Here is a 288,358-nt window from a genome sequence, read left to right on the forward strand (position 1 = left end):
CTTCCAGACCTTGCCCGGGGACTTCTTCATGTGGGTGTTCATTGCTAGCCTTCGTGATGAGCTGTAATCATAAATGTAGCACCTTCCTGAGTTCTGTGCGCCCTTGTAGTGAATTACTGAACCTGAGAGCAGGTCATGGGAGCCAGTAATTGGTAGTCAGCTGGGCAGAAGAGCAGGTAGCCAGGGGACCCCTTTTGCAGATGGCATCTGAAGTGGGGCAGTCCTGTAGAATTGAGCCCTTGCCCTGTGGGGTTTGCTCTAACTCTGGGCTGTTCATGTCAGAATTGGATTGAATTGTAGAGCACCCAGTTGGTGTCAGAAAATTGGAGAATTGGTGGTAGTGGTTGCAAAAAGCACACCACCCTCACTGAACCGTGAGCTTCCTAGGTGTGGGGAGGGGCTGGAGTCCCTGGTTCAAGACTCCACAGTGCCTGGCATTTTGTACATGTCTCTCCCCTTAAGCTGCAACTTTGGGCTCTCTGCCTCCTGGTTTAGCTTCTGAAACCTCTCTTTGTCTTCAGTTAGTTAATGATGACCGATATTCCCTGGGTTGGTTACAGTGAGCACATCCTTCATGAGATGGATGTTAGTAAGTTTCAGGGCACAACTCCTAAGGTCACATTGATGCTTGGTGATGGAGCAAGGAAAGGGTGTCCCTGTCTTATGACAGAGTCCTTCCACCACACTTTACAAAACATTCCTAATTATTTGATGCCATGACAATTCTATAGGACCAATGCCAAACTGAATCCCCAGAAAGCTGTAGCAACTTGCTGCAGGACATAATGGAAGTGGCTTCCAGCTCTGTACCACTGCCATTCCACACTCTCAGAGGGACTCCTTTCCATCAGGCCATATAATTGACCCTTGCAGCTCAGCTTTTTCCCAGCCACCACATGTTGTGAATCTTAAGCCTCTCAATCCCAAAGCCTCTCTCTGAAGATGAGAACTAAGGGCAGGTGGGGAAGGAGATGATTCCAGAAAGGCCCCTTGGCTGTCAGCGGCTTCCAGGGTGGGGATGATTCACTGGGGCCTGGCTGGGTCCTGAGCACGGAGGCCAACTGGCTATCTGTCATCAGCTCCCACCTCTCCCGGAAATGGCTTCTTCAAAAGGGTCTGCAGGGCAGTGGGGAGGCCTGATCAGAGCCTCCGGGTTGCTGGAGGGTGGAGGAAGGCAGGGAGGGACGAGGAAAAGGCCTGGAGCGCTGCCACCCGAGCGAGGCTGGTGACAGGAATAATCTATCAGGCTTGTGTGCAGAGCCAAATACGGTGCTAGGGCTCAATAGGTAACAAACATTGCTCACATTGCGCCTGGCAGGGAGAGACACTGCAAAGGAGCATGGCACCCTGTACCCCTGCCTGGGCATAGCAGGGCAGCCTGACAGTGCTGGCATGGAATCCCATATTTGTCTGGGCTGAGCCCATGTGTACTTTTTTCTTGATGTACACAAAGCAAGAAAGAGGAAACCGAGGCCTGTGAGTCATTTTGTAGGCGTGTTCTCAGCACTGCCCCAGGGCCAGCAAGGCTCTCCAAGGGAATGGTATGGAGGGAACCCCTGTCTTGCGGTCTTAACTGGGTCTTGACGGCATCAGTTGCACACAGTCAAGGCTCTCAGTGTGAACAAGAGCAGATATCATTACCGGAAACAACCAGAACTGGTAAGTTTTCTAGTATAATGGTTTAAACACACATTATTAAACTTTGAGCTTTAGATATTCCAGGACAGCTGTTTGTACAGGGCTGGGGACACACCGACACCTAGGCCTGCCCCTTCTTTCAACACTTGATGAGGCTTGGCTGGAGGGATGAGCAGTCACACATAAAGATCTGAGAGGGGACCTGGGTATCTTCCCATCCAGGGCCAAACAGTTAGCATGTGTTTATGGACAATGGGACCAGGGACATGTCTAGTGGTGTCCTCCTGCTCACACGTTCATGCACTGGCTTCACAAACAAGGTGGGACCTATTCCTTTTTACTGTGGCTATGTGTATTCAGCATTTAACAATGAGATTTATCTGGGGCCCGTGTTCTGTATAAGCACACAAAAGAACAGCTGGTGAGGGAGGTGGTGTCAAGGTGTGGTGAGAGGAGTACAGGATTTTGAGCCAGAAAGATGTGGCTTCGTGTCTTCGAATGCCAGCTGTGTGACCTTAGGTTGTTCAACTGACTCTCTGAGCTTCTGTGTGTCCACAAAACAGAGTAATTTCTCTCCCATTTTTCAGGATTTTCATGAGAGTCAGAAACAGCACTCAGCCAGCCAAATATGGTCAGTTCTCAGTATATTGTAGCTGCTACTGAAACGAACGAATATGGGTTCCTCTAAACTGAAATGGTCAACTACTGGTTAGATTGTTAATAGCTAGAAACTCCTCGCTCCTGCTGTACATTCTTTGTGGTTCAGAGCTCTTTCTAACAGGCTGTGGCTTTAAAAATGCAGATGTCTTCTGGACAATGACTTCAATGGGGTATGGAGGGGACTTGATAATATGGGTGAATGTAGTAACCACAATGTTTCTCATGTGAAACCTTCCTAAGAGTGTATATTAATGATACCTTTAAAAAAAATGCAGAAGTCTTCTGCAAAAGAGAAAAAGCTTTCCTAGGAAAGCCAAAGGGCATCCAGTTCTGATTAGCACGACTGTCTGCACTCTAATGCCTGCTCTTCTGGTCGCAGAATGCCAAGCGGGCTCTGAATCAGAACTGCTTTGAAATGTGATTGCTGGCCTGACCGTGAGGCAAGAGTACATAATGTCTCTTTCTTGACAGTCATTCTCAGAGAAAATGCACTTAAGGTGTTAGCAAAAGCCTCCCAGGTGGTCAGCAGCAGGGGACAGGGGTGGGAGTGGAGGAAAGCAAAACAGCTCTTGCGCCGCCCGCCAGAAGTGACAGGCTTTCAAGAGTGTTGCTGAACACAATGTTGCCTCCACAATTGGTGCAGGGAGGGATGGTTACTGTATGCATCTTGTGCCCTTATGCTGATGGGACCCATTCCTGCTTGCTCTCAGCAATCCTGATCTGAATGGAAAATTAGGAGATCCATATATGTTTGTTTCATACTGTCCAAGATGAAAAACCTCATCTTTTGTCCCAGAAGAAAAATATCTGTGATGCCCTCAGACTAAGCCTTAAATGTCATGGAGAGATAGTGTGCCCACCAGTATGAACTCTGATGGACTGAAACAATGAGGTAAATGGAGTAAAAATGAAAAAGACTGCCAAGCCACTGTTAACATGAGAATAATTTAAACCTAATCTGCTACTAACTAGGTTTAGTTGTAAGTGCACCATGATTCATATTTCTCCAACAGCTACATTAGGAATAGTAGATTAAATAAATAAAGAATAATGGAAGAATGTGATGATTGTCATTTATCACCCATAAAGATCTATGTTTCCCCCGTCTGGCAACAAAATCAGTGATCTAAATATTAACAAGAACACACTGTAAACACTTAGTTATATCTTATTATCCTGTAAAGTCATTATGATAGAAATAAAAACTGTTTTTTATTTTAATGATTAATATTCATCAAATGTTAATGAAAATATCTAACAAATAATTATGAAAAACACATTGTTTAAGTAGTAATGATGAAAGAGATGATAATTGTTGTGAATATTTAATCCAAAAAATACAGAACATACCATTAATAAGAATTAATTATGTCATTAAATATTTAATTTTACTTTCACTACTAAATTTTGTGTGCATTTTGCATATTTTAAATATAAAAAGCTTCTTAATAAGATTTGTAGTTTTAGCAACATCAAATGCCAAGGCATTTAAGTTTAACTTACTGTCTTCATCAAATTGGTCAAACATCATTTTATTTATTTATCCTTAAGTGAGATGTACATACTCCTTGAAGTTTACTATGAGTTATGCTTTATCCAAAAGGGGCATTTAATAACTGATTCTAGGTTATACCCACAAAAATAATGTTTCTAACGGTGAAGAAAAATAATTGCTTTCCTTTTACATTTTTTTCAGTAAGTAGTGCACAATTTTCCATATTTCCTACTAGAGGAAAACATGGATCTGATTCTGCCTTAGTTCTCTATAGAATAGATCCTACAGCATTCACAATTAGGTCTATTCATGTCCTCGGCATTGATTCCATCACTTATAACTCCCATTTCTGGATAAACCTCATTTTGTATGTTTAAGATTAGAGAGAGCAAGTTAGGTTCCTGGTACTGCTGAGTGGCCTTCAAAACTTTTGACCTCACCTTAGCAGCAGGGACAGCCTCATCCCAAGTGCACAGTGCAGGGCTGGCGAAGGCCTTGCACATGCACCACACATACACATGCATGCACACACACACATACACACACACACAGTACAAGGACACAGCTTGTACTGCTTGTGTCGAACCATCTGTGTGCATCTCTTCCCACTCTGCATCAGTAGCATCACACTGGTGGCTGGAAATTAGCCATGAAGCATTTACACCAAAAAAATTGGCAAATGACACACATCAGGGCTCCAGCGTGCCCATACCAAGAGAGCCCATTGTTCACATTTACTAGCACACCACTGCTCCCTCAGGGATTGAGGCATGATACCCACCTCCCTCCCACCATTTCCTCTTGTGCCCCTCCATTGCCTCGGCCTCGGATGACCTGAAGCTCAGTGGGAGGAGCACAAACAGTATACGGTCACCACCAGCAGGCCTGAGTGCCCAGTGCTCCCTTGGCTTCCAGTAACTCCAAGGCATAGGGCTTTTCTCCTCTCACATCTGTGTCTACTGACCATCTCCTATCTCTAGTCCGCTGTCAGGGTGAATGCCCATGTGGGCTTTTCCTTTGCTGACTGGAACATAAAGAGCTCTTTATTGGGAGAGGAAGACCCCTCTTTCATGCATGTCTCTTGATATGGTTGTTACTCCAGCAGTATCTCAGCCTGGGCTCAGAGGCCCAAGAAGCGGGCTGCATGAGGGGCAAGTGACCAACCATCCTAACTGGCCCAGGACTGAGGCTATATATTCCCAGGGTATGGGGACACAGGGCCATTTGGTACTAAAACCAAGGATGGTCCGGACAACCCTGCATGGCTGGTCACCCTCAGAGCATCTCTGATCATTGCTCTGTGAGGCTCAGAATGGCACTGGATGGCATCTGGAGAGGCAGACCAACTGGAAGATGGAGCTGTCTGTTTGGAAAGGCCATCTCCTCCTCTGACAATAGCTGGAAAGAATGGGAAAAGGCAATGAAGAAACCAGAAGTCCCAAGGAGAAAAAGCAATGCTTCCCTCGTTGGGCATCAGTGAGGGTCTGGAGCTCAGCCTCGTCTGTTGGGAACTCAACATGAATCTTGCCTAGTCTTTGGGGCTCTTGGAAGGAGTTAGCCCCAAGATGCTAGAAAAGGCCTATGGGAAAGCTGGTCTGGCCTCCCTCCTGTCAGGCCTGTGCAGGCCCCTGGCTGTTCCAGGGCTGTAAGTCCTCTCAAAGTTTCCCAGTCACCAGAAATAGGCTCTTCTGGGTTTTTATTTCCATCTTGGCTGGTGGTGCCTGACTTGCATACTGATCCAGCCTTGGGGGCAGCAAGCTGGCATACCAGCCTATTGACCCTACACAAACAGGCCCATCCTGATCTCCCCTCAACCCCACCCCACCCCAACCCCACCCTTGCCCTGCATCAGGCAGCCTCAGCTTCCTTCACAAAGACATACTGGCCCTTTGAAGATAAGAAAAGCAGGTATATGCTAAACTTTCAACATTAAAAGAATGCACAACAATCAGAATAATAATGGGATGAATCTCCCTGATGTGCCATGCTTAAACTTGCCTTAGGATGGAACCATTTTTGGTGCTCCCCCATTTCCCCACCTGGGTGGTGAGGTGGGGAGTCAGGCAGGCCTGGGGTTGCTGGTTGGACAGTGGAGTCCGGTGGTGCTCTTTACTGCTGAGGGGCTCTGCCTGCATGGGGGCCTGATGCACAGGCTGCAACCTGCTTTGTCAATCAGCAAGGAGCCTATGAACAGCCCATGGAGGACTAGAGGCTGAGACGTGTGACCTCAGTGCCCGCTTAAGGCCTGATCACTCATGCCCTTTGCCTTCCTTCTCCTGCCTGCCATTTCCCAGCCTTTTAAGGGTCTGCTCAAGGATCCCCCTGTACAATGTCTTCCTTAGCTCCACAGCTGAGTTAGGGGCTCCCTGTCTAGGCTTGCCTAGCCCTTTGTGTGTAATCTTTCATCGCCCTTACTCACAGTAGTACAGTCTATATTTGTCCTCTAGACATAGGCCTCCTAGATGGAATAGGCCTTGTCTCACCATCGTTTCTATAACAGTGCTTTGAACACAGTGAACACTCAGTAAATGCTTATGGAGTGCTTTGAATGCATGGAGACTCATCACTTTCCTTTGAATGATAGCTTTAGGGATTACTTCTCCCAGTAGCTTTTTTGGGTTAACCAAGGGCACTTGCACCTTTCAGTATGATCCCAGCCCTATCTTACTTTTGAGAAGACTTAATATGGCATAATTCATAATACTATCTGATACTTAGTAAACACTTATAGGTGCCAGGCACTTTGGCAAACATGTCACATGCATTCCCTTATGTAATTCTCACAATCACTTACTGAACTAAGTCCTATTAATATCATCCCCATTTTCCAGATGAGGAAACTCAGGCACAGAGGGGTTAAGAAACTTACTCAAGTGGATGTATATCCAAGTGGAGAATTTGGGATCCATGCTATCCGGTCTGCCCTGAGACCTGCTTACTTGTGTGTCCTGTGCTCTTTGGTTTTACACGGATTGCATACTGAATGGACAACCAAGTGCACTAGAGCCGTGCCATCCAACAGGACTTTCTGTGGCCATGGAATGTTCTATATCTGCACCGTCCAATCAGCAGCTGCCACCCACACCAGGCTGTTAAGCACCTGGAATGTGGCTGGCATGATTGAGGAAGTAAGTGTTTACCTCTTAACCAGTGTAAACTCAAGCAGCCACATGTGACTATACTCTTCCCCTTCTACAACTGAGGAAAACTCAGAAAGTTTCAGAAAATGTCTTAGAAAGTGGCCCTCAGGAAGTCACAGAGCTGTGGCTTGAATGGAGTTTGTGTGATTTCACTGGCCCATGGACTGAAGTTGTCAGATGGACATTCTCCTTCATCTTCATCACAGGATGGTCACTGTTCAGTGGCAGAGAAGTATCCAAGATTTACTGTCTTTTCAAAGTGTGTATGTGTGTGTGTGTGTGTGTGTGTGTGTGTGTGTGACTATTGCTCCCTTAGTGAGACAAGGCAAGTGGTTGGAACCAGTGCCTGAGCCAAACAGGCCTATTTTGTATTCTTATTTCTTTGTATTCTTCCTATCTAGGATGGAAAGTTCTAGAGCTACACCATCTACTACAGTAGCCATTAGCCACATGTGGCTATTGAGCCCTTGAAATGTGGCTCATTGTATTAAAACACACACCAGATTTGAAAGATTTACTATGAAAAACTATATAAAGTATCTCATTAATAATCTATATTGATTTTATTGAAATTATCATATTTTGGACATACTGGAGTTAAATAAGTTACTTTAAAATTGATTCTTCTGTTTCTTTTTACTTTTTTAATGTGGCTATCAGAAAATTTTAAGTTATACTTTCTATCTCTATTGAGGAGGGCTGGGTTTGTGAGTCGTGAATGAAAGGCGAATGACCTGTTCAGACTCTCCTCAGCCTGAGAAAACACTCTAATCCCACGAATGCTCACACCCAGAGGAAGTGAAGCTGGTTGGGTGTAGACATGGCTTGGGCCTCTGCCTCCCTCCTGGCCCTTCTCGGACATGCTCCGGGCACTGGCTGAGGTGGCTCTTGTCTTTTCCAGTTGCTTCCAGAGTTTCTGCCTGAAACAGCACCATTATTTCTTTCTTGAGCCAAGTGCTTCATCATTCCTCTCTGGGAGGAAGGTAGGTGATGAAACTGTGACACAGAAAAGTGACCTGATCTCTCCAAGGTCGTTACCGGAGGCCTTGGCCGGACCCATCCACTGTGGCATTTGGCACCCTGAGCAGCCTGGAAATGCTTTTCTGGTCGATGATCTTAGCTGCAGGAAAGCATGTTCAATACCCAGGCTTGTGGGGGAAAGGGATTATAGTGTCTGATGTTCCCTGACCCCCAGGATCATAGTCTTCAACATTCCCCTGGCTCAGTAGCTTTTACTCCTATCAGAGATGGCAAGTGCTGTAACATTCCTCTCAGATGATTTAAAAGCGTTGTGTGCCTTTTCCTCTCGCCTCTGAATACCCAGCCCTCTCCTTTCTCTGGGCTGCTTTTACACTAGTTTCCATAGTAACCACCTCTATTGTAACCCTGACTGTGAAGAGAAATCTTGCAGATGTTCACAGGGATCCAACACCTCATGGTAGCTATTTTGATTCACAGTCTCCTTATCTCCCTGTGCTAATTTTCTTGTCCTTTCTTCTCCCTACAGCTGCCCTTCCTCTAAGTATCTGCGAGCCCTATGGGATGGCTCCGCATCCTCCATGTGAGCCTGGGGGTGAGCAGGGAAAAGAATGAATCTGGGAGAAGAGGCAGAGATCTCCAGGTCTTGTTATCAATGTCAATTCTTCAGGTGGCTTGGACTCAACATGCTCAGCGCAAAAACTTAGTGGATGGAATGAGGAGACAAGGCCTGCAAGCTAGTGGCTAGGATCTCCAATTACCATTCAGCAAGCCCCTTTACCTGAAGGCCTGCAGAATAAATGGACATCCTTGCCATCTTTACCACAAACCCCACCCCACTCTGTCCAGCCTCCACTCCCTCTGCCCCAGCCTCATGACAAGCACATGGACATATCCGGGCATTTGAATGTTTTCATTCCGTATGTTTCCATCAGAGAGAACCACCTTTCCTTCCTGGTTTGAAGGGCAGGGCAAACAAGGACATTCAACCCACGCACACACATACTTATCAGGACTTTGAAGACCCACGACAACTGAATCCCCCGTGTCCCTGCTCAGGGCCAAGCTCAGCTGGCCGTCTGGGAAGGCAACAGGAATGGGGGCTACATACGTCATCTCCCGAAATGATTTCAAGAGTTCTTTGCCCACCATTCCTCCTTGGAACTGGACATTATTCTTTTGATTACACAAGCCTGACAGCCCGATCATAATAAACATGTAACTGAGGAGAACCTATTCCCTTCCAACAGCATTAATTATTCACCTAAAGCAAAGGCTGAGCTATATTTAGCATATGATGTCAGTGGGTTGTTTGGATTCTTGGAAATTGGCAGGAAGCCACCTCTCACATGATATATGAAATCACTGATAAATGCTTCTTTTCACCAAAAGAAAAACAGCTTAATAAATGCAGCCCTTTTCTGCTTTCATCTTCCCTGCCTCCCTCTCCTCCACCATCCTTCCTCTCAGCCACCTCCTCCCCGCACCTCCTCCCACCCCCTCCACATCTGAGGCTTGTCTTTCTGCAGCACTGCTCAGCAGAGCCTGTGAAGTGGAAATGAGTTCCTCAGTATCACAGATCAAAATGAGGCTGTCGGGGTGCTCGGGATGGTTTTTCCCTCTCCTGGAGCCTGGAAGGTTGCCAATGTGCTAGCAAATCAGACACACACACACACACACACACAAAGGCAAATCTATACAGTAGTGGCTTTATGGGGCCCCGTATTTATGGTAGAGCACTAGCTCTGGGTTGCTGTTTTGTAGGCAAATATGGGAAATAGATAGTGATTCAGGATTGCCATTACGTGTGAAAACAGCCCCTATACAGATTGTACGAAATAAACCAAGTATAGAGAGAAGCTGTAAGAAGCCCTGGATTTGCCACACTGGATCAGCCTTGAGGGCCATCAAGTTCAAACCCCTGATTTGTGTGGTGGTTAAGACCTGGTGCTGGGAACAAATCTTTCTGCTTTCCCTCCGACTTTCCCACTATGCTCTTGGCCCACTATAAAAGCTGTTGGAGGGGTGGGCAGGGTTGTGTATGTAGAATTAAATTAATTCTTGCCCTCCTGTGGAGATTTAATTGCCCTTATTTTAGCTCCTGTAAAAGCCAATGTCGTTTTCAATCATGGCTTCCCCCGCCCCCTTCACAGTCAGTTGTAACAGCTAGCGTAGTGAGCCCCAGCCGGAGCCAGGTGCACTGCCGTTCTGGCCATGGACATGGGGATGCAGCAGCTCCCAAGGGTGGTTTATTTACATGTCTTTGTCCTCAGCTCCATCCAGTGGCCCCTGTTCTGGCATTGGGAGTTATTACAAAGACAGAGATGGTTCTGATTTTAGCTCTCTACCATCTTGGACACCTTAATGTCCTTCCTAACTTTAGCTCTGTCGAGCAATCCTGATTGGGTGACACTAACCATGGGCATGTGAGGCACCTGGAGAGTTTCCAAAGCACCACAGTGACACTGCTGTGACTAGCCTCTCCTCCTCACCCACACATGTCCTGAGCTCATGGGCGGGCAAGGACACAGGACGTAAGGAGGGAGTGAGCACAAGCCAAACCTGGGCGCTCTGTGTAGATGCTTCAGGATCTTGTTTGGTGAGGAATAGATGGATGGAGGGAAGAACAGACAGACAGACAGATGGGTGAATGAATGGACCCACACATAGATTACTCAATCAGTAAGAAATCCCACAAAATGGATGCTATGCTTCCATTCTGTACCAAATTAGCATTCATTTGGGGCTCCATGATAGGAATGGTAAATGAGTGAATGTCTTTGTTTTAACTGGGATTTGTTTTTTCATTCTTAAAATGTGGAGCATGGGACTCAGGTGACCTGTTAGCTCCCTTCCAGGCTCTGAAATTCTAAGGTTCTATTATTATATGATTCTGTGACATTAGGCATCACCCAGGGTGAATTAACTCTTTTCTGGGAGGTAGCTATCCCCTTACCAGGTGAGGTAGATGAACTCTGTCTCAGACACAGATGCTTCTGGAACCCTCCCTACATGGGGGACTTAGACTTCTGTGGGCCCTGAAAGAGCCAATAATGCCCTTTTTCTGTATGAACATTTGGTCTCACTGAGAACACTGCTCATCGTGGCTCTCTGTAGGGCCAAATCATGTTTACAATGATGGTGATGATTTCTGTTCTATGCAAGGAACAAGTCTTTTGTCCCAGGCTGCTTGAGATGCTGACTACCCTTTCTATGAGCCCCAGACCCCACAAAGAATAGTACTGTGGCATCTAGCACAGTGCCATGTGATGGGGACAAATAAGCCACTCACCGAGCTCTGGAGGCTGGCCCAGGGTTTCCTAGTGCTGGGCTACAGTCAAAGTCTGTTTTGTCATATTACCTTGGTGAGTATGATAAGACCAGAAACAGATCAGGAGAGACTGGGAAAGTTTAAAGATTTTTATTATACTCACAGTACCCTTGGAAGAACATAGCATGCATGAAGGGCCACACCAGGAAGCACCAGGGTCAGTCAGGCGACAGAGGGAGAAAGGGCAGGGGGAAGGGCTGTGGGCAAGAACATTACTGTGGTTTGCATGGGAAGAAATGGGCAAGGCAGGGCAGTCAGGCTTAGGATTGGCTAGCTATGTTTGAAAGTGGCACTTTTTAACTGTGAAAGTCGTGTTCACTCTGGCTTTTAGACATTATAATTTAAAGCTGTCTGAGGACTCCAAATGTTTATGGGCATATTAGTCAGGGTTCTCCAGAAAAACAGAATGAACAGAATTATGTGTATGTGTGTGTGTTTGGAGAGAGAGAGATTTATTTTTAAGGAATTGGCTCCTGCAATTACAGAGCTGGCAAGTCCAAAATTTGAAGGGTAGGCCTGCAAGCTGGAGACCCAGGAAAGGGCTGATGCTGTAACTCATCTCTGAAGGTGGTCTGCTGGCAGAATTCCTCTTGCTCAGGGGAGATCAGTCTCTTGTTCTATTCAGGTCTTCAACTGATTGGATGAGGTTCATCTGCCTTAATGCAAAGGCCAATGAATTAAATGTTCATTTCATGTAAATATATCCTTACAGAAACATCCAGAATAATACGTGACCACCTACCTGGGCACTGTAACCCAGCTGACACACAGAATTGACCTTCATGATGGGAGAGTCCCAAATTGCTTAAAGGTAGCTCATTGGACCTTAGGTGGCTGGTCAACCATCACTTTACAGAAATTAAAAGTATGGTAATGCTCAGTCATCAACTCCTCAAAGGGGCAGCTCTCATGTGGTAGGACCTCTGAGGCTCCATCATCTCCCAATACCTTCCCTTGGGCAACTTCACAACTCCCTCGGGAGAGCACCTCACAGCTCACAAAATACATTCACTCCCGTTATCTCCCTGATTCTCACAACAGCCAATGAGGTCAGAATTTCTGTCCTCATTTCAGAAACTAGAGCATATGAGTAGAGAGGTGAGTTGACTTGACCCATCCAGGCCAGAAACCTTGCAAATGAAAAAAGCCTGACTTGACTCCATCTTCTGATTGCAGATGACAGGAGTTGGCTTTTAGTGAGCAATTACCATGTTCCAGGCACCATGCTAGATGCTCAGATGCATTAATTTGCTTTATTTTCTGAACAACTTGATGAAAGAGTCATTACTATTATACTTGCCTGATAGGCAGGGAAGTGGAGGCACCCTGTTGCATCCCACAGCAGTGGGAGGGCATCATAAGCCAGCTGGGGTCCTTCTTCACTACCGACCACCCCCCAAAACTTCCCCCTCATCCATGGCTAGTGCCACTCTCTCCTCCCGTTGCCCCCACACACTGCTGTGCACACCCATACCCCATGGTCTGTCTCCAGAAACTACTAGTAATTACCTTGTCCAGTGTGACTGAAGGTCATAAGAGGAAGTGGCATAAATATTTGTAATGAAAAACAGAGGAACCCTCACAGGTCTCAAAATGAGGCTGGGGCTCCAGAAGGCAAGCGTTATGTCATATCTAGGATTGGTCCCAAGTGCCCCAGCTTATCAGGAGGGGTCCCAGGGCCTTGCTTCCCTCAGGGGCATTCCTCTCGTCTCAAAGTGGAGTCCCTGTTTGCTCTGCCCCACATTATACCCTGGGCCTTGGTGATGCCTTCCCCACAGTCTGCCAATGTGGGAAACACATTCATCCATAAACTATACCAGGTGCCATGTGCTATGCTGAGCACCAAGAGCTGAGAGGTGAAGAGGAAAGTGGGACCACCCTCCAGACACTCACAGTCTGACTAGAAGAGTACCGATCCCCGTCAGGAGGGCAGCTGGACCAGCCTCCCTGTCAGGCTTTCACAAAGTACCCTGGACCTACAGTGAGTGAGGCATCACCAGCTCTAGCTCTGCCCAAGGGATGTTGGCAACTCTGTGGGGAGGAGATGGTTGATCTGGAGATGAAAAGACAAGACCACAGATGGAAGACTGAGGGAAGGGCAGCCAGGCAGAGGAAACAGTGCACTGCAAAGAACCAGAGGCCTGAGAGCGCTGGGGTCGCTCACAGGGAGGAGGATACAGCCCCTGGGACCATGGCCAGGAAGGTGCAAAAAGCAGGCAGAGAGATTTTCAATTTGGCCTCCTAGGAATACCTGCCTGCCTCTTGTGCAATCTCCTGGATGCTTCTGAAACTTGGTGCGCCATGAGTGAAGGTCACTGCTACACTCTGGAGAGTCAGTCAGTGAGTCTTGTTTTGTGCTGAAACACAGAAGGGAGCCTCAGAGCATGCAGGGAGGACTAGATATTAATTCCTGACCTCAAGAAATGTATAATCTAGGTGAGGAGCAAGATTAAGAACATGCAACTTTAGGAGCCATCCCCAGGAAGAAGAATGAAATGTCAAGCAGGTGGCCTCCAGAGGAAGTGTGGTCCGAGGTGGTGGAACTGTGGGGCTGGAGTGCTTCCACAGGCAGATTTACAAACCTGGGACAGTCAGCTAAACTGGGTACAACCATGTCCACTGACCTTTCCATGAGCCTCTGTCTGTTTCCTTAGAGGATTCCCCAAGCATAGCTTCACTAGCTCTCATCAGCATAGAGGCTATCTTTTCCCTTTCAACCTGAACCTATTAGCTTCCCCTTCTCCAGGCTAAACGGCATATCCTCAGGTGGACCTCATCTGAGCCTCCATGCCTTTGGGTTTCAGACCCTCCTACTTTGGGGATTTATCTATGACCTTCCCAGCTCCCCTGCTTAATGCAGCCTAGGGGGTAAAATTTTTCTAATAAATGCTTGAATGATGGAGATGTCTGATCTGACACTTTTTGTTACAAGCGGTTCTCTATTTCTGCTTGAGCTGGTAATTTATTATGAATCCCTTTGAATGCACTCATTGGCACCTGGTGGAGATGTTCCTTGGCGTGCTGGTCAGTGGTTCTTAGAGCCAACACTTCAGAGCAAAGCAACGCCTTTGTGTGTGTCTATTACACATACATGGACCACACACAGGGCCCACCTTCTCCCTTACACCATGCAGCAAGGGTGATTGAAACACGACATTTTAAACCCAAAAGCAAATTACAGTGAGGAAGCAGTGTGAAATTACTACCCTCTGCTCAGAGTTCCTTTTTTAAAAGTCATGCAGTAGCACCCAGGATAAAAGTTGGCCTGTCAGACAAGCCCATTCAAGCTTGCAATTCCGCTGTCATTTGCCTGACAGGCTTGTGATAAATAGCAAGGATAAAAAAATCTGCCAAAAATAGTGCCACTGAGAAACCTACACCAGGGCAAACTCAGGAGCCAATGCAGCCCCAGCATTGTCCTTTCAGAGAGGGCAGCAGTGTCTGGGACTTGTTCTGATGGAAACGTCATGTGACCGCAGATTTTCACACCAAAGGGATGTGGGGAGGCAGGGCTGCACAGAGCTGCATCTGTGAATCCCTGAAGGAAAGGAAAGGGGGACAAAGTTTACACTGTAAATCTTGACTTTCCAAACAGCATGTTGAGAAAGCCCCACCATAGACAGGCTTGCTGCAGGCCTGGGACTCACCCGGAGTTTCTGCAGCCTGGAGATTCATCTAGAAAGCATATTACGAGCCTCCTTTTCCCTGGTTCCCGCGTTAGTCCCTATCTGTACTCTTTCTGGGCCTTCAATTCCACAGGAAGTACCCTGGGGGCATGAAAGAGGGAGTACCTGCCTTGTGGCTGGGGAGCAAGGGAAGCCCAGGAGAAAATGGAGGCCAGTTTGTCATCTGGTAAACTATCCAAGAGGCCCCAGCAGCCAGACAGCTAGTGCTCTGGATTACAGGGGACACACAGGTCCTGTCCCAGCTCTGCAGCCAGCTCTAAGGGGCAGGTGGGCAGGCTGACTCCTGGGGCTCCCAAGGGTAATAGCAGGCCTCCAGACACCCCACCTGCCAGGTGACTGTGAGGGTTAAGTAAGAGGTGATGCTTGTAAATACAGATTCAGGTGTTGCTATTTCTACTAACATCTCCCGTGCTATTAGGGGCTATGCGTTTCCTTTAACCACCCCTAACTGCCCTGACAGGTAGTTACCATCAGTTCCAGTTTATAGGAGGGACCAGCGAATTCCAGAAAGGTTAATGAACATGCCCCAGTTCACACTGCCAGGAAGTGGTGGAGCCAGGAGTCAAATTCTGTTGTGTGAGATCTATGTCCAGGGGCTTCTATTAGAGGAATTTACCCAGCCTGCTTCAGAGGCAGCAGCTCCCAGCGCATGGGGTGTCCTGTGGTCCATTTACACCTGCAGCGAGTAGCTTCTCCAGGGGCTCACTTTGTTCTCATCTTTCTCATCTCTGTGCCCCAGTGAGATTTCCAGTCAAGGCAACTCAGTGATGTAGCCAAGAGGAATAACTCACACAGTGAACTGGGTTTTAAATTAGCCACAAATGTCCAGGACCCATAAAACCTGATTTGTGTTTTGTTTATAAAGACCCCAAACTAAGCAGAGGAAGGAGCTGTGAGGATTCCAGTGTGGCAAATGGCTCACAGTAAGGGTTTTTATGAGGCCACAGCTTCAGGGCAATCTGGTGTTTACTAGGCCCCCCCAATAATAATTATTGTTATCATTGTCATCAACATTGGTACTACTAGGTTTTACATCTCTGTGGTGCTCCTGATCATGTGCTGTTGGAGAGCTCACCTGGGCCTGGCGGTCCCTGTCCTTGCTGTCTGTCTCCTGTGTAACTCATAACTGCCTCCTGCAAGCCGAGCATTCCCTGGGGAGTAATCTCCCAGGACCCTTTTCTTTGGCATCCTTCAACAGCTGTCACAGTGTCCCAGTTGTTTTTCAAGAAGTAGGTCCCCAGGGTTTCATAGAGGCAGACTTGAACTGGAACCCACCTTGTTGATGTGTTCACTTCCATTTCCCCCCAGGAAAGGGGAACCAAACCCAGAGTGCCCAAAGTTGGATCCTGGCAGCCTCTCAACCTTTACAGCTCAGCACCTGTTGTTTTCCACCCAGAACATGCGTTTGGACATGCAAGGATTTCCATGGTTCCTGCAAAGGCAAACTTCTCTAGAAGACCAAGCCTTCTCTATAGACTAGCCCCATGGCCCACAGGGCAGTCTGTCAGCAAAGGGTTTTAAAGCAGGCACATAGGTAATGCATTATTAGGTAGGGTTGGTGAGGGAGGTGATCATTCAGCACTTGATCCTGAACTTTGTATTTGCCAAGAGCTTTTAAGTCATTTTCTGAAGCTGTTACTTACTAAACATCTTAGGAGGTGGGTAGGAACTGTTGCTCTCCTTTTGAGAAAAGGGAAACGGAGAGCCACATCCTCTTGGAGCCCTCATTCCCAATCCAGAAAGCACACCGGGGAGGATGGTTCTGGAGTATGGCTTTCATCCAGAAATTGTCTAAAACATTGACTTGCTAAGAGCCGGTTGAGATCTCAGGCAACTGTCAGGTGGCATGTGAGGGGCAGGCACAGAGGGTAAGTGGTCCACAGCAAATCCCAGAGTGACAGGCACCCTCTCAGCACAGAAAGAGAAGGCCCTTACTCCCCAGTCACTGCCCAGGCCAGCTTTGAAGCAAAGTATATTTTTAAACACAAGCCTCGTAGAGAAAATGTTCCCTAGCATGTTCCCATAGTCTACTAACGGGGCAACTGTTGGCAACCAATACCATCAGCCCACGCTAAGCGCTGTGTTCTCAATTTTTACTTCTATTCTTGTCCCCTGGCATATGATAGGGGTTGCTGTCCCAGGAGACTGCCAGCTACTGATGAACAAGGTTTCAGTAGTTTCTCACCTACTCTCAATTTTAAGACTCTGATTTCATGCCGACTTTGGGCCTGTACTCATTTACCCAGTTAGTAACTTTTTTTTTTTCTTCACACAGACACCATGTAAGCTGCTCAATGCTTCCCAGAAACCTGGGGTGTCCTTGTGTTGCTCAGGGCTGGAAAGGGGCTGAAGCTTGAGAAATCAGCTGCTTCTCCCATGCCTGACCAAGCAGCATTGTGCTGCTTGGTTTCTTGTGGCTTAAGATTCTGAGACCCACTGGGAATGCCTCACTTTCCTCCTTTGCTAGTAAAATAGCCATTCCAGCATCAGCTTTGCCTCTTCTTGCTCTAGTCAGGGTTTATTTCCTTAGCTAGAGAAAAAGAAAGGCACCATGCAGGTCCTAATTCTAATGACTCCTCTTTGATTTATTCAGGACATCCTGCTGAATTGCACTGGTGTGTCCCTATGTATTATTATGGTTGTTATTTTAAAAAAGCCATTTCTGACATAGGCTGAGGAGACGCCCTTTGTCTGCCTCTCAGCCCTGTGGTCCTGGCCCTCACCAAGGAAGCCGATCTTTCACTGCTGTGTTTATTTGAATTACGTAATATAAACAGCTCCAAGGAGATGGGCTCTTCCACTTTGTTTTTAGCCTCAGCTTCCACTTGTCCTCTGCAAAGCTTGTCGCCTGGATGGTTTCCCCTGGCCTTTTCTGTTTTGCTGCTGGAGAACAAAACAGCCAGTCCTTGACCCTTCTCTAGGACCAGCCCTTTCCTCCCCACTGTCCAGCCATGAAAGTGAGCTGCTGCTAAGGCTAGCTGTGTCCTCAAAGGCTCAGCAGAGCCCAAGGGCAGAAGGGGTATCCAAACCAAGCAGGGACAAATCAGTCCTGGTATTGACTTTCTCCACGGCTTCTTCCCTGGTATGTGGGTACTCTAAGCTGGGAGTATCCCTAGGACATTGAAACATAATTCTGCTTAGCATATGGATTCACACCTGACCTTTCAGGAAGACATCTGATGTATAAAACACATGTGACTATGGTTAGGAAGAAAGTTCTAAAGGTATTATAGAGATCGGCTCCACATTATTATTATTTTTTTTCTGAGAGGGCATCTCTCATATTTATTGATCAAATGGTTGTTAACAACAATAAAATTCTGTACAGGGGACTCAGTGCACAATCATTAATCAACCCCAAGCCTATATCTCAACAGTCTCCAATCTTCTGAAGCATAACGAACAAGTTCTTACATGGTGAACAAGTTCTTACATAGTGAATAAGTTCTTACATGGTGAACAGTACAAGGGCAGTCATATCACAGAAACTTTTGGTTTCGATCACGCATCATGAACTATAAACAATCAAGTCAGATATGATTATTTGTTTGATTTTTATACTTGATTTATATGTGAATCCCACATTTCTCCCTTATTATTATTATTATTATTATTTTTTTTTTAATAAAATGCTGAAGTGATAGGTAGATGCAAGATAAAGGTAGAAAACATAATTTAGTGCTGTAAGAGGGCAAATGTAGATGATCAGGTCTGTGCCTATTGACTAAGTATTAACCCAAGCTAGACAAGGGCAACAAAACATCCATGGATGCAGAAGATTTCTCTCAAAACAGGGGGGGTGAGGTTCTAAGCCTCCCCTCTGTTGGTCCCCAATTTCTCTCCTGATGGCCCCCCTGCGACTGTGCCTGTCTTAGGTTGTTCCTCCCTCCACATTATTTTACTATACACATCCATTTAAATCCAGTATTTCCAAAGCATTTCATTGCTAGTTAGACCAAGCCCATGGTCTATCCCCCTAATGACACCATGCAAAGGAAGAACACGGCATTTTCTCACTGCGTTTGGCTTGGCACGATGCCATTCAAGGCACAGTTGGACTGTAATGCATTTTTAGTAACATTTCTTAAAACAACTCTCCAAGGGTTGAGTCACTTATTCCTTTATTTATACAGTTGTTCTAAGGCAGATAACAAATATTTTCAGAATAGTTAGTAACTCTCAAATATCTTATGGCAATATTTCATTTCCATATATGAAATTTCATCTTGCTATGTCCCACCCTCCTCTCTCATCACCCCTAAAGCCTCATGCTTGCCATCTACCAGGCCCCCCAAACTCAGGGGAAGAAGGGTGTCCTTTTTCTCTCTTCAGAGCTGTAAGTCCAGGGAGGCAGGACTAGGTAGGTGGACAGCACAGAGGTTTGGAGGTCTTCTAGGCTGTTGGGATAGGGAGAAGGGAGCCAGATAGCAGGGGTAACCTTGAAGAGAACCAGAGGAGAGACTCAGGCAACCACATTGCCCTTCCCACTCGATTCCTGGTAAACTACAAGGCAGGAAGAAAGAAAAGGAAAGAAAAAGGGGAGGAGGGAGGAAAGAAGGGAAGGAAAGGAAGAAGGGAAGGAGGGAGATAGGGAGGGAGGGAGGGAGAAAGGAAGGTAAAAGGAAAGAGAGAGAGAGAGTAAAAATGGAATTAAGGAAGGAACTGGAGCAATAAGGATGGAGTGGGGATTGGAATTGGAGACTTTTGTATTAAGAAATACTTTGAGGTCTAACAATTGCAGCCCAGCCTGGGCCTCTGACAAAGCCACACCACATCCTCTCATCTCAAGTCTTCCAGAATTTCTCTGCATTTCTCCATCAGCCAGCAGCTTCTAACTCTTGCATATTCTCTAATTTGCCAAGTCCCAATGCTACCTTCCCGTGTCCCTCTACATTTTTCTCCTTCAAGGTCAAATTCTGGCTCACCTCAGCATCCCAGAGCTTTCCGGAGTGCTTAGGGCTCACAGGGGGTGGGAGGGTGGGGGTGCTGTGAGTGGCAGGGCTGGAGGAAATCTGCCAGGGCCTTGACTTTCTCACACACATTTCAGATGTGCAGGGGTGTGATTGTAAACAGTGTCTTCATCATTGCCAGAGCCAGCCACTCCTCCTGAGTCCTGGTCCCATCACCCTAGCGGTTCCAGTAATAGGGCGTAAAGCAAACAAAGAAAAACAGTAATCTGGTGTTCCAGTTGCATTTTTTGTTTTTAGAAAATGATAATGATAGGTTATTTGATTACCCTAGGTTTGGCTCCGCTTGCTCTTTATTAAGCATATCTGGTATTTAGTAACAATATGAGTAGCAGGAGCTTTTTTGGCACTTGAAAATAAGCTCATCCAATGTTGCCATGCAGTTTGGAAACTCGTCAGAGAGGCCAGCCAAACTTGTGGAGATACAAGACTTTTTCTCTAGGCTTGGCAGCTGGCCAGGACAGCTAAAAAATGTGAATTGGCTAAGTATGCTGCCACACAAACACTTCTGGAAATTTCTGTGCTCGGGCCTGCCAAATCCATTATGCACAACATGAATTACAAGGGTTTCTATCTCTCCAAGCAGTTGCTTTTTAAGCTTAATTCGCCTATACACTTCATGAAACATACACACACAACCAAAATGAGAAAAACACCACAAAGATCCACTACCCTTTTTTTTTTCGGTCCTTTTCCATTTGGGTTGCCAAGCTCGCAACTTTTCCTGAATTAAAAGAAATAGCTTCAAACTTTGGTTTCAATTACATTAAATCTAACACATGGGAGGCAACTGTACTTCCCGGAAATACTAGAAAGGATGTCAAACGTCATGGAGACAGCTAATGTCTAGGTAGGATAAACAGTAAAACCCAACAAAAATTTGGAAGGAGAAAAACATGCACCATACACTCGGCATGTCCAGTAACCAGGATTTGGACCCTGCTGAAGGATTTCAGTCAGAGTGGAAAGTAACCCTGTTGATGAGAGTGTGCTTTGTCTATGCCCGAGAAGGCAGTGCTGCTAAAAGGTTCGCTCTCCACAAGGTCTGGGGTTCCGCCTGGCAGTCCTGCACACCCCTGTCAATCACACAGGCAACTTTTGAAGGATGGGGGTGGGCCCAGGAGGGCATGCCACCAGGGGTCAAAAAGAAAGCAAGCACGAGAGAAGCAACCAGCTCTTCTGGTCAGTTCCTGGTTCCATCCAGGCTTCCCTCCCTCCCAGGGCTTAGACATGTTTGCATCATTTATTTTCTGATTCCAAATTGAGACTTGCCTCTTTCTTGTGATTCATATGTACTAGATAACTCAGACTCTGCCCTAGACTGTTTTTAAGAGCCTGGAGCCCCACTCTTATTATCCAGGAATACTGGAATGACATTATTCATGGGACACATGTAATAGCTGATATGAGATAATCATATTAGCACATTATGAGACACAAAGCACAGCTCAATCCTTCCAGCTCTACTCGGTGTGATTCTTTTGTGATACATAGCCTTGTTCTTGAGAACTGGAAGGTCCTTCTCTACTCCTTTATTTTCTGGAAGTCTTTTGTATCTCAGATAATCAAACGCATCAATTTTAGTTAAGCCAAAACTCTAAGGTGTTCTGTCTCAACTGTGTCATTCAATAAGTCCCTATGCTAGTGTGTGCCTCAGTTTCCCCATCTGCTTGTCACCATTCTCTCAGAGTACAGGACAAGTGATGAGATTTGACATCAGATTCTGGCTTGGGTGCTTGCAACTTTGTGACCTCCTTCAGGTGGCAATCTTGGAAGTCTCTGCAGAGGGTCCTCACTTACAAAGCAGGGGCAGTAACATCCTCCTCATAGTATTGTCCTGAAGAACCAAATGTAATAACAATTACGCAGTTGCTTTCTACGCTGTAAAACTATATACAAATGTATGTCATTATTAGTACCTTTCAAGTCCTAACTGTAGCAATTTTGATTACTTAAATGACTGTGAATGTGCTGTAGAGAATGTGGGTCAAAAGGTCCAGGCACTTTTAATCTGGGAATTTATTGGTGTTGACCATGAGAAGTGATTGCTTCTTTTTGCAGTCAATATGGGACAACCTCTCTCAGTCTAACTTTTAATTAAAGTATGTCACCTGCTTCCCCTCTCTCTCTCTCCCACACCTCCTTCTCTCTCCCTCCCTCCCTTCCTTCCTTCCTCTTTTTCTTCTTTTTTTCAGGAATCAGTATTTGCAGCAGTCACTGTTAATGTACCATTTGATGATATTGACCTCAGACTGAAGGCAGGTTACCAGTGCTAATCAAGTCTCCTTTCTCATAGTGAGCTATACCCCAGAACTATACTGCACTCAGAACTATAGTTCACACTAAGCAGTTAAACAGGTTTGAGCATTCGGAGAAAAAAGGAAAAAATGAAGCTGGGGCCCCAGGAAAGCACTCCTGGACTCCTTTCTATTTGGCTCACATTGTCTGTCCTGTTCTTGGCTTAAATTTGGCTCCCAGGACACATTTTCTCAGTTTCCTTTTCTCATGTTCCTGGATCTTTGTTATAGAATTGTAGGAAACACAGAGTCAGGAGACTCAGCCAAAAAGGATTTCTCCCCTTCCCAGGAAGTTCTCAGGGCCTGTCTCTGCCACCACTTGTGCATGGGCACCTGCATTCCAACTGCATACAGCCTCCCCTTATTGCTGTATTATTGTTGTTTCTCCAAAATGGCCGCAATTTGGGATTTAAATTCAAATTGGCTCGAGGGGCTTTTCCTTTTCTCTGTTTGAAGGAATCCACCCCCTGGGCTTCCCAGTAAGCATGGCTCTGTGTCAGCAGGCACGCCTGGCTTGGCTTTGAGTTCTGTGCTCTCAGGCATCTGAGGACAGATCTGGAGCTTAGGAAGTAGGGTGAGTCCAGCTGCAGTGAAAGCAAGGACAACAAGGAGCACAGAGAGCCACTGTTGGGCCCCTGCAGGGGAAGAGAACTGAGCTGGGGGCAGGTGACAGGCAATGACAATGACGATAGGCAAACAGCTCACACAGAGCACATGGGGTGGCACTGCCTGCCCAGCACTCCAGAGCCTCTGGACTCTCTGCCTGTTACATCCAGTTGGCTTTGATGTTGATAGGATCATGAGCATGAGCATAGAATTTTCTGGAATAAGACTAGACTGTGAAGCACACCATAGGTACTGTAGCATCCACCCAGCCATTCCTGTGTCATTTACCTTTTAGGTTTACCTCTGTGGATAATACTCATTGAGTGCCCTCCCTCTCTGGGCTTGGGGATGTGATGATTTCCTTTTACTTCCACAGCAGCCCTCTCAGTCTCCCTGGGAGGTAGGCTCTATAACTGTCCCTATTTGTAAACTGAGGAAACCAAAGCTTGGCTGGTGATGCAACCTGACCAAGTTGGCTCAGCCAGTAGTGAGTGGTGGGGCCTCTCTGATGTCCTGTGGAGTCCCTGCATGACTGCTGCCTGAGGCTGTGGATGGTTGACATCCCCCCCATGTTCATTAATACTATTTTTACATTTGATGTAAAAATGGGCACCCCATGGGGATGCACACAGAAACATATATCTTGTCTCTCCCACCTGTGAGCTCAGCTGGGTGCTGTGTTATTTCATCAGCTTCATCTTCCCAGGTGTATTGTGGCTGCTCAGAGCATCCTGAGACATGCTCACCTGGCCAGAGCTTCTGTACCATGCCTCCCCAATCTCATCTACTCTCTAGCCACCACAGCAACTACAAGAAAATCCCATACTTTTACTAATAAAGTTAATATTTGAAAGAGATCTCTAAAATTTAAGCTTTCAGGTTGGATCCAGGTAAGTGTTTAGTAGACAAACCATTTTATATGACATTTTTGAAGACTGTTTTCCAGAGCTGATGGCCATGTTTGATATTTGCTAAGTACCTACTATGTGTTTATATGTTCCCACTAACACAGACACTGTTTTAGGCACTCCTTGAAGTATCTACATGCTTAGAGTGGGTGTAGGTCCCTCCTGACATCCTAGTGTTCCAGAGAAAGCGTCTCTTAACATTTTGTACAGAACCCACATCTCCTTCTCCCACAGCTCTATCTGTGAGGGAAATTAAAAATGTCATCCTAGAATAGTTATGTGATGTTTGTAAATGTGATTGCTAATATTACCAGTAGGACTTCCTATTAGCAGTTGATCAAGCAACTATGTGTATGAGACAAGGAGAGAAAGTAGGTACTAATATAGGTGTCATTACTGTTTCTAAATGACAAGACTGGTTTTAGTACTATGGTATAATTATTGATGCTACACATTACCTTTACATCTTATTAATGTAATAATGCAAGAAGCTAAAAAAAGAATTTTTTTTTAAAAACCTTGGATTTTACAGACACTCATGAACTTAGGCTGCATAGTAGCTCCTTCCTACATCATAAGTATATTAGTATTTTATTGCTGTGTTACAAGCCTGCCAGTTCAAAACAACATATTTATTATCTCATGACTTCCATGAGTTAGCTGGGCCCTCTGCACAAAGCCTCACAAAACTGGGATCAGTGTGTCAGCTGGAGTTGGGGTCTCCTCTAGGCTCAGGGTCCTCTCCCAAACTCACAGGGCAGAATTCATTTCCCTGAAGCTGTAGATCTCCTGGTAGTTTGCTGCTTCTATACCAGCAAGAGAGAAAGAGGAGCTATAGCTTTGAGTCTCTGAGCTCTAGACCTTCTTTTATAGAGTTCATCTGATTAGGCCAGACCCACCCAGGATAGTTTCTCTTTTGATTAACTTAAAGGCAACTAACTGGTTAGAGATCTTAATTAAATCTGCAAAAGCCCTTCCCCTCTGCCACATAATGTAACAAAATCACAGGAATGATATTCTATCACTTTTGCTGTATTCTACTGGTTAAAAGCAAATAACGCCCCACTCACACTCGAAGGGAAGAGATTACACAAGGCAGGAGGCATTGGGTCTCATCTTAGAGTCTGCAGACCACAGTAGGCCACTTGTGGAAAGAAAGGCTGTCTTATATATTTTTTGATCTGTCATGATGCTTAGCAGAGCGATAGGTACACAATAGAAAAATAATTGATGGATACTGAGAACTTAGTGATTGGAAATAAATTAACATTTTTAAGACAATTTCTTGCAGGGCACACTCTAAGAAAGATCATTTTGTTCCCCAATAGCTCTTAATGGGTTGGGGTGGAGGGAAGTGTGGATAGTAATGATCCAAAGAGCTCATGGACTTAAAAGAAAGAAAAGTAAGCTGGGAAATCAAGGCTCCAATTCCAGTTTCCCCTCTAAAAACTCTGTGGGCTTTTCCCACCAGGGAAGTGGGGGAAATAGAACCTGCTGTCCCTGCAGGGCTGTTGGATAGGCAAAAAGGAAACGACGGGCTGAGAAGACTTTGAAAGACTACACTGTGGGTACAAAGGTCTGACTGTCCTGACACAGATTGCCAAGGAGCCGATGGTTAATAATATGCTGCTATCTCCAAAGGTAGACACATGATCACATAACCAAGGGTGTTTCTTTTCAGTGATAACCAGCCAGGCATTCTTGAGTCAGCCCAAGTCTGTCCCATAAGTTGGGGGCCACATTTTCTGTGCATGCCTTTGGAAGAAAGAGCCCCTTCCAAAATTTTTACCCCGAAGTTGAGTTCTAGGTCAAAAATCTCTTGTGCAGCTTTCACAGCCAGGTTCTGCAGTCCCCTGTGTATCTCTACCAGGCACACAAAGGAAGTGAGATAGTGGGGAGGCTGGGGCCATTCCCGGTCACATGAGAAATCCCTCAATTAGCCAGGGAGGTGCAGCTGCACCAAACAGACGCAGGCCAGGCCAGGCTGGGGACATGGCTTTGCAGAGTGCTGGCCTGCTGAGCAGGCTTCCCTCCAGCAAGGGAAGAGTTGGCTGATAATGTGTTAAAATCAGATTAATGTAGGAAATAAACATGTAATAAATAATAATAGTGTTATAATAGTGGTTGTCATTGCAATGGTTCTCTCTGTTGAAAATATGAGACCTGGGATATGGATTTCTTAGGCTAATTTTGCCCTTATTTAAAAGAAACTGACAAATGTACTTTATAATACTGGAGACAGTTTAAGGAGGAAAGAATTGAAGAATGTCAACTTGTTTTCTTTGTTTAACCATTACCTCGATCTTTGGACTTAGAAAGGACAAGTACATTTTTGTTCTTTCAACAACTTTTATTTAGATTCCACTCCATTCTTTCACCCCTCCTCCGAGCCCCAAAGCTGACACAAGTCACTGCCTGGGTTCTAAGTTCTCCAGAAAGGTATGTGATTTAAACCTCAACCCAGGGCTATGGTCATTTACATAGAAAAAAAACAAGTACTTTTAATGATCTGGAAGCTAGCTTGGTTTATGATTTGCACACCTCAGAGCTTTCAGTTACTGGAAATGCTCCAAAAGCACTATCTCAACATGAAGTTGCTGACTCGCCAGAAAGAACATTCATGTCATGAGAGAACCTGGATTATTAATTCTCTTGTCTTCCTGTATCAAGCTGAATGTGCATCTACAACATGAATGAATTCAAGTGAACCCCCTTTCTTTTGAGTCACATGCCTAAGATATTTTTGTATCTGAGATGCTTTAAGCACAGCTTATGCACGACACAGGAACATAGACGAGCATGGCAGAATGAGAAAGGGTCAGTGAATTGTCTTCCAATAACTTCCTGGTGTGGACTACGGACTTTCTTGAAATTTGCAAATGAGGGGATCTTGTTTTTGAAAGCCACGTTGACAAACTGATACTATATTTTTAGCATTCCTTGAATAGAAAACATGCAAGATATATGAACAATATATTTCCAAATATGTCACATATTCATAAAACACAGTAAATGCATGACAGATTGAGTAGGATATGTGGAAAAAATAACAGCTGTGGTACACCCTATTTCTTAGCAAATTCATACACAACAAATGACATTCATGTCCCATGTTTTACATAATCTATTTTTTATAGCATTTCAGAAAAGGACATAGGGAATGAAAACAAAAATTAGCAAAAAAAATGGCAAGATGGAAGTAAATTTAAATGACATGTCATGTAATTATCATGTATCAAACTAGCTCTGCATAGGTTACCCCATTTTCCCACACATGCTTCCTTTTGATGGAAATGATATTAAATGAAACATTGAAAGTGATCTGCATTTTAAGGTGGGCTAAAATGTCATACATGAGGGAAAGCATATAGAAAGTCTTAGAAGATAAAACAACCAATATGGGTTCCAACGATGGTAAGATATACTTGGATAGAGTAGAATTGCTGTCAAAGATCATAGTTTGTGGCATCAAAGACAAGATGGGGTTCTGAACTGAGAAAAGTCTGACCAGGACACTTGGATTTGAATAAAGAGCCAAAAGGATCCAGGGTTAGTTTGAAAGCAGGGGATTAGCATGAGAAGCGATGTTTTTAAGGGGATAGTTTTAGCAGCTGTGGGTATGATGGTAACAAGGCAATCATACCTCTAAGGACAGTGTATGAACCCCTTATATTTGTTTTTCACAAATGAATTTTCGTATTTTCAAATCCACAACCTTATGTGAGCTAGGTAACACCCTGTGAGGCATGCCACAAAGGTTTTATCATTCACATTTTCCTCACGAAGAAACCACAAGTTTGTGACTTCAGGGTCACAGAGACAGGAGGCGTTGGTCCTACCAACCAGGCTATTTGCTCTTATAGGAAGATATCTGGGAGGTGGGGTTCCAAAGGTATTTTTCCTTCCTCTTCTTTTTACTTTTACATTAGGAAAACTTGTGTGTTTCCCAAAATTTCTACATTGGCCAAATATAATTTTATAATTAAAGGTGACATTAAATATTATTGCTTTAAAGAAGGGACAAAATCTCTGCTTACATGCCTCCTACTCCACTCTTTCCTCAACTCCCTGCTGGAAGCTGGAGCAGACTTTCCTATGCCATCCCTTCCTGTATGCACCCCAATAGGAGGACTGGACTCAGAGGATGCATGGCTCTAGTCCTAGGCTGAGTGTAGGTCTAAGTCAGTGCAGAATAGACCAGGCTGAGTCCAGAAAACCCAACTAACATCCTACTTTCCACAATACTGGGAAGCTCCTTTATATCTGTGTGCCCCAGTTCCCTGTCCCATACCCTTCCTGCCAGATATGGAGTGTTTCAAGATTCCGAAGCCAACATTGCCTTACCAAAGAGAAGAGATACTAGGATTGCATTCTTATGGGAAATGGCTGAAATGCTGAAATGCTGCCTTTGAGTCTTTGACTTAGCATTGGCCTTGTTGAAAGGAGACTTTGGCCAGGGACAGAGGGGGAAAGCCAAGCCAGTGGGCATGTGAGGCAGTGGAGAGTGAGGTTATCGGCTGAGTGGAGATTGAACTCATCAGCAGCCACCCTGTGCTTCCTGTAGCCTCCTGTTACGGGCCTTGCTCTAATGTGATGCTCCACTAGCAGACATGCCACAGAAACTCCTGCGAGGAGGCTGATCTAGTGTCATAGGAAATAATAGACCAAGCTGCTTCATTGACTATGGGCAAGCAACTTAGCCTCTCAATTTCCCACTTTCTCTACCAGTAAATAAATTATCTCCCTGGGAGAGGAAAGATAATTGAGATCAAATCCCTGAAAGATTTATAATTCCTCAGAATTCATGAGTTTCTACCTTCGGGGGCTCTTGGACCCTTTTGAGAATGTAATGAAAGCTACAAGCCCTCCTCCCAGAAAAATATGTACGTACCAATCAACCTTTCATATAAATTTATGTGATTTATAGACTCCCTAAAGCTTAAAGCTCCTTTAGGTTGGAGAACATAAAAACTTGCCTTAGAAGAAAAGTGCTATAAACATGTAAGCGATGACTGACGTGTCATTTTTTTCACATAACTGCCATCCTTGTAGACTTTACTTGTGCAAATGGTGTGCTATGTCATCATCATTATCTTCATTTCATTATTACTAAAAATAACTCTGCTATCTCTATTGGCATTCACCCATCCCTCCACCCTGATATACATGTGTGTGTATATTTAGATTGTATTTGATTATTTACACTCTAAAGGCCTTGGAACAAAGGAGGCTTTTGCTGTTCTGCTTCTGAGAGGCAGCATAGGCTCCTTCTGTCTGAGTGTGATCTAGTGAATAAATAAGAATACACATAACTGAAGTGGATTTTTAAATTGGGCTCTTCTTTATCACTCTTAGGCAGGTACAATTGCTATGACTGAGAGGAAATGAAAGTGGCCCCTCCACATATTAGAGAAGACACTTGACTTAAGCATTCAATCTAAGACTGATTAAAATGTGCATGATTCTTATTTTTATTTATTCTGAGATAATTGAAAAGCAGTGGTCTTGAGGAATGTTTTTTTAAAATGATATTTTACACATAGGTTTAAAAGGAATCAGCCCATTTATTCAATAATGAAAAATATCATTATTTTCACATTCCCAACTAATGTCTTCAGCTTTCTTCTGACATTTTTTAGCTCACCTGGGATTTAGGCATATTCCACAGTTAAACTTTAAAAAAATACAGCTAGTATTGTGAAACAGCAATTATCTGTCTTTTGCAGACAACTGAGTATGTTTAGGTGTTTCTTAGATTTGTATGAGACCCTCCTTTCTTTTCATTTCCCATTTTTGGCACAATGTGTAGGTTTCCTGCACACAGGAATGTGGAGTTCTGTCTCTGTCTCTGTCTGTCTGTCTGTCTGTGTCTGTCTGTCTGTTCTTTCTCTCTCTCTCTCTCTCTCTCTCTCTCTCTCTCTCTCTCTCTCTATATATATATATATATATATATATATATATATATATATCCCACTTTTACTATTTTCTATAAAAGGAGACTGCTATTGATTGCAGCTGACGGATTAGCATTACATCAGCTGTCAGGCGAGGAAGCCTGGCAGCATGCCAGCCTGTAAAAACGGAACACGTTTGCGTCACTGTTCCCTTGGTAATGCTTCTTGGAGCCTTGTCAGCTATCCCCTGAGGTTGTTTCCTTAATATGTCAACAGACATCCCTGAATCTTTAATGCTGAATAGCTCTTTTCCTTTTCCAAAAACACTTAGGTGACCAAGCAGCTGGTGCGCCCTGTTGCTCTGATCCTTTAAAATGTATCTCTTTCATGAAATAGGTGTTTGTTCTATTGAAAACCTTAGAGGGGACTTAAGGTTTAGATTTCTGCTTCTCCATGTTAGAGGATCTATTTTTGGAGAAACAGGGCAGCCACTTAGTGCTGAAAGCTGCTTCTCTGCTTTTATCTTCCCTAGGAAAACCCCTTATTCCCTCACCAGCTTATCCAAACCCACCAATTATCCTGTTACACTATGGCGTTTCATAGAACAAACAGCTGGTTGAAAGACCTGGCTGGAATTTGCCCCCATTTATGATTTGCTCTCTGACCTTGCTCTATGAACATCCTCGAGACAGAGGGTGTGGGCAGTGACTTTTAGTGTCCCCTGCTTACCGAGAGCCACAAATAAGAAAAAATTTGTCAACTATTGCCCATGTGAAGTCTATTTCCCCATTTTCCTGAGGTCTTTTCTTGCTGTCCTGGTAACCTGATCTCCACTTTCATCTTGGAATATTTTACACTGAAAAGTACCATATCCAAATGGGAAAAGGTGGCCTCAAGCGAATTCCCTGCCTTCTTTCTCTCTGTAAGTAAACATAGCTCATTGAAGTTGGGTTATTTCCCCCTGTGCAATAACCCTCCAGATTGTCACACAGTGCTTAGCAGTTAATCACAGCCAATAGTTTGAGCAGCTTAAATTTGGAGATCATTTGGTTTTGGGGCGGGGGTTAGTCTGGGGGATGTAATTAAATTCATTTAATCATGAGTGGCCATGATGGAGTAATTTGGAGGGAAAGCCACTTCCCCCAATGTGAGCATCATACTCTGCTTTGCAGAGGTGCTTGTCACCACCCGCTCCTGGAGATGGCAGGGGTCGGGGGTGTACTCAAGGGTCAATCCTTTGGAAACATGGTAAGACCCCTGGGAGTTCCGTGGCCATGGGCTCTGCCTCTGGGCTGGGGCTCCCAGGAGCGCTGCTTTTGCATTCTGCTGACTGATGTAGCAATCCTGTTTCTGTTCCTAAATCTTTGTGCTCCCGTGCCTGCCTCCTGGGAGCTCCTGGATCATCCCCACTGAGGAAGGTCCCAGTGGTTCACTACAGGAGAATGGAAACAGAGCTGTCCAGAAGGAGAGAGATTTAGAACCACTGGATTTTAGAATTGAATGAATTTTTAGAGACAGTAAAACCCAAGCTTCTCATTAATTTTAAGAATGAGAGATTTGAAGTTAGGAGAAGTGAGGTCAGTCTGCTGGAGTGGCTGTGGCGGTGTCAGATCTGGGAGGAGGACCCATTTCCACATGAGCCTCTGCTCCTCAGCACAGCATCTATCCCTCGCCCTAGGGCAGGCTGGGCTGAGGCAGACCATGAGGCAGTTTGCCCCAGTTTGGTGCCCTGACCAGAAGTGAGCAGTCGAAGACCATTAAGGTGTGTGTATCACAGACAGTAAGAATGGGCTTTCACGCCAGGGGGTGTTGCCTGAACCTATCTCTCTTTCCTCACTTAGCTGGCTGCACACAGAAGAGCTGACCTGTCTGCGTTCCACTTTCAGTGGCAGGGATATGCTGACTACGGACTGCGCTTGCCCCGGGCAGGAGAGACAGTGGAAGGCAGCCCAGCAGCTGCTGTGGGGCCAGAGGGAGAAACTGGATAGAGCTGAAGACAGCGTTAAACTAGACTCTCACTTCCTTTCCCTTCGGATCCAAGGGTAAAAATATCACAGACACACATAGAGAAGCAGGGAGGGGTCTCTCCCCTGCCACAGGGCTGGTGAATCCAGAACAAGGTTTCCTCGTCCTTCCCTTCTCTCTCCCCAGACTGCATGCATCCCTGTGAGCTGGATAGTGCGTGGCTGGCTGAGCTGCGTGACTGATTCAGAGCAAGGACTATGGGTCCATCCTCCTAAATTTTTTTTTTTTTTTGAGAGGGCATCTCTCATATTTATTGATCAAATGGTTGTTAACAACAATAAAATTCTGTATAGGGGACTCAATGCACAATCATTAACCAACCCCAAGCCCAACTCTCAACAGTCTCCAATCTTATGAAGCATAACAAACAAGTTCTTACATGGTGAACAAATTCTTACATAGTGAATAAGTTCTTACATGGTGAACAGTGGAAGGGCAGTCATCACAGAAACTTTCAGTTTTGATCACGCATCATGAACTATAAACAATCAGGTCAAATATGAATATTCGTTTCATTTTTATACTTGATTTATATGTGAATCCCACATTGCTCCCTTATTATTATTATTATTATTATTATTTTAATAAAATGCTGAAGTGGTAGGTAGATGCAAGATAAAGGTAGAAAACAGTTTAGTGCTATAAGAGGGCAAATGTAGATGATCAGGTGTGTGCCAGTAGACTAAGTATTAATCCAAGCTAGACAAGGGCAACAAAACATCCACGGATGCAGAAGATTTCTCTCAAAACAGGGGGGGTGAGGTTCTGAGCCTCACCTGTGTTGATCCTCAATTTCTCACCTGATGGCCCCCCTGCAACTGTGCCTGTCTTAGGTTGTTCCTCCCTTGAGGAATCTTACCGTCTCTGGCTAACCAGTCATCTTCTGGGGCCATAGAGGGAAATGTAAAGTTGGTAAGTGAGAGAGAAGCAATATTGTTTGAAAAGGTTAGCTTTTTACTACTTTGCAGATTTATGCCCTGTGGCTTCTATGCCCAGCATTTGTCTTGAGGTATCTTTACCACTTGGAAAAATTATGATACTCGGTAATTTCAATATGAGGCACGAATTCTACTTAAGGGTTGTAATTAGGAAGAAAGAAGAAAAGCTATAGAATTAGCAGATGGAAGAAAACATGGGAAGATTGATTATTTCTTTGACATATCTTACTGTAGAGTAACATAAGCATGTATAGCTTTTAAACTACTAATTAAATTGCGTACACACATTAACATAATAGGAATACAGCTACATAACCAAAGCAGACCTACAATTACCAGCCATCTCCAGTGAAACCAAAAAAACCAGTTAGGCACCCTAGGCATTTGTGAAAACTTATCAATGATATGATGGATATTGTCTAACTGAATTTGAATAGTTTGAGAAAAATCAGACAAATTAAAACAACACATTCCTGGGAACTGTTCACATCCCATATGTTCTTTTAACAGTAGATAGTCCATAGTTGCAAGATTTTGGAGCACTGCAACTTGTACTTCTCCTAATTCTTGGTTGAGTTCTGACAGTATAGATCCAGTCAAATTTGTTGTTTTACTGTATGCACAGGCCAGCTTAGATATCTCCTTCTTCATTCCAATGGCAAGTCCAGGAACTGGTGGGATGAATGCAGCTACAACTGCAACAGCACCAGGATCTTTGTTGAAGTTTTTTGATGATCATCTTCTGGAATGACTCTTCCAGAGAATGTTGATGTTGGAAGTTCTTCTTCATATCGTGTCTTAATTTGTTTTCTGGGTAGCCAAATTAGGCTTTGATCCTCTGTTAGTCCATACTTGGGTTCTGTGATTCTGCTGCTGTTTTGTTCTTTCAGTTTTTCCTTTGCTCTTATACTCCACAGATGAGTGAAATCATTTGGTATTTCTCTTTCTCTGCTTGGCTTATTTCACTGAGCATAATACCCTCTAGCTCCATCGATGTTGTTGCAAATGGTAGGATTTGTTTTTTTCTTATAGCTGAGTAATACACCATTCTGTATATGTACCACATCTTCTTTATCCATTCATCTACTGATGGACACTTAGGTTAATTCCAATTTTTGGCTATTGTAAATAGTGCTGTGATAAACATAGGGGTGCATCTGTCTTTTTCAAACTTGAGTGTTGCGTTCTTAGGGTAAATTCCTAGGAGTGGAATTCCTGGGTCAAATGGTAAGTCTATTTTGAGCATTTTGAGGAACCTCCATACTGCTTTCTGCAATGGTTGAACTAATTTACATTCCCACCAGCAGTGTAAGAGGGTTCCCCTTTCTCCACAACCTCGCCAACATTTGTTGTTGTTTGTCTTTTGGATGATAGCCATCCTTGCTGGTGTGAGTTGATACCTCATTGTGGTTTTAATTTGCATTTCTCTGATAATTAGCGATGTGGAGCATCTTTTCATGTGTCTGTTGGCCATCTGTATTTCTTTTTTGGAGAACTGTCTGTTCAGTTCCTCTGCCCATTTTTTAATTGGATTATTTGTTTTTTGTTTGTTGAGGTGGGTGAGCTCTTTATATATTTTGGACATCAAGCCTTTATCGGATCTGTCATTTACAAATATATTCTCCCATACTGTAGGGTACCTTTTTGTTCTATTGATGGTGTCTTTTGCTGTACAGAAGCTTTTCAGCTTAATATAGTCCCACTTGTTCATTTTTGCTGTTGTTTTCCTAGCCTGCGGAGATATGTTCAAGAAGAGGTCACTCATGTTTATGTCTAAGAGGTTTTTGCCTATGTTTTTTTCTAAGAGTTTTATGGTTTCATGACTTACATTCAGGTCTTTGATCCATTTTGAATTTACTTTTGTGTATGGGGTTAGACAATGGTCCAGTTTCATTCTCCCACATGTAGATTTCCAGTTTTGCCAGCACCATCTGTTGAAGAGACTGCCATTTCACCATTGTATGTCCATGGCTCCTTTATCAAATATTAATTGACCATATATGTTTGGGTTAATGTCTAGAGTCTCCAATCTGTTTAACTGGTCTGTGGCTTTGTTCTTGTGCCAGTACCAAATTGTCTTGATTAGTATGGCTTTGTAGTAGAGCTTGAAGTTGGGGAGTGAGATCCCCCCTACTTTATTCTTCTTTCTCAGGATTCCTTTGACTATTCGGGGTCTTTGGTGTTTCCATATGAATTTTTGAACTATTTGTTCCAGTTCATTGAAGAATGTTGCTGGAAATTTGATAGGGATTGCATCAAATCTGTATATTGCTTTGGACAGGATGGCCGTTTTGATTATATTAATTCTTCCTAGCCAGGAGCATGGGATGAGTTTCCATTTGTTAGTGTCCCCTTTAATTTCTCTTAAGAGTGACTTGTAGTTTTCAGGGTATAGGTCTTTCACTTCTTTGGTTAGGTTTATTCCGAGATATTTTATTCTTTTTGATGCAATTGTGAATGGAGTTGTTTTCCTGATTTCTCTTTCTATTGGTTCATTGTTAGTATATAGGAAAGCCACAGATTTCTGTGTGTTAATTTTGTATCCTGCAACTTTGCTGTATTCTGGTATCAGTTCTAGTAGTTTTGGAGTGGAGTCTTTAGGGTTTTTTATGTACAATATCATGTCATCTGCAAATAGTGACAGTTTAACTTCTTCTTTACCAATCTGGATTCCTTGTATTTCTTTGTTTTGTCTGATTGCCATGGCTAGGACCTCCAGTACCATGTTAAATAACAGTGGGGGAGAGTGGGCATCCCTGTCTGGTTCCCGATCTCAGAGGAAAAGCTTTCAGCTTCTCGCTGTTCAGTATAATGTTGGCTGTGGGTTTATCATATATGGCCTTTATTATGTTGAGGTACTTGCCCTCTATACCCATTTTGCTGAGAGTTTTTATCATGAATGGATGTTGAATTTTGTCAAATGCTTTTTCAGCATCTATGGAGATGATCATGTGGTTTTTGTCTTTCTTTTTGTTGATGTGGTGGATGATGTTGATGGATTTTCAAATGTTCTACTATCCTTGCATCCCTTGGATGAATCCCACTTGGTCATGGTGTATGATCCTTTTGATATATTTTTGAATTCAGTTTGCTAATATTTTATTGAGTATTTTTGCATCTACATTCATCAGGGATATTGGTCTGTAATTTTCTTTTTTGGTGGCGTCTTTGCCTGCTTTTGGTATTAGAGTGATGTTGGCTTCATAGAATGAGTTTGGGAGTATTCCCTCCTCTTCTATTTTTTGGAAAACTTTAAGGAGAATGGGTATTATGTCTTCTCTGTGTGTCTGATAAAATTCCGAGGTAAATCTGTCTGGTCCCGGGGTTTTGTTCTTGGGTAGTTTTTTGATAACCATTTCAATTTCTTTGCTTGTAATTGGTTCATTTAACTTTTGTGTTTCTTCCTTGGTCAGTCTTGGAAGGTTGTATTTTTCTAGGAAGTTGTCCATTTCTTCTAGGTTTTCCAGCTTGTTGGCATATAGGTTTTCATAGTAGTCTTTAATAATTCTTTGTATTTCTGTGGAGTCTGTCATGATTTTTCCGTTCTCATTTCTGATTCTGTTGATTTGTGTTGATTCTCTTTTTCTCTTAATAAGTTTGGCTAGAGGCTTATCTATTTTATTTATTTTCTCAAAGAACCAGCTCTTGGTTTCATTGATTTTTGCTATTGTTTTATTCTTCTCAATTTTGTTTATTTCTTCTCTGATCTTTATTATGTCCCTCCTTCTGCTGACTTTCGGCCTCATTTGTTCTTCTTTTTCCCATTTTGATGATTGTGATGTTAGACTATTCATTTGGGATTGTTCTTCCTCCTTCAAGTGTGCCTGGATCACTATATACTTTCCTCTTAAGACTGCTTTCACTGCGTCCCACAGAAGTTGGGGCTTTGTGTTGTTGTTGTCATTTGTTTCCATATGTTCCTTGATCTCTATTTTAATTTGTTTGTTGATCCATTGATTGTTTAGGAGCATGTTGTTAAGCCTCCATGTGTTTGTGAGTCTTTTTGTTTTCTTTGTAGAATTTATTTCTAGTTTTATACCTTTGTGGTCTGAAAAGTTGGTTGGTAGAATTTCAATATTTTGGAATTTACTGAGGCTCTTTTTGTGAGCTAGTATGTGGTCTATTCTGGAGAATGTTCCATGTACACTTGAGAAGAATGTATATCCTGTTGCTTTTGGATGTAGAGTTCTATAGATGTCTATTAGGTCCATCTGTTCTACTGTGTTGTTCAGTGCCTCTGTGTCCTTTCTTATTTTCTGCCCAGTGGATCTATCCTTTGGGGTGAGTGGTGTGTTGAAGTCTCCTAAAATGAATGCATTGCAGTCTATTTCCCCCTTTAGGTCTGTTAGTATTTGTTTCACATATGCTGGTGCTCTTGTATTGGGTGCATATATATTTAGAATGGTTATATCCTCTTGTTGGACTGAGCCCTTTATCATTATGTAGTGTCCTTCTTTATCTCTTGTTATTTTATTTGTTTGGAAGTCTATTTTATCTGATATTAGTACTGCAACCCCTGCTTTCTTCTTGCTGTTGTTTGCCTGAAATATGTTTTTCCATCCCTTGACTTTTAGTCTGTGCATGTCTTTGGGTTTGAGGTGAGTTTCTTATAAGCAGCATATACATGGGTCTTGCTTTTTTATGCATTCTATTACTCTGTGTCTTTTGATTGGTGCATTAAGTCCATTTACATTAGGGTGACTATTGAAAGATATGTACTTATTGCCATTGCAGGCTTTACATTTGTGGTTACCAAAGGTACAAGGTTACCTTGTTTACTACCTTACTGTCTCAACTCACTCACTTATTGAGCTCTTATAAACACAGTCTGATGATTATTTCTTTCCCTTCTTTTTCCTCCTCCTCCATTCTTCATATGTTGCGTGTTTTGTTCTGTGCTCTTTTTAGGAGTGCTCCCATCTAGAGCAGTCCCTGTAAGATGCCCTGTAGAGGTGGCTTGTGGGAGGCAAATTCCCTGAGCTTTTGCTTGTCTGGGAATTGTTTAATCCCGCCATCATATTTAAATAATAATCATGCTGGATACAGTATCCTTGGTTCAAAGCCCTTCTGTTTCATTTCATTAAATATATCATGCCATTCTCTTCTGGCCTGTAAAGTTTCTGTCGAGAAGTCTGATGATAGCCTGATGGGTTTTCCTTTATAGGTGACCTTTTTCTCTCTAGCTGCCTTTAAAACTCTTTCCTTGTCCTTGATCTTTGCCATTTTAATTATTATGTATCTTGGTGTTGTCCTCCTTGGGTCCTTTCTGTTGGGAGTTCTGTGTATTTCTGTGATCTGTTCGATTATTTCCTCCCCCAGTTTGGGGAAGTTTTCAGCAATTATTTCTTCAAAGACACTTTCTATCCCTTTTGCTCTCTCTTCTTCTTCTGGTACCCTTATAATATGGATATTGTTCCTTTTGGATTGATCACACAGTTCTCTTAATATTGTTTCATTCCTGGAGATCCTTTTATCTCTCTCTATGTCAGCTTCTATGCATTCCTGTTCTCTGGTTTCTATTCCATCAATGGCCTCTTGCATCTTATCCATTCTGCTTATAAATCCTTCCAGAGTTTGTTTCACTTCTGTAATCTCCTTTCTGGCATCTGTGATCTCCCTCCAGACTTCATCCCATTTCTCTTGCATATTTCTCTGCATCTCCGTGAGCATGTTTATGATTTTTATTGTGAATTCTTTTTCAGGAAGACTGGTTAGGTCTGTCTCCTTCTCTGGTGTTGTCTCTGTGACCTTGGTTTGCCTGTAATTTTGCCTTTTCATGGTCATAGAAATAGTTTGCAGAGCTGGGACGAGTGACGGCTGGAAGAATTTCCCTTCTTGTTGGTTTGTGGCCCTCCTCTCCTGGGAGAACAGCGACCTCTAGTGGCTTGTGCTGGGCAGCTGTGTGCAGACAGGGCTTCTGATTCCTGCCCGGCTGCTATGGAGTTTATCTCTGGTGTTGCTATAGGCATGACCTGGCTCAGGCTGCTCCTCCAAAATGGTGGAGCCGCCTTGGAGGGGGAGTGGCTGGGAGGCTATTTATTTCCATGAGGGGCCTCCATGCTCCCTGCTGCCCAGGGGGTTAGAGTGCCCAGATATCCCCAGATTCCCTGCCTCTGGACTAAGTGACCTGGGAAGCTACCGTCCGGTTTTGGGGTCCCTGTCCCTTTAAGACTTCCAAAAAGTACTCGCAAAAAAAAAAAAAAAAGCCACTCGTTTTTCTTTGTCCTCAGGTGCTGGCGTCAGCGACCCACTCACAGGTCTTGCTGTCCTGTTTCCCTGGTATCCAGGACCCCACGCATGCACTGTGTCTGCGCTCTCGTATGGATGGCTGGGGCTGGGTGTTCAGCAGTCCTGGGCTCCCTCTCCCTCCCTGCTCCAATTCCTCTCCTCCTGCCGGGAGCTGGGGGGAGGGGCACTCAGGTCCCGCCGGGCTGGGGCTTGTATCTTACCCCCTTCACGAGGCACTGGGTTTTCGCAGGTGTGGATGTGGTCTGGATGTTGTCCTGTGTCCTCTGGTCTCTTTTCTAGGAAGAGTTGTCTTTGTTATATTTTCATAAATATATGTATGTGGTTTTGGGAGGAGATTTCCGCTGCTCTACTCACGCCGCCATCTTGGCCTCCACTCCATCCTCCTAAATTTTAATCCAGGCTCTGCCACTTGATCTCTGTGTGTTCTTGGGCAAGATTTTATCAGTTTGCTCATCTGGAAAATGGAGATCATACTGTTTAGTTTAAGGAATATCATAAGGATTAAATCAGATAGAGTCTGCCATATCTTGGCAAAGTGCCTGGCACAAAAGTGATCAGTACACCTCAGTCACTGCTGTTAATCATCCCTTAAAGAACTTTTGTAGAGATTTTGCAAGGTTACCCACATCCACCCCACGTACTACTACATGCAGTCTGCACTCACCCAGTCCACATGCTACTACATGTGTGGTGCACACATCCATCCCACCTACAGACATACACATGTGGTCCAGCTGGGGTCCTTGGGACCTCCTCTTACCATTTCCTAGCCCAGTTCCTCCATCAGCTCTAGCTTTCCCTCTCCGTGACTCTGTCATGCTACAGTAGACTTGGCCAGCTGACTCCCAGGTGAGGAGAGTCTGCCACTGGCTCTGAGGGGCCCTCTGTATCTCCCGTGGTGCTGAGGGAAAGAGTGTATCTGGGAACACCAGGGACGTGTTTTGCATGGGGATTTTCTTGCTTTATTTTCTCTATAGGTTTTAGGTGTTTCTTTTACTCCTTTGGGAATAAAATTAATGATAATACAGCCATAAATCTTTTTATGCTTGTGATATCTATACTCTTCATGGTTGGTTCATTGAAAGTTTTTTAATAGCTCATGATTTTTTTATAGCAAACTTATGTCCCACTGGCTGCCACACATATGAATTCAGTCACTTACGTGTAGTCTGGGAGCACCTTCTGTGGTCCAGGCACTGGTCAAGCAGCTGAAGATACAGCAGTGAACAACATACTTCTTGTCCTTAGGAAACATATATTCTGGTGATGAATAAAAAAACTTCATAGATGTGTCATAAACCAAAACTAGAATGAAGGTCACTACATGAAGTCTTACTTGAACTTCATGGCCTATATTTATTCATATATTTTAAAATATTGTTAGTCACTTAGTGGCAATCTAAATTTGAGGACTGGGGCTGCAGTTCTTTTCAGAAACGCATCTCCTGACTTTGCTGGCCTTTGCTATACACAGATATCCACCAGGCAGCCTGCTGACTAAGGCTGTGTTACAGAAAATCTAAGACTCTGAATTCTCCTATGGTGATTACAGGGGTTTTACTATAGAACTCAGAGGGCACCACCCAACCCATGAAAAAATTGGGTTTTGCTGCAGGTTTATCTTGGAAAAGGACTATATAAGTATATATAATATTGATGGTTCATTTTTCTTTAGGGACATGGAAAACAGCTATTTAAATACACTGCTAATTTTTGTAAACCCAGCATTCACTGATTTTAACTGGTGGCTTGTTCATTCATACATTTCTTGAATGCTGCAGTGGGCCAAGCACTGTGCTCTGTGATAGAAACACAAAATTTAATAAGACAAGGTATTCACCCTCAAGGAGCTCATAATCCTGTAAGGAAAGCAGACGTGTAGACCATTGGGTGGCTGAGACAGGTGCTTCCCTTGAGGTTGGTGTGATAGGCTCCACCCACCATGGCAAGTGGGTGGGCAAGTCATCAACAAGAGGACGGACGTTCTGACTGCATCTTCAATATATGAGTTTAAAGATATTAAGTATCTCAGAAGAGCCAGTGCCCTGTATCCATCCTTTTCTCTCTAACATCTGCATCCAGTGGCAGTGAGGCACTCAGACCACCTTACCTGGCCACCAATACAGAGCCATACCAGCCCTTCTATGAAGTAAGCTGCTTAGTATTCCATTTTGTGCAATCAGAGATTAAATTCCAAATTCACTGACACTGAAGATGAAACAGCTAATTATACACAGTAATTGCATTTAAAATCCATGCCTTTGAATGACTGATGAAATCTTTTTAAAATACTCCTGAAACTCAGTGCAGCCGGCAGCCAATTATAGTTAAGGGGCAGTACATTTTTAGTCTTAGAGTGTGGGCACAGCGTCATGCTCTTTCATTCATGTCCTTTCCCTGAATACCTTTGTTGGAAAGGAAAAAACCTTTTCTTCTTACAGAAAACCCTAAAGACTCCACCAAAAACTCTTAGAATTAATAAACAAATTCAGTCAAGTTGCAGGATACAAAATCAATATCTAGAAATCAGTTGCACTTCTATACACTAACTGCAATCTATCTGAAAGAGAAATTAAGAAAATATCCCATTTTTTAAATTGCATCAAAAAGGATAAAATGTTTAGGAATAAATTTAACCAAGGTGAAAGATCTGTACACTGAAAACTACAAAACACTGATGAAAGAAATTGAAGAAATCACACAAAAAATGGAAAGGTATTCTGTGTTCAGGGTTTGGAAGAATTAATATTGTTAAAATGTCCATATTAAAGCAATCTACAGATTCAATGCAATCCCTTTCAAAATTCCAATGGCATTTTTCATAGAAATAGGAAAAAAAATCCTAAAATTTGTATGGAACCACAAAAGACCATGAATAGCCAAAGCAATTTTAAGAACAACAAAGCCGAGGGTACCACACTTCCTGATTTCAAGCTATGTTACAAACCTATAGGAATCAAAAACAGATACATAGACTAGTGAAAGAACAGACAGCCCAGAAATAAACCCACACATACATGGTCAATTAATTTTCAACAAAGAAGCCAGGAATGTACAATGGGGAAAGGGTAGTCTTTTCAATAAATTATGTTTTGAAAACTGGATCTCCACATGCAAACAAATGATACTGGACTCTTTCCACCATGCACACAAATCAACTCAAAATGGATTAAAGACTAGAACATAAGACCTGAAATAGTAAAACTCTTAGAAGAAAATATAAGGAAAAAGCTCCCTAACATTGGTCTTGGCAATGATTTTTTGGATTTAACATCAAAAGCAAAGGCAACATAAGGATATAAAGAGGCACAAACTTCAAATTATAAAATAAATTAGTTATAGGAATGGAAGTACAGCATAGAGAATATAACTAATAATATTATAATATCTTGGTATGGTAGCTGGGGGTAACTACACTTACTGTGGTAGAAGCATTTAGTGATGTAAATCACTATGTTGTACATCTGAAACCAATATAATACTGTGTATCAACAATATTCCCATAAAAAAATGAAAAAAAAAGCAAAGGCGACAAAAGCAAAAACAAACAGGTAGGACTCCATCAAACTCAAAAGCTTCTGCACAGCAAAGGAAACTATCTGCAAAATAAAAATCCACCTATGGAATGGAAGAAAATATTTGCAAATTATATGTCTGATAAGGGGTTAATATCCAAACCATACAAAGAACCCATACAACTCAATAGCAAAAACAAACAACAAAGAAAAACAAAACAATTTTAGAAATGGGCAAAGGACCTGAATAGCCTTTCCAAAAATATACAAATAGTCAAGAGGTACTTGAAAGGGAGTTCAACATCACTAATCACAGGTGAATGCAAATCAACACCACAATGCAATACCCCTCACACCCATTAAGATGTCTCTTATCAGAAAGACAAGAGATAACAAATGCTGGTGAGGATGCATGGAAAAAGGAATCCTCGTGCACTGTTGGTGGGAATGTAAACTAGTGTAATCACAATGGAAAAACAGTATGAAGGTTCCTCAAGAAATTAAAAGTAGAACTACAATATGATCCAGTAATGTCACTTATATCTGAAGGAAACAAAATCATTACCTCAAAAGGTTATCTGTATTTCCAAGTTCAGAGTAGCATTATTCACAATAGCCAAGGTATGAACAAATAACTTAACTGTCCTTCTGTGGATGAAGGGATAAAGAAAACCTGATGAATCTCTGCCTTACAGTTGTCCATCTAATTGAAGTCAGTTAGAAACAAAGATGTGTATGGATGGAAATATGTATATGTATCTTCATAGAAAAAGTCATGAGGCAGCGAGCAGAAAAAAAAACACACTGAAGTATTAGAAATTGTAAAAGAACCCATGTCTATAATTAAGACAACATATGATACACAATATAAATTATAAGATGCCATGAATTGATAATTTTGTAATTGTGTCATAACATTATACCAATGTTTATCTACAATATCTATAATATTTTGAAGTTTATAAACATTTCTAATGTTTCACATTTGAACTATTTTAAATATATATTTACAATTGTAGTGTTATTACTCATAATTTTAGTCATTAGTTATTAAAATGTAGTCAGTCATTTATTAGAATTTATTCATAGAATCCACTATTCATTATAAATGTCTGGGGAAGGGAAGGTATCTTATTCAGCACCTATGCTTAAGCTAGTGCTTCTGCTGCGGAATCATCTCAGGGCATGGCTGTGTGTTTGAAGGACATTCAGTTTGGTTCTCTCCCAACGTAATTACTAGTTGAGGCTTTTGGAGTTGCTTCAGTTGGATGGAAAATGAAGGAAATAATGTCAGATGAATCATTTCACTGTGTGTTGCTTTACAGAATCACTTCCCCTGGATAATTAATAAAAGATTGACAGGAAGAATGTCCTTGGAATAATGAGCAGGCGGTTTTTGGAATTGGAATTTTTATTTTTTTCATTTCTCAGTCAAACCAAGCACCTAGTTTTTGCAATTTGAGGATTTTGACAGAGACGAGGCAGCCTTAGAGCAACTGCAGAGCTGATCCTAGTTAGAACACAGCCTGTGGATTCCCAGAACAGCAACCCCTGTCCTCCTCACCATAAAGGCACCAAGGAAGTGTGCCAGCGAAGGCGGGGAGCAGCCCTTGCGGGCTCTCTGTCACGCCACCCCTGCAGAACCTTCTGCTCCAACACTGTTCTGGCATTGAGTGGCTCTGACCCTCATCTTCATAATGAATGAAGTTTCTGGTTTTCTAGGCAAATACGTCAGGCAGGGCAAATTCAAGGGGCATAAGGTTTTCTTCTGTCTCTACATAAGATGTAGAAAAGATTTTCAGGGTTTCTACCAAGAATCCAAAATCCCATTTGGTTAAAATATACTTAGAGCTCATACTCTGTTTAATTGCCTTGAACCCTGCAAATTCATGTGGAGACAATAAACTCATTCGTCCTTTGGGTCAAAATGCAGACTTTCTGTAGCCCCTCTTTTTCCTGACTGTAGTTTTCATATTTTTGCTTTTAAAATAATTTTGTTCCTTTTTGCACCTATCCTGTCATGTCTGTTTTACTTAGCAGAACAATGTTTTCTGATGCAACTGTCATGCTGATATACATTTTGCAAGATAATTGATAATCTCAATAAGATTGTTAGCATTAAAAACAAACGCCTGGCACGAATTTGCTATGTGATCTCCTGCAAGTCACTTAAATGCTTTGGACTTGGGTTTCCTGACTATAAAAGGAGGTTCCTTTCAGTGTCAACACTATGGTTCTGAACTGCGCCTGGGTTGGCTTACTCCATAACTATTCCCAGTTTGATTGTGTGGTAACTGAAGGCTCCCCCACTACCCTTCTGGGGATCCTGCCTCACCTTTCAGAGCCTCCTTCCCTCTCCTCTCTCCATCTCTCCTCCAGCTCTCCCTAGGAACTCACCTTCCAGCCTTTTAGGGACCTGACCTGCTGCCCCAGGCCAAGAGTTCAGACTCACAGGCCATGTGGAGGGGGTCCAGCTCACCCTCCTGGCGAAGTGCTCTGGGCTGCCATGGGGCCATCCACAGCTTGACCCCTCTGAGGTAGCCTCATTCCAGCAAGATGACACTCTCTGCCTTCTGAGATGGAAACCAATTCAGTGGCCTTCAAAACTCTGCCACCTAAGAATCCCTGAGACCAGAAGAGGTAAATGCATGTTTTATTTTAAAAGTTCGTGGAAATTTTGCATTCCACTTCATAATATAGCAATTTGTTTTGTTATAAAAATACCATTGAAATAGCATAGGAATACTAATTTACAAGTAAGACTGAAGCTCCCAGGAAAATGTTTGGGTAAAATGACACAAATTCAATGACCCATTTGCACAGCTTAAGGAAGGGCAACTTGCATTTCTTGAAGCCTGCCTTCCTCCTTATACATGTTCAGTTAATGAGCATTTAACAATCTATGTGTATTTTAGTGAACTATTTCCCTGGAAATAGTTTTTTTGTCTTTCAGCCCACATGGGAGGGTTACTTTGAGCCCACCACTGTGGGGGCCTTTGGGGCAGATGGAGTTCCTCATTTTCTCCAAGGGAATGTAGGGACAGAGGTTGCTCTTTGTAGGTGCTCTGGACTGGCCTGGCTGATCTGGCCCACCCTGCTGGGGTAGGTTGCTTCTCTCACCTGGGACCATACAGGGCTCCTGTTCATGCTTCCCCAAAGCTCATCAGCTTTTTCAACATTGTTGGAACATTTGCTATTTTGACAGTTTGTAGAACTGTAACTTAATGTGTCACAATTTACATGGCTAATTTCATGTAAGCATGATTGTTCTATCACATCCCTGACAGAGTTTTGCTTGTTTTTGCCTCTGGGAAGTATGAGGAGCAGCCACCCTCCAGCTCAGGCTTCCTGTGGGCTGCGGCCCTGGGGAGGATGGCCTGTTTACACTCTGAGGGGCAGCATATACCCACAGGGCAGGAGGTGAGATGACTGTTTCAGATCAAAGCCTTCAGATCAAACAAAGCCTTTGCCAAACACCACCACCCTGTAGTTGATCATTTACAACAGGGTGCTAAAAAGGGACCTACCTCACCAGGCTGTGTGGGTGCACTTGAACTGATGTTATGTAGCAGGACACGAGTGCTAAGTATCATTATAGTAATAGGGAGAGAGCTGCCATTAGCATTTTCAAGCCTACGGATACTTGAAAAATCAGAAACTCATAAAGGTGCTGGTAATGGCTGCCTGAGAGCAGGGAAACGTGCTTATGCACAGCCACCAAGTTGCCTGCATTTAACTCATCACTGTGCAGAGTAATTTGGATTACACTGGTCTGAAAGGAGGCTGGGGATCTGGAAGGGGGACTAATTAAAAAAAAATCCTTTGCTATGTGTTCATTTAATCAAGAAATATTGACTGTCAGGAGTTGCTCCTGGCAGCGGGCAAAGGGTGAAGGTACTGTAGGGCAGCCAGCCTCCAGGATGGAGGAATAATCCTGGGGTGGGGGTTTATCCTGGGGCTGACAGGAAGCAGCAGGATCCAGGGCGATGGACATGGGTGCTGGGGGTTGTGGAAGGAGTAAGTGAATAAAAAGGAACAACAGTCAAAGTCCAAACAAGGGTGAGATAAACCCAGTCAAATTAAAAGTTGCAAAGAAGTCACTGGGTGGCAGGGAGCGTGGCCTCAGAGGGACAGCAGCATGGTGCAGAGGTCTGAGGTACATACCTGCATTGTTCGTAAGAATCCAGGGGCACAGAAAGACAAGGAGAACAGAGCAGGGAGGGCCAGCCCCCAGGTAATGAGCTGACTCTAGGAACTCCGCTAAGCAACGGTGATAAATCCTGATAAATCCTCCGGCAGTGACCCAGGGAACTTCCCCAAGTCCTCACACATGCCACCCTAAAGCCTGAATCTCCTCAGGTGGGCACCTGCCAGCTTCCCCAGCAGATTTTTTGACCCATTCATCCATTTCCATCCTTGCTGTAAATTTTATAAATAGTGTCTCAGTCCTCAGAACAATGATTTGGTGGCTGGTACCAGCCCTGTTTTTCAGAGGAGGAACCTAGGCATAGAGAGGCTGAGTGACTTGCCCAAAATCATACAGCTAGTAAATGCAATGGCTAGGAGCTGGAACCAGGTATGTCTGTCTTCACAGCCTGGCTTTGTTCTCCTTCAGCAACGTATTTTGTGGACTCACAGAACCTCCAAATTGGGAGGGACCTGGGGGGTCATTTGGATGACTCTTCAAAATGATGCAGGAGGCCCTTACTAGGATTCTCCATCATAAGTTGCTTAAGCTCTTGGTTAGAGAAATAGCACACAGAACAACAAGGTAGGAAAGAAATGGGAAAAAAAGAGGGAGGGAGGGAGAAATCCAAATTCTAGCTTCAATGAATATATTCAGAATTTCATTGACAGAAAACCCTAGGAAAAAGCTACCTTAATTTCAACATATCTGAACATCTTGTATTTTATGTTTAGTGTTGTTTGTATATTAAGTTACATTTGGAGAGGGACCCCAGTGTCTTCTCCAGGTTGAAAGTCTCTGAAGGCCCCAGTCGGCTACACCTTGTCTTGGCCTCTTCGCAAGCAACACTTTGTCTCCTCTTGATGAAGGTCCTAATTTGCTGCCCTGGTAATGAAGCTCTTCTATCACCTCTCCCATCCTCCACCGGCTTGACCCAATGTCAGTATCAGCTCAGGGGAGTACTCAGTGGCCTGCCCAGGCTTCCCGAGTGAGACATGACCAAGGGGTGAGGTAGGAAACAGCTCAGCAGCACTCCCCAGTCGGCGGAGATAAGGGGTAGCAGCTTTTCCAGATTGGGTATCTCAGGGAGACAGAAACGCCACAGCCTACAGCTGAAATGGGTGCAGACAGGTGATGTGGTCACTTCATGAGGTATTTGTTGGGAGACAGCTCTCAGGCCTAGAAGACTAGCAGCTCAGTCTAACTCTCTGGTTTGCAAACATAAAGGCTTTCCTCTCTTTACCAATGAGCCTCTCTGCAGTTCCAAGTAAGCAGGGAGGCAGCCTGCAGGCAGCACCTGCCTCCCAGTACCAGTACCTCCTTAGGCCTGGAAACCCCCTAACCAGCACAGGGAATATAAGAACACAAGAAAGCAGAACTGGCGCTGTGGAGGAAGCAGGTACACTGAGGTTCAGGGGAGCAGGGCTGGTAGCTGGAGAAGAGCTGGGCAGTGCTCATGCCTGATGCCTGATTTTCCCACCCTGGACTCTACAAGACATCCTGTAATTTTTACACTAAAGTCCCATTTTCACTTAGTTATGTTGAGTTTCCTTTGCTTTCAATAGCAACCTTCCTAATATACATATGTAGCCCCTTCAATTTTCTCCCCAGTCCTGCAAGCTCACTCTCATTGCCTCCTTGCATGGACCACGTAGGTCTCGGGAAATGATAAGGCTCAGTGAGAAATTTGTTAATAATTAGCTGGACTCAACTTCAGGTCTGCCTGATTTCAAAGCCAAGGGTTTTCACCTGCTCCCCCGTAGTGCTCTATCCTAGTTTCTAGGGCTGCTGGGACAAAGTTCCACAAACCAGGTGGCTTTAACAACACACACTTCCTGTCTCATGGTTCTGGAAACTAGCCTTACAGCTGCAGTACTTCAATCTCTCTGTCATCACCAGCCTTTCAGCCCTCTGTATATCTGCTTTGGTGGGACCCTTACAAGGACATCAGTCGTGCAGAATTAAGGGCCCACCCTACTCTTCATCCCAACTTGCTTACAGCTGCAGAGACTGTGCTTCCAAATAAGGTCACATGCACAGGTACCAGGGCTTAGGACTTCAATACATCTTCCTGAGGGACACAGTTCAATCCATGACACTCCTCCAGAGAATGAAATCTAATAGGTGAGGGAACCCAGGCCCAGAGAGCCTGTGACTTGTACCCTGGTGGCCAAGCCAGTCAGTGAGGACCTGTGTGCGCGCCCTCTCCTCTGTCATGCAAATGGGTGTGATGGGTGAAGGCAAAGGAGGGAGGGCACAGACAATAACATAAATTTGAGACAGGTAGGCAAAGAAGCAGATGCCCAAATCCTTGATGAGTTTGCTAAAATAGAACATAAAGAAGTGGAAAAGAGGACCAGAGAAGAGGGGGAAAAGTAGAGTCAGCGATCAAACCACAGCAATCCACCTGTCTGGTTGTTCATTTATTCCATTCCTAACAAATCCACATGTGTGACATGTACAAGGAGGAATCAGTTACCTAGTGAGTTTTCAATGGGTGGTTTGCTGCTATAAATGTGTGTTTGTGTGTTCATATGCCTCCCTGACATTTTTTTCTCCTGTCTTCTGTTATACATCTTTGAATAATTCTGAAAGATAATTTTTCTTTCTAGTCTTTCAAGAATCAAGATTCAGGCCTGATTCTTAGTTTTGGACATCAGTAGCAAATTTTTAAAACTGACATCCATTAGGAAGAACCAGAATTAGTGAAGCAAGGGAAGGAAAAATGTAACTTATTGTATTAAGCATAATAAATACTTTAGTTCATCTCTGGAAACTCTTAGCAAGCAGCCATCTCCAAAGTATATTTCATTTTCCCATTGATGGGCCTTGGTTAAATATCCTTCACCTTCAAGAACTCCAGTGCCACTTTAGTCTCAAGAAAACAACATGACAACCAGGAAATGTCAGCGGAAAATCCATGAGAATGAAGACTGTTCAATCATCTTGGTGTGGGAGACCAGTATTTGTAGGGGACGTAACCTAGAGACCCCAGAGAGAGTAGATGCGTGTTGTAACATTCTGGATTAAGCACAAATCTTTAGCAACTGGGAGCTTACAAAAGAAATGTGTTCCCAGTTTCCAATTCTTCTGTCCCTTCATATTTCTGACATGGATGTCATCATTCTCTTGGCTGTGTTATGCCCTCCTCAGACCCCAGACACTCACACCTGGAGGTACCCTTCTCCCTGGTTACACCCAGCATGATAAAGTGCTCCCCACCCTTCCACTTAACAGAAGACGAGGTAAGCGCTGCATTCAGTTGGGACTGGTGGGTTAGTGTGTGACCCTTTCCGACATTTGATTAAATATTTATTTAGCTTATTTCCCGTTCCTATTTTGAGGATAGTAAAGCCTCCCCCGAGTCAGTGAGCACATTCAGAACTCCTTAGTTTGGCATCCACTCCTCGGATGAACCTCTCCAAGCCAGCCTCTCAGTGTTGCTGGGGCATCAGCTTGCCCATCTGAGCCTTGATTCCATGACCCCCTTTCCCTCTCCCATGAGCTCAGTCACAGGTTTGTGTCAGGACCCAGCAAGACCACTCCTGCTCTGTGGACATCCCAGAGAGGCCCCCTCTGAACTCCTGACGCTGCTTCTTGTTTGGCACTGTCTTTCTCTCCCAGCTAGATAGACGTCAGTGTCTAATATGGGCCAGTGCCATGCTTTGGTGCCTCACTGAGTCCCCGACTTCCAGGTTTGTTCACAGATGTTTGCTGCAGATATGAGGTCCAAAGATGGGAGGGGAAAAGCCAATGAATCAGGGGGCACCATAATTTAAAAAACCAGTCCTGTGTCATCCCTGACTCTCAGGGTACAGACACACACACCCTCCAGCCCTCCCTCATGACCAAAATAATTGAGAGAATTTTAAAACCCTAAAGAGGACAACATGAAAAGGAACTGAGCTTTTCAGTACTTCACATAAGCAAGCTGCACCTTGAATGTTCAAAATAGTAAATTATTGCATAAGGGGTGTTTTCTACACTCTTAGTCCTGGAGCTGACTTTTTATTTAGCTTTCTGCCATGAAGAGAAAGGAGAAAATAAGAAAACCACAGCTCCTAACATTCTAAGAGATGTACCTCATTACACTGCATACATGTAGATAAGGGAGTCTCTCTCTAAATACAAAATAATACATGTAGAGAGGACACAGCTATTAATTAATCAAGGACTGATTATCCAGTTAGGACTTGACCCATGCTCTCACTATTTTCCATTCTTCCTTTCTCCCAGCCTCGTGGATATTTGGGCTACCATTGCCAGCCAGCAAGGGAAGAGAGCCATCCCTTTTCCACATAGTAGTTTGAACTTGGATTCTTGGAAGACTTTTGGATGGTCTTTGTGCCTTGATTTCTTCACAATTCCCCTAGTTCCCTAATTAAACTGCATCATTTCCAGCTGGTTGCACAGGAGAGCTTAATGATTTAAACCAAATTAAAACATTCTCTACCTGGCCATGCCATTTGAATAATATCTCCTTCCTCCTCTGCTACCCTGGGGCAGGAGTAGGTGATCTAAAACCTGCCCTGCCTGAGACAAACAAGCATGGGGGGTGCACAGACAGGCTAGCCCAGGGGTCTGCCTTACTTCAGGGCTTTGAGGAGTTACTAGTTAGGGTATGTAAGGTACTATAGAAACCTAAATTGTTTCTGAAAATCCTAAACAATAAGACATTTCTCAAAAGGGACTCAGTCCCTTCAGTATTTTGCAGGAATTCCAACTCAAGCAGCTTTACACAGCCATTATCACTGAATTACCAATATAAATCTCACCAGCAACTTCCATAACTTCATTTGCAAATGAATACGCGCACCTCCTAAATCACTCCCTCTTTTTTGCTCTCTCCTGTCAGCCATTCCTCTCCAATCGGCTGTGATCTGCAGAGGCTCCTGGTTTCCCGCGTGGTCCCAGGCCATGCACCTGGAACAAGGCCGTGCACAGCAAATGGTTCCCTGGGGTTTGCTCAGATCCATAAATCCCTCCTGGCATCGTGGGGGCAGACACATGGCAGAAACCTGGCTCCCTCTGCTCCAAAGGTTCACAAACCACAGTGAACTTTTTTGTGATCTGAGGCCAAGTTTCCCGTATGTAATGAAAACTGAAACCTGGTTTTGGGTTTCCTCCCCAAATTCACACAGAGCTAGTCATGACAGTAGGCATGTAAGGTAGGCAGCAGGGACAGCAGGAGACACAGCAGTGTGTTCTGTTTCCAGCTCTGCCACCAACTTGCGTGGTCTGAGGCCATCACCTACCCTATGTCCGTGCAGCTAACTTTCTCCAGCACTGAAGGGGTACTTTTTACCATGACTTACCTTTCTGGGGCCTGGGAGTGGGTGGTGGGAGTGTATCTTGAGACAGTAGCATTCCTTTGAATCTCTTTTAATTACAGCACACACAACTCCAAAACTTTACAGCCACCCTACCCACTCCATTTTTAAAGAAAATTGAAATAAAATATAATCTATTAATAGGTTAGATCTATAAATCTATAAATCTAACCTATTTATTTAAGGCCCTCTAAATTCCAGCATTATCCAGAGGGCTCATTTAAATGACCTCCGAGATCCCTCCCAACTTGGAGGTTCTGTGAGTCTATGATATGCCTTGGTGAAAGAACAAACCTGGGCTTTAAAGTCAGACATACCTGGTTTTAACCACTAGCTTTCACATTTACTAGTTGTGTGACTTTAGGGCAAGCTGCTTAACCTCTCTGCACCTAGGTTCCTCCTCTGAAAAACTGGGCCAATACCAGCTACCAAATCATTGCCACAAATATTAAATTAAGAAGTTATTAAAATAAGAAAGTTAAATAAGAAATTAATAAGACATGGAACAAAGTGCCTAGTATGGGGAAGGTGCCAATGTAGACAATGAGTCTGCTGTTCTTTATTCACTAGAGTCTCTGATGGGTCAAAAATGAAGGCCATAATAGATTTGAATATCGCTTCTGTGTACTTCAGGAAGAGAAAGGAAGGAAATAAACAATAACTGTCAGAGGCCCTTCTGAAAGCATCACCCATCCAAAGAAATGTACTTTCCATTCAAAAACTAGGTTATTAATTATTCATTGCTATTGGAACTGAAAATAAGAGCAGAGCTGATTGCTTATGACCCAGAGCTTGACAAGGGTAGTGTTTCAAGTGCTTGATGTCAATAATTTCTGATATCTAGGCAATATATCCCAAATCTGAGATTTATGTGTCAGCAGTAAAGCAAACTAGACTGAATGACTGTCAGTAATATTGAGTAAATGCCCTGAATGACTGACTATTCACTTTACTTTACTTTCTACTCTGGGCAGTGCATTTCTGGGGGATTATTTCGCTGCATGGGTGGCCCTGGCCCCTTGGCCTTCAGCCTTATGGCTCACGCCACTGCTCTGGGCAAGCAGTAACCACCCAAAAATGTAAGCCTTTCTTTCATGCCCCAGTGGCATGAGTAACATCATTAACTCTGTGAGGCTGAGGTTTGGGATTACGTAAAAATCTCACACCCCACTGTGTTAGCAGTCAGAATACCAGCTACCAGCATAACAAAGTGTTTGAAGTTTGTTTTTGTGCCAGAAGTGCAGTTGCCCTAATAAACAATCCTTAAAATATTTTTTCTTAACGATTTGATTTCATCAGGATTGGGGGTTTCAAAATGCAAGCAAAGTACTCCCCATTTGTAGTGCTAATGGGAACAAATATACAAGAGTGTGGGCTCTCAAGCTCTTCAGACAAGGGGAAATGCTGCTGATGGGTCCCCAGGAGGAAGAGGCCAGAAAGAGCACGGCTGTGCGGTATGGCGTTTCACATAGTACTCTACAGATGAGCTCTCTAAAGTGTAAAATCCTTGCAAGGCACTCCTGCCGGAGGAGACTCAGTAACACATTTCCTACAGGCCCTGGCGGCTCAGGGACAAACGAAGGCCGGCGCACGTGCACTGTGGATTCCGCGCGCCATCTGGTGGCTCCGTGTTGACAGCGCCAGCACCTTCCGGGCTTTTACCCCATTGATGTATGTTTCATACAAGGAGCGCGGGAGGACTTCAGTTCTGTTGGGAAGTGATCTCTGGAGCCCCAAAGAAAGACGCCCAGGAGGGCCTAGCGTCTAAATTCCATTCCTTATTCTACAGGTGGATTCTCGGGCCTCACGTCCTCCTCCAGAGATGAAAACCTTCCTTTAGGACCAAGCTTCACTTGGAGAGCGCTATCAGCAATCATCCCAGAACAATCTGGCCCCTCGTGTTCTCCTGTATGTGGCATGATCACACAGGTCTGGGCACAGGAGTTCCCCTCTCATCCATGCCTGGAACACACTTATATTCTCTTCCCCAGCCTTCTGAATCCTATGCTTTCCAAGGCTGGGTCCACAGGCATCTCTACATTCTCAGAATATCCGCCTTATTTTTTGCTCACACTAGTGTTTCCAAAACATGTGCCAAGAATATTGGTTTTATTATCAAGAATTGTATCTTTAAAAAAGAAAAGGCATTCATGTTTGGGAAACTCTGGGTTACATCAAGCTAGAACAGGTATTGTGGAACACCTCAGGAGCCTTGACATTCTGAGATCCTAACAGACTTTTAAGAAGGAACTACAATTTGTATATTCTCTAAATTTATTTGACTTCAAAACCTATCCCCCATCTCCACCTGTGAAGTGCTCTCTGAATATACTGCATTTGTCAAAACACCTGTAGGAAGAAACTGGCCTACCCTACTCCCTTGACCCATGGTCAGACAGCCATCTTCTCTAAAGTGAAAGAGTGTCTGGTCCACTCTGGCTTCCATAACAAAGTACCACAGACCGGGGGCTTCAACAACAGAAATTTACTATCTCGCACTTCTGGGGTTGGAAAGACTGAGATGAAGGTGTCAGCAGGGTTGGTGCTTTCTGAGGCCCCTCTCCTTGGCATGTCGACAGCTGGCTGTCTGCTCCCTGTGTCCTCACGTTGTCTTCTTTCTGTGTGTGTCTGTGTCCTAATCTCCTCTTGTAAGGACACCACTCATTTTGTGTTAGGGCCACCCTAACAACCTCATTTTAACTTAAGTACCTCTTTGAAGACCCCATCTCCAAATATAGTTGTATTCTGACATTCTAGGGATTGGGACTTGAGCTTTTGAACTTTGATGGGGATACAGTTCAACTCATAATGGCATCTTATTTTTGTTTCTGTTGGAGAAAATCTGTGCTTCAGTGGTACACTATGCATCCTTCAGAATAAGGTCAGCAAACTACACCTGTGGGCTGGTTATGTCTTGCCACATTTATAAATAAAGTTTTATTGGCACAAAGCTATAGTTATTCCTTCATGTATTGTCAATGGTTACTTTCACATTCAACAGCAGAGTTGAATAGTTGTAACAAATACCAAATGGCTTGCAAAACCTAAAATATTTACTTATCTGGCCTTTTATAGAAGAAGTTTGCCAACCTTGGGCCTAGAGCACACCCTTCAGGAGTACCTAATTCTGACACTGTAGGAGCTCTGCACCTTTCACTGCCTTTGAGCTGTTTTACAACTCAGTAAATCGTGGACAAAGCATAACGTAAGTTGTAGATTATGAATAGCCACATTAAATAGTCCTACCTGTGGACACAAAGAAGCCAGTTCTACCTCCATTTGCTCATTCGTTTTAACATTCCTCATCTATGTATGTGTCTGTTCTTTAGATTCTCCTTTGAACTGGTTGTGACATTTTGCACATAAATCTTTAACATTTATGCTCATTTTACAACTCAATGAGAGTCACAGTTTTACCTTTTTAAAACTCCTTTAATTTGTTAATGTTATTATTCTTGGGTGTGATAAAAGCACTGGGTTTATAAAGGACAATGTTTTTGTTCTTAGAAATACATATATACTGAAGCATTTGGGGTGGGGTGTCATGATGCTACAACTTACTTTCAAAAAGTTTGGCATATATGATATATACCCGTGTGTGAGGGTGTGTGTGTGTGTGTGTACATCCTCACACATATCTAATGTATATATAGGGGAAGAGAGAGCATCTAGGGTGAAAGAGTAACAATCAGTGAATCTAGGTGGAGGCCACATGATGTCCTAGAATGGTGTGTTACTTACTTAACTTCTCTGTAGATCTGACAGCTTTCAAAATAAAAAACTGGAAGGATAAGTTCATGTCATGGCCCCAGCTGAGCCTGCAGCTGGCTGCATATCCTGTACATGTGAATGCTCCTCCAGTAAATCACAGACATTTGTTAGCCATCTGACTCCTTGAGGTTGACACCATTAAAAAGAATAAGTAAATGAAACATTGATGTTTCTATTGTCATGTGGCTAAGTTTCTTTTACATTTCTTAAAGTGGCTCATTTCTTTTACATTTCTTAAAGACATGAAGGTGGAATTTTTTTAAACTTGATTTCTTATATTTCCAAAGAATGCCTTTAAAAGAAATACATTTTTTCAAATGAACCCAGGATCTGAGGACCACTTAGAGGATGTTCATGTTCAAGTTTAAGGTACTACCTTTTGGGGCTGGTGCTGAGGTTTGTATATTGTTGTGTAGTTATTGCACACACACCACACCCAGCTTGACATCCTGGTCTTAACACAGTTAGGGACCCACTAATTGTGACTTGCTGCTTGAGTTGGGACTGTAAGATTTGGAGCTTTTAGCATATTTAAAGGTATGAATGGCCAGGTAACAATGAGGGAAGAAAGTTAACTAAACTCTCACTGTGTCATTTAGCATGAAAGTTTGGGATTGAAATATTCTGCGTGAGGGAAGCAGAAAAAATGGGTTTTTACAGAATACTGCCTGTTTCTAAATCTAAAAAGCACACTAAAAATAGCTGAATGGTCTGAGCTGCCCAGAGGCTTCTTGAGTCACCCAGTGGGAGTTCCTGCTGAGAGAACCTGTCCTGCAAAGCCACTGCTCCCAGCGGCCCTGAGAGTCAGTGTGTGCTGAGGCACCCTCCTGGGCTACCCGCGGCTCACCTGCTCACAGGGAAGCAGGTGCAGGTGCTGGAGTGCACGGAGGTGTTTGCTAGTTGGAGGAGCCAGAGAGGAAGAGACTTCCTTCCTTCGACAGAGGCTGCTGGCTCCGAAGGTACAGGTCCAATGTGGGCCGCGACCAGACCACCTGAAATCAACCAAGAGCAGATGGGCTTTGGCCATGACTAACTCTAAAGAAAAAAAAATGCCTTTCTTTCCATCTCCACTAATATCATGCTAGTTAAGATCTTGATTTTTTTTCTTCTCCTGGCTATTGCCATAGCCTCTGATCTGGGTTCTCATCTTCAGTTTTCTTACTCATCTTATTGAGGGACTCCTAAATCATATTTCCTTAGCCCAACCGAATAGAAATTGTTCTATTTTTAGTTTGACTTTTAACAGGTCAAATAACTAAGTGAGCAAAAAGTCCCCACATTCTTCAGTGGTCCTCTACCTTTTATTGCATTAACCTAGCCCGTTAACCAGTTTCTAACTATGCCAGCTACCTCTTGTTCATCTACTCCACCAAAAGCTGCAGAGACAGAGGAGTCATTATTCTGTCTGCACGGGGATGGCAGGGAACATGCCATATTCATTTTTCTAAACCCCGGTAGTGTTTAGCGTAGTGTCATTCTACACTAACAGGGTTTCAAGAAATAGCCCTTGAAGGAATATACTAAAAACAATTAAAAGCAGGGACTCAAAGAGATATTTGTACACCTGTGTTCACAGCAACATTATGCACAATAGCCAAGGGGTCGAAGTAACGTGTCCATTGTCATGAATGGATACACAAATGTGGTCTATCCATACAATGGAATATGAATTGGCCCTAAAATGAAGGGAAATTCTCACCCATGGATGAACCTTGAAGACGCCATGCTAAGTGAAATAAGCTAGTCACAAAAGGACAAATACTATATGATTCCACTTACATGAGGTTTCTAGAGGAGTCCCATTTATAGAGACAGACTGTGTGCTAGAGTGGGTGCCAGGGCTGTGGGGACAGGGGATGGGAGTTAGTGTTTAGTGGGGACAGAGTTTCAGTTTTGCAGGACAGTTGCACAACGTGAATATACTTATTGCCATTGAACTGTACGCTTAAAAATGGTTGACATGGCTAATTTTGTGTCATGTGTATTTTACTACAAATTTAAAAAAAGAAATAGCCTTTGAATGTTAACTGTTGAATTAAAGAGTTCATGAATGATTTCTCCCACCCTTTTACAGTCCTGCTCTTTTGCCATGATGATCACATTTCTAAAACATGCAGAGCACATCATGTCAGCATTTCCTGCTCTCTCTAAAAGTCCTACAGCACCTTACCACCTAGAATCAAGTCTGAAATTGTTCACATAGCCTGGGGCCCCCCCTGACCCCCCTCATCTCTCACACATCCCATCCAGTCCCACCCCACCCTCTGGCATTAGCCTTCTTCCCCCTCCCTCCTGTCTCAACACCTCCAGGTCTTTTCCCCTGGGGGAAACTATTATTAATTATTCATAAAAAGACTTGGACTGCAAACACCATGAGGACAGGGACACTGACAGCCTTAACACAGGGCTTGGCACATCATAGGCATCAAAGATCTGCTGGGTGAACAAGCCTGAACTGATGTTGTCCTTCCTGATGTGGGCCCTCTCTGCCTATCCCATCATCAGGGTTGTGGTAAGTGCTAAGATCCCAGGCAAAGTACCTACATCTTCCATATAGCCATTTTGAGTCATCCCCTGATGTAAACAGGTCAAAGCTATCAGCAATAGCAAGCTCTGCCATAACTCCTAACCCACAGGAGTCAACATGGACAGAGAACTGTGGTCAGGTGCTGATCTCACTGCCCTGTGCATTCACACAGACATTAATATTTTCATAAGGTCAGCTCTAGATATAAAAAGAAATTGCCCAAATGCTAGATGTAGTGCTAGTTTACTGGTACCTAGATTCTCAAATTGAATGCAAACAAGTCAAGGACAATTTCTCTTACCTTCTCTACAGGCAACCCCAGCACTTGACTCCTCCTTGCAAAAGGAATTGGATGTCAGAACTTTGCAACAACTTTCTGTTGTTGTACTCCACTGTTCTTGGTCCTTCTGAAGGCTTTTGCTTTCTCTTCTCTTCTCCAACCTCCCAACTACCCTCAAAGTCTTATTCCTCTTGGAATAAGAATAAGTCTTATTCCTCTGAAGTAAGAAATAGTCTTTTTCTGTTCTCACCATCTATTGCTAGATAAGGGTGGGATGTTGTGGTGTGTGTGTGTGTGGTGTGTGTGTGTGTGTGTGTGTGTGAGAGAGAGAGAGAGAGAGAGAGAGAGAGAGAGAGAGAGAGAGAGAGAGAGAGAGAGAGAGAATGGGTGGGGTGGTCTTCAGTTATGAGGATGGAGAAGGGAGCAGGAAGAGGACTTGCCCAAAAAATCATGTCTCTGGGTAGAGTATAAAAAAAAACTCAATTCCACTTGAAAAGATCAACCTCCTGTCTGTTCTTTTGCTAAGTGGCTGTCCACTTCCACCTGTGCCTTACATTCCAAAGGCTCCCTTGTTTGACCTTAGCCTGGGTAGGCACTGGTACAGGGAAAGGAGAGGGAGCTAAATCTTCCCAGTCACACCAGTTTTTATAAACTGTGTAGGGAGTATATAGTGGATGATGCTGGATAAATTCATCTTGCTCTCTTGATTACTTAACTGAGAAAAGTTAAATAGCACCTATTTCCTACAGACTCAAAAGCATTGAAGTATTAATTAGTGGATGAGAACAACATTGACCTTAAAAAATAAAACTACCCATCATTTGAAAGAGATGAGATTACCAATTTTAAAACACAACAATCTTTAAAATGAACTTCGTGAAACATTCAGCAAATATGTCTTTTCCATTTTCCTTTATTTAACATTGTATTTAGTAAACAGTGTTCAGAAGTACTTAAGTGTTTGGGCACTCTTGTGCATTAGTGTTTTCTAGAGAAACAGAATCAATAGGATGCGTATGTGTGTGTGTGTGTATGTGTATGATTTATTATAAGGAATTGGTTCATGAGATTATGGAGACTGGCAACCCCAAGTTTGCAGTGTGGGCCAAGCAGGCTAGAGACTCAAGTGAGCCAGTGGTGCAGATGAAGACTGAAAGCCATTTATTGCAGTTTCCCATTGTTTAGGGAGGCCAGATTTTTGTTCTGTTCAGGTCATCAACTGGGTGAGGCTCACCCACACTACAGAACACAATCTGCTTTATTCAACATTCACTGATACAATATTAATCTCAACCAAAAACACTCTCCAAGCTGACATGTGCAATTAACCATCACATCTTGTATGTACACATTTACAAAGAAAGAGAACCCAGCAGAGAACATATTTGAGTGAGAAAAAACCACGTAGGTGCCACACCGCACAAGAACTAACTAACACCCAGCCTGAAAACTGCCTTGCAGGGGAGAGGGGTACCACTGGTGTCTGCTTTTGCCCTCACCAAACAGGAAAGAAAGAAACCACACATACTTCTGCATGAAACCTAAAAATTGTCCCAACAGCTTACCTGACAAGCCTTGTCACACCCACAATGAGCAATCAGTAATATCTGTTAAATGCCCTCTGGCTCTGAGTCCGGGTACAAAAATTTAAATCTAGATGCCAAAACCCACTCTAAGGAAACTTACGTACCTACCTAGCAAGGAAAGGAAATTCCCAGCATTCCAGGAAAAGCTGCTTGCTTAGCTATTGTTGGTAAGACTTCCATCGTTTGGTATGTCCAAATCTGGCTAAAGCAGCTGTTTCATCATTTATCAGCAGGCTATCGAGATAAAAACAGTTGGTAATTGATTTCACCTCCTTCTTAATTGCAAATGTAGCTATTAAAGGTGCTCTCACACTGGTGAGAACTCCCCGAGCTTTATCTTCTCCCTGCAGTCATGTGCTGCCTGCCATGGAATTGCAATTCATCATTTAACAGGAATCCCATGTGACAATATATTGCCATGTCCTCCCTGGGCTAGAAGCAGCAGAGTGAGAGATTCTGACAGCGACGAGAATTTTAATTTTGCCTCTGAAACAGACTATATGAGCAGACTTAACCCTGCACCCTCTGCCTTCCAGACTCTTAGGAGGCTGCGTAAAGACCATAGGAACCAGCCCATGGATTGAAGCCATCTCCAAGATTATTCTATACTTATTGGAACAGATATGCACACTTAAGTAGGACCTCTTTCATTTGCAGAAAACAAAAAAATGTGTAGGAAAGGAACTAGTGGTAGGAGTGGGTGATTTTTTTTTTTCCTTTTTAAAAGCTCTTAGATTGTGTTGAAAAGATGCTGGTGGAAAATTTATTGGCTTTTGGAGCAGTTTCACTGGGCTCTCCAGGGAGACACACAGGGCCCACTGAGAGAGAGCGTGTCCCTCCTGGGGACTGCCGTGAGCGGAGTCACACCCCATCCTTCCCCTGAGGCTAGACCAATGGACCTCTCGGTACTCCATGAATCTTCAAAAGAGCAAGGCAGTCCCAAGTGGAGGTGAGATGACATCTAGCTATCATAGGGTGATATGCTGAGTGTTGAAAGGATGGCTTGTCCCCACATATTTAAGTTTTTTTGTGTCCCTTCCCCTGCTAATTTACTGTGAGCATCTACTGTGAGAGTGGGGAATGCAGGAGTAAGGCCAGCAAGCAGTTCTAACCAGCTTGTGGAGTTTTTTGAAAATACAGATTCTTATCCTCTTACTCTTTGAGTTCCTGGTGTAACTGGTCTGGCTTAACTTGCTCTCATTCTGTATAACCTGCTGCTCCTGTGGATTAAAGATTCCTGGTGATTCTACTCTGTACCACGTGGAGAGCCACTGGGTTAGGCCAACACAACTGAGGATCTTATTTCCTAGAAACAAAACTAAAATGTACATATCAGAAGCTAATGGCTGTCTCTAACAAACTTCACCTTGGCTGGCCACTTGAGTTGGGAAAAAAGGGGAAGGAGAAATGGATGCTGAGGAGCCAATGTGTCACCTCCTCTGTGTACCAGGATGGCCAGGAGGAGCAGGGCTTGGCAACGGTGGATGTGGGTTTCAAGGCAAAAATGATGGTGGTAATTGTTCAGAAATAGCCTCCTCATTCTGGAAAGAGTGAGATGCTCCAAACCAATTCAGCTAATCATACTAAATAAAATACAACTGGGCAGGAGTTCTGCATCAGGAATACTAGGCTGCAAGTAGAGCAAACTTGACAAGAAACACCTAAGCAAAGAGGGGCTTATTTCTCTCATCTAACAGTAAGTCTATGTCTTGCCAGTGGGTTTCAGCCCCAGCCAAGTTCACTATGGATTCAGTAAGACCAAAAAATGAAAATGGAACATTCTTGGGGTGAAAGCATATATACCACACCTTATTCCCGTGGTGGTAGGTCAGTCACTAGAATCCTGTCCACTCAGAGCAAGTCTGCATGCAGCAAGCCTGTCTCTGCCTCTGGGCCTTTACATTCCTGTAGCCATCTCAGTCTCTGTCCTCGACGATACCACCACTTCAGCCTTTGCCCTCCTGCAGCCATGCAGCCCAGATTACTGGGCAGAGCTCTTTATACAGAGTCAGTAACAACATATTGCCCACACATGTGTAGTGAGCTAGCCAACCAGGACCAGGTGAGAATCCTGGCCACAGGAACTTTCATTCTCTTTACAGTCTAAAGATAGATACTTGCTAGCATTGGTTGAATAGCTCCAAGGAACCCAAGTTCTTTCTACGTTTTCCTCCCTGCCACCCTTAATGCCATTTGCCATTTTGCTCTTGTTCTGTCATGGGTTTGAGATGGCTGCTGTGGGTCCAGAGAGGTCCTGTGTTCAGGCAGGAAGGAATAGAAAGATGGCTGTATCAGTCACGGTCTCTCTCCTTTTATCAGAAAGCAAGAACTTTCCCAGCCATAACCCCAGCAAACTTCTGCTTAAGTCTCTTTGTCACGGACTAGGATACCAAGCCAGCCCCCATTCCCTGACTATTAGGAAGGCTGATGTGGAGAAAGTGAAGGTTCCTATGGCCAGGATTCTCACTTGGCTCTGATCAGCTTTATCACTACACACGTGTGGGCAATATGTTGTTACTGACTCCATATAAAGAGCTCCACCCAGTGCTCTGTACGACATGGCAGCATGGCAGCTCCACGGCTGCAGGAGAGCAGAGACTGGAGTGGTGGCAGCACCGAGGACAAAGACTGAGGTGGCTGAGGGGGCAGAGAGGCCCAGAGGCAAAGACCAGCTTACTGCATGCAGGCTTGCTCTGAAAGGATGGGATTCTAGTGAGTGACTTGCCACCATGGGAATAAAGCTGAGTATTGTCTTGCAAATGTGTTTCAGTCCCGGACAAGTTCACTATGGATTCAGTGAGATAGAAAAATAATGAGAGTGGGACATTCTTGGGGTGAAAGGGTTTATACCCAACTTTATTTCCACAGTGGCAGGTCAATCACTAGAATCCTGTCCTCTCAGAGTGAGTCTGCATGCAGCAAGCTGGTCTCTGCCTCTGGGCCTCTCTGCCCGCAGAGCTGTCCTTTGGGCCTCTCTGTCCCCATAGCCATCTCAGTCTCTGTCCTTGGCACTGCCACCACTCCAGTGTCTGGTCTTCTGCAGCTGCACAGCCATGCAGCAGCCCAGAGCACTGGGCAGAGTTCTTTATAGAGACTCAATAACAATGTATTGCCCACACATGTGTAGTGAGCAAGCCAACCAGGGCCAGGTGAGAATCCTGGCCACAGGAACCTTCACTTTCCCTACAATTATAAACCCTTTCACCCCGAGAATGTTCCACTGTCATTTTTTCAGTCTCATTGAATCCATAGTGAACTTGTCCTAGACTGAAACCCGCTGGCCAGACAGCTGGGAAAGTGGGGAACAGGACTGGCCTGTTGGCTGCCCAAGCACAAGCCACTCTCCCAGGAGTTAGCACACTGCCATTCAGAATAGTCAGGGTTTTGTGAGCAGGGGAGAAGGGAGGATATATACTGGGTTAATAACTAATGGTATCTGCCACTAGTCCCCAGAGAGATCTCAGTTTTCTAGATGTTGCCCTTAACATAAACCTATTACTGATACTGCACAGCAATTTTCTCCATGGAGTCTCTGAGGGCTTTCATGGGAAACATCACAGGCGAAATCTCAGATGGAGCCTGTCAAGCAGCTCTTACATTCTCAGAGGCAAATAGCTGAATAATCCAGCTGAATTCTTGCTATGCGATTGCTATTTTCTTTTTTCTATACCTGTCTAACACTTTGTGACCAGGAGCATTAAGTTGAAAGGATGTTTCATCACTGCGCGCTGACAACAGCACCATCTTCTATCCAGAGAATTGCAGCTTCTAAACAAATCCGGGTTTCTTGTTCCACAATTGCCCCTTCATTCCAGAGCATGAGTGCTGTCTTGCCAATGGGTTTCAGCCTCGGGCAAGTTCACTATGGATTCAATGTGACCAAAGAAAATGACAGTAAAACATTTCTTTGGGGTGAAAGGGTAATACCCAACATTATTTCCACCGTGCCAGATCAATCAGTAAAATCCCATCAACTAGAGCAAGTCTGCATGCAGCAAGCCGGTCTCTGCCTTTGGGCCCCTCTGTCTGCACAGTCATCCTCTGGGCCTCTCTGCCTGCACAGCCGTCCCACACAGCCGTCCTCTGGGCCTCTGTCCTCAGCACAGCCACCACTCCAGCCTCTGCTCTCCTGCAGCCTTGCAGCCCTGCCACCTTGTTGCTCAGAGCACTGGGCAGAGCACTTTAAATAGAGGCAATAGCAACACATTGCCTACATGTGTGGAGTGAGTTAGCCTACCAGGGCCAGATGAGAATCCTGGCCACAAGAACTTTCATTTTATCCACACCCACTCGTTATTTTCTGTGGATATCTGTCTTGCTGATGGGTTTCAGCCCCAAGCAAGTTTGCTATGGATTCAATGTGACCAAAGAAACTGACAGCTAAGTGTTCTTGGGGTGAAAGGGTTATACCTAATTTTATTTCCAGGTGGCAGGTCAGTCACTAGAATCCCATTCACTCAGAGCGAGTATGCATGCAGCAAGCCAGTCTCTGCCTCTGGGCCCCTCTGTCCACACAGCCATCCTCTGGGCCCCTCCCTCTGGGCCTCTCTGCACAGCTGTCCCACACAACCATCCTCTGGGCCTCTGTTCTCAGTACTGCCACCATTCCAGCCTCTGCTCTGCTCTCCTGCAGCCTTGCAGCCCTGCCACCATGTCATGCCCAGAGTACTGGGCGGAGCTCTTTATATAGTCAACAGCCATGTATTGCCCATGGGTGTGCAGTGAGCTATTCAACCAGGGCCAGGTGAGAATCCTGGCCACAGGAAATCTCATTTTATCCACAATATCTAATTGACTTTTAGCACCCAGAATATCGTGATGCTCTTGCCCACTGCTTCTCTGGCAGCATTGTGAGGGAACTACCTAAGCACCTGCAGGGGCCTTAGCAACAGCCACAACGAGTTCATACAGACAGTCCCAAAGGTAGGAGGCATCTGAGGGAATATTAGATCACTTTCCCTAACTTACACTTCCCCTTTCCCATTCATTCTTGCTCCTCTCTCCATCACCCCTATTACAAGGGAAGGAGTATCCCTTTTAAGCTGGCAAAGTGAGAAGGGTCAGAATTAAAATGCTGAGGTACTGCTGAGCAATCATATTCCTAAGTGCATGTGGATAAAACCCATTGGCAAGACATACATGAATATGTGAGCTCAAGTAACGAAAACAGAAGGTAGGGAAGACTAGCACTTGTCCAGACCAGCACCTTTTTTGATGTTAAAATAAGAGCTGGCAATAAACTCTAACTCGTGTGTGGATGAAGCAGGAAAATTGCAAGGACTACAGGAAGCAGACTATTCTAAACTCTATTCTCCCACTTCCAATGCAACCATTCCTCTTTAAAAGGATGATGAGGAACAGATGGAGACACCAGATCACCCATGCTGAAGCAGGCCACAGGATTTTAGCTTCAAATGCTCATGTTTCAAGAATAATTATGTCACTGGAAATTTTCTGACTGATCAATTTATCATACTATCACTAGAAATACTGAATTCTTATTCATCCAGTTTCAAGTACTTATTGAGTAGTGTGAATAAAATGGAAGTTCCTGTGGTCAGGATTCTCACCTGGCCCTTGTTGGCTGGCTCACTACACACATGTGGGCAATATGTTGCTATTGACTCTATAAAGAGCTCTGCACAGTGCTCTGGGCGACACAGTGGCATGGCTGCAAGGCTGCAGGAGAGCAGAGCAGAGCCTGGAATGGTGACAACACTGAGGACACAGGGCCAGAGGACAGCTGTGCACGCAGAAGGGTCCAGAGGCAAAGACTGGCATGCCGCATGCAGACTCACTCTGAGTGAATGGGATTTTAGTGATTGATCTGCCACCGTGGAAATAAAGTTGGGTATAACCCTTTTACCCCAAGAATGTTCCACTGTCATTTCTTTGGTCACATTGAATCTATAGTGAACTTGGTAGGGGCTGAAACTCATTGGCAGACAAGTAGCTACCATGTGTGTGTTACTATGTTTGGTGTGTAGATACAAAATTATTAAAAGCTAAGTCCTAATTCTTAAGGTGCTCATAAGCCATGGCAGAAACGTACATATTCATTCATTCACAATGATAATTTACTGAAGTGCCTGCTGTGTGCTAGCCACTGGGAGTGCAGGGATGATGTAGGTGGTAAAGGGTGCATAGTAATTGTGTACGACCCTTTCTTGATGTTTGGGAAGTAACGTAGCAGAGTACATAGGTTTGAGCCATCTCTGCTGCTTTTTTGTTGTGTGACATTGGTACAAGTTAATGAACACCTCCCATTCTTGGTTTCTTATCTGTAAGATGAGAAAAATAATAGCAGTTCATCTGTGACTTGTTAAGAGGGTCAAATGCAACAACATTTACATATTTATATATATAAATATATTACCATGTCTTATCTATAATAAGCATGATAAATGCCTGTTAGCCATCATTATTGTCACCACAATTAAAAGTGTAGGGAACACTAAAGTAGAAGCAAGTGTGATTAGGGGCATTGGAATGGCTCCTCAGAGATGCCTTGTAATTTGGGTCTTCATCAAGGAGTAGGTAATGGTTCTTCACTCAGTAAGCATTTCTCGAGCATTATACAGCTAGAGGTGCAGGTACTGCGATCAGTATGATAAAAGACACAACTGTGTATAACCCCTGTCAGTGCTCAAATTGCTCAGGGTGGGGGTAATAAAGAAGTAAACCTGCAACAACACAGGGTGACAAGTGCTGCATTGGTGATATGCCAGGATGTTTTGGGAATTTGGATGAGGGGTCACCTAACTCAGATGGGGGTGGGGGGTGTTTGTGGTGGGAGTGAGGTATTAAGAAAGGGTTTTCTGGAGAGATGACATCTGTACTGTGTCCTGAAAGGAAAAGGAGTCAGGTGGAGTAGTGGTGGGGGATTTCCAGAAGACAGAAGGCTTTTTGAAAAGACTATGTGAGAGCAGGTGGCGCGTTTTAGGGACTTGAAAATCCGGGTGGATATAGGAGGCAAGGACGATGGGGCTGGAAACATAGGCAGGGGCCACCTCATGAGGCATCCTGGATGACATGCTAAGAAATTCAAACATTATTCTGAGCACTATGGTTTGCTGATGGTTTAATTTAGGAAGATCATCCTGGTAGCATTATAGAGTGTGTATTGGAGTGGAGAGGGAATCAGGCATGAGCTTATTGCTGTTGTCTTAGTAAGAAAGAAGACAAAAACTAAGGGGTTGGAGGGCAAAAGAGAGGAGGGGACACTAAGAAAGTGTCGTGGGAAGATTAGAGTGATTGTATGTAGGAATCAAGGAAGATAGTGGGAAGTCTACTGGCTCCCAGGTTTTTTGACTTAGCAACTGAGTGAATGAAGGCCATTCCCCTAAATAAGAAATACCTGGGACAAAGTATGCTGGGGAGTAATGGTGGAGTGAGAGGGGATGCGAACTCAACAGTCCAAGCAGGTTTATTGCTGAACCTGAGAGTGACTCCTCTGTCCTGGCCAGCAGAACAAAGGAAAGAGAGTCTCTAACAGGTCAAGAGGCTTTTTATGGCCAGGTGTGGGGAAGTTGGGGTTCCTTTGGCCAGGATCCTCACTGAACTTAAACCACCTGATGATGTAATTGGCCTGTTGCTAGGTTACTATTTCCATACCTTTAGGCAATTATTGCACTATATCAAGAGCTTGGGCCAGTACTCTGGACAGAGGCAGAGACGCTAGTGCTCTACCTACCGCTGGGAGAACAAGCTGGGTGATTGAGGATAAAATGAGAGTTCCTGTGGCCAGGATTCTCACCTGGCCTTGGTTGACTAGCTCACTGCACACCTGTGGGCAATACATGACTGTTGACTCTACAAAAAGAGCTCCACCCAGTGCTCTGGGCATGACACGGTGGCAGGACTGCAAGGCTGCAGGAGAGCAGAGCAGAGGCTGGAGTGGTGGCAGTGCCAAGGACAGAGACCCAGAGATGGCTGTGTGGAAGGACTGTGCAGAGAGGCCCAGAGGACGGCTGTGAGGGATGACTGCAGAGAGGCCCAGAGGCAGAGACCGGCTTGCTGCATGCAGACTTGCTCTGAGTGAATGGGATTTAAGTGACTGACCTGCCACCTGGAAATAAAGTTGAGTATAACCCTTTCACCCCAAGAACGTTTAGCTGTCAATTTCTTTGGTCACATTGAATCCATAGTGAACTTGCCTGGGGCTGAAACCCATTGGCAAGACAGTAATAAACCCTTTCACTCCATAGAATGTTTTGCTGTCAATTTCTTTGGTCACACTGAATCCATAGTGAACTTGCCTAGGGCTGAAACCCATTGGCAAGACACCAGGGTTCTTGGTGGGCTCTTTGAGGGGAGGGGTCAGGGAAAGGTGAGCTTTTGTGGCTTGCTGATGTGTCCTCTGGAGAATGCTTGTAGCCTAGGTAAGATGAAACTGAGGTCTCTGAGATGGTGGGTGGGCTTTTTCAAAAGGTGGGACTCAGGTCCGGATTCTATCAGGGAGGAAGGTGGGGAAACAAGGATAATGAGGTTGAGTTTGTAAAAGCAGTGACTGAGAATGAGGCCCTGAGTGATATTCAAATAGAGACATCTGGTGGCCAATTAGATAGTTTTGGCGCTCAGGAGAGAGACCTGGGTTGGAGATACAGATTTTTTTCATCATTAGCATGTAAATGGCAGTCAAATCTATAGTTTTAATGAAGTTATTTATGGACAATTTATAGAGTGAAAAGAAAAGATATCTGGAGATATAAGTCTGGAACTATAGATACAAACAGATCAGGAAGAGGAAGAGGAGTCTTCCTCCAAAGAGACGAGAAAGTAGGGAAAAGACAAAAACAAAAAGGCTGTTCGATGGAAACCGGAGGAAGAGAGAAGACAGAGTTTCAAGGAAAGGGAATCCTCATCACAGTAACTGTAAAGATGAAAAAGGGCAGCTTTGCAACTAACAGACCACTGCCCACATTGGTGAGCCAGGAAAGTGGTGATCGGTGGGAAATTAAAAGAACTTCAGGCAGAGAAAAGAACTAGTGCAAACATGTTGTGGGAACAAAGGAAAGGGTAGGAGGAGTTAGGCTATGAGGCTGGTTGGCTTTCACTAGATCCTGAGAAGCCTTCGGTGCATGCTTTATTCGGTAGTTAACAGGAAACAAATACTTAGGGAAACTTCCTATTCTTTTAATAAGTCATCTTTTAAAATTGAGGTGATGCTCACACACAGTGAAAGGCATAGATCTTAAGGGTTCCATTGAGGGAATTTTGACAAATGCGAAACCTGTGTAATTAACAATCTAATCAAGCTGGAATATTTCCATCTTTCCATCACCTTGACAGTTCCCTGGGCCCTGTTTCTACATCTGCTCCCTGTAAGCTATGATTCTCATTTTTGTCCAATTATCTATTGTCTGTTCTTGAATTTCATGTAAATGAAATCATGCAGTATGTAAATTTTTTGTCTCTGGCTTTTGTTCAACATGTTTTTGAGATTTATCCACTTTGCATGGATTAGTAAGTCATCCTCACTGCTGAGCAGCATTATATGAGTAGATCACAATTCATTTCTCTATTCTAGTGATGGACATTTAGAGTGTTACAAGCTTTTGGTTAGAATGACTCATGTTGCCAAAAACATTGCTGTACAAGAATTTTTGTTAGAATATGTTTTCATTTCTTTTAGGCAAATACCTATGGGTGGAATCACCAAATTGAAGATTAGGTATATTTTAACTTTGTTAGAAATGGTTTTTCAAAGTGATTGTGCCATTTACACATCCACCAGTAATGTGTGGGAGTTCTACATCCTTGGTCCTTGCCATTTGGTGTTTTCAATCTTTAATTTTAGCCATTCTAATTGATATGAAGTGGTATCTCTTCAAGGGTTTAATTTCCATTTATGTAATGACGAATGATATTGAAACACTTTTTCAGATGCTTCCATTTGCTTATCTTTATTTGTTAAGTATCTGCTCAAGACTTTCCCATTCCTTGTTTTATCTATGAAGAATATATGTTGAAGGCAATCGATATTTATGGACGCATACTAAATAGGCTTATAATAGAATAATTTATGCATTCTGTCAACAGAAAACTGAATGACTGAAATATGGAAAAAATCTTGCATATGTGATGTAGGTTAACTTTAAGTTTAAATGACTAAATTATGTCAAGTCAAAATATAAAAATTAAATAACTATATACTCTTAAATAGAAATACCTTTAAATGATACCTTATCCATTATGTCTATTACACATTAAGCTCTTTGAAGGTGAGATTGTGTTTTCTTAGGGAAATTTAGGGAGAGATCATTATGATTAGCAGGCAAAGAAAACCCACGGTCACTGATTGAGTCTGCCTAGGATTGAGCCTGGAACAAAACCAGAGCAGTGCATGTTAACAAGAGATTTTGTTTCTATATTTAGCAGTAGATGTTGTCAGAAATACAGTAAGTACTGACACCTGGGCTATTTTTGAGACTGCATGTGAGAGCACAAGCATTGTGTGGAAAGATCTGCATGATCTGCATGCTGGTCAGCTTGGGCATTCATTTGACTGTTAAGTGTTGGTGCGGGCATCTTGCTATTGGCCCTAGTACATAGCTATACTACTTTTCAGGACCTCTAATCATTATTGTGTTTTAATTACCTATTTTGTATGCAGATGTCCGGAACCCATTTCAGACCCACTATGTTGGTCTCTTTGTGGTGGTACCAGCCTGCACCTTTTTGAAAACAAGCTTCCAGGTGACTGTGGAGTATACCTTCTCTGCGTACCTGCGGCCCAAGCTCAAAGACACGCCTTGACTGATTTAGGGCCCTGGGGCAGGCCAGTTTTCAATTGGGAATCAGTGGAAAGGATGTAGATATTACATTAACGCTCTAAAAACACTAAGGGACAGGAGCGAGAGGGATCCGGTTCCAGGCAGCGCGGGCGGAAAGTATCCAAAGATCTCTGAACAACACCGGGTAGCCTGTAAGCCACCTCCCTGCAAGAGTGCGCCCGGGCGTCGCGCACGCGCACGCACTCGCGCACGCCGGACCCTTCCTCTGGGCGCCTGGAGTCGGCGGCGCGCGCACGGCAAATGGAGTGGGTGCTAACGGAAGCGCTTCTCTCGCAAAGCCGGGACCCTCGGGGCCTGCTTGAGACGCTGTGCCGCGGGGAGGCGTCCGCGGAGCGCGTGGAGACGCTGCGCTTTCTTCTGCAGCGGCTCGAAGACGAGGAGGCGCGCGGCGGCGGCGGGGGCGCGCTCCCGGAAGCGGCGCGCGAGGTCGCCACCAGCTATTTGGTGCCGCTGCTGCGGGGCCTGCGCGGCCGCCCCGCTGGCGCCCCCGACTCCGGGCAGCCGGCCACCCGCAGCCCGCGCGTGCTGAGGGCGGCGGGCGCGGCCTTGTGCTCGTGCGTCCGCCTCGCCAGGGGCTCGCAGCTGGCCGCCGCTCTGGCTGAGGAGGCGCTTCGCGACCTGCTCGCCGTGCGGCCCGCGCCCGGTCTCGCGGGGGCCGTGGAGGTGCTGGCGGCCGTCGGGCCCTGTCTGCGGCTCCGCGAGGACGGGCCGCTGCTGGATCGGGTGGCGCAGGCCGCCGTCGCCCTGGCGCTGGGCGGGGACGCGGCCGGGCCGGCGGAGGACGCGGCGGCGCTGGTGGCCGGGCGGCTGCTGCCGGCGCTGGGCCAATGCGGTGGGGCGGCCCTGCGGGCCGTGTGGGGTGGCCTAGTGGCGTCAGAGACGCCCTCGGGGCCCGGCCGCATCGGGCCAAGGCTTCTGGTGCTGAGCGCCCTAGCCGAGAAGTTGCTGCCCGTGCCGGGCGTGCGCGGGGCGTGCCCGGACGCGCGGCGCTGCTGGCGCTTCTGGAGGACGGTGCAGACGGGGCTGGCCCAGGCCGAGGACGCGCTGGCGCGCAAGCAGGCGCGCCACCTGCTGCAGAGAGCGGTGGAGGTGTCAGCGGAGCTGGGGGCCGACTGCGCTTGCGGCCCGCCGGAGGGAAATGGTACTTGCCTCTTTGTCCCCCAGCCCAGCCCTGCATGGTTTTATTGGAACGAGGATTCCTGCTGCCCAAAACTACTTCTTCGGGGTCGCCTCCACGACCCATACATAATTTGTTATTCCCAGAACCACAAGGCCTAAAAACCTTGAGAACCTCATTTCGAGGGCGCTCTCTAAAGTGACACAAATTACTGCAGCGGAGAACAGTCTGCATTTTCTAAACTTTCTAACCCACAACAGGGTGGAATAATTGAGGAAGATGACTGGACCCATGCAGAATTTTACAGACCCAAGTTTGCATTATATCGTCGTAGATTAGAATATTTCCATTGTAATAGAAGAGAAGGGATAGCTTCCAAATTGAAAGAAAAATTATTTACCTGTACTGACCAGTGAATTGAATCTTGTGTTAGAATTATGTCATAGGAATCATCACCTTTTGAGTTTACCTTTGGTAATTCCCTCGGGAGCAGGATTTACTAAACTTTGTTAAACATATGGTCCTTAGGTCGACTTTCTGAGGGTATTTTTGCCATTGATTTAATAGAATGAGTCATATTTTTATTTTAAATAATTTCTTATTACATATTAAGTAATGTTAATTAAAAAATTTTTTATTATGTTGTGAGCCTGTGCTTCCTACTATGGTACGTTGTTACAGAACAACAGTGGATGGAATAATAGCAAGTCTCCCTTCAATTTGGTATTTACTATGGGTTGGTTTGTTCACTGAAATGTGTGGAAGTGTCCTTCAGTCGTCTTCAATTAATTTTTGAGCTATCAGAGTTCAGAACAGACTTACTGAAAACTACCTTAATCGATAGAAAATTTCTACTTTTTCAACTGTAGCTTCCCATTCATTTATTACTAGTAAAGGATTTTTGTTTGGTTGAAGTTGTGGGTAGATTAGATTTTCATATAAGTTTAAAACATTAGATAGTAAAGAGGGGTAGTTCTCAAATTGGTGCTCATTCAATGAGGGTTTTCACTGGAAAACATTTTTAAAATAACCAAAATTAAACATGTATTTTAAAGAATCAGTCATTCTGAAGTTTTAAAGGTAAGTAAGAGTCTTTCCATGCTTGCCCCTGCCTTCCTCCATTTCAGAGAGCAACCTCTTAGCTGATTATTTTAGTATTTGCTCCCATGTCTTGAAATAATCTAGATATATTATAAAATCCATTGTCATAGCTATAATTTTTGTTACATGTGAGTTGCGTATCTGTAAAAGTATGACTATGAAAATACTGTTCATGGCACATCTGTGTAATGAGCTATGATTTTTTTCCCTTGTACAAGTTCTCCCTAGAATTACATCATTTTAAAATTTGATTCTGTCTGTATTTATCACTAATTCAGCTGCAAATTCTTAGCTAGTTGTCTAAATCATTCCTGTATAAAGTCGGATCATCAGATATTTTATAGATTTTCTTGAGGAAATCTCTTCTAGAGTTCTCCTAAAAACACAGCTGACATTCTTAGATCTGCCTTCACCACCATTCTGGGGATTCCCTTCAGCTGAGTCCTCCTGTCTTGGACCTTTCGTTTCCTGGAGTTCATTCTGACCTTACCACTAGATCCTTCAACATATTAATCATAGTTTTGTTAAGTCCTATCCATGGACCATCTCTTAAGTTCGGTTTTGTTTTTTGTTTTATCTCTTGGCCATGAGGTCACCTTTTCAATAGAAACTGAAGTAAATATGCCTGTAGATAGGCATCCCTCCTCTTCTGTTAGGCCTTCAGGTTTGGAGGTTGAGTCACACTAGTGTTTAGTTAAGTTAGATTTGGATTTTGTTGCTATAGTTGTGAATTGTTGCTCCCTTGTGTTCAGTGTGAATCTGAACGTACCTAAAATTTTTTCTCAGTGTTCTAGTTTTTCTGAAGCCATTCATGCTGATGGTACCAATGTTCTACCTTCATGCCTGTCTTTTCCCTCGGAGTAGACGCTGATGTTTGTTACTAGTGCCAGGCTTCAGGTGGCGGTGGGGAACTTTTCATCCTCTGCGCCAGCCTGCTTTTAGGCCTCGTGTGCCTAAGCCCCAGGGTTCAAGCTTTTTTGCCATCTCTGCTCCCTCTCCAGAGGCAAGTAAACTGCCTCCTAGGTAGTGAAGGGCTTAGAATTTCCTTGCCCTCTCCTGTGGGGGCTGCCTGTGACCTGTATCTGAGGTAGGTCGTGGGTGCTAGTTTGCTGCCCTTCCCCAGCAACAGACCTGCTTTGTATCAGTACAGGACTCTGGGCACTAGAAGGTTTCCTCCTGTCGGTGCTGGGTGGGGAAAGCAGGCTTTTTCTCCATCCCCTCCAGGTAGCCCACTTAGGTATTGTGGGGAGGAGCAGATCTCATGGAGATCTTCCCCTCTCCTGCTGAATAGGGAAGGCCTGGTCAGCATTCTGGGACCTGAAGGGCTAAGATGGTAGTGGGGGCAGGTGAAACAGGGTCTTGGTCCCCAGGTTTCATACATGTTCACTAATTCCCATTTCCATGTGGTGCTCACCCCTGACCTCATACGGGTCTGGTGCATCTCAGTCCAGATACACTCCCTATTTTACCTTCTCCGGAGCATAAAGTCCACTCTTACTCCTGTTTAGAGCACACGAAGGGGATTCTGGGATCTGATTGTTTCTTAAACACACTGAAAAAATCCTCTTTAGCTTTGCTTTTCACCTCTACTTAGAGAATAATTTCTGCTGCTAATTCCTTAGGTTGGGGAGATTTTTCCATATAGATCAGTTTTTTTCTTGACTTTCCCTGTGTCAGCTAATACTCACTTTTCTTGAGTCTGCTTCATGTTAATGTGATTTTCAGTTTGTAAATTTCATTGCTGTTGCCTGCTTCCGTTTTCTCCATTGTTCCGGGGTTTTGCCTTTGAAAGATCCTTTGCTGTTAGAGTGAGGTTCTTAGAGAAAGCAGTTGATGTGTTCAGATCTGTCATTCTTATCCAGAACTTCAGAACAGTAATCTTAATTAAAAAAAAAAAATCTTTTGAGATTCTGGTTAGCCCAAGCCTCCTGTCTAGGCTTTGATACCCTCCATTATTAGAGAATACAAGATTTGATAACAGTGGTACAGTTTTAATAATGACTGTCACTGAGAAACTTAACAAGATTTGCAAAAGAAAGAACTAATTTTCTTTTTTAAACCATATCAGGCCCAAGTCTGTTTTGGTGGTCTGAGAAGAAAAAAGATGAGCTTCTAAAATTTTGGGAAAACTATCTTTTAATTATGGAAACTCTAGAAGGAAATCAGGTAAGTGTTTTCATATTTTAATAAATCCTATGTAGATGCATTTTTTATTTTTTTCAAACATTCTGTAAAAGCAGTGCAAAAAGACCACTTGAATATAGCCTAATAGAATACAAGGCTACTTATTTTTTAGCAAATGTACACTCAGGAAATAAAGTATATTTTCAATTGATATAAATTATTCAATAATTTAGTCTTATTTCATCTTCCCTTGATATACTTCTCAAGTGTTAGTTTTTAATTTCTCAATGTTATGAATAATCTCCAAAGAAACACTTAGGAAAATGTTACTTAAAACAATTCTGAGGTAAATTGTTAAGTAAGTAATTGCCCTTTAATTTTGTAAGTTTTCTTTTCATTCTTAACATCTGTGCATACCTGGTCCTGAGAATGGAAACTTGAAACATCGTATCAACTGACTTTGAGTTAATTTTGTAGATTCATGGAATTTTTTAATTGAGAGGAATCCCTTAAGTGACCTAATCTTGTCCACTTTGTCTCAGACTTTAACGTTCATCAGAATCACCTAGATGGCTTATTGAAGTATAAATTGCTGGGTCTGGTCCCCAGAGTTTCTGATTCAGTAGGTCTCGGGTGGGGCCTGGTAATTTGAGTATTTTTAAGGTTCCCAGGTGGCGCTGTGCTGCTCTGGGGACCACCTTCAGAGAACTGCTGGTGTAGGGCTACCCAGTCCGCAAGTTAGAGATCACTAAGGGGCCTACCATCTGGAGTCGCTGCAAGGTGTCAGTCTAAATGCACACCAGGCACTGGGGACTGAAATAAAGAATCCTCATATGTGCTAAATGTAGATGGATACAAGGATGAGGAATAAAGAAAAACATTTCTGAATTCAAATAAACTTTTGTGGTTTTCCCAAATCAGTAGTTCTGTAAGACCCCCTACAATTTATTTAGAAATGCTGATTTATCTATATTTTGAAGACTGTATAAATTAGACTTTGTAGCAGAGGTATATAAGTAGTATGAAAAACTGAACTTTGAACTGGTCCTACTTCTAAATGTGTGGGCTTCAACAAGTTGAGTGGCTAGAGAAAATATTTCAGTACTCTTTCCTCTGTAGTAAATCAGTATTATCAGCCTACGTATTTCCCAGGACAGTTGAGGATTATATAACGTTAATTTATAATATTCACTATATAAATATAACATTACTGTAACTATATTCAGATCATATTCATTAGCTCTAGGTATATGATGTAAAAACCGGAAGACCTAGGCACCTCCTGTAAAGTGTTTACATGGGGGAAGAGTGGGGAGGTGACAGAAGGGCTACCATTATGTAAATAGATGAAAATTCCCTTAAGTTTTTAAAGGCAAATTTTCACTCCATGTGGTTTTTTTGCTTTTGTTTTCAGATACATGTTATAAAGCCAGTTTTACCAAAGCTAAACAATCTGTTTGAATATGCAGTGTCAGAGGAAAATGGTAATGGTTGCTTTCATTTTGATTTTTTATACCATTATAGTTTTTTCCCTTTGATTTTATAACTAGCTGTTACTCACTGTAGAAAATGTGGAAAATACCATAAAGTGTAAAGGAGAAAATATAAATCTGCTGCCACTAAGAGAATAGCTGTTAACACTCTAGATACATACCTCCTGGATTGATGTTCATAATGTTTGTTCCACTTAGCAATGTATCAAAATGCATTTACCTTTATCCTTAGTCTTTAAGGACACATTTTAAATGGCTGCAGTTTTCTGTAATTCCGAGGTGTGCTTAATTTTTAGAACTTTTTGATTATGGAAAACTTCAGATATTTAGAAAAGAAAAGTCTGCATAAAGAACCAGCTTCAACTATGATCAGCTTGTGGCCAGCCTGTCTCTTTTATCATACATAGCCTCTTCTACTCCTCTACCAAATGACCTTGAAGCACTTTCCTAGATGGCATATCATTTCATCTAATTATTTCAGCATATATCCTTAAAAGATAAGGACTCTTTGACAATGTTTTAATGATGGTATATTCTACATTTTGAATAATAGCTCTTTGGCTTTATATGTTTTAACTGCTTTCCATTCTTATTAATATATCTGCTTCACTGTTTGTTAGAGTTACTTTTTTTCGGTTTCAGTTATTCTGTATCTTGAACTCCTTAGGAAAATTCCAAGATATATATATTGAGGTATTATTGATATACACTCTTATGAAGGTTTCACATGAAAAAAACAATGTGGTTACTACATTTACCCATATTATCAAATCCCACCCATACCCCATTGTAGTCACTGTCTGTCAGTGTAGTAAGATGCCACAGATTCATTATTTGCCTTTTCTGAGCTACACTGTCCAAGATATAATTTTAACTATAGTTTTTAATTCCCTAATTAGTACTGTATTATGAAAACTCTTTAGGAGAAATAAAATGAAACTGGAGCTTCCTAAAATTATTTTACAAAATTAAATTTATGTCAATGAAAAAGCTAAACATAGCTAACATGTTTTGTATTCCTATGAATGATAAAATGCTACATTATCATGTTTACACATGAGACAAACTAGGTAAATGGATTTTAGTGCCTACGCTAGATAATTACAACTTTAATAGTTTGACCCCTTAGGAATTGAGCTTTATTTAGCTGATTGCTGTAGTTGTTCTCTGATAACATGGGGATTTTTCACAGACCATAAGAATATATAGTCCCACCTGGAGCTAGAATTTAAATGAATCCTGTTGTGACTTCACTTATGCATTTACTATTAAAATGATTCTCTTATTACCACGTTTTGCCCACAGCTCTTTGGGAAACCAAATCAAATAGCAGTGACAGATTTTTAAAAAATTACCGTTGCCAAAGAATTGAACAAGCATCTTGGTGTAAATTACAAATAATAGATTGATTTATTTATAGACTACCATGAGTTAAAAATGCCAAATATTTTTTTCTAAAAGGATATTTCAAGAGTTAAAAAAAATACATCTCTTAAGGTACACATTTATTCTGTTTTCATGCTCATTTGTATATTAATATATATTTAATGTCCAGGATATGCTAAGCCCTGGGGACAAAACCTTGAGACATATGTACTATTTTTCACTTGATTTTTTGGGGCTGTTTTCCATGGAAACATAGTATTGATAATAAGTTCTGTGATGGTAATGAACATGGGATTGAAATGGCATACGTAGTGAGTGGGGCCATACCTTACAGTAGTCAGGGAAAGCCTGCCTTAGGAATGACATGAAGCTCAGAGACTGCATTGTATACAAAGGCCTTGAGAGGGAACAGCTGCTTGAGGTGAGCACCAGCTGGACCATTGTGGCTCAGCATGGTGGCTGTGGGAGGGCCGCGTAAGGTTAGAGCTGTAGCGTGATTCATGCCTTCTTACCTTGTTAGGATGTTATCCTAAGAGTATGAGAAGCCATTCAAGAGTTTTAGGCAGAATGGTGGTAGTTTCAGATTTCTGTATGAAAATGGGCTGATGTACTGTGAGAAAAGACTTGGTTGAAGTCACCCCAAATCTGAAGTTCCAACTTGCAAGCATAGGATAATATTTAACTTGTGTACACTGTAGGAGCTGTTAACGTTTACTTGCAGTCATTCTAAATGAAGCTTTTTGAATGTGGAATACTGAATACTGAAGTTATTTTGCTAATTCAGTAAACACGCTTGGTCGTTTATTTCCACAGGATGTTGGCTCTTTCACCCATCCTGGCATATGTGTATTTATAAAAGAATGTTTGAAAGTGAAAATAAAATTCTGAACAAAGAAGGTGTGTTTCATTTTCTGGAGCTGTATGAAACAAAGGCCCTTCCATTTTCACCAGAGTTTTCTGAGGTAATGACAGCCTTTTCTTTCCTTTGCTCCCTTTGTTGAAAGGTAAGAGGTAAAGGCATTTGTTGCATTACATGTGATCTTCAGAAAATATACTGGGGCTCTATAATAGCAAGTGATATTTTATAGATTTGAGTGCAACAAGTCCTGATTCTCTTAATCTAGCTGTCATATTTGGGTAAAGCTTTTGTAATATAGTTTATCGACAGACTGAATGGTAGTAATGTGGTTTGTGGAAGAGCTGCCTGCACTATGAACAACTAGTTCTTTGGTATCAGTATTGTACACGTGAGTCAGGAGTGTGAAAACTGTGGGCTAGAAGCTTGGTAGTAGTGCTCTTTGCATAGTTCTAAATCACTGATTTATTGCTATTTATTTAGTGATGCTCTTCCCCCAGTTTTGAGTCAATGAATCATTGTTATCTGCTGTGTTAAGCAGAGGTTGCCTTTTGAGCTACCTTTATTAGCATCTATACTTCATTTGTCAGAAATCACACAAAACAAAGAGACTGAGAACTATAGTTGTTATTTAAGGCTTATAGTATTATATGAGTCATATTACCACTGAGCGATAGTAATTTACCTTTCATTCAGAGGCAACCTAAGTCCACGTTCCTAATTATCTGATTAATGCTACAGTGTTTTGACATGTATCATTTCTCTATCCTTCCTGCATTTCTGTAAGCTTGCTTTTTTGACCAGTGTTAAAGTAATATTTTTGGAGATAGAATTTATTCCCCTTTTCCCCCCTTTATCTTTGGGCATAGGTGCTTAAATTTTCTCTCAAGTATCTTTGTTTTTCCTTTGTGACTATCTATTTTCCACCATGTTTCTTCTTTGGGCCACTTTCTTCTCAACCCAACATGAGCTCTCTTAGTATTCCATAAGTTTTTATCAGGTAGTGAAATGCTATACTTGTTTTATTATTCTGGTGGAATTAAGGTGCCCTCCAAGACTGTCACTGAATTAACCTACAGCATAAGAAATCAGCTTTACTTGCAGCTGCTCTTCTGCAGGCCTGTGTAGGATGTGCTGTTAGGGCAAGCTGACTTTATAAAGTTACAGTTACAACTTAACATCAGTTGCTTTTTTTTTTTTTTAGTTTATTATTGGACCATTAATGGATGCACTTTCAGAGAGCTCTCTATATAGCAGGTAAACATTACATTATTTAGCACCAATGTAGTAATAAGAATTTGTTACATACATTTAACCTATTTATGGAATATGGCCAGGTTGTTTAATGCATTTGGTACATATATATGTTGCCTAATAGACACTGAACTTTTTCTTATCGCAAAGTTCCTTCTATGTTTGTTATATTTTGGGGCTTTCTTCTATTAGTTTATTCCTTTTTTTCTTGTTTTCTTTCTAACCTTGAGCCCTTCCATTCTTGGGCTTATGGAAAGTACATCCTACATAGCCTACACTCTTCCCCTTACTCCTGATCTCTGCCCTCTTTAAAATTGTAGTGATTTGGGCTAACCAACACTTAAAACTTTTTTTTCCTTTTTTTTTTTAAACATTTTATTTTGACTTACAGAAAACTGGTGAGATTAGTACAAAGAATTTCCACTTACCTTTCATGCCCCAGATGTTTTACCACATCTGTGTAATTGTTCTCTGTCCCTGTGTGTGCATACATGTATTTCTTAGCTCTGCTGTTTATTTCAGTATGTGGGTCTGTCCATCCATCCGTCCATCCATATGAAGACTATGGGATCACACCAAAACATCCAATTCTAGTCCAGTACCACAAGGCAGTCCCCTTTGCCTATCTGACAGTGGCTACCATTATCATAACATGCTACAGCTGCCCCTTGAACAGTGCAGGGGTTGGGGCACCGACCCTCAGCACGGTTGAAAATCTGCTTATAACCTTAACTCCCCAAAAGCTTAACTACTGTTGCTTAATACTGTAGCTTAACTACTATTGATCTTACTGGTAATGTAAACAGCCAATTAACATGTATTTTTATGTTATGTATTATATGCTGTATTCTTACAATAAAGGAAGCTAGAGGAAAGATGTTTTTTCAGATTGTCACAAGCCTCCAAAAATTTTTCCAATACGTTTATTGAAAAAAGTCTGCGTGTAAGTGAATCCAGGCATTTGAAGCCATGTTGTTCAAGGGTCAGCTGTACCTATTTGCTACCATTACTCGTATTGTGCCTGAGCATCATTTTTTGAGCATTATATTTGCCCTTGAATTGTCTCTTAAAAATTTGTCCTGCTTTTGAACTTATGTTGTTTTCCTAATATTAATTAAATAAAATTATACTTGCAAGTCTTCTGTTTGTTGTACCTCTAAACAGGAAAAAAGCAAACCCTCCACTGCTAATTTCTTTAAATTGTTAAATTAGTCTGTGCTAAGTTATATTAATATTTGGTACTATTTAATAAAAGAGCATAGCAATGCTTGATTTACCAGTTATTTTCCGTTTTCAAATAATTCATTACTATTGAATAGTTTTCTGAAACAGTTACATGGCTGGAGAGCAGTAAAACCAAACTGGTGCTTTCTAAAGGAGTTGACTAACATGTTTATTATGAAATGCCTTCAGTTTTCTAGCACTCTGATATGTTCAATTAATAGATAAATGTTCCTGGCAGAAGCATATAGTAGAAAAAAATGTGAGTTTAGTAGATGTTAACAATTATACTCTTGCAAAATAATTTATTGTTAATATATGTGTTTCTATGAATACTATTTCTTTTATTTAATACCTAAATATTTAAAGTCATTGTACTTTGGAAACAAAATATAATTTATAATGATCATTTTTAGGTTTTAAAAAAAATGCTACTATTTAGCAAGATTTATATATGTGTGTCAGGGAAACTATCATTAAAAGGAAATCCATGCCTGCTTATTAGTCTATTACATTACTAACTCCTGTTCATTTTCCTAGATCTTGATGTTTTTGTAATCAGAAGGACCTTCAAAATGTTACTACAAAATATAATATAGTGTCAGAAAAAGAAGCTGTTTTGATTGTTTTATTGTTTTATTACTGAAAAATTTTGGGGCCATAGTCCATAAGTATACTTATTTGTAAATAGATTTTACATATTTGTTTTTCCTCCTTTGTAGGTCCCCAGGCCAGCTGATAGGAAGTGATTCTCCATTGGGATTGAAATTACAGAAGTTTTTAGTCAGCTATATTTCTCTTCTTCCAGAAGAAATAAAGAGTATGTCTCAGTAAAGAGGTTTTGTTTTTTTTTCAAATTCATTAACTTTAAAATTAAAAACAAATTTTAGTATGTTGGTTATAAGCACTATCCTATGACTATTATAATCAGTATTATCAAGATAGTTTCCTTTCTCCAGGATATACAAATTTGGTTAGAGTTATACAGGTGTCCATTGTAACTGAGTACACACTTTGGCTTTTGTATGTAACATATTATCAATATGAGCATGAATAGCATGGAAGTAATTTTCTAATGTGAGCTGCAGTTTGCTGTTTTTTCTGTTTGTCTCTATTCAATTTCAAAACTGTAAAATAGGCTGAAGAAAGAGAATTTGGGTTTAGGAAAAAGTCATTGACAGAAAATCCACTGTGGCAGAGTTTTCCCTTTATAGATATTGACTTAGATAAGAAAGAAAAATATATTTGCTTTATATAAGACCTTGTATTTTAGAAATATCCCACTTCTTCAGATTGGGTGTTTATTTCTCCTGTGAGGTAAATTGGTAAACAAATAGTAAAACCAGTGTTATTTTGTTTGCTGAGCCGCAGAAGGACTGACTCCACTTACTAAGTCCTTTTTTCACTTCTGGCTTTATGGCTTATTTAAGTGACCCTGGGTATGAAATGTATATTTTTTTCTTTTGTATTTAATCTGCAGATAGGGTGAAATGATGGCCAATAGTATTATCCATTCAAAAGTCAGGGGAAAAAAGGGAAAAGATGGTTTGTATATCACAACTTTAGATTTATAGAAAATTGTTTTGAATACTTAAAAAAAATTAGCTGATGGAGAAGATAACTCTCAGAGCCATTCTTTTTTTTTTTTTTAATTCGGTTTGCTAATATTTTATTAAGTATTTTTGCATCTACATTCATCAGGGATATTGGTCTGTAATTTTCTTTTTTGGTGGGGTCTTTGCCTGGTTTTGGTATTAGGGTGATGTTGGCTTCATAGAATGAGTTTGGGAGTATTCCCACCTCTTCTATTTTTGGAAAACTTTAAGGAGAATGGGTATTATGTCTTCTCTGTGTGTCTGATAGAATTCCAAGGTAAATCCTTCCGGCCCGGGTACTTTGTTCTTGGGTAGTTTTTTGATTACCATTTCAATTTCTTTGCTCGTAATTGGTTTGTTTAACTTTTGTGTTTCTTCCTTGGTCAGTCTTGGAAGGTTGTATTTTTCTAGGAAGTTGTCCATTTCTTCTAGGTTTTCCAGCTTGTTGGCATATAGGTTTTCATAGTAGTCTTTAATAATTCTTTGTATTTCTGTGGAGTCTGTCATGATTTTTCTGTTCTCATTTCTGATTCTGTTGGTTTTTGTGTTGATTCTCTTTTTCTCTTAATAAGTTTGGCTAGAGGCCTATCTATTTTGTTTATTTTCTCAAAGAACCAGCTCTTGGTTTCATTGATTTTTGCTATTGTTTTATTCTTCTCAATTTTGTTTATTTCTTCTCTGATCTTTATTATGTCCCTCCTTCTGCTGACTTTGGCCTCATTTGTTCTTCTTTTTCCAATTTTGATAATTGTGATGTTAGACTATTCATTTGGGATTGTTCTTCCTTCTTCAAGTGTGCCTGGATCGCTATATACTTTCCTCTTAGGACTGCTTTTGCTGCGTCCCACAGAAGTTGGGGCTCTGTGTTGTTGTTGTCATTTGTTTCTATATATTCCTTGATCTCTATTTTAATTTGTTCTTTGATCCATAGATTATTTAGGAGCATGTTGTTAAGCCTCCATGTGTTTGTGAGCCTTTTTGTTTTCTTTGTAGAATTTATTTCTACTTTTATACCTCTGTGGTCTGAAAAATTGGTTGGTAGAATTTCAATTTTTTGGATTTTGCTGAGGCTCTTTGTGGCCGAGTATGTGGTCTATTCTGGAGAATGTTCCATGTGCACTTGAGAAGAATGTATATCCTGTTGCTTTTGGATGTAGAGTTCTATAGATGTCTAAATTGTCCATCTGCTGTACTGTGTTGTTCAGTGCTTCCGTGTCCTTACTTATTTTCTGCCCGGTGGATCTATCCTTTGGGGTGAGTGGTGTGTTGAAGTCTCCTAAAATGAATGCGTTGCAGTGTATTTCCCCCTTTAGTTCTCTTAGTATTTGTTTCACATATGCTGGTGCTCCTGTGTTGGGTGCATATATATTTAGAATGGTTATGTCCTCTTGTTGGACTGAGCCCTTTATCATTATGTAGTGTCCTTCTTTATCTCTTGTTACTTTCTTTGTTTTGAAGTCTATTTTGTCTGATATTAGTACTGCAACCCCTGCTTTCTTCTCGCTGTTGTTTGCCTGAAATATGTTTTTCCATCCCTTGACTTTTTGTCTGTACATGTCTTTGGGTTTGAGGTGAGTTTCTTGTAAGCAGCATATAGATGGGTCTTGCTTTTTTATCCATTCTGTTACTCTATGTCTTTTGATTGGTGCATTCAGTCCATTTACATTAGGGTGACTATTGAAAGATATGTACTTATTGCCATTGCAGGCTTTAAATTCGTGGTTACCAAAGGTTCAAGGTTAGCCTCTTTAGTATCTTACCGCCTAACTTAGCTCGCTTGTTGAGCTGTTATATACACTGTCTGGAGATTCTTTTCTTCTCTCCCTTCTTATTCCTCCTTCTCTATTCTTCATATGTTGGGTGTTTTGTTCTGTGTTCTTTCTAGGAGTGCTCCCATCTAGAGCAGTCCCTGTAAGATGCCCTGTAGAGGTGGTTTGTGGGAAGCAAATTCCCTCAGCTTTTACTTGTCTGGGAATTGTTTAATCCCACCATCATATTTAAATGATAGTTGTGCTGGATACAGTATCCTTGGTTCAAGGCCCTTCTGTTTCATTGCATTAAATATATCATGCCATTCTCTTCTGGCCTGTAGGGTTTCTGTCAAGAAGTCTGATGTTAGCCTGATGGGTTTTCCTTTATAGGTAACCTTTTTGTCTCCAGCTGCCTTTAAAACTCTTTCCTTGTCCTTGATCTTTGCCATTTTAATTATTTTGTGTCTTGGTGTTGTCCTCCTTGGATCCTTTCCGTTAGGGGTTCTGTGTATTTCCGTGGTCTGTTCGATTATTTTCTCCCCCAGTTTGGGGAAGTTTTCAGCAATTATTTCTTCCAAGATACTTTCTGTCCCTTTTCCTCTCTCTTCTCCTTCTGGTACCTCTATAATATGGATGTTGTTCCTTTTGGATTGGCCACACAGTTCTCTTAATATTGTTTCATTCCTGGAGATCCTTTTATCTCTGTATCAGCTGCTATGCGTTCCTGTTCTCTGGTTTCTATTCCATCAATGGCCTCTTGCATCTTATCCATTATGCTTATAAATCCTTCCAGAGTTTGTTTCATTTCTATAATCTCCTTTCTGGCATCTGTGATCTCCCTGCGGACTTCATCCCATTTCTCTTGTGTATTTCTCTGCATCTCTGTCAGCATGTTTATGATTTTTATTTTGAATTCTTTTTCAGGAAGACTGGTTAGGTCTGTCTCCTTCTCTGGTGTCTCTCTGATCTTGGTTTGCCTGTAATTTTGTCTTTTCATGGTGATAGGAATAGTTTGCAGAGCTGGGAGGAGTGACGGCTGGAGGAACTTCCCTTCTTGTTGGTTTGTGGCCTTCCTCTCCTGGGAGAATAGCGACCTCTAGTGGCTTGTGCTGGGTAGCTGCGTGCAGACAGGGCTTCTGCTTCCTGCCGGTTGGCTATGGAGTTTATCTCCGCTGCTGCTGTGGGCGTGGCCTGGCTCAGGCTGCTGCTCCCAAGTGGTGGAGTTGCGTTGGAGGGGGAGTGGCCGGGAGGCTATTTATCTCTGTAAGGGGCCTCCGTGCTCCCTGCAGCCCAGGGGATTAGAGTGCCCAGAGATCTCTGGATTCCCTACCTCTGGACTAAGTGTCCCGCCCTGCCCCTTTAAGACTTCCAAAAAGCACCTGCCAAAACAAAGCAACGACCACAAAAAAAAAAATGGCCGCTCGTTTTTCTTTATTCTCCAGCGCCAGCCTCGGGCACCTGCTCACCGGACGTGCTGCCCTGTTTCCCTAGTATTGGGGTCCCTATCCCTTTAAGACTTCCAAAAAGCGCTCGCTCACCCAAACAAAACAACAACAAAAAAGGCCGCTTGCTTTTCTTTTGTCCTCCGGCGCCGGCCTCCAGTACCCGCTCACCGGTCCTGCTACCCTGTTTCCCTAGTATCCAGGGCCCGCGCATGTACTGTGTCTGCGCTCTGGTCTGGATGGCTGGGGCTGGGTGTTCAGCAGTCCTGGGCTCCTTCTCCCTCCCGTTTGGACTCCTCTCCTCCCGCCGGGCTCTCAGAGCCATTCTTTAAGAAGATAACTCTCAGAGCTAGAACTTGGAAGTGTGGGGATTAATTTGCTGACCGTGCTGGCACATCTTTCATCAGTAGTACAGGGAGTGGGGTGTAGAGGTCAGAGCCCCCTAGAGTTTGGCCAGTGCCAGGCACACAGTAAACACATGTGAATGTGTTAAATGAATTTGAAACAAAAGCTTGGGTAACACCATCTTCCTTGTGTCCTGAGTGAGGTGTTAGGCGAAAAGATGGGAACTTAACTAGTTCAGAGCAAAGGGCAAGTAAAATGTTGATTCACAGTTTTTACTTGTAAGTTCTTTCAGTCAACAATTTCCAGTGAGTCTCTTAAATATATCTAGTTTCATGCTATGTAGGAGTGTCCAAGGATTTCTTTAAAGTCACTCTACAGTAATGATCTGAGGAAACAGACGTTTTCACTAACTGCATGACTTGAGGGTCCTTAAGAAATCACATGTTAGCAGAGAAGGCAGAATGGAGCACATTCCTTTGTATCTTAATATAGAAAAATAAAAAGTGATTTCCATGTGCTTATTTGTAGCAATGATATTTTAAAACTTGTTCTTTTAGATAGTTTGCTGTTAAGTTTTATTCAGAAGATCTAATGTTATTGTAAGCAGATACCAGAGGCCAGGTATTTCTTTCTGTTTTTCTTTAACATCTACAACAGAAGAATGGTTTCTAACAGTAAGAAATTTATCTTTCACCTGAAATTTTTTTTATAGCTGCACAGTTATCAGACTCTCTACGGTATAGTAGACATTTATGTTATTAAATAGGAATGAAATTGGAATAACATTGATTTTATTCCAACAGTTTTATTAAGATATAATTCATATACAATCAAATTTGCCCTTTTAAAATGTTTAACTCAGTGATTTTAGGATATTCATAGAGTTGTACAAACATCACCACTAATTTCAGAATATTTTCATCACCCCCCAAAAGAAACTCAATGCCCATTAGCAATTACTTCTCATTCTCCCTTCCCTCTAGGTACTGTCAGCCACTAATCCCCTTTTTGTCTTCATAGATTTGCCAGTTCTCGACATTTCATATAAATTATATAATGGCTGGCCTTTTATGTCTGGCTTCTTTCACTTAGGATCATGTTTTTAAGATTCATCCATTTTGTAACATGTATCAATATTTATTTCCCTTTTGTGGCTGAATAATACTCTATAGATATTTCACATTTTATTTATCACCTCATCAACTGGTAGACATCTGGATTGTTTATACTTTTGACTATTATGAATAATGCTGCTGTCAATATTAATGTACAAGTTTTTGTATGAACACATGCTTTCAGTTCTCTTGAGTATGTATCTAAGAGTAGAATTGTTGGGTCATATGATAACTGTATAACTTTTTGAGGAGCTGCCAAACTTTTTCACACTTGCTGCACCATTTTACATTCCCACCAGCAGAGCATGAGAACTCCAGTTTCTCCACATCCTTGTCAATGCTTGTTATTTTCTGTTCTTCTGATTATAGCCATCCTAGTGGGTATGAAGTTATATGTCATTATAGTTTTTATTTGCATTTCCATACCTAATAATTACTGATGTTGAGTATCTTCCCGTGTGCTTATTTGTAGCAATGATATTTTAAAACTTGTTCTTTTAGATAGTTTCCTGTTAAGTTTTATTCAGAAGATGACAAGTAGACATTGGTGTGCTGTTCCTATTTTGTTTCTATCTAAGGCTTTGGCACATGTCCCAAGATGTAAAGCCTTGGATGTAGAAGGGCTTTTTGCTCTCAGGTAATTTACTAATTTACTCTGTATGTTCACATATGGTTATCTGCCATAGCTTTCCACCAGTAAATTTTGTTTTCCCCTCTGTTTTAATCTATAGTGAGTGGTTTTAGTTAATATTGGCATTGGGATTTTTGAGCTCTTAATTTTATAGAAGGAAAAAGTAAGAAGATCTATTATTCATACAGTTGAACTTATTGAATTACTAATTTATGTGCCATAATATGTGCTATTGGATTTTGATCACTTTAAAATAAGGCAAATAAGTTTTTTTTAACACATCGGTATATAGAAAGCTAGAGATAAAATATCAGACAGTAATATTGATGACACAGTATTTCAAAAAAGGTAAAATTCTTACTTTAAATGTATCTTCACTTATAGTCTTATTTTCAAAAGAGATTTGTTTCATATTAAAAATAACTCTACTAGATACCTTAATGGAAAGTAATAGCTTTGAAATTCTGACAGTGACTTTCTGCATTCAAAATTGTAGATATTATAAATTAACTTGTCAGTAATTACAAATTATTAGAATTGTGTTTGGGAGCATGGAAATACAGTTTTTGTTTTTTGATGTCAGAGATGTTCTTCAGTCTACTATGATCACACATCAGATACTACTGAGAGGAGCAGCTCAATGCTATCTTCTTCAGACAGCTATGAACTTGGTAGATGTGGTAAGTTATCTTTTTTACTCATGATACTTCAATTTACAGTCTTTGTCAGTGAGTGGGTGTGTAAAAGAGTTAATATAGCTGGCTTGTGAAGCTGTCCTTAGAGAGCCGGGCTTGTAAGGTTGGCGCTTGGCTGGATTTCAGGAGGGTTCCCACCATCCTGGCAGATAAAAGGGCTCACTGTGTCGAAGTGTTGATGTAAACAATGTTGCTTATACTGAGCACCTGCTTTCCATCTGGAAGTCTGAAATTTTCGTGGGTGCTATGTGGGGTGTGCCTATGTGACCAGCCCCCAGTAAAATCCCTGGGCAGTGAGTCTAGAATGAGCTTTGCTGGGAGAGAACATTTCAGACATGCTATCAGAACTCATTTCTGCAGGAATGAGGCACTCCTTGACTTACATCGCTGGGAGGAGACTCTGGGAAGCTTTGGCCTGAGTGCCTGTAACTTTTTCTGCACGTCTTCCAGGAAATTAACATTCAAAATATATACCATCTTTATTGTTTCTTTTTCTCAGAGCCCAGTAATACTACTACTGAGAAGACTGAAGAACTGGATTAGTAGTTTTTTTAGGCTTCATGGGTCATATGGTCTCTGTCACAAATACTAAAAAGCAGCCATAGATATGTATAAATAAATTGGCATGGTGTGTTCCACTAATACTTTATTTACAAAACAGGCTGTGAGTGGTTTTGCTGACTCCTGGCCTAGAGCAAGGTATCCTAATTCAAGATGTATATAATCTTAAGGGAATGAAAAGACCTGGGTGGATTTCTTAAGGTAGGGGGTCATTTTGTGGCTTTGAAAAGTAGGAATCACTTTTTGTAATTTATTTTATTTTATTTTATTTTGTTATCGTTAATCTACAATTACATGAAGAACATTATGTTTACTAGAGTCTCCCCTTTACCAAGTTCCCCCCACAAACCTAATTATAGTCACTGTCCATAAGCATAGTAAGATGTTGTAAAATCACTACTTGTCTTCTCTGTGTTGCACAGCCCTCCCCATGCCCACTGCCACATATTATACATGCTAATTGTAATACCCCCTTCCTTTTTCCCCACTCTTATCCCTCCCTTCCCTTCCATTCTCCCCAGTCCCTTTCCTTTTGGTAACTGTTAGTCCATTCTTGGGTTCTGTGATTCTGCTGCTGTTTTGCTCCTTCAGTTTTTCTTTGTTCTTATACTCCACATATGAGTGAAATCATTTGGTATTTCTCTTTCTCTGCCTGGCTTATTTCACTGAGCATAATACTGTCTAGCTCCATCCATGCTGTTGCAAATGGTAGGATTTGTTTTCTTCTTATAGCTGAATAATACTCCATTGTGTATATGCACCACATCTTCTTTATCCATTCATCTATCAATGATGGACACTTAGGTTGCTTCCATTTCTTGGCTTATTATAAATACGGCTGCGATAAACACAGGGGTGCATCTGTCTTTTTCTAACTGGGCTGCTGCATTCTTAGGGTAAATTCCTAAAAGTGGAATTCCTGGGTCAAATGGTAAGTCTATTTTGAGCATTTTGAGGAACCTCCATACTGCTTTCCACGATGGTTGAACTAATTTACATTCCCACCAGCAGTGTAGGAGGGTTCCCCTTTCTCCACAACCTCGCCAACATTTGTTGTTGTTTGTCTTGGATGGTAGCCATCCTTGCTGGTGTGAGGTGATATCTCATTGTGGTTTTAATTTGCATTTCTCTGATAACTAGTGATGTGGAGCATCTTTTCATGTGTCTGTTGGCCATCTGAATTTCTTCTTTGGAGAACTGTCTGTTCAGCTCCTCTGCCCATTTTTTAATTGGATTATTTGCTTTTTGTTTGTGGAGGTGCATGAGCTCTTTATATATTTTGGATGTCAACCCTTTATCGGATCTGTCATTTATGAATATATTCTCCCAAACTGTAGGGTACCTTTTTGTTCTATTGATGGTGTCCTTTGCTGTACAGAAGCCTTTCACCTTGATGTAGTCTCACTTGTTCATTTTTGCTTTTGTTTCCCTTGCCTGGGGAGATATGTTCACGAAGAAGTCACTCATGTTTATGTCCAAGAGATTTTTGCCTGTTTTTTTCTAAGAGTTTTATGGTTTCATAACTTACATTCAGGCCTTTGATCCATTCCGAATTTACTTTTGTGTATGGGGTTAGACAGTGATCCAGTTTCATTCTCTTGCATGTAGCTGTCCAATTTTGCCAGCACCATCTGTTGAAGAGACTGTCATTTCCCCATTGTTTGTCCATGGCTCCTTTATCGTATATTAATTGACCATATATGTTTGGGTTAATGTCTGGAGTCTCTATTCTGTTCCATTGGTCTGTGGCTCTGTTCTTGTGCCAGTACCAAATTGTCTTGATTACTGTGGCTTTGTAGTAGAGCTTGAAGTTGGGGAGCAAGATCACCCCCACTTTATTCTTCCTACTCAGGATTGCTTTGGCTATTCGGGGTTTTTGGTGATTCCATATGAATTTTTGAACTATTTGTTCCAGTTCATTGAAGAATGGTGTTGGAAATTTGATAGGGATTGCATTAAATCTGTATATTGTTTTGGGCAGGATGGCCATTTTGACAATATTAATTCTTCCTAGCCAAGAGCATGGGATGAGTTTACATTTGTTAGTGACCTCTTTAATTTCTCTTAAGAGTGTCTTATAGTTTTCAGGGTATAGGTCTTTCACTTCCTTAGTTAGGTTTATTCCTAGGTATTTTATTCTTTTTGATACAGTTGTGAATGGAATTGTTTTCCTGATTTCTCTTTCTATTGGTTCATTGTTAGTATATAGGAAAGCCACAGATTTCTGTGTGTTAATTTTGTATCCTGCAACTTTGCTGTATTCCGATATCAGTTCTAGTAGTTTTGGAGTGGAGTCTTCAGGGTTTTTTATGTACAATATCATGTCATCTGCAAATAGTGACAGTTTAACTTCTTCTTTACCAATCTGGATTCCTTGTATTTCTTTGTTTTGTCTAATTGCCGTGGCTAGGACCTCCAGTACTATGTTAAATAACAGTGGGGAGAGTGGGCATTCCTGTCTAGTTCCCGATCTCAGAGGAAAAGCTTTCAGCCTCTCGCTGTTCAGTATTATGTTGGCTGTGGGTTTATCATATATGGCCTTTATTATGTTGAGGTACTTGCCCTCTATACCCATTTTGCTGAGAGTTTTTATCATGAATGGATGTTGAATTTTGTCAAATGCTTTTTCAGCATCTATGGAGATGATCATGTGGTTTTTGTCCTTCTTTTTGTTTATGTGGTGGATGATGTTGATGGATTTTCGAATGTTGTAACATCCTTGCATTCCTGGGATGAATCCCACTTGGTCGTAGTTTATGATCCTTTTGATATATTTTTGAATTCAGTTTGCTAATATTTTGTTGAGTATTTTTGCATCTTTGTTCATGAGGGATATTCATCTGTAATTTTCTGTTTTGTTGGGGTCTTTGCCAGGTTTTGGTATTAGGGTGATGTTGGCTTCATAGAATGAGTTTGGAAGTATGCCCTTCTCTTCTATTTTTTGGAAAACTTTAAGGAGAATGGGTATTATGTCTTCTCTGTATGTCTGATAAAATTCCGAGGTAAATCCATCTGGCCCAGGGGTTTTGTTCTTGGGTAGTTTTTTGATTACCACTTTAATTTCTTTGCTTCTAATTGGTTTGTTTAATTTTTGTGTTTCTTCCTTGGTCAGTCTTAGAAGGTTGTATTTTTCTAGGAAGTCCATTTCTTCTAGGTTTTTCAGCTTGTTAGCATATAGGTATTCATAATATTCTGTAATAATTCTCTGTATTTCTGTGGGATCCATTGTGATTTTTACTTTCTTGTTTCTGATTCTGTTGATGTGTGTTGATTCTCTTTTTCTTTTAATAAGTCTGACTAGAGGCTTATCTATTTTGTTTATTTTCTCAAAGAACCAGCTCTGGGTTTCATTGATTTTTTTGTATTGTTTTATTCTTCTCAATTTTATTTATTTCTTCTCTGATCTTTATTATGTCCCTCCTTCTTCTGACTTTAGTCCGCATTTGTTCTTCTTTTTCCAATTTTGATAATTGTGACATTAAACTATTCATTTTGGATTGTTCTTCCTTCTTTAAGTATGCCTGTATTGCTATACACTTTCCTCTTAAAACTGCTTTCGCTGTGTCCCAAAGAAGCTGGGGCTTTGTGTTGTTGTTGTTACTTGTTTCCATGTATTGCTTGATCTTTATTTTAATTTGTTCATTGATCCATTGCTTATTTAGGAGCATGTTGTTAAGCCTCCATGTGTTTATGAACCTTTTTGGTTTCTTTGTACAATTTATTTCTAGTTTCATACCTTTGTGGTCTGAAACGTTGATTGGTAGGATTTCAGTCTTTTTGAATTTACTGAGGCTCTTTTTGTGGCCTAGTATGTGGTCTATTCTGTAGAATATTCCATGTGCACTTGAGAAGAATGTGTATCCTGTTGCTTTTGGATGTAGAGTTCTATAGATCTGTATTAGGTCCATCTGTTCTAGTGTGTTGTTTAATGCCTCTGTGTCCTTACTTATTTTCTGTCTAGTGGATCTATCCTTTGGAGTGAGTGGTGTGTTGAAGTCTCCTAAAATGAATGCATTGCATTCTATTTTGTCCTTTAATTCTGTTAGTATTTGTTTCACATATGCTGGTGCCCCTGTGTTGGGTGCATATATATTTATAATGGTTATATCCTCTTGTTGGACTGAGCCCTTTATCTTTATGTAATGTCCTTCTTTATCTCTTGTTACTTTCTGTGTTTTGAAGTCTATTTTGTCTGATACTAGTACTGCAACACTTGCTTTTTTCTCCCTGTTGTTTGCTTGAAATATCTTTTTCCATCGTTTGACTTTTAGTCTGTGCATGTCTTTGGATTTGAAGTGAGTCTCTTATAAGCAGTATATAGATGGTTCTTGCTTTTTTATCCATTCTATTACTCTGTGTCTTTTGATTGGTGCATTCAGTCCATTTACATTTAGGGTGCTTATTGAAAGATATGTACTTATTGCCATTGCAGTCTTTAGATTTGTGGTTACCAAAGGTTCAAGGTTAGCTTCTTTAGTATCTTACTGTCTAACTTAACTTGCTTATTGAGCTATTATAAACACTGTCTGGTGATTCTTTGTTTCTCTCCCTTCTTATTCCTTCTCCTCCATTCTTTATATGTTGATTGTTTCATTCTGTGCTCTTTTGTGTTTCCTTTGACTGCTTTTGTGGGTAGTTGATTTTATTTTTTGCCTTTAGTTACTATTTGGTTGGTCTGCTTTCTTTTCTGTGATTTTATTTTCTCTGGTGACATCTATTTAGCCTTAGGAGTGCTCCCATCTAGAGCAGTCCCTCTATAATACCCTGTAGGAGGTGGTTTGTGAGAGGCAAATTCCCTCAACTTTTACTTGTCTGGGAATTGTTTAATCCCTCCTTAATATTTAAATGATAATCATGCTGGATACAGTATTCTTGGTTCAAGGCCCTTCTGTTTCATTGCATTAAATATATCATGCCATTCTCTTCTGGCCTGTAAGGTTTCTATTGAGAAGTCTGATGATAGCCTGCTGGCTTTTCCTTTGTAGGTGACCTTTAAACTCTGTCTTTGTCCTTGATCTTTGCCATTTTAATTATTATGTGTCTTGGTGTTTTCCTCCTTGGGTCCCTTCTGTTGGGAGGTCTGTGTACGTCCGTGGTCTGAGCGATTATTTCCTCCCCCAGTTTGGGCAAGTTTCAGGAATTATTTCTTCAAATACACTTTCTATCCCTTTTTCTCTCTCTTCTTCTTCTGGTACTCCTCTACTGTGGATATTGTTCCTTTTGGATTGGTCACACAGTTCTCTTAATATTGTTTCATTCCTGGAGATCCTTTTGTCTCTCTCTGTGTCAACTTCTCTATATTCTTGTTCTCTGATTTCTATTCCATTAACGACCTCTTGCACCCCATCTAGTCTGCTCTTAAGTTCTTCCAGAAATTGTTTCATTTCTCTAATCTCCTTCTGGACTTCATCCCTTAGCTCTTGCATATTTCTCTGAAGATCCATGACATGGTTATGATCTTTATTTTGAATTCTTTTTCTGGAAGATCGGTTAGGTCTATCTCCTTCTCTGTTATTTTGGTCTGGATCAAATTCTTCTGCCTTTTCATGGTGATAGAGGTAGTTGTGGGGAGCTGGTGCATGTGTCGACTGGGAGAGTGTCCCTTCTTGCTAGTTGTGGCCTTCCTCTCCTGGGAGAACAGCAACCCCTAGCGGCTTGTGCTGGGCAGCTGCGCACAGACGGGGTCTCTGGTTCTTGCCTGGCCACTGTGGAGGAAGCTCTGCCCGGTTGCTGTGGGCGTGGCCACTGTTGCTATGGTGGAGTCACGCTGGAGGGGGAATTGGTGGGAGGTTGTTTATCACCGTGAGGGGCCTCCGAGCTGCACTGCCGCCCAGGGGTTTGAGGCCCCTGGAGTTCTCCAGGATTCCCAGTTACTGGGCTGATTGTGCCAGGGCGATTCCGTCCAGCTGTGAGGCCCCTGTCCCTTTAAGATTTTCAAAGAGCACTCACTTTTTTTATGTCCCAGGAGCACCAGCTGTGGGGACCCGCTCACAGGTCTTACTGTCCTGTTTCCCTAGTACCCAGCACCCCACGCACTGTGTGTCTGCACTCCAGTGCGGATGGCTAGGGCTGGGTATTTAGCAGTCCTGGGCTCCCTCTCCCTCCCCACTCCAACTCATATCCTCCTGCCAGGGAGCTGGTGTGAGGGGTGCTCGGGTCCCACCGGGCTGCAGCTTGTATCTTACCCCCTTTGTGAAGTACTGGGTTCTCACAGGTGTAGGTGTAGTCTGGTTGTTGTCCTGTGTCTTCTGGTCTCTCTTAGGAATAGTTGTAGTTGTTGTATTTTCAAAAATATATATAGTTTTGGGAGGAGATTTCTACTGCTCTACTCACACCGCCACCTTGGCTCCGCCCCTGCGGCCCTGCCCGCTGCTCAGGCCCACCCAGGGCATGCGCAGGATCTGGCCCCAGGAGGGCATGGGCTCTGGGGCCTCTCCTCGCCCCTGGCCTCTCGCCCCAGTGTCATCGCCACCACCTCGCCCTCCCTCCTGGGACGCTTGGGTCTCGGCAGGCGCTGCCACTTGTGGCTCCACGCATGAGCTGGTGGAGTCAGAGGTGGAGAGGTGCCACTGGGCGGCGAGGGTGGGGGTCTGCACGGAGACTGTGCCACTTTTTGTAATTTCTTATAGAATGTTTTTGTTTTTGATTTTGGGTAGTGGCCATCTTTTCTTTAAGATAGTAATTTTGATTTAAAGAAATAGATTTATAAAATAATTTTTCATTTTATACATTGTACTGGTTACGTGTAGTCGATATCTTCATTTTAAAAGTTGCATAATTTTTTCTTAAAAAATAGTTTTCTTTTGATTTAACTAATAACAGTCTACTTTAAATAGTATACTAGCTTGCTTTTTAGTGATTTCATTTTATTCAATTACAATTTTTTTACTAAGTAATTTTTAAAAATTTCCCCCAGGAGAAAGTGTCATTTTCTGAAGTCTCAGCTTTTCTCATGTCTCTGAGACAAGAGGAGTCCTTAGCACGAGGAACTTCGTTGTGGACAGAGGTGAGTCTGAAAATAGTGATAAGGTCTTTGAAAACTTAAAAAAAAATTGTTTTCTAACTGAATTCCATAATAGCCATTTATTAAAATGTATGATTGGTTCGTTACATATCAACAGAGATTTTAAAGCATTGTATACTTGCTTTGAGCAGATTTAAGAATAACGCCGCCAAGGTTCTTAGGGAGAAATGGGAGACAGGAAGACGTTTGAAACAGAAATAGACCTATTGGGAAGTGGACAGATCTCAATTCTAGATGAGCCCCATTAGGAATAGTGATGATATTAGACTCAAAAACAGGCAGTAACACAGAGCTCCTCTTTCATTTTTTTCTACCTGTTAATGACACTTTCATGTACCCACTTGCTCAACCCTGACATTTTGGTGATTCTTAATTCTTCCTGACCTTATGCATCTAATTCATCATGAAATCCTAGATGTCCTTCCTTTTCTCCAGCCAGCGGAGACCCTCCCTTAGTGCTGCTTCCACTGTTGTGGCTTCTTTCGTGTTGGTAACTGGGACCTCGCCCTGCCCCAACCCTCGTGTCAGAACCTTGGAGGCGAGTATGGTCTGACACTGGGGCTCTTCTGCAGTCAGCTTCCTCTTCCTTCGTGTTTTGTTTTAAGCCATGGTACTGAGTTCATATTGTTGATTTTCACCCTTATGCGTCAGATACTTGGTTAAATTCTAAGCTGTGTCCTCTATAGAGTACATATTTTTGAAGACGGGCTTTTTTTTTTTTTTTCTTTTAATTTTGTATTTCCTCACTGCCTAAGAGATCACTCAAGCTAGGGATGTGATTATTCTTTTAGAAGGCAATTCTGGCTGTGTATGCATAGAGAATAACAGGATAAATCAGCTTGCACTGTGTAAAATAGGCCCTTATCATACCTCAAAATGTCAACAATAATGTCTTGATTTCAAATATTCAGTGTTTAAATTTCTCCAGATGTCTGATAAATGCACTCTTGTTTGTTCTTGCATTTTCTTTGTCCAAATATTCAGTTTTCTTTGAGTATTCAAATAAGATGTAGTCATTGTATTGATATGTGTTGTTTATAACTTGTGGTCAATCCATCTAGAATTTTTTTGGTGTATGGTATGAACTGGGAGGTTTAAATGAGAAATGCATGTAAAATGTTTCAGACTATGGTAAGTGTAAATATATATTACTGTTCTTAGCCAGATGTTTGTTTATTGTTTTAAAATAGCCAACCCTCAGAGTTCTTTATTTGTCCCATTTAATTTTTCAGTTCCTTAATTCATTAATATATGTTTTCATCTTTTTTCTTCTTTTATTTTTTCATAGTATGCTTTGCTTGTCTCTTAATGCCTTCATTGACTGAAACTATTTATTGCACACCTTCCACATGCCAGGCTCTTACTAAGTGTTGGGAATACAGTGGTCAGGAAAATAAACATGACCACTGTCCTCAGGAAGCTTATGGCCTGGTATTTATAGTTGAACTCAATTTTTAATTCCTTTTGTTTGTTTAATAATAAAAACACATATATGTATGTGTATGTATCTGTATTTTATAACTTCCATATGTTGGCTATATTTTATAACTTCCATATGTTGTCCTCATTATTGTGTGAATCTCTATGAGTCACATGAAATCAATGATACTCAGTCATTATTCAACCTATAGAAATGGCAGTATCACATAGCTCAACCTAAATAATTTTTAAATTAAAAAACTTAATTTTTTTAGAGCAGTTTTAGATTTATAGAGAAATGGAACAAAGTACAGAGTTCCCATATCCTCCCTCACCATTCTCCCCATCACCCCCAAATGACCCTATTACAATTGATGAGCCACTATTGATATATTATCATTAACTAGTGTTTATAATTTACATTAGGACTCGCATACTTTATGGGCTTTGACAAATGTATAATGACATGTGTCAACCAGTACAGTGCCCTGCAGAAGAGTTTTACTCCCTAAAAATCCCATGTGCTCCACCTAGTTATCCCTCCCACCTCCCAAACTCTGGCAACCACTGATTTTTCATTGTCTCTTTAGTTTTCCCTTTTTCAGAATGTCATATAGTTGGAATCATACAGTATGTAGCCTTTTCAGATTAGCTTTTTTCACTAAGTAATGTGCCTTTAAGGTTCATCCGTGTCTTTTCATGGCTTAAAGGCTCATTTCTTTTTTCTTTTTTTTTTTTTTTATTAAGCTATCATTGATACCTATACCTTATGAAGGTATCAATGATACCTCTTATGAAGGTTTCACATGAAAAACATTGTGGTTACTACATTCACCCATATCATCAAGCCCCCACCATACCCCATTGCAGCCACTGTCCATCAGTGTAGCAAGATGCCACAGAGTCACTACTTGTCTTCTCTATGCTGCACTGTCTTCCCCCTGACCACCCCCCCTACACCATGTGTGCCAATCATAATACCCCTCAATCCCCTTCTCCCTCCCTCACCACCCTCCCCCGTCCCCTCCCCTTTGATAACTGCTAGTCCCTTCTTGGAGTCTGTGAGACTTAAATGACACTTTCATGTACCCACTTGCTCAAGCCTGACATTTTGGTGGTTTTGTTCCTCAGTTGCTTCATCGTTATACTCCACAAATGAGGGAAATCATTTGGTACTTGTCTTTCTCCACCTGGCTTATTTCACTGTAGCTCATGTCTTTTTATCACTGAATAATACTCCATTGTCTGGATGTACCACAGTTTATCCATTCACCCACTGAAGGATGTCTTGATTGCTTTTAAGTTCTGGGAATTATGAATAAAGCTGTTACAAGCATTTATGTACAGATTTTTGTGTGGACATAACTTTTCAACTCATTTGAGTAAATACCAAGCAGCACAGGTGCTGGACTGTATGGTTAGAATATGTTTAGTTTTTTAAGAAACTGCCAAATTATCTGTCAAAGTGGCCAAACCATTTTGTATTTCCACCAGCAGTGAATGAGAGTTCCTGTTGCCTCACTCCTTGTCAGCATTTGGTGTTGTCATTGTTTTGGATTTTAGCCATTCCCATAGTCATGTAGTAGCTCATTGTTTTAAGTTGTAATTCTCTAATGACATGTGATGTTGAGCATCTTTTCATGTGCTCTTTGCTCTCTGTGTATCTCTTTTGGTTAGGTGTTTGTTCAGATCTTTTGCTTATTTTAAAAAATTGGGTTGTTTTCTTATTGTTAAGTTTTAAGAGTTCTTTGTGTATTTTGGATACCAGTCCTTCATCACATGTGTCTTTTGCAAATAATCTCTCCCTGTATGTAGCTTGTCTTCTCATTCTCTTGACAGTATCCAAATAGACTTTTGAGACTTATATTTTAGTATGAGAGACTGATAGGTAGATGCTATTTTAAACCATACGTCTGACATGAAAACTCTTTGAAGGGAAAAATTTTGTGACAGATTTCAGGAAAAAAGTCAAATAGGATTTTGAGTTTACTTGTCAATAATTTTGTTAAAGTAGGGTTATGATTGTGGAAATATATTTGGAAAACCTTGCACATTTTTATAGCAATAATTAAGAAACTTAGTTTGGCTGGTTTGAGAGGAATATAAAGGAAAAGCATATACAGTCGAAAGATAAATGCTGGCTGACTTCACTGTTATTTTAATATTATCCTACTTGTTAAAGATTTACACAGAACAACTTCCTTTAGTGTTACTGAACTGCTTATTCATTGGTACTTAAAAGTATGTCAGTTTTAGTTTTGACCGATTCATTCATTCATTCATCAATTTTGTCTTTGGTTGAGTGATGTATTATTATTTCATGTCCTTATATGTACTTTTGGGTGACTTTAATGAATGCAAAAAATAGTTCAAAAAAATTCATATTTAGGAAGACTCATTTCATAATTATTATTCATTATTAAATTCATGTGTTGATATTGCACATTGAGATATTATGTAAAAAGAAAACTGAGAACACAGTTCAATTTCAAAGCAAAATTCACAGTTATATCTGATCAAAGATGAATTCTCTGAAATTCTGTGACTTTCAGTTTTGCAGATTTTCTGAGAGATATAATGGAAAAAGACTAAGACATTGTTTCTCTCTTAAATTATATATAGTTGACCCTTGAACAACATAGATGTGAACTGCATGGGTCCACTTATATGCAGATTTTTTTTTTTTCAGTAAATATGTTGGAAAATATTTTGGAGACTTGAGACAATTTGAAAAAATATTTTCTTTAACTTTATTGTAAGAATACAGTATATACAATATACAAATATTTGTTAATCGACTGTTAATGTTATCAGTAAGGCTTCTGGTCAACAGGAGGCTATTAGTAGAAAAATTTTTGGTGAGGCACAAGTAGATTTTTGACTGCACAGAGGATTGGTGCTCCTAACCCCATGTTATTCAAAGGTCAGCTGTCTTTTAAAGTATACATATGAGAGAAAATAAACTTGTAAGAAGGGTAGGAACTTTAATTATAACTTATACTTCAAATCCTACATTCTTTGAAAAGTAAACATGTTCTTGTTTTAGTATATGAAACTGTAAAGAATTTTGATTTAAGGTTGTGATTTGTTTTACATGGTGTGTTATTTTTCACAGAGATGTTCTTATCAACATGTGCATTTCATAGTAGATACTTTAAAAATTCTTGCCTATTAATGAAGTTTGTACATTCTTTGAGGAAGATTAGATAACGCATAGCCACACATACATGTGCATGTATATATACACATACACATACATACATATACACCCATGCATACATATATATGCATGTATGCATTTTTTTCTGTCTGCACTATCTGTGGGACTCAATCATAACAAATATTTTATTAGTTTGTTGTGTTCAGTCATTTAAATTCAGTTTGTGGAAGAAAGAATGGGCTTAGGGAAATTAGAAACCGTTTGTTTAGTTAGGTTTTTAAAATAAAGTAATAACTGTTTTCTTTTCTAGCTCTGTGATTGGTTACATGTTAATGAAAGCTGTTTTAGGGGCTCCTCAACTTGTAGCTCCGTTGGACTTCATGAGACATCTTCTTTAAATGCTTATGTAAAGAACCTAGTTCAGGAGTATATTAAGTCACCTACTTGGGAAAGTAAGTATGAAATCATTTTATGGGTTGACATAACCAAAATATTTTCAAAGAACTTTTTGCTAGTTTCTTAGATCAAGATTTAAGTTTAACCAAATGTGTGCTGATTTACTGATGTCAAACTTGTATTTCAGCCAGATAATCTGAATAACAGAACGTAAAAATACTGTCTCCTAACCTGTACTTTATCTGTTCTAAGACTTGAGATTTTAAGCTATTTGTTATGTTTTTAAGAAATAGTAAGTTGCTGGAACAGCAGGTGGACACAAATAAGCTTATTAAATTATTCTACAGTTACTGAATCTTTGAGGGTCAGTTATTACAGATGTGTTTTCAGAGCCTCTGTTCTCCAAAAATTTTTGTAGATGAATCTGTTCATCTTTTGTTTTTTTTAAGGCATTACATTTATTGTGAACTGTTTATGAAAAATAATTTTAGAGAGAAATGCTTGAAAGGGTGGTTTTGTTTTTTCTTTTTACCAGATACTTGGCAAAGATCAATTTTGCAACTTCTTTAGGGAAATATGTAAGACTGCATGAAGGAAGAATGATTAACAGATTCATTAATATGGATTCTTTTACATGTCTAATGCTTCCTCTTCATTAAAGTCATTAGTGATAATTTGGGTAAATTGCATCTTTGAATTTAACGTGTCTTAATTTCCTAGCTTTGTATCAGATTGAGTCATTTTCATCTACTGATTTCTCTAATCTGATCATAGAATAGGTCTTAAATGATCAAATAATTATCCTTCCAAAATACATGAGTTTATCTGTTCTTCCTTCTTAGAACATTTCTCTTTTGTGTTGTATTCTCTCTATTGTGTAAGTTTTCAGTGCTATTACATGGATGATGGTTTTGTTAAGCCTATAAAAGTAAATAAATTTTAGTCCCTACCAGAGTAATCATAAATTAAACTCCCAAAATATCTATAAAACTTGCCTTATAATTCAGAGTATAAAATAGCATCAGATTTGATGGAATATTCAAAATTGGATGAAAAAATATTTTAAGAATTTCTTAATATTTCTAGGACTTCAAATATACAATTTAATGTATGCTATTTTAAGTTTATAAGAAATTTAAAGCTTGATTTCAAGTGCAAAGAAGGCATTTATATGTGTGTGTTTAATATTTTTGTTTGATTTTTAATGCCCTTAGCTAAGTGCCTTTATACAGTTTTAGTTCAGTTACCGATTGGCAGTTTTTAGAACAAGTTAATAAATCACAAAGCAAACGCTATTATTACACTTGCACTTTTGACCATAAGATAGATACTTGAAATATTCAAATACGTTTTTAAATAAAGACTCATCAGCCAAACCACCATTTTCACTTAGAGTCTACATGTAAAGTAGCTTTTTCTTTGGGTTTTGAGATAGTACAGATAGATTTTACGCTATTTATTCATAAAGCATATATAAGATGTTTTCTAAGAGCCAGGCATTGCAGTTACAAAGATAAAAGATATATCCCCTGCCCTTAGAGAAAGCATAATGTAGTAATGGAGCTGATAAGTAAAACAGATAAACCTAGCACAATGCCTTGAAAGACGTAAGCCCTGGGATGGAGGACCTGTGTGAGCTGTACCTGTCCAGAACAGGCAGACCTGCAGGGCTTGAGGAGGTCACCAGAGAGTGCTATTTGATGAGTGACTAGGAAATAGGGTGAAAAGTGGGAAAGAATATCCCACAAGGTTTGAATGAATGTGCATCCAGGGAACCGCATGTAGGTAGGTGTCCATCCAGCTGTCCTGTCTGCCTATCTATCAGGTGAAGGATAAGGGTGGATACGAGTAGGTAGATATGGATATGTACCACATCATATATATGACTGATAAGGCAACAAAACAGTCAACAACAAAAACCACACAAAACCAACATCATCAACAAGCAAAAATATTAAAGAGCTTCCAGAGTAGACTTTCTGAATTACAGAAAATGAAACACTGTTTCGAAACAACAGTAAGGGCTTGTCAGAGCTTGGGGTACCAAAATCAACCAGGGGGTGAAATATATTTAAAGAAATTTATACTTAAATCAGGCAGTCCATCAGAAAGGATTTTTTGTGTAAAGATTTTATACTTAAATAATGTGCCTACTTAGAATGTAACCAGGAAATCTAAAGATATGCAATAACCCCAGAGTAGTATGTTGCAGCTGTAAAAACAAGTTTTAAAAACAGCTTTGATGTGTAATTGCATTTATTAAACAGTACATAGTTCAGCTGTATAATGTGATGGATTGCCTGTGTATATGCTCATGAAGTCATCAGTGTGTGAACAGACTGTAACCCCCAAAGGTGTTTCCCTGCCTCTTTGTGATCCCTGTTTCTCCCATCTACCTGTTCCTCCTCCATTCCCAGACAAGCCCTGAGATACTTTCTGACACTGGAAATGAGTTTGCATTTTCTTGAAATACACTAAGTTTTTAAAATTTACAGTAGCAAGATTTGACTATGATTCAGTGTTAAATTGCATTAAGGTGATTAATAATAATCAGTGATTCTTTTGTTTCTTTAAAACCACTGTTGCTTCTACTTTTCTAGCTTCAATGTGAAAAGGGAGAGTAAATAAGGAATTCTGTGCCAGTGATTCACAGACCATAGTTTCTAGACCAGCAACATCAGCACCACCTGGAAAGGCATTAGAAATAGAAATTCTCAGGCTCTACCCCAAACCTATTAAATCAGAAACTCTGGGTGTGGGGCCCACCTTCTGTTTTAACGAGCGCTCCAGGTGATGCTAGACAAGCTGATGTTTTGAGACCCCCTGATCTATAGCATGGCGTTATGGTGCCCTAAGAACTCAGGAAGCAATCTACAACAAAAATCCTTGCAGGAGTGTGGCCTCTGCTGAGAGGTGAGGCACTTTTGTTACCAGCCTGCTACTGTGGCGCTCCTTGAAATCAGAAATTGTTAAAAACCACTAAACTTCTGATTTATAACCTTCCCTTTCAGTATCCAAGGTGAAAAATTGCTTAGGATTTCAGAAAGGATCTCAGAGTTCTTCCAGAACTGTGCGATTGGAATTTTGCTTGAGGCAAGTGAGAGCTGTCTGGTTAGTCACTTTGAAGACCCCTAATATGTGTGCCATCTATACCAAAATATGTGGTGTTTATGCTTGAAGGCCTCCAGCTCACATGCTGTATAAAGGGTGCTTCAGCTACTGGAATTGGAAACATTTCATTCTCCAGTAGCCACCCCTCCACCTTCCACTAGTTCAAAACGTATCTGATTATTTGACTGCTAATGAAACTATAGAGAACTGAATAGTGTTAGCCTTTGATTTCAATTTAGTCTTCATTTATGAATGAATTTTTAACATAATTGTGAGATACAAAGCATTAATGTGAGTAAATATTTTGAGGGAACAAGTTTCAGTAACTCACCTATTCATACCTATAAAAGTAACCTAATTTTTTCTGGGTAGCACCAACATTTAGATTTTTTTAAAAAGTGGAAGCAGATTTTTTATTGCTGGCAACCAAATGGGATTTATAGCATTAAAAATATATTATAAAATTCATCCTTTGGTTGTATTTTTAAATGACATCCTTCATGCAAGCATATGTTTTTAGTATTGTCTGTCTTCTGTACTATTCCAGTAAACTTGTATCAAAATATGTTAAATTATCCCTATCTATCTTAGAATGTTTAAGAAAATGTTTTAAGGATTTGAACCACTGAGCTGGAAAACTAGATCTCTTACCTAAATTTTTCTTGAGAGTGAGGTGAAAAGTATAATCTTACTATAGTAATATACCATGAATGAAAAAGAAATCCTCTATTCATGAATTATTTTAATTTAATAGGCTTTCAGAAATAGGAAAACATTAATTTTATCTGTTAACCAAGTTATTTCAAAACTTGTTCTAGGGACTTTGCCTATATTATTTAATTTTTATAATAAACCCAAGGAAAGTCAAGGTTTCGTCACTTTGATTTCATGAAAGATGACCTAAGCTTTCTGAGAGAATAATCAATTGCCCCAAGGCCCACAGCCCACGGGGAGCAGGACTGCGGTCAGACACAGGTCTGAGGCTCCAGAGCCTTTGTGGCTGTATCCATTAAATCCCTTCTGGTTATACTTAGGGAACTCTTCTCTCAACGGAAATACTAGAATTGCCTCTTAGCCGGTGTCCTTGCATCTACCCTTGTATCCCATATTGTACCTGGAGAAATCTTTTTAAAATACAAATTTTGATGAAGTTTTTCTTTTCCTCCTCTTCTTGGTATACATTCCCTTTAATCTTCAGTGGCTTCCTCTTGCGAGGACTGAAATCCTTTTACATGGTCTACAGAATGCCCTGGCCTCTCCCTGTTCTGTTTCTGTGACCTCATCTTTGGTAACCCCCTTTCTCCTGTCTTTGTGAACCCAAGCCACACAGGCATCTTTCTGTTTCCTGGAATGTGAAAATCCCTCCTGTCAGAGGATCTTTGTCATGCCCCTCCTTTTTTTCTGGAACCGTCTTGTCCTTCTTACTATCTCATTCTTTCTCCACCTTCATGTACAACCCAGTTGTCCCTCCTCTTACTCCCAGATGACGGCATATCCTCAGCACCATCTATGCTGCTCACTGCAATGACTGTTTTGTTTTGTCATTCTTTGGAAGATGCTGTTCTCCTCTACTGCTCTGTAAATTCTATGGGCACAGGAAGCATTGAGTCTGCAGCGCCTTGGTCAGGGGATGGCCTGTAGTGGGCATGCAGAGATTTGCTTTCGTTCGTGTTTAACAATGAGCCACGCTGTAGGGTGTTCTATATTTTATCTCAGCTGGCTCTCTCTAATAATTTCATGTTGATAAGCATAATCATTTAGCTGTTTTGTTTTTGAAACATCATATTTGAAGGATTTTGTTAATGTTTTGCAAACCTTAACCTGTTTTAGCAGGAGAAAACTGCTTTATGCCTGACTGGTTTGAAGCCAAGCTTGTTGCTATGATGGTCTTGCTGGCTGTAGATGTGGAAGGAATGAAGATTCAATATAAGTAAGTGTTTCTAAACTTAAAGCTTTAAAAAAAGGCTTATCAGATTTACAGTGTCTACTCATACTGTTCTGTGATTGGTATGGAATTGGTCACAATGTATTAAAGGAAGGAACTGAAACATTGGCAAATTTACTAAAGAAATGTTTAAAGTTAACAATAAATTAATAGGAATAGGGGCTTACTAATCCTTTCAGATAGTAAGTCAAACTATTAAGAAGGTCAAAAAAACTATATGCAATAATCACTGGTTTTATATAATAATATTAGAAGAATGGATTGTAAAGATCCTAGCATAAGATTAGGTAAGTAAATTTACTGAATTTGACCCCTTTGTATCATGTGTAATTAAGAAAAAAGGTAATTGAGTTAAAATGATCTAATTTATATTTTGAGAATGTGAGCAGATCAGTTCTCACCAGATTTTAATTGCTGCAAAAAAGCAGCTTCATTAGGTTGTGTATTTGAATGATATGCAGTTCATTTGATTAACATCAAATATCTTTCCTAGACAAAGAGAGTACTTTTCTAGTTCTAAAGTTGGTTATAACAGTTTTTCATAAAGCCTTAATTCTTTGTATTTTTTTGCTAACGTCTCAATTCCATCACTAGTTTATGTTTGTTTGTTTTTTAATTATTGAAGCAGGGTCTTCATATTTTAATTTCCAAGTAAATTGGATACAGAACTTCCTCATACTAGTGCCTTGAGTTGAGTCCAGTGTGTTCTTCCCTGTGCTTCCTTCTGTAGTGAAGCTCTACACTCACTGAGAAGGCACAGACTTGACCGGTCACTGAGAGTCCCCATAGGTGTGATGTGTTTGGATCATCCATAAGAGCTATTTTGTTTAATTGAGTCCATTAGGTAACCAACTTCCCAGATTATAGATGGAAAATAATTTCTTTCTGCTTTTGAAGTGCTTGATTTGGGCATGTCTTTTAATACCTAGTGAAAAGCGGAGAACACAGAATGTGTTAAGGATATTCTTAGATCCTCTCCTGGATGCTCTTATGAAGTTTGGTACAAATGCCTACATTCCCTTGCTGAAAACTGACAGATGCCTCCAGTTGCTGCTGAAGTTGTTGCACACTTGCTTGTTGAAAGGTTTCAGTACCCAAGATGGTAAGGATAAATAGTTTCTGTTGGTGTCTCACTTGGTATATTGGTATTTAGAATGAGAGGAAATTTCTGATCTCTTAAAAGGATGATTTCATGCAATCAGCAAATATTTATTGAGTATCTCTTGGTGGTGCTGGTGAAAGAGCAAACCTGCCCTGGTGGAGCTGACATTCTAGTGTTTACATCTGCTAGTTGCTTTTGATTTTATAATATGATTTCATTTGCTCTTATTTAATTTTTTAATTAATGCTCACTTGTTGATTTCCAGGCCATCAAAAAGGGTTGCTATTTCATATGTGTTTAAGCAGATCCATTTCTAATTCCCATTATGCTAGATGTGTCAGAAAGTAAGCTGAAGCATGAGAATGACAGTAATTTTATAATTACTTGTTTTTAAATATATTAATCTCTGAGCACCTTTTAAGTAGAAAATACTTCATACATAAAGTATTGTGGTAGTAGATAGAAGTACCAAGCCTGCTCTCCTCTCCTTAAACTAAGGTATATGTAAAAGACTAGTGGAAAGCTCGTGGACATTAGAGTTGAGAATATTGGAGAGTAAGCCTTGATTCCCAATCCTTTTTGACCAATGAAATGTCATATGGAGTTTTAGAAATTTGGTATTTAAAAATTAGGTTAAACATTGGTGAGATTATTAATTTTACATATGCTTGTGAAATATTAAAGCTATTTTTCCAGTTCTGATGTTTTTCATAGTGGTAGCAAAACCAAATACTGTACACAAAACAGTAACTTTTTATAATATTTTGGTTCCTTAAGGGCATAAATTTGGGTTCATTTGCTATGTCTTGACTGTTTTCACTGGACTTAGTGCTTTCAAGTGCAGGACTGGGTCATGGATGCCATTTGTAAAATTCCCATGATATTTGATAACACAAGAATGATGGTTATATGTAAGTTATGATACAGAATAAACACTCATGAACTCAGTACCCAACCTAAAAAGAAATTTACCTATTACTCCTCAAACCCCTTCTTTTTTCCTCATTATTTTGACTTTATCTTCCATACACTTTAAAAATGGTTTTACCACATATATTGATATTCCTCAGCAATACACTATCTAGTTTTCTTGCTTCAGAGCTTTATAGAAATGTTACTTTACTGTAAGAAGTCTTCTGTAACTCTTGTTTACTTGCCAGGTATATAAGATTCAACCATGTTCTTTCTTGTAATTCATCATTTCCCCTGTTGTGTAATCTTCCATCGTATGATGTACAGTGCTTCCATGAACATGTGTCTGCATGTCTTCTGGGCCTGTGTGTGAGTCTTACCAGGGTAGGTAGTGGTTCTTGTATATGTGCATACTAAGCGTTATAAGATAATGAAAAATTGTTTTTACAAGTAGTGTGTACATACTTTATGTTCTTACTTGCAGAATGTAAGAGTTTGTGTTGCTTTTCATGAATTTTTTATATTACCAAGTAAGAGGCAAAGAAATACCTATTTAATCTTGTTAACAGTAGATTTCCATATGACTGGTAAGCCATATCAAGTTTAATTACTGTTAATAGATCTTATCCCTGAAGAGATTTTTTTAATGAGGGAAGAAGGAAATAGGCATTTCCATTTTATAAATGAGTAAAGAATCTACAAGTTTATCAGTACCAGGGTCAATGTACAAATAAAGGGGTAAAGTCAGAAATATCTAGGTATACTTACTGTCAGTGGATGAGATTGAGGTCTAACTGTATACTGCTGTTTCAGGCAACTTTGACTTATTGTTTCTTAAAATTTCTTAAATTTAATTTTTGATGTTTCATTATCAAAATCTTTAAAGATAAAAATACCATAATAAGTCCCCATATACCAATCACATATCTTCAACATTCTGTATTTTAAGTTTCGAGAGATTACAAACTACTGTGGTTTCCATTTGTCCTCCTTTTTTTTTTTATTTTGAACCTGAAGCCTTGACACATGGGCCAGAAAGAAGCAAGAGGAAGGATATCTGTGTGGAGGGTGTATGGTTAGATGTTCTCCCCACCATTTAATTTGTGGCAATTACTGTGCTGATACTCAAGTTTCAAAGATGTTTAGAGCTTAATGGGGGGAGACCAGAAAACATTTGATCTGATGTTGGGGAATTAATTCAGCAGATATGTATCGATCATCTGCATATGCCAAGCACTGTTTTGAGCACTAGGATATAGCCTTGAAAATATCCCCTTGTTGGGATTGCTTTCTGTTGTGGGGACTAGAGTGGGATGGGGAGAGAGATAATAAACAGTAACCGGATAAAATACATGAAAGCTTGACATGTGTAATGGGGAAAAACAAGGCAGGGAAAGGGGGTCAGGGAGTGCCTGGGGTAGAAGTTGAAGGTTGCAGCTTTCTTTAGGTTGGTCAGTCAGGGAAGGCCTCACTGTGAAGGCCACATTTAGGCAAAGACTTGAGGGAGGGAGACCCCCACAGATGCAGGGGAGGTCGTTCAGGAAGGTGTGGTAAGTGAAGAGGCCCAGTGTAAGAGCCCGCTGTTTGAGGGAGTGGGGATACGGTGCAGTGAGGTGAAGAATAATAGGAGATGAGTAGGGGCAGTGGTGATTGTGTGTAGGATTTTGTAGGCCATTTTAATGGTATAGCTCTCATTAGAGGGTTTTGAGCTGAGGAGTGAATAGGATACAACTTCTGTTTTAAAAGCTCCCTCTGTTGGTTTCAGGTGGTTTGAGTATGAGATACCATTTAGCTACCTAGTGGAGTTGTTGAGTTAACATTTGACTTTGAGACTTGAGTTGAGGGAGAACTACCAGTTAGTTAGAAATCTGGGAGTCATTAGCATCTAGGAGATAATTAAAGCCATGAGACTGGATGAGAACACCAAGGAGAGCAAGAGAGATGGAGAGAGGTCCAAGTACCGTAGGGAGAACCAGTGTCTAGTGGTTGGTGAGATGAAGTGGAAGTAGCAAAGGATACTTATGAGGAATTTGCAAGAGAAGAGAAAAACCAGGAGAAGGTGATATCCTGGAAGCCAATGAAGAGCGTATTTACAGAAGGAAAGAGTGGTAACTGCAGCACATGCTGCTGATAAACTAAAATAAGGACTGGGAAGTGACCGTTGGTTTTGGCAACATAAGTGACCATGACAGATGCAGTTTTGGGGCAGTGGTGGGGGCAGCTTATGGAGAGGAATAGCGATGTTGAGTATGGAGAGCTCTTTAAAGGGGTTTTGTGTATAGGGGATCAGAGAAATGGGGCAGTTGCTGGTAGGATAAGAGAAGTTTTATTGCCTTAAGATGGAGAAAATAATAATGTAATGTTCATAAGATTGTATATCAGTGACACTTTAATTAAAAAAGAAAATACATAACATAAAATTTACATGTGCTGATGGAAATGATTCAGCAGAGGGAAAATTTGAAGATGTAAATAGGATATTTGCTTACTGGTATCTAAGGAGGTCAAAGTGCATGGGATCTTGGAACAAGTGGAGGGGCTGGTCTTAGATGGGAATGCGATAGGGAGGCGATGCAGTTAGAGGGTGGGTGTAGGAGTTTGCAGAAATTCTTTCCTAATTGATCCTATTTTCTTAGTGAAAGAGGAAATAGAATGGTGGAGGAAGTGTATTTGTCTGGGAAGGCATTAGTAAATGGACTAGGGCAGTGTAGGCTTGCTGTGAAGCCCTCAGGTGCACTTGAAGCTAGTGATCATGAAGTTAGAGTGAGAGCATGGCTGTGTGTTTTCCTTGAGTTTGTGATATATATATATATATATATATATATATATATATATATATATATATATATATATATATATAAAATTAGACTGTAATCACACCAGAGTCAGGGATTCTAATTCTACTTTGGTGCATCCATATATACATAAAGAAGGAATGTAAAGTGATGTTTCAGTGGTTATTTTTTTAAAAATTCAAAATAACTTGAGCCTTGAGTCTTTATTTTTATATTTAAGGAAATACATTTTTGGTTACAGTATAGCTCTCCTTTTAGTTACATTGGTTTATGTGGAGCAAAGTAACTGGCCTTAAATATAACACTTGCTGAATTGTGTCCTACTTGCTAAACTGGTCCCTATAGTGGATATGATCCTCTTTGCTGAGTCTTTTTTCCTGGGTTGCTTTTATTTTCTGCCTTGATCAATCTCTTGTGTCTATTTGAATTTTTCTCCTTGAGGTAGCTTTTTGTAAAAAAAAATTGTGGTTAAAAAATACATAACAAATGGGGTGGGGGGGAATTTGATAATATGGGTGAAGGTTGAAACCACAATGTTGCTCATGTGAGACCTTCATAAGATTGTATATCAGTGATACCTTAATTAAAAAGAAAATACATAACATAAAATTTACACTGTAGCCATTTGTAAGTGTTCAGTCAGTGGCATTAAGCAGTCCCAGTGTTGTGTGACCATCACCACCGTCCATCTCCAGAACTTGTTCATCACGCCAAATAGGAACTGTGTCCCTGTTAGACAGTAACTGCTCATCTCCCTTCCCAACAGCTCTGGGCAACTATTGTTATACTTTCTGTCTCTGTGAATTTGACTATTTTAAGTACCTCATAAGTGGAATCATACAATATTTGTTCTCTTACCTTGAGCTTATTTCATTTAATGTAATGTCTTCATGGTTCATCCAGGTTGTAGCATGTAGCAGAATTTCATTCCTTTCTAGATACAGTAATAACTCCATTGTATGTATATGCCCTATTTTGTTTATCCACTCATCTGTTGATGGACATTTGGGTTGTTTCCACTTTCTGGCTCTGAAGAATGCTGTTCTGAACATTGGTGCACAAATGCCTGTTCAAGTCCCTGCTTTCAGTTCTTTTGCTATATATATATATATACTCAGAAGTGTAATTGCTACATCATGTGGTAATTCTATGTTTAATATTTTGAGAAACCTCCATAGCAGCTGCACCATTTTACATTCCATTCAGAAGAACACAAGGTTTCAGTTTGTCCTCGTCCTCACCAATGCTTGTTGTTATTATTACTATTTTTGATAGTAGCCATTCTAATGGGTGTGAAGTGGTATCTCATTGTGATTTTGACTACGATGACTTTTTGACCAATTCTAGTCCTGACTTTAGGATTCGGGTTACCACTGTCAATTGTATGAGGCACACAAAGTAGGAAACGAAACTGTAAACACTATTCTGGTTGAACCGTTGTACCCAGTTTATCTATTGTGATGGGCTGTCAAACATGAACGTGTGGCAGTGACTGGGAGTCCTAGTGCATGAGGGGTTTTTCTGTGCTGTGCTCATTGGCAGGAAGCACCGTGGCAGTGATGATGATACTGGAAACCCTAAGAGCATCTATTTCTTCATTTCATTTTATTATCTGTCCCTAAGCTTTCCTTGTAATCTCAAATTAACTTTATTATAAACTAATGGATTTGAATGTATCTGCAGAAAATATTTCTTTATACTGTTTATAGAGCTTTGAGATTTGAATATGTATAGGAGAAAGAAAAGGCAGAGAATATGAAAAAGAAGAGTATTCTGTTTGTACCATACTCATTGGTTATAGTTCTTACTTTTTTAGTAAAAAGCTTTACTTTCCAACCATCTACTGGTGGCTTCTTGACCCAACCAGTGACTCATGAGACTTCAGAGGCTGTATAGTATTGTCTCCTTTATAACAGAAAATAAGAAAAATTCTAAATTAATGCTATAATTTTTAATGCGTATGTAATCTTTTTAAAAAAGAATATCTCTAAGAATGATAGATACAGCGTTTTGCAGCATTCAAATCTTTTGCCTATTTTTAAATTGTTTGTTTTCTACTCTTGTATGAAGTGTATATAATGAGAGTTCATTGTATATTCTAAATACAAGTCCTTTGGATATGTGATTTACAAATATTTTCTCCCAGTCTGTAGCTTGCCTTTTCAGTCTCTTAAGTGTCTTTTAAAGCAAAAGTTTTCATTTTGATGAAGTCCAGTTTATTTATTTTTATTTTGTGTTATGGATTGTGCATTAGGTTTTATGTTTAAGAAACCTTTGCCGGGCAGTATATACAGAGAAGACAAGCAATGATTCTATAGCATCTTATTACGCTGATGGACAGTGACTGTAATGGGGTATGTGGGGGGGACGTGATAATGGGGGGAGTCTAGTAACCATAATGTTGTTCAAGTAATTGTACATTAATGATATCAAAATTAAAAAAATTAAAAAAAAAGAAATCTTTGCCCTAACCCCAAGTAACATAAGATTTTCTTTTTTCTTTTTTTCTTTGAGTTAGGTTCTTAAGGTTTAGGTTGAGGTTCATCTCTTGGCCTGGGGATATTCAGTGGCTCCAGGCTTATTTGTTGAACTGTTTGTATTTTTGTCAAAAATTAATTGGCTGTGGAAATAATCCAAAATAGATGGGTAGATGCATGGATAAACAGTATGTAGTATTTCCATAACTGACCATAAAAAGGAATGAAGTACTAACAATGCCACAACATGGATGAACTCTGAGAACATTAAGTGAAAGAAGACTGCATGTAAATTTATAACATTTACACGAAATGTTCAGAATAGGCAAATCTATAGAGACAGAAAGTAGACTAGGGTGATAGCTAAAGGGTAGGGGGTTTCTCTTTGTGGTGATGAAAATTAAAATTGACTATGGTGATGGTTACACGTATCTGTGACTACACTAGACACCAGTCAATTGTACACTTTTAACAGGTGAATTGTGTTATGCGAATTATGTCTCAGTAAAGTTGTTTCAAAGTAATTAGTTGGCCGTGTTTGTGTGTATCTATTTCTGGACTCTGTGGTCACCTGTAGATCTCTGTGTTTACCCCTTTGCCAGTATCACATTGTTTTGGTTAGTTTAGATTTACAGTCTTTAAATATGTGGTGTTCTTTCAATTTATTCTTTGTCAAAAATATGTCCAGCTATTCTAGTTAGTTCCTTTGCCTTTCCATTTCCATTATAAATTTTATAATCATCTGTTGGTACTTGAAAAATTCGGCTGGAAGTTTGACTGGAATTAGATTAAATCTATAGGTCAGTTTATGGAAAAGTGCCTTCTTTATTATAACTGAGACTTTTAAGTCCACAAATGTAGTATGTCTCTCGATTTATTTAGGCTGTCATTGATTTAAAATTTTGGTTTTCAGTTGTGCATTGCTAGTCTACAGAAATGTGATTGACTTGTGTGTGTTTACCTCTTAGAGACTGGCTACTGATTTATCAATTTTATTTGCCTTTTCAAAGAAGCTTTTGGTTTCACTGATTTTTCTCCTTTCAATTTTATTGATTTCTGTTTTTTATTTTCTTCTTTCTACTTGCTTTTGGTCTATTTGCCTTTTTAAAAAAGTTAAAATGGAAACTCAGATTGTTGATTTTAGATCTTTTTTAAAATGACATCTAATGCTGGAAGTTTTCTTAAGTTTAATTGCTTTACCTGCATCCTACAAATTTTGGTATATTATATTTTCAGTTCAAAATATTTTCTAACTTTTCTTGAACTAACCCATTAATTATTTAGAAATGTATTTGGAGATTTTACTGTTCTCTGTGTGTGGTTATTGCTTTTTAATTTAATTCTCTTTTACTCAGAATACTTTGTACAATTTCAATTTTTAAAAATTCATTAAGGTTTGTTTCATGATCTAGGGTATGGTCTATCTTTGTGACTGTTTATGTACACATGAAAAGAATGTAATCTGCATTGTTGAATCGTTATCTTATAAATGTCAATTATAATAGAGTTCATGACATTTTTTTTAACACCATTTCATATTCCATTTTATCTGTTCTGTTTTTTACAAGATATTCCAAGTTTTTTGTGATTGCCGTAGGGATTATGATGTGTGTACTTAACTTTTTACAGTCTGTTTAGAATTAATATTTTGCCACTTGAAATGAATGTGGAAGCTATACCCCCTTATAGGTCCCTTGAAAATATCCCACTTTTCAGATCCCTTGACCTTCATCCCTCATCTGTTATAATTGTTTTGTATTTGCATTTGTTGAAAACTCCACCAATGGTTTAATTTTTGCTTTCAAACATCAAACAAATGTTAAAGAACTCCAGTGAAGAAGAGCGTATTTCTACTTCCAAGAATATTTCCTAGATATTTGCAGTTTCCCTGCCTAATTCTTTGATCCCTGATGCTCCCATGTTTTCCTGTGACAGTATAAGCCTTTTGTTTAAAAAACATCTAGCATTTCTTTCAAAGCAGGTTTATTGGCAATGAATTCTCTTAGTTTTCCTTTATCAGAGAATGTCTATTTCACCTTCTGAAGGATATTTTTGCTGGTTATAGATTCTGGTTTGAGCTTCTCTTTCAGCACTTTTAAAATGCTCTACTTGCTTCTGTCCTTCATGGTTTCCCATTAAAACTCTGAAGTAACTTAAATTGCTCTTTGCCTAAGTAATATGTTGTGTTTCTCTGCTTCTGAGATTGTTCATTGTTTATAGTTTTCAGCAGCTTGGTTTTACTGTGTCTGATTGCAGATTTTATTGACCTGTTTTTAAGTTCACTGAGTTTTCTCTTGCATCTCCTTTCTGTTGGTGATCCTATCCAGTGAGTTTTTAAACTTTCAGTTATTGTATTTTTCAATCATGAATTTTTGGTATATCTTCTGTTTCTTTGTGCAGATTTTCTATTTTCCATTTGTTTTGAGAGTGTGTTTGATTTTTTGGAAGCATTTTTATAGGAGTGCTTTGTCAGATTGTTCTAACATTATCATCTCTGTGTTGTCATCTGTAGATTGTCTTTTCCCATGTGAGATAGGAATTTCCTGATGCTCCATATGCCCAGTTCTTTTGAATTGTATCCTAGATATTTTGAATGTTATGTTATAAGACTCTGGATGTTGTTTAAGGCCTGTGGAAAATGTTGATATTTTTGTTTAGCAGATAGACAGCCTGATTCAGTTTGGGCCTTAATTCCTGATGTTACAGCTCTCATGGGCTTTGGCTCCACTATCAGCTTTGTGTTCAAATCCTTTGCAGTTTTGTCTGGCCACGTGCATCCCACCCATTGGCCAGTCTGGGACCCAGGCAGTTGTCTTTCTGTTAGTTCAGCTCTGAAAGTGGTTGGTGTTGATTAGATAGCATAGCAGCTTGGAGTTAGCCCAGCAGTTCATAAGCCACTTTCCTGGGCTATTTTTCTTTAGAATCTCCTAAGTCCTCATCGTCTGCTTCTCTGGGATTCTTCTTTCTTACTCTCTGACAAGAAAGTCAGGGCCTATTCTGACCCCCACTTTGTTGACTGTTCCTGCATGGGTTCCAGTCTGCAGGACCGGAGCTGGCTCACTGCTCTTCCATGTCTCTTCTTTCTGAATCCATCTTCCATTTTCTACCTGTCAGAGTCTTCAAACAGCTGCTTCAGATACTCTATCCTAGCTGTATAGCTGCATTCAGTGAGAGAAGGTGGTATGTTGCTGTTCCATCTTATCCAGAACTGAAATTCCCAAATGATTTTTAAGATTAATTGCAGATGTCCCCATGGTATTAATGACTACAATATGATCTTAATTTATTTTTAGTACATAATTCACCCATATGCTTAACATAGTTGTACTTACACAAGAGTATCTGGTGTATTTTGTACCAAATAACTTAGTTCTGTCATTTCAGTTGCACATTTTTTTCCCATACAGATGAGGTGTTGACTCTTCTTCAGAACTTTTTTATGTCTACTACAGAGAGCATTTGTGAATTTATTCTCAGAAGACTTACTGTGGATGAACTAAATAGTGTAAGTGTTTATGGGAGTAGCTTCTTATTCTTTTCATCAATATTTGAATGATTACTAATTGGCAGGCATTATATTGAAAAGAAAAATTAGTTTAATGTGATAGTTTCTTGAGAAGCGGCCTTATGAAGTAGAGAAAATGTAAGCTTTGGAGTCTCCTAGTTCTGGTTATGTCTGTGGAGTAACTATGATCTTGGGAAAGTTATGTAGCTTTTCTGAGCCTCAGTTTCCTCATCTGCAACATGGAGGTAATCTACTTCTCAGGGTTTAGAGTTTCAAACAGTTTAACTTATTTGAAGTACATTGCATAGTTAATGTATATTTGGTCCCAGTATCCAGAGATTGGGATTTGGCAGGTTTGAGACAGTACCCATACATACATATTTTAAAAATTCCGTGATTCTGAAATGCAATTAGAGTTGGGAACAGTAGGTCTGAGGTAAGGATGTAGCTGTCTCTGCTCTCCACATAATTTGTTCTTTCTAGGACATCTGAAAAAAAAAATTAACAGTTTTCCCCCTTTCTCCAAGGATTTTCTGTACTATGTTAATTTCTGAAATTTTATTTTTAATACATTTCACAAACAGAAACCTTCTAACACAACACACAATTCCATAACCAAATGTTTCAATTTCGTCAGCATTCTTTTAATTATTTCCACTGTCTTCCCTCAACAAAAGTGTAATCCCAGACATCTTGACAAGAAATATTTACTGAAAAGAATCTACTTTTGAGCTGATTCTAAGGATTCCTGTCCAGTATGTTTTCTTTCAGTTACCTGTGATAGTAAAAAAGGCAACAGGACATAGCAGCTCAGATGATTAGGTTCCTATTGTAGGAACCAAAGCACTGAACAAGAGCACTTTCTCCTCACCTCCTCTGCACTTCCACCCAAAATCACTCAACAGCTGCTGCCATGAGAGTAAGAGAAAAGCAAACTGGAGGCTCTGGCCTCGGCACAGGAGAACAGACCGTATGTGAAGCATGGTCATACATGGCAAAAGATGCTTCCAAGTTAGTGGTGGTGGTCTAATCAGTCCAATTCTTATAGAAATGCCTATTCTTAACTTTTTTTTTCAGTTAAAATTTCTTAGGGACAAATATTGAAGCAGTTAGAACCATTAGATTGTTAATAAAGTGAGAAAATATACTTACTTTAACAAGCCTTATTAGAACACCTACTGAAGCAGGTATTGTTTGATAGGCTAGTAAGCAGGTGTGAAAATGTAAAAAGACAAGTTTTATACTGTATTTTGAGATGTTAAAATGAAGGCAAGGACATACAAAGGAATAAACCCTCTGAGGTGGGGGATGCTAGCTTTCTTCTTACATAAGCAATTGTTATCCCAAAATTTTTCTGCTACCCCTAAATTTTCAGGAAAGCACTTAGTAAAGAAGTAACTTTTTTGTTTATTCTGCGCTAGTATCACATTATTGTCAGTATTATTTTACCTTTTTATTATGGAAATTTTCAGACACAAAAGAAGTATAATCAACCGGCCTTATATAACATGGATGTTTTAGTTTGGTTGGAATTTGAAGCCAAAAATAGCTTTCAAAAGGGACAGGTTTAGTCTTTCAAATGCAAGTATTAAAAAAAATTAACTCAGCATATGATAGTTTAAAATCATTTTTTAAAAACTGGCTTAAAAAGGTATTAGAATTCCCAGCTAAGTACATTTGTTAGGTAGCTCAGAGTTGATTAAAAGTCTCTTTCCCTGCCTTTCCTCCCCTCAGTGGCGGGATGTTTAATGTTAACAACTGGCTCTTAGTGGGGAAAAAAGCCCTGATTTTCCATTTCCATGGCTGATTTCAAGTTACCAAGGAGGCCACTGAATCGGGGAGATGAGCTGAGACTCTTGGAGTGCATGCTGGCTCCAGCATGCCGCCCACCTCACTGTGCAGAGGAGAGGCAGCCGGTAGGTTTCACTCACCTCCATTCAGACTGTCAGATGTCTCCACGCTCACTCACATCCTGCCTCCTGTTTACTAGAAGCAGGCAGTCTGGATTTCATCCTCTTCCATTTGCTCAAGGCATTTACACTATTCATTATCCGCTCTCTCTCTCCCCATTATATTCAGCCTTTCCTTTTCTCTTGGGTTCCTTTCATGAGCATTGAAAAGCTTTAAGACTCCCTCATCTTAACCCTTTCTACTCTGGTCCCTTCAGCACCCCACTTCCTCCACCTTCTAAGCTTAGGCATACACACTCCTGCACCCCATTCCAACCAGGTCCTCATGGCAAGCACGTGGCTGTCTCCAAAACTGTCAATAACTCCTTTGCCATAAATCTAGCCGATATTTTTCAAACCATGTTCCTTGGCTCCTTGCCCCAGTGGGCACTGCTGGCCACTAGTCCTTAGCATCTACAGCATCATCCTCTCCTGGCATCTCCCCGCTCTCTGGCCATTACTCCCACTTTTCCTTTGAATGCCCATTCTCAACTCTGCAGCCTTGAAAGTTGGAGCTTTATCCAGTGTGGCCTGGCCCCTCCTTGCTCAGCCTCTCCTCTGTACCTGAGATGTCATCTGTGTCCACAGTGTTGGTTATGGCAGCAACCCTGCCCGGAGGTCTGCATCTCATGCTGCTCTTCTGAGCTTAACCCTTTTAGCCAATTGCCATTTGGCACCTCAAGTTGCATTTCTGACACTTGTGCTGTTCAGAACTAAAACCCTTATCATTCTTACAGGGGGCTTCCTCTAAGTCCCCTTCTTGGTGACTATACCACCATCCAACCAGCTTCTCAAGCCCAAAACTTGAGGCTCACTCTAACCCATTATTTTCAGTCTCACCAGGTCCTGCACTGTCACCTTCTGTCTACACTGTGTCCTAAGACTTGACAAAGTGCCTGACATAGAAACTGATTAAGTGGATGAATTACGTGCTTCCTGTGTATCCTAGAAGGTCTCTGAGATATAGTACTTGGGACAGTAATAATAATTAAGGCCACCACTCAGTGCCAGTCCGTCTGGCATACTTTCTCTCATTTAATTCTTTGAAAAACCTTGTGATGGGTAGATATTACCTTTACCCTTTTATGGATAAGGATCTGAGGCCAGAAGAGATTAGGTCACCTTCTGCCAGTCACAGAGCTGGTGAGTGGTAGAAATGGACTATACCTCTCTGCCTAACTTGTAGAGTCAAAAAGACCTACATTTAGTTCTGTCCCTCCCACACAGCTCTGTGATGCTGGGTGAGTTGTTTAACCTCCCTGATAGTCTTCTTGGGAAAGTGGGTCTTCCTGTGAGAATGGAGTATTGTAACCTGCCTGAACCAAGGGAAGTGGTAACTGTTATTATTTATGCCCTGTTAACCCCGGTATGCAAGAATTGGTAGAACATAGTTTCTGCCTTCCAGGGTCTCATAAATAAAGTGGGGAGCCAAATGAGTGAATTGTGCCAAATGCAGTCACTGTATAAGCACAGAGAAGGATGGCCGTAACTCTGCAGGGGGCATTATGAAGGCTTCCTGGAGGAAATGACCTTTTCTCTCATTAATGTCTTAGTTTTATACTTTTAAATAAATTTATTTCTGTTTGAGCTCTGGTAATTTTGTGAAAATTTTGGACACTACTTGTTAATTTTTTGTCTTAGGTTTCAGATCTAGATCGTTGCCATTTATACCTGATGATATTAACTGAGCTTATAAATCTCCATTTGAAGATTGGGTGGAAAAGAGGTAACCCCATTTGGAGAGTTATTTCTCCTTTGAAAAATGCATCCATTCAGCATCTTCAGGAGATGGACAGTGGACAGGTAATCTTTGATTCAAGGCTTGTAGTTACGTTGAATAAGACATACATGGAATACTATTTGATTATCCTAAACTATTTGATATAATAACAAGCATCTGCTGAAATTTAGTTTTGAAATTAGTCCTGTGTTCATAATCTCTGATGGAGATTGGGACTCCTGTCATAATGTTAGGTATATAACAGAGGTGTGGTAGCTTCAATCTTAAAGTTATTTAGATATAGATAGTGGATCTGCACTAAGTCCTGTCCGTGTACCAGTAAGAGACTCTAATGTGTCCACATTCACCAATCTGGCATCCAGAGCTCTCCATACTTGACTTTCTGCTCAGTGGTCCACTGCCTGTCCTCTTCTTTCCACAGTGTTCCCCTTGCTGCCCCCTCTAGGCCACCTTGTAGGGCTTCCCAGATCTCAAGCCAGTGCCCTGTAGCTCCCCCTCTAGGCTTTCATCCTGTCTGCCCTTCCTGAGAAGGCCCACCCTCCACTTCGCTTGGCACTAGGTGCATCCTTTGGCCCGATTCTACTCACATTTTCTTCCAGTGCTCTTCTGGGATCAGCACCTCATTCCTTCCTTCATTTGTCTACTGTTCATTCCACCTCCACTACAGTGTTTGTCTCCATCTTCCTTGTTTTGGGAATACTTTATGTGCATACATCTTCTCCACTAAACTTAATGCCTGGAGGCATCTCTTAAATGTGATGCAATGAGGTGCAGTGACTGTGAGCATGGCTTTGGTTTGCATTCCTGGGTTGAATCCTGGCTTTATATGTGCAAGTTGTGTGACCTTGTGGAAATTACTATGCCTCATTTACCACACCTGCAAAATGAGGGTTAAAGGGTTATTGTGAGAACTAAAGCAAGTGTATACATGTTAACCCTTTAGAACAGAGCCTGCTACCTAGAAAGTCCTCAATAAGTGTTAGTTAGCTGTTTTCGTTTAGCAATTAAGTGTTTAATAAAGTTAAGCTGAATTATGGTCTAGTCTGGGCTGCTAATTAAAACAAAGAAACCACTTGATTGCTTTAATAATATAATTCTTAAAGTAGTTTTCAAGAACTGTCCTAAGCGGAAATGCTAAGAGGACTGATTAATATTTCAACATCCTGGCTAGTACACATCTGTATGTTTGCATTAGGACAGGACATTGTGATATATACCAAAATGATGAACCATACCACAGTAATTCTCAAAGATTGGCTTGCTTTCTTTAGTAATCTAGTAAACTACACTAAAATGAACAGGAACTATATTGGCCCAAAAGTAACACTAAATTTTATTTCCTATGTTGGTAATGTTGTTATGTAAAACTTATCTGTAGAGGTGCTTGATTTATTGGGAATGAGGGAAGGCATGCAGTAAGTAGTAGGATGTTCCTTTCTGGCAGGTGTTAACTGGTTGGCAATGTTTGGGGGAACTGCTCTGATCTCCCACTGAGCTGGATTCTAGGTCTAGGTTCTTGCCTGCACTGCGCCCATGGCTTTTTGGTTAGCGATTATTGATTTTCTCTCAGAATTATGAAGGTGGCCTCTCTTGGTCTTCTTCCTTTGTGCTCCTACATGAAGGGTTCCAAGTGCTTCACGTGAAATAACCCATTTATTTAGTGGTCACAACAACCCTGTGAAGTAGATTCAATTACTGTCCCCATTTTACAGACGTGAAAACTAAGGTGAACTGTGGACCTACAGTCAGACTGGCAGGAAGTGCAGAGCCAGGACTCTGACCTAGGCCATGTAGTTCATGAGTCTCTCTCTCTCTTACCTGCTCTGCTGTGTCACCTTTCTAAAAGCAGCACATTGCTGATTGCAGGAGTTATTTATATAAATGTCTGGAGTCTTTTTTTCTAACATCCTTCAGCTAGACAGTTAAAATAAGACTCACCCTAGGAATGTCGTGTCTGGCATGATGTGAGTAAAAAAAGGTTGGGAAGTACTAATTCACAGGCTGGGAACTAAGGCCCTTAGTTTGCTTATGTGAAATGAAAGATTGTTCTGTTTCTTGCTCAGGAGCCGACACTTCGTACACAAATTCAGAGAGTCATGAGTATGGCTGCTTTGGCCATGGTGTGCAAGGCCATTGACCAGAAGCCAGAGCTACAGCTGGATTCCCCAGATGCTGGGCCCACAGAAAGGTTCCTCTCCTCTCTCCAGCTCAATCAGACGCTGCAGAAGCCCCGCGTGGAGGATCCAAGCAGGTATGTATATTCACCCCTTGGAATGCAGCATATACAAGAAAGGTATCTTTCTGCTAATGTTTAAAGATCCATTTTTGTTTCAGTCATTGACATAATTAGTGATTGCCCAACTTTACTTCTAGAGTTTTGGAAATTTAGAGATGAGACTTCATTCAGGATGACAGCATATTATCACATTATTTATCTCTATTCCTGGAAACCCACTTACTTTTCTGCATTTAGTTTTCAGGGAATTAGTTAAAGTGTGTGAAAATGCCTACTTTCAAGGTAGTTAGAAAATTGAGGTTTATATGATTTCCTTGTTTTTGATGGACAGGATATTAGTAAGGAGTATTTAATTTCTCCCTTTGTAAGGATAGTGTACTGCATGGAAAAGAACCTGAGACAGGCTGAACAAAGGAAGGAGAGGTGACTTTATTTATTTATTTATTTATTTATTTTTTGAGAGGGCATCTCTCATATTTATTGATCAAATGGTTGTTAACAAAAATAAAATTCAGTATAGGGGGGTCAGTGCTCAATGTACAATCATTAATCCATCTCCAGCCTAATTCTCGTCAGTCTCCAATCTTCTGAAGTATAACGAACAAGTTCTTACATGGTGAACGAATTCTTACATAGTGAATAAATTCTTACATGGTGAACAGTACAAGGGCAGTCATCACAAAAACTTTCGGTTTTCTATCACGCATTATGAACTATAAACAATCAGGTCAAATATGAATATTCGTTTGATTTTTATACCTGATTTATATGTTGATCCCACATATAAAGTGGTAGGTAGATGCAAGATAAAGGTAGAAAACATAGTTTAGTGCTGTAAGAGGGCAAATGTAGATGATCAGGTGTGTGCCTATGGACTAACTATTAATCCAAGCTAGACAAGGGCAGCAAAACATCCACGGATGCAGAAGATTTCTCTCAAAGCAGGGGGGATGAGGTTCTGAGCCTCACCTCTGTTGATCCCCAATTTCTCACCTGATGGCCCCCCTGCGACTGTGCCTGTCTTAGGTTGTTCCTCCCTTGAGGAATCTTACCCATCTCTGGCTAACCAGTCATCTTCCGGGGCCATACAGGGAAATGTAAAGTTGGTAAGTGAAAGAGAAGCCATATTGTTTGAAAAGGTTAGCTTTTTACTTCTTTGCAGATTTATGCCCTGTGGCTTCTATGCCCAGCACTTGTCTCGAGGTATCTTTACCACCTGGAGGAATTATGATACTCGGTAAATTTGATATGAGGCACAAATTCTATTTAAGGGTTGTAATTAGGAAGGAAGAAGAAAAGCTGTAGAGGTAGCATATGGAAGAAAACATGGGAGGATTGATTATTTCTTTGACATATCTTCTTGTAGAGTACCTTAAGTATGTATAGATTTTAAACTACTAACTAATTTGCACACACATATTAACATAATAGGAATACGGTGACATAAACAAAGCAAATCTATAATTACCATCCATCTCCAGTGAAGCCAAGAAAACCATTTAGGCACCCTAGGCATTTGTGAAAATTTGTCTATGATATGATGGATATTGTCCTACTGTACATGACCAGTCTGAGAAAAATCAGACAAATTAAAGCAGCCCATTTCTGGGATCTGTTCACATCCCATATGTTCTTTTAACCATAGATAGTCTATAGTCATAAGATTTTGGAGTGCTACAACTTGCACCCTTCCCAACTCCTGGTTGAGTTCCAACAGTACAGATCTGGTCAAATTCGTTGTCTCACTGTATGCACATGCCAGCCTAGACATCTCCCTCCTCATTCCAATGGCAAGTCCAGGAAACAGTGGGGTGGACGCAGCCACAACCGCAGCATCGCCCGGACCCCTGTGGAGGCTTTTTGATGCTCATCCCCCCGCACGAGTCCTCCAGAGAGTGCTGATGCCGAAAGCTCCTCCTCATATCGTATCTTAGTTCATTTTCTGGGTATCCAAGCTAGGCCTTGATCTTCTGCATAGAAACAAACAGACCCTTTGCCCACACTTTGACATGCCCTCTATACCACTGTGCAGAACTCATTGGAGGTCAGCACACAGGGACTGCCTTTTTTTTTTATTTATTTATTAAGAGAAAGGAATATTATCAGAAAAGAGTACCTCCACAGCTGATCATCTGACACCCTTTAAGTGATCAACATTAAGGATATTTAAAGCATGCGTTGATCTTTGATTTACCAATAGTTTTATCCTATCAAGGAGTAATCCCCCCTTTCTTTCTTTCTTTCTTTCTTTTTTTTTAATCTTTAAATCTACACTTACATGAAGAGTACTATGTTTACTATGCTCTCCCCTATATCAGGTCCCCCCTAACAACTACATTACGGTTACTGTCCATCAGCTTAGCAAAATGTTGTAGAATCCTTACTTGTCCTCTCTGTGTTGTGCAGCCCACACTCCCCTTTCTCCCTCCCCCCCCATGCATGCTAATCTTAATACCCCTCTTTCCCCGCCCCCCCTTATCCCTCCCTGCCCACCCATCCTCCCCAGTTCCTTTCCCTTTGATACCTGTTAGTCCATTTTTGGGTTCTGTAATTCCGCTGCTGTTTTGTTCCTTCAGTTTTTCCTTTGTTCCTATACTCCTCAGATGAGTGAAATCATTTGGTATTTCTCTTTCTCCACTTGGCTTATTTCACTGAGCATAATACTCTCCAGCTCCATCCATGTTGCTGCAAATGGTTGGATTTTTCCACTTCTTATGACTGAGTAGTATTCCATTGTGTATATGTACCACATCTTCTTTATCCATTCATCTACTGATGGACATTTAGGTTGCTTCCAATTCTTGGCTATTGTAAATAGTGCTGCGATGAACATAGGGGTGCATCTGTCTTTCTCAAACTTGATTGCTGCATTCTTAGGGTAAATTCCTAGGAGTGGAATTCCTGGGTCAAATGGTAGGTCTGTTTTGAGCATTTTGATGAACCTCCAAACTGCTTTCCACAATGGTTGAACTAATTTACATTCCCACCAGCAGTGTATGAAGGTTCCCCTTTCTCCACAGCCTCGCCAACATTTGTTGTTGTTTGTCTTTTGGATGGCAGCTATCCTTACTGGTGTGAGGTGATACCTCATTGTAGTTTTAATTTGCATTTCTCTGATAATTAGCGATGTGGAGCATCTTTTCATGTGTCTCTTGGCCATCTGTATTTCTTTTTTGGAGAACTGTCTGTTCAGTTCCTCTGCCCATTTTTTAATTGGGTTATTTGTTTTTTGTTTGTTGAGGCGTGTGAGCTCTTTATATATTCTGGACGTCAAGCCTTTATTGGATCTGTCATTTTCAAATATATTCTCCCCTACTGTAGGTTCCTTTTTGTTCTGTTGATGGTGTCTTTCGCTGTACAGAAGCTTTTCAGCTTAATGTAGTCCCACTTGCTCATTTTTGCTGTTGTTTTCCTTGCCCGGTGAGATATGTTCAAGAAGAGGTCACTCATGTTTATATCTAAGAGGTTTTTGCCTATGTTTTTTTCCAAGAGTTTAATGTTTTCATGACTTACATTCAGGTCTTTGATCCATTTTGAGTTTACCTTTGTATATGGGGTTAGACAATGGTCCAGTTTCATTCTCCTACACGTAGCTGTCCAGTTTTGCCAACACCATCTGTTGAAGAGACTGTCATTTCCCCATTGTATGTCCATGGCTCCTTTATCAAATATTAATTGAACATATTTGTTTGGGTTAATTTCTGGAGTCTCTATAATCTGTTCCACTGGTCTGTGGCTCTGTTCTTGTGCCAGTACCAAATTGTCTTGATTACTATGGCTTTGTAGTAGAGCTTGAAGTTGGGGAGCAAGATCCCCCCTACTTTATTCTTCTTTTTCAGGATTGCTTTGGCTATTCGGGGTCTTTGGTGTTTCCATATGAATTTTTGAATTATCTGTTCCAATTCATTGAAGAATGTTGCTGGTAATTTGAGAGGGATTGCATCAAATCTGTATATTGCTTTGGGCAGAATGGCCATTTTGACGATATTAATTCTTCCTAGCCATGAGCATGGGATGTTTCCATTTGTTAGTGTCCCCTTTAATTTCTCTTGAGAGTGACTTGTAGTTTTCAGAGTATAAGTCTTTCACTTCTTTGGTTAGGTTTATTCCTAGGTATTTTATTCTTTTTGATGCAATGGTGAATGGAATTGTTTTCCTGATTTCTCTTTCTATTGATTCGTTGTTAGTGTATAGGAAAGCTACAGATTTCTGTGTGTTAATTTTGTATCCTGCAACTTTGCTGTATTCTGATATCAGTTCTAGTAGTTTTGGAGTGGAGTCTTTAGGGTTTTTTATGTACAGTATCATATCATCTGCAAATAGTGACAGTTTAACTTCTTCTTTACCAATCTGGATTCCTTGTATTTCTTTGTTTTGTCTGATTGCCGTGGCTAAGACCTCCAGTACTATGTTGAATAGATGTGAGGAAAGTGGGCATCTTTGTCTTGTTCCCAATCTTAAAGGTAAAGCTTTCAGCTTCTCGCTGTTCAGTATAATGCTGGCTGTGGGTTTATCATATATGGCCTTTATTATGTTGGGGTACTTGCCCTCTATTCCCATTTTGCTGAGAGTTTTTATCATGAATGGATGTTGAATTTTGTCAAATGCTTTTTCGGCATCTATGGAGATGATCATGTGGTTTTTGTCTTTCTTTTTGTTGATGTGGTGGATGATGTTGATGGATTTTCGAATGTTGTACCATCCTTGCATCCCTGGGATGAACCCCACTTGGTCATGGTGTATGATCCTTTTGATATACTGTTGAATTCTGTTTGCTAATATTTTATTGAGTATTTTTGCATCTACATTCATCAGGGATATTGGTCTGTAATTTTCTTTTTGGTGGGGTCTTTGCCTGGTTTTGGTATTAGGGTGATGTTGGCCTCATAGAATGAGTTTGGGAGTATTCCCTCTTCTTCTATTTTGTGGAACACTTTAAGGAGAATGGGTATTATGTCTTCTCTGTGTGTCTGATAAAATTCCGAGGTAAATTCTTCTGACCCCGGGGTTTTGTTCTTGGGTAGTTTTTTGATTACCGTTTCAATTTCTTTGTTGGTAATTGGTTTGTTTAACTTTTGTGTTTCTTTCTGGGTCAGTCTTGGGAGGTTGTATTTTTCTAGGAAGTTGTCCATTTCTTCTGGGTTTTCCAGCTTGTTGGCATATAGGTTTTCATAGTAGTCTATAATAATTCTTTGTATTTCTGTGGTGTCTGTCGTGATTTTTCCATTCTCATTTCTGATTATGTTGATTTGTGTTGATTCTCTTTTTCTCTTAATAAGTTTGGCTAGAATCTTATCTATTTTGGTTATTTTCTCAAAGAACCAGCTCTTGGTTTTGTTGATTTTTGCTATTGTTTTATTCTTCTCAATTTTGTTTATTTCTTCTCTGATCTTTATTATGTCCCTCCTTCTGCTGACTTTAGGCCTCATTTGTTCTTCTTTTTCCAATTTCAATAATTGTGATGTTAGGCTATTCATTTGGGATTGTTCTTCCTTCTTCAAGTGTGCCTGGATTGCTATATACTTTCCTGTTAAGACTGCTTTTGCTGCGTCCCACGAAAGTTGGGGCTTATTGTTGTTGTTGTCATTTGTTTCTATATATTCCTTGATCTCTATTTTGATTTGTTCATTGATCCATTGATTATTTAGTAGCATGTTGTTAAGCCTCCATGTGTTTGTGAGCCTTTTTGTTTTCTTTGTAGAATTTATTTCTACTTTTATACCTTTGTGGTCTGAAAAGTTGGTTGGTAGAAATTCAATATTTTGGAATTTACTGAGGCTCTTTTTGTGAGCTAGTATGTGGTCTATTCTGGAGAATGTTCCATGTGCACTTGAGAAGAATGTATATACTGTTGCTTTTGGATGTAGAGTTCTATAGATGTCTTATTAGGTCCATCTGTTCTAGTGTGTTGTTCAGTGCCTGTGTGTCCTTACTTATTTTCTGCCCGGTGGATCTATCCTTTGAGGTGAGTGGTGTGTTGAAGTCTCCTACAATGAATGCATTGCAGTCTATTTCCCTCTTTAGTTCTGTTAGTATTTGCTTCACATATGCTGGTGCTCCTGTATTGGGTGCATATATATTTAGAATGGTTATATCCTCTTGTTGGACTGAGCCCTTTATCATTATGTAGTATCCTTCTTTATCTCTTGTTACTTTCTTTGTTTTGAAGTCTATTCTGTCTGATATTAGTACTGCACCCCCTGCTTTCTTCTCACTGTTGTTTGCCTGAAATGTGTTTTTCCATCCCTTGACTTTTAGTCTATGCTTGTCTTTGGGTTTAAGGTGAGTTTCTTCTTGCTTTTTTATCCATTCTATTACTCTGTGTCTTTTGATTGGTGCATTAAGTCCATTTACATTAGGGTGACTATTGAGTAATATGTACTTATTGCCATTGCAGGCTTTAGATTTGTGGTTACCAAAGGTTCAAGGTTAGCTTCTTTAGTATCTTACTGCCTAACTTAGCTCGCTTATTGAGCTGTTATATACACTGTCTGGAGATTCTTTTCTTCTCTCCCTTCTTATTCCTCCTCCTCCCTTCTTCATATGTTGTGTGTTTTGTTCTGTGCTCTTTTTAGGAGTGCTCCCATCTAGAGCAGTCCCCGGGCCAGGGCTTTTGCTTGTCTGGGAATTGTTTAATCCCGCCATCATATTTAAATGATAGTCGTGCTGGATACAGTATCCTTGGTTCAAGGCCCTTCTGTTTCATTGCATTAAGTATATCATGCCATTCTCCTCTGGCCTGTAGGGTTTCTGTCGAGAACTCTGATGTTAGCCTGATGAGTTTTCCTTTATAGGTGACCTTTTTCTCTCTAGCTGCCTTTAAAACTCTTTCCTTGTGCTTGATCCTTGCCATTTTAATTACTATGTGTCTTGGTGTTGTCCTCCTTGGATCCTTTCTGTTGGGGGTTCTGTGTAATTCCGTGGTCTGTTTGATTATTTCCTCCCCCAGTTTGGGGAAGTTTTCAGCAATTATTTCATCAAAGAGACTTCCTATCCCTTTTCCTCTTTCTTATTCTTCTGGTACCCCTATAATACAAATATTATTCCTTTTGGCTTGGTCACATAGTTCTCTTAGTGTTGTTTCATTCCTGGAGATCCTTTTATCTCTCTCTATGTCAGCTTCTATACGTTTCTGTTCTCTGGCTTCTATTCCTTCAATGGCCTCTTGCATCTTATCCATTCTGCTTATAAATCCTTCCAGGGATTGTTTCACTTCTGTGATCTCCTTCCTGACGTCTGTGATCTCCCTCTGGACTTCATCCCATTGCTCTTGCATTTTTCTCTGCATCTCTGTCAGCATGTTCATGATTTTTATTTTGAATTCTTTTTCAGGAGGACTGGTTAAGTCTGTCTCCTTCTCAGGTGTTGTCTCTGTGATCTTTGTCTGCCTGTAGTTTTGCCTTTTCATGGTGATAGAGATAGTTTGCAGAGCCGGTACAAGTGACCGCTGGAAGAGCTTCCCTTCTTGTTGGTTTGTGGCCTTCCTTTCCTGGGAGAATAGCGACCTCTAGTGGCTTATGCTTGTCAGCTGTTCGCAGGCCGGGCTTCTGCTACCTGCCCGTTTGCTGTGGAGTTTATCTCCGCTGTTGCTGTGGCTGTGGCCTGGCTGGGGCTGCTCCTCCAAAGTGGTGGATCCCGTTGGAGGGGGAGCGGCCGGGAGGCTATTTATCTCCATAAGGGGCCTCTGTGCTCCCTGCTGCCCAGGGGGTTAGAGTGCCCAGAGATCCCCAGATTCCCTGCCTCTGGTCTAAGTGTACTGTCCTGCCCCTTTAAGACTTCCAAAAAGCACTCTCCAAACCAAAACAACAACAGCAACAATGAAAGGGGGAACAGAAAAAAAAAAAAAAAAAGGAAAAACAAGTGATTTTTTTTTTTTTTTTCCTCAGGCCCCGGTCCCAGGCACCCACTCACTGGTCCTGCTGCCCTGCCTCCCTAGCACCGGGGTCCCTGTCCCTTCAAGGCTTCCAAGAAGCACCCGCCCACCGGTCCCACAAGGAAAAACGCGCGATATTCTTTGTCTTCAGGCGCTGGTCTTAGGCACCCGCTCACCAGTCCTGACGCTCTGCCTCCCTAGCACCGGGGTCCCTGTCCCTTTAAGCCTTCCAAAAAGCACTCCCCAAAAAGAAAAAAAAAGGGGGGGGGGAAATGCGCGATTTCCTCCGTCCTCAGGTACCGTTCTCAGGCACCCGCCCACCGGTCCCGCAGGGAAAAACGCGCGATAATCTTTGTCCTCAGGCGCCAGTCCCAGGCACCCGCTCACCGGTCCCGCCGCCCTGCCTCCCTAGCAACGGGGTCCCTGTCCCTTTAAGGCTCCCAAAAAGCACTCGCCAAAAAAAAACCGCTCCGGTTTCTTTCCACCCACCGGGAGCCGGGGGGAGGGGCACTCGGGTCCCGCCGGGCCAGGGCTTGTATCTTACCCCTTTCGCGAGGCACTGGGTTCTTGCAGGTGTGGATGTGGTCTGGATGTTGTCCTGTGTCCTCTGGTCTCTATTTTAGGAAGAGTTTTGTTTGTTATATTTTCATTGCTCTATGTGTTTTTCGGAGGAGATTTCCACTGCTCTACTCACTCCGCCATCCTGGCTCTGTCTCCCAAGGTGACTTTATTTTTTGTTTCAGTTTTTTTGAAGAATCATCTTCCCAAGGATGGGGGAAAATAGTTGCACAATATATTCATGATCAGTGGGTCTGCCTATCTTTCCTGTTGAAAAAATATCACACCCTTATACCAACCTCAGAGGGTGAAATTCTGGAACCCATTCTACCTGCTGTTCACATGCCAATGAGGACACTGCAGTCTGCACTAGAGGCCCTCACAATCCTTCCTTCTGATCAAGTTTTGCCTGTGTTCCATTGCATGAAAATTTTGGTTCCCAAGGTAAGTTATTGTGAGACATGAATTGAAGAATAATTACAGGAACAGAAATGAGTTTCTGAAATTAAGTGATAATTATGTATTTCTTTTTTTCTGCCTATTAGCTTCTGACTTCCTGTGAATCACTCTGCATAGAGGCTTTTGACATGGCTTGGAAAATTCTATCTACTTTAAGCAACACTCAGCTGATATTCTGGTCTAATTTAAAAGCTTTTGTCCAGTTTGCTTTTGATACCAAAGTTCTTACCATTGCTGCAAAAATCAAGGGCCAGGCATATTTCAAAATAAAAGAGGTAACTTTTTAAAAATTGGGGTAAAAAAACATAAAACATAAAATTTACCATCTTAACTACTTTTAAGGGTACAATTTGATATTGTTAAGTATATTCACATTGTTCTAACAGATCTCCATAACTTTCATATCTTGGGAACCAGAACTCTGTATGCATTAAACACTTCCATCCCCTTAGCTTCTCCCTCCCCTGATCCCTTGGTATCCATCATTCTACTTTCTGTTTCTATTAAATTGACTACTTTAAATGAAAGGAGGTAGCTTTTATTTTCTTTCTAAGTGGAGAGTTATATTTGTAACTACATATTAGATTGGTTGTTATTTATTCATTCAGTCGGTAATTATTTTGAACCTGTTTCAATGTCATGAGTAAAGAACAAGAAAATCTATTAGTTGTAAAAGAGTAGCTGCAAAATGGTAACCCATGAACCACATCTGCCTCACAAATGTATTTTATTTGGTTCATATAATGTTTAAAATGAAAATTAGTTGCTTTCAAGAATTTGGAAACTTGCATGAAAATCTGTATTTCCCCTCTGTTGGAATCTTGGAAAACCAGGTGACCAGGAAATGCCAGTCATTCCTACATGACAGCAGTGTCCTGGCCCTGAGTAGGAGCTAGTCTTTCCAGATGAGATATATCCTCTCCACTTCACTCCACAACCATTCCTTGATTTGTCCTGGATACTGAAGGCAAACAGGCACCATTTGTCATTGCATTTATGCTGTTGCTTTTCCTGAATAGACAAATATTTCTCTGAATATAACTTCATGAAAAGGTCTTTTTGGTTTCTGGAGGGTTTGTGTTTATAACCATTCATATGTAGAAGGGAAACATGGCGTGATGGAGTGACATCCTGCCTAGGAATTACATATACCTCCTAATCCAAAGAGGAAAACACAATGTCCTTTTGTTACCCTGCTGTTTCCGCACTGCCTCACGCAGGCCTTTCCTGCCAGACAGTACACATTTAGAGACCGTAGTCTTTGCTGCCTTGGGGAAAGGGAAGCCACTGGCAAAATACAAAGAATACTGAAAATGTAAAAGGAGACGTGTTTTTTCTCCCTCTCATTCTGTTACCTTGGGCAGTTGTGTCTCTGGGAGAGTTCTAGGGTAAATATCACCATTAGTAAAATTTTATTTATTTTTACTCTTTAGGAATGAAAAATTAGCACTCTGTGATTATTGATCATCTTGTGAAATTCTAATGGAGAATTACAAATTTTTTACACTCTTATCAATGGTTATGTAGAAATAATTGAAGCCATTCAAATAAAGCAACACTGATTTTTTTTAAACTAAATTGGTCAAGGGATAAAATGACTGTTGTATTTTATTCCAGATTATGTACAAGATAATTGAAATGTCTGCTATAAAAACTGGAGTCTTCAATACACTGATAAGTTATTGCTGCAAATCTTGGATAGTTTGCACTTCAAATGTGTCCCAAGGATCTTTATCAAGTGCTAAAAATTATAGCGAACTTGTCCTTGAGGCTTGTATATTTGGAACTGTGTTTAGGCGTGACCAAAGGTAAAGGATGCCATTATTTCAACCTGTCATAACTTATTTTAACTACCTATTTGGGTAGAATTGTATCTTTATTTTGAGGCTTTCAATTAGAAGAATATAATGTATTAATTTTAAATTTGGGGTTTAATTTTTCTATCTAAAACCTGTTGTTCTTGGTCAATTTTTTTTTTTTAATGGGAAGACTCATTCAGGATGTACAGACCTTCATAGAAAATCTTGGACGTGATTGTGCAGCAAATGTTGTTATTGAAAAGTAAGTATGGGAGACTTTCCATGTCTTGATGGAAATATTTAAAATTTAACATCATATGAGAAATATTCTATATTTGTTAAATTTAAGTTTACTAGTGATAATCTAAGATAATGAGACTTCAAAAGTGTAATTTCTTCAAAAGAAATATTCCCTTGCTAATATGTTTTCTTCAAATTTGTCACTATTTACTAAAATTTGATAAACTTAAAAAACATTTTTAGTGCAAAGTCCAGCATAAAGAAGGAAATGACTGTGGAGAGCATAAAATCCATATCCCTCTTCTGTTTTCAGGTGGAGAGGTGATCATCAGCACACAGATCTTAATTATTTTTTTCTGCTAGCATTAACCATTTCACAAGTCAACATGCTACATACAAAAATAAAATTACTCTTGGGACAGGCACTAGAGTTTTGATATCTGGGTTAAGACTTTTAATCTAACCTCTGAATTAATTTTTTTGGAGATTGTCAAATAGCTTTTTTTAGTTTTATCTTTTTCACATAATTTTGAAAAATTTGTGTTTATAGATGTTTATGAAGAAGATAATAAAATAGTGTTATTATTCTTCACTGTGATTTTAGAGTTTAGAACAACAAATGATAATTGTGTATAGTTCTCCTCAAGTGTTACTACTCTGAGAGTGATTGCTATGTTTTAAATCATCTGCCACTCTTCATTAAGTAAACACATTTTTCATTGTTACTTGTTTCAATTGGTTTTTTGTTTTTTTGGCTGGTTTAGTGTAGCAAATAAAGTTGATGTCTATGGCTCCAAAATACTAGATTTCTACTAGTCAGAAGTTTTGTTAAATTAAAGTGAGATTTATTGACATTAGAACAGTTAAAATGAGCTTTGGCAATACTTAACAATTTTTCTCTGTTTATCTTTCCCCACTTAGATACTGAGGATGCTGGGAGCTTGGAGCACAAGGTGCTCCTGGTCTCTCCTTTGCTTGGAAAGAGTGCTTTTGTGGTACACAGTGAAGATGAGCCATTGAGGCATTTTACGCACTCTTTCCCCTGAGCAAAGAGTTTTCCATGGTCTTCCAGGAATAGTTTCATGAGCTCTTACCTGTTTTGTCTATAGTTAAGATACTGCTGACCCAGGCTCAGTAGTGTATACATTGTTTTCCCAGAAGTCTGGGTGTATTTGTGGTCACCCAGACTTCTGCACAGGCTCTTCTTTTGGTATATTCATTTGTTATCTTCTGCTAGTTTGAGTATGCAGTGACTTAATTTCAGAAAATGATGGAAGGTGTTTATATTTTAAAACTACTGTTGAGTGTGTTTTTCTGTTTTGAAAATGTGTTGACGTAGTCTATCATTTTATGTATTTTAGAACCAAAAGAGAGGACCATTATGTAAGAATTTGTGCTGTCAAGTTCCTGTGTTTATTAGATGGCTCAAATATGTCTCATAAGTTGTTTATGGAAGATCTTGCAATCAAGCTATTAGAGAAAGTAAATATGCCTTATTTTACTTTAAAAGTATCTTTGTTTTTGTATAGTTAGTAGGTCAAAATCCAACATTTGCTCTATTGACACAATATGTATTTGCAAATATTTTTTATCAGGAAAAAACATGAGGTCTGTGTTCCATATTTTTAGTTGAATCTTGGTTAGTGATTGCCCAACTCAAAAGTTTGGTTTCGCGAACAGTAATATTTTCCCTATACCATCTAAACTTCACTCTGTGTAAACAGTTATGTTTAGAATGATACATCCATACATTCTTTTATATAAGAAATACAATAAAAAAGTAAAAATTTAGAAAATGGCATAATGTGAAGAACTGATTTTTTTCTGAACACTGGGTTAGTAAATCTGGAGAGAAGAAAGTGGTAAAGTCAAATATACTGCTCACTTCTGACCTTGAAGCCAAGATGAATAGGTGCTTGGTCTGCTTTCTGACCTCTGATTTGGACACCGGGTTATAACTGATGACAAAGAACCATTGAAGTCATCTGCACTGAAATAGTGCTGTTCATCGGGCATTTGTTTTCTGAAGGTAGCAGCCAGCTTTAGTTATATAAAACCTAGAAAGTATGTTTTACGTAAAAATTCCCTCCTTTGCACTGTTGGAGTCAGGGAGTGTTTTACAAATTTCCTGGAGGGTGAGAAGAATTTAAAGGTGCAGGATACACATCAGAACACAGATCTATAGTATAATGTGCACTGATGTGTAGCATAAAATATAACGGTGCTCTGAAGAGAAGTAGGCTGAACAAGGAGGAGCAGATAGCCATTAGAAAAGAGGGCTTTTCTCATAGGTGATGGGGCTGAACTCTGGGAGACTTGTCAGTAAGGGAGGAGAGTTCCAGGAGAGGGTGGGGTCTGGAAGCCAGATGAGGAAGGTGCTCTCTGGAGGGGTGGAGGAAATGAGGCTGTAGGGGGCCATTAGATTCTGCAAGGGGTATGGTGAGAATGAAAACCTAAATGGGAGGGGCCGAGAGAAACTGGTGTTGAGCACATGGAAACAGTGAGTGTAGGCTTTCTTGAGGATTTGCTCTGAAAGAGAAGGAATAGATGGGGTGGTGTCTGGAGGGAGACATGGGTTAAAGGGCTTTTAAAGAAGGGAGATAGAGCTTGTCTGTCAGCTGAAGGAAATGATCCAGTGGGAGGAGAAAATGACAAAAATGGAGAGACCAGAAGTCACATAGGCAAAATCCTGGCCTAGCCCCTTCACATTCACTTGGATGACTATTAAAAACAAACTGACCAGAACAAGTGTTGGTGAACCTTGAGAACTTAAGCCAGCTGAAAGAAATGGTCATAAAGGACTATGTGTTGTAACATTCCATTTATATGAAATGTCCAGGAGAGGCAAATCCATAGAGACAAAGAATAGTTAGTCGTTGCCAGGAGCTAGGAATAGGACTGATCAGGAAGTGATTGCTGACAGGCATAGGATTTCTTTTTGGGGTATGAAAATGTTGAATTAGTGGTGATTGCACAACTCTTCATATACCAAAACCCACTGAATTGAATGCTTTAAAATGGTGATGTTCATGGCTCATGAATTACATGTTTTTTTAAAAAACCCTAGAATAGGGCTCTAAGGTCCAATAATCTTTATTTAGGAGATGAAAAAGCAAAGACAGAGAAGTTACATATTAGAAAGTTGCTCAGACCAAGAGTTTGTTTTTGAAGATCAGGAGAATTTGAGCAGGGCAAGTAACAAATGAAAAAGGGAATTTGCAGATAAAGAAAAATAGAAGAATAATCCTAGAGAAAGTGGAAAAAGATTGTATCCAGAGCAGAGTGGGCAGGTTAACGATTGTCAGAAGTAACCCCTCAGCCTCAGAGCTGAGAGACAGGAGCGTGGCAGTGAGTTTGTATAAAGGAGAGCAGCCTGAAGGCGTTCTTGACAGAGACATGATTTTTCTGAGTTGGGAGGCAGGCTCATTTCTAGATTGAAGAGTCAGGAATGCAGTCGGGATTTGGAAACCAAGGTGAAGGGTTAAATTGTAGCAATGGTCTGAGAATGAAATATCTGTAACATTGCTCTTTCCCACTGAAGTGCAGCAGCGACAGAGAGGGTACTCACTGCTGTGTCACTGGCTCCTGTGTTAGATACTCAGTTTTGAGTGAATGAATAAGTAAACTGACGATGGAGCAAAGGGAAGAGGCCACGAGTTGCAAGGAGATGTTACAGGGTTGTCTGGAGCCGTGGAAATTCTGCTTTGTGGAGATACTAAGAATGTGCAGGGCCCCCAGCCTGGCTTAGCCCTCAGTGTAGCCTGTCCCCTGGTGGGTGAGCAGCTGCCTGGGCAAGCGGCCTTTGATTCTTTTCAAAAACTCTTCCAAGTTTTAGACTTTATCGAGGTCCATGAGGGTAGTATTTTGTTTGCTTTTTATTGAAAGCTTTCGAACATTTTGTAAATGCTTTCCAAGTTACCAATTCATGGTCCAGCCTAACCATTATCAACGTTGGACAGTCTTGTTTAGTTTCTCCCTGACGTTGATTTGCCCCAACACACATTATTTTTTTAAATATATATATTTTTTTATTAAGCTATCATTGCTATACACTCTTATGAAGGTTTCACAAGAAAAACAATGTGGTTACTACATTCACCTTATTATCGAGACCCCTCCCATACCCCCGTGCAGTCACTTCATCAGTGTAATAAGATGCCACAGATTCATTATTTGTCTTCTCTGTGCTACACTGTCTTCTCCATGACCCCACACATACCATGTGCACTAATCATGATACCACACAATCCCCTTCTCCTTCCTCCCCACCCACCCTCCCCCACCCCTCGCCTTTGGTAACCACTAGTCCCTTCTTGGAGTCTGTGAGTCTGGAGTTCCTTCAGTTTTGTTTCGTTGTTATACTCCACAAATGAGGGAAATCATTTGGTATTTGTCTTTATCTGCACAAATGAGGGAAATCATTTGGTATTTGACTTACTTCACTGAGCATAATACCTTCTAGCTCCATCCATACTGTTGCAAATGGTAGGATTTGTTTCTTTCTTATGGCTGAATAGTATTCCATTACTAACACACATTATTTTGAAGCAAATCCCAGATGTCATTTTTGTTCGTAAATGTTTCAGTGTGTATCTCAGAAACTTTTAGCGTAACTACAATACCATTTTCACACCTGAATTACTTAATGTTATCAAATAGCCAATGCTTAAATATAACTCATTGTTTTACATTTCTTACATAGTTTTTTCATTTGAAATATGACTCAAATAAGGTCCACACACCAAAGACTTGAGATGTCTCCAACATCTCTAATCTACAGGTTCCTCTCTTTTTTTTTTAAACTTGAAAGTATGTTTTGAAGAAAGCAGATTGTATTTCTCCTTTAGAGACTTCCTTAGTCTGGATTTTACTTTTTGAGTTTCCATGGTGTCTTTTAATATGTTTCTCTGACCTCCTATTTTCTATAAGATAGTATTTAGATCTAGAGCCATGATCATATTTAGGTTTGGTTTTTTGGGGGGAAACAGGATGTACACCCATCAGGAAGCAGATAGTACCTGACTGTCTCCTCTTGTGGTGTTAGTCATTAATGAATTGCCTAGCTCCATTAATTTTCTAGGGGTTGCAAAATGGTGATACTCTAATCCTGTTATTTCTTTTTTTAAAAATTTTTTATTAAGGTATGATTGATATATACTCTTATGAAGGTTTCACATGAAAAAACCAATGTGGTTACTACATTTACCCATATTATCAAGTCCCCACCCATATCCCAATGCAGTCACTGTCCATCAGTGCAGCAAGATGCCACAGATCCACTATGTGCCTTCTCTGTGCTACACTGTTCTCCCTGTGATCCCCCACACCATGTGTACTAAACATAATACCCCTCAATCTCCTTCTCCCTCCCTTCCCACCCGCCCTCCCACACCCCTCCCCTTTGGTAACAACTAGTTCATTCTTGGAGTCTCTGAGTCTGCTGCCATTTTGTTCCTTCAGTTTTGCTTCATTGTTACACTCCACAAATGAGGGAAATCATTTGGTGCTTGTCTTTCTCCGCCTGGCTTATTTCACTGAGCATAACATTCTCCAGCTCCATCCATGTTGTTGCAAATGGTAGGATTTGTTTCTTTCTTATGGCTGAATAGTATTCCCTTGTGTATATGTACCACTTCTTCTTTATCCATTCATCTACTGATGGACACTTAGGTTGCTTCCATATCTTGGCTATTGTAAAAAGTGCTGCAATAAACATAGGGGTGCATCTGTCTTTTTGAATCTGAGAAGTTGTATTCTTGGGTAAATTCCAAAGAGTGGGATTCCCGGGACAACGGGTATTTCTGTTTAGTTTTTTGAGGAACCTTCATATTGCTTTCCACAATGGTTGAACTAGTTTGAACTAGCTTACATTCCCACCAGCAGTGTAGGAGGGTTCCCCTTTCTCTGCATCCTTGCCAGCATTTGTTGTTCTTAGTCTTTTCGATGCTGACCATCCCTACTGGTATGAGGTGATATCTCTTTGTGGTTTTAATTTGCATTTCCCTGATGATTAGTGATGTGGAGCATCTTTTCATGTGCCTGTTAGACATCTGAATTTCTTTTTTGGAGAATTGTGTCTTCATATCCTTCACCCATTTTTTAATCAGGTTATTTGCTTTTTGGGTGTTGAGGTGTGTGAATTCATTATGTATTTTGGATGTTAACCCCTTGTCAGATATGTCATTTACAAATATATTCTCCCATACTGTAGGATGGCTTTTTGTTCTGTTGATGGTGTCTTTGCCATACAGAAACTTTTTAGTTTAATGTAGTCCCATGTGCACATTTTTGCTTCTGTTTCCCTTGCTCGAGGAGATGCGTTCAGGAAGAAGTTGCTCACGCTTATATTCAGGAGATGTTTGCCTATGTTGTCTTCTAAGAGTTTTATGGTTTCATGACTTACATTCAAGTCTTTAATCCATTTCGAGTTTTACTTTTGTGTATGAGGTTAAACAATAATCCAGTTTCATTCTCTTGCATGAAGCTGTCCAGTTTTGCCAACACCAGCTGTTGAAGAGGCTGTCATTTCCCCCATTGTATGTCCATGGCTCCTTTATCATATATTAATTCACCATATATGGCAGGGTTTATATCAGGGCTCTCTAGTCTCTTCCATTGGTCTATAGGTCTGTTCTTGCCAGTACCAAATTGTTTTGATTACTTTGGCTTTGTAGTAGAGCTTGAAGTTGGGGAGCATAATTCCTCCTTCTTAATGCTTCCTTCTCAGGATTACTTTGGGTATTCGGGGTCTTTTGTGGTTCCATAAGAATTTTAGAACTAGTTTCTCTAGTTTGTTGAAGAATACTGTTGGTATTTTGATAGGAATTGCATTGAATCTATAGATTGCTTTAGGCAGGATGGCCATTTTGACAATATTAATTCTTCCTATCCATGAGCACAGATGTGTTTCCATTTATTGGTATCTTTTTAAATTTCTCTCATGAGTGTCTTGTAGTTCTCAGAGTATATAGGTCTTTCACTTCCTTTGTTAGGTTTATTCCTAGGTATTTTATTCTTTTTGATGTAACTGTGAATGAAATTATTTTCCTGATTTCTCTCTCTGCTAGTTCATTGTTAGTGTATAGGACTGCTACAGATTTCTGTGTATTAATTTTGTATCCTGCAACTTTGCTGTATTCAGATATTAGTTCTAGTAGTTTGGGAGTGGATTCTTTAGAGTTTTTTATGTACAATATCATGTCATCTGCAAACAGGGACAGTTTAACTTCTTCCTTGCCAATCTGGATGCCTTTCATTTCTTTGTGTTGTCTAATTGCCGTGGATAGGACCTCCAGTACTATGTTGAATAGATGTGAGGAAAGTGGGCATCTTTGTCTTGTTCCCAATCTTAAAGGTAAAGCTTTCAGCTTCTCGCTGTTAAGTATAATGTTGGCTGTGGGTTTGTCATATATGGCCTTTATTATGTTGAGGTGCTTGCCCTCTATACCCATTTTGTTGAGAGTTTTTATCATGAGTGGATGTTGAATTTTGTCAAATGCTTTTTCAGCATCTATGGAGATGATCATGTAGTTTTTGTCCTTCTTTTTGTTGATGTGGTGGATGATGTTGATGGATTTTCAAATGTACCATCCTTGCATCTCTGGAATAAATCCTACTTGATCATGATGGATGATCTTTTTGATGTATTTTTGAATTTGGTTTGCTAATATTTTGTTGAGTATTTTTGCATATATGTTCATCAGGGATATTGCTCTGTAATTTTCTTTTTTTGTGGTGTCTTTTCCTAGTTTTGGTATTAGAGTGATGCTGGCGTCATAGAATGAGTTTGGAAGTATTCCCTCCTCTCCTATTTTTTGGAAAACTTTAAGGAGAATGGGTATATTAGATCTTCACTAAATGTTTGATAAAATTTAGCAGTGAAGTCATCTGGTCCAGGCATTTTGTTCTTAGGTAGGTTTTTGATTACCAGTTCAATTTTGTTGCTGGTAATGGGTCTGTTCAGATTTTCTGTTTCTTCCTTGGTCAGCCTTGGAAGGTTGTATTTTTCTAGAAAGTTGTCCATTTCTTCTAGGTTATCCAGTTTGTTAGCATATAATTTTTCATAGTATTCTCTAATAATTCTTTGTATTTCTGTGGTGTCCATAGTGATTTTTCCTTTCTCATTTCTGATTCTGTTTATGTGTGTAGGCTCTCTTTTTTTCTTGATAAGTTTGGCTAGGGGTTTATCTATTTTGTTTATTTTCTCAAAGAACCAGCTCTTGCTTTCATTGATTCTTTCCATTGTTTTTTTTTCTTCTCAATTTTATTTATTTCTGCTCTAATCTTTATTATGTCCCTCCTTCTACTGAGTTTGGGCCTCATTTGTTCTTCTTTTTCTATTTTCATTAATTGTGAGTTTAGACTGCCTATATGGGATTGTTCTTCTTTCCTGAGTTAGGCCTGTGTTGCAATATACTTTCCTCTTAGCATGGTCTTGGCTGCGTCCCACAGTTTTTGCAGTGTTGAATTATTGTTGTCATTTGTCTCCATATATTGGTTGATCTCTGTTTTTATTTTGTCATTGATCCATTGGTTATTTAGGAGCATGTTGTGAAGCCTCCAGGTGTTTGTGGGGGTTTTCATTTTCTTTGCTTAATTTATTTCTAGTTTCATAACTTTGTAGTCTGAGAAACTGGTTGGTAGAATTTCAATCATTTTGAATTTACTGAGGCTCTTTTTGTGGCCTAGTATATGATCTGTTCTTAAAAATGTTCCATGTGCAATTGAGAAGAATGTGTGTTCTGCTGCTTTTGGGTGTAGATTTCTGTAGATGTCTGTTAGGTCCATCTGTTCTAATATGTTGTTCAGAACCTCTGTGTCCTTATTTTCTGTCTGGTTGATCTGTCCATCAGAGTGAGTGGAGTGTTGAAGTCTCCTAGAATGAATGTATTGCATTCTATTTCCCCTTTTAATTCTATTAGTATTTGTTTCACATATGTAGGTGCTCCTGTGTTGGGAGCATATATATTTATAATGATTATATCTTCTTGTTGGATTGACCCCTTTATCATTATGTAATGTCCTTCTTGTCTCTTGTGACTTTCTTTGTTTTGAAGTCTTTTTTCTGATACAAGTACTGCAACTCCTGCTTTTTTCTCCCTATTAGTTGCATGAAATATCTTTTTCCATCCCTTCACTTTTAGTCTGAATGTCATGGGTTTAAAATGAGTCTCTTGTAGGCAGCATATTGATGGATCTTGTTTTTTTATCCATTCAGTGACTCTATGTCTTTTGATTGGTGTATTCAGTCCATTTACATTTAGGGTGATTATCAATAGGTATGTACTTATTGCCATTGCAGACTTTAGAATCGTGGTTACCAAAGGTTCAAGGTTAACTTCCTTACTATCTAAGAGTCTTAACTCACTTAATATGCTATTACAAACATAATCTAAAGGTTCTTTTCTTTTTCTCCTCCTTTTTCTTCCTCCTCCATTCTTTGTATATTATGTATCATAGTCTGTACTCTTTGTCTGTCCCTTGATTGACTTTGGGGATAGATAATTTAATTTTGCATTTGCTTAGTTAAGTAGCTTTTCTACTTTCTTTGCTGTGGTTTTATTACCTCTGGTGACAGCTATTAAACCTTAGGAACACTTCCATCTTTAGCAGTCCCTCTAAAGTAGAGATGGTTTGTGGGAGGTAAATTCTCTCAGCTTTTGTTTATCTGGAAATTCTTTAATCCCTCCTTCAAATTTAAATGATAATCTTGCTGGATAAAGTAATCTTGGTTCTGGGCCATTCTGCTTCATTGCATTAAATACATCATGCTACTCTCTTCTGGCCTGTAAGGTTTCTGCTGAGAAGTCGGATATTAGCCTGACGGGCTTTCCTTTGTGTATGAACTTATTTCTCTCTCTGACTGCTTTTTATAGTCTGTCCTTGTCCTTGATCTTTGCCATTTTAATTATTATATGTCTTGGTGTTGTCTTCCTTGGGTCCCTTGTGTTGGGAGATCTTTGTATCTCTGTGGCCTGAGAGACTTTCCCAGATTGGGGAAGTTTTCAGCAATTACTTCCTCAAAGACACTTTCTATCCCTTTCTGTCTCTCTTCTTCTTCTGGTACCCCTATAGTGTGAATATTGTTCCATTTGGATTGGTCACACAGTTCTCTCAATATTCTTTCATTCTTAGAGATCCTTTTTTCTCTGTGCCTCAGCTTCTTTGTATTCTCCTTCTCTAGTTTCTATTTCATTTATAGTCTCCTCCACCATATCTAATATGCTTTTAATTCCCTCCATTGTGCTCTTCAATTATTGGATCCCCAACTGGAATTCATTCCTGAGTTCTTGAATATCTTTCTGTACCTCCATGAGCATGTTAATGATTTTTATTTTGAACTCCCTTTCAGGAAGAGTCATGAGGTCCATGTCATCTTTCTCAGGAGTTATATTAATTTTACTCTGAACCAGGTTCCTTTGGCATTTCATATTTGTATATGGTGCGCTCTAGTGTCCAGAAACTCTACTCTCTCGAACTGCTCAGCCCCTGAAGCAATGTTGGGGGTCAGGGAAGTGGTATTGGTGCCTGGTTGGAGGAAAGAGCTGTTTCCTGCTTCCTGGCTGGTATGCCTGTCTCCACTGCCTGATCCAGTGGACCAAGCACACAGGTATAAGCCTCTATGCTTTGTGTTTGTAGTTGCTGTAGACAGATCTTCCCTCTGGCTGCCTTAATGCCATGGTAGGGTTTTCTGATTTGTGAGCCAGGTGGGGCTAGTGGGAGAAAGGTGCAGTAGGCTGCCTAACCTCAAGGGGGTCCTTGTTGCTGTGTAGTCAGCCAGGGAGCTGGAGCACCTGGAAATCATGAAAGCTCCCAACCTGCTAGGCAGAGTGCACCTGGACAATTTTGACTACCTGTCATTTCTCCTGAGCAGTAAGCTCTGTGCAATCCTTGCCCCTTTAGCAGCCATCTTGCTAAGGGCTTCCTTGTTAGGAAGTCTCTCAGACTGCCCACCTTTCTTTTGTCCCAGAGCAGCCAGATATGGATCTCTGCTTTCCACAAGCAGCTGGAATCTCAGTCTCTTCAGGAATTCTTCCTGTCTTAGCTTTCCAGTCCCCCAATCATGAGAGTATCATGAAAGCACCATGAAATGTAGGTTTGTGCTCCCAGAGCAGATCTCCAGAGATAGGTATTCAGCAGTCCCAGGCCTCCACTCCCTCCCAGCTCTGATTCTCTTCCTCCAGCTGGTGAGCTGGGGTGGGGGAAGGGCTTGGGTCCCACCCAGCTACAGCTTTGGTACATTACCCTGTTCTGTGAGGTCTGCTCTTTTCTCCAGGTGTATGAAGTCTGGAGCAGTCCTCTTTCCTGGTGCTCTTTCAGGATTAGTTGTATTATATTTTCATATTATATGTGGTTTTAGGAGGAAGCCTCTGTCTCACTTCTCATGCCATCATCTTTCATCCCTGTTATTCCTTTTTCATTTATTAGCTGCAATACTTCTGTATCCAGTGAATGTATAAAATATTTGAATACCCTGAGCTATATTTCCTATAGGAAAGGCAAGATATGTGTTTGCTTTTTTCCTATTATTTTTCAAAAAAGTATTGGCTTCGTAGTATCTTCTATTTTCTTCTAAAGGTGATCAGTGAGTGTTTTGCTTTTCATTTTTTAGCTTAAGCATATTTAATGTGTTGTAATCCACTGTAGTTGTTATTATTAATGCTCACATTGTCCCAGTTTTGGCCAGGTGAAAGAGAAAATTTGAGAATATAACTTAGTTTTGGATGTATTAAATCTGAGTTGCTTTTGGGCATCCATGTGAAATTACCGAGCAACTGGTAGTGAAGAATATGATATTTAGGAAATAAATAGAAGCCACCATACCTGGTTGAAACCAGGAATATGCACAAGACTCTAGAGAGCGGTAAAGTATCGGAATTTAGGAGGCACTAATATTTTAAGTATTTTGGGAGGAAAAAGAACTAAAAAAAGATCAAGAAAAGAAGTGAGGATAGAGAAGTAGATAGAACCAAAATTGGATGCAGGTAGGGAAGAAATATCTAGTGTTGCTAGTTGCCTTAATTTTTTTCAATGAAAAATCTTGCCTATAGAACATTTGGCATAGAGATATTTATTAATTTGTTATTGATTATAAACTTTAATCTCAGAACACAAATTCAAACTCAGAGCCTGTTCTTTTCCACCACAAGCTACCTCTCAGGTGGCCACTGGCAGACACTTACCAGTGGTGCCCCCTATAGTCAAGCAGGTAAGAAGCCAGTGGAAAAGAAGCTGCTGGGAATTTGAGTGCTTCAAGTAGCATGTTGCCATAGAGCCAGTTTGCAGTAGATTGAAGTGTGAGCTAATGTGCAAATAAAGCAAGAACTCTACTTCTAAAAAACTGATTTGATAAATCTCTGGGAGGAATATAAAGACCTTTCTTCCTCTGATACAAGAAGGTATCAGGAGTCATCAAAACCTATATTAACTTAGCTCTTGTCATAAAATGTTACACACATTCAAGTGTATGGAGTGGGATTATGAGAGAAGAAAGATCACAGAATTTACCAAGTAGATGAGGACTGCTTACACTAGATGAAAATGGTTTTGGAGATGATGAATGATTTAGTTTTTCATCTTTAAAACACTTGAAAATGTGAATACAGTCTTTAGTTGCCTTCTTAACTTAGCACTAAAGCAACAGAGTCACAGCAGGAAAGCCACCCTGGCAGCTGACTGAATTAAGAGAGCACAGACCGTTACAAGCAAGGGAGAGCTCTGCTGATGTAGGAAGGCTTGGTGGCGCCGTGCTCTTGAGTCTTGTGATGGCACTGCATAGTCCATTTACTGTGCCACTCCTGTCTTCATGGTGGTTAAAGCAAATTGCAGATACCATTACTCCAAACTTGCATGAGACAGCAGAGCTTCAAATGTAAAGTGTCTGTATTGATGTATGGTGCAGCATGTCATATAGCTCAGCCCCTCCACCCCCAGTGACCTCTTGGTATCCACCTTAATTGGATGCAAAGAAAGAGAAGCATATTTTCAAATATTTTCTGTACCAAATACAGTTCTATGGTTCCTTTTCTAATTTTTTTTCCCCTTTTCTAATTTTAAAAGCAGCTAAGTTAAAAGCAACTTAAGTCAGTGTTTTGAAGGGAAACTTTAAAAAAAAGTCTTATCAGAAAGCCTTTCTTACCCTTTCTGCCTTTTGGAGGATAATAGGCTCCTGTGCTCAGTGTAAATCTTTCAAATTGGAAGTTGTCATTGATTCTGTTAAATCGCAAGTTCAGTAAGTAATTTAATTTTGGTTCTCCACCCCTCTCCAGGATGAACTGGTGTCCAAGTCTAGAACTCGATACTATGTGAACTCTCAGCAACACAGAGTGAAAAACCGAGTATGGCAGACTCTGCTGGTCCTCTTCCCCAGATTTGATCAGGTATGATACTGTTATATTTATATTTTAAGCATAACATTTTCATATGAACAAACTAGTAGAAACTGTCATGTGCTGTTTTAAAACTGAGAAAATAATCTGCTTAAAATGTATACTTCTTGAAGTTATTCAGAAGTTTCTTTTAATAGAAAAAAATACTAAGGCAATTAAGTATTGTGGAAATAAAGTAGAAACTGGTTAACATGGCCCTATTTAATTTTTTTCCTTCATTATTTTAATGTACATAATATTTTAACTGTTCAAAGTCTCCTTTGCTATTTGGTTAGAAAATATAAATATGTTAACTGCAAATTTTCCATAGCTAAGTTATTTTGGAGTGTTACTGTTTTGGATTATCCATGTACTCTAGAAACCAGGTAGATTTGCATCATTTAGGATGGGACTGTCATTTCCCATGGTTGATTTTTTTTTTGCCCTTAATTTCATGGATAGTGTGGCTATACAAACCAGTTAAGCAAAGTCCACAATCTCTGTCTCATACAACAGTCTCTTTATCCAGTTACCTTTTCTCTTACCTGAGGAGGCAGGGAACAGGCATGTGGACTGTCTGTTTATTTGCTTAATATTCCTGTTAAGATAATAGATTATGAGAAAGTGATGGTCTATATCACACAATTTAAACTTTGAAAGCATTTTTGAATGCAGAAAAATTTCCTCAGACTTGAGTTTCCTAAAGTCTTCCCCATCCTCTCATATGTTTCAGAGAATTTTAAAAACATCAGACTTTTAAAATACAATTTTAGGAAGCGTTCTCCTGTGAATTAAATATTTCAGTAGCTAAGTATATAGGTATATCTGAATAAACTGTTTGGCTAAATGTAAGAGAAAATAGATGGAAGAGTTCTTTCTGGGGAATATTGCTGCTAATTTCCATCATGGGCCTTTTAATGTTTTATTTTATTACTGTATATATTGCACTTCACTATACATAACAACGAATTTAAAAAAATACTTAGGAATGTTGTACTAGGTCACTGAGAGCATTTTTTTTTCATGGAATGGACAGGCCCAGAGAGAGGGCTAATGTTGGAGGGTGGGGGATGTTGGAGCAGGCAGGGACTGTAAGGAAGAAGAAGACTAGAGTCTGTCATGGAGCAGCCACTGCTAAGAATTTTAAGTTGTTATATGTTAAGGTTTCATTTCACCTTCATAATAGTCTTTCAAGGCAGACCATAAGTATTCCCATTTTACACGTAGGAGCCCCGGAGCTCAGAGAGATGGGTGACCTACCGTAGGATAACACCGCTAGCGAATGGTGGAGATGGAATTCAAAACCAGGACTGACCTAAGTTCATGCTCAACTTAAAGAACTGCCTCACAGGCTTAAAATGAGCTTTTCTGCACTTCAGAAAATTAGGAATTTTTAAAAGGTAGATTCTTCTACTTTGAAGTAAAGAGATGTACATGATAATTTTTTTTAATGTTATGTAAGTAGATATTTTTTTTACCTGCTACTTGGATATGTTCAGTTGCCCATATAGAAGCACAAGTTTGAAAGACATGAGTGGTGCAAAGGAGAATGATTTTGGAGCTCAGGGCCTTGCCCAGAAGACCTGGGAGGCTGTGCAGGCAGAAGGATGACCAGTCCAAAAACAGGGAGCAAGGTACCCCAGCCCTGCTCCACATGGCCTCCTGCTGAGTTCGGCCTCTTTCATCATTGTTCTGAGTTTGAAGCCCATGGCATCTTGGCAGATGCTGATTTAAATCTGAATTCTGCCACTTAAGTAGGTGTGTGGCTTTGAGGAAGTTATTTAGCTTTTCTGAATCTTTTCCTTTCCCTATAAAAAAAAAATACAGATTAATAACCTGCCTCATAGAATTGATGTCCAAGTAAAATGTAAAGTACTCAGTAAAAGTACCTTAGTGTTATATTTCAATTAACAGTTTTTAGGGTCGTTGCTTGGAGAGTTAAAGATTCAATAATTACTTAGAGTAAAACTTTCAGCTGTTATTTTTTAATGGCAATTTAAAAAAAATTAAAATTAATAGCTATTTTCAAAATTGCTAAGAGACTAAATCTTAACTCTTACCACTACTAAGGAGAAATGATAATTATGTGATTTGATGGAGTCTCTGGTGGTAATCATATTGCAATATATAAATGTATCAAATCAATATGTTATACCTTAAACTTACATGATATTATATTTCATTTATATCTCAATAAAAATAAATTTAAAAAAATTAATAACCATAGCATAACAGTTTAATTTGTGAACTTTATTCTTCTCAGAATTTCTTGAATAGAATTGTTGACAAGATCTTCCAGGCTGGCTTCATCAATAATCAGGCATCCATAAAATATTTTATAGAATGGATTATTATATTGATTCTTCATAAATTCCCTCAGTTTCTTCCAAAGTTCTGGGATTGTTTTTCTTATGTAAGTAAAGGAGACTTTTCATATTTTTTTAAACTAAGTAAAGATTTTGGCTATGCTGGGAGATTTGTTTCATTTTAATAGTTGGGTTTTTTTTTACTATCAATTGCCCTGTACCTAATACGTTTACATCCTAATTTAGGAGACAGAAATCCTGGGTGTTTGTCTTGAATACTTCTTAGTTTTCATTTGAGCTCTTCTATTCCAACAAAACGAAGATGGCAAAGGCTTTCATTATTGAGAAGGGAAATAGGTGCCTTCTGTATTCTTATTTCCCAAGCAGTATCTTTGTTTGATATTAGAAATAAGAATAATGAGGAATTAAATACATTCCTCGCATCTTAAAGACTTTTTTAGTAGACCAACATAACCAAAGTAGAAAAGCAAGTGTCCATTCATTCCTGCCCTTTCTTCATCTCCACTCATCTGCCTCCTGAATCCCCCTCCCCAACATTGCTTTTTTTTTTATTAAGGTGTTGGTAATATACACTCTTATGAAGGTTTCACATGAAAAAACAATGTGTTTACTACATTTACCCGTATTATCAAGTCCCCACCCATGCCGCATTGCAGTCAGTGTTCATCAGTGTAGTAAGATGCCACAGATTCACTATTTGCCTTCTCTGTGCTACACTGTCTTCCCTGTGACCACCTACACCATGTGTGCCAGTCATAATACCCCTCAATCCTCTTTTCCCTCCCTCCCCACCCACCCTCCCACACCTTTCCCCTTTCGTAACCACTAGTCCTTTCTTGGAGTCTGTGAGTCTGCTGCCATTTTGTTCCTTCAGTTTTGCTTCATTGTTATACTCCACAAATGAAGGAAATCATTTGGCATTTGTCTTTCTCTGCCTGGCTTATTTCACTGAGCATAATATCCTCCAGCTCCATCCATGTTGTTGCAAATGGTAGGATTTGTTTCTTTCTTATGGCTGAATAGTATTTCATTGTGTGTATGCATCTTCTTTATCCATTCATCTACTGATGGACACTTAGGTTGCTTCCATATCTTGGCTATTGTTAATAGTGCTGCGATAAACATAGGGGTGCATCACCAACATTTCTTATAGCTCGAAACTCATTTTTCAGGAATTGGTGCTAAGATTAGTGATGGAGTTGACAGTTGCAGATTTTTTGACAAATACTGAACCGCATCTGAACATCAGTCCTAAAGACTCACCTTGTTTCCTCTTGGCTGCTCAGTTCACCCTTCCTCCCTTAATAGGCAACCTTGCCCTCTGCTTCGTGTGAAAGAAGGGATGCCTTCCTCAAAGTATCTCTTTTTCTGTGTCTCCCTTTCTATGTTAGGGTAGAAATTGTTCTCCTTTTCACATCTGTCCCTGTGTCCTTACTTGTTGTTCCTTTTGGGACTTGATTCTGAATTCTCCCTCTTACTGTTTCCACCATCCAGACATGGGACTGTCTTCTTTACTGTTAAGCTCTGAGGATGAGTGATCTTGGCCTCCCTCTTGGGTTCCTCTTCAACCACTGTGGTCCACTACATTTTCAGAATTCATGCAGTGAGGATTTTATGTGCAGCTGCAGACAGCCTTTTCATTGTCTTTTTGTTTCTTCATCTTCCTCAGCCTCCCTAGTGGCCTTTCACTTGGGCACTAGATTTATACTGCGTGTACTTCATAGCCCCCTTCTGTTAAGCTGCTTACTATTTTTCCATGTTGTTCCTTTCTCCCAACCCTTACACTTGTTATCCCAAGAGTAATTATTTAGCCCCTTGTGCCTCTCTTCCCACACTCCCTTTGTTTTTTAAGCCCCATCTCTGCTGGCTCACTCCCCCTCTGCCACCTACGAGGTGCCCCCACATAATTGCTTCAAATCATGTGAATGAAACTAAACTCATGGTGGTGTCTTCCCTAAAATTGGCTCCCTTTTTGTGGCCCTTCATTCTCCATCTTCTCACTTGAAACCTGGTGTCACACTAAGCAGAGGCAATATCATCCTCACAGTAATTCTGAGAAATAGGTTGGGGTTTTTCTTTCCTTTTTTTTTTTCAAACTGTACTTACAAAGAAACTGAGGTTCAGAGAGATTAATTTTTCATACCACTAAGAAATGACAGCTTTAATTCAAATGGCTGTTTAATTTCAAAACCACATTCTTTATTCAATAGTTTATTTTCTGACTCTTCCTTCTCCTCTTCATGTCCAGGTAATTAAGACTATTCTACCACTTTTCTTGAATTGTTTCTCATGTTTTTTTATTAAGCTAGTTTGTTCTGCCTGCTCTCAGGTGCCTTGGAAATTCTGACAAAAGTCAGGCTGGCTCTACTGTACCTCTAAGACCTCCTGACCCTTGTGTATCCCCACTCATGCCAGCACTTCTGTCAAGTTCTCACTGAGCGCGGTCTCTACTTTTCACAGACCTTTCAGAGCTTGTCTAGTCTCTTTAAGTCTTTTCCTGCAGATGCCCAATGTACTCTTTATTGGAAGCAAATGAAACAACTTTAGCCAACTGAATCAAAAAGGGACTTAAATAAGCAGTACAGGAGGAGGGAATTAGGTAGCGTAGAGAATGCCTGGAGAGCAGCAGGATCAGCCTGTGAAATATGCAGGAGCCTGGAGGCTTGGTGGCTTCCAGAGCTGCAGCCACAGGCAGCCATAGAGCCGGTCCCCCAGGACATGGTTCACCCCATTGGGCATGTGGTGCTATCACAGCTGTGCTGCGGCTGTAGCCAACTCAACACCTGCTGCCTCTGCCTCCTGCTTGGAGGTGGGTTCTCTGTGGGCCTTACCTCTCTAGGTTATGGTGTCTCGACCAGAATTCAGGCCAGTGTCTCTGGATCCAGGTCAGGTGCCTTCTCTTTAGCTGCAAAGAGGCCGGGTAAGTAAGTACCAGGTACTTTCATCTTCCCAGAAGACCTACAATGTGGGAGAATTCCCTTAACTTGGAAGGGGACTCAAGATAGATACCAAAGAAAAGGCAAATATCCACTACAGCCTTTTCTTCCTTTATTGGAAGGAGATGACCTTAATTTATTTTTTGAGAAAATAGAAGTCATCACCTAGTAATACCTCTGTCTTCTTGATGGCAGTCACAGATCTTCCTATGTCTGTTCCTCTAAGACTTCTTCCTCCTTTTACCGTAAAGGACCTGAGTCTTCTGCTTGTCCTTTGACTTGTCTTCTCTCTGCCTTCTTCGGAGCTGTTCGCTATCAGTCTTTCTGCTATACGCTCTTCTTTCTACTAAATGGTTCCCATTGTCTTTTAAAAGTGCTCCTGTGTAATTCCTTGCTTATGGACCCTTACCCGGGACTTCTCATCCCTCTCCTGGACTTGCCTTGTCACACTACTTCCTGAAAGGCATCCAGTTCCACAGGTGGGTGTTTTTTCATGTCCTTTCCACCACCCCTTCAATCTGTCCTCCAGCTTCCCCTCAGGCACTTCTCAGAAGACCAATGTCCAGATTTGGTGTTCAGCTTCCTCCTCCTGCCCCATTGTTCCTCCTCTGTATCCTCGCCAGGCTTTTCCTTCCCTCCCAGCTGCTAGATGTTAGCACTTATCAAGGTTGGGCCTTTGTGATTTCTCCTTGTTTGATGGTCAGTTTTACCAGAGTCATGGATTTGCTTATTATCTGATGTGAATGACTCATTGACTTGTCTTTCTATTCCAGACATGTCCGCCAAGTGCTAAATCAGAGGGGCCAAAGCACAGCCAATGCAGCCTCACACAGTTTCCTTGGGCCACAACCACATCCAGTCTCTTACATGCTGCCTACAGCTGTGTTTGCCCTCGAGTGACAAGAGTTGAGCAGTTGCAACAGAGACAGAAAGACCAACAAACCATATTTTTATTTACCGTTTAGTCCTTTACAGAAAAAGTTTGCTGAGCTCTGCTATAGACATTCTCCTTGCATGTTTGTAAATCATCTAAAACGTAGAGTCCAATACCAAGTGCCTTATTTTTTCCCCAAACTTTATCTTCCACTATGGTGAACAGCAGAACCGTCCATTCAGCTGCACAGACCAGAAACCCTGATGCTTTTCCTGCTGCATGTCTTATTCATGACCTGATCCTTGATCTTACCTCCTAAGTATATTTCTCAGTCCTCCGACTTCTATCTCCACTAGGCCATCTTGGTCCAGGCTGTTGTTACCCATTGCACAGATTTCTCATGGGCCACTTGTATCCACTCTTGCCTCTGTTTCAATATGTTCTCCATCCTAAAGCCAGAGTAGTTTTTCAGAGTGGAAATTTGATCAGGTTATCTACTTTCTTAAAGCATTGCTGTCAGAATAAAGACCAGAAGTCTTCAGAATGGCCTGCAGGTCTCACGCCCTCATCCCCCTCCAGTCCCTTTGTGTGCTACACTCCCCCTTCTGCACTGCAGCCTTACTGTTGTCTCAGTTCTGTTCCCAACCCTTGAATGTAAACAACAGTACATCATTATTTGTCATGGTTCTGGGTAGAGGGCTTGCCTGGGCAGTTCTTCTCCATGTGGTGTTGGCTGGGGCATCACTGCCCCTCGTGTGTCCAGCGGGGTAGCCAGACCTCTTCTGTGGTGGCTCAGGGCTTCAAGAAGGAGCACAAGGAGGACATGTCTCAATGGGCACGCACTGCCCAGCTGCTGGTGCATGCTGCTTGCTAACGTCTCAGCTAGAGCAGGTGGTGTGACTGAGCTTCCCAAGGTTGTAGAAGGTACGTCAGGGCATGAATGCCGGGCAGCTCGTTCAGTGGGGGCCTCTGGTGTGACTCAGTTCCCCCCAGTCTCTGTTTCACATTCATCCAGGCCCTTTTGCTCTTAGGCCTTTGCACATGTTCCTATCTGAAATGGTTGTTGTCCTTCTCTCTACATAACTGCTTTTTGTCCTGGAGGTCTTAACCTTCATGCATCATATGTGCCATTTCTTAAAGGGAGTTGCCTCCCTGAGTGTTTGGATCCCCTTGTGATGGGTTTTTGTAGCACATATACAGTACCTGTTATAAATAGGAATTTTAATTTGTTGTCTGATTGGATTCTATCTTTTCTCCCCACTGGACCACAGCGCCATGAAGACAGGAACTTGATCTATTTTTGTTTTCTCCTGTTTCTGGCACAGTACCAGGCACATAGAAGACATTCAGTAACTACCAGTTAAAGAAAGGAATACATCATCGGATTTTCCCTTCAGTGTGGTTTCCGAACAGTAGTGTTTGTAGTCTCTTTCTAGTCTATCTAGCCCCCATCAGTTTATTATCACTAAAATATGTTATTCTCAATCACTGTTAATTAATTGGGAACATTTCTAAATTCCTGTTTAATACTCTTATGTAATTTTTCATCATGGCTTTTAAGTTGTCAAAAGATTCCATTTACCTTTGGAACCTTACTCTGCCACTCCATCGCTGCACTGGTCTCCCCTCAGCTTATTGTCTCTGCCCCTCATTTGCCTCCTTATCTGTCTGTCTTATTCTCTTCCACCTGTTCTCTCTCCTCCTGCACCCCTGCACCCTCACCTCTGTGCCAGTCCCTCTCATCCTAAAGGCCTTGCCTCTTCTGAGTGAGTGTACCCTTGGCTCTATCACTTGACAGGTAAATTAGTTAATAACTTGCGGTGGCTCCTGATTGTTCAGTGTGTTGGCCTTTGGCTGTAGGAAGTTCCTTTTAATCCTGTTTCCCCACTCAGGCTAGGCCTAGTGCATCAGGGAAGAGACTGCCTCACATGCTGAGCCCGTGTTTCCCGCTCAGCCCTGCTCCTGCACAGGAGCACAGTAAACCTTGAATGACTATTTTGTTTGTCTGATTTTTTTGTCAGGGTGAAGAAAACCTTAAAACAAGCATTTGTACGTTGTTGTCAGTTTTATCACATTTGGAAATCATAACTCAAAATACTCCAGAAAAGGTGAGTTTAAATTGCCTGTAACAAGAGTTTAACCTTGACTATCAAAATAGAATTTTGTTTTTGTACTAATTTTGTTTAAAATATAAAGTGTTCCTCATATTTTTTGCCATTTCCCCTACTTCCTTCTTCCTGTCTGCTCATGTTCTCATGGACTTAGACACAAGTACACAGGAAGGTCCGACCCACTTGCCCGAGTGCATGCTAAATCTGTAGACTAATGGGCAGTTTTTAAGGAGATGATCCTTAATTTTATATAAGTATTTACATAAGATTTTGTTAATTGGATTTAACTATTGCATTTAACTGTTTCTTGAATGATACAGTTATTTACCCAGTTATTTGCTTGTGCAAAGAAACTTATGGTCTGTGTTAAAATGCCATTGGGTAATTGAAGGTTGATGTATAATGTTACCATCTTCAGTGTCAAGGCCAGCTTTTTCAGCTTTCTCAGGTTTAGAGTGATTTTTCTAGTGGTTTACCCCACAGGTAAGTAGAGATCTTAGCTAATTCTGGCTTATCATGGTGGAACTGTGAAGAATTTAGGAGAACCAGTAAGAAGGCAAGGTTCTATAGTATTGAATCTACAGCGAAGAATATGATACGTTGTAAACTCTAGAAGAAAAGTTAGTATATGAAATGAGAAGTGTGGTCCTGTGTTGAAAGTGAAATAAAAAGAGAGAGAAAAGATTTCCTGGAATTTTTCAGTATTCTTGTCTTTAAATTTATTATTTAAATTTAAATATTGATAATCAAATTTAGTTGTTAATTTATTTCATCAATCCTAAAACAGACCTTTCTCCCCACCCCATTTTAACTTTTAAAATCCTCTTAAAATTGATGGTGTCTTACAGTGTCTGTCAGCAGATGGCAGTGTGTTAAAGTTACATGAGAACTTGTGTTAACACCTTCTGGTAAGATCAGGAAAGCGCTAGCATCAGATAACATCAAATGTTACCTTTCTGTTTTAAATATGTGCAGGAAAGAGATTTGCTTACAATCTATTGAGGGAAGTAAAAGAGATAAGAAATTGTACTGTTGCAGGGTGGATGAAATAGCTGAAGGATTGTTTAGACAAATTCTGACAGTGAATTCATCTTCCAGACAGACCTGATTCAGACCTTAACTTCCCCCCCTACTTGGTGTGTGAGTTGTTCATGAAAATTAACCATTTTAAAACTCCCCTTTCCCCAGCTCAACAGTGGTGTAGGACTAATGCTCGGCAAATGAGGAATCTGGACTTTATCCTAAGAGCGTTGGGGAGCTGCTGCAGGATTTTAAGCAGAAACATGACAGGGTCTGATTTGTGTGTGTGGCTACAGCGTTTTGAATGGGTGGTGTGGGGGCAGAACTGGAGAGAGGCAGACCAGCTAGGAAGCTGCCAAGGGACCTGAGTGCTTTCATGGTGCCCTGCCCTGGGGTGGTGGCGTGGAGGAGGCGAACAAGTCAGTGTGACATGTATGTGGTGGAGAGAAACCCCCAGCCTTGGGGATGGGCTAGGTGGACAGATGAAACCCAGGGGTATGACCTGGGCTGCCAGGCTTAGCATGTCTTTCACACATGGGGGAGATGATAATGGGCAGCGGTCTGAATCTGTTACCTGTGACCCCTACAGAGACACAGGAAAGAGCAGTTGGATATTGGGGTCTGCAGCTCAGGAGGGTGGTCTGAATAGGAAATCCAACTCATGTTAGAGATCACAACTCATTATCTTAAGCAGCCAGGCAAGTAGCAGAAACAAACATTGCCAACTTGTGAACCAGGAGGGTGTGGAAGGGCTGCAGGTGAACCGGGTGCTCTTGTGCTGTGAAGGTAGTGTGGGGCTATAGTCCATTATACGCCTGGGGCTGCAAAGCCTGGAAAATGAAAACCTGTATTTTTAAAGCATCCCTGGAGCCAGATCTTCAGGCATTTGCAAAGGGTCTGGAAGGCAGGAGCACACCTGTGTGGGCATGCCAAATCACAGAGGCACCTGTTTTCCTGAGGTAGGATTAGCTGAGGCCCAGTGTCCAGCTCTGTGAACACTAAGAGGCAGAGGGCAGCTCATTTTTTGCTCATGTGAATGCAGGAGGCATGGCGTGGTGTGAGGTCTGCAAACAGTGGTTGTGGCTAGATCATAGAAGAGGGAGGTGGTGGCCCAGTTCAGTGGTGTGGCTCCTGGTAGATCACCTTGAGAGCTGAGAGTCTACATCTTTAGTACTTCCAGGGGTACAATAATAAAGATCCATTTCTGCCTAACTAGCCATATTCAGTTCCTGCAGCCAAGCTCTGATGGGTTAAGATTAAAATACTTTTTTCAAAACACTGTGCAGGTGGTGGGACTAGGAAGGTGGGGGGAGGCAGGTGTGGTTATAAGGGGACAGCAGGAAGGATGCCTGGGTATAGGAGCTGCTCAGTGTCTTGACTGTCATCGTGGATACACAAACATACACATGTGAGAAAACTGTCAACACCACACACACACAAATGAATACAAGTAAAACTGAGGAAATCTAATTTACCAGTGGACTATATCCATGTCAATATCCTGTTGTGACATGATACTGGAATTTGCCAAATGCTGCCATTAAGAGAAACTGAACAAAGTCTTAAGAGAGGCACAAAGGATCCCTCTGTTTCTTAAAACTGCAGGTGGGTCTAAATTGTCTCAATAACAGTTTCAGTTAGAAGAAGAAAGTAGCTGTCACCCACAAGTTTGGGAACCTTGAGTGGACTGAGGGCATGGGTGTGAATGAGGTCACACAGAGCGAGTACAGCCTGATAAAGTGGGGAAGCCAAGGACCCAGAAGAGCCACCAGCATTGGAGGGGTGGGACAGGAAGACGGTGCAAAAGAACAGCAAGAGGATGAGGAAGACCCCCCTCAGGATTGTGGTGTCCTGAGGGACATAAGGGGACCTTCCCAAGGAGAGAATGGCCAAGAGTGGAGCGCCTGGAGAGGGCAGGCAGAGAAGGGCATCATCCACAGTTTTAGCAACAGGCAGGTTGTGACTTTGGAGAATGCACTGCAGTGGCCCATGAAGAGCACCCGAGGGAAAGAGGTGGGCAGACCCGGAGATGGTGTGGACATACAGATGCTTTGGGTCAGATGTCGGAATAGCTGATTTTAAGGTCGTAGAAAAAAGAACAGGGTTTTATGACAAGGTCTGGGGTATGGCAATGGGCAGAGAATGGTAGGCAATGGTTTTTTCATGGTGGTGGAGAGGTAATGATGGAAGTCACACTGAGGGTTGGAAAGGCCCCAGATCCTCCTCTGATTTAGGAAGGAGGGAGAGAGGTTGAGAAATTTGCCGTGGATGAGAGTACTGAAAGGTTCAGGGGTGGGCGAAGGAGAAGGGAGGGCAGCGAGGGGAGGAAACACAATCCTCTGGGAGCAGAGGGAATCCGTGGAGTTTGTTTGGATAGTGAGCAGAGACCATGGAGATAGGGCGTGTGTGAGATCTCGTTGGCCGCAGGCTCCCTGTTGGAAGGCTACTTGGGAAGAAGTCATGTTGGTTTTTTGCTTCCCCTTTTCTTCCTCACTCCGATGTGTGTCCTCTGCGTATTATGTGTCTTCATATGTCATTCTAGGCCCCTGGGATTCTGCAGTGAACAGAACACGCATCTCTCTCCTTCAATCCGGTGGCAGGTGGGGAGATGACAAAGGAACAGGCTGCTGTCAGCCGGTGACACCAGCTTCAAAGAGAAAGAAAACAGAACCAGGGGCTAAAGCCATTTAGAAAGTGGGCTCAGGAGAGACCTTTCCAAGGGGATGATTCTGAATACATGCCCGAAATTGGTGGGGATCCAGGTACTTTCCAGGCCGAGGGAACAGCAGGCGCTGGCTGTAGGTGGGACCCACCTAGTCAGGCCCAGGAGATCAGAAGGATTGGTGCAGAATAAGGGAGGGGGCGGGGAGTGAGGACTCCACGTAGGCTGTGGGGAGAAAGCAAGACCTTTGTAGGGTATGTTGTGTGGGGGACCACTGTCCTGCTGACACTTCAGATTTGCCTCTTCTTCACAATAGTCACCTACTACGTGAATCAAGGGTGATAAAACTCTTAAGTGGTGCATGTTAAAGGCAGTGTACACGAAATGCTGGTATAGCACTTGTGATGTATAACTAATGGCAGTTGGGTGTTATTTATGTTAGATACCACATGTGCTTCATAAAATTGTAAAGGACTGTGAAATATTAGTAATGACTGACTTTCTCTTTTCCCCTTTTTTAAATGTTTAAATTCTCTTTTAATGGTATTTTGGTTGTCTTGGTTAACCTGCTTTGGCTTCCAGCTTCTAGATTTAATCACATATCATGCAGAAGTTTCCCTTTCCTATACCACCCCGGCACTTCTCTTTGATCTTCCTTCCAACCAAGTAAATGTATTTTCTCTTCCCTACATGTCATTTGCTGGTTTTCTTAGATAACCTTGAGTATGCCCTCCAGCCTTTTCTCTTCACCTTCTTAGCAGCTGACCTTCCTCCATGTGGCCTTTCTACTGGGCCCTACATGACTAGTCACCCCACCTTACCCCAATCCAGCACAGACAATGTTAGTTGTTCATTAGGTAGGGATGGTCATTTTTATATCATAGTTATGTATGTGTGTATATGTATCTATATGTCTCCCAACAGTGTTTTTGTAATGCTGACAATACTGTGAACTTTGATAAATGTTCATAACATGTTGAGTAAAGGGATGAAATAAAGAAGATTGTATATATCTGTATGTGGTCCTTCCCAGGGACTTTGGGGAACTGAGATGTGCCAGTAACCATGCTGGAGTACTGGGAAACTCTCCAGTGCATATCCTTGTTTCTAATCAGTCAGGAGATGCTGACTGTAGGGCTCTTCAGCAGGTGCAGCCCCAAGAATTTTCAAGTGGCCCATTTGGCGGGGGGCATCAAGGTAGCTCCTGTTCTTTTATTAAAAGTTTGAGTCCATCTGGTTTCCCATTAATACATGTCTCTTCCTTTGCCTTTTGTTGTCTGTTGAGCTGTGTGGTTTTAGAAATTGGGCTATCATTGCATGAAGTCTCCAGGCTGTGAATGTGGAACAGTCTGTGAATCCATAGGAAAAGACCACAGAGAAGGTTAAATGATTGTGTTAATTTGTTGCTACACTTAGTGCTCTGTGGATCCAAGATCACCATAAGAGAGAACAGAGTAGTTCACAATCAGAGGCAAGGAGGAAACAGCATCTTAGGAGATGCCTTCCTTTAGAAGCACTTTCAGGTTCCCCAAAAGTGGAGCCCTTAGGGAATAATCCTAGCTTAACCTAGGTACCAGAGTGTGGGGAAAAATGTACTGCAGCCCTGTGAATGAAAACTAAAGAGCAGGAGGATATCTTTCTGACCAGATTGCTAATGCCAAGGCTTAATTTTGAGGAGGAAGTCTGCATAGACCCTGATGTACAACCCAGGAACTAAGGCCCACTATGTAACACTTTCATAATTTGTATACCTTGTTTTTGGTCTTTCAGTCAAGGGTAAAACGGTCCATGTTTACATATGAAGAATTTTTCCCTTTCTTTTCAGAAACCAGTTCTGAAGCAAGCCCTTATTACTGTGCTGAACTGGTGTTTCAATCACAATTTTAGTATCCGACTGTATGCCTTAGTTGCTCTTAAGAAAATCTGGAGCATTTGTAAAATGCTGCATGTTGAAGAATTTGATGCTTTGACTTCTGTTATTGAATCCAGTCTTAATCAAGTGGAAAACATGCATGGAGCAGGGTAAGTAGGCTGGCACCCTTCCCGTTACTTCCGAGAGAGCACATGGGGAGGACAGAGGAGCCCATCTTGTTCTCCGTGTTCGGGTGTAGGGCACAGAGCCTGGGTAGGCAGGGGGCAAGCAGGTCACTACGTGACATACAGTTTAATTAATTCTAATTGCCATCAGCTCCATCTTGATCTTTTTTCCTTTTTTATCTTTGATCTTTTATTTTATAAGTCTTTTACACATCTTTAGGTGTTTCTGTTCAGTACACCCAAATGTCATTATCCTCAGTTGTCAAAGAACTGCTGAGAAGCAGCATGATCTGACTTGAAAGACATATTCTTAACCCCTCAGCTATACTAATTAAATCTGTAAGTGGTTTTCTTTTTTTCTAAGAGAATGTCTCTATTTCTCAAACAAAATCCTACTCAGATTCTCAATATAAAACAGATAAAACAACTGCTGCTATGGGCAGAACAGCGGAGGGGAGCATGACCCAGGGTTTTGTGAATTCTCTTGGTTGAAAGTCAGCAAAGAGTATGAACTTGAGTATGACATCATCCATTTTACTTCTGCATTTTTTAAAATGTGAGGAGCAGATCAGAGGTGGGCAATAGAAATGGGAGGAAAATCGAGAGTTGGATTAGTATGAGAGTAGTCAGGGCTCAGAGACATGGACAAGGTTCAGGTAAAGTAAAACAAGCCTGAGAGCACAGGAGCAGTTCCAGTGGTGGCATTGGGGTGGAAGCCAAATTGAAATGGGTTGAAAAGTGGAGGGGACAATATGTTATTTGAATCCGGGTGATTGATAAGTTGGATGGTGTCACATTATTTTCTGTACTTGAATATTTGAAATTCTTTGTGTCTTTTATTTTTAAAAATTGAATGATGAGGAAGCTAAAACAGCTAACTTGCACAGATAATTTTCTCCAGAACTTTTCTGTGTAGTGTAGAAGGAAGAACAATAGTTAAAGGTGGATGTGCTGTCAAAGGAGGGCTTTTACATTATTTTTTTTGTAACAGTAGTTTTTAATAGGTATTCATGGTTAGGAAATTGAGTGGTGCAGAAAGATTTAACAACGAGACAGTCTCCTGCCCTGGTCCCATACCCTCGTTTTCCACCAAGATAAGTTTCTGGTAACAGCTCCCTGCTCTTCTGTGGCCATGCCATAAGTTATGTCACCACCAGTCCCTACTGAGGGGCACTTTAGTATGGTTTCTGTTTTTTAAGATAGACATAAAGCCCTTTGAATAGGCTGAAGAAAAGGCTAGTATAGAGAAGAGATTCAAAAGGGGAAGATGGGGCAAAATCCAAGGAAATGAGACTTGGGGCACATATTGGGGTATTGTCCTTTAAAAGGGACTCTTGAAAGCAAAGGAGAAGCAAGGACAGGGGGCCAGAGATGAGAAGTCTCCCATGCAAGGTCTTCTATTTCTCCCTCCTGTGATATGAGAGGCATGGCCTTCAGAAGGGAGGAAAGGGGCTGGGGGCCTTGGGGATGGGAGAAGCCAGGCTGGCCGTAGCAGGAGAATGGTCTTGCCAGGAAATTGTCTTGAAATTGCTACTTAACTTTGGGGCTATTGATCATGAACCAAATCAGAAACTGCTGGGGTCATGGTAATAGTACATGGCATAACTTTTTTCTCTACCTTTTTTGCCTTTTAAAACTTGACAAATGCGTTGAGAAAACCTGCTCAGATTCCATTTGTTTGGCTATGAAAGTTGGTAGCTTGGCTATGTGTTATGAATCTTCAGAGTAGAAATAACAACTTATGTAATGATTTTCTATCCTGAAAAAAAAAAGTGTTTCCTCTCAGAGAGAGACGTGTAAAGATTCTGACCCAGAGTCCTTATCCAGTTCTTTTAGAATTCTTTATTCCCAGATATGTAGGTTGTATGTCTGGCAGGCTGTTCCTGTGAGGTCTTTCCCAAAACGTCCACTGAGACTGTCTTTACTTGCCTTCACCTCTGATGGTGCACAGGCCTCTGCACACTCCGCTAGGTGATCCCAACACTCAGCATGACACCTGGCTCTCATCCTTGTTGAATTATTGTTTGTTGTACGGCTGTGAGGGAATTATTTAATTTCTTTGTCTGACTTAGAGTTTCATTTCAAAATCTCAAATTGACTGTCAGTTTTTCAAGTATATTGATCTTGGAGATATGGGTATGTCATTCTTAGGATAAAATTCACAAAGCTTTCCATTCATTTTAAATTCTGCAGTACCACTCTAGGATAGCTAATAGATTTTTCCCCCTTACCAGGGTTGTTTCACTTGTTGGTACCTCACACCACATTTTTAATCTCTACTTAGGAATGCCAGGAAGAATTGGCAACGCATCCAAGAGCATTTCTTTTTTGCAACATTTCACCCACTGAAGGATTACTGTCTGGAGGTGAGCAAAGAATATCATTTGTAAATTCTCTACTATATCTTTAATCCTTATGCTTTCTTTCTGCCGTAGTTGTTGAAGGGTTATGATTAGGTTAATTTTTTTCCCTTAAACAACATCGATTTAACATTGTGAGTTCTGAGTTTAATTTTGTCACTTTATGCAGATGACTTTTTGCATTTCACTGTTAAGCAGTGAAAATTGGCTAGTCAATCTCACTTTCTATTTCTCAGGCAGTGTCTGGCTTGTAAACACTGTAAGGGGGATATTTAACTCTAAACAGAAATCTGTTCTGACATTAAAAGGAAATGAGTGAGAACATTGTACAGGTGAGATTTTGTTTTAATGAAGACCATTGTTAATGAAAGAACAAAAAGACCTACCGTCGCTAATTGATTTTTTAGGTTCTGGGCAAGTAAAATTGTATAGTCAGTGATACACCAATGATACATCTTATTGATCATAACAGAACATACACAAGTCTAAGAACCATAAACATATGTATTACAATTAGCATGTGATTAATTAATATATAAATTATTAAAATTTGTATAAGTTGTATTACTTTCTCCCTTTCAGCTACTATTATAGTGTTCTGCCTTTGAATCTAAAAAATGTGACTTATGATCTTTTTCTCTAAATAACTTGGAAATACCAGTCACTTCAGCTACTGTGCATAATCAGATTTTTCTGGCAGATTGCCAATAAGCTGGCCTTTAAAAAAATGTATAGATATACATGTTGTGAAATATTTATCATAGAACATTAATGTATATTTTCTGTTGCTTCATTTGAAAAATTATTTAGGATCTTTCAAATATTTTAACATGCTCTGTTCTGTGTTCTTTAGTGCCAAGAGTGCTTTGTTTGACATCTTTCTGAAGGATTCTTTAATAACTCTAGTGTTAAGTCAGCCTTTTATATCCAATTCTCCAGCAGGAGTAAGTCCCTTCCTTCCCTCTTTCCGTCATCCCTACCTTTGACCGTTCCTTTTATGTATTTTATATATTTTGTTCTCCATTAATGATATGAATAACTGTACGTGTAAATAAAATAATGGCTCACAAGAATTCTGTGTCTTTATTTATACATTTGGAGCTATACTTCATACCTAAATAAGCATTTAGTAACAATCATTATGCCAGTTTAAATTTTCACAGCATTAGCATGAAGAAAACCATATTCATTGTAAAAGCTTATGAAATTTCATTTTTCAATCACCTGTTACTTGTGCTTCTGTTTCTTATGTGCCTTACCACCTTTGACGATTTTCTGGTTCTCAGTTTTCTTTCAGAAGGTAAGAAATAGAAAGGAAGGCTGTTTATGTAGTGACTCAATAATAACCATTCCAGTGGTGCCATACTGTGCCATTTACAAAACATTTTCATGTGCTGTTTTAACTTGGTTGTATCCTTAATTTACAAATGAGGGAGCTGAAGCTGAGGAAGGCGAAGTGGTTTGTCTAACGTCGCACAGCTAATAGGTAGTCAAGGCAAAATTTAGATTCTAAATTTGTCTGAATAGTACATCAAGAGCTTGAACCTGATCACTTATGTTTGGTTACCAATAAATAGCATTTATTCAAATGTTGTCCTGCATTCATACTGACTAATTCCACAACTTTTGCATTTATTAAGAGCATGGTGGCTTATTACATCAATTAGAAATACCACAGTGGAAGATCTGCCTGTTTTCAAGGATTTCCTAAATTGATCCCCTAATTTCTTAGAGAAGATAAGAAATATATATAGACAATTGCTGCAAGAAATACATGCAAGTGCGTAATTTGACAGATAATGATAGTTTGGGATAATACATCAGTACTAATATTTAAGTTGTATGCTGAACATGTTATTCACATATTTCTTCTATTTAAGGGAAAAACTTCAGATTTTACAATTCTTTTTTCAGACCATATTTTACATCCTTCCACGCCTTTCAGGCCTTATTGAAGATGAATGGATTGCTATTGATAAGTTTATCCAATTCACTGATATCCCTTTAGATGCAGGATTTCAGTGGTACCTTTCTCCAACTCAACTTTGTGAACTAAAACCAGGTGACTGGTCTCAGCAGGACATAGGTAAAAAAAAATTTTGTTTTATTTTTTTCCCTTTGTTGACTTGGTTAAAACTTTTTGATTTAAGTTAGAACAGGCAGTAAATAATAGCACTTCTTCATTGATGTGGTGAACTCTGCTCCTTGCTTAGAGAAAAGACAGTGAGAAAATGTGGTATGATCTTGACCAAAAAGCTAAAGCTAGTGGCTTTTCTTTGAAATGCTGTTAATATTCATTGCTCTTCCACTATATATTTCTATAAAAGAGATTTTTGAAAGGTCCAAATTATTAGAAAATCTGTTCCTGTCCATTTAGGAGTAAAGCAGAGCTCCTGACTGGGGCTGGCTATATACCACTCATCTGTTAGCCTCTCTTTCTCCTGTACTTTTGTCTTCCTTTTTACACCTACTCCTGCCCTGCAGCTTTCTTAGGACCCACATCGGCCTCTCGCTCACCTCCTCCTTCCCTTCACGTCAAGTTACCCTAAAAAAACAAGGATCAATTCCCCCCACTATTTTGAAAATCACAACCAATCGTAAAAGTTGCGTGTAGTCTACATTCTCATCATTTCTCTCACTCATGTTCTGTCTTCATTCCGGCTCACCCCAACCCTTACCCATCACTGAAACTTCTCTTAGAAAATCAGAAGTGTTCTTTGTCTCCTTTACAGAATCTAAAATAGATGCTCTTCTCTTACCTACCGATGTTTACATAGTGTTTATTTGGTAGTTTCTTGTTCTCCTGATTTTCCTCCTAAATCTCTTTTCACTCTCCTTTTTGAGCTCCCCCACTTGTCTCTTGTAGTTCTCTGAAATTTTAATGTTTTCAAGAATCCTTTGGACAAGTTGTTAAAAGTACAGATTCTTGGGTCCCACCCTGAGATTTTAAATCAGTATGTCTGGAGAAGAGTTCTGGGAAAGTGCATTTTTTATCAAACACTCTAGATAGTTCACTAATGCATTTTAAGACATAATCACTTAAAATTTATTTATTCAGCAGAGATTTATTGATTGCCTACTATGTGCTAGGCTAGTAAGACAAATTCCCTGCCCTCATGGACCTTACATTCCTACAGGGAAGCAGCATGTCTTGCCAATGGGTTTCAGCCCCTGGCAAGTTCACTGTGGATTCAGTGTGACCAAAGAAAATGACAGTAAAGCGTTCTTGGGGTGAAAGGGTTATTCCCAACTTTATTTCCACAGTGGCAGGTCAATCACTAAAATCCTGTTCACTCAGAGAGAGTTTGCATGCAGCAAGCCGGTCTATGCCTCTGGGCCCCTCTGCCCACACAGCCGTCCTCTGGGCCTCTCTGCCTCCACAGTCGTCCCATACAGCCATCCTCTGGACCTCTGTCCTTAGTGCTGCCACCACTCCAGCCTCTGTTCTGCTCTCCTGCAGCCTTGCAGCCATGCCACTGTGTTGCCCAGAGCATTGGGTGGAGCTCTTTATATGGAGTCAGTAGCAACGCATTGCCCACATGTGTGTAGTGAGCTAGCCAATCAGGGCCTAATGAAAATTCTGGCCACAGGACCCTTCATTTTATCCACACAGCCCTAAACAAATATATAAGGTAACATCAGGTAGTAAAAAGGACTATGAAAAAAACAAAGCAGGGTAAAGATAGTGACAAATGGTTAAAAAGATCTTTCTAAGGAGTCGACACTGAGCAGAGACCTGTGTGAAGTGAGAGCAAGTCAAGCACTGATGTAGGGCAAGTGCTTTCCCCAAATAGGGGGCAGCAAATGTGAATATTTGGGTGCAAAAGATGGTGACAAGAGCCATTGCACTGGTGTGGTGGGGACAGCCCGACTAGGGTGGGTGAGCAGAGACGGAGAGGAGAAGAAAGAGGGATAGCACCTGTGGGCAGCCGGTTTGAGTTTTGCCATAGGTGGAGCAGAGAAATGAGGGGATGGGACAAGGCTAAAGAGGTCTTGTTTGTTTTGTTTTTGGTAAAGAGGAATGTTGCAGTGTGGTTTTTATGCCGAGACTTAAATGTTAGTATCTCCCAAATGTTTTCATTGGCTTGGTGTCCTTCTCATTCTGCATGCTCTCCTTGAACATTTTTATTAATTTCTACAACTTGAAACCACCACCTACATAATGTTACTTTTAAATCTTTCTCTCCGCCTGCCCTGTTTTGAGCTACTGGGCTTCTGTACCCAGATACTCCATAAACTCTTGAAACTCAACATACCCAAATCAGATTTACCTTTCTGCCCAAACTTGCCTCCTCTGTATACCCTTATTAGTGGTCACCTGGCCATCACAGAAGTCATTCTCTGTATACCCTTATTAGTGGTCACCTGGCCATCACAGAAGTCATTCTCTGTATACCCTTGTTAGTGGTCACCTGGCCATCACAGAAGTCATTCTTTTCCTGTTTTCTCCGTTGCCACATTACCCATTACCAAATCTCAGTGGTTCTGCTTCCCAAACCTGGCTGCTTCTCCTTCTCTTTAGCCTCTCTTGCACTGACTTTGTTGAGACTGTCTTTGTCTTTTCCTGGATGAGTACAAAAGCCTCTTAATGTTTCCCAGCCTCAACTTATCTTCACATTGCTTTTAAAGGGATTTTTTCTAAAATACAAAACTGTTCTGGCCTGAGCCATCTCATCTCCCTCCATGGCATGCTGGGAGCTACACCAAAGTTTTGCTGGTGCCCAAGCCATTTTCCTTCTGTGCCCTGCATGTGCACACATGCATACTGTGGTCTGCACGGTCCTTCCCACACTGCGTTTACTGACTGTTACCTCCCTTCCCTTGAGCCCTCCTGGGGCTCTTTGCCCTCCTCCCCTAGACACCAATAGCTCTTCCTGTGTGTACATACCCTCACTGTAGCACTGCACTGTGGTTATTTCCACGTCTCTTCCATCTGCAGTAAGCTAAGTGCTCCTCAGTTGTTCAGCCAACAGTTGGAAGCTGGGCAGAGTTGAGGAAAGGCCTGGAAGGAGTCTCAGTCCTTTACTAGAGCTTAGAGCACTGCAGTTAGTTTAACAGCATCTGTGTTTACTTATTTGGTCAGCAAAGACAGGACTGCTTCAGAGAATATCTTTCATTTTAGAGAAGTGCCCCCAAGTACTTGTAAAATAATTAAAGACTGTATTGTTTCAGTAATATACTTCCATAGAAAGTTCTAATACACTATGGTTTGTAAGACACACCATTATTTTATGTACCGCTAGGGAAAAAAAATGCTACCAAACTATAATACCTATGGGTTCTAAGATGCTTCCCAATTTTGGATATGCTAAAATGTAAAAATTGCATCTTATATTTTCATGAACTGTTGTAGTATCTCAGGTGTAGAGTTGAATTTGAATAAAATTACTATTGAAAATAGCAATTGTGTCCGAATCCAAGTAAAGCTCTTTAGTTAATCTCATTCTAAACTATCATTTTTAACTCTTAAAAATGTGTGTGTGTGTGTGTGTGTGTGTGTGAATAGATATTTAGATAAATGGGATTATTTTCTTTTTCATTCCCAGGTTATAACTCAGGCGAAGCAGATACCCAGTCAGAGTGGACTGATGTTCAGAAGAAGATTATCCCATGGAAAAATAATGTTCCAGATTTAGACCTGGAGCTAGTATTTCAGGATCGTGCTGCCAAACTTGGAAAATCAATTAGTAGACTGATTGTAGTGGCCTCACTCATTGATAAACCAACCAATTTAGGAGGTACAGTTGTCATTTTCCAGGGGCCTTGTTTAAAATCTTTTGATCCTGAAAACTTATTATCAATCCAATGTCATTTTGGGCTGTCTTTTCCACATTTAACCCCCTTTGGGAGCTTCAGAGGAGCGCATGGGGTGTAACATGCTCAGTGTTACACCAGAAGCAGTAACTCCAGCTTGTTTTTTGCAGGCCTGTGCCGGACCTGTGAGGTCTTCGGGGCCTCGGGGCTCGTCCTTGGCAATCTTCAGTGTATCAGAGACAAACAGTTTCAGCACCTCAGTGTTTCGGCTGAACAGTGGCTTCCATTAGTGGAGGTGAGTAGAAAGTTGTTTATTATTAAAATTTTTATCATAGTACTATCCTCATGTATCAGTTCTTTTGCAGTGATTTATAGTAGTCCTGCCTTTTGATCATTTTAAATAATACTTAATGTAAAATAATACAGCCCATTTCTGTTATCCAATTCCTTTTACTACCTTTCACATTGTTGTATTTTTAGAAATCATCAATAATGTTCAGTTTTTTCAGTTTTTTTCATGAGTCCGGTTGTAACTAACTCCTGATTTAGGAATACTTTTTATAAATTTATGTGGTGTTGGGGGAATTCTTTTTTATAGCTTATAATTGTCCTTTTCTTTTTACCCAGCTTAGTTTCGATTTTTCTCCAAGCAGGACTGTACATGAATGATTTTACTATTCTACTCTTTTTAAACTAATATTAAGGTAAAACCACCTCACCTAATTGATTATCTGCAAGAGAAAAAAGCAGAAGGTTATACCATCATTGGTGTGGAACAAACTGCCAGAAGTTCAGACCTAACCCAATTCCGCTTTCCTGAGAAATCTCTACTCTTGTTGGGGTAAGAAAATTCTCGAGTCTCAGTCTAGAAACTGTTTCAGGAATTTCATAATTCACTAGACTCCTGATATTACACCCATACTCAGCTTCTGACTTGTAACGCTTGTGAAAGCCCCCCTAGTTCTCATTTCACTTCATTCACACTTTAGGATGGTCAGGTGAACATACAGACCGATAAATTTTTTTGTTACATTCTTACTCTCCTAGTACCATAGACTTACTTCATTTTGTTAATCTATATCTTCCAGTGACATTCAGAATATCTGAGAAAAAAATTATTTTTGAACGAAAAGAAAACTAACCTTTCTTTTCCCATTTTTCTCCATCAGAAATGAGCGTGAAGGAATTCCAGCATATCTGATCCAGCAATTAGATGTTTGTGTGGAAATTCCTCAGCGGGGTATCATCCGCTCGCTTAACGTCCATGTGAGCGGAGCTCTGCTGATTTGGGAATATACCAGGCAGCAGCTGCTTAACCATGGGGACATGGTATCATGAAGTCGGTGCCTTATCTGAATTATTGGTGCTACTGAAACATTTTTTTAAAATTATTTGAACTAATGAAATAGATAATGAAATTTGCTGGGATGATTTGTATTTTTTTTCTCACAATGCCAAAACATTTTCATGTGCCTTAAATATATTACTCTGCTGTCCCCTTTAATAAACATTTTTAACTATACTGTATTGCTTCTTTAATATTTTAAGCAATTGTGGAAATAAAATAGTGTATTTAAGGGAAATAATTTATTTCCTAGAAACTTTATTTCCTAGAATAATTTATTTCCTAGAAACATGGAGTATGATAGGAGTAAAACAGAATTAAGGCAGCTACTATGTACGAATCTAATGTCTGATCGTCGTAAGGAAGCAGTGGGGTGGCAGCTAAGGTTCTGCATGAAGAGGAGCCACTGCCTGTCTTTGCTGCTTTGCATTTGCTTATTCCCAGGGGGAAAACCTGCTTGGATAGATGCTGAGCGAGCTTTCCTAGTAAGTCCATGATGCTCAGGTAATCGGTTTTATTTTTAAAGCCAAAAATTCGACCATAATCATTCATATGAATTTTTTAGGAAAATTTTCATATACTACCTTTGCTCAGGGAGTTCAGATAGTGGTTATAAATAGTCTATATTCTGACAGCTGCCAATTTAGAGCCAGAGATGCATACCATTACCAGAAGTGAGAATGGAACCCACAGGGTTGATGTACTGTTTCTGTTCTTTGTTTGATATTGGGATTTCTTCATTATTGAAAGTAACATTTAGCCCCATTCAGCAATGAACTTCAATTATATCTGTGTCCTCTTTAATAATATTTAAATTTCAGAGTCCATTACTTGTATATATTTTTTTATTCTGTAGCTTTATTAAAATTTTTGTTTTGCAGAAGAGTTATAAAGTTACTACATAGCTTCAATATGCCCTTCACCCTGATGCCTCTAATAGGATCTTATAACCATGGACATTTATCAGAACTAAGAAATTAATATTGACAGTGGTGCGGTTTACTAAACTACAGACTATAAATATATATATATATATATAGATTTAGATTTTGAGTCTTCCCATTAGTATCCTTTTTCTGTTCCAGGACCAATCCAGGACACTAACTTGCATCTAGTCATCACGTCTCCTTAGTTTTCTCCATTCTCTGACAGATTCTCAGTTTTCTTTGTCTTTCATGACCTCGACACTTTTGAAGAGTGCTGGTCAGGCATGTAAAAGTCTCACGATTTGGATTTGCCTGGGGTTTTCCCATGACCAAACTGAGGTTCTGGGTTTTAAGGAAGGGTACTGCAGTGATGAGTGCCTTTCTTGTCACATCTCAGCATGACTTACCACCTCCATCATCTGCTTAAGGCTGTGTTTGCCAGGCTCCTCTTTGTCAAGTTGATGTTTTCCCTTCCCATGCTGTTTTGTTAGAAGCCAGTCACTAAGCCTCACCAACACTCAATGATAGAGAAAATGAGCTTCACTTCTTGGATGATGACATCAGTGAATAGAGCCAGTTTTAGTTCTTCCTTCCCTGGTTGTTTTTCTTTTTAAGTAGCTAGGAATCCAATACCTTGTTGAATAGAAGTGAGAAAGGACATCCTTATCTTGTTATTGATTTTAAGGACATTTTAACTTTTATTGCCTAATCATTAAGTATGATATTAGCTCTAAGTCTTTTGTAGATGGACTTTATTATTTTACTCATATATTTTAAGTTCAACCTTCCTCTTCCAATCCTCATTTTTTGTGCCGGTATTAATACTCCCAGAACACACAACAACCTACTTTTCTCAGTATCTGTAATATTTGCCTATTATCCTCTAAAAAAAAAGTACATATGTTTTTAATAACAGGCTTTTAATTTCTTCTTAAAATACAGGTTTCTTAATTAAAACAGTATATTCCATACTATTTTCAGTTCTTCATAGTTTGATGGAATCTTGTTTGATCATTTTATTAGAAGTTGTATATATGGAATAAGTATTGATGCTTATTTACCCTAATTCAAACTATTGTCCCATAGTCAATGGAACATTTTTGAATGTCCAGAAAGAATAGTTTCAACTTTCTGAAAGGTTCAGGAATAGCCTAGGATTCTGTGGTTGTTTTTGAAGGCTGGAACTTTCCTGCTTCAAATTTTTCTTTGAACTTTAAGTAGTCTCTTCTTTTATCAAAATATTTTATCTGTAGAGAAAATGGGTTTGAAATAAGGGTAAGTTGTGCAGCTTAGATAGAAGCACAGATTTAAATGTAACAAATTCAATATAAATTGTATAGTGACATAAGTGATTTATATTCTAGAAACATTTTGAATCAATGCATTTGATATTTAAGAGTCTCTAAAGAGGGTGAAGAACAGTGAGTGAGTCCTAACCCTTTACGGATCTTGAGAATTTAAGCAATCCATGAAACTTCGTGAGAAGTGTACATGTGCTTAGACATGTGAAACTTGCCATGCAAGTTCAGAGTTCAGAGACCTCACATCATAAAACATAAGAAAAATTTATACATTTTTTAAATCATTCCATAATTTTTATCAATTTATCTCATCCAGAAACATACACTTAAGGAGTCAGTTAAAAATTATATTTATGAACTGTGACTAAGTAAATTATAAAACTTCAATAAGACTTTTTATTTATATCCTCTTGCCATAGGGACTTTGAAGTATCTTAAGACCTCATATCCTGAAACAGTAAAATCACAGTAGATAATCAAGGTCAACCACAAACCTGTCAGAGTATCTGTATGAGCTGCTTTACAACAAGGAGGCAGAATACCACACAATTTTGTCAGAATAGAAAACACTAGTTCTTTTGTTAAAAGTTTTCTTAAGAATCAAATCCTCTATTATTCAGTGGAGCCTGACTAAGTGAAAATTAGCTTAGATTGAGAATGTAAAAAGCTTGTCTCAAGCCGGACAAGACACAGATAAAGCCAGCTGCAAAGTTACCATTTCACCTGAGGACACACTACAGCCATGGAGTGTCCTAACAGACATAAGTGACTATTGCTTTCTTATTCACCACAAAATGCTGTACTTTAGAATCACAGATTATCAGAAACTTGCTCTTAGAAGTTACCAGTAAGAGTGAAACATCCTACTTTTGCCTGGAGGATCTAAGGTACTTTGATACACAGAAGCAGCCTGGATTCCAATCTAGGTGCAGGACTTCAAATAAGGGATTTCTGATTGATCATGACATTCAGCACTTACTTTTGTAAAAATTGGACACTGGGTCTACTTCTCAGTCCAGAGCTGACGATGACTGTTTATACACAGCTTTGCTTTTAGCCATTTCAATTTTACCTAAACTCTACCCTTCCCCCAAATCCTCTGGCAACTCCCTTCCTTTGGTTGATGAGTTGCCCAGTTCCTCTGGTATGCGGTCTTTCTGGTCACAGCATGTTATAAGTATGTCAGACTATACATTTACTCCTGGTCTTAGGCTGATGAGGCTGGGAGAGATGTTACTTAGAAAGGGCACCCAATGAAGAAGTGGGTAATGTTCTTAAAATTTTTGTGGCAAATTAATCATCTTTGCATCTCCTGTCACATGTCTAGTTGCTGGACAGGCAATTCTATTTATGAGGGCCTATCGACATTTGAGTTCCAACTGGCCCAGAACTCAACCCTTCTCCAAATGTTTCTCCTCCTCTACTATTTCAATGAACTCATCACTACCCACCTCTCTCACCACTTCTATCACTAGAGGCCAGGTCCTCATTTTCCATGTGGATAGCTCTTTAAGGTGGTTTCAATCTACCTGTCACACTGCTGGCATTTCTGAAACCCAGATCTGACCATGTCACTTGCTTGTTTTTATCTTTATTCTCTGGCTATGACATCAGCTTGGAAAATAACACAAATTTTGAAGTCATAGAGACCTGCATTCAAATTTCCTTTAGTATTTTACTGGTTAGCTGATCTTGAACAAATTATTTTACTTTTCTGAGCCTTAGTTCCTATTGTGTAAGCATACAATGGTAGATCAAAAGACTTGAAAATTAAAGCTAATGAAAACAAAATCTCTCTCATAGAATGCACTCAGAGACCTTCTACCTCCCCCTACCGCTCCACCTCCTCATACACAGCTCTGGAAAAATCTCTCCTTTTTAATTCTACGGCTATTAGGTGAGACGTCAACAAGGTAACACTTGAGGAGAGGGCACAGGTGCAAAGGAAGAAGGCTGAGGAGGAAACCTCAGTTTCACCCTGAACAGGAACGGCACTGCAGAAGAAAACAGTTCTGCATGGGAAAATGGCTGGCACTGTCAAATGTTGCACAAGTCAATTAGAAGATATTGCTACAGTACCCTCCGCCCACCTTTGCTGGAGTCATCTCTTACTTCACAGGTCCCTCTCATTTTCTTCAACAATACTCATGTTGTGACTCTGGTGATTTCAGTGGCCACGTTGTTGATCCTCCAGTACCCTGGCCTCTCAGTACTTCCATGTCTTGTCCTCCAACCTACATTACTCCCAGGATCAAAAAAGCCTGGAGCTTGTCCTCACCAATAAACAGCCCTTCCATAATCCCAATTCTAAGCATCCCATTTCTCACCTTTACCACCCCTTCACTTTCCCTGTCAGACCCTGATGCCAACAACCATCAACCGTGCCACCTCTCACTGACTCCTATCCCTCCCGTGTTCTCACTTGTCACTCTCACTTCCCCAGTCACTCAGAATGAAGTCACCATCTCTGGCCTCCCATTACCTCTCTGACCCTCACTTCTGCTATTTTCTCCTTGCTGTTCCTTTAACACACTGAACCTGTTCCCACTGCAAGGCTGTTGTATGTTATCCTGCTCCTCTCCTGAAAACTCCCCTCCGATATAACTCCTGAAGCACAGTATGCCACCCTGTCTCTGGGCTGCACTGATATGGTGTCTTTCACCGAGGCTGGGAATGTGGGAGGAGAGGCCCTTTGGGTACAGGGTAGGAAGAGTTCAGTCTTGTATGTGCAGAGGTCAAGGTTGGGCAGAATCTGGTCTGCTCAACAGATGCTTCTGGACTAGGAGAGTCAGCCAGGCTTCAAGCTATGGCTGTAGATAGAATTGTAGAGCAAGTAGCATAGAAGGCATCTTTAAAGGGCACTGGCATTTATCAAACACAGAGGAAAGCATTCATAGAAGCAGTGGCTGCTAGAGATGGAGGAGAACTAGGGGAGTCAATTGTAAAGGGACCCAAGGAGATAGGGCTTTGATATGTAAACAGTGGAAATAGACTTTATGTCTCAGTTTCTAGAACACCAGGGAAACCTGTACTAGCTATTTTCATGGATCCTTTTCTTGCTTGACAGGCATGGGAAGCAGCATGTGGAGCAGGGAAGGTCATGGCATCTGAACTCTAGACTAATAAACTCCAAGCCAGGCTCTGCACCTTCAAGTGACGTCATTTCAATATGTCTGTGTTCTCATCTGTAAAACTGGATAACAGCGTTATTGTGAGGAATAAAAGTTAGGTGCCATATTTGCAGTGCTTACAGCATATGCTCAGGCAGTTTTAGCTATGGCTAGGACACGGTAACCCAAGAGGGCCTTGTGTCATGACAGCCAGTTAAAGAGTGGAAGACAGTAAAGAAGACTGGCTGGCCATCTGAAACCCTTTATAATGCAGAGAACAGAAATTGCCCTGAAAGTCAGGGAATGGGAGGGAGGGTCTACTGGCCACTAGATTAGAGAAAAATCAGTGGGTTTAGGGGAGGATACAAAAATAGGGCTGAAGTGTGACTTCCCAAGTGTGAATGGGCTAAGATGGTGATTTCCAACCATGGTTACCCACCAGAATCACCTGCAGAGCCACAGCCCTTTTGAAAGAAGGTGAGTTTCTAGTTACCGAAATTCAGTAAACCTGAGGTGAGGTCTGGGACATAGCCATTAAAAAAAAAAAAAATCACACAAATCTGATAGGCAACTTGAGTGGGAAATCATGGCTAGGCTAGACAGGTTTCATAGTACTAAGGGCTCCTGGGGAAATGTGAGGGCAGGGAGAGAGTGGAACCAGCCACTACTCTGGCCTTGACTTACCTCAGGGCTGGCTCTTAATCTGCACCACTCCCACTCACCGCAACAGCCTCAGGTCCTTACCCATTCCCAGCGCTGCCCTGATCTGAGACTGATAGCTCAAGAGCAGAAGGGAACAGTGTAGTGATGGTATCGTGGCCTTAAAGGAATTGGGTCTAACATCAGCCCAGAAGCCCAAATTTTCCACCTACTTAAATCACAAGTTACTCTCAAGGCATCTACGTAAATCATCTATCCAATCACAAAGCCCTGCATTTATCAGTTTTCACCTGGTAGGTCAAGTTAAGACATTTACTCTTCATAGTAATCTCATGAGATAGGCTACATTATGCTGGCTTTACAGATGAGGTCATCTAAAGCAACTCCTATCCACTGGCTTACTACCAGGTCTGCCCCACAACATGACCCGGACACTATCACAGTCTTGGGGTCTCCTTCAAGCCCCAGTCTCCTCATCCACAAATATTTAGTGTGAAAGAATGAGGACCCTAAAACTACTTCATTTCTAAAATGCGTGTTCTCAAACTTACACTCTGGAACAGCATGGTAGAGTGAAAAAGCACAGACAAATCCAGGTCCAAATCTTACATCAGCCAGTTGGGCCTGACTTGGAATTAGAGTTCTGCCACTTACCAATATTGAGCACTTATTTTGATGTTCTGAGCTTCACCTGCCTCTAGAAATTGAGAGCAAGCCACCCATCTGTAACTGCACTGATGAAGGAGTATCAAGCACTTACACAAGAGCACTTACTAAACTCGAGGATGTTAGTTCCCTTTTCCAGCCCACCTCCTGTACTAAGGACAGGCAATCCAGAATAGGAACATCTGTCAGGGAGGCATCTAGGGCAGCTGGTGGCAAATCGACAGTATGAACATTTCTTCTACTTTATAAACTATTCTTTATATATTTGGCATATGATTTTGGGTGGGTCACTGGGAATACTTTACTTCTACAGTAGCTTGAGGCCAATAAATTTGCCAACTGTTGCCCAAGATTAAATATTATCCTTCAAGATCCCAGAGAAGTCTACCAATTTAGTGGGTTGAACTTTTCTGTATTGTCCATACATTTGTTTTGTTTTAGAATTACCTTTAAAGCGTCAGGTGACATTTTCCAAAGGTATGCCTGATACAAGCCAAGATTACCAGAGTTTTCTCTGTTGCTCACAGAAACTGTTGATTTGACGTCCCTCAGACAGTGCTTCACTTCATAGACTACCATTCGCACTGCAGAGCAAAAAGAAAGACACTCACATATGACTTACCCACTGTTGGGGACAACTGGATTCAAATGAGCTTCTCAACTTCTTACATTGTGAAGCACCGTCTGTGTTCTCATCTAAACACTTCCAGTATTCATCCCGAGCTCCCCAGCAAACCTCTCTTTCTTTCATAGATGGGGCTGCCATTCCCAGGGGGCTTAAGCTGTTGGACAAAATAACATTCTATGTCAATAAGGAACTTGCAATTTGAGTGAAGGCAAGGAAAAAATACCGTCATTCCCTCCACCCCATTTTTAAGTTACACCTCTGGATTTTAATGATCCAACTGAAACTGATCAGTTCTAAATTAACCATACCCGGAACACCGGCTTTTTGAAGCTTCTCTCCCTACCCTTCGTAATTTGATCCTCCACTGGGGTGGCAGCTTGGTCCCGGTGGAATTGGGTTCTCTCATTATTATTCTGTACACACTCACCATTACATTAGGGCAGCTTATTTATTCCCACAAGCTTGTTTCCCCATCAGTAAAAAGAGGGATAGCAGTGCCTCTTTTATAAGGCTGCTGTTGGAACCAAACTGCTGTACAAACGCAAGGGGGCAAAATTACCAAGCAGTGAGACAGGGATCGTGGGTGTAGTCAGAGTAGGGTGAGGGCATCTGGAAAAAGACCCCTACCAAAACTCCGTATTAAACAATTAAGTAAAGTCAGTCATAGTAATTCTCTAAAGTAAAACATAAAACTACGAATATAAGCATTATTCAGTGAAGATTAATTAAAACTTAAAAAGCCAAAAATAACTTAGCCTGGAATGCTTGAACATCCCCCAGATAAGAAAATACCTCAGCATAACCCATGTCTTGTTTGTGTCAATTAAATGAGGCTATTATAAAATTTACTTTAACCTGCTAAAAGACCCAGTTTATCTTTAACTTTATCCAGATGTTGCTTTTCCTCCTCCAGACCCTAATCAAATAATATATAACCTGGGCAATTAATATAGCAAGCAGGCCCAGGTGTAAACAACATAGTGAAGGGCAGGAAGGATTCCATCTTAAAGATAAGATTGCATTTTAAAACCCAAGAAGTTAAGAAGTAAGATTCCTAACTTACTATTTAGCAAACAGACAATAACTCAGCCCACCTTGAGAGCAGGACAGGAAGACTTGACTGATATGCTCCCAAACCAAGAAACTGCTATTCTGGGAAAGAATCAAAGCAGTACATTTCTTACGTTAACTCTGCAAAATAGTCTGGAAAATTGATAACTTAGTGTCTCTTCAAAAAGAAAAATTTAGAGACCGTTTGGTGGGTCTGCATCCCTAGCTCTTTGTCTCTCACCTGCCTATAAACCCCCTAGACAACGCACCACTACGGACCCTCTTGTACCCTCCTGGCATGAGCCAGAAACTGTCCTCTCACTTTACCTCCAAATAAAAGCCTCTCTCTGGATCTCCTACCTTGACTGTTTGCTAAGTTCATTCTTCGACTCTGCAAACAAGAACCCCGGCATCAGCAGGACAAGGAGTACCACCCAGTCCGGCCGAAGTGACCTCCGGGGCTCATACTCCGCGGTTGCCCGCCGGTACCCACCAGCAAGCTGACCTCTCCGCCAGCCCGGCGCAGACGGGGAAAGGGCACGCAGGCCAACAAAGGGGAGGAGAACGCGGAGCAGAGTCTGGTGCCGGACCCCGGGCAGGACTGTGCGCAAGCGGCGCAGAACTCACGACCTTCCAAGCAGGTAATTCACGCGGCGAATTAGCCGGTCTCCTAATGACCCTTCCGGGCTACCGTTTGCGCTCGGGGGTGGGACTTCCGGCTCGCTTTCTTACCTTTGGCAGACTTCCGGGCCTGCTCTGAGGAAGGAGGTGGTGCGGGGTAATGGTAGGTGTGAGTGAGCGAGAGTATCTGTCGCAGCCGAGCGGTGACGTCCTGATGCCCCTCTCCCCACAGTTTGTCACAACCTTGAGGAACTCTGCCCCTTTCGTGAATCAAAGTTTCTCTGTATAACTCGTTCAGCGCCGCTCGGAAGATCAAACCTGCCGGACAAAGCGGGTTTGTGTGGAAGCCTGCACCTGAGCGATGAGAGCTGGACGAAGCGTTACGGATGATAACTTAACTCTTCGTTTCTTAGATTAAGAGAAAAGAGAAAGGATGGAACGGCCCCGAATGAGGCAGGTGACGACCCAGGACACCTGGCAAATCAGTGACCAAGCTGAGAGCTCAGGGCACCGGGCTCGCAGGCCCCCGGTTGCGATTTCAACCTGGTGCGGTTCTCACCATCGTCATCACCTCAGCTTGAACCCTGCGGCTTTTTTCTGTGGCTGGAAAAGATCCTTTTAGTTGGTATTTGGAGACATCTAGTGTAAGAGAATATGAAAGCAATGTTCCAGTCTGCTGAGATGTGAAGTTTGAGGGATTATAACGAGCCTGATTAGAGATCCCGGCTTGGATACCTGTACTGTGGATCTGAGATTTGTGAAAGGTGGTATAAATTGGTCATGAGAGTTGGGAAAATAAATTTTTGTATTTCTGTTCTAATCTTTCTTGTTTTAATCTTATGCCCCAAACGCCAAGGGTATTAAAAAGAACGAAAAGAGCTCTAGATATTTTGAAAGGATGGTATTTTAAATATAAAAAAGCACATTTATGGATAAAGATTAGTCGTCTGGTTCTCATAAGATTCCATCTGCATCCTCTAGTCCTCTTGAAGGTCCAAGTGCTTATAAAACTCAAGCAATTTAAATTTCTGCACTCAGTGCTGTTATTTGATCTTTTCTAAACTCAACATGCAGATCTTCAGGGTGGCTGTGTGAAGCTAAGTATCACGAAATGTAACAGTTTGAAAAGTATTTGTGTAAAGTGTATGAGTCTTAATACTGGATTCTTTATCTTTACTAAAGCAACTCATTTCTTTCACACTTTATATAAACTGCCCTTGGTAGACAATATCTTTTAAATATGAATGATGAGGTATAAATGGGATGAGAGACTCTTGGTGACTTATGAGTCAAAAAAATAAATATATTTTAAATTTTAAGTTTATGTGTACTTAATGGTAAGTGTATTAAAGTACATAAAGTGAAAGGACAGAGTTACAAAGAAAAAATACTATGGTCATATTAGGGTTTAACGAGCCTTTCTCAGAAATGAAGACAAGCAAAAGAAAAATCAATAAGGGTATAGAAAATTAGAATAATATGACTTACAAACGACCTGATTAATATATACATAGAATACAACCAAAATCAGAATGTATTCTTTTAAAGCAAACATGACACATTGCCAAAATTGACCACACATTTAGCTGTAAAGCAACCCTCAAATTTTAAGCATTAAAATCATTCAGCACGTTTTTTTGACACAATGCAATTAAGCTAGAAATCAATAAAGAACCGTAAGAACAAGGCCATATAACCTATAGTCAAAGAAAGAGTCATAATGGTATTGAAAAAATATTTCGAGCTGAAGAATAAAATACAAGAGCAATACCTGTGGAATGAAGCATAACAACTTAGGGCAAAATTTATAGCCTAAAGTAAATATATTAGAAAAATTAGCTGCAAGGTCTTTAGCTAAATATCCCTTTTCAAGAAGTTAGAAAAAGAGAGCAAAATTAAAGTAGAAGGAGAGGACTAAGAACAGAAATGAATGAAAGGGGAAAGAAAAGTAGAGTGCCAGAGATAGCCTGTACTGGCTCAGGGGAGCCAACTGCGCACATCTCATCTCAGCTGCATGGTCATGACAACAAGTGGGTAGCTTGCAATTGTCCACAATGGGAGTATGCACACTATGGAAATCATCAGACAAGGTAGTGTTATGTTCAGAGCCACTCCTGAATGTAATACATTCATAAAATCCAAAAGTTGAATTTTTTGGGGAAATAACTAGTAAAATTGACAAGTATCTGACAGTATTGAGCAATTAAAGATGTTAACAACGTATATCAGTAATGAGAACTATAGAGTCCAGAAAAAGAACATCTTGAAAACAATTTAATGTAATTAAATTTAGGTGAATGGCCTTACAGCACTAAACTATGTTTTCTACCTTTATCTTGCATCTACCTACCACTTCAGCATTTTATTAAAAATAAAAATAATAATAATAATAGGAGAAATGTGGGATCAACATATAAATCAAGTACAAAAATCAAACGAATATTCATATTTGACCTGATTGTTTATAGGTCATAATGCATGATCAAAACCGAAAGTTTCTGTGATGAATGCCCTTGTACTGTTCACCATGTAAGAATTTATTCACTATGTAAGAATTCGTTCACCATGTAAGAACTTGTTCGTTATGCTTCAGAAGATTGGAGACTGACGAGAATTAGGCTTGAGATGGATTAATGATTGTACATTGAGCGTTGACCCCCCTATACTGAATTTTATTGTTGTTAACAACCATTTGATCAATAAATATGAGAGATGCCCTCTCAAAAAAAAAAAAAAATTTAGGTGAATGTACAAATATGAAGAAAAAGGCCAACTTGCTGACTCAAGAGTAGAACATAAGAATAGTCCTAAACCATTGAATAATTTAAATCATTGGTAAAGAATCTTCACACACCAATTCCTGGTCCATGACTCCACGAGTAAATTCGTGTAAACTTCGGGATAATTTCATTCTCATTGTGTAAGGTTACCATAACTTTTGTACTAATTATAAAATCCCTAAACCTCTGAAACACCAAATTCTTTGGAACTCAGTTGAAAACTGTGACTTAGTAACATGAGACTCCTTATATTCATTATTTATATATTATTTAGATGACTACATATTTTGTAATAGAGATATGAATGTGTAAATATTTTTTATTACAGGTGCTGTTTCAGTTCTTGCTTTGAGTGTTACATAATTAATATATGTTGCATATTTCATAGTACTTTTCCAATATCCAAAAAATGTCTATATCTGGCTCTAGAGATTTCAGATAAAAATACATCGACCTGAATGGAAGAATATTTTTATGCCTTTGGGGTCTAAAATAATTTTCTTTTTTTGGTATCATTAATCTACAGTTACATGAGCAACATTATGGTTACTATACTCCCCCAATCATCAAGACTCCACCACATATCCCACTACAGTCACCGTCAATCAGGGTAGCAAGATGCTGTAGAATCACTACTTGTCTTCTCTGTGTGGTACAGCCCTCCCCGTGCCCCCACACACACAATGTCTGCTAATCAAATGCCCTCTTTTCCCCCTTATCCCTCCCTTCCCACCCAACCTCCCTGAGTCCCTTTCCCTTTGGTAACTGTTAGTCCATTTGTGGGTTCTGTGAGTCTGCTGCTGTTCTGTCCTTCAGTTTTTTCTTTGTTCTTATACTCCACAGATGAATGAAATAATGTGGTACTTGTTTTTCTCCACCTGGCTTATTTCACTGAGCATAATACCTCTAGCTCCATACATGTTGTTGCAAATGGTAGGATTTGTTTTCTTCTTATCGCTGAATAATATTCCATTGTGTATACGTACCACAGCTTCTTTATCCATTCATCTACTGATGAACACTTAGGTTGCTTCCATTTCTTGGCTATTGTAAATAGTGCAGGTACATAGGGATACATATGTCTTTTTGAAACTGGGCTCCAGCATTCTTAGGGTAAATTCCTAGGAGTGGAATTCCTGGGTCAAATGGTATTTCTATTTTTAATTTTTTGAGGAACTGCCATACTACTTTCCACAATGGTTGTACTAATTTACATTCCCACCTGCAGTGTAAGAGGGATCCCCTTTCTCCATATCCTTGCCAACATTTGTTGTTTGTCTTTTGGATGGTGGCCATCCTAATTGGTGTTGAATAACAGTAGGGAGAGTGGACATCCCTGTCTTGTTCCCAATCTCAGAGGAAAAGCTTTCAGCTTCTCACTGTTAAGTATGATGTTGGCTGTGGGCTGGTCATATATGGCCTATATTATGTTGAGGTACTTGCCCTCTATACCCATTCTCTTGAGAGTTTTTATCATGAGTGGATGTTGAATTTTGTCAAATGCTTTCTCAGCATCTATGGAGATGATCATGTGGTTTTTGTCCTTTTTGTTGATGTGGTGGATGATGTTGATGGATTTTTGAATGTTGTACCATCCTTGCATCCCTAGGATGAATCCCACTTGATCACGGTGTATGATCCTCTTGATGTATTTTAGAATTCAGATTGCTAATATTTTGTTCAGTATTTTTGCACCTATGTTCATCAGGGATATTGGTCTCTAGTTTTCATTTTTTGTGGTGTCTTTGCCTGGTTTTGGTGTTAGAGTGATATTGGCTTCATAGAATGAGTTTGGAAGTATTCCCTCCTCTCCTATTTATTGGAAAACTTTAAGGAGAATGGGTATTATGTCTTCTCTATATGTCTTATAAAATTCAGCGGTGAAGCCATCTGATCTAGGGGTTTTGTTCTTGGGTAGTTTTTTGATTACCGATTCAATTTCGTTGCTGGTAATTGGTCTGTTTAGATTTTCTGCTCTTCCTTGGTTAGTTTTAGAAGGTCGTATTTTTCTAGAAAGTTGTCCATTTCTTCTAGGTTTTCCAACTTGTTAGCATATAGATTTTCATAGTATTCTCTAGTGATTCTTTGTGTTTCTGTGGGATCCATCATGATTTTTCCTTTCTCATTCTGATTCTGTTGAAGTGTTTTGATTCTCTTTTTCTCTTAATAAGTCTGGCTAGGGGCTTATTTATTTTGTTTATTTTCTCAAAGAACCAGCTCTTCGTTTCATTGATTTTTTTCTATTGTATTTTTCTTCTCAATTTTATTTATTTCTTCTCTGATCTTTATTATGTCCCTCCTTCTGCCGACTTTGGGCCTCCAGTTTCAATAATTGTGACTTTAGACTATCCATTTGGAATTGTTTTTTCTTCTTTAAATAGGCCTGCATTGCTATGTACTTTCCTCTTAGAACTGCCTTTGCTGCATCCCACAGAAGTTGGGGCATTCTGCTGTTGTCATTTGTTTCCATATGTTGCTTGTTCTCTGTTTTAATTTGTTCATTGATCCATTGATTATTAGGAGCATGTCATTAAGCCTCATGTGTTTGTGAGCCTTTTTGTTTTCTTTGTACAATTTATTTCTAGTTTTATACCTCTGTGATCTGAGAAGTTGGTTGGTAGGATTTCAATCTTTTTGAATTTACTGAGGCTCTTTTTGTGGCCTAGTATGTGGTCTATTCTGGAAAATTTTCCATGTGCACTTGAGAAGAATGTGTATCCTGCTGCTTTTGGGTGTAGAGTTCTGTGGATGTCTGTTAGGTCCATCTGTTCTATTGTGTTGTTCAGTGCCTCTGTGTCCTTACTTATTTTCTGTCCGTTTGATCTGTCCTTTGGAGTGAGTGGTGTGTTGAAGTCTCCTAAAATGAATGCACTGTATTCTATTTACTTCTTTAATTTTGTTGGTATTTGTTTTACATATGTAGGTGCTCCTGTGTTGGGTGCAGAGATATTTATAATGGTTACATGCTCTTGTTGGACTGACCCCTTTTTCATTATGTAATGTCCTTCTTTGTCTCTTGTGACTTTCTTTGTTTTGAAGTCTATTTTGTCTGATACAAGTACTGCAACACCTGCTTTTTTCTCCCTATTGTTTGCATGAAATGTCTTTTTTCATCCCTTACCTTTAGTCTGTGTTTATCTTTGGGTTTGAGGTGAGTCTCTTGTAAGCAGCATATAGATGGATCTTGCTTTTTTATTCATTCTATTACTCTGTGTCTTTTGATTGATGCATTCAGTCCATTTACATTTAGGGTGATTATCGATAGACATGTACTTATTGCCATTGCAGAGTTTAGATTCATGGTTACCAAAGGTGCAATAGTGGCTTCTTTACTATCTAACCATCTAACTGTAACTCACTTATTAAGCTATTATTACCAACACAGTCTGATGATTCTTTATTTCTCTCCTTTCTTATTCTTCCTCCTTCATTCTTTATATGTTAGGTGTTTTATTCTGTACTCTTTTGTGTTTCCTTTGACTGCTTTTGTGGATAATTGATTTTATTTTTTGCCTTTAGTTAGTATTTGGTTGGTCTGCTTTCTTTGCTGTGATTTTATTTTCTCTGGTCACATCTATTTAGCCTTGGAGTACTTGCATCTAGAGCAGTCCCTTTAAGATATCCTTTAGAGGTGGTTTGTTGGGAGGCACATTCCCTGGACTTTTGCTTATGTGGAAATTGTTTAATCCCTCCTTCAAATTTAAATGATAATCTTGCTGGATACTGTATTTTTGGTTCAAGGCCCTTCTGTTTTATTGCATTAAATATATCATGCCATTCTCTTCTGGCCTGTAAGGTTTCTGCTGAGAAGTCTGATGATAGCCTGATGGGTTTTCCTTTGTAGGTGACCTTTTTTCTCTCTTTGGCTGCCTTTATTACCCTCTCCTCATCTTTGATCTGTGCCATTTTAATTATTATATGTCTTGGTGTTTACCTCCTTGGTTCCCTTGTGTTGGGAGATCTGTGGGTTTCCATGGTCTGAGAGACTATTTCCTTCCACGGCTTGGGGATATTTTCAGTAATTATTTTTTCAAAGACACTTTCTATCCCTTTTTCTCTCTCTTTGTCTTCTGGTATGCCTATAAAGCAAATATTGTTCTGTTTGAATTGTTCACACAGTTCTCTAGAGTACCTTTTATGTCTCTCTGCCTTAGCTTCTCTGTATTCTTGTTCTCTGATTTCTATTCCATTAACAGTCTCTTGCACCTCATCCAGTCTCTCCTCTTAAGTCTGTCTACTGATTGTTTTATTTCTGTTATCTCCCTTCCAACTTCATTCCTTAGTTCTTGCATGTTTCTCTGCAGGTCCATCAGCATGGTTATGACTTTTATTTTGAATTCTTTTTCAGGAAGATTGGTTGTATCTATCTTTCCAGGGCCCCTGTCAGGCATTGTCTGAGTGATTTTTGACTGTACCAGATTTGTCTGCCTTTTCATGGTGATAGAAGTGATTTCTGGCAGGTGGCATGTGTGTCAGCTGGGAGAACAAAGTCCCTTCCTGCTTGCTAGTCACCTTGCCCTTCTCTGCTGCCTGTGCAGGTTACCTACACACAGGGAGCAGTCTCTGGAATAATCTCCTCAGCTGCCATGGGTGGGGCGGCCCTTGGGATAGCCTAGGGCACTATGGGGTTTACAGATGCGCCAGGTGTGTTTTCTTGTGAGAACGGCACCCCTTCATGCCTTCTGCACCTTGCTCCAGCTTCCTCTGTCTGTGCCAGGCAGCTGCATTCTGGCGGCAGCCTCTGGGTCTGTTCCGGTTAACTGCGTGCTGGGAGAATACTCTGTGGTTGCTGTGGGCAGGGTGTTCCCTGGCTGCTCTGCAGCTGTGTTGCATCCACTGGTTTGCTTGCAGCACTGGCTTGGGGGAATTAATGGCAGGCTGCTTATCACTGTGAGGGGCTTTGGAGCTGCATTGCCACCCAGGGGGTTAGAGCACCTGAAGTTCCCTAAGATTCACAGCCTACTGGGCTGAGTGTGCTAGGACGATTTAGTCCAGATGTTAAGCCCTTGTTCCCTTAAAACTTTTAAAAAGTGCCTGCTTTTCTTTTGTCCCAGGGGAGACGTCTGTGGGGACCCGCTCGCAGTCTCCATCTCGGATAGAGATATCCGTTTCTCTAATATCCAGTACACCATGCAATGTGTGTCTGTGCTCCTGGTGCAGATCACCAGGGCTGGTTATTTAGCAGTCCTCTGCATCCACTCCCTCCTCACTCGGGCTGGTTATTTAGCAGTCCTCTGCATCCACTCCCTCCTCACTCTGATTCTTTTCCTCCCACTGGTGAGCTGGGGTGGGGGATGTACTCGGGTCCCGCCTGTTCATGGCTTTGTATCTTACCCTTTTCGTACGATGCTGAGTTATCACAGATGTAGATGTAGCTTGGCTGTTGTACTGTATCTTCTGGTCTTCCTTTTAGGAATAGTTGTATTTGTTGTATTTTCAAAAATATTTATGGTTTTGGGAGAAGATTTCTGCTGCCCTACTCACACTGCCATCTTGAGCTGTCTCTCTCTAGAATTTTTTTTTTAGTCATTAAGGAAAAGATCAATAAATTCAATTACATTAAGGATTAATTTACCAAACAACACCATAAAGCGAGTGGAAAAGACAAAGCCACAATGTGGGAGAATGTTGTAAAACAGATAACAAAAAGTTAGTACCCAGAACATATAAAGAACACCTACAAATCAATAAGAAACAGAAAACTTAGTTTTTAAAATAGGCAAAAGACTTAAATAGGCACAGCACCAAAGAAAAAATACAAATAACCAATACAAGAAAATATGTACATCCCTATTAATAACTACAAAAATGAACATGAAAATCACAATATTATACACCAACCAGACAAAAGAATAATTCATGAGTGACAGTAACATGTTTTTTTCTTTTTTTGAGAGGGCATCTCTCATATTTATTGATCAAATGGTTGTTAACAACAATAAAATTCAGTATAGGGGGGTGAACGCTCAATGTACACTCATTAATCCATCTCAAGCCTAATTCTTGTCAGTCTCCAATCTTCTGAAGCATAACGAACAAGTTCTTACATGGTGAACGAATTCTTACATAGTGAATAAATTCTTACATGGTGAACAGTACAAGGGCATTCATCACAGAAACTTTCGGTTTTGATCATGCAATATGACCTATAAACAATCAGGTCAAATATGAATATTCGTTTGATTTTTGTACTTGATTTATATGTTGATCCCACATTTCTCCTATTATTATTATTTTTATTTTTAATAAAATGCTGAAGTGGTAGGTAGATGCAAGATAAAGGTAGAAAACATAGTTTAGTGCTGTAAGAAGGCAAATGTAAATGATCAGATGATCAGGTGTGTGCCTATGGACTAAGTATTAATCCAGGCTAGACAAGGGCAGCAAGACATCCACGGATGCAGAAGATTTCTCTCAAAGCAGGGGGGGTGAGGTTCTGAGCCTCACCTCTGTTGATCCCCAAATTCTCACCTGATGGCCCCCCTGCGACTGTGCCTGTCTTAGGTTGTTCCTACCTTGAGGAATCTTACCCATCTCTGGCTAACCAGTCATCTTCCGGGGCCATACAGGGAAATGTAAAGTTGGTAAGTGAGAGAGAAGCCATATTGTTTGCAAAGGTTAGCTTTTTACTTCTTTGCAGATTTATGCCCTGTGGCCTCTATGCCCAGCACTTGTCTCGAGGTATCTTTACCACCTGGAGGAATTATGATACTCGGTAAATTCGATATGAGGCACGAATTCTATTTAAGGGTTGTAATTAGGAAGGAAGAAGAAAAGCTATAGATGTAGCATATGAAGGAAACATGGGAGGATTGATTATTTCTTTGACATATCTTCTTGTATAGTACCTTAAGTATGTATAGGTTTTAAACTACTAACTAATTTGCACACACATATTAACATAATAGGAATATGGTGACATAAACAAAGCAAATCTATAATTACCATCCATCTCCAGTGAAGCCAAGAAAACCATTTAGGCACCCTAGGCATTTGTGAAAATTTATCTATGATATGATGGATATTGTCCAACTGTACTTGAACCATCAGACAAATTAAAGCAGCCCATTTCTGGGATCTGTTCACATCCCATATGTTCTTTTAACCATAGATAGTCTATAGTCATAAGATTTTGGAGTGCTACAACTTGCACCCCTCCCAACTCCTGGTTGAGTTCCAACAGTACAGATCTGGTCAAATTCATTGTCTCACTGTATGCACATGCCAGCCTAGACATCTCCCTCCTCATTCTTATGGCAAGTCCAGGAGACGGTGGGCTGGATGCAGCCACAACCACAGCATCGTCCGGATCCCTGTGGAGGCTTTTTGATGATCATCCCCCTGGCACAAGTCCTCCAGAGAGTGCTGATGCCGGAAGCTCCTCCTCATATCGTATCATAGTTCATTTTCTGGGTATCCAAGCTAGGCCTTGATCTTCTGCATAGAAACAAACAGACCCTTTGCCGACACTTTGACATGCCCTCTATACCACTGTGCAGAACTCATTGGAGGGCAGCACACAGTAACTGCTTTTTTTTTTTTTTTTAATTAAGAGAAAGGAATATTATCAGAAAAGAGTACCTCCATAGCTGATCATCTGACACCCTTTAAGTGATCAACATTAAGGATATTTAAAGCATGCGTTGATTTTTGATTTACCAATAGTTTTATCCTGTTAAGGAGTAATCCCCCTTTTCTTTCTTTCTTTTCTTTCTTTCTTTCTTTCTTTCTTTCTTTCTTTCTTTCTTTCTTTCTTTCTTTCTTTCTTTCTTTCTTTCTTTCTTTCTTTCTTTCTTTCTTTCTTTCTTTCTTCTTTCTTTCTTTCTTTCTTTCTTTTTTTTTAATTTTTAATCTACACTTACATGAAGAATACTGTGTTTACTATGCTCTCCCTATATCAGGTCCCCCCTAACAACCACATTACGGTTACTGTCCATCAGCTTAGCAAAATGTTGTAGGTCACTACTTGTCCTCTCTGTGTTGTGCAGCCCACCCCCCCCTTTCTCCCTCCCCCCCATGCATGCTAATCTTAATACCCCCCTTCTTCTTCCCCCCCCTTATCCCTCCCTTCCCACCCATCCTCCCCAGATCCTTTCCCTTTGGTACCTGTTAGTCCATTTTTGGGTTCTGTAATTCTGCTGCTGTTTTGTTCCTTCAGTTTTTCCTTTGTTCCTATACTCCTCAGATGAGTGAAATCATTTGGTATTTCTCTTTCTCCGCTTGGCTTATTTCACTGAGCATAATACTCTCCAGCTCCATCCATGTTGCTGCAAATGGTTGGATTTTTCCACTTCTTACGGCTGAGTAGTATTCCATTGAGTATATGTACCACATCTTCTTTATCCATTCATCTACCGATGGACATTTAGGTTGCTTCCAATTCTTGGCTATTGTAAATAGTGCTGTGATAAACATAGGAGTGCATCTGTCTTTCTCAAACTTGATTGCTGCATTCTTAGGGTAAATTCCTGGGAGTGGAATTCCTGGGTCAAATGGTAGGTCTGTTTTGAGCATTTTGATGCACCTCCATACTGCTTTCCACAATGGTTGAACTAATTTACATTCCCACCAGCAGTGTAGGAGGGTTCCCTTTCTCCACAGCCTCGCCAACATTTGTTGTTGTTTGTCTTTTGGATGGCAGCTATCCTTACTGGTGTGAGGTGATACCTCATTGTAGTTTTAATTTGCATTTCTCTGATAATTAGCGATGTGGAGCATCTTTTCACGTGTCTCTTGGACATCTGTATTTCTTTTTTCGAGAACTGTCTGTTCAGTTCCTCTGCCCATTTTTTAATTGGGTTATTTGTTTTTTGTTTGTTGAGGCGTGTGAGCTCTTTATATATTCTGGACGTCAAGCCTTTATTGGATCTGTCATTTTCAAATATATTCTCCCATAGTGTAGTGTTCCTTTTTGTTCTATTGATGGTGTCTTTCGCTTTACAGAAGCTTTTCAGCTTAATGTAGTCCCACTTGCTCATTTTTGCTGTTGTTTTCCTTGCCCGGGGAGATATGTTCAAGAAGAGATCACTCATGTTTATGTCTAAGAGGTTTTTGCCTATGTTTTTTTCCAAGAGTTTAATGGTTTCATGACTTACATTCAGGTCTTTGATCCATTTTGAGTTTACCTTTGTATATGGGGTTAGACAATGGTCCAGTTTCATTCTCCTACATGTAGCTGTCCAGTTTTGCCAGCACCATCTGTTGAAGAGACTGTCATTTTGCCATTGTATGTCCATGGCTCCTTTATCAAATATTAATTGACCATATATGTTTGGGTTAATTTCTGGGGTCTCTAATCTGTTCCACTGGTCTGTGGCTCTGTTCTTGTGCCAGTACCAAATTGTCTTGATTACTATGGCTTTGTAGTAGAGCTTGAAGTTGGGGAGTGAGATCCCCCCTACTTTATTCTTCTTTTTCAGGATTGCTTTGGCTATTCGGGGTCTTTGGTGTTTCCATATGAATTTTTGAATTATTTGTTCCAATTCATTGAAGAATGTTGCTGGTAATTTGAGAGGGATTGCATCAAATCTGTATATTGCTTTGGGAAGGATGGCCATTTTGACGATATTAATTCTTCCTAGCCATGAGCATGGGATGAGTTTCCATTTATTAGTGTCCCCTTTAATTTCTCTTAAGAGTGACTTGTAGTCTTCAGAGTATAAGTCTTTCACTTCTTTGGTTAGGTTTATTCCTAGGTATTTTATTCTTTTTGATGCAATGGTGAATGGAATTGTTTTCCTGATTTCTCTTTCTATTGATTCGTTGTTAGTGTATAGGAAAGCTACAGATTTCTGTGTGTTAATTTTGTATCCTGCAACTTTGCTGTATTCTGATATCAGTTCTAGTAGTTTTGGAGTGGAGTCTTTAGGGTTTTTTATGTACAGTATCATATCATCTGCAAATAGTGACAGTTTAACTTCTTCTTTACCAATCTGGATTCCTTGTATTTCTTTTTTTGTCTGATTGCCACGGCTAGGACCTCCAGTACTATGTTAAATAACAGTGGGGAGAGTGGGCATCCCTGTCTGGTTCCCGATCTCAGTGGAAATGCTTTCAGCTTCTCGCTGTTCAGTATAATGCTGGCTGTGGGTTTATCATATATGGCCTTTATTATGTTGAGGTACTTGCCCTCTATTCCCATTTTGCTGAGAGTTTTTATCATGAATGGATGTTGAATTTTGTCAAATGCTTTTTCGGCATCTATGGAGATGATCATGTGGTTTTTGTCTTTCTTTTTGTTGATGTGGTGGATGATGTTGATGGATTTTCGAATGTTGTACCATCCTTGCATCCCTGGGATGAACCCCACTTGGTCATGGTGTATGATCCTTTTGATATACTGTTGAATTCTGTTTGCTAATATTTTATTGAGTATTTTTGCATCTACATTCATCAGGGATATTGGTCTGTAATTTTCTTTTTTGGTGGGGTCTTTGCCTGGTTTTGGTATTAGGGTGATGTTGGCCTCATAGAATGAGTTTGGGAGTATTCCCTCTTCTTCTATTTTGTGGAACACTTTAAGGAGAATGGGTATTATGTCTTCTCTGTGTGTCTGATAAAATTCCGAGGTAAATCCGTCTGGCCCCGGGGTTTTGTTCTTGGGTAGTTTTTTGATTACTGTTTCAATTTCTTTGCTTGTAATTGGTTTGTTTAACTTTTGTGTTTCTTCCTTGGTCAGTCTTGGGAGGTTGTATTTTTCTAGGAAGTTGTCCATTTCTTCTAGGTTTTCCAGCTTGTTGGCATATAGGTTTTCATAGTAGTCTTTAATAATTCTTTGTATTTCTGTGGAGTCTGTCGTGATTTTTCCATTCTCATTTCTGATTATGTTGATTTGTGTTGACTCTCTTTTTCTCTTAATAAGTTGGGCTAGAGGCTTATCTATTTTGTTTATTTTCTCGAAGAACCAGCTCTTGGTTTCGTTGATTTTTGCTATTGTTTTATTCTTCTCAATTTTGTTTATTTCTTCTCTGATCTTTATTATGTCCCTCCTTCTGCTGACTTTAGGCCTCCTTTGTTCTTCTTTTTCCAGTTTTAATAATTGTGATGTTAGGCTATTCATTTGGGATTGTTCTTCCTTCTTCAAGTGTGCCTGGATTGCTATATACTTTCCTCTTAAGACTGCTTTCGCTGCATCCCACAGAAGTTGGGGCTTAGTGTTGTTGTTGTCATTTCTTTCTAAATATTCCTTGATCTCTATTTTGATTTGTTCATTGATCCATTGATTATTTAGTAGCATGTTGTTAAGCCTCCATGTGTTTGTGAGCCTTTTTGCTTTCTTTGTAGAATTTATTTCTGCTTTCATACCTTTGTGGTCTGAAAAATTGGTTGGTAGAATTTCAATATTTTGGAATTTACTGAGGCTCTTTTTGTGAGCTAGTATGTGGTCTATTCTGGAGAATGTTCCATGTGCACTTGAGAAGAATGTATATCCTGTTGCTTTTGGATGTAGAGTTCTATAGATGTCTATTAGGTCCATCTGTTCTAGTGTGTTGTTCAGTGTCTGTGTGTCTTTACTTATTTTCTGCCCGGTGGATCTATCCTTTGGGGCGAGTGGTGTGTTGAAGTCTCCTACAATGAATGCATTGCAGTCTATTTCCCTCTTTAGTTCTGTTAGTATTTGCTTCACATATGCTGGTGCTCCTGTATTGGGTGCATATATATTTAGAATGGTTATATCCTCTTGTTGGACTGAGCCCTTTATCATTATGTAGTGGCCTTCTTTATCTCTTGTTACTTTCTTTGTTTTGAAGTCTATTTTTTCTGATATTAGTACTGCAACCCCTGCTTTCTTCTCACTGTTGTTTGCCTGAAATATGTTTTTCCATCCCTTGACTTTTAGTCTATGCTTATCTTTGGGTTTAAGGTGAGTTTCTTGTAAGCAGTATATAGATGGGTCTTGCTTTTTTATCCATTCTATTATTCTATGTCTTTTGATTGGTGCATTAAGTCCATTTACATTTAGGGTGACTATTGAGAGATATGTACTTATTGCCATTTCAAGCTTTAGATTCGTGGTTACCAAAGGTTCAAGGTTAGCTTCTTTAGTATCTTACTGCCTAACTTAGCTCGCTTATTGAGCTGTTATATACACTGTCTGGAGATTCTTTTCTTCTCTCCCTTCTTATTCCTCCTCCTCCGTTCTTCATATGTTGTGTGTTTTGTTCTGTGCTCTTTTTAGGGGTGCTCCAATCTAGAGCAGTCCCTGTAGGATGCCCTGTAGAGGTGGTTTGTGGGAAGCAAATTCCCTCATCTTTTGCTTGTCTGGGAATTGTTTAATACCACCATCATATTTAAATGATAGTCGTGCTGGATACAGTATCCTTGGTTCAAGGCCCTTCTGTTTCATTGCATTAAGTATATCATGCCATTCTCTTCTGGCCTGTAGGGTTTCTGTTGAGAAGTCTGATGTTAGCCTGATTGGTTTTCCTTTATAGGTGACCTTTTTCTCTCTAGCTGCCTTTAAAACTCTTTCCTTGCCATTTTAATTACTATGTGTCTTGGTGTTGTCCTCCTTGGATCCTTTCTGTTGGGGGTTCTGTGTAATTCCATGGTCTGTTCGATTATTTCCTCCCCCAGTTTGGGGAAGTTTTCAGCAATTATTTCTTCAAAGACACTTTCTATCCCTTTTCCTCTTTCTTCTTCTTCTGGTACTCCTATAATACGAATGTTATTCCTTTTGTATTGGTCACATATTTCTCTTAGTGTTGTTTCATTCCTGGAGATCCTTTTATCTCTCCCTATGTCAGCTTCTATACGTTCCTGTTCTCTGGCTTCTATTCCTTCAATGGCCTCTTGCATCTTATTCATTCTGCTTATAAATCCTTCCAGGGATTGTTTCACTTCTGTGATCTCTTTCCTGACATCTGTGATCTCCTTCCGGACTTCATCCCACTGCTCTTGCATTTTTCTCTGCATCTCATCCCACTGCTCTTGCATTTTTCTCTGCATCTCATCCCATTGCTCTTGCATTTTTCTCTGCATCTCTGTCAGAATGTTCATGATTTTTATTTTGAATTCTTTTTCAGGAGGACTGGTTAGGTCTGTCTCCCTCTCAGGTGTTGTCTCTGTGATCTTTGTCTGCCTGTAGTTTTGCCTTTTCATGGTGATAGAGATAGTTTGCAGAGCTGGTACAAGTGACCGCTGGAAGAGCTTCCCTTCTTGTTGGTTTGTAGCCTTTTCCTGGGAGAATAGCGACCTCTAGTTGCTTGTGCTGGGCAGCTGTGCACAGACAGGGCTTCTGCTTCCTGCCCAGTTGCTTTGGGGTTTATCTCCGCTGTTGCTGTGGGCTTGGCCTGGCTGGGGCTGTTCCTCCAAAATGGTGGAGCCCCGTTGGAAGGGGAGTGGCCAGGAGGCTATTCATCTCCATAAGGGGCCTCTGTGCTCCCTGCTGCCCAGGGGGTTAGAGTGCCCAGAGATCCCCAGATTCCCTGCCTCTGGTCTAAGTGACCTGTCCTGCCCCTTTAAGACTTCCAAAAAGCACTCTCCAAACCAAAACAACAACAGCAACAATGAGAGAGGGAACAGAAAGAAAAAAAAAGGAAAAAACCCGCTATTTTTTTTTTTTTTTTTTTTGTCCTCAGGTGCCGGTCCCAGGCACCTGCTCACTGGTCCTGCTGCCCTGTCTCCCTAGTACCAGGGTCCCTGTCCTTTCAAGGCTTCCAAAAAGCGCCCACCCACTGGTCCCGCAGGGAAGGAACGCTCGATATTCTTTGTCCTCAGGCACTGGTCTGGATGTTGTCCTGTGTCCTGTGGTCTCTATTTTAGGAAGATTTTTCTTTGTTATATTTTCATAGCTCTATGTGTTTTTGGGAGGAGATTTCCACTGCTCTACTCACGCCGCCATCCTGGCTCCGCCCCAACATGTTTTAACAAGGATGAAGCAAGGAAAATCTTCATACACTGATGGTAGCGTAAATTGATACAATCATTTTGGAGAACAGTATGGTATTACCTAAAAAGAGTTGAAAATACACATTTACTATGACTCAGCAATTCTATAGAATCTCCTGTACATGTGCATCTTTGTAATCTAAAAACAGCATACAACCCAAACATACCAATAATAGACTAGATAACGTATGACATAGTCACACTGAAATCTGAGGCAGCAAGGCAAGAGCACATGATAGCTACTTAAAACATTGAATTGCAACATGGGTGAAAGAACCAAGTCAACCAAAGACCAGATATAAGTACATCCACTTATATAAGATTCAAAACTGGCAAAACTCAACTATGCTACTTAGGGTACATAAGAACTAAAACTATTAAGGAAGGACATAGGGAATGTGGTCAGTAAGAGGTGCATAGGGGACTTCTGTGGTGCTAACAATGTTTTATTTCTAACCTTGTTGTTTTATAATTAGTCTTTAGTTAAATTGTACAAGTATGTCTTATTTTTCTGTATGAATGATATATGTCACAATTTTTAAAGAGCAATTGGCCTGAGAAAGGTCATCTTTAGTATATTGAAAGATAAAAATAATATTATACAGAACATTTATAGTGTGATTACCTCATTTTTAATGGGATTAACATCTCATGTGCTCTTCTAGGTCAAAAGTCAATCATCGCTTGGGCTAACTGTCACTTACACGGCTGAGAATTCTTACTGGTCAGTAGTAGGGCTAAGACACGAAGAAGGCAATACCAAGGAGGTTAAATGAACTGCAGTAATAGTCCTCAATCTTACCCCCAAGTGCCTCTGTGGTTCACTAATTGAGAAACACTGGTTTAGCCAATAGAACAAAAACAACTAGAAAAGAGAAATTTTGAGGTGTTAATACAGAAAAAAATAATGCAGGATAAGAATTGCAATGGCCAAATTCACCTTATAAAATCTTGAAGACTGTGGGCAAAGAATGTGGGTGCCCTAAGATTTCAAATGTGCTATTTGACTCAAAGTGGGTGTAAACTCCCAACCTACATTTGGAGGAGAAAGGAGGCGAATAGATGTCAGTGTGAAGAGGTGGAAGACGTGTTGTTCTGACTGTTGCCTCCAGAGGAAACTTCATGTTAGTGTTCTCTAGTCTGAACTAAGTAGATCCCAAAACCACTGGTGGGCAGGGCCAGACAGATCCCTTAGTACTGAAAATGTATGTGTTGTTTTTATGTTGCTGCCCACAGACTTTTATTTATAATCTGTACTTTTTTACAAAGCAGTTATCACAGACACCTACTCAGGGACACAAACAGGAGGAGGATTCCTGTGACTTCAGTGTTGCTGCAGAGATCCTTCCGAATTTCTTTCAGTCCTCTGCTCTGGCTCCTTGGCTTTTTTCTCCCCTCCCATTAACTATAAGTGTGCCCCAAGATGCTGTCCCTTTTGTCTTTGTGTTCTGTTTTCCTTAATGAGCGATTCACTCTCATAGCTTCAGTTATCACTTCTATCAGAAAGAGTTCCAAGTCTATGTTTTAGTCTGAACAGAATGGTTGTGTCAGATTTCCCTTTTCAAGTCCTTAATGGACATCTCCACTTTGTCCCTCCATCACTCCAGTGAGCTAAAAAAGTGGGCTCAGTATTCTCTCTCCAGAACAGCTCTTTCTAAACCATTCTTATCATCATTTCTACAAGTCCCTTGTTGTTTAGGAACCTTTGACTCCCCTGTTCTGCCTCCTGCTCCATAGTGAATTGGTTTCACAGCCATTATGCACTGCACTGTGCTAGGACTGTGCTAGGCCTCCAGAGGAAAGGTCCCTCAATGTCTAGCTGTGTGACTTTGGACAGGTTACTGAACCTCTGTATATGTTGAATTGGATGATAGTAATATCTACCTTAGATTTCTTTTGAAAGTTAAATGAAGGAATGCAAATCACTTAGAACACTGCCTGGCACATAAAAGATTTAATTTGCTTATTTGTTCATTCATCCAGTGAAAGTTCATTGTGAACTTCATATGTCAGGCACTGCTTTAGGGGCTTTGTGAACTTCATATGTCAGGCACTGCTTTAGGGGCTTGGAATTAATCAGGCAACGAGAGATGAAAATTTCTGCCCTCATGGAATTTGCATGCTAGCAGGGAGGCAATAAGCAATAAATATAAAAAAGTAAATTCTGAGTATATATGAAAGACAAGTGTTACAGGAAAAAAAAAAGACAGTGTTAGTTTATATTCTAGAGGTCACTTGACCTTGGACTCAAAGAAAGAGAGACTTTTAAAGAGAATACTATTTCATCAATTTGAGGATGCATTGATTATAATTTGCACCAGTATCTTATGTCTCACTAACAGGAAGGAGCACTGCCAATTAAACTATAATGCAATTCTTTTTTATTACCTAGGATTCTTAAACTTATTAAACCTATTTAGGCATGAATTTTTCTAAAGCAAATCATACTTATGCATAAGAAGGAAAATAGAAGCAGAAACTGATTAAGGTATTCCTAAAGCTGCTGTACAGTCAGAGTTCTAGTCCTCAGAATCACTTATGCTTCAGTCACCAATGTCTGTTTTTCCACCAGTCTTACCATCTATACATCATTAAGCACTTAGGGCAAATCCTCTTATCTCTTCCCTTCTCTTCCCCTGCTCTAGTCTTTTAAAACTTTTTGGATCCACAAAAGAGCTAAAAGTCATCAGTGCTGAGTAAACCAGCCACATTTGTAATTAAGTTCAAGGAGTTGACTTTTCACTCCTATTTTGGGAATGTTGCTGAATGCATTGAGTTACCTCTCTCCCACCTCTCCCCTTAATATTTTGATTCCTAGAGGTTGAGAATGACCCCTTTTGATCTAAATTTGTCTTCTAGGCCACAGACTCCCTGCAGGTTGGATGGGTCTGCCTACACAGGCCATGACAGCTGCATTATAACTCAGATTTGGCGACTGTTAGACACTATCGACTGTAGGATGTGTCCTACTGTCTAAGATGTGGCAATGCGCGAACAAAAATGGAGGTGTTAAGAGTCAGTGAAATACTACTGTAACAACTGGGCTATTTTCCTTTTTGTGAGCTAAATATTTCACACTTACTTATAAAGATTAAATAATTTAATCTTTTAATATTTATAATGACCCAATGCTCAATTATTCCCATTGTATAGAGCTGCATAATGCAATTAGGCAATTGTAATTCCTGGGGAAAAATCCTGGGGCAAAATACCTTTAAAACCAAAATCAGTCAAAGGGAGAAATAAAGTTTAAAAAACCCATTTATTTCTTATAAGCAGTCATCCTGAGTCTCTTTCAACCCAACTGTAAAAGAAAAGAGAGCTCCACTCAACCTCTCCAGGTCCAGCTAAGCCCTGCTCGCCAGTGTAATTACCTATCAATATAGAGATGGACTACTTCTCTCCACCTCTTGGAAACACCTATTGATATGGAGATGCACTAAAGCCAAGCCAGGGATTCTGGAAATATGGCAATTTTACCCACATCCCACCTCTCCTGAAATCTTGCCTTTCAATCTACATGTTCCCCATCTTCTGCAATGGTCCCTGTGTGAGAAAACTAGAGCATTGTAACCAGACTAATAACATAAAATGATAATCTTCAACGCAGAGGATTCAGCTAGGTTCAAAGTCCCATGAAGATTAAGTCCATAGCTTGCCCATTCCGCAGGCCGTCAGTAGCTAAACAGGTAGGGACTGCAGAACAATCATCATATGGCAGCTACAGCCAGAGGGTGCATCCATGTCACACGGACTGTAGAAGAAAATAACCTTAAGGACAATAATATACATGTTTCAATGACACCAGCATAGGCAAATCTTGTCCATCAGGTAGGATACATGCAATAGAATGGTCCTGTGATAGGACAGTGGCAGGAATGGGATCTCATCCTGGTCTAGTATACCAGACTTTCACTTCCCTCCCTGTGGGAGTTACAGATGGGTCAATATATAGGGCTCTGGGAGGTACATGCACTGGCCATAAAGATAAACAAAACTTCTCCATAAGGTGCTCTTACCTCCCAGATGTTTTGAGTACACTACTGTGACCATTGGGGGCTATTCAGCAGTTACTCCAGGAATACATATGAGGCCAGCTTCCAGACCTTTTCCCCAAGGTGCCAGAACTGGTCCATGTGTCAAAATGTCCAAGGCCATGTCCATTCAACAGTGTCTCCAGAGTTTAATGCAGTAGGGGCTGGCAGCAGGATGCTGCTCTGCTGGCCATATCCTGGCTTCAATAACTCCTTTTTGGTTTTCACATATATAGTTGTATAGGAGAGGCAGCAATGTGTGTTAGCCCTGTGGAGCGCTCAGGGCTCCTTTTCAGGGTTTCTCATTCAAATGCCATAGTACTGTTCATAAGCGAACTGACCAGTCCCATACACTGTTGGTGTCCAACTTCAGGCCAGATTTCAACAAACCATTGTACCTCTCTATCACGCCTGCCCTGGTAGGGTTATATGGTACATGAAACTTCCACTTTATTCCTAATTGCTGCACCCATTCTTGTAACGCATGCCCAGTAAAGTGGGTGTCTTGATTGCTCTCAATCACCTGCAGCTGGTCATAGGCTGCAAAGAGACATTTTAGGCCCCTCTTGGTGGTTTGCTAATCTGCATGATGTGCAGGAAAAACAACCAACAAGCCAGTAACTGTGTCCACACAAGTCATGGCATACCGATATCCTTCTGATAAGGGCAGAAGCCCAAAATAGTCTATCTTTCACCTGAAAAGGGGTATCAGCCTCATTACTATTGTTGTAGGACTCAGTGCAAATACCTCTTAGAGCATACAAGGCACTCCTGGGCTCTGCTGACTTCTTTAAAGGTTAACGGCAAGCCCCACTGACAGGCTACATCCCACATTGTCTTTTGCCCCAGATGCAACAAACGCTGATGTAACCATTGGGCTACATCAGAGGCAGGCTTTCCTTCTAGCCAGCGCACCTGGGCCAATGTGTCTGCTCTATCATTCCCTGGGGATGCCAAAGGCAAATGGCCTGTCACATGATATACTGTAATAGTCTTAGTCTGACCAGAGACCCATAGGCCTTGCCACAACTCTTGCCCCCAAAGGGACCAGTGACCAACCATCCAGTTGGCATGATACCATGCTGGTAGCCACAGGGTCAAACCCCAATAGACAGCCCAGGTGTCAGTGCAGACAACTATAGGGGAGGGCTCCTGGGTGATCATGAGCCATACTGCCTACAACTCGGCTCATTGACTGCTTTTCCTTTCTCCATCCTCCATCCATATTGTCTTAGTCTTAGGACGGAAAGCCACAGACCTCCACTTTGGGGGCTGCCCACGACTAGAGCTGTCAGTGTACCAAGCATCTTCAGGTATAGGGGCTTTCCCCTCCCTGATAAGGACTCTTGGCTACCCATGACTCAAAAGCAAGTTCTTCCTGCTTTCCACTGGTATAGGTCACTGGCCCCAGTAAGTGTTGGAGTTCTCCACTTAAAGGGCTAGTTGAGAGGGTGCTATGCTGCTGTAAATATGCATCCCATTTGGCCAGTGTAGGTGTCTGTGCCATACCACTCTATGGCCTTTGGGTCCAGTCTTGCACCCACCCCACGATGGGATAGGTGGTTATTACCTTGATTGGAGCTGTTCCGGCGATGGGCCCCATAGTCAGCAAGGCATGGTACACAGCAGCCAGTTGCTTTTCTGTCAAGGTGTACGGGACCTCTACTCTTTTCCATAGTTGTGACCAGAATTCAATAGGTTGGCGTCTCTGTTCAAGCTTCTGCCAAAAACCCCATCTGTAACCATCTTTGGTTACATGGCCATCTAGTTCACAGGGCCTTGATGAGTCCATTACATTTAAGGCTTGTACAACCTTGACTGCCCACTTGGCAGCAGTAAAAGCAGCTGCGCATGTCTCATCCCAGTCCCTCCTGATGCACTTTCATACCAACCGGTATAAGGGCTTTAGAAATTGTACCAAATGTGGTCAAATGTGGGATAAACACTCTCCTGTAGCCCAAAAGACCCAAAATCTTCTGTAATTCTGCCACAGTGGTAGGGGTAAGAAAGCCTTGATCTTGTCTATGACTTCTTCAGGAACAACTTTAGTTTTACCCGACCAGACCACCCCCAAGAATTTCACAGACAAACCAGGTCCCTGAACCTTGGTGCTGTTCACAGCCCATCTTTATCCTGTAGATGTTGCAACAGTCAAGGAACTGCCCCTTTTAAATCTGAAAGAGAATCAGATGTGAGCATATCATCAATGTAGTGATACAACCGCACCATTTGCAGTTTCTTCCATGTGGCCAATCCTGGGCTACAAGTCCATGAAAGATGGTGGGACTGTGGAGGTGGCTGTGGAAGGACAGTGAATGTCCACTGCCAGCCTTCCCATGTGAAGGCAAACTTCCTGGCTGTCCTGTGCTATGTCAATAGAGAAGAAAGCATTTTAACATAATGAGATCCACAACATAATGATATATCCCTAGTTTATGACTTAGTCTGTCCATAAGGGCTGCTATAGAGGGACAGCATCATGCAAAGGTGGTGTGATTTCATTCAACTCTCTGTAGTCCACAGTCATATGCCAGGAGCTGTCTGGCTTTTTCAGTGGGCACACTGGGGAATTAAAAGGACTATGAGTGGGCTTTATGATGCCCACCTTTTCCAACTCCTATAGAGTTTCTCCAATTTCCTTGTGCCCCCCCAGGCAATTTATACTGCTTAATATTTGTCACTCACCAAGGAACAGGCAGAGCTACAGGTGGGTGCTTAGCATATCCCTTCAGTACTGCCTTTACCACATGTACCCTCTGTCTGACTCCCCTGCAGTGGTCTGTACCACAGGCCCTGCAGATATCTACCTCCAAAATATATTCAAGGATGGGAGAAATGTACACAGTATACTCCTTTGGGGGTAAATGCCCTATCCCCAATGAGATTTGGGCTTTCTTCTCTCTAATTGCCTTACCCCCATAGCCATCTATCACAACAGGGGTCCCAGGAAAATGCTCAGGGTTGCCATAAATCAGCGAACACCTGTGTCCACCAGCACCAGGACACATTGCACATTCACAGAGAACCAATGAATTGCTAATTCTACATGTGGCCTCTGGTCCCCACCACATCCCCCAAACGGGGGGCCTTGAAGCACCCAGTTGAACCACAATGCCTAATCACCATCTTCGGTTACATGACCATCTAGTTCACAAGGCCCAGGCATGTGGGCCCAGGCAAAGCCTGAATACTGTCCCCCAGGAACACTTGCAGGGACACAGGCTGGACATGGGGCTTTGCCTCTGACTTCTGTGTCCTAGACCTCAGATGCTGGAACTGCTGTTCTGGCTTTAATTAGTGCCACAGCTCTAACAAAATCCTATTGGGCTGCCCATCTAGTTTTTCTTTCACTACCCTGACCTTTATTAGATCAACTCACATCTGGGTCCTTGAGCCTTCATGGGGCCCTTTGCACCACTCCTTTCAGTCATAACCCCTACTTTCTTCCGTGCTGTTATGGTTTCAACCTCCCCCAGATCTGCCAAAGTATGAGTAGTCTCACTTATGGGTTGCCCTATGTGGGGGGCAAGAATATTCACTAGGGATCCAAAGGGAAATGGAAGAGTTGTATGCAGCACCAGACTTCTCATTCCTATGGTAAACAACTGCTCATTGGGGCCCTGGGGGCCCATATTATAAGTGATATTTTTCATGCCCAGCTCCTGTAACACCTGCTGGAGCTCTGCATACATTTTCTAGAGAGTGGGTAAGTATGGTAAATCACCCTGATTAGGCCAAACTGCCCTGATGTCTGCTGTCAGCCAATCCAGAAGCACCTGATTCCCTGAGGTGTGACGGGCACTTTGCAACTATTGCCGAGAGAAGGGTGAGTCATCAGGGAAGTCAGTCTACTCATTTCAGAATTTGACATGTTTTCTACCCCCATATCCCAGAGGTGCAAAAACTATGTAGGCAGAGGTTCCAATGGCTTCTGCCTATACCGGACACTCATGTCATATACCACTCATATGCCACCAGCTCATCCTGGGTATAGGAGCAGAGCATGGAGCTCCACAACCTGGGGAGAGAGTTGCTCCATCCCCCTCAGGAGCCCATGGTTGTTGCATTTTTACTTACTTAGTTACAACCAGCCAGGTCTTTTATACAGGAGAGGCTGGTGCCTCAGGCGGTGGCCTCAGCAACAGATGGGCCCTTGGGCACACCCCCTCCTCTTCTCCTGGCATCTTTTCTACGGTCTCTGGGGCTGAACGCACCGCTCTTTCCTCCCCTCCCCCACGACCTCCTGCAATGCAGACTCTTGCTGCCTCCCACCTCGCTGCTAAGGAATTTTCCAGGAGCCCGACCCATCTTCTCAATAACTATCTCTCTTCCTTAAGGGCATCTCATACGTCATCGCCCAGCTCCTCCAAGCCATGCTAAAGTGTGTCTCTCTCTTGCCAAAATTTCTCTCTCTCCTCAACAACCCTCTCTCTCCTCCATAACACTTTCCATCATCTCGAAGAAAAGAGATCCCACAATCCCAGCAGCTACACGGCCACTCAGGGCCTCCAAGCAGTCTTCTATCTGACAGAGGATTAATTCTGCAGTTTCCGATGTCTCCACCCTTCCCCAATTCTGGTGAAGGCCACACCCCTCTAGGAGGTGCTTTACCCTAAACCAATTCCCCTCTTGGGGCTCCCCAATTGGAAGCCCCACATATAGGGGGTTCCCAAGTGAAGCTGCACCTTCTACTGCTACAGCCACTGGGGCCTCCTTACCATCCCTAGAGGCAGCCCATCCAAGGGTCGTACCCATGTAGACAGATTTCAGGTTCAGAGGTCCTGCTGACTACTGCCATATGTAACTCTGGGGGGGAAATCCCGGGGCAAAAGAAGTTTGAAACTGAAATCAGTCAAAGGGAGAAATAAAGTTTTAAAACCCCATTTATTTTTTACAAGCAGTCGTCCCACATCTCTCTTGACCAGACTGCAGAAGAAGAGAGAACTCCACACAACCTTTCCATGTCCAGATAAGCCCTGCTCACCCATGTAATTACCTATTGATATGGAGATGGCTGCTTCTCTCCACCCCTTGGAAACACTTATTGATATGGAGATGCACTAAAGCCAGGCCAGAGATTCTGGAAATATTGTAATTTTACCCATAGCAATCTACACACGTAATTTAAATTTTTCTAGTAGCCACATTGAAAAAGTAAAAGAGAAATAGGTGAAATTAACTTGTGATAATATATTTCCTTTAACCCATATACTTAAAATTCACCATTTCATCCTGTAATCAACCTGAAATATTAAGAAGACATTTTACTTTTTTCTCCATAATAAGTTTTCTAAATCCAGAGTGTATGTTAACATAAAACACATCTTAATTTGGGCTAGTTACATTTCAAGTGCTCAACAGCCACATGTGGCTAGCAGCTACCCTATTCGACAATGCAGTTCTGGATGGCAGATTTAGAAAGTTTAAATCATTTAAGATGCACATTAAGCATGTGGCAAAGTAGAAAATACAACTCAGATCTGGACAAAAGTTGTGCTCCTGACCTGTATCTAATGGGAGGGAAGAACCTTCCAGGCAGAATGAGCAGCAATGCAAGTGTCCAGAGTTGGGACAGAGTAGGTCTCTGAAAAACTGTGAGTGTCTCACAATGGCTGAAGTGTAGGACATGGGACGGGGAATCTGGTGCAGAGGGGACAGTAGACCTATCACTAGAATTTACTGTTACTTGATGGAAAACAGCTCTCAGTTGTTAAGTTCTGACCCTTTCTTCACATATTCAACAGTCATCTGTGGGTAAAATTGTAATATTTCCAGAATATCTTGTCTGGCTTTAGTACATTTACATACAAATAGGCATTCAGAGGTGGAAAGAAGTACAGCTTTAGTGTATTTGCATCATTCCTCAGGGGTGGAGAGAAGTTCATCTCCATTGGGTAATTACCTGGGCAACTGAGGGCTTATCTGTACCTGAGAGGTGAGGGGAGGGCTGGTTTTGCTTCTGCTGGAGCAGGAAAGAGAGAAAGAAGTCCCTGAACTGTAGTTTGTGACCAGTGAATGGATTTTAAACTTTATTTCTCCCTTTGACTGATTTTGGTTTTAGAGGTATTTTGCCCTGGGATTTCCTTTCCCCGGACTTACCCGTCTATTTAGTTTCTACCACCAGTATTGAGCCACTCTGGTGATCCAGACATAGTCCTGGCCTCAAGTTGTTTCCAGGCCCCTCACAACATCAGACCTGTGTAATGGTTCCTTTCCTTCCCACTCATCCCACCCTGCACTGCCAAACAGGGCTTTCACCATGTTGCTCCATTCCTTAAGAACAAACAGCAAACAGCTATTTGACTTCTCAGCCTCACTTTCAAGGTATCCATAACCTGTCTCCAGTCTTCCATGGCCACACTGATTCCTCTCTGCTCCTTTGGGTAGGACCCCTCCAGCCCAGCACCCACCCACTCATTCCCACATCTGCAGTTCTTATCTCTGCTGTCACCCTGATGTCTTCCCCCTCCCTGCTCAGCAGCCAAATTCCATACATTCTGCCCAGTTTAGCCAACCAATATCCTTATGAGACAGGGACCATGGAATTAGTCAAAGTAGAGTGAGGGCCTCCAGAAAAAGCAAGGCAGGATATTTGCAGTCAGAGCAATGAAACTACTTGCAAGGAAACCCCCTACCAAAACTCTGTGTTAAACATTAACCTCTAGAGTCATTCTTCAGTGAGATCAGTTAGTATTCCACAGATAAAGAAAAGGAGCACGTTTTTATTATGCTATTCATTTGTAACCATGTGTAAAATTCACTTTGGCATGCTAAAAGGCCCAGGCCTCTGTGCTGTCTTTCCTCCTTCAGACCTGATGAGGTGATCTGCAAACTGGGCAGCTAATTTAGCAGGCAGACCTAGCTGTAAACAACATAGTAAAAGGCAGGAAAGATTCCACCTTAAATATAAGATTGCATTTTTTATTAAGGTATTATTGATATACACTCTTATGAAGATTTCACATGAAAAAATAATGTAGTTACTACATTTAACCATATTATCAAGTCCCCACCCATACCCCATTGCAGTCACCATCCACCAGTGCAGTAAGATGCCACAGATTCACTGTTTGCCCCCACACCATGTGTACTAAACATAATACCCCTCAATCCTCTTCTCCCTCCCTAAAGATTGCATTTTAACACCCAAGATGTTAAGAAGTAAGATTCTTACTATTTAGCAAACAATACCTCACCCCACCTTGGGGGCTGGGCAGATGGCCTTGTTTGGTATGCTCCCAGACCAAGATGCCAATATTTCAGAGAGAAATCAGAGCACGAAGTTTACGTTAATTCTAAATATTCAGGGACCACTTAACAAGTCCATACCCCTAAGCCATTTTTCATGTTCCCAAAAATTCTCAACTGCCTATAAAACCCCTAGACAATGCACAACTACAGGCTCTCTTGTCCCCTCCTGGCACAAACCAGGAGCTTGGGCCTCTCACTGTATCTTTCAATAAAATCCTCTCCCTAGCTCTCCTACCCTGGGTGTTTGCTAAATTCATTCTTCGATTCTGCAAACAAGAACCCCGGCATCACTTCCAGAAGCCTTCAGTGAGGAGAACACATTCATCTTGTGCTTTCCTAACAGCCTTCATATTTGTAGTCAGCACAGCATGCTTCTGTAATTAACCCTCTCCGTTTACTTCACATCTGTCCATTTGGTCTCCTTAAACTCTACTTAGGGGGTTGATAATTTTCAGATTATTCACCAAAGCACAGACTACCTTGTAACTGCACATGGAAGACACTTAGAAAATACCCATCATTTACATGAAAGACAGGAAACAAATAGTAAGGAAGTTCATTACTTCATACAAAATCTCTCTCATTTGATTTGCAAACACGTAACTGTCTTAGGTACCAAACCTGAGGTACTGGGAAGCAGAGCAAAGTGAAACCCAGTCTTTGCCTGTGTTTTATTGATAATCTGGAGATGGGACATGAAAACCAAAGGCTGCAGCATAATTGTTAGGCAGAAAGACAGAAATGAGTGGGATGGAAAGGAGAAAGGGGCCCCCAAAGATGACTCAGAGAGTTGATCAAATAGAGCCAGAAAGTCAGAAATGACTCAGGTAATCAGATGAAGCCACAGGGTTCAAGAGTGACTCAGGAAATGTCCAGATAAGAAACATCAGAGGCAAAGGCACAGCACAGCCCCTGTCCTCATTTCACCAATCAGAACAAACCTAGAGAGCTGACAGCTGCCAATCAAGGACCTCTCTGCCCTGCCAAAAACCACATAAAAGAAGCCTCAGAATGAGCATCCGCGCCTACCTATCTTATTTTAGGCAGGCCCGCTCTGTGACTTTGTGCAGAGTGTATTAAAATGTACTTTGCTTTCTTGACTTTGGCCCCTCGTCTCACTGTATCTGATTTCCCTGTGACACCGAGCCGAGTTCTTTCCTTCCTAACATAATAAATACTAATGCCAAGTTATGGGCCAAGTACTGTGAGCATATGGGACAGGGAACACATTTTCCTGGGAGAACCAAGGGCCTTCACTGAGGAAGGGAACTCTGAGTTCATGTTAGAAAATGAGTGGACATTTCTCAGATATGAAGGGGAAAGGGGCACTTCTAGCAGAGAGATCCACGTGTGCACAGGCGTGGACCATCAAAGGGCCTTATGGACTGTCTTACAGTTCTTCAGTCTCACTGAGCACTTCCCCACTTTACAGCCTTTGTACCGGCTGGATCCTGGGCTCCCTCTGCCTGGAACATTTCCTCCCAACCATCTCTCTCCTCCAAGTCATTCCAAGTCCTACCTAATCTCCCTGTCTAAATGGAAACGTGCTCCTACCACCTTCAGTTCAGTATCCCAATACCAGTTTTGAATATTCTATATTTGCCCCACTGATGTAATGTGTCAAATCCATCCACAGATGTTCTCAATATTTATGTATCTATGTATGTTTATTTGTATCTATAGTAAACTATCCATATCCATCTATCCATCTATCTTTATAGCTAAGCTGTATTGTGTTATTCACTCAAAATCCATGCATTTTTGTTGTTATTGAGTTATTTGTGGATAACTAAGAGAAGCATATTAAAATATGTTATTGTGATTATGTATTTGTCTATTTCTCTTTTTATATTTCTAAAAGTAATAATAACTCACAGTTAACTTTTACATGTACAGAATTATATAGTCCATCAATATAAAGTCCCTATTTACTCATTTAATATTTCTGGCCTTGAATTTTATATTATCTGATATTAATATTAACTTACCTACCTTCTTTTTATTAAGCATTTGCTAGGTGTATCTTTTTTTTCTTTGGTATCATTAATATACAATTACATGAGCAACATTGTGTTTACTAGATTCCCCCCATTATCAAGTCCCTACCACATACCCGATTACAGTCACTGTCCATCAACATAGTAAGATGCTACAGAGTCATTACTTGTCTTCTCTGTGCTATCCTGCCTTCCCCATACCCACACAACCATGTTATGTGTGCTAATCATAATGCCCCTTTTTCCCCTTCTCCCTCCCTCCTTTTCACCCACCCTCCCCAGTCCTTTTCTCTTTGGTAACTATTAGTCCATTCTTGGGTTCTGTGAGTCTGATGCTGTTTTGTTCCTTTAGTTTTTGCTTTGTTTTTATACTACACAGATGACTGAAATCATTTGGTACTTGTCTTTCTCCACCTGGCTTATTTCACTGAGCATAATACCCTCTAGCTCCATCCATGTTATTGCAAATGGTAGGATTTGTTTTTTTCTTATGGCTAAATAGTATTCCATCACGTATATGTAGTACATCTTCTTTATCCATTCATCTACTGAGGAACACTTAGGTTGCTTCCATACCTTGACAATTGTAAATAGTGCTGCAATAAACATAGGGGTGCATATGTCTTTTTGAAACTGGGCTCCTGCATTCTTAGGGTAAATTCCTAAGAGTGGAATTTGTGGGTCAAATGGTATTTCTATTTTGAGTTTTTCGAGGAACCTCCATACTGCTTTCCACAATTGTTGAATTAATTTACACTCCCACCAGCAGTGTAGGAGGGACCCTTTCTCCACATCCTCACCAACATTTGTGGTTGTTTGTCTTTTGGATGGTGGCCACCCTTACTGTTGTGAGGTGATATCTCATTGTGGTTTTAATTTTCATTTCTCTGATGATCAGCAATATGGAGCATCTTTTCATGTGCCTGTTAGTCATATGAATTTTTTCTTTGGAGAAGTGTCTGTTCAGCTCCTCTGCCCATTATTTAATTGGATTATTTGCTTTGTTTTTTGACATATGTGAACTCTTTATATAATAATTTCAGATGCCAACCCCTTATCAGATATGTCATTTATGAATATATTCTCCCGTACTGTAGGATGACATTTTGTTCTATTGATGGTGTCCTTTGCTGTACAGAAGCTTTTTAGTTTGATATAGTCCCACTTGTTCATTTTTGCTTTTGTTTCCCTTGCCCGGGGAGATATGTTCATGAAGAAGTCACTCATGTCTATGTCCAAGAGATTTTTGTGTATGTTTTTTTCTCAGAGTTTTATGGTTTCATGACTTACATTCAGGTCTTTGATCAATTTCAGGTTTACTTTGAGTATGGGGTTAGACAGTGATCCAGTCAGTCTCTTACAGGTAGCTCTCCAGTTTTACCAACACCAGCTGTTGAAGAGGCTGTCATTTCCCCATTGTATATCCATGCCTCCTTTATCGTATATTAATTGACCATATATGTTTGGGTTAATCTCTGGACTCTCTATTCTGTTCACTGGTCTGTGGGTCTGTTCTTGTGCCAGTACCAAATTGTCTTGATTATTGTGGTTTTGTAGTAGAGCTTGAAGTCAGGAAGTGAGAAACCCCCTGCTTTATTTTTTCTTCTCCGGATTGCTTTGGCTATTCAGGGTCTTTTGTGGTTCCATATGAATTTTAGAACTATTTGTTCCAGTTTGTTGAAGAATGTTGGTAATTTGATAGGGATTGCATTGAATCTGTAGATAGCTTTAAGCAGGATGGCCTTTTTGACAATATTAATTCTTTGTAGCCAAGAGCATTGGATGAGTTTCCATTTATTGGTTTCTTCTTTAATTTCTATTAAGAGTGTCTTGTAGTTTTCAGAGTAGGTCTTTCACTTCCTTGGTTAGGTTTATTCCCAGGTATTTTATTCTTTTGATGTAATTGTGAATGGAATTGTTTTCCTGATTTCTCTCTTTCCTAGTTCATCATTAGTGTATAGGAATGCAACAGATTTCTGTGTATTAATTTTGTATTCTGCCACTTTGCTGAATTCAGGTATTAGTTCTAGTAGTTTTGGAGTAGAGTCTTTAGGGTTTTGTATGTACAATGTCATGTCATCTGCAAACAATGACAGTTTGACTTCTTCCTTACCAATCTGGTGGCCTTTTCTTTGTTTTGTCTGATTGCCATGGCTAGGACCTCCAGTACTATGCTGAATAAAGGCAGGGAGAGTAGGCATCCTTGTTTTGTTCCTGATCTTGGAGGAAAAGCTTTCAGCTCCTTGCTGTTAAGAATGATGTTGGCTGCTGTGGGTTTGTCATATATGGATACATGGCCCTTATTATGTTGAGGTACGTGCCCTCTATTCCCATTTTGTTGAGAGATTTTATCATGAATGGATGTTGAATGTTGTCAAATGCTTTTTATACATCTATGGAGATGATCATGTGGTTTTTGTCCTTCTTTTTGTTGATGTGGTGGATGATGTTGATGGATTTTTGAATGTTGTACCACCCTTGCATCCCTGGGATGAATCCCACTTGATCATCGTGTATGATCCTCATGAGGTATTTTTAAATTCAGTTTGCTAGTATTTTGTTAAGTATTTTTGCATCTATGCTCATCAGGGATATTGGTCTCTCTTTTTCTTTTTTGTGGTGTGTTTGCCTGGTTTTGGTATTACAGTGACACTGGCTTCATAGAAGGAGTTTGGAAGTATTCCCTCCTCTCCTATTTTTTGGAAAACTTTAAGGAGGGTGGATAGTATGTCTTCTCTAAATGTCTGATAAAATTCAGCAATGAAGCCATCTGGTCCAGGGATATTTTTCTTGGTAAGTTTTTTGATTACTGATTCAATTTTGTTGCTGGTAATTGGTCTGTTTAGATTTTCTGTTTCTTCCTTGGTCAGTCTTGGAAGGCTGTATTTTTCTAGAAAGTTGTCCATTTCTTCTAAGTTATCCAGCTTCTAAGAAAATCCAGCACATAGATTTTCATAGTATTTTCTAATAATTCTTTGTATTTCTGTGGTGTCCATAGTGATTTTTCCTTTCTTATTTCTGATTCTGTTTATGTGTGTAGATTGTTTTTCTTGATAAGTCTGGCCAGGGGTTTATCTATTTTGTTTATTTTCTCAAAGAATCAGCTCTTTGTTTCATTAATTTTTTCTATTGTTTTATTTTTCTCAATTTTATTTATTTATTTTCTGACCTTTGTTATGTCCCTCCTTCTACTGACTTTGGGCCTCATTTGTTCTTCATTTTCCAGTTTCAATAATTGTTAATTTAGACTATTCATTTGGGATTGTTCTTCCTTCTATAAGTATGCCTGGATTGCTATATACTTTCCTCTTAGAACTGACTTTACTGTGCCCCACAGACATGGGGGCATTCTACTGTTGTTTTCATTTGTGTCCTTACATTGCTTGATCTCTGTTTTAATTTGGTCATTGATCCATTGGTTATTTAGGAGCATGTTATTAAGCCTCCATGTGTTTGTGAACCTTTTTGTTTTCTTTGTACAATTTATTTCTAGTTTCATACCTTTGTGATCTGAAAAGTTGGTTGGTAGGATTTCAATCTTTTTGAATTTACTGAGGCTCTTTTTGTGGCCTATTATGTGGTCTATTCTGGAAAATGTTCCATGTGCACTTGAGAAGAATGTGTATCCTGCTGCTTTTGGGTGTAGAGTTCTGTGGATGTCTGTTAGGTCCATCTGTTCTAGTGTGTTGTTCAGTGCCTCTGTGTCCTTACTTATTTTTTGTCTGGTTGATCTGTTCTTTGGATTGAGTGGTGTGTTAAAGTCTCCTAAAATGAATGCATTGTATTCTATTTCCTCCTTTAATTCTGTTAGTATTTGTTTTACATATGTAGGTGCTCCTGTGTTGGGTGCAGAGATATTTATAATGGTTACATGCTCTTGTTGGACTGACCCCTTTTTCATTATGTAATGTCCTTCTTTGTCTCTTGTGACTTTCTTTGTTTTGAAGTCTATTTAGTCTGATACAAGTACTACAACACCTGCATTTTTCTCCCTATTGTTTGCATGAAATATCTTTTTCCATTCCTTCACTTTTAGTCTGTGTATGTCTTTAGGTTTGAGGTGAGTCCTTGTAGGCAGCATATATATGGGTCTTGTTTTTTATCCATTCTATTACTTTGTGTCTTTTGATTGGTGAATTCAGTCCTTTTATTTTTAGGGTGACTATCATTAGATGTGTACTTATTGCCATTGCAGTCTTTGGATTCGTGGTTACCAAAGGTTCAAGGGCAGCTTCTTTATTATCTAACTGTCTAACTTACCTCACTTATTATGCTATTATAAATACAGTCTGATGATTCTTTATTTCTCTCTCTTCTTTTTCTTCCTCCTCCACTCTTTATATGTTAGATGTTTTATTCCATACTCTTTGTGTTTTCTGTGACTGACTGTGGATAGCGGATTTTATTTTGCATTTAGTTAGTATTTAGTTTGTCTACTTCCTTTGCTGTGTTTTTTTTCCTCTGGTGAAAGCTGTTTAGCCTTAGGCATACTTCCATCTGGAGCAGTTCCTTTAAAATACACTGTAGAAATTGTTTGTGGGAGGTAAATTCTCTCAACTTTTGCTTATCTGGGAATTGTTTAGTCCCTCCTTCAAATTTAAATGATAATCTTTCTGGGTAGAGTATTCTTGGTTTGAGGCCCTTCTGTCTCATTGCATTGAATATATCATGCCATTCCCTTCTTGCCTGTAAGGTTTCTGCTGAGAAGTCTGATGATAGACTGATGGGTTTCTTTTGTAGGTCATCTTTTTTCTCTCTCTGGCTGCTTTTATAACTCTGTCCTTGTCTTTGATCTTTACCATTTTAATTATATGTCTGGATGTTGTCCTCCTTGGGTCCCTTTGCTTGGTGTATCTTATATCAGTCTTTTATTTTCAATCCCTTTTCCTGTATTTGTTTTAGTTTTACCTATTATACATGGCATATAGTGACAGATAAGATTTTAAGAATCTTATCTGAGAATCTCTGATTTTAAATGGGTGACTATAGCATATTTTAATTTACAAGAATTGTGACTATGTTTCAAATTATTCTAACCTGTCCAGGTCTGTTTCTAGTAATTTGAAGCAAATGGGAACCCCTGTTCCACAAAGCCTACTGTTTAAAAGTTGTGAATCAAACTAAAAATATGTTCTATCCTTTACCATGAAAAATGTACCTTTGTAATGGCAACATTTAAAAATATGTGTAAAGTCCCAATGTTTATATAACTAAATATTGTCACAATGTCTAAGTTGGTTGAATTAAATTATTTTTTCATATATCTGACAGTCCTATGATGGGTGTCTGAGTCTAGTCAGACTGCTGTAACCAAATATCACACACGGGGTGGCTTATAAAATACAAACATTTTTTCTCACAGTCTGCAGGTTAAAGTTGGAGAACAGGGTACCAGCATGGTCTGGTAAGATTCTTTTCTTCCACACCACAGACTTCTTGTTTCCACATATGGCAAAAAGGGCAAGGGAGCTCAGGGGTCTCTTTATAAGGGCACTAACTAATCCATTATGACCTCTACCTCATGACTAATCACCTCCCAAAGGCTTCACCTTTTTAGGGATTAGTATTTCACTCACCTAAGGGTTTACTGTCACCATAGGGTTAGAATTTCAACATGTAAATTTTGGGGGAACACAAATATTTGAACAAGAGCAACGGGTCAGCAATATTTGATTAAGTAATTTCTGCAAAAGTATATATTTATTCTACAAAACGCATATTTCTACCTTGATTGTAGCAAAATTATGTTGTTAAAGATTTTCACATAATTTGTGTACAGATCTAAAAGAACTAAAAGTAAAGGTAACTGTATTTGAAGTACCAAAATTTGAATATATACTCATAAAAATACTGATTGAAGTCGACATAGAGAACTGAAAAAACTAAATTATTTTTAAGTATATTCACATGATGGTTATTCTAAAACATTCAGCTTCTCTATTAAAATTTAAAAGGCAAAAATGATAATTGCTCTGAAACAATAGATCACACTTATTAAAATAGAGTTGAACTTTTATTTAGTTTTCTAAAACTTTAAATATTTGTTAAATATTTTTATAAAAATCAGAGCTATAGAGCCAGGATGGCGGCGTGAGTAGAGCAGTGGAAATCTCCTCCCCAAAACACATAGAGCTATGAAAATATAACAAAGAAAAATCTTCCTAAAATAGAGACCACAGGACACAGGACAACATCCAGAACACATCCACACCTGCAAGAACCCAGCGCCTTGCGAAGGGGGTAAGATACAAGCCCCGGCCCGGCGGGACCCAAGCGCCCCTCCCCCTGGCTCCCGGCGGGTGGAAAGAAACCGGAGCGGGTTTTTTTTGGCGAGTGCTTTTTGGAAGCCTTAAAGGGACAGGCCCCCGTTGCTAGGGAGGCAGGGTGGCGGGACCGGTGAGCAGGTGCCTGGGACCGGCGCCTGAGGACAAAGAATATCCCGCGTTTCTCCCTGTGGGACCGGCGGGTGGGTGCCTGAGACCGGTGCCTGAGGACGGAGGAAATTGCGCGTTTTTCCCCTTTTTTTCTCTTTTTGGCAAGTGCTTTTTGGAAGCCTTAAAGGGACAGGGACCCCGGTGCTAGGGAGGCAGGGCGGTGGGACTGGTGGGCGGGTGCCTGGGACCGGCGCCTGAGGACAAAGAATATCCCAAGTTTTTCCCTGTGGGACCGGTGGGCGGGTGCCTGAAACCGGCACTTGAGGAGAGAGGAAATCGCGTGTTTTCCCCCCCTTTTTTTTTCTCTTTTTTGCGAGTGCTTTTTGGAAGCCTAAAAGGGACAGGGACCTCAGTGCTGGGGAGGCAGGGTGGCGGGACTGGTGAGTGGGTGCCTGGGACCGGCACCTGAAGACAAAGAATATCCCGCGTTTTTCCCTGTGGGACCGGTGGGCAGGTGCCTGAGACCGGCACCTGAGGACGGAGGAAATCGCGCGTTTTTCCCCTTTTTTTCTCTTTTTGGCAAGTGCTTTTTGGAGCCTTAAAGGGACAGGGACCCCGGTGCTAGGGAGGCAGGGCGGTGGGACTGGTGAGCGGGTGCCTGGAACCAGCGCCTGAGGACAAAGAATATTGAGCGTTCTTTCCCTGCGGGACCGGTGGGTGGAAGCTTTTTGGAAGCCTTGAAAGGACAGGGACCCTGGTGCTAGAGAGACAGGGCAGCAGGACCAGTGAGCAGGTGCTTGGGACTGGCACCTGAAGACAAAAAAAAAAAAATCGCGGGTTTTTTCCTTTTTTTTCTTTCTGTTCCCTCTCTCATTGTTGCTGTTGTTGTTTTGGTTTGGAGAGTGCTTTTTGGAAGTCTTAAAGGGGCAGGACAGGTCACTTAGACCAGAGGCAGGGAATCTGGGGATCTCTGGGCACTCTAACCCCCTGGGCAGCAGGGAGCACAGAGGCCCCTTACGGAGATAAATAGCCTCCTGGCCGCTCCCCCTCCAACGGGGCTCCACCATGTTGGAGGAACAGCCCCAGCCAGGCCAAGCCCACAGCAACAGCGGAGATAAACCCCATAGCAACTGGGCAGGAAGCAGAAGCCCTGTCTGCGCACAGCTGCCCATCACAAGCCACTAGAGGTCGCTATTCTTCCAGGAGAAGGCCACAAACCAACAAGAAGGGAAGCTCTTCCAGCGGTCACTTGTACCAGCTCTGCAAACTATCTCTATCACCATGAAAAGGCAAAACTACAGGAAGACAAAGATCACAGAGACAACACCTGAGAGGGAGACAGACCTAATCAGTCCTCCTGAAAAAGAATTCAAAATAAAAATCATGAACATGCTGACAGAGATGCAGAGAAAAATGCAAGAGCAGTGGGATGAGATGCAGAGAAAAATGCAAGAGCAATGGGATGAAGTCCGGAAAGAGATCACAGATGTCAGGAAGGAGATCACAGAAGTGAAACAATCCCTGGAAGGATTTATAAGCAGAATGGATAAGATGCAAGAGGCCATTGAAGGAATAGAAGCCAGAGAACAGAAACGTATAGAAGCTGACATAGAGAGAGATAAAAGGATCTCCAGGAATGAAACAACACTAAGAGAAATATGTGACCAAGCCAAAAGGAATAATATTCGTATTATAGGGATACCAGAAGAAGAAGAAAGAGGAAAAGGGATAGAAAGTGTCTTTGAAGAAATAATTGCTGAAAACTTCCCCAAATTGGGGGAGGAAATAATCGAACAGTCCATGGAATTACACAGAACTCCCAACAGAAAGGATCCAAGGAGGACAACACCAAGACACATAGTAATTAAAATGGCAAGGATCAAGCACAAGGAAAGAGTTTTAAAGGCAGCTAAAGAGAAAAAGGTCACCTATAAAGGAAAACCCATCAGGCTAACATCAGACTTCTCGACAGAAACCCTACAGGCCAGAAGAGAATGGCATGATATACTTAATGCAATGAAACAGAAGGGCCTTGAACCAAGGATACTGTATCCAGCACGACTATCATTTAAATATGATGGCGGATTAAACAATTCCCAGACAAGCAAAAGATGAGGGAATTTGCCTCCCACAAACCACCTCTACAGGGCATCCTACAGTGACTGCTCTAGATGGGAGCACCCCTAAAAAGAGCACAGAACAAAACACACAACATATGAAGAAGGGAGGAGGAGGAATAAGAAGGGAGAGAAGAAAAGAATCTCCAGACAGTGTATATAACAGCTCAATAAGCGAGCTAAGTTAGGCAGTAAGATACTAAAGAAGCTAACCTTGAACCTTTGGTAACCACGAATCTAAAGCTTGAAATGGCAATAAGTACATATCTCTCAATAGTCACCCTAAATGTAAATGGACTTAATGCACCAATCAAAAGACATAGAGTAATAGAATGGATAAAAAAGCAAGACCTATCTATATGCTGCTTACAAGAAACTCACCTTAAACCCAAAGATAAGCATAGACTAAAAGTCAAGGGATGGAAAAACATATTTCAGGCAAACAACAGTGAGAAGAAAGCAGGGGTTGCAGTACTAATATCAGACAAAATAGACTTCAAAACAAAGAAAGTAAAAAGAGATAAAAGAAGGATACTACATAATGATAAAGGGCTCAGTCCAACAAGAGGATATAACCATTCTAAATATATATGCACCCAATACAGGAGCACCAGCATATGTGAAGCAAATACTAACAGAACTAAAGAGGGAAATAGACTGCAATGCATTCATTGTAGGAGACTTCAACACACCACTCACCCCAAAGGATAGATCCACCGGGCAGAAAATAAGTAAAGACACACAGACACTGAACAACACACTAGAACAGATGGACCTAATAGACATCTATAGAACTCTACATCCAAAAGCAACAGGATATACATTCTTCTCAAGTGCACATGGAACATTCTCCAGAATAGACCACATACTAGCTCACAGAAAGAGCCTCAGTAAATTCCAAAACATTGAAATTCTACCAACCAATTTTTCAGACCACAAAGGTATGAAAGTAGAAATAAATTCTACAAAGAAAGCAAAAAGGCTCACAAACACATGGAGGCTTAACAACATGCTCCTAAATAATCTATGGATCAATGAACAAATCAAAATAGAGATCAAGGAATATATAGAAACAAATGACAACAACAACACTAAGCCCCAACTTCTGTGGGATGCAGCGAAAGCAGTCTTAAGAGGAAAGTATATAGCAATCCAGGCACACTTGAAGAAGGAAGAACAATCCCAAATGAATAGCCTAACATCACAATTATTAAAACTGGAAAAAGAAGAACAAAGGAGGCCTAAAGTCAGCAGAAGGAGGGACATAATAAAGATCAGAGAAGAAATAAACAAAATTGAGAAGAATAAATCAATAGCAAAAATCAACGAAACCAAGAGCTGTTTCTTTGAGAAAATAAACAAAATAGATAAGCCTCTAGCCCAACTTATTAAGAGAAAAAGAGAGTCAACACAAAAACCAACAGAATCAGAAATGAGAATGGAAAAATCACGACAGACTCCACAGAAATACAAAGAATTATTAAAGACTACTATGAAAACCTATATGCCAACAAGCTGGAAAACTAGAAGAAATGGACAACTTCCTAGAAAAATACAACCTCCCAAGACTGACCAAGGAAGAAACACAAAAGTTAAACAAACCAATTACGAGCAAAGAAATTGAAACAGTAATCAAAAAACTACGCAAGAACAAAACCCCGGGGCCGGACGGATTTACCTCTGAATTTTATCAGACACACAGAGAAGACATAATACCTATTCTCCTTAAAGTGTTCCACAAAATAGAAGAAGAGGGAATACTCCCAAACTCATTCTATGAGGCCAACATCACCTTAATACCAAAACCAGGCAAAGACCCCACCAAAAAAGAAAATTACAGACCAATATCCCTGATGAATGTAGATGCAAAAATACTCAATAAAATATTAGCAAACAGAATTCAACAGTATATCAAAAGGATCATACACCATGACCAAGTGGGGTTCATCCCAGGGATGCAAGGATGGTACAACATTCGAAAATCCATCAACATCATCCACCACATCAACAAAAAGAAAGACAAAAACCACATGATCATCTCCATAGATGCTGAAAAAGCATTTGACAAAATTCAACATCCATTCATGATAAAAACTCTCAGCAAAATGGGAATAGAGGGCAAGTACCTCAACATAATAAAGGCCATATATGATAAACCCACAGCCAGCATTATACTGAACAGCAAAAAGCTGAAAGCATTTTCTCTGAGATCGGGAACCAGACAGGGATGCCCACTCTCCCCACTGTTATTTAACATAGTACTGGAGGTCCTAGCCATGGCAATCAGACAAAAAAAGAAATACAAGGAATCCAGATTGGTAAAGAAGAAGTTAAACTGTCACTATTTGCAGATGATATGATACTGTACATAAAAAACCCTAAAGACTCCACTCCAAAACTACTAGAACTGATATCAGAATACAGCAAAGTTGCAGGATACAAAATTAACACACAGAAATCTGTAGCTTTCCTATACACTAACAATGAATCTATAGAAAGAGAAATCAGGAAAACAATTCCATTCACCATTGCATCAAAAAGAATAAAATACCTAGGAATAAACCTAACCAAAGAAGTGAAAGACTTATACTCTGAAAACTACAAGTCACTCTTAAGAGAAATTAAAGGGGACACTAATAAATGGAAACTCATCCCATGCTCATGCCTAGGAAGAATTAATATCGTTAAAATGGCCATCCTGCCCAAAGCAATATACAGATTTGATGCAATCCCTCTCAAATTACCAGCAACATTCTTCAATGAATTGGAACAAATAATTCAAAAATTCATATGGAAACACCAAAGACCCCGAATAGCCAAAGCAATCCTGAAAAAGAAGAATAAAGTAGGGGGGATCTCACTCCCCAACTTCAAGCTCTACTACAAAGCCATAGTAATCAAGACAATTTGGTACTGGCACAAGAACAGAGCCACAGACCAGTGGAACAGATTAGAGACCCCAGAAATTAACCCAAACATATATGGTCAATTAATATTTGATAAAGGAGCCATGGACATACAATGGCAAAATGACAGTCTCTTCAACAGATGGTGCTGGCAAAACTGGACAGCTACATGTAGGAGAATGAAACTGGACCATTGTCTAACCCCATATACAAAGGTAAACTCAAAATGGATCAAAGACCTGAATGTAAGTCATGAAACCATTAAACTCTTGGAAAAAAACATAGGGAAAAACCTCTTAGACATAAACATGAGTTACCTCTTCTTGAACATATCTCCCCGGGCAAGGAAAACAACAGCAAAAATGAGCAAGTGGGACTACATTAAGCTGAAAAGCTTCTGTACAGCGAAAGACACCATCAATAGAACAAAAAGGAACCCTACAGTATGGGAGAATATATTTGAAAATGACAGATCCGATAAAGGCTTGACGTCCAGAATACATAAAGAGCTCACACACCTCAACAAACAAAAAACAAATAACCCAATTAAAAAATGGGCAGAGGAACTGAACAGACAGTTCTCGAAAAAAGAAATACAGATGGCCAAGAGACACATGAAAAGATGCTCCACATCGCTAATTATCAGAGAAATGCAAATTAAAACTACAATGAGGTATCACCTCACACCAGTAAGGATAGCTGCCATCCAAAAGACAAACAACAACAAATGTTGGCGAGGCTGTGGAGAAAGGGGAACCCTCATACACTGCTGGTGGGAATGTAAATTAGTTCAACCATTGTGGAAAGCAGTATGGAGGTTCATCAAAATGCTCAAAACAGACCTACCATTTGACCCAGGAATTCCACTCCTAGGAATTTACCCTAAGAACGCAGCAATCAAGTTTGAGAAAGACAGATGCACCCGTATGTTTATCGCAGCACTATTTACAATAGCCAAGAATTGGAAGCAACCTAAATGTCCATCGGTAGATGAATGGATAAAGAAGATGTGGTACATATACACAATGGAATACTACTCAGCCATAAGAAGTGGATAAATCCAACCATTTGCAGCAACATGGATGGAGCTGGAGAGTATTATGCTCAGTGAAATAAGCCAAGCAGAGTAAGAGAAATACCAAATGATTTCACTCATCTGAGGAGTATAGGAACAAAGGAAAAACTGAAGGAACAAAACAGCAGCGGAATTACAGAACCCAAAAATGGACTAACAGGTACCAAAGGGATAGGAACTGGGGAGGATGGGTGGGAAGGGAGGGATGGTGGGGGAAGAAGAAGGCGGGTATTAAGATTAGCATGCATGGAGGGGAGGGAGAAAGGGGAGGGTGGGCTGCACAACAGAGAGAGGACAAGTAGTGACTCTACAACATTTTGCTAAGCTGATGGACAGTAACCGTAATGTGGTTGTTAGGGGGGACCTGATATAGGGGAGAGCATAGTTAACATAGTATTCTTCATGTAAGTGTAGATTAAAAATTAAAAAAAAAAAAAAAGAAAGAAAGAAAGAAAGAAAAGGGGGATTACTCCTTAACAGGATAAAACTATTGGTAAATCAACGATCAATGCATGCTTTAAATATCCTTAATGTTGATCACTTAAAGGGTGTCAGATGATCAGCTATGGAGGTACTCTTTTCTGATAATATTCCTTTCTCTTAATTAAAAAAAAAAAACAAAAAAAAACCAGTTACTGTGTGCTGCCCTCCAATGAGTTCTGCACAGTGGTATAGAGGGCATGTCAAAGTGTGGGCAAAGGGTCTGTTTGTTTCTATGCAGAAGATCAAGGCCTAGCTTGGATACCCAGAAAATGAACTAAGATACGATATGAGAAGGAACTTCCAGTATCAGCACTCTCTGGAGGACTTGTGCCAGGGGGATGATCATTAAAAAGCCTCCACAGGGATCCGGACGATGCTGCGGTTGTGGCTGCATCCAGCCCACCATCTCCTGGACTTGCCATAAGAATGAGGAGGGAGATGTCTAGGCTGGCATGTGCATACAGTGAGACAACGAATTTGACCGGATCTGTACTGTTGGAACTCAACCAGGAGTTGGGAGGGGTGCAAGTTGTAGCACTCCAAAATCTCATGACTATAGACTATCTATGGTTAAAAGAACATATGGGATGTGAACAGATCCCAGAAATGGGCTGCTTTAATTTGTCTGATGGTTCAAGTACAGTTGGACAATATCCATCATATCATAGATAAATTTTCACAAATGCCTAGGGTGCCTAAATTGTTTTCTTGGCTTCACTGGAGATGGATGGTAATTATAGATTTGCTTTGTTTATGTCACCGTATTCCTATTATGTTAATATGTGTGTGCAAATTAGTTAGTAGTTTAAAACCTATACATACTTAAGGTACTATACAAGAAGATATGTCAAAGAAATAATCAATCCTCCCATGTTTCCTTCATATGCTACATCTATAGCTTTTCTTCTTCCTTCCTAATTACAACCCTTAAATAGAATTCGTGCCTCATATCGAATTTACCGAGTATCATAATTCCTCCAGGTGGTAAAGATACCTCGAGACAAGTGCTGGGCATAGAAGCCACAGGGCATTAATCTGCAAAGAAGTAAAAAACTAACCTTTTCAAACAATATGGCTTCTCTCTCACTTACCAACTTTACATTTCCCTGTATGGCCCCGGAAGATGGCTGGTTAGCCAGAGACGGGTAAGATTCCTCAAGGGAGGAACAACCTAAGACAGGCACAGTCGCAGGGGGGCCATCAGGTGAGAATTTGGGGATCAACAGAGGTGAGGCTCAGAACCTCACCCCCCCTGCTTTGAGAGAAATCTTCTGCATCCGTGGATGTCTTGCTGCCCTTGTCTAGCCTGGATTAATACTTAGTCCATAGGCACACACCTGATCATCTGATCATCTACATTTGCCCTCTTACAGCACTAAACTATGTTTTCTAGCTTTATCTTGCATCTACCTACCACTTCAGCATTTTATTAAAAATAAAAATAATAATAATAATAATAAAGGGAGAAATGTGGGATCAACATATAAATCAAGTACAAAAATCAAATGAATATTCATATTTGACCTGATTGTTTATAGTTTATAATGCATGATCAAAACCGAAAGTTTCTGTGATGAATGCCCTTGTACTGTTCACCATGTAAGAATTTATTCACTATGTAAGAATTCGTTCACCATGTAAGAACTTGTTCGTTATGCTTCAGAAGATTGGAGACTGACGAGAATTAGGCTTGAGATGGATTAATGATTGTACATTGAGCGTTGACCCCCCTATACTGAATTTTATTGTTGTTAACAACCATTTGATCAATAAATATGAGAGATGCCCTCTCAAAAAAAAAAAAAATCAAATGAATATTCATATTTGACCTGATTGTTTATAGTTCATTATGAGTGATCAAAACCGAAAGTTTTTGTGATGACTGCCCTTGTACTGTTCACCATGTAAGAAACTTATTCACTATGTAAGACTTTGTTCACCATGTAAGAACTTGTTCGTTATGCTGGAGACTGATGATAATTAGGCTGGGGGTGGATTAATGATTGTGTATTGAGCATTGACTCCTCTATATAGAATTTTATTGTTGTTAACAACCATTTGATCAATAAATATGAGAGATGCCCTCTCAAAAAAAAAAAAAATCAGAACTCTTTGCAACTTTGCTGTACCAAGCTCATCTTGTTGCCAGTGTAACAAATTGGTACCATGTTTCATTCATGTTAAATGTATATACCTTTGAATGATAAGAATTTGCTAACACTGATGTTGTTTAGTCACCAAGAACAAGTATTATGAACATCACACTAATGTGTGTGTACCTTCAAAGCCATGAACTGGAACACAAATGGATACTTGCCATTCCCAGGAAAAAATATTTTGTAATACAAGAATTAGTCACATTCATGGTAACTGAGAGGAATTTGACAAGTCAAATTCATTTTTTTCTCTTACCTTTTTCTCTTACCTAAGCACTTCTGTCATGCAAATCTTCCAGCACACTGAAGCATCTACGAGCTGATATCACCAGTGACACAACAACACATTTCCTGATATTTAGATGCAGTCACCATCTGTTTCAAGGACCCAGACCCTGTCATGACAGCTGATAGGGTTGGGTCCCAGAACTACAGTCCAGAGACTGAACAAACTGTTCTTGTTTTAAACAATCCTAGGAAAATTTTAATCATCCCTTACTGAAAAGTATTACATTCACTCCATTCATTCTTTTTGCAGCACTTCTGACTTAGGCTTAAGAGCTTCATTCATAGCACTGGTTTGGTTTCAATGCTCAGTGAATCTTACAGTCTATCTGTTCATACTTGTCGTTGTTAAATTATGTTTTACTCAGTACCCTGACTCTGCTGACCGAGGGGAAAGGACGGAATTACAGCTGAGCGGGCCGGGTGTGGGTAAGTTGCTGTTGGTGGGCAGGAGCTCCCCTGGCCACACTTGGAGGGTCTTGCATCAGAACTTCACCTTCAAGGAAACATTGCCTTGACCAATGTCATTGGCATTATTCCTTTTTCTTCTTCAGCTTTACTGGGCCTGGAGTTTCCTCACCTTGGCTCTGTTGCCCCCACCATGGCGAACAAACACAGCTCCTCCCAACAGGTTAAATCCTTTGATTAAAGACGGTAATCCTGGGGTGCATGCACAGCTGCGGAGCTGCTGTTTATGTTAGAAAGCACCGCCCCCAGCACTACCCCTTTAGGTTGTTTACTTAGCAATGGGCTTTCTCTGGAGCTGGGGAGGGGGAAGGCCCTGCTCTTGATAACACTTTTCTTCTGTGTATGTTTTAAATTGCAGTCTTATTGGCTTTGTTTTCTTTCCGTAAGTAAAATCCCACTACGTTTCTGTCCTCAAGAATTCTTCAACATTCTTGATCCTCCATTTTCAGGACTTGGGCTGGGAAAAGAAGTAGGTCTTCATCTGCCATCTCACTCTAACCACTTTCCTTACTCTTTTTGATCCTTTTTTTTTTAAAGGACTTTTTTTTTTCTTTTGAGAAGTTTTAGGTTCACTGCAAAATTGACAGGAAGGTACAAATTCCCCATTTATCTCCTACCCCTACACATGCTCAGTCTTCCCATTATCAACATCACTCAATAGGATGGTGCCATTGTTTCAATCAACGAACTACAGTGATACATCATAACCACTCAATATCCCTAGTTTATCTTAGGGTTCACTCTTACCCATTGTAAATCCTGGGGTTTGGACAAATGTATGACATACATCCATTATATACTCTCCTACAGAATAGTTTCACTGCCTTAGGCATATTCTGTGCTTTGGGTATTCATCCCTCCTCTTTCCCCAACACCCTGGTAGCCACTGATCTTTTTTATGACTTCTAGATGACTTTAGTGATTTTGTTTTCTTTAGATAAATATCCAGAAATGGAGTTACTGGATCATATGGTATTTATATTTTTTAATGAGGAATCTCCATACTTCCATACTGTTTTCCAAGATAGCTACACCAGTTTACATATATTGCTGCCAACAGTGCGTAAGAGTTCCCTTTTCTTCACATCCTGTCCAACACTTGTTACTTCTTGTCTTTTTGACCTAGCCATTCTGACAGGTGTGAGGTAATTTCTTATTGTGGTTATGAATTTCCTGATGAGTAGTAATGCTGAGCATCTTTTCATGTGTCAGTTGGCTATCTATATGTCTTTAGAGAAATTTCTGTTCAGATCCTCTGTTCTTTTTTTAGTTCAATTATTTGTTTTTTTGGTGTAGCATTGTATAAGTTCTTTACATATTTTGGATCCTAACCATTTATTGGACATATCATTTGTGAATATACTCTCCATTCAGTAGGTTGCCTTTTCATTTTGTTGATGGTTTCTTTCACTGTGCAGAAGCTTTTTAGTTTGATGTAGTCTTGTTTATTTTTGCTTTTATTTCCCTTGCCTGGGGAGACATACCCAGAAAAAAATGTCTAATGCCAGTGTGTTTAACCTGCCTATGTTTTCTTTTAGAAGTTTGATGTTTTCAAGCATTATATTTAAGTCTTTAAGCAATTTTCAGTCTCATTTTTGTACATAATACAAAAGTACAAGAAAGTGGTTAGTTTCATTCTTTCACGTATGGCTGATCATGTTTCCCAACAACATTTATTGAAGAGACTTTTCCCCACTGTATACACTTGCCTCTTTTGTCATAGAGTAATTGACAAAGTACGTTCTGGGCTTTCTATTCTGTTCCATTGTTCTATGTGTCAATTTTTGTACCGGTACCATTCTGTTTTGATTATTATACCTTTGCAGTATAGTTTGAAATCAGGGACTTCCAGCTTTGTTCTTCTTTCTCAACACAACACTGCTCTGGCTATTCAGGGTCTATTGTGGTTCCCTACAAACTTTAATATAATTTGTTTTAGTTCTGTTGAAGAAGCCATTGGCATTTTGATATAGATTGCATTGAATCTGTGGATTGCTTTTGGTAGTATGGATATTTTAACAATATAAATTCTTCTAATCCATGAGCACAATGTATCTTTTCATTTATTTATGTCTTCTTCAATTACTTTCATCAATGTCTTATATTTTTTAGAGTATAGATCAGTGACAGCTACTGGACTATTGTGGGTGCACTGGTGGGGATGGCTTACCCCCCCACAGATTCCTGAGAGGTCACTCAGTGGCTATGGCAGGGCTTTATCCCTTTGCCATCTGTGCCTTACTCCCTCCCACCTGTGGGTTGGGGTGGGGGAAGAGTTTGGATCTTGACCATATCTCTGTCCCTTTCCCTTCTCAATGTGACCTTCCTAGTAATAAATGTCTACATCAAGAAACAAGAAAAATCTCAAATAACCCAACTTTATACCTCAAGGAACTACAAAAAGAAGAACAAGTGAAATGCAAGTTAGTAGAAGGAAGGAAATAACAATGATCAGAGTGGAAATGAATGAAATAGAGACAAAAAAAAAAAAGACAACAGAAAAGATCAATGAAACTAAGAGCTGGTTCTTTGAAAAGACAAGTAAAATCGACAACCCTTTGGCTTGACTCACCAAGAAAAAGAGAGAGAACTCAAATCAAATAAAAAATGTAAGAGGAGATATTGCAATAGATACTACAGAAATTAGAAGGATTATAAGAGGATTTTATGAAAAATCATATGTCAACAAAGTGGACAACCTGGAAGAAATGGATAAATTCCTAGAAACATTCAACCTTCCAAGACTGAATCATGAAGAAAAAGAAAATCTAAACAGACCAATTACTGGTAAGGACATTGAATCAATAATCAAAAACCTCCCAACAAATGAAAGTTCAGGAGCAGATGGCTTCATAGATGAATTCTACCAAATATTCAAGAAGGATGAACCCCAATCCTTGGTAAACTCTTCCAAACAAACAGAAGAGTATGGAACACATACAAACTTACTTTACAAGGTCAGCATTACCCTGATACTTAAACCAGACAAGGACAGAATAAGAAAAAAAATACAGGCTGATATCCCTGATGAACACAGATGCAAAAATCTTTGACAGAATATTAGCAAACTGAATTGAGCGATACATTAAAGGGATCATACACCATGATCAAGTGAGATCTATTGTAAGAATGCAAGGATGGTTAAGATATGCAAATCAATCAATGTAATATTCACAAAGAGGATAAAAATCACATGGCCATCTAAAGAGATGCAGAAAAAGCAGAAAAATTCAACATCCAGTTGTGATAAAAGCTTTCAACAAAGTGGTTATAGAGGGAATGTACCTCAACATGATAAAGGTAAAATATGCCAAGCCCACAGCTAACATCATACTCAACAGTGAAAAGCTGAAAGCTCTTCCTCTAAGATCAGGAAGACGATAAGAATGTCCACATTCACTGCTTTTGTTCAACATACTATTGGAAGTTCTAGTCAGAGAAATTAGGCAAGAAAAAGAATAAAAGACATCCAGATTGATAAGGAAGAAATAAAATTGGCATTATTTGCAGATGACAAGATGTTATATACAGAACACCCTAAAGACTCTACCAAAAAACTGTTTAAACTAATAAATGGATTCACTAAAGTTGCAGGATACAAAATCAATATATAAAAATCTGTTGGGTTTCTATACACTAAAGATGATCTATCAGTACAAAAAATTTAAGAAAACAGTTCTATTTACAATTGCATCAGGAAGAATAAATTACCTAGGAGAAAATTTAACCAAGGAGATGAAAGACCTATACACTGTAAACATAAGACATTGCTGAAAGAAATTAAATGGACACAAATAAATGGAAAGATATCCTGTGCCCATGGATTAGAAGACAATATTGTTAAAATGTCCATACTACCCAAAGAAATATGCAGATTCAATGCAACCCTTAAAAAATTCCAATGGCACTTTGCACAGAAATAGAATAAACCATCCTCAAATTTATATGGAACCATAAAAGATCTGAAATATAAAAAAAAACTTGAGAAAAAAGAACAAAGCTGGAGGTATCACACTCCTTGATTTCAAACTATATTATATAGTCATAGTACTCAAAACAGTATGGTATCAGCATAAAAGCAGATTCGTAAATCAATGGAACAGAATAGAGATCCAGAAATAAACCCATGAATATATGCTCAAATAATTTAGAACAAAGGACTTAAGAATATACAATGGGAAAAGGAAAGTCTCTCCAATAAATGGTGTTAGGAAAACTGGACAGCTATATGTACAAGAATGAAATGGGACCACAATCCTACACCATACAAAACATTGAACTCAAAATGTATTAAAGACTTAAATGTAAAACCTGAAATCATAAAACTCCTAGAAAAAACACAGACAGCAAATTCCTTGACATCAGTTTTGATAATGATTTTTACATTTCACAGCAAACGCAAAATTAAACAAGTAGGACTACATCAAACTGAAAAGCTTCTGCACAGCAAAGGATATCATCAACAGAATGAAAAGGCAACCTGCTACTGAATGGGAGAAAATGTCTGAAAATCATACATCTGATAAGGGGTTAACATCCAAAATACATAAAGAATTCAGGCAATTCAGTAGCAGTAAAAAACAATAATGCAATTAAAAACTTGATACAGGACCTGAAAAGACAATATTTTTTCAAAGAAGACATACAGATGGTCAACAGACACAAGAAAAGATGCTCAACATCACTAATCATGAGGCAAACACAAATGAAAGCCAGAATGAGATATCACCTCTCACCTGTCAGAATGGCTAGTGTCAAAGTGACAAGAAATAACAAGTGTTGAACAGGATGTGGAAAAAAGTGCAAAAAAAAGTATATACCTCATGCACTGTTGGTGGGAATGTAAAATGGTGCAGCCACTATGGAAAGCAGTATGAAGTTTCCTCAAAAAATTACAAATAGGAGTACCATACAATCCAGAATTCCACTTCTGGGTATTTATGTGAAGAAAATGAGAACACTAGTTTGGAAAGATATATGTACCCCTATGTTCATTGCAGCATTATTTGGCCAAGATATGGAAGCAACCTGTGTCCATTGACAAATGGATAATGTGGTTTCTACATATACACAATGGAATACTATTCAGCTATAAAAAAAGAATGAAATCTTGCCATTGGCAACAAAATGGATGGACTTAGAGGGCATTATGTTAAGTGAAATAAGTCAGAGAAAAACAAATACGTATGATTTCACATATATATGGAATCGAAAAACAAAACACAAAAAAATCCAAGCTCATTGACACAGAGAACATGTTGGGTGTTGCCAAAGACAGAGATTAGTGGGGTGGGAAAATGGGTGAAGGGGGTCAAAAGGAGCAAACTAGTAAGTGTAAAACAAATCCTGGGGATTTATTGTAGAACATGGTGACTATAGTTAACAATACTGTATTAGATATTTTAAAGTTGCTAAGAGAGTAAATCTTAAAAATTCTTGTCACGAGAAAAAAGTTCTGTAACTGTGTATGGCAATAGATGTTAACTATACTTACTGTGGTGATCATTTTGCAACAAATACTGTATTAAAAAAAGAGCGTATCTTCAAACTGTGCAAGCACATTTGAAGCCTTCCAGCATGTCACAGGCACTTATATTGCCATTGGCCAAATCAGACATGTGGCCAAGCTCAAAGTCAGAGTCATGTAGGAATACACCCTCTTCCAAGTGAATATCTGCTGAAGAGTCCACCAACATATCACAGTTTGGAGGTGTCAAAGGAGGAAAGAAAGTACTAAAGCATGGATCCTTAACTCATGGATGGTGGCAGGTTACATGTATCAGGAAGGAGGACTCAGGGTAGCTGAGGGATAGCAGAAAGGTGTATCCCAGGTATGCTCTTCAATCATCTTAATATGTTGCACAGAAAAAATTCATCCTATACTCACTATCGAATAGAGATACAACTACTATAAAAATCAGGCTGAGTTTCTGTAGCATAAATTGGTCTGTTCACAAACTTGGTTTTAACAACCACCAAGGGAAAAAGTCACAAGATACCCTCACCAGATCCCTCCAGCCCATGACAGGCTTTGCTATGATTTGAAACATTTATCTGCAAAGCAAATGCTCTATTCAGATACAGTCCATGTAAATACTGTCTCAGTAGGCTACTCTCTGATTCCCTCCTAGAAGAGGCTCTGTGAATATGAAACAGGAAATAAGCTTCTTTTCCATTAGAAGAAAGAAAGTAATAGACCTTCAGTACTTCTGGGAATTAAATGCAATGCTATAGAAACCAGTGTTAATTTAAAAAGCCACTTCTAACTCACCACACATACCTTTAAATAGGAAACCTAACAGTCTGCCTCCAAGTTCATTATATGACCTAGCCTTTGGTGTCAATTTTCTTTCCAGGCACCAGCACAAATAAGGGTATTTTTCAAAAGTATCAAGTTAATGAAAGCCTCTTATACTGTGGTAGATGTACATTGTAAATTGACCATTTTTCTATTCTAATAAATTCATAGAAAACATAATAGGCAGGAGGGGGAAGCTCAGGTTCCATTTTACACTTTATAGAGCATTTTTCATACAAATTACCTTACAGAATCCACACGGCAATCCTGTGAGGTACTAATTTTACTCTGGCTTTAAAGATGAATTTCCAGAAGATTAAAAAACTAGCTCAAGGTTATAAAGCTGGCACACAGCAGAGTCAAGAAATGAACTAGGACTTTCAGGCTCTGATTCCCCTATATCATACTGACTCAACATTCTCCCAACCAATGGTGGCAGATGCTTGGAAAGGCAGCTTTCTTTAAAGCAAGACCCTGAAGTTGTCCTCTTTAATCAGAAGGAAAGCAAAAAAAAATAGGCTTGGCTCAAGAGCACCTTCTGGTTTCCCTTTGTCCAGGATCTTTAAAGAACAGAGAGCAGAGAAAGTGCTTGTGGGGTGGGGGCCCTGGAGAGATCCTAAGGCTCTGTGCTGGGTAAACCAGGTTTCAGGACAGAGGGACCAAGGCAATGGGGGCAGAAGCCTAGTGCAGACCAAAGGGGAGCACTATCTGTAATTTTAAACATCTATACATAACAACATAACATATTATATATCATATTTTTGGGGGTTGAGTTTATTTTCCTTGGTTCCTGACCCCACTGTAACAAAGAATTGAAGGGCAGAAACACAGTAGTGAAGCAGAGTGAAAGTTTTATTTGCATACACTCCAAGGGAGGAACTGGCCGGAGTCAAGGCAGACAAAGGCAGGCTTACTTGAATAAAGCAGAGAGGAAGGGGAGCTCATTGAACTCCTGCTAAGCATGGGGCAAACCCCTTGCCAACACCTAAAGCCAGGGTCAGCTGGCATCCAGTGTCTGCTTGAATCTACATGGCATGGGAGCTAAGCCCCACCACCACAGGATTTAGGGGAGATTCAGAACACTGGAGAACTCCTCAAAACAAAAAAGGAGATTTTCAAGCAGGCGACTAAAGGGCATGTTCATATAGCTGCAGTCCCAGGCAACGGAAACTTGCAAGCTCAAATCAGAGCTCTCAGTAGCCCCTCCCTACTTATCTGGAGTAGAAAAGAGAGAGTGAAGACTTGTGCTTAAAGAAAATAGAGTGAAATAGCACCACTGGGAGAGCACAGAGACAAAACCTAATAAATTGAGCACTAAGAAGTCTTTTAAAAACACACATTCCAAGAAAGGAGAGTGTGGGCAACCTCAGAGAGGAGGCACATTTAAAGATTTAGTGTCTGGGGTTTTATGGGGCCTTTTTGGGTAAGGGTCAGCATAAGACATGATGTATACAGATGATTCATAATTCCTTTGAAGATTTGTCTTAAGAATAGGGTTATTTAGCAGAATCAGAAATGAGAAAGGAAAAAACACTACAGACACCACAGAAATACAAAGAATTATTAAAGAATACTATGAAAAATTATATGTTAACAAGCTGGACAATCTAGAAGAAATGAACAACTTTCTAGAAAATACAACATTCCAAGACTGACTGAGAAAAAACAGACAATCTGAACAGACCAATTATCAGCAATGAAATTGACTGGTAATCAAAACTACCTAAGAACAAAATGCCTGGACCAGATGGCTTCACCACTGAATTTTATCAAACATTTAGAGAAGACCTAATACCCATCCTCTTTACAGTTTTCCATAAAGTAGAAGAGGGAATACTTCCAAACTCATTCTATGAGGCCAGCATCACTCTAATACCACAACCAGGCAAAGACACCACAAAAAAAGAAAATTACCCAGATGAACATAGGTCTAAAAATACTGTACAGAATATTAGCAAACAGAATTCAAATAAAGACCATCCATCATGATCAAGTAGGATTTATTCCAGGGATACAGAGATGGTACAATATTTGAAAATCCATCAACATCATCCACCACATCAACATAAAGAAGGACAAAAACCACATCATCTTCATAGAGCCTGAAAAAGCATATGAAAAAATTCAAGGATTCCCACTCTCCCCCATAGTTCTGGAGGTCCTAGCCATGGCAATCATACAACACAAAGAAGTAAAAGGCATCCAGATAGGTAAGGAAGAAACTTTCACTGTTTGTAGATGACATGATATTGTTCATAAAAAGCCCTAAAGAATTCACCCAAAACCTACTAGAACAATAACTGAATTCAGAAAAATTGCAGGATAAAATTTAATACACAGAAATCTGCTGGATTCATATATACTAATGATGAACTAGCAGAAAGAGAAATCAGGAAAACTATTCCTTTTACAATTGTATCAAAAAGTATAAAATATCTTGGAAAAAACCTAACCAAGGCAGTGAAAGACCTATACCCTGAAAACTAAAAGACACTTATGAGAGAAATTAAAGAAGACACCAATAAATGGAAATACATTCTGTGCTCATAGGTAGGAAGAATTAATATCATCAAAAAGGTCATCTTGCCTAAAACAATCTACAGATTCAGTGTAATCCCTATCCAAATACCAACAGCATTCTTTAACAAACTAGAACAAATAGTTCTAAAATTCATATAGAACCACAAAAGACCCTAAATTGCCAAAACAATCCTGAGAAGGAAGAATAAAGTTGGAGGGATTATGCTCCACAAATTCAAGCTTTACTACAAAGCCACAGAAATCAAAACAATTTGATAGTGGCACAAGAACAGACCCATAAGTCAATGGAAAAGAATAGAGAGTTCAGATACAAACCCACACCTATATGGCCAATTAATATGATAAAGGAGCCATGGGTATACATTGGGGAAATGACAGCCTCTTCAACAACTGGTGTTGGCAAACTGGACAGCTACATGCAAAAGAATGAAACTGGACTATTGTCTAACTCCATACACAAAAGTAAATTTGAAATGGATCAAAGACCTGAATGTAGTCATGAAACCATAAAACTCTTAGAAGAAAACATAGGCTAAGATCTCTTAACTATAAACAAGAACAACCTTTTCCTGAACACATCTCCTTGGGCAAGGAAAAGAAAAGCAAAAATGAACAAATGGGACTACATCAAACAAAAAAGCTTCTGTACAGCAAAGGACACCATCAGTAGAACAAAAAGTCATCCTACAGTATGGGAGAATATATTTGTAAACAACATATCTGTTCAGGGGCTAACATCCAAAATAGATGAAGACCTCACATGCCTCAACACCCAAAAAGCAAATAAACCAATTAAAATATGGGCAGAGGATCTGAACAGACACTTCTCCAAAGAAGAAATTCAGGTGACCAACAGGCACATTAAAAGATGCTCCACATCACTAATCAGGGAAATGCAAATTAAAACCACAATAAGATATCACCTCACACCAGTTAGGATGGCCAACACCCAAAAGACAAACAACAACAAATACTGCTGAGGATGCAGAGGAAGGGGAACCCTCCTATACTGCTGGTGGGAATGTAAATTAGGTCAATCATTGTACAAAGTAATATGGAGGTTCCTCAAAAAATGAAAAATAAAAATAGCATTTGACCCAGGAATTCCACTTCTAGGAAACAAGATCCCAGATTCAATAAGACATATGCACCCCTATGTTTATCACAGCACTATTTACAATAGATACGGAAGCAACCTAAGTGTCCATCAGTAGATGAATGGGTAAAGAAGATGTGGTACAAATACACAATGGAATATTATTCAGCCATAAGAAGAAAACAAATCCTACCATTTGCAATATGGATGGAGCTAGAGGGTATAATGCTCAGTGAAATAAGCCAGGCAGAGAAATACAAGTACCAAATGATTTCACTCATTTGCAGAGTATAACAAGGAGGAAAAACTGAAGGAACAAAACAGCAGCAGGCTCACAGACTCCAAGAAGGGACTAGAGGTTACCAAATGGAAGAGGGTGGGGAGGGAGTGATAAGGGGATTAATGGGCATTATGATTAGCACACAGAAAGTAGGGGGATCACAGGGAAGGCAGTACAGCACAGAGAGCAAGTAGTGACTCTATAGTATCTTATTATGCTGATGGACAGTGACTGCAATGTGGTTTGTGAGGGGATCTTGATAATATGGTTGAATGTTGTAACCACAATGTTGCTCAAGTGAAACCTTCATAAGATTGTATATCAATGATACCTTAATAAAGAAAAGAATAGGGTTATTTAAGTGACTGTGATGGCCTGGATCTCAGCATTCTTTGTCGACATAGGTTTTATTTACACATCTGAGGTCTGACTCCTTCCCAGGTTACAACGTTACTTGATTAAGGGGCTGGAAGAAGAGGAAAAACAGCATATAGATTAAATTAAAGAATAAACTGGGCCTTTTTCTGCAGGCTAAGTAGATTTTACAATGGCATGACTCTTGTCCTATTTCCCTGTCCTACCTAAGGCAGAGAAGTCCTTGACTGACTTTTCTCTATCTGGGGAATATCTGGACATTCCAAGTTGCTCCTGGTCTTTGGAACTTCAACTAATTAATTCATTAACTTTATGAGTCCTTTCTGGCTCTCTGGTTCTATCTGGTTAACTCTTGAGTCCCTTTTAGTGGGCTTCACTGGCTTTATTCTTCCTCTAAGGCTCTTGTCTATTTTTCTGCGTATGAACATAATACATGCATTATAACATACATATACACACATACATATATATGCTTCAAATTGGCACACTTTTATTATTCTTTAATTAACATTGTATTCTAGGGTTATTTAGGTGACTGTGATGGCCTGGATCTCAGCATTCTTTGTCCACATAGGTTTTATTTACACATCTGAGGTCTGACTCCTTCCCAGATTACAACGTTACTTGATAAACTTCTCTGGAAGTTAATTCAGAGAACTCCCAATGACAAAACTTCTCTATTCTGTCCTTTCTGTGTGGCCATTTGAACGTCTTGTGTTTAAAATTAAGCAGAAGGAAAACTGAAAACTGCAATAGCTTTGTTTTGCTAATACAAAATTTAGTTTGCATATGAAATATTTTACTGATATTTGAATATATTTAATACTAAAATGTATTAATTGTCTTTAAAAACAGAATCAAGAAACTAAAACATTGTCTCAAAGATATAGTTTAGTAGCTTTTTTGGTGTAAACCTTAGATAGAGTTAATCCGGCATAAAAAAGTATTTGCAAACAGACAGATTCAGTCTTAAACAATGGGCAGTAAAAGTACCCATTATTTAAAAATTGCTCTTGAAGATGCATGCACAAAATTTGTGGAAGATCAATAACTGCATACACATAATGTGAGAAAGTTGACATGCCCATGGAATAAAGGATCACACTTCAGAGAAGAATGCAAAGAGAAATTTCAAAAGCAGCTGGTCATACATTGTAAAAAAATCAGGCAATGTTTGAAAACCTCAAATTTTCCTCCATGAACTGGGTACCCATTATAGGCAATAAAATAATATGAGTGTTGATTATGATTTAGTGATGTTTTCTAGGTTTTGCATAAGAAAGCATCCAGAAGTCTTTATAAATGTAATAGAAATTTATGATGAGTTTTCAGATGGGGATAATCTAGTGAAATGCTTGGACTGCAAGACATTTGAAAGCTGCTAGAATTGACTCCCTCTGCCCCACCTCTCCCCCAAAATGGGCTGTATTACAATTTCTGGAATTCATTGTGAAATGGGGTTTGTATGAGTTTGTGCCAAATTTACACTTAAGACTGTTTCTAAGTATTTATATATCTTCTTTCCATGTGAGAAAAATTGTAAGTAAAATTAATAAGTGTTTTTGATCAACTATGATTGAAGATAAATTGACCTGACTATTGTCTAATGAACATGCATATGGAAAGAAGAAAAATTTTCATAAAGCCACTGAAAATTTTCCACAAGGTGCAAAAACATAAACAGTGATGTTTTATATTAATTACTGTGACAGGTCAATATGTAGGGATACACTTGTTTTTCAAAAAATATATTTATCTAGTTAAAAGCATTAGCCATTATGTTTTTCCTTTTCTGTACTGTAATATTTCTTTTGATTTTATTTGATTATATATGTAATGTTCAATAAAGGAAAGTGTCCCCTGTGTTTCTCTTCTAGTAATTCTTGTTTCATTTTATGATTATTACTAAAAATGATTTTGTTGTATGGAAGAAGAGTGTGTAACACATAATCAACTCTTAGTGTCACTGTGGCAGATACGGCAATGAGTGGGTGATGCTCAGGGCTGGAGATGCAGTCAGGGCAGTGGATGAAATTCTACAAACAAGGATGTAGGACCCGACTCCCCCTCACACTCTGGAGCACTGCACTTGCTGTTCCCTCTCCCTAGTAGGCACTTTCACTAAATATTTGCATGGTTTGTTCCCTTTCTTTCTTTAGGTTTTCCATCGGAGAGGCCTCCCACACCTATAAAAACAGCACCATCTGTCACTCTGTATCCTCATTACGCTATTTTGTTGTTCTCAAATTGGTACTATGTGGCATATTATGCATTAATTTGTTGATTTTGTTTTTGTCAATCTCCCCCAAGTCTTCGAAGCCCAGGAGATGAGTGAGGGACTTCTTGTTATCCACTACCCGTTGCCCCACTCACACCCACAGAAGCAGGAATCAGCGACTCATTGCCGGATTATTTATAGCCAGCTAGGAATCACCTGATGTTTGAGAGACCTTCAAAATCAAAAGAGAGACTAGAATAAACAAAGTATAAAGAGCTAGAAGGAAACACACAACACAGAGAACAGAAGTTTAACAACAAAAACATAATTTGTCTCCTCAGAAGAATAAGAGAAAAGGTACATTTGAAAAAGCAAAATAGGATGTTATATGTAAAAGGCAACAATCAGGGAATAAGAAAGGGCTCTCACAGACTCAGAACAGGGTAAACACCTTATTAAAATCAACAGAAAGGGTCTTTACCTACATGACACAAAAATATTAACTGAAAAGAAAAATATGATATAATGGACTCCACCAAAATTAAAAACTGGGGCTCAATAAAAGACATTGTCAAGAAGTGAAAGGCAAGCCACAGACATGGGAAAAACATCTGTAGTATATGTATCTAACAATGGACTTATACAAGACTATAAGGAAAGTACTTGTACAAATCAATAAGAAAGAACTATATTTTATTAGTTGGCAAAACTTTACAAATAAATACAAACAACGATCCAAAAAACATTTAAATGGAGCTTACCATCATTAGTCTTCAGAAAAACTGAAACTAAAACTATAATGAGGAACTATTATCCTGCCAGAATGGCTAAAATTTAAAACTACTGACAATATTAAGGTTGATAAGGAGGTTGAGCCTCTGAAACTCCCATTATAAAATAATAAAACTACCTCAGAAAATTGGCAGTTTTTAAAAAGTAAATATACACATGTTTATGACCCAGCATTTCATTTAGGTATATATATCAAGTAGAAAGGAAAGCATACATCTACATAAAGCCTTATAAAAGAATGTTTATGGCAGCTTAAACATAATAGCTAAAAATTGGAAATAACCTACATACCCATTAACAATAAAACAGGTCAACATACCGTGGTATATTCATACAATGGACTTTTATAAAGCAATTTAAAAAAGAACAAACCACCGATACATGCCACAACACAGATGAATTCCCTAAAAATCATGATGAAATATCAATGTTGATAGGAATCAAATAGTAGTTCTCTTTTGTGGGAGGAGGGAAGTGAGGAAAAATGACATAAGTCAGTTTTCTGGGGGTTTATATCATGTTTATACATCATGTGTGTGATGGGCACATGCAAAGGGTCATTAAGCTGTATGCACATTATTATTTTCACTTTAGTATGTGTAAATTATTTCTCATTAAAGTACTGCAAAGAGCTAATCAACTCTAGGTTCAGAGCAGCCCACTTGTTGCAAACAACCACAAAAGCCATCAACACAGCAAGAACTTTCCCAGAGAGAATTGATGTGCAGAGAGATGAAGCTCACATCTAACACTTTTTTACTTAAAGCATTTACCAATTTGAAAGCTGTCACTGAGAAGCTGAGAAGATGAGCATAGGCCATAAGTAATTTATAGAGCTGAGGGAACAAAAATTTAAATTCAGATTACCCCAATAAAGAACAAGCCCAGTGCTGTAAAAAGGAACAGACCAGTACTCATATATTAGTTTTCTGTGTTGCTGTAACAAATGACCACAAACTTAGTGTCTTAAAACAGTAGAAATTTATTTTCTCAAGTTCTGGAAGTCAGAAGTCCAAAATCAGTATCACTGCGCTGAAATTAAGGTGCAAGCAGGACCACACTCTCTCTCAAGGTTCCATGACAGAATCTGCTCTTTGCTTCTTCCAGCTCATTTCTTGATTTGTGGCCATGTCACTCCAATCTCTGTACTTTCAGTCACAATTGTTTCTTTTTCTCTATGTGTGTCAAATATTTCTCTGCCCCATGTTATAAGGATACATATGATTGTATTTAGGGTCCCTAGGATAATCTATATGAAGATCCTTAATTTAATGACACCTACAAAGTCCTTTTCACCATATAAAGTAACATTGACAGGTTCCAGGGATTAGGATGTGGATCTCTTTTGAGGGAAGGGGTCACTATTCAGCCAACCATACCTCACAAGTATTAAAGGCTAGCCTTGAATAAACTTAATCTCTGATTGTAGCAAGGTAACCTGTCCTAGTCTAATTGCTAGACAGAAGGAAAAGTCCTCTCTGGAGAAAAATAATATCTACAAAGTCTTAAATTACAGTTACACATGTACATGTGTGTATCTAAGTTATATCTACACATGTACATATACATGTACAGATTAAATTTGTATACATTTGAAATGTCATTTAAAAATAACCAGACATTACTGTATGTGTTTATACAGAGGACCAAAGCCTAATTTGGCTACCCAGAAAATAAACTAAGATATGATATGAAGAAGAGCTTCCAACATCAGCACTCTCTGGAAGAGTCATACAAGAAGATGATCATCAAAAAACCCCAACAAAGATCCAGGCGATGCTGCAGTTGTAGCCGCATTCACCCCACCGGTTCCTGGACTTGTCATTGGAATGAAGAAGGAGATATCTAAGCTGGCCTGTGCATACAGTAAAACAACAAATTTGACTGGATCTATACTGTTGGAACTCAACCAAGAATTAGGAGAAGTGCAAGTTGTAGTGCTCCAAAATCTTACAACTACAGACTATCTACTGTTAAAAGAACATATGGGATGTGAACAGTTCCCAGGAATGGGCTGTTTTAGTTTGCCTGATTTCTCTCAGACTGTTCAGGTACAGTTGGACAATATCCATCATATCATAGACAAATTTTCACAAATGCCTAGGGTGTCTAACTGGTTTTCTTGGCTTCACTGGAGATGACTGGTAATTATAGATCTGTTTTGGTTTTGTAACTGTATTCCTATTATGTTAATGTGTGTGCGCAATTTAATTAGTAATTTAAAACCTATACATGCTTAAGTTACTCTACAAGAAGATATGTCAAAGAAATAATTAATCTTCCCATGTTTTCTTCCATCTGCTACCTCTATAGCTTTTCTTCTTCCTTCCTAATTACAACTGTTAAATATAATTTATGCCTTATATTGAATTTACCAAGTATCATAATTCCTCCAAGCGGAAAAGATACCTCAAGACAAATGCTGGGCATAGAAGCCACAGGGCATAAATCTGCAAAGAAATAAAAAGCTAACCTTTTCAAACAATATGGCTTCTCTCTCACTTACCAACTTTATATTTTCCTGTATGGCCCCGGAAGATGACTGGTTAGCCAGAGACGGGTAAGATTCCTCAAGGGAGGAACAACTTAAGACAGGCACAGTCGCAGGGGGACCATCAGATGAGAAATTGGGGATCAACAGAGGTGAGGCTTAGAACCTCACCCCCCCTGTTTTGAGAGAAATCTTCTGCATCCGTGGATGTTTTATTGCCCTTGTCTAGCTTGGATTAACACTTAGTCTACAGGCACACACCTGATCATCTACATTTGACCTCTTACAACACTAAACTATGTTTTCTACCTTTATCTTGCATCTACCTACCACTTCAGCATTTTATTAAAAATAATAATAATAAAGAGAGAAATGTGGTATCCACATATAAATCAAGTATAAAAATCAAACAAATATTCATATTTGACCTGTTTATAGTTCATAATGTGTGATCAAAACCAAAAGTTTCTGTGATGACTGCCCTTGTACTGTTCACCATGTAAGAACTTATTCACTATGTAAGAATTCGTTCACCATGTAAGAACTTGTTTGTTATGCTTCAGAAGATTGGAGAAAGACGAAAATTAGGCTTGGGGTGGATTAATGATTGTGCATTGAGCATTGACCCCCCTATACAGAATTTTATTGTTGTTAACAACCATTTGATCAATAAATATGAGAGACTGACAAGAATTAGTCTGGGGGTGATTAATGATTGTACATTGCGCATTGACTCCCCTATACAGAATCTTATTGTTGTTAACAACCATTTGATCAATAAATATGAGAGATGCCTTCTCAAAAAAAAAAAAAACAGATATTAAAAATAAAATAATGGCTGAAAATCAAGAGAAGAATACAGATAATATAAACAGGGCCACAGGAGATACAAATATTTGAGTTATCAAAAACAGAATTTTAAAATAACTGATTAATATAGTCAAGAAATTAAATGACAGAGTGGAAATTTTTGGCAAAGAATTAGACACTTTAAAGGAAAGACAAATAGAAAGATCTCAGGAAGAAGGAGAGAAGGAAGATCCTGAGCTCACCTCCTCCCATGGACACATCAAAGCTACAACTACGTACAGTGTAACTTACTGCAAAAACGACCTGAAGACTAGCAGAACAACACTTCTACAGCTAACGATTTAAAGAGAGTATCACATCCAGAAGGGTAGGATGTATAGACACATTCTTGGGAAGCAAATCCCTAGCACAGCAACCTACAAGTGGGAGAGATATCATAGGTATGACGATCCTCCCTGAGGAGCAAGGGCATCAAGACCCACGTGGCCATTCCTGCCCTGGGGATGCACCAAGAAGATGAGCCCCTCTATCATCTTTGAAAATCAGAGGAGCTGAACTCTTGGAGAGCTAGAGGGCTGTGGAAGGCTGAGTCTTCACTCTTGGAGGGCTGGCATGCTGTATCAATTGGTCTGAAACCCAAAATAAAAGTAGCAGTTTGAAAACTGCTGGATTATATGTTAAGGTTTATTTATTGAGTAACTTTGGGGTGGGTATCTGTAGAAGCTTGGGCAAGAAGGGATGGGAAGTGCAATTTTTCTTGCCCTCCTTCAACCTAGCTGGTTGGATGCTTGGGGGAGTAGCTCTGCCATTCCCCAACTACCTTGCTAGAATGCCCCACTCTTGCATTCACCTGTGAACCCACCTCACCCACTGTCCACCCCAGCAGACACCCCTGCAAAGCATCTCCTGCCCTACCACATGCAGCAAAGAGCTTCAGTCAGAACTGTCACACTGCAAAATCAGTCACTGTGTCCTGCCACACCTGGTATGCAGCCCAGCCTAGTGTCCTTTCAAAGTGACTCTTGCCCTGGAGATGAAGAAAGCCAGCCCTGCCCACCTGCATGCATGTGTAGTCAAAGCCCAGTCACAACAGAATGGTACATGAAGGGTACATCATCTAAATAGATGCAGAAAAACTATTTGACAAAATTCAACATTCATTCATGATAAAACCTCTCAACAAAGTAGGTTAGAGGACACATACCTCAACATTAAGAATATGACAAACCCACATATGACAAACCCACAGCTAACATCATACTCAATGATGAAGAGCTAAAAAATTTTCCTCTAAGATCATGAACAAGAAAGGGATGCACACTTTTACCAGTTTTAACCAACATAGTACAGGAAGTACTAGCCATAGCAATCAGACAAGAAAAAGAAATTAAAGTTATCCAGCTTTCTTAGGAAGAAGTAACACTGTCCTATTTGCAGATGGCATAATACTGTATATAAAAAACCATAAATATTCCACCAAGAAGCTATTGGAACTAATTAACAAATCCAGTAAAGTTGCAGTATACAAAATTAATATTCATAAATATGTTCCATTTATATATACTAGTAACAAACTAGCAGAAAGAGAAAGAAAATAATACCATTTACAATTGCATAAAAAAAACCTAAGAATAAATCTAACCAAGAAGATGAACAACCAGTCCTTTGAAAACTATAAGATATTGAAGAAAGAATTTGAAAACACAAATAAAGGGAAAGATATGCCATGTTCATGGTTAAAAGAATTAATATTTTTAAAATGTCCACACTACCCAAAGCAATTACAAATTCAATGCAATCCATATCAAAATACCAATAGTATTTTTCACATACTGAATAAGTAATCCTAAAATTTGCATGGAGCTCTAAAATTTGCAAGGAATAAGACACAAGAGAAAGAACAAAGCTGGAGGTAGCATGCTCCCACATTTCAAACTATACTGCAAAGCTACAGTAATCAAAACAGTATGGTACTGGCACAAAAACAGATGAATAGTTCAATGGAATAGAGTAAAGAGCCTAGAAATAAACCTATGCTTACATGTGCAATTAATATATGACAAAGGAGGCATGACTATACAATGGGGAAAGGACATTCTGTTCAATAAATGGTGTTAGGAAAACTGGACAGCTACATATGAGAGTATAACTGAAGCACTTTTTTACACCATACACAAAAATAAACTCAAAATGGATAAAAATTTAATGTAAGACCTGAGCTGAAACCATAAAACTTCTGAAAGAAAACATAAGAAGTAAACTCTTAGAAACCAGCCTTAGCAATATTTTTCTGGATCCTTTTCAACAGGTAAGGGAAACAAAGGCAGATACACACACACAATTAGGATTACATCAAACTAAAAACGTTTCACAGCATAGGAAACAATCAATAAAAAGAAAAGGCAACTTACTAAAAGGGAGAAGATATTTGCAGATATACAACCCATAAGGGGTTAATAACCAAAACATATACAGAACTCATACAGCTTGATACCACTTCCCCATAATCTAATTAAAAAATAGATAGAGGATATGAACAGACATTTTTCCAAAGAAGATATATGGATAGTTAACAGACACATGAAAAGATGTTTAACATCATGAATCATTAGGGAAATCCAAATCAAAACCACAATGAGATATCACCTCACACCTGTCAGAATGACTATTATCAAAAGATAAGAAATAACAAGATGGCAAGAATGTGGAGAAAAGGAATGCTCATGGACTGTTGGTGGGAATGTAAATTGGTGCAGCCAGTATGAAAAATAGTATGGAGGGTCTTCAAAAAATTAAAAACAGAAATGTCATGCAAGCAAGTAATTCCACTTCTAGGCATTTACCCAAAGAAAATTAAAATACTGTCTAGAGATGTATGCACTCCTATGTTTATTTCCGCTAAGATATGAAACTAACCTAAGCATCTTTTGATTGTTGAAAGGATAAAGAAGACATAGTGCATATACACAATAGAGTATTACTTATCCATAAAAAGAATGAAATCTTGCCATTTGTGTTAATATGGACAGACCTAGAAGGCATTACGCTAAGTGAAATAAGTAATACAGAGAAGGATAAATGCCATATGATTTTGCTTATATGTTGAATATAAAAAAAAACAAATGAAAAACAGACAGACTCATAAATACAGAGAACTGGCAGTTGCCAGAGGGTAGGGAGTCAGGGAATATGTGAAATAGGAGAAGGGGATAAAGAGCTACAGACTTCCAGTTATAAAATAAATAAATAACAAGGATGAATAGTACAGCATAGGAAATACAGTCAATAATATTGTAATAAACTTTGAATGGCAACAGATAGCAACTATTCTTATGGTAAGCATTTTGTTATGTATATAATTGTCAGAATCACTATTGTACACTGAAACTAATATAATATTGTATATCAACTATACTTGAATTAATTTTTTTAAATAAAGGAGAACCAAAAACTCGAAAATGAAAAATTCTTTTATTGAAACTATGACTGTAATATCAGATGAGACACAGTTGGAGGACACATTTAGTAAAAGACATGTCAGAAGAAAATATTCAGATTTAAGCATAGAAAATACATAGATCAAATGATGGAAAAGGGCATAAAAGTATATGACACATGTTGGAAACTTTTAAAATATGTGTAACTGGATATCTGAAGAAGAGGAGGGATAGAATAGAATCTATGCAGTACCTAAACAGCTATCGGCTGAGAATTTTCCAAAACTAAATAGATTTAGAAAACACTATTAAACCCAAGCACTGTGAACACCAAGTCCAGATTTAGGAAGCACTATGAAACACACAAAGCATACAATAAACCAGTGAAAACCAAACATAAGAGGAAAATCTTAAGTGCAGACAGAGACACCTAAAAAGATATCTCACTTTCAAAGGACCAATAATAAGACACACTGTTAGCTTCTTAACAGAAAGAAAACTTAAGAAGTTTACTGTGAACTAAGAATGATATCTTCAAAATGATGAAAGAAAAAAAGAACTAGCAACATGGAAATCTATACTTTGTGAAAAATATCTTTAAAAATTGAGGAGAAATTAATATAACTTACAACAAATAAGAAGTGAGTGAATTCAAGAGCAACATGCTTGAAGTAAAGGGAGCACAGAAGTTCTTTAGACAGAAAGAAAATTATTCTAGATAGAAAGATGGGGATACAATATATAATTGAACTTGCCTAATGAACGTGGTAAATTTGTGGACGTACCCAAAGAAGCAGTCATTGTGTAAAACATTAATTAAAACATCTTATGGGGTTTGAAATATATATTGATATATATATGAATTATATAACATGCTAATAAATTAACACATTATATATTTAAATATATTTTTAGTATTTCTTTATATATTTAATATATATTCATATATTTGTACATGTTTTATAGATAATGCTCCTTACATATAACACATAGATGTATTATATATACTTAAATAAGTATTCTTTAAAATGCTATATTTTATCATATATTTTTTTATATTTGCATACTTATTTTATAGTAGAAATAACTACACATCTTAAAATATATTTTAAACTATATTTTATAGATATATAGATGTAATTAGAATTTATAACAGTTGTGCAAAAGGTTATAAAGAGGTATATGAAATTATAGTTGTAAGGATACAGGATTGTCCAGATAATAAAAGTTCTAGGTTATATTAGACTTTAATGAATCAGAGATGAATACTGTAATCTCTAGGATAAGTAGCTAATAAAAACAGACAGTGTAACTATATGTAATGGGGAATAGCATAAGCAATTAATAAAAAAAGATAAATATAATAGCAACATAATGTGGGGTTTATAAAATTAATTTTAATTTTAATTATTTATTTTTATTTATTTTGTTGATCATTTTCTATTGAAGCATAGTTGATATACAATATTATATTGGTTTCAAATATACAACATAGTGATCCAACAGTTATATACATTATTAAATTCTTACCCCAGCTAATGTAGTTACTTACCTGTCAACATAGAAAGAATGTTACAGAACTATTGGCTATATTCTCTGTTTTACTTCCAAACCCATGACTAATATAACATTTGAAATTAAAATGTATTACAACCATAACATAGAAGATGAATGGGGAAATGAGAGTATACTATTGTAAGGTTCTCATGTTATACATGAAGTAGCATAAAATCAGTTAAAGGTAGAATGTGATAACTGTTTTGTTTTTTTTTCCTAAGTTGAAATACAGCTGATATACAATACTATATCAGTTTCAGGTGAACAGTGATTTGACAGTTATATACATTAATGAATGTTCACTATGGTAAGTGTACTTGCCATCTCTCAAAATACAAAGATAATATTATTGATTTATATTTTATGCTGTACTTTCATCCTCATGACTATTTTATAATTGGATGTTCATACTGTTTTATCCCTTCACTTATTTCATCTATCCCTCTCCTCCCTCCCCATGGCAACCAGCAGTCTATCCTGTGTGTTAATGAGTCATTTCTGTTTTGTTTATTGGTTTTGCTTTCTAGAGTCCCCATAGAATGTGTAACTTAAAATTATATACTATAAACCCTAAAGCAATTGCTGAAAAAATTTTAAAAGGAGGTAAAAATCAACAAAAAGATTAAACTGAATCATAAAAATACTCAATTGATCCAAAATAAAACAGAAAAGAGGTAAAGATAAAAAAGAACAAATAATAAAATCCTACCATTTGTAACAACATGGATGGAGCTAGAAGGTATTATGCTCAGTGAAATAAGCCAGGCAGAGAAAGACAAATACCAAATGACTTCACTCATTTGTGGAGTGTAACAGCAAAGCAAAAATGAAGCAACAAAGCACAGCAGACTAACAGACTCCAAGAAGGGACTAGCCGTTAACAAAGGGAAGGAGTTGGGGAGGGTGGATGGGGAGGGATGGAGGAGGGGATTAAGGGACACTATAATTAGCTCTTACAATATAGGTAAGTCATCTGGAAGGCAGTACAGCACAGAGAAGACAAGTAATGACCCTATAGCATCGTACTATGCTTATGGATAGTGATGGCAATGGGGTTGGGGGAGACTTGATAATATGCGTGAATGTTGAAACCACACTGTTGCTCATATGAGACCTTCGTAAGACTGGTATATCAATGATACCTAAATTTTAAAAAAACAAATAATACAAATAAAAACCCAATTTTCAGATGATATAAACCTAACCATATTGAAAACACATAAAGGGTCTAAATACCTTCAATTAAAAGGCAGAGATTTTCAGATTGGATTAAAAAACAATCCCATGGATTAAGAATGATGTCTTGGGAGAAGGAGCCAAGATGATGGCATGAGTAGGGCAGTGGAAATCTCCCAAAACCATATATATTTTTGAAAATACAACAAATACAACTACTCCTAAAAGAGAGACCAGAAGACAGAGTACAACAGCCAGGCTACATCTACATCTGCAAGAACTCAGCACCTCAAGTATGGGGTAAGATACAAGCCACAGCCCAGTGGGACCCAAGTGCCATGCCCCACCCAGCTCCACAGTGGGAGGAAAAGAGTCAGAGCGCGGAGGGAGCGGGAGCCCAGGACTGCTAAATACCCAGCCCTAGTCATCCGCACTGGGGGCGCAGACACACAGTGTGTGGTGTGCTGAATATTAGGGAAATGGAATAGTAAAATCAGTAAGTGGGTCCCTGTAGCCAGTTCCCCTGGGACAAAAGAAAAATAAGTGCTTTTTGAAAGTCTTAAAGGGACAGGGGCCTCACAGCTGGACAGAAGTGTTCTGGCACATTCAGCCCAGCAGCTGGGGATCCTGGGGAACTCCGGGCGCCCTAACCCCCTGGGTGACAGTGCAGCTCTGAGGCCCCTCAGATGATAAATAGCCACCCACCTGTTTCCCCTCCGGTGTGGCCCCCCCATAGCAGGGGAGCAGCCTGGGAGTGGCCACACACACAGTAACTGCCTAGAGCCTCCTCTGCAGCCACTCAGGTCAGACTCAGAGGGCTCGTCGGCACACAGCTGCCCAACACAAGCCGCTAGGGGTCGCCATTCATGCAGGAAAGGAAGGCAACCAGCAAGCAAGAAGGAACTTTGCTCTCCCAGCTGACACATGCATAAACTGTCCACAACTACCTCTATTGCCATGAAAAGGCAGAAGAATTTGATCCAGACCAGAATCACACAGACAACGACTGAGAAGGAGCCTGGGGAGATAGATTTAACCAATTTCTTGAAAAAGAATTCAAAATCAAGGTTGTAACCATGCTGATGGAGCTGCAGAGAAACATACAAGAGCTAAAAGTTAAAGTTGGGAGGGAGAATACAGAAATAAAACAATCTCTGAAAGGACTTAGAGCACACTGGATGAGGAGCAAGAGGTCATTAATGGAATAGAAATCAGAGAGTAGGAACACAGAGAAGCTGAGGCAGAGAGAGATAAAAGGATCTCCAGGAATGAAAGAATATTAAGAGAGCTGTGTGACCATCAAAATGGAACAGTATCCACATTATAGGGGTACCAGAAGCAGAAGAGAGAGAAAAAGGGATAGAAAGGGTATCTGAAGAAATAATTGCTGAAAACTTCCCCAAACTGGGGGAGGATATAGTCTCTCAGACCACAGAAACCCACAGAACTTCCAGCATAAGGGAACCATGGAGGACAACACCAAGACACATAATAATTAAAATGGCAAAGATCAAGGACAAGGACAGAGTATTAAATGCAGCCAGAGAGAGAAAAAAGGTCACCTACAAAGGAAAAACCATCAGGCAATCATCAGAGTTAACAGAAACCTTACAGGCCAGAAGAGAATAGCATGATATATTTAATGCAATGAAACAGAAGGGTCTTGGAACCAAGGATACTGTATCCAGCATGATTATCATTTAAATATGAAGGTGGAATTAAACAATTCCCAGACAAGCAAAAGTTAAGGGAATTTGCCTCTCACAAACCACCTCTACAGGGTATTTTAGAGGGACTGCTCTAGATGGAAGCACTCCTAAGACTAAATAGATGTGACCAGAGAAAATAAAATCACAGCAAAGAGAGCAGACCAACCAAATACTAACTAAAGGCAAAAAATAAAAGCTAATCAAATAAAAGCAGTCAAAGAAAACACAAAAGAGCACAGAATAAAACACCTAACATATAAAGAATGGAGGAGGAGGAATAAGAAGGGAGAGAAACAATGAATCACCAGACTGTGTTTATAATTGCTCAATAAGAGAGTTAAGTTAGACAGTTAGATAGTAAAGAAGCTAACCTTGAACCTTTGGTAACCACGAATCTAAAGCCTGCAATGGCAATAAGTACATATCTTTCAATAAACACCCTAAATGTAAATATGCTGAATGCACCAATCAAAAGACACAGAATAATAGAATGGATAAAAAAAACAAGACCCATATATATGCTGCTTACAAGAGATGCACTTCAAACCCAAAGACATACTCAGACTGAAAGTCAAGGGATGGAAAAAGATACTTCATGCAAAAAACAGGGGAAAAAAAGCAGGTGTTGCAGTACTAGAATCAGACAAAATAGACTTCAAAATAAAGAAAGTTACAAGAGACAAAAAAGGACATTACATAATGCTAAAGGGGTCAGTCCAACAAGAGGGTATAACCATTATAAATATATATGCACCCAACACAGGAGCACCTACATATGTAAAACAAATACTAACAGAATTAAAGTAGGAAATACAATGCAATGCATTCATTTTAGGAGACTTCAACACACTACTCACTCCAAAAGACAGATCCACCAGCCAGAAAATAAGTAAGGACATAGAGTCACTGAACAACACACTAGAACACATGGACCTAACAGACATCTACAGAACCCTACAACCAAAAGCAGCAGGATACACATTCTTCTCAAGTGCACATGGAACATTTTCCAGAATAGACCACATACTAGGCCACAAAAAGAGCCTCAGTAAATTCAAAAAGACTGAAATCCTACCAATCAACTTTTCAGACCACAAATGGATAAAACTAGAAATAAATTGTGCAAAAAAAGCAAAAAGGCTCACAAACACATGGAGGCTTAACAACATACTCCTAAATAATCAGTGGATCAATGACCAAATTAAAATAGAGATGAAGCAATATATGGAGAAAAATGACAACAACAACACAAAGCCCAAGTTCTGTGGGATGCAGCAAAAGCAGTTCTAAGAGAAAAGTATACAGCAATCCAGGCATATTTAAAGAAGGAAGAATAATCCCAAATGAATAGTCTTAAATCGCAATTATTGAAATTGGAAAAAGAAGAACAAATGCAGATGAAAGTCAGCAGAAAGAGGGACATAATAAGGATCAGAGAAGAAATAAATAAAATTGAGAAGAAAAAAACAATAGAAAAAAATAAATGAAATGAAGAGCTGGTTCTTTGAGAAAATAAACAAAATAAATAAGCCCCTAGCCAGACTTGTTAAGAGAAAAAGAGAATCAAAACACTTCAACAGAAACAGAAATGAGAAAGGAAAAATCATGACGGACCCCACAGAAATACAAAGAATTATTAGAGAATACTGTGGAAAACCTATATGCTAACAAGCTGGAAAACCTAGAAGAAATGGACAACTTCTAGAAAAATACAACCTACCAAGACTGACCAAGGAAGAAACAGAAAATCAAAACAGACCCATTACCAGCAGCAAACTGAGATGGTAATCAAAAACTACCCAAGAGCAAAACCCCCAGGCTAGATGGATTTACCATGGAATTTTATCAGACATACAGAGAAGACATAGTACCTATTCTCCTTAAAGTTTTCCAAAAAATAGAAGAGGAGGAAATACTTCCAAACTCATTCTATGAAGCGAACATCACCCTAATACCAAAACCAGGCAAAGACCCCACAAAAAAAGAAAATTACAGACCAATATCCCTGATGAGATGCAAAAATACTGAACAAAAAATTAGCAAACCAAATTCAAAAATACATCAAGAGGATAATACACCATGCATGACCAAGTGGGATTCATCTCAGGGATGCAAGGATGGTACAACATTTGAAAATCCATGAACATTATCCACTACATCAACAAAAAGAAGTAAAAAACCACATGATCATCTCCATAGATGCTGAAAAAGCATTTGAAAAAATTCAATATCCATTCATGATAAAAACTCTCAAGAAAATGGGTATACAGGGTAAGTACTTCAACATAATAAAGGCCATATATGATAAACCCACAGCCAACATAATACTTAACAATGAGAAGCTGAAAGCTTTTCCTCTGAGATTGGGAACAAGACAGGGATGTCCACTCTCCCTACTGTTATTCAACATAGTACTGGAGGTCCTAGCCATGGTAATTAGACAAAACAAAGAAATACAACCAATCCAGATTGGTAAAGAAAAAGTTAACCTGTCACTATTTGCAGATGACATGATATTGTACATAAAAAACCCTAAAGACTCCATTCCAAAACTACTAGAACTGATATGTGAATACAGCAAAGATGCAGGATACAAAATTAACACACAGAAATCCATGGCTCTCTTTTACACTGACAATGAACTAACAGAAAGAGAAATCAGGAAAACAATTCCATTCAAAATTGCATCAAAAAGAATAAAATACCTAGGAATAAACCTAACCTAGGAAGTAAAAGACCTAATCTGTGAAAACTACAAGACTCTCTTAACAGAAATTAAAGAGGACACTAACAAATGGAAACTCATCCCATGCTTTTGGGTAGGAAGAATTAATATTGTCAAAATGGCCATCCTGCCCAAAGCAATCTACAGATTCAATGCAGTCCCTATCAAATTACCAACAACATTCTTCAGTGAACTGAACCAAGTTCAATAATTCATATAGAACCACCAAAGACCCTGAATAGCCAAAGCAATCCTGAGAAGGAAGAATAAAGTGGGCGGGGGGGAACTCACTCCCCAACTTCAAGCTCTACTACAAAGCCACAGTAATTAAGATAATTTGGTACTGGCACAAGAACAAACCCACAGACCAGTGGAACAGAATAGAGACTCCAGACATTAACCGAAACATATATGGTCAATTAATATACAATAAAGGAGCCATGGACATAAAATGGTGAAATGACAACCTCTTCAATGGTTGGTGTTGGCAAAACTGGACAGCTACATGTAAGAGAATGAAACCAGATCATTGTATAACACGATACACAAAAGTAAATTTGAAATGGATCAAAGACCTGAATATAAGTCATGAAACCATAAAACTCTTAGAAAAAAACATAGGCAAAAATCCCTTGGACATAAACATGAGTGACTTCTTCATGAACACATCCCTCCAGGCAAGGGAAACAAAAGCAAAAATGAACAAATGGGACTATATCAAGCTGAAAAGCTTCTGTACAGCAAAGGACACCATCAACAGAACACAAAGGCATCCTACAGTATGGCAGAATATATTCATATATGACAGATCCGATACAGGGTTGACATCCAAAATACATAAAGAGCTCATGCACCTTCACAAACAAAAAACAAATAATCCAATTAAAAAATGTGCAGAGGAGCTGAACACTTCTCCAAAGAAGAATTTCAGATGGCCAACAGACACATGAAAAGATGCTCCACATCGCTAGTCATCAGAGAAATGCAAATCAATACCACAATGAGATATCACCTCACACCAGTAAGGATCGCCACCATCCAAAAGACAAACAACAATAAATGTTGGCGAGGTTGTGGAGAAATGGGAACCCTCTTACACTGCTGGTGGGAATGTAAATTAGTTCAACTATTGTGTAAAGCAGTATGGAGGTTCCTCAAAATGCTCAAAATAGAAATACCATTTGACCCAGGAATTCCACTCCTAGGAATTTACCCTAAGAGTACAGCAGCCCAGTTTGAAAAAGACAGATGCACCCCTATGTTTATCGCAGCACTATTTACAATAGCCAAGAAATGGAAGCAACCTAAGTGTCCATCAATAGATGAATGGATAAAGAAGATGTGGTACATATACACAATGGAATATTATTCAGCCATAAGAAGAAAACAAATCGTACCATTTGCAACAATATGGATGGTGCTAGAGGGTATTATGCTCAGTGAAATAAGCCAGGCAGAGAAAGACAAGTACCAAATGATTTCACTCATATGTGGAGTATAAGAACAAAGCAAAAACTGAAGGAACAAAACAGCAGCAGAATCACAGAACCCAAGAATGGACTAACAGTTACCAAAGGGAAAGGAACTGGTGAGGATGGGTGGGAAGGGAGGGATAAGGGGGGTGAGGGAAACAAAGTGGCCATTAAGATCAGCATGTATAATGTGGGGGGGAGTCACAGGGAGGGCTATGCAATACAGAGAAGACAAGTAGTGACTCTACAGCATCTTACTACACTGATGGACAGTGGCTGTAATGGGGTTTGTGGAGAAGACTTTGTGAAAGGGGGAGTCTAGTAAACATAATGTTCCTCATGTAATTGTAGATTAATGATACCAAAACCAAAACAAAACAAAAAAAATCAATCCCATGTATACTCTGCCTATAAGAAATGCATTTCAAATAAGCAATCATGTTAAATTGAAAAGATAAAAAAGATACACTGTGGTGAATCTAATCAAAACAAACCAAGAGTGACTTTACTAATATCTGGCAAAATAGACTTTAAAATAAAGAATAGTACCAGAGATAAAAATCATTTCATAGTGATAAAATCATTCATTAATCAAAAGAACACAATCCTAAACATTTATATGTCTAATAAGAGTTTCAAAATACATGAAACAAAAAGTATAAAATTGCAAAAAGAGAGAGATTATTACAGAATATAGTCAGAGATTTCAATACCTCTGTCAAATAGATAGAGAACCAGCAAAAATATAGAAGATTTTGACAACACTATGGACCATTTGGCTTGATTGATATTTTTAGAACATTTCATCCAGCAACAGCATAATAAATACTCTTTTTAGATGTACATGAAACATTTACTAAGATAGGCCACATTCCAAGCTGTAAAACAGAATTCAACTATTCCATAATTGAATTTAATTAGAAATCAATAACGTAAAGATCCCTAGAGAATCCTCAAATATTTAGAAACTAAATGATATACTTCTAAATAATCTTGGATGAAAGAAATCAGAAAATATAAAGCATTTTCAGTGAATGGAAATAAAAATACAGTATATAAAAATTTGATGGATCCAGTTAAAATATTACTGAGAAAATTTTAGCCCTAGATTAGAAAAGAAGTAAAGTCACAAATCAATGACCACAACTTCCATTTTAAGTAGCAAAAGGAAACAAATTAAACCCACAGTAACAGATGTAATAAAGATGTAAGTGCAAAGAAACAAAATAGAAAACAGGGAAATAATACAGAAAATCAGTTAAACCAGTTCATTGAGATAGTTAATAAAATTGATAAATCTCTACCCAAACTGATCAAAAAAAAAAGACAGAAAATGTACAAATTACCAGTATCAGAAATGAGACATGTGACATCACTACAGATTCCACAAATAGTAAAAGAATGGTAGGAAAATATTAGGAGCAATTTTATGCCAATAAATTTGACAAGTTAGATGAAACAGACAAATTCTTTAGAAGGATACAAACTACAAACCTCACCTAAGAAGGAATAGGTAACCTGAATAGCACTTAATTTGATGAAGAAATTAAATTTGTAGTTTAAAACCTTGCTACAGCACTATTTACAATAGCCAAGAAATGGAAGCAACTTAAGTGTCCATCAGTAGATGAATAGATAAAGAAGATGTGGTACATATACACAATGGAATATTATTCAGCCATAAGAAGAAAACAAATCATACTATTTGCAACAACATGGATGGATCTAGAGGGTATTATGCTCAGTGAAATAAGGCGGAGAAAGACAAATACCAAATAATTTCACTCATATGTGTAGTATAAGAACAAAGAAAAACTGAAGGAACAAAATAGCAGCAGAATCACAGAACCCAAGAATGGACCAACAGTTACCAAAAGGAAAGGGACTGAGGAGAATGGGAGGAAAAGGAGGGATAAGGGAGGGGAAAAAGAAAGGGGGTATTACCATTAGCATGTATAATGTTGGGGGGTGCATGGCAAGGGTTGTGCAACACAGAGAAGACAAGTAGTGATTCTACAACATCTTACTATGCTGATGGACAGTGACAGTAATGGGGTTTGTGGGGGAGACTTGGTGAAGGGGGGACCCTAGTAAACATAATGTTCTTCATGTAATTGTAGATTAATGATAACAACATCTGAAAAAAAAACCTTGCTACAAGGACAATTCCAAGTCCAGACAGCTTCACAGGTAATGTCTAGCAAATATTTAAGAAAGAGTATCAATTCTATTCAAACTCTTCCAGAAAACTGAAAATAAGAATAATTTCCAACTCATAACAAGGTTGGCATTATCCCAACACCAAATAAGGCAAAGACATTACAAGAAAAGAAACTATAAAACAATATCCCTTATGAAAGCAGATGTAAAACTTCTAAAGAATTTTTTTAACAAATTGAATCCAACAATACTTTTAAAAGATAAAATAATCTGATCACCTGGGGTTTATCTCAGGAATGCAAGGTTGGTTTAACATTGGAAAAAACCAGTGTAATTTGCCATATTACCAAACTTAAAGTGAAACCATATGATTATTCAATAGAGAAAAAACAATTGACAAAAACCATCATTCATTTCTGATAAAATCTTTCAGAAAAGCAGGAATAGAAGGGATTAACCTACAGTTAACATCATAGTTAATGGTGAAACACTGAATGCTTTCTACCAATAATCAAGTAAAATAAAAGGATAACTCTCACTTAATATCTTACTATTAGACATTGTATCAGACTTTGTACTGGCAGTTTTGGCCAGTGCAAGAAAGCAGGAAAAAGATAAAGGACCCAGACTGAAAGAAAGTAGTGCAACTGTCTTTATTTTTAGATGACATGATTATCTAGTAGAAAATATGATAGAATCAATGAGAAATAGCAGTTCCAATAGATATTCTTAAGTCTTTCCAAATAACCCTCCTTACAAAATTTTGCTAAGCACCTAGCCACCCAAGATAAAGGCTACATTTTCTAGGCTCCTTGCAGCTAGATATGGCTATGTGACTAATTCTTGACAAGTGAGCAAAAGTATTTTTTGGTGACTTATGGGTGCTCTCTTAAAAAAAGTAATTGGTGTGCACCATATGATAAATGTGGTAATAGTAGAAGCCTGACTGGACCCCTTCATGGAGTAGGGAGAGCTGTGATACCAACAATGGGCAGCTGTATTCGGACTTCCGCATGACAGAGATATTTAAACTCTTATCTTGCTGAAGGCATAACTATGTCTTTGTTACTTGCAGCTGAAAAAATAGAGGGAATTTAATCAGATCTCCTGAAAGACAAACAAAGTAAGAGATGGAGTATAAGGGAAAAGAAAGAAAGAAAAAAAAATAGTGGATTGTTAAGTAAATATAGCATCTTTCTAATAATAGTTTGAGAGAAAACAAAGAGAAGAGGTGGTAGGGGGATTGTCTAGAACCAAAGGACACAAGACTCTATATTGAAAAAGTCTCACCAAGGGCCTAGCAAAAGATTTGAAAGAGACTCATCAAGGCATATTACCATGGAATTTCAGAACACCAGAGAGGATCCTGGAAATTTCCAGAAAGCTGAATAAAGACTACTTACAAATTATTATCAATCAGAGTGGATTTTTATTTTTCAACAGTGGCATCAGAACCCAGATGACAACAAATTAAGTGCCTTCAGAATCTGAGGGAAAATTATTTGCAACTTAGAACTCTGGAGCCATCTCAATTACCAGTCAAATGTGAGGGCCAGATATTTTCAGATACACAAGGACTCAAATACCTCCCATGTACTCTCCTGTAAGAAGCTATGGATGCTACCTTCCACCAAAACAAGGAATCAAAACACATAAAGGACACAGGATCTAGGAAAGAGGGTCTTGGACACAAAGGGAACTCTCACAATGGAATCTTCGCAGAGAATGATCAATACATATTGCAGCACAGGGAGGAGTTTCCAGGAAATAAACACATACAACTGTTAATTTGCACATGGGCAGAAACATTGAAACATTTGAGAAACAATTTAACAATGGATAGGAAGAAATTCAGACCCTCAAAATGGGCTCCATCAATCCCCAGAAAAAGGGAAGGAGAAAAAAGAAAAGAAATATACAGGTAGTATATTACTTGGCTCAGGAGTGAACAAGGTTGTTATAACCATAATAATGTAAATACTGACGGCTAATTTAATAAAGAATAATAATTAAAATTAAGTAGGGGAATGAAGTGAATATAAGCTGAGATTGAGGGGGAGGGTATACAGAGCTAATAGAATAATGGCTTAATGTGTGGACTTCAAGTTGCCTTACTTCACTTCTGACTAATTGCATGATCTTAGATAAGTTACTCAACTTATTTTTTCCCTGAGTTTCCTCATCTGTAAAGTAAGGATAATGCTACTATGTACCTGTTATTGTAAGGATAAAATATGTGTGTGTGTATAAAGTATATATAATGTAATTACATAAAATGTACTGATAGAAATGCTTAGCACAAAGTAAATAATGTTTATTACAATATTATATTACTGCAAATATACTGGTAAGGTGGTATTTATTCTCTGAACTTTATAAGTTTAATATGCCAGTATAAACATACTATTTTAAAATGTGGAGGTAAGGAAATTAGAAGAGGTGAGGGTAAGGCTGAGTGGAGACTGATAATGCTTTTAGAATATCAGATCTAATAAAAAGTTTTGTGCACAGACTACTAGGATAAAAGGAAAAGTTAATTCCAAGCAAGGTGGTTTTGGTTCCCAAAGTGTTCTGCCAACTGGGAGGTGGTTGAGTGAGCCTTAATGAATTCCTCCTGCTGTCTTTACAATGACACCCCCCTCTACTTCTGCAACTCATGTCTCTACAATTAAGCCTAATCATCTTTGCTTACCATGAGTCCTGTCACTTAAGGCACTGCTAGTTTAGACAGCAAACCAAAGGCCACTCAGGAGAGCAAAGACCCCTACCAGCTCAAATGGCTTCTCTTCTTACAGGAGCTGGTGTCTCCCATTTTCTATAACAGACGTTCGGAGCTCAAATCCTGGATCTGCCATTTGCCAGTTATATAACTTTTGGCAAGTCATTCACCTCTCTATGTTTATTTGTTATGAATTGTAGCAAATCTGCAAGGAAATATATAGTTAATGTTCTGCCCCCTTGTGAATTAGCTTTTAAGGAATACTCATCAATGCAATGTTAGACAAACTTTCTGGTCGCAGGTGCTCCCTGAATATCCCCTGAACAGGGAGCAGGGCACTCAGCAATTTCTTCTATCGAACAGAAAGCATATCCTGCAACAGACCCCCAGTCCTTCATTTACACTCAATTTCAGAGGCTTAGAATAAAGATCATGCGATGATAGCCTGGCTATGGAGCCATTTACTAATCTAACTGATATGTTTTATAATCTTCACACTTATGCAAAAGCATAACATAATTAGGAAACACCTTTTCCTTTCTCTTTAATGAAGGTCAAAAATGCAAGTGGGTACTAAAACTCTGTTGTGTATGGAGGAAAGGAGACACAGTATTAACTATTATAGTTATTTGCATATCTAAAGGATTTTTTTTCTGACAAAAACCATCACTTTTCACAGATATGAGCATAAAAGATTAACCATCACCATTAAGAAAGTTTCAGTTAACGAAAACTATTTGGTATTTCTTGGATGATGCACTTTCATACCATTAAAATGCAAGATGTTTCTTTGAGCTAGACCTACACGTTTCCATGGAAACCTGCTTTATTACCTATGCAACTAAAGGCTTATGCTGGCACTCTTAGATTATTTTAAATTTTTCAGAAAATTCAGGTTTGCTTAGATAAAAATCATGCTTCTTGGTTAAGTAAAACTCAATTTCCCTATTCCCTTGTGGCACATTTAAAACTTTTCACTTAGCCTCAAAGAGTTCAACCAAAAATGAGATTTCTAATTCATCTTGTGAATTTTACAACTCTTTATATTAACCAGATAGATATTAAAGAAGTTACTGTTGCCTGAAGGTTTTATAAAGGGTATATTTGATAAATCCATACTTTCTTTAGAGGTTGACTGAAAACCAAGGTATAGAACTGAGATTCAAGTGTCTGGGACAGGAAAAATGCTGCAATTTAAAGGAATACATACTAAGTGTCAATCACTTCATCTCCTAGGGTTGTGAAAGGTTTAAATAAGGTAATGAATTTAAATCATGTGTGTTGATATAAGCGATCAATAATATCTGCTATGCTTGTTGAGAACCATGGCCTGGCTGCTGTTATACATGAGTATTAAGTGGTTGAATAAGCACAGTTCAGAGAACCTGAGTAAACATCAACCTGGACAGAGGTCACTTTTAGGCTATGACTTTTGTATATTTTGTAGTCAAGTTTGAGAAGCATATTTTCAGGAAGCCTGGGGCTGGCAGAGATAGCTCATTGTTTTAATGAAAAATAGAGACTAAGATCAAAAGGATCTCAACAGACTGGGATGACAAGCTAAAATAAACAGGGTAATATTTAATCATGCTACTTTCCTGCTTAGTCACTTCTGCTGGCTTTCTGTTGCCAACCAGTGAAAGCCCAGGGGTTTTATCATGGCAATGAAGACCCTCACATTGGGACTTACCCTGTTAACTGATTTTATTTCCTAGGACTCCCCTGTAGATGCCACCTCTGTATCTGAGCTGTTTGCTGTTACCAGATCTTACTCCTCATAGTCTGCCTCTCTTTCTGGTTTCCCTCCATTTGAACTGCCCTGACATCTGCCTATTTCTGAAATTCCTGTCGTACAGAATATGAAAGTTCCTATGGCCAGGATTCTTACCTGACTCTGGTCGGCTTGCTCATTACACATACGTGGGCAATACATTATTACTGACTCCATATAAAGAGCTCCGCCCAGTGCTCTGGGCTGCATGGCTGCAGGAGAGCAGAGGCTGGAGGGTGGCAGTGCTGAGGACAGAGACTGAAACGGCTGGCGGGGCAGAGGGGCCCAGAGGCAGAGACTGGCTTGCTGTATGAGACTCACTCTGAGTGGACAGGATTCTAGGCCTTGACCTGCCACCTTGGGAGTAAAGTTGGCTATAAACATATTCACTTCAAGAATGTTCCATTGTTATTTTTCAGTCTCACTGAATTAAGAGTGAACTTGCTGGGGCTGAAACCCATTAGCAAGATACCTGTTCATCCTGTTAGGCCCAATTCAAACAGCTATGTCCTTCATGAAGTAGGTCCCAGTCCCCAGATCAAAATGCCACAAAAACTACCCCTGAGGGTCAACTGTCTTCTTCTTCCTTATATTAGAGGTATTGGTGACCTTGGCCAGTCCTCTTACTAATTTCTAAGTTTCTTAAAGACAAGAGCTATTTCAATAATGCAGATTCCATTTTAAAAGTATTTATGGAATAAACAAATGATAAGTGTGAAATCCTGTCTGTGTCTAAAACAAAATGATTTCAGGAGAATAGGATGGAATGAACCTCTAACTAAATCTTGGGGGTCTAGTTGACTCTTAGTAGAATAAGTATAAATATTGTGGGTACTAAAAGCAAGTGTAAACACAGGCTGCACTATCCAGGTGAGAGAACAATCCTTGTACTAGGAGATGTGAGGCCATTCACGAAAACGTGTGTCATTCTAGATGGGCTCTGACTGTTGAATGCTGAAGAATTGCTACAAAGTGGGCTTATGGTGGGAAGGGGCTTCACTTATAGGTGGGAATGACTATTTACCTTGCCAGTAACAGCACATTCCTCACCCTGGAACCTGATTTAATCTCTATACATTCTCAGACCTACAAGGACTCAGAAGCTTGAATCCTATGTCTCTGGGCATAGCTGGAAAGGGGACACATTAGCTAAAAAGGAACTGGCTTGCCTTACAGTGGGAAACACACGTTGGCAGATGTCATGGACAGACTGAGAACCATGGGCCGGGATGGGAACAGGGCTGCAAACCTGATTCCTGTCCAGATCCATGAGGGAGGTGGGGCCTGGTGGAAGGGGAGTCGTAGCCTGAGGTCTGCAGAGCAGAGAGCCTGTTCCTGAAGGCTCAGATACCTCTGTGTTTCTGCAGTTTGGGTTTCCCCCAGAAAGGAAAGTCCCCTGGTTTCCTGTTCTGCATGCAGACTGAAAAACCAGCAATTTGTCTATGATATGTAAGAGAGGGGAGGACAGAGGGCAAACCACTGCCCCCAAGATCAGAGAGACACACAGAGAAACCCTGCTACGGGATCAGTGCACAGGAAGGAAAACCAGGTGATGGACTGATGGCTGGAGGCTCACCACAGAGAACTCAGGGTTACATATTCCCAGAGACCAGCCACGTGGGGGCACCACCATCTTGTGAAATTTATCTCCAGGATCTCAGCTAGTTCTCATGTGGGTATCATTGGAAAGCCTCCTCTGCTTCTGACGGCAGGAGGGGAAAAGGAACCATTTTGAAACACATCAGCATCTTTGCTCTTACGGCCTGCCCCTCCGGTGGAACTCCTCAACAGGAGCCTAGCCTGCTGGGCTGTTGTCAGGGCCTGACTGACCTGAGGAAGGGCAACACCCCAGTGCAGCCACACTAGAGAGAAAAAAATTGTCTCAATTTGAGGATTCTATAGCCCAAAAGCATAGGCTCACTAAAGGAGACCTAATTATAGGACTAAAGGATAGGTTCCTCTCCCTATTGCACATTACCAAAAGGCTGTTTATAGCACTTCCTTTCTATCTGGTGCATCATGTCCAGCTATCAAGATGTGCAAGGCATACTAAAAAAGACAAAATAACTTGAGGAGATACAGAAGGCACAGCACGAGACATGGCAGGGATGTTGGAATTATCAGACCATAATTTCTGACAACTATGATTCATACACTAGGGGCTCTAGTGGATAAAGCAGAGCATTCAGGAACAGGTAGGCAATGTAAGCAGAGGGTTGGAAAGCCTAAGAAAGAACAAGAAGAAACAGTAAAGATAAAAAAATACTGACAGAAATGAAGAATGTCCTCAGTGGGCCTGAGAAAAAACCTCTGTGCCTGAGGCCGTATCAACAGAAACCTATACAACTGAAAAGCAAAGAGGACAAAGACTGGGAAAAAAAAAAGAGAACAGCATGTCCAAGGGCTGTGAGACAACCACAAAAGGTGTAACACAGCTGTCATGGGACACCAAAGGAGAAAAAATAGAGACAGAAGCAGAAGAGACAATTGAAATAATGACTGAGAATTTCCCCCAAATTAATGTCAGACATCACACCACAGATCTAGGAAGCTCAGAGAACAAAAAGCAGGGTAAATGAAAAAAACCGAAAACCAAAAACCAAACAAACAAAAAGCTATGTTTAGGGAAAAGGGAAGTTCCTATGTCCAGGATGCTCACCTGACCCTAATTTACTTGTCTGGTGCACACGGGCAATGATGTAATAATTGGCTTAGTGCATAGGCACATGCTTACCCACCTGTTGGCAATGAGCCATTATCCTCTATGTTGCTATATAAATCACCCTGCTGCCCCCTGCCACCTGTCACCCTAGTACTCTGAGAGGGGTGCAAGTTGCGGAAGTGGAGGCAGAGGACTTGCTGGATACAGACATGATTCTAGAGCTTGACCTGCCACCACAAGAATAAAGCTTGGCATAAACCCTTTTACCCCTAGTGTTCTATTGTCATTATTTGGTGTCACTGAATCCAGAGTGAACTCACAGGGAGGCTGAAATCTTCTGGTGCATCATTATACCTCAGCATTATCATTTTTAAACTATAGAAAAATCCAAGATCAAAAATCAAAGAAAAGAAGTCCTTACAGATGCAAGGGAGAGGGGGTTGGGGAAGGAAGTTTGGGGGAAACCTTACCTGTAGAGAAACAAAGATAAACCTTATATCCAACTTCTCAGAAATCATGTGGTAGAAGCAGTGAAACATTTAAAGTGTTGAGAGAGAGAGAAAAATCCTACCAATCTGGAAACCTGTGTCCTGCAAAATTACTGTTCAAAAAATGGAAAAATCAACAAAAATCGAGGAAATTTTTTGCCTTGCAAAAAATGTTAAGAGAAGCTCTTTAGAAAGAAGGAAAATAAAACAGGTCAGACACTTGGATCTAATAAAGAAAGAGCATCAGAAAAGTTTACTAAGGGAAACTAAAAACTTTTGTTTTTCTTATTCCTAATTGATCAAAGAGATACACTGTTCAAAATAATAGCAATAATGTATTGGGTTATGTACATACCTTATGTTTATACATATCTCTATATGTGCAGATATATACCTCATATATATATATGTCATATATATGTGCCTTATGTATAAATGAAATGAATGACAGCAATGATGCAAGGGATGGAAGAAGAATTAAGATTTTTTGGGGGTCATTTTAAGGTACTCTACTGCACATGACATGGTATAATGTTATTTGAAAGTGGTTGAATTTGTTATAAATGTTTGTTGCAAACTATAGGTCAAATACTACACAAAGTTAAAAAAAATAAGTCTAACTGATGTGCTAAGAAAGGAGAGGAGGAATCATATACAATACTCAATTAAAACCACAAAAGGCAGAAAGAGAGTGCAAAACAAAAACAGGAATAAAGAACAAGGGCAGCTACATATGTGGAGTGACCCCAGCTTCCCTGTAGATGAGCCCCACAGTCATCCTGGGGCCAAGCCCACACAGACACCCACCTACAGCAGGGTTGCTTCGCTGAGCCAAGCCAACGTCAGTCTCACTGGTGGATCAGTGGGGTGGGGTGGGGGGGCACCAGCAAACCCGTGCTTGCTACAAGCCGCTTCTGAGTGGGAGGTGGATTTTACTGTAGCATTAGTGTGGCAATAGCTGACCAAGAGAAAAAAGCCTGGCTCTGCTGTGACCCATTCTCCCAGGGCCATACCAGGTAACATCCTGGTTAGTCACTGAAATAAATGCTGATCAAATAAGCTCAATTCATGGCTGTTACTAGATATTGATTTTGATTTTCAAAAATGCCTTTCTGAAGATGGTTAGCTATGTATGCTTCCAGAAGGTGACTCCATCAGTGTTTTTCAATGAGCAAGGGGGAAAGCTTATAGCTGTAGACAAGGACCCAAAGCATATCTGAAGAATCATTTCTACTCTTCCACTCAAGAGACCTACTACAGATGGGGCAGAGTGGGCAAGCTCACTGGATCACAGTAATTGCTGTTATTTCTTCTTGTTGCTGTAAACTGGAACTCTAGTGAATGTTGAATTTAATTAGTATAACCTCAAAAGTTATGCAGTACAGGAGGATATTATGCTCAGTGAAATAAGCCAGGCAGAGAAAGACAAATACCAAATGATTCCCCTCATTTGTGGAGTATAACAATGAAGTAAAACTGAAGGAACAAAATAGCAGCAGACTCACAGACTCCAAGAAGGGACTAGTGGTTACTAAAGGGGAAGGGTAGGGGAGGACAGGTAGGGAGGGAGGGTGAAGGGGATGAGGGGTATTTTGATTGGCACACATGGTGTAGAGGGATCATGGGGAAGACAGTGTAGCAAAGGGAAAGCATATAGTGACTCTGTGGCATCTTTCTACACTGATGGACAGTGACTGCAATGGGGCATGGGGGGACATGATAATATGGGTAAATGTAGTAACCACATTGTTTTTTCATGTGAAACCTTCATAAGAGCATATATCAATAATATCTTATTAAAAATGTCATTATAAGATTAAAAAAAGAAAAAAGTTATGCAGTATAGCAAAGCATCACAGATGATGAAGGAATCACTATCATGTCTGGTTTTTTATAGTGAAATGTTTACAACAATTCCCAGATTCATACGTGAGTATGACAGACTTGTCCAGATTAAAGGGTAAATATAGAGAGAGTCCTTACATGCTGATGCATAAATGTAAGATAATTCCAACCAAAATAAGCAGGCAAAGAGAGGCAACAAAGGGCCAGGTAGTTTATTTGAATGCAATTCCTGGGTGAGGTTCACCAGTCTACAGAAATGGAGGCTGGGGAAGTCGTGCTCAGCAGGGTAGGTAGCAAGTTTTTAAAGAAGGCAGGGGGAGGGAGAGCAAAGGTATACAGTGGCATGAGGATTGGCTCACCTAGGGTACGTGGGGGTCTCTCATTGGCCTTTAGCCAGGTACTGGAAAGTTACTACTACTCTCTAGCTTGGGGGAGGGCTCTAGTTAGGAACTCTTGGAATGTTGTTCGATCAGACTCTGGAATGTTGTCAGACCGGAACCTGTTGGTCTCTTCACCTTGTTTGGTGAGGCCTGAGCTTGTCCAGCAGGCTCACCCCTTCCCCTGGTGCCTCCAGCCTTACAATATATACAGAATTTTTGGAATTGTTTTCTCATAAGTGCAGTATAAAATAACCTGGCAACAGCCCAAGAGTCTCAGGATTCCCTATGGTTGAGTTGTTTGGAAATATGTAGTGTTTCCGGAAAACATCCATTATTAATTCTAATGTTAATAAAATCATCTGTATAGCATACACTTCTGAGTTCCCATAAAAGTTAAAAGAGTTTCTATTTTTAGTTTTGACTTTTCTTCTTGCTGACTTCTCATTAGAAATCCACACTGAACTCTCTCTGCCAGAGCTTGGCCAGGGAGCTGAAGTGCCCTCCTCATTGATTCTTTGCTGTTTGTGTTGTTTGCTGGATTGATCTCGTCACCTCTCTGTATTGAAAGCAGCATGTTCTGAATTCCATTAGCAAATTTTATGAGCAGTGGCTCCTGTGTACAATCCCAGAAGGGATTCTAGGACCGGCCTGCATCTACCTCCCTGGACAGTGTGAAACTGCCCCTGGCTTTGCTCTTTGTAGAATACTTAAAGAGATATCTGCTTACTTGCTCCCTCCTAGAGTTCTGAAGGGTCCCCACCAGTAAGATGGCAAACTTCGGGCTTCTCTTCGGGGTCCTCGGTTGCCGCCGGCGCCACCTGAAGCCCAATCACCTCTCGCCCCCCTCCCAATCCCAGCACCTAGGCAATAGCCACCAGCCCTGAAAGGAAAGGAGCGACACATAGCAGCAATTCACCGGAGAGTTCCGCTTTATTAGGGAAAGGTGCTGGGTTATATAGGAAGGGGCATGAATTGATTGAGGTGTCACTTCTATGGGGCTGGTGGCTGTTGGCTAGGTGCTGGGATTGGGAGGGGAGCGAGAGGTGATTGGGCTTCAGGTGGCGCCAGCGGGAACTGAGGACCCTGAAGAGAAGCCGGAAGTTTGCATATTACTGGTGGGAACCTTTCATTCCCCCCTTTCTCCTCTATGGGTTTGTGGACGTTGCTTTCTCTCTGGCTGCTTCCTGCTGAACAGGGGCGGAGAAGGGAGTGAGGGCATGAGGATTGGGAGGAAAGGGTTGATAGGACTCCCCGCAGTAAGGATGAGTAGATGTGGACTTCTTCACGTTTGGAAATCAATGAAGGTTCCCTGTAACTATAGGTTGAGGACCTGTTGATTCCAATGGTGCCAAGAGGATATGGGTGTCAGGAGCCAGGCGTCTGCAGCCATTATTTCCAGGAACAGTTTCCAGTGGAGAGAGGGGTCCATTTCAGAGTGTGGTGAGGAGGTCACGTGAGGGTGAGGGATCTTCTGTGGCCAGAAGCTGGTAGTTCCTGAGTAAAAGCTGGTTGAAAGCTTGATTAGAGATTTTTCCGACTTGGGATTTGATGAACTTTATTATACAGGGTAAGAAGAGACAGGCAAGAAGAATGATTATTATGGGGCCTGCAATGGGCCAGAGCTAGGTGAGGAGGGGGTTTGTTAGTATTGAAGAGAATGGGTTGGAATTGGAAGCAGAGTGGAGACTGGAGGCAAGGTCGGTGAGTTTGGTAATGTCAGTTTCTACAATGCCGGATTCGCTGATGTAATAGCACTCTTCCCAGAGGAAGACGCAGGTGCTGCCCTTCTCGGCTGTAAGCAGATCTAGGGCCCGCCGGTTTTGAAGGGTGACTTTAGCTAGCAAAGTGACCTGTCTTTGGAGAGAGGCTAGGGAATCGGCAGTGGATGTCAGGGCTCCCTCAAGTTTGGTGTCGAGATCTCTAACTGCCCATAGAGAGTGACCCAAGGCTTCTCCCGAAAACCCAGCCCCAATGGCTGAGGTGATCAAAGAGCTACTGACCATGAGGGGAAGGAAGGAAAGCAGCTCTTTTTGTGCGTGAGGGCAAGGGAGGTTGGAGGTCAAGAAATTCTGCCATGTTGTTAAGTGTAAGCTGTGGGATTAAGGTGACGAGAATGCAGGGTGTATTAGAGTTGAGAGGCACTGAGTTGAAAAGACTGCCATTACACCAAAAGAAGTGTCCTGGTTGTGTAAAAGTCTAAGAGCCAGAGGTAGGGGTGTAGATACAGAGGCAGTGAAGTGCGCTGGAGATGGGTGGAGTTGGGCTTACACAGTGGTGGATGGTGAGATTATATGCGTATTCTGGTTCCCATAGGGGTATATCTGCCAGGGGGCAGAGGGGTTGTCTTTCTGCATGGAAGGAGTAATTGGAAATATTAAGGGGCATGGCGGCCAGCAGTGGGCGCTATAGTGATGCGCACAAGAAACAATTGACTGTGTTAAGGGTGTGGTTGAGAAAGATGGTGGTGTCCTGAATGAGCTGTAATGAAGAGTAGGAGAAATGGGAAGAGGGGCGGGGATAAGAAGATGAAGAGGCGCCGTCAAGAGTTTGGATAATGACTTTTTTGGAATGTCTGCTATCTGATGCAACGTGAGAGATCTGGGAATGAGAGGGAACATACTTTTGAGAGATATGAAGGGTACCGTGGGGGGTCGAGGACCTCCCCCCATAGTAAACTGAGGCTGTGACTCTGGCAGCTCATCAAGAGTCCCAGGGATCTGGGATTGATAAGGAGAATGAGCCGTTGGGTTATTTCATGAAACGGTTGGAGGAGTAATACTGTGGGTACTGGAAGTTACTCATGTAGTGAATTGCACAAGACCAGTAGGGACATCTCTTGTAGGTGTCTGGCTATCGCCTACAATAGGTTTGTTTTTGGTCATAGAGTAAGCAGAGGTAGGGAGAATAAGGGTAGCTGCTAGTGAACACTTCGGTGGAGGGAGGAAAGTGGAGGTATAAAGGCTCAGAGCAGCTTTTCAGAGGGCAGTCTGGTGTGGCAATGAGGGCAGTAACTTTTGTTTGATGCTGTAAGTCTGTCTGACTTTGAATCGCCATACAAAGGAGGCTGGGGTGGCGCGTAAGACAATAAGAATGAGGAAAAAAGCAAGAGAGCAGTAAAGGAGGAAAAAGTCATGATTTGGGTATGGATGGCAAAGGGGGTGAACGGGATTTTGGAGGAAAGAGGACAGTATGGTCAGGAGTCTGGAGGGAGGGAGAGTCTATAAACTTTTGTAGGTTAAGAGATCTTTTAGGTGATGTGGGGACAGAATGGTAAGGGGTGCCCTGAATGTCAGTTTATGAGCTGCCTTCTGCAAGAGCTGTCTAGCGGCTAATGCTCGTAGGCAGGGGGCTCATCTCTGAACTGTGGGGTCTAATTGCTTGGAGAGATAAGCTACTGGGGCAAAGGATGGGCCATAATATTGGCCTAGGACTCTTAGAGCTTGACTGGACCTCTCATGAATGTATAATGAGAAGGGCTTCGACAAATCAGGAAGATGGAGAGCTGGGGCTTCTACAAGGGCTTGACGGAGCTTAATGAAGGAGTGTCGGGGTGAGGAGGATAATGGTTTTTTAGCGGGGGGGGGGGGCTCTTGCTGAGGTCGTATAGGGGTCTTGCCAACAGGGAGCAGGGAGAAGTTAGGGATCTACATTCTAAAATATCTAGCCAGGCTGAGAAAGGGCCTAGAAAGGAAAGGATTTCTGTCTTGGTTTTGGGAATGGGCAGGTCAGAGAGGAGCCATTTTCTGTCTAAGGTAATGGACTTTCTTTGTTGAGATAGAAGGAATCTGAGGTAAGTGACAGGAGGGGAAGAGATTTGAGCTTTGACGAGGGATACTTGGTAACTTCTGGAAGCTAGAAGGTTAAGTAGGGAGGCAGTGTCAAGTTGAGACCGTTCCCACGAGAGACTGCAGAGTAGAAGATTGTCTATGTATTATAATAAGGTGGACTTGGAGTGATCATGATGAAACTGTTTGAGGTCCTGAGCTAGGACCTGTCTAAAAATATGGGGACGATCTCGGAAGCTTTGTGGCAAAACTGTCCAAGCGAGTTGTTCAGAATGTCTTGTGTATGGGTCCATCCAGGTGAAGATGAAAAAATCTTGGGAGCAGGGGTCTAGAGGGATAGAAAAATGGGTCCTTGAGGTCTAGAGGGATAGAAAAATGGGTCCTTGTGATCTAGAGGGATAGAAAAATGGGTCCTTGAGATCTAGCACTGAGAAGTGGGATGCTGAGGCAGGGATCTGCGATAAAAGGCTGTACGGATTTGGAACTAAGGGATGGATAGGGACAATGGCTATGTTGATGAGGCGAAGGTCTTGGACAAGGCGGAAAGATCTGTTGGTTTTTTTAACAGCTAATATGGGGGTATTAAATGGGGAGTGAGTGGGTCTGCTTGAATGATGGGTTGGAGGCTTATGAGGGCTGAAGTGGTCTGGGGGTATTTGGCCTGACAGATATACTGAGAGGGGTCACATAATTTGATAGAGGCAGGGGGACATAGGGCCACGGAGGGGCTTGTAATGTCCCAAACTTTGGGATTTACAGGGTGTATGAGGGCAGAACCGGAGCTTTCATTGGGTAGAGGGGGGTCGTCGGCTATGAGGGCCATCAGAAAGGGAGTACTAGGGGCTGTGGGAGTGGATAAAGTTATGGAAATGTGGAGGAGAGAAAGGATGTCCCGTCCTAGTAAAGGGATGGGACACTGGGGCATAACCAGGAAGGAGTGGGAGAAAGGTATGGGATTGTTTAGGATTGTGCATAAAAGGGGGGAGGAGTTTAATGGGAAAATCTGTTTACCTCCTACCCAGACTATAGGAGTAATGGCTGGCGTGGTAGGGCCCCGGTATTCTCGCAAGACTGAGAAGGTGGCTCCGGTATCTAGGAGGAAGGAGATGGGGCGACCGTCTACTGTTAAAGTAACCCTGGGCTCCTGTTTGGTGATGGAAATGGTTGGGCGAGAAGCCCCCGGCCCCCATCAATCTTCTTCTGCCAGCCCCACTACAGCGGGCTTAGGATGGGGGTTGTTTGTCCAGCCTCCCCTTCGGGTGGTTGGGCAATCAGACTCCCAGTGGCCTTTTTTGTGGCATCTGGGGCATGGGGTGGTAGGAGATCTGGGGGAGGGGCACGCCCTTGACCAATGTCCCTCTTTTCCGCACTTGAAACAAGCTCCTGGGGGGGCTTGTTTGTAGAGGGGCGCCCAGGTTGTGGTTTTATCAGCTGGGCCAACATCTGGAAATTGGCCTCATCAGCCTTTTGTTTACGGCGTTCTTTCTCCTCCTCCCGGTTATGGAAGACTTTAAAGGCCACTGTTAGGATCTCAGTCTGTGGGGTAGTGGGGCCCTGTTCTAAGTTTTTGAGTTTAGCTTTAATGTCAGGGTAGCTTTGAGCTAGGAATTATGTCATAAGGACATGTCTTCCTTCAGGTGTTTCTGGGTCCAGGCTGGTATGCTGTAATAGGGCTTGAGTGAGTCTAAGAACTCGGAGGGGGTTTCATCTCTCTTTTGAATTATGTCTTGGAGTTTTTGAAAATTGACTACTTTACGAGCTGCCTTTTTCAGACCTGCTATTAAGCAGGAGGCAAAAATATCTCGCGAGCGGAGACTTACGGCGGTGTTATAATTCTAGTGTGGGTCTTGTTCGGGGACAGCAGTGGGGCTAGGGGGATAGGTAGGGTTAGTCCTGTGGGTTTTGGTAGCGTGCGTTTGGGCGAAGTCCCAAACTCATCTACGCTCTTCAGGGAGGAGAGTATTGGCCAGGAGCATGAAAATGTCATGATGCGTGAGGCTGTAAGACTGGAGTGTCTATTGAAACTCCCTGATGTATGTCGTGGGATCAGTGGAAAAGGAACTTAGGCATTCCTCTAGTTGGGCTAAATCTCCTAAATGCCTTTGGATCCTGCTACCTCCAGGAGGGGGGCGATAATTTTGGCAAGCTCTCGGGACCAAATCTGAGGGGTACTGAAGGGTTCTGGCTCAGTCTGTGGGGGAGTGATGTGGTCTAGCTGCGCCTATTCAAGCAGGTCCTGAAGTGCAGAAGGGGGGCAAAGAAAATAAAGAAAGATAGAATCAGACTCACGTGTTGCCAGCCTGCAGCCCAGCTGCTTGCTTCTGCTGCTCTAGTTGGGCTTGAATTCATGACTCTGAGGTTAAGAGTCTCATGCTCTACTAATTGAGCTACAGCAGGGCTCCAGTCAATTGCTTATGGAATGTGTTGTTTTCTATTCTTGCCACATCAGCAGGTGGGGGAAGGGCATAGCTAGAAGCAGGGGCGGTGTTTCTACACATCTTTAAGGTCTCCCTATTTTCAGAGTGAGGAGTCTTGGCAAGATATGTTTTTGTGGACAGATAACTTCTAAGGACTGCACCAGTTTTTGTTTAGCTTGTGCTTTCCCATGCTGCGTTCAGACATGGGGGAAGGTGCTTTCCCATTCTCTCTACAAACATGTGAGAAGACAAAGGCGGTCCCTAACAGGGGAGAAATAGGTGATGAAGGCAAAGACGGAGGAGGCCCCTGGGACCTAGTTAAAGGGGGGGCTGAAAGGCTCAGGCTTAATCTGCGGGGGATGAAGGTGGAGGAGGTGAGATGGGGGAGGAGATGGTGGGGAAGGAAGGGAGAAGGGCTGTTGTAGGAGAAGAAGGGGAAGGGAGTGAACGGGAGGCATCTGTGGGGGTGGCGGCTTGCAGGCTAGGAGAACTTGGGAGGGGGCGGGGGGAGGAGGAGGAGGAAAGCTTCCATATAGGGAATCTCCTTCCATTTTTTCAGGCGCTGGCAGTAGTTAAAAAGATCGCGAGTGATGTTAGGATCAAGAGTTCCCCCTGCGGGCCATTGGTTGTTATTGTCTAGGGGGTATGTCTCCCAATCTTGGGAGCAATATTTACGGAGAAGTTTTGGTTTTATATCAGGCATCAGTGAGAGGGTAGCCAGATGCTTAAGCAGGCATTCAAGAGGTGAACTTTTAGGGAGGGATGAGGAGGCACCCATGGCTAAAGGACAGAGAAGGAGACAAACAGGGGAAGACGAACGGAGATCCGCGGACTGGAAGCAGACCGCAAGGAGACAAAGGGTATCCCCGATGATCCTTGGTGGTCTGCGGAAACTCGTATACGAGTCGGAATTTCTTAGGAAGTGTGGGTCATCACCCAGACTTCCCTAAGAAGGCAGAGTGCCGGAGTCTCGAGGTACCTAGCGCTAGGCGTTTTCGGCGGATGGAGCAGAAGGAGGAGGGGGAGAAAAGGGAACGTTCTCATCCACAAAGGAGTCACCACGTTTATAGCTGTTGGAGGGGGGTGCCTGAGAGTCTGCTGCAGCCATGAAGGCCTGAGGCGAGTATTTATGACTGTCGGAGGAGGGGCCTGAGCGTCCGCCACAGCCATAAAGGCTTGAGGCGGGGATTTATGGCTGTTGGAGGAGGGGCCTGAGGGGCTGCCACAGCTGTGAAGGCCTGAGGCGGGGAGAGTTACCTCCTCATCCCCGAGCGTCAGGGCCTTGCCGGACGATCACGGTCAATGGCACTGCGATAGCTCGGAGAAGAGTGGCCCACTCCAGGGGGAAAACTTACCTAAAGGCCAGAGAGGAGTGGTGAGTGTGATGAACCAGCGCCGGAAAAAGAGGACGAGGGCAAGCTGCTGCTGGTGTCGGGGGGAAGACGGGGCCCAGTTGGGGTGTCCCGTCTCCCGGGTTTCGGCACCAATGAAAGGAAAGGAGCGACACACAGCAGCAATTCACTGGAGAGTTCTGCTTTATTAGGGAAAGGTGCTGGGTTATATAGGAGGGGGCATGAATTGATTGAGGTGTCACTTCTATGGGGCTGTTGGCTGTTGGCTAGGTGCTGGGATTGGGAGGGCAGCGAGAGGTGATTGGGCTTCAGGTGGCGCCGGCGGGAACTGAGGACCCCCGAAGAGAAGCCGGAAGTTTGCCATATTACTGGTGGGGACCCTTCAAGCCCCATAGAAGTAACACCACAATCACCCTATGCCCCTTCCTATATAACCCAGCACCTTTCCCTAATAAAGCAGAATTCTCCGGTGAATTGCTGCTGTGTGTTGCTCCTTTCCTTTCAAGTTCCACCATGGTGCTCTGTGAAGAAGGGGCACTTTTCACTTGGATGTTTGGCCTGTGTTCTTTTTAGTCATAGTTCATGTATTAATCAGAAAAATGTGGGTATTGGCAAGGATTTGGGCCCTATCTTTCCAGTCTTATCTTTTGCCATAGGTATGGATGGACACACATGCTTTATGCACTGTTTATATATGTGTCTATATATGCCTCTTCTATCTGTATCTGCCTATCTCTCTGTGTTAGGTACTTGTCCCCAAAAATTCTAAGCATAAATTGTAATCTCAAAGACCCACAGAGGTCAGGTAAGTACTGCAAATGAGTAAAGGCCAGTGCAAATGATGCTGGGGTTCTTGTTCACGAAGCCAAAGAATGAGCTTCACAACACTCAAGGTAGGAGAGCAATGTACAGGCTTTTATTTAGAGATAAAGTGAAAGGACAGAGTTCCCAGCTCATGCTAGGAGGGGACAAGAGAGCCCATGGTGGTGCCTTGTCTAGGGGTTTTATAGGCAGTTGAGGATATCTGGGAACGTGAAAAAGAGTTTAGGGGTGTGGACTTGTTAAGTGGTCCCTGAATATTAAAAATTAACTTAACATAAGGAATTTCCTGCCTTGATTTCTCTCTGGGATACCGGCGTCTTGGTCTTGGATCATATCAAAAGGCTGCCTGCCCAGCCCCCAAGGTGGGCTGAGGTATTGTCTATTTGCTAAAGAATCCTGCCTCTTAAACTTCCTGGGTGTTAAAATGCAATCTTATCTTTAAGATGGAATTCTTCCTGCCTTTTACCATGCGGTCTACAGCTGGGTCTGCATGTTAAATTAGTTGCTCAGTTTGCAAAATCACCTCCTCAGATCTGAAGGAAGAAAGACAGCACATAGGCCTGGGCCTTTTAGTATGCTAAAGTAAATCTTACACATGGTTACTAATGATTAGCATAATAAAACATGTGCTACTTTTCTTTATCTGGGGAACATTAACTGATCTCACTGAAGAATGACTCTAGAGCTTAATGTTCAACAGAGTTTTAGTAGAGGGAGTTTCCTTGCATGTAGTTACATTGCTCTGACTGCAAATATCTTGCCTTGTTTTTTCTGGAGGCCCTTATCCTACTCTGACTACATCTACAGTCCCTGTCTCAAAAATACACATGCAGAGAATAATGAATGGTCCGGCTGAAGGGTGTAGAAACAACTAAGTTTGGCTCAGTGTTGCTATGTAATGCAGCCCTAATATTGGTGGAACCTTCTTTAAAGAGAAGTCATTTAGGATCAATCAGAAACCAATATTTTTATGTGACATCTCCCAATTTAAAAATGTTGATTCAAATGTCTTTAAAATGAAGTAAATGCAGGGAATGTAAATTACTGCTGCCACTATGGAAAATATCATGGAGTTTCCTCAAAAAATAAAAGTAGAGCTACCATGTGCTCCAGCAATTACAATCTGGGTATTTATCTGAAGGAAGTGAATACACTAACTTGAAAAGATAAATACAATGCTGATGTTCACTGCAACGTTATTTATAATAGTCAAGACATGGGAGCAACCTAAGGGTCCACCAACAGATGAATAAAGAAGATGTGATACACATATATATGGCATATATGTGTATAAATATGTATTGATAGGAAAGAGTATAAAAACCTAAATGTGATTTATTCCCACTAGGATGTTTAAACATTTTAACAGTACGGTATTAACAAAGGGCCAAGTGGTGGAAGCTGCTGGGGCTGAGGGTGGGGGTGGGGGAATTGATAAGGGCCTGGCTATACCTGTTTGAGTTTTTTAAACCTACCAATAATATTAAGAAAAATGTAAAGGAAAGATAAAACCGGCTTAGGTGACGTCTGGGAAAGAATGTGAACCCTCTAGTACTCAGCCAATGAAGAACCAGGGGAAGGACTCGTGTACTAGGAGATAAATTATTGGCGCCAAACTCCCCAGGTGTGCCTGCCCAACAGACACGCAATCTTGCAAGACCGTCATTAAAGCGTCGCTCCTCTGTTCTCTTTGTCTCTGTGTCCACTTAATGAATTTGGACCAGTGAGTGTGTTTCTCACAATTTGGGGGCTCGTCTGGGATCCTCTTGCCTGTGTGAGGTGGGGGCCCAAGTGGAGTGGGAAGATGTGTCCCTCCTGGCTTTGGGTGGCCCGCTGTGTCTGGGCATCTCATCTTCTCACAGAAGCCAAGGGGAGACCTGAGACTGTTGTGCAAAGACAGTGTGACCGACGCAGGGGAGAAAATGCAGGCACCGTGGCAGCCAGGCAACCTCGTGCATGAGCCAAGGCGGGAAAATTGGGCTGTAAGTACTGAAAGGAAAGGAGCGACACACAGCAGCAATTCACTGGAGAATTCCGCTTTATTAGGGAAAGGTGCTGGGTTATATAGGAAGGGGCATGAATTGATTGAGGTGTCACTTCTACGGGGCTGGTGGCTGTTGGCTAGGTGCTGAAATTGGGAGGGGGGGGCAAGAGGTGATTGGGCTTCAGGTGGCGCCGGCGGGAACCGAGGACCCTGAATAGAAGCCAGAAGTTTGCCATCTTACTGGTGGGGGCCCTTCATTCCCCCCTTTCTCCTCTATGGGTTTGTGGACGTTGCTTTCTCTCTGGCTACTTCCTGCTGAATGGGGGCAGAGAAGGGAGTGAGGGCTTGAGGATCGGGAGGAAAGGGTTGATAGGACTCCCCACAGTAAGGATGAGTAGATGTGAACTTCTTCAGGTTGGAAATCAATGAAGGTTCCCTGTAACCATAGGTCGAGGACCTGTTGATTCCAATGGTGCCAAGAGGATATGGGTGTCAGGAGCCAGGCGTCTGTGGCCATTGTTTCCAGGAACAGTTTCCAGTGGAGAGAGGGGTCCATCTCAGCGTGTGGTGAGGTCATGTGAGGGTGAAGGATCTTCTGTGGCCAGAAGCTGGCAGTTCCTGAGTAAAAGCTGGTTGAAAGCTTGATTAGAGATTTTTCCGACTTGGGATTTGATGAACTTTATTATACAGGGTAAGAAGAGACAGGTGAGAAGAATGATTATTATGGGGCCTGCAATGGGCCAGAGCCAGGTGAGAAGGGGGTTTGTTAGTATTGAAGAGAATGGGTTGGAATTGGAAGCAGAGTGGAGGCTGGAGGCAAGGTCGGTGAGTTTGGTAATGTCAGTTTCTACAATGCCGGATTCGTTGATGTAATAGCAGCACTCTTCCTGGAGGAAGACGCAGGTGCCGCCCTTCTCGGCTGTAAGCAGATCTAGGGCCCGCCAGTTTTGAAGGGTGACTTTAGCTAGCCAAGTGACCTGTCTTTGGAGAGAGGCTAGGGAATTGGCAGTGGATGTCAGGGCTCCCTCAAGTTTGGCGTCGAGATCTCTAACTGCCCATAGAGAGTGACTGAAGTCTTCTCCCAAAAACCCTGCCGCAATGGCTGAGGTGATCAAAGAGATACCGACCATGATGGGAAGGAAAGCAGCCCTTTTTGTGCGCGAGGGCAAGGGAGGTTGGACCTCAAGGAATTTTGCCATGCTGTAAAGTGTAAGCTGTGGGATTAGGGTGACGAGAATGCAGGGTGTGCTGGAGTTGGGAGGCAGTGAAGTGCACTGGAGGTGGGTGGAGTCGGGCCTACACAGTGGTGGATGGTGAGATTATCTGCGTATTCTGGTTCTTATAGGGGTATGTCTGCCAGGGGGCAGAGGGGTTGTCTTTCTGCATAGAAGGAGTAGTTGGAAATATTAAGGGGCATGGCAGCCAGCAGTGGGCACTGTAGTGATGTGCACAAGAAACAATTGGCGGTGTTAAGGGTGCGGTTGAGAAAGATGGTGGTATCCTGAATGAGCTATAATGAAGAGTAGGAGAAATGGGAAGAGGGGCGGGGATAAGAAGATGAAGAGACGCCATCAAGAGTTTGGATAATGACATTTTTGGAATGTCTGATATCTGATGCAACTTGAGAGATCTGGGAATGAGAGGGAACATACTTTCGAGAGATATGAAGAGTACCGTGGGGGGGTCGAGGACCCCCCCCCCCCATAGTAAACTGAGACTGTGACTCTGGAGGCCAACGAGAGTCCCAGGGATCTGGGATTGATAAGGAGAATGAGCCATTGGGATATTTCATGAAACGGTTGGAGGAGTAATACTGTGGGTACTGGAAGTTACCCATGTAGTGAATGGTGCAAGACCAGTAGGCCATCTCCTGTAGGTGTCTGGCCATTGCCTGCAATAGGCTTGTTTTTGGTCATAGAGGAAGCAGAGGTAGGGAGAATAAGGGTAGCTGCTAGTGAACACTTCGGTGGAGGGAGGAAAGTGGAGGTATAAAGGCTCAGAGCAGCTTTTCAGAGGGTAGTCTGGTGTGGCAATGAGAGCAGTAACTTTTGTTTGATGCTGTGTGTAAGTCTGTCTGACTTTGAATTGCCATACAAAGGAGGCTGGGGTGGTGGGGAAGACAGGAATGAGGAAAAAAAGCGAGAGATCTGTAAAGGAGGAAAAAGTCATGATTCAGGTATGGATGGCAAAGGGGGTGAATGGGATTTTGGAGGAAAGAGGACAGTAAGGTCAGGAGTCTGGAGGGAGGGAGAGTCTGTAAGCTTTTGTAGGTTAAGAGATCTTTTAGGTGATGTGGGGACAGAATGGTAAGGGGTGCCCTGAATGTCAGTTTATGAGCTTCTTTCTGCAAGAGCTGTCTAGTGGCTAATGCTCGTAGGCAGGGGGCCCATCTCCAAACTGTGGGGTCTAATTGCTTGGAGAGATAAGCTACTGGGGCAAAGGATGGGCCATAATATTGGCCTAGGACTCTTAGAGCTTGACTGGACCTCTCATGAATGTATAATGAGAAGGGCTTCGACAAATCAGGAAGATGGAGAGCTGGGGCTTCCTCAAGGGCTTGACGGAGCTTAATGAAGGAGTGTCGGGGTGAGGAGGATAATGCTTCTTTAGGGGGGCCCTTGCTGAGGTCATATAGGGGTCTTGCCATGAGGGAGAAATTAGGGATCTACGCTCTAAAATATCTAGCCAGGCCTAGAAAGGAAAGGATTTCTGTCTTGGTTTTGGGAACAGGCAGGTCAGAGAGGAGCTGTTTTCTGTCTAAGGTAATGGACTTTCTTTGTTGAGATAGAAGGAATCTGAGGTTAGTGACAGGAGGGGAAGAGATTTGAGCTTTGACGGGGGTTACTCGGTAACTTCTGGAAGCTAGAAGGTTAAGTAGGGAGGCAGTGTCAAGTTAAGACTGTTCCCACGAGGGACTGCAGAGTAGAAGATTGTCTATGTATTGTAATAAGGTGGACTTGGAGTGATCATGATGAAACTGTTTGAGGTCCTGAGCTAGGACCTGTCTAAAAATATGATGACTATCTCGGAAGCTTTGTGGCAAAACTGTCCAAGCGAGTTGTTCAGAATGTCTTGTGTATGGGTCCATCCAGGTGAAGATGAAAAAATCTTGGGAGCAGGGGTCTAGAGGGATAGAAAAATGGGTCCTTGACATCTAGGACTGAGAAGTGGGATGCTGAGGCAGGGATCTGCGATAAAAGGCTGTATGGATTTGGAACTAAGCGATGGATAGGGACAATGGCTATGTTGATGAGGTGAAGGTCTTGGATGAAGCGGAAAGATCCATTGGTTTTTTAACAGCTAATATGGGGGTATTGAATGGGAAGTGAGTGGGTCTGAGGTAATTTTTGTTTAAGAGATCTTGAATGATGGGTTGGAGGTCTATGAGGGCTGAAGTGGTTAGGGGATATTTGGCCTGACAGATATACTGAGAGGGGTCACTTAATTTGATAGAGGCAGGAGGACATAGAGCTACGGAGGGGCTTGTAATGTCCCAAACTTTGGGATTTACAGGGTGTATGAGGGCAGAACCAGAGCTTTCATTGGGTAGAGGGGGGTCGTCGGCTATGAGGGCCATCAGAAAGGGAGTACTGGGGGCTGTGGGAGTAGATATAGTTATGGAAACTTGGAGGAGAGAAAGGATGTCCCGTCCTAGTAAAGGGATGGGACACTGGGGCATAACCAGGAAGGAGTGGGAGAAAGGTATGGGATTGTCTTGGATTGTGCATAAAAGGTGGGGGTTTAATGGGAAAATCTGTTTACCTCTTACCCCGACTATAGGAGTAATGGCTGGCGTGGTAGGGCCCCGGTATTCTCGCAAGACTGAGAAGGTGGCTCCGGTATCTAGGAGGAAGGAGATGGTGCGACCGTCTAATGTTAAAGTAACCCTGGGCTCCTGTTTGGTGATGGAAATGGTTGGGCGAGAAGCCCCCGGGCCCCGTCAATCTTCTTCTGCCAGCCCCACTATGGCGGGCTTAGGATGGGGTTGTTTGTCCAGCCTCCCCATCGGGTGGTTGGCAATCAGACCCCCAGTGGCCCTTTTTGTGGCATCTGGGGCATGGGGTGGTAGGAGATCTGGGGGAGGGGCATCCCTTGACCAATGTCCCTCTTTTCCACACTTGAAACAAGCTCCTGGGGGCGGGCTTGTTTGTAGAGGAGCGCCCAGGTTGTGGTTATATCAGTTGGGCCAACATTTGAAAATTGGCCTGATCAGCCTTTTGTTTACAGCGTTCTTTCTCTTCCTCCCGGTTATGGAAGACTTAAAAGGCCAGTGTTAGGATCTCAGTCTGTGGTGTAGTGGGGCCCTGTTCTAACTTTTTGAGTTTAGCTTTAATGTTGGGGTAGCTTTGAGCTAGGAAGTATGCATAAGGACATGTCTTCCTTCAGGTGTTTCTGGGTCTAGGCTGGTATACTGTAATAGGGCTTGAGTGAGTCTGTCTAAGAACTCGGGAGGGGGTTTCATCTCTCTTTTGAATTATGTCTTGGAGCTTTTGAAAATTGACTACTTTACGAGCTGCCTTTTTCAGACCTATTAAGCAGGAGGCAAAAATATCTCCAGAGTGGTGGAGTTATAATCCCTGTGTGGGTCTTGTTCAGGGACAGCAGTGGGGCCAGGGGGATAGGTGGGGTCAGTCCTATGGGTTTCAGTAGCGTGCATTTGGGCGAAGTCCCAAACTCGTCTACGCTCTTCAGGGAGGAGAGTATTGGCCAGGAGCATGAAAATGTCATGATGTGTGAGGCTGTAAGACTGGAGAGTCCATTGAAACTCCCTGATGTATGTCGTGGGATCAGTGGAAAAGGAACCAAGGCATTTCTCTAGTTGGGCTAAATCTCCTAAGGAGAAAGGGACATGAATGCGCACGATGCCTTTGGATCCTGCTACCTCCCAGAGGGGGGCGATAATTTTGGGAGGCCCTTGAGACTGAATCTGAGGGGGACTGAAGGGTTCTGGCTCAGTCTGTGGGGGAGTGACGCGGTCTAGCCGCGCCTAGTCAAGCAGGTCCTGAAGTGCAGAAGGGGGCAAAGAAAATAGAAAGATAGAATTGGACCCATGTGTTGCTAGCCAGCAGCCCAGCTTCTTTCCTCTGCCGCTGTAGTTGGGCTTGAACTCATGACTCTTAGGTTAAGAGTCCCATGCTGTACTGACTGAGCTACAGCAGGGCTCCAGTTAATTGCTTATGGAATGTGTAAACAGAATGTTCTTTGTTCTCCATTCCTGCCACATCGGCAAGTGGGGGAAGGGCATAGCTAGAAGCAGGGGCCGTGTTTCTACACATCTTCAAGGTCTCCCTATTTTCAGAGTGAGGAGTCTTGGCTCATCTTCGAGGACAAGATATGTTTTTGTGGACAGATAACTTTCAAGGACTGCACCGGTTGTTCTCTAGCTTGTGCTTTCCCATGCTGTGTTCAGACATGGGGGAAGGTGCTTTCCCATTCTCCCTACAAACATGTGAGAAGACAAAGGCGGTCCCTAACAGGGGAGAAACAGGTGATGAGGGCACAGACAGAGGAGGCCCCTGGGACCTAGTTAAAGGGGGGGCTGAAAGGCTCAGGCTTAATCTGCGGGGGACGAAGGCAGAGGAGGTGAGATGGGGGAGGAGATGGTGGGGGAGGAAGGGAGAAGGGCTGTTGTAGGAGAAGGGGAAGGGAGTGAACGGGAGGCTTCTGCGGGGGCGGCGGCTTGCAGGCTAGGAGAACTTGGGAGGGGGTGAGGGGAGGAGGCGGAAAGCTTTGATATAGGGAATCTCCTTCCATTTTTTCAGGCGCTGGCAGTAGTTAAAGAGATTGCGAGTGATGTTAGGATCAAGAGTTCCCCCTGTGGGCCATTGGTTGTTATTGTCTAGGGGGTATGTCGGCCAATCTTGGGGGCAATATTTACGGAGAAGTTTTGGTTTTATATCAGGCATCAGGGAGAGGGTAGCCAGATGCTTAAGCAGGCATTCAAGAGGTGAACTTTCAGGGAGGGATGAGGAGGCTCCCATGGCTAAAGGACAGAGAAGGAGACAAACAGGGGAAGACGAACGGAGATCCTTGGACTGGAAGCAGACCGCAAGGAGACAAAGGGTGTCCCTGATGATCCTTGGTGGTCTGCGGAAACTCGTATATGAGTCGGAATTTCTTAGGAAGTGTGGGTCGTCACCCAGACTTCCCTAAGAAGGCAGAGTGCCGGAGTCACATGGTACCTAGCGCTAGGAATTTTCGGCAGACAGAATGGATTTCGGCGGATGGAACAGAAGGAGGAGGGGGGGAAAAAGGGATCGTTCTCATCCGCAAAGGAGTCACCTCCTTTATGGCTGTTGGAGGGGGGGCCTGAGGGTCTGTCGCAGCTGTGAAGGCCTGATGCGGGGATTTATGGCTGCCGGAGGAGGGGACTGAGGGTCTGCCGCAGCCGTGAAGGCCTGAGGTGGGGAGAGTTCCCTCCTCATCCCCGAATGTCAGGGCCTTGCCGGATGATCATGGTCAATGGCACTGCGATATCTCGGGAAAGAGTGGCCCACTCCAGGGGGAAAACTTACCTAAAGGCCAGAGAGGAGTGGTGAGTGTGATGAGCCAGCGCTGGAAAAAGAGGACGATGACAAGCTGCTGCTGGTGTCTGGGGGAAAATGGGGCCCAGTTGGAGTGCCCCGTTTCCCGGGTTTTGGCACCAATGAAAGGAAAGGAGCGACACAGAGCAGCAATTCACTGGAGAATTCTGCTTTATTAGGGAAAGGTGCTGGGTTATATAGGAAGGGGCATGAATTGATTGAGGTGTCACTTCTATGGGGCTGGTGGCTATTGGCTAGGTGCTGGGATTGGGAGGGGGGCGAGAGGTGATTGTGCTTCAGGTGGCGCCGGTGGGAACTGAGGACCCCGAAGAGAAGCCGGAAGTTTGCCATCCTACTTGTGGTGTCCCTTCAAGTACTGCCTTGGTGGTTGGGCATTTTTCAGAGGTTGAGTGTGTGTGGCTGAGATGTGTAATCTCGGGGTGTGTGCAAGAAAATTCCATTATGGGGGGTTGAGTACACAGACATCTCAGACACAGGGGCCTCTTGAAGGATGGGAAATACAAATTCTAGGCCTAGGGAAGTAGAGAAAGGGAATCAGATGAGCTCCCTTGGAATTCCCCCCAGATAGCCTGCTCGGGTGAAGGTTATGGTACTGGGGGGACGCCTCCTGTACTGGGTTAAGGACAAACAGAAGATCAAATTTTGGTGTTTTGTCTGGATTAAAGTTAGATCGGATGAAAACTGGCTTTGCCAGGTTTGAGTTATTTTTTTTGATGGTAATAAAGCCTCCAGTTCACCTGAGGAATCTGTTGGTTACCAAGGGCGCTTCCCCTATTTCGCTTCCCACCAGGGAAGGGAAAGCTAGGGAGGAAGAACTACAAGAGACCTCCCAGGACAAGCCCTGGTGTTAGGAGAGCATTGTGTGTTTTCCTCGGTCCCTTTCCCCCTCACACCCACAGCGGAGAGTTGAGAGGTGGGGACATGGTGGTGAGGCAGAGTGAAAGCTTTGTTTGGAGATACTGCTGGAGAAAGTGAGGCTGCCTCAGGAGGGAGGGGCGCCCTGGGAGGTTGGAGAGAGAAAGTTTTAAGTTAAAAGGTTGTGCACTTTGAGGGTGCTGGTGGCCTCGGAGAGAGGAGCGACCCAGGGGTTGGGGGTTCCCTTTTTAAGGATTCTTTAGGAGTGTGGCTGGCACCTGGAGGTGTAGACTTGTTAGGTGGTCTCAAGTATTTTTGATGAGACATTATATTTCTTATCAGTCCGCTGGGTAATTCTGCAAAATTAGCTTAACACAAGAAATTTACTGCTTTTAGTCCCCTCCCAGGATGGCAGCTTCCTGGTGTGGGAGCATATCAGGACTGGCTCCCCTTCTTCCAAGGGAGGCAGAGTTATTGTCTGTTTGCTAATGAGTAAGTTGAGAATCTTGCTTCTTGACCTCCTGGATATTAAAATGCAGTCTTTGGGATGAAATCCTTCCTGGCTTTTGCTATGTTGTTTACGGCTGCGCCTGCATGCTAAATTGATTTCCTGGGTTGTGGACTATTTGGGGTCAGAAAGAAAAAAAAATAACATATAGGTAAAGTTAAAAAAAAGAAAAGAAAAGAAGAGGCTGGGCCTGTATGATTAACATAATAAAGTCAGGCTGTGCTGAGGTACCCTCTCCTTTATCTGAGGAATATTCAAACATTCCAGGCCAACTTGCTCCTGTCTTTTTGAGCTTTAATTAATTAACTCTGGGTCTTTTTAGTGGACTTTTTCCACTGGCCTTTTTCTCTTTCCACCCCACTAATATCTCATATCAACAGGCGTTCAGAGGTGGAAAGAAGTATGGCTTTAGTGCATTTGCATCTTTCCTCAGGGGTGGAGAGAAATTCATCTCCATATCAATGGGTAATTACCTGGGCAACAGAGGGCTTATCTGTACCTGAGAGATGAGGGGGAGGGCCAGTTTTTGGCTGATGCTAGAGCCGAAAGAGAAATGGCCCCAGACTGCAGCTTGTGAGCAATAAATAGATTTTAAACTTTATTTCTCCCTTTGACTGATTTCAGTTTTTAGAGGTATTTTGCCCCAGGATTTCCTCTCCCTGGACTTAACAATGTAAGAAGGACTTAGAGTTTCCCTTTGCCTTCTGGGGTGTCCACCAAGAATCCCAAGACATTTCCATTGAGAGAGGTCCCACTAAGACAAGGGGAAATTTGTTAATGCTCCCTCATAGGTACTGAGGTGAGAAGTTTTAAGGATTGCTATGAGATTCCCTTGGCCTAGTGGACCCACTAGATCAATTCCTGGGACCTAATATATATACTTAGGTTGAACTGATGTCCGTCATGAATATCTTATTCCCTGGTGGTGAGGGGGGTGATCAGGAGAGCTGCTGTGTCCATTTGGGAACAAGAACACCCACCAGGCCAGGGTGTCCAGTCAGCAGAACAAAAGTTCCCAAATGTAGATCCTAGATGGGATAATAATAATCTAGGAGATAGAATGAAAATGCAGGATCTTCGAGGGCTAATTATAAAGGGAATTAGGGAATCGGCCCCAAGATCTCAAAATGTTTCTAAGGTGTTTGAAGTCCAATGGGAAAAGGAAGAAACCCCAACTGCATTTTCATAGAGACTCAGGGACCAGATGAGAAAATATTCAGAACTTGACCCAGAAGCTCAGGTAGGACAGGATATTTTAAAAGTCAATTTTGTAACCAAAAATTAGCCAGATATATCTAGAAATTACAGAATTTAGATGGATGGAATGAAAAACCTAGAGAAGAATTACTGAGAGAAGCTCAAAAAGTGTTAGAAGAGAGGCTAGAAGCTTGTATTTCAAATTGTTAGAGGGAGAGCCAGACCCTCTCCAATGGACCCAGCGAAACTACAAATTCTAGAGGAATTGAAAGCAATCTTTAGTCACCACCCCAGTCCTGGCACTCCCATCTTTAGAGAAGCCATTTCACTGGTTTATTGTTGAACAAGGTTCCCTGTAGGGGTTTTGACCCAAGCCTGGGGAAGAAAGAAACAACCAGTGGCCTTTATGTCTAAACTATTGGACCCTGTCTCTCAAGGATGGACTGAATGCATTCAGGCCATCGCGGCCATGACCTTACTGGTGGAAGAGAGCAGGAAATTAACTTGAAGGAACCCTCACGGTCAGTACTCCTCACCAGGTTTGGGTCATGCTTTCTTAATCAGTGGGCTGGGCACTGGCTATGTTGGATTCCCCTGAGGAAGGCGCCGCCCTAAATCACTCACCAAAGACGTTTCTTGATGCAACAAGCAAGAGGAATTTATTCAGAAGCTAACTAGCTGGGGTCCAAGTCAGCCCGACGCAGCGGGTCTCAACGAGGACCCCGAGCACACAAAGCCAGAAGGTTTTATAGCATTTTCAAAAGGGGTAAAATTTTCCATAATCACAATACAGGGTTTTTTTCTATAGGCTCATAAATCTTTTGCTGGCGCCACATCCTGGGGTCTGATTAGATGAGATCACCTTCGGAATGTCTAGGGTGGTTCTAGCAAGATAAGCTAGGCATGTATGATTAACTGATTTACGGTTGGCTAACTAAAGGTCACTACAATTGACACAGGCTGACTAACTTGTTTTTCAAGATTCTAATGATTTTCCTTCTTCTGGGTTAGGGGGTGGTATTTAAGCCTTAAGATGGCTGTACTTATGCTAACTTTTGATTCTTCAGATCCTACATTTCCCCACTTCTCTTTTTGGGGCATTCCAATCATGGAATGTTTGTATCTTCTTGTGAGGTGAGTGAGTGGTATTGTTGCCTCAACATTAGTACATGAACAGTACTCACTCTTTCTTTAACAAAAGTTATCAACCGGTTTAATATGCAGGGTCTCAAAGTTAGGAGCAACACAAGGATGAGTAGGGGCCCAGCCAGAGTGGATATCAGGGTTGTAAACTACGGGGACTTAGTGAACCAAGATTCAAACAGTCCTTGGCCTGCTTCTCGCTCTCTCTTCCTCTGATCTAGCCTTTCTCTAAGTTTTGACATTGAATCTCTTACTATCCCGGAATGATCTGCATAAAAGCAACATTCTTTTCTTAAAGCTGCACACAGTCTTCTTTCTTTTAGGAACAGCAGATCCAGCCCTCGTCTATTCTGTAAGACTACCTCAGAGAGGGAAGTCAGAGATTCTTCAAGTTTTGTAATGGATTGCTCTATGGTTTTTAGGTCTTCATCAATAGCAGTCCTTAGTCCTTCATAATGTTGGTTCCCTTGGACAATAGCGGCTGCCCCCGTTCCCACTCCGGCTGCGACTCCTATCTCTAACAACACGGCTAAGGTCAGCGAGACCGGCTCTCTTTTATATCTATGCCTAGGTTCAAATTCAGTTACGAATGAGAGATCATCATGATACATTAACCTGGGTACTAGCTGAACCATGATACAGAAATCGCTAGAGGAGTTGAAGGCAGAAGTAGAGACACATGGGGTCACTCCAGTATTACAAGCCCACCATCCCTCGGGGGGAGGGACTAGATACTCATTTTTACCTGAGGAGGTTATAGCTACGGTTTCATTACACAAGGCTTTATGGGTGGGGGGAACTGTACCTAAACATCTTCCTTTTCCAGTTACTTCAGTTAGAGTTAGTTTCCTGTGGCTCCCCCAGCTACAGATCTCGTGACGGGTTGTCTTATTAAAATTGCCTAACAATTCTAATCTTCCATAATAAGGCGGCCCAGAAGAGAAACACAACCAATAGGATTCAGTAGTTTTAGGATTGGTGGTGTT

The 288,358-nt window shown here is 40.8% G+C and overlaps 2 protein-coding genes and 2 long non-coding RNA genes across 10 annotated transcripts; 2 read left to right on the top strand and 2 right to left on the bottom strand.

Moving 5' to 3' along the window:
* Positions 1-11,318: 11,318 nt before the first annotated feature.
* LOC140850601 (uncharacterized) lies at positions 11,319-16,214 on the bottom strand. Its single transcript, XR_012133542.1, has 3 exons — positions 16,004-16,214; positions 13,494-13,599; positions 11,319-11,894 (listed from the first exon to the last, which is right to left on the bottom strand). It is a non-coding gene; the product is annotated as an uncharacterized lncRNA (long non-coding RNA).
* A 54,694-nt stretch (positions 16,215-70,908) lies between these two features.
* On the top strand, positions 70,909-171,161 carry TARBP1 (tRNA guanosine 2 -O-methyltransferase TARBP1). Of its 5 annotated transcripts, none has more exons than XM_037017066.2 (30): positions 70,918-71,944; positions 75,090-75,187; positions 76,560-76,629; positions 78,838-78,986; positions 80,085-80,137; positions 82,078-82,175; positions 88,105-88,240; positions 88,818-88,914; positions 96,407-96,496; positions 101,404-101,545; positions 106,431-106,530; positions 107,475-107,647; positions 117,239-117,336; positions 120,927-121,088; positions 123,090-123,277; positions 131,879-132,137; positions 132,239-132,427; positions 133,770-133,960; positions 134,142-134,213; positions 135,553-135,673; positions 147,460-147,570; positions 149,822-149,971; positions 155,717-155,803; positions 161,314-161,510; positions 163,810-163,891; positions 165,800-165,971; positions 169,432-169,623; positions 169,810-169,934; positions 170,344-170,480; positions 170,809-171,161. In XM_037017066.2, the coding sequence occupies exons 1-30, from the start codon at positions 71,044-71,046 to the stop codon at positions 170,975-170,977; spliced, it is 4,809 nt and encodes a 1,602-aa protein (XP_036872961.1). In that variant the 5' UTR covers positions 70,918-71,043; the 3' UTR covers positions 170,978-171,161. The 5 variants fall into 5 exon arrangements, 4 of the variants coding, with proteins under 4 accessions (XP_036872963.1, XP_036872961.1, XP_036872962.1 ...); XM_037017067.2 differs by having other exon boundaries at positions 106,434-106,530; XM_037017068.1 differs by lacking the exon at positions 134,142-134,213 and having other exon boundaries at positions 70,917-71,944.
* Positions 171,162-172,550: 1,389 nt separating this feature from the next.
* Positions 172,551-180,034, bottom strand: COA6 (cytochrome c oxidase assembly factor 6). 3 transcript variants are annotated; one of them, XM_073241281.1, is made up of 3 exons: positions 179,831-180,034; positions 178,270-178,429; positions 172,551-173,157 (listed from the first exon to the last, which is right to left on the bottom strand). In XM_073241281.1, exons 2-3 carry the CDS (start codon positions 178,411-178,413, stop codon positions 173,062-173,064), a joined length of 240 nt encoding a protein of 79 aa, XP_073097382.1. In that variant the 5' UTR covers positions 178,414-178,429; positions 179,831-180,034; the 3' UTR covers positions 172,551-173,061. The 3 variants fall into 3 exon arrangements, with proteins under 3 accessions (XP_073097382.1, XP_017532324.1, XP_017532325.1); XM_017676835.3 differs by having other exon boundaries at positions 179,686-180,034; XM_017676836.3 differs by having other exon boundaries at positions 179,819-180,033.
* Positions 180,035-180,069: 35 nt separating this feature from the next.
* Positions 180,070-180,766, top strand: LOC118972201 (uncharacterized). Its single transcript, XR_005061046.1, has 2 exons — positions 180,070-180,109; positions 180,360-180,766. It is a non-coding gene; the product is annotated as an uncharacterized lncRNA (long non-coding RNA).
* Positions 180,767-288,358: the final 107,592 nt, after the last annotated feature.

The sequence above is a fragment of the Manis javanica genome, chromosome 7, assembly GCF_040802235.1.
Source record: "Manis javanica isolate MJ-LG chromosome 7, MJ_LKY, whole genome shotgun sequence".
NCBI lineage: Eukaryota > Metazoa > Chordata > Mammalia > Pholidota > Manidae > Manis > Manis javanica.

Excerpts from the sequence above, each read along its gene's own strand:
- TARBP1 (XM_037017066.2), top strand. The coding sequence starts at position 71,044 with ATGGAGTGGGTGCTAACGGAAGCGCTTCTCTCGCAAAGCCGGGACCCT. Across the intron at positions 80,138-82,077 it reads GAGAGCTCTCTATATAGCAG|GTCCCCAGGCCAGCTGATAG; the intron begins GTAAACATTACA and ends CCTCCTTTGTAG. Across the intron at positions 88,241-88,817 it reads GAAGGGCTTTTTGCTCTCAG|AGATGTTCTTCAGTCTACTA; the intron begins GTAATTTACTAA and ends TTTTGATGTCAG.
- COA6 (XM_017676835.3), bottom strand. The coding sequence starts at position 179,738 with ATGCCGGGGTTCTTGTTTGCAGAGTCGAAGAATGAACTTAGCAAACAG. Across the intron at positions 178,430-179,685 it reads GAACTTAGCAAACAGTCAAG|CTTAAGCCCCCTGGGAATGG; the intron begins GTAGGAGATCCA and ends TTTGTCCAACAG. Across the intron at positions 173,158-178,269 it reads CCAGTTGTCCCCAACAGTGG|ATAAAATATTTTGATAAAAG; the intron begins GTAAGTCATATG and ends TTTTCTCTACAG.